This window comes from Phalacrocorax aristotelis, chromosome 9 (assembly GCF_949628215.1).
Source record: "Phalacrocorax aristotelis chromosome 9, bGulAri2.1, whole genome shotgun sequence".
NCBI classification, from domain to species: Eukaryota; Metazoa; Chordata; class Aves; order Suliformes; family Phalacrocoracidae; genus Phalacrocorax; species Phalacrocorax aristotelis.
The window spans coordinates 18801715-19090072 of NC_134284.1; the positions used below are offsets into that span (position 1 = coordinate 18801715).

General features: G+C 43.2%; 1 protein-coding gene across 7 annotated transcripts; it reads right to left on the minus strand.

The window, feature by feature from the left end:
* Nucleotides 1-10930: 10930 nt before the first annotated feature.
* Nucleotides 10931-230258, minus strand: FOXN3 (forkhead box N3). 7 transcript variants are annotated; one of them, XM_075103690.1, is made up of 7 exons: nucleotides 230141-230252; nucleotides 147510-148066; nucleotides 122648-122784; nucleotides 89281-89345; nucleotides 41258-41323; nucleotides 29881-29989; nucleotides 10931-18394 (listed from the first exon to the last, which is right to left on the minus strand). In XM_075103690.1, the coding sequence occupies exons 2-7, from the start codon at nucleotides 148050-148052 to the stop codon at nucleotides 17845-17847; spliced, it is 1470 nt and encodes a 489-aa protein (XP_074959791.1). In that variant the 5' UTR covers nucleotides 148053-148066; nucleotides 230141-230252; the 3' UTR covers nucleotides 10931-17844. The 7 variants fall into 7 exon arrangements, with proteins under 7 accessions (XP_074959791.1, XP_074959797.1, XP_074959793.1 ...); XM_075103696.1 differs by lacking the exon at nucleotides 41258-41323 and adding an exon at nucleotides 214617-214737 and having other exon boundaries at nucleotides 230141-230219; XM_075103692.1 differs by lacking the exon at nucleotides 230141-230252 and adding an exon at nucleotides 150929-151195 and having other exon boundaries at nucleotides 41261-41323.
* Between the last annotated feature and the right edge of the window lie 58100 nt (nucleotides 230259-288358).

Sequence of the window (288358 nt, forward strand, 5' to 3'; positions counted from 1 at the left end):
AAATCTAAATTGACAGCACACTAATAATTGTTGGCATTAACTAATCAGATGGGATTTTAAAGTTCACACTGTGAACATTGATATTTTCTGTGTGATGGGAAGACAGTTTGAACTGATATTTTTTTCTATTAATAAGTGTTTGAAATGCTGTTAGAAGAAATTATTGCTATAGTAATCAGAGCTCTCTGTGTGAAATCGCTTCATAGGTTTCACAAAGCAGGAGATAGTCTGTCTTGAAAATAGTATGAGCCTTAACCTAGCTACCTAATAAAAACGTGAAAGTTATCTTTGCTTTAAACCATCTTTTAATTCATTCACCAATACGCTGTTTTCCTGATACTCTCTGGAAGACAGGCAGGGCCCAGGGTAAGGCCGCTGAAAAAATTTTGGGAGTTATCTGGAGAGGGGTTTCTGCCACCCTCTGCTGATGGGCAATAGCTCTGCCCTACTGCCTAGCCCCTCCACAGACTTCACCAGGCAGACTCGGCCAGGGCAGAACTACCTATATAGACTATCCCGGGTCTCTACCAAGGGAAGCGGGAACAAAGGATGCCAGTCCTGTGTGTTTCCGATAAAACTGCTAGATGCCACCGGGTGCAGATATTTTTGTTTAAGCAAACACTGTCACATTTCACTTCTCACTAATGAAGGTCAAACCGTATCAGATTTAGTGGCTTCTTTAGACTAACAGTGCACATTGGGTTAGACATTTCCCTGTGTTTGCACGGGTGTCTAATACATGAGCTCGGGTGTATGGAAGAGACCCGCTGGTGCTTTCAAAGAAACATGCTGGTTTGTAAAGATGAGAATGTTAGAATCATAGAATCATTTAGGTTGGGAAAGACCCTTAAGATCGAGTCCAACTGTTAACCTAACACTACCACAACTGTTTGTTGAGCATGCATCAGTTGTGTGACTAGTGCACATGATTTAGCATCAGGTCGCTACACACAATGGCTTCTAGCTCCCTTGGACTGAGGAAAATGTTATTCCCATTTCCCAGAGTGGAGCTGAGACTAATACTGTAACTTATACTGATGTCCAACAGTGCTGTGCTAGCTACTGCATGTGAAATCTAAACCAACCTTCCTTTTGCCAAAGGATTATTATTTATGATGTAATACAGCTACAATATTATGCAAGAATGAGTCTGGAAATGAATGTTTGACACTGAGTCCATATCAGAATAGATCTTCAGTCAAGGAAAAACCAGCTGTTAACACCTGCTATTCCTTCCCAGCAGCCTGCTACAGGGGTAAGCCAATTCAGCCCTGCTTCAAATCAAAGCCTTTTGTTTTCTCCTTGTGTTTCCCACTCTCGTTTCTGCCTTTACATTATGATCAATACAGTCTAAGCTTAGGGAATATTATCAGAGCCATGATTGCAACCTCTAACATTATAATCCATAGGGTTGCTGGGAGCATTAGAACATCCAGGATAAATTAATTCAGTGTAAGTAAAAGCTTTGAAGCTAGGAGCATCACCAGGCTTTTGAAGCTTAAGCCCTGTTTAGATTACTTGATTTAAGTAGGTCCAAAGCTTCACCAATCAATATATTTTGCTTAGGAGCAGTGTTGATACAGAAGCGTGTTTAATTGGATCTGTGGTACCCTGCCCAGAAGATGGTCCTTTAGAGCAGAATGAGATAACATGCTTGGGAGGGAGAGGGGCAAAATCATTGCCATGTTTTTGTGCGTGCCTGCAGAGATTACTTGCAGCTTGTGTAAATGAAAAGGGAGCAGGGAAATGACAAGAAAATTACAGGCTTGGAAAAGAAGTAACTGAATCTTCTATTAGTCTAAAATTGTAAAACATGGCCAAACATAAACAGACATACCTACAGCTGTGCATTATTAAAGCGACAGCCCTGCTCTTTGGCCAATTTAAATCCTGCCACCAGCTTCAGAGTAACTGGGACTGACTGGTTACCTGGATGCCAGCATCTCTGACAAGACAACCAACACCGTACCCTTGGGCCAATATTGACAAGGCGGCAATTCTTTGTACAAAAATTAAGAAAAGTTTAGCCTGACCACTAGATCATAGTTGAGAAATGCAAAAAATACAGTAATCTCATAAAATTTTTGTCACCTGAGAATAGGAATATGCAACAGGTTATGGGGAGAGCACAGATTTAGTTTTGCTCCTCTTGCTTCCTTACTTTACCTTCAGATTTACCACACCTGTTTGATGATTCACATATAAAATTTCCTTCAAGCGAGGATCTGGGTAGGGCAAAGTAGGGTGTCAAATGAAATCAAAGAACACCCATGAAAGTCCTTTGCTTTTTTCAGAGAGGGGAACAATTGTTTTATGCCAGTAGAGACAGATGGAGGTAGTAATGCCATTGGCAGAATTGTGGGCAGCCCCTGGATTAGGCGCTGCTGAAGCCTTGGTTATGTGGGGAACAGCTTGCCAAAAAGTGCTTGAGGTCCTAGGTCCACCCAGCAGACAACGGCGCTTGCCCACTCTCAGCTGCACAGCAGCTCTGCACTGAGCAGGCCAGAGGTGACCGCCAGCAATGTGTTGCTCCGGTAAGAAAGAAGCTGAGCATGCATGAGGTGTGCCTCCAGGGCTGCGGGGATGCAGAGCCGCGGCTTCGATACCACCACTGGTGGTTAGAAAAAAGGCTGTTATTTGTACCCCAATGTAAAACATAATCCATTTAGATTTCTAATTTGACTTGATTAGACTTTTCGACAACTTTTTTGCAGTAGCAATTTAAATGAGTTAGTTATATTTTCCAGCCTACTGAATAGATTTAGATGAGCAAATCATGTGCTAGCTTCATGGCACAGCATGCACCATCTGCAATGCCTGAGATTCCTGTAGCTCTTTAAGGAATGCCGTGAATACTGACTCCACCTTGGTGCCAGCGAGACAAGGCAAGCTGCTCCCTAAGAGGCCGGGACCTCTCCAGCCAGGGCCCGGCCTCACAGTGCCTCAGCAAGGTGAGCAGGGCAGACCTGGTGTCACTCACCAAGTCCTACCAAGAATCCAGATCTCATCAGGCAACTTTGTGCTTATAAGTCAGGTTCAGTGATGGTAACCAGGGTCAGCTATAGCCCAGCAATTGCTGGGCCAGTCCACAGAGACAAGGCAGGTCTGGGGCCAAGATGGGAAGTCAGTCAGGGTCTGGATCAACAGCACCCATGGCCAGGCACAGGCATGGCTGTGGCTGAGCTGGAGACTGATACTCCTACAGCATAGCTCAGGCAAAGACCAACAGCCCAGGGCTGAGCTGAAATGGGGCTTCTGGATCCCCATGTGAGGCTGGTCAGGAGCATTAAGGTCTATTAGTGCCCTGACATTAAGACTGATTGTGGAAGACAAAGGTTTGCTTTTTCATTTCAGCCAGAACCTCAGTTTGGAGCTGGTGTTTGCTCATGTCATAGCAGTAAATATTTCATGTGCAGGAAAAGCTCACAAAAAGAATGAAATGAGTGTACTAGGATGCTTCTATGTCTAAAAAGGATTTTGCTCTGGATCATCCAACCCTGCAGTGAAACTGCAGTGAAACAGGGTGGGTTATGTTAGAGAAGTGCTGATGTATCTTAGAAGACAACACGAGGCAGCGCACCCTTGCTTTGCTGTCTGGCCTGCTGACCCACTGGCACAGCACAAAAGTCCTCCATGAAGAGTGAAGTGCAAAGGTATCTGAAGTGTCTCACGGACACTGATCATCCCTATTGCCAGTGTAGGACAACAAATGCTCTAAGTACACAGTCCTGCTGATGTCTACACAGCAATGCCACACAGAGGGGTCAGAGCTGCTCCTAGAAGTGTCTTCCTGCTGTACCATACTTGAAGTAACTGAGCTCCACTTCTCAGAGCACAGCACAGCTGGGATGTGCTGACCTGTTCCCTGGGTAATTCATTTGACACAACTGCCTTGTTTACCTGCACCCAGGGGTACCACCAACCAGACTCCTATACTCCCTGCAGCTTGAGTGGGGTTAGCTCTGCAGGCTGAAGATTTTCCTTACCACTTAGCACTGGAAAATGGTTTGTATGTTGCACCATATTCCTACATACCTCCCTGGATGTGTAACTAACTTCCACGTTCAGACTCTGGGTAAGCGTGAGCTATAGTGCAAGAGAAAGTACAAGCCTCTATTGCCAGAGGTGACTAAAACCCAGGCAGGATGTGCTGCGTATTTAAAGGCAATAAATCCACACAGTGTTTGCCTCTGAGACAGCCAGAGACTGAGACAAAAAATTTGCAGTTTGAAAGTACAAATCCAAAGATAGGCAGCCAGTGAGATGTCTTGGATAATGTCAGGAGTGGGACTGATGTCTTTTCCGTGAGTTCATACATAAGCATAAGCCTGAGCAGATGAGACCCAGCAGTCTGATAAGACTCACTGGTAAGGAGGTGCAAACCAGATGAAAAGGTTGTCAGGGGAGGACCCTCTCAGCTGATTACCCATTCCCTTGGCAGACCCTTGCAGCCCCACTCCTACCGCCGCTCCAGGCTCTGTCCATCTCCCTACCTAAGTGTGGACTGAACCTTTGCCCCAGAATCCCAGCCCTGGGTCCCATGAAAAATTTCTGTCTTGGCAACATACCCCTTCCCTTTGGCAGCCTGACTCGTACTGGGGCTGCAGGCTTTTTCTCCCTCCTAACCCTAACCTTAACATTAGGAGTGGGCTAAGGCTCATCTGACAAACCCTGGCCATGCCCTAGTGAAAAACTTCTGAGGGACTAATCCTTCTGGCAGCCCACCCCTTCCTTTGGCAGCCACTTTCAAGCTTCTCATTTTTTCTCAAAATCTTATGTTGTCGTAACATGTCTTCTTTCTAAAATGAAATATGTTTGTCTTTTTATTTTTATACACATCAGACAGTTGTCCTCCTGGTGAGCGCTCATGTATTTTAGTGGCATTTACAGTCTGCATGAATAAACAACTAGAGGCACTCGAAGGGATACAAGCTTTGCCTGCCTTTGAGCAAATAATCTTTTCTTCTGCCCCTGAACCCTGAACCAGAAATGATTATAATTCTACCTTGCAAACACAGCCAGGCACAAGTTATTACTTGGCTGTTTCAAGATGAATTGCTTAAAAAAAAATAAAATCTCCCAACTCTTGTAAATAATTAATCCTTTTTTTTTTTTTGCCACTGCTACTTAACCCTAAAACAGGCCACCCAACGGAGGCTTTGAAGCCCAGTGACTCATAGCTACTTGGCCATGCCCAGTCCCTACTTCTTGACTTGTGACTTGTCCTAGACTGGGGTCCCCATATGATCCCTCCAGTCACTGTAAACACTACTGTCGATGGAGATGATATTACCAGCATGATGGAGGTGACTGATTTGCTTCCAGTTAGATACACTGTCACAGACTATTAATTTTACTGCAGCCTCATTTGAAGGGAGTGGTAAAGCAGCAGGGCAAGGAAACAGCTACCGTCTGTGTGGGAGCACTAAATGCCCAAGCAATTAGGCTTCTTGTTCACCACATTTAAGCAGTCTCCTGTTTTCACATTTGTTTACGCTCCAGCTTACTAACGCAAACAATGCCCGTGTAAGGTGAGACCTCTCTAAGAGGTTAGACACCGGGTTAAGTCAGAGGGCTCTCTTTGCAAATAGCTGTAAAAACAGAGATAAGAAAAAATGGCAAACGGTACTTAGAACTCAGATTTTGTGTTTGAGGTCGTCAGCCTGCCACCACCTTGGATAGGGTTCAATTGCCCAGAACAAAGCAAGACACAATAGTGAGGAAGAAGAAAGGAGCATGGAGACGTGACTTCTCAGCAGCAGAGATGTATCCTCATGCAGTACCCAGGAATGGGTTGATAATTCTCTTCCAAGTCATTTAACAAGTGGAATAATTTCAAGGCTGTGATTTTGTTCTCACTCACATCAGCATTCATCGCTCTCCATCCAGCCCACTGGAGGTAACAGCGTTTAGCCAGAAAGCCCTCCAGGCAGTTTTTAAAAAATCATACAACTTTGGTACCTGGGTGAGGAAGTCACACAAGGCAGCTGGGCCCCAGGTGGCTGGGAGCAGCCGCAGCGCTGGAATGGTGGCAGGGGTGGCACAGAACAGGCAGCCACGATGCTTTGGAGTAGGCAAAGTGCTTTAAAAAGTGGTAAGGGAGACGGCCTTAAGAGACAAAAGTGCTAGCAGGGACAAAGCCATGGTGGCTTCCTATGTCAGACGCCAAGCACACATTTCTGGTAGGGCTTCCTGCCCAGGCTTTTCCCCATGGTTCCTGGATGCCACAGGCAGCATCAGGAACCTCTTGTGTTATCACCTTTTCCTCCTTGGCAGCCAGCAGGAGCTACCCTTACTTTCCCTTCCCTTCCCCCCACCTTGCTTGCAAAGCTCAGCAGTTCAAAATGGCTACCTGAAAGCTGTTTGTAGCCTTTTAGACAGTATTTCCCAAATCCAGTTTTTTTTTTTTTTTTTTTGCCTTGTGGATCACCAGCGAGGTCTCACTGCGGGCACAGCTCCTCCCCACTGCTGCGCCAGGAGGAGGTAGCAGATGGTGGCCACCCTGAACAGGAGTGGGGTCTCTCCCCCTGACTGATGATCTGCTTCTTACAATACTGTATTACGCAAAGCCGGTTGTATTTGATTACACCCCAGGTAGCGTGGCTTCTGTAACTGGGATGGTGAATGAACTCGATTGGAATAAGCAAGTGAATTAATTAGTATGCTGATAGCAGAATAAAGCTGTTTTTAAAATCACTGAACAGCACTGCTCTTTACTGTGATTGCAGAGATTATGTAAGATGATGATTAAAATCAGGTCCCTGCATCACAGACTGGTACGTATTTTAGAGATGTGAAAACAAAGCTGCAAAGGAATGAGAGGAGACTGTATTACTTTAAAAGGCTCTCTGTTTGCCTGCCCTAATTAGGGGCAAAGCAGTTATGTCATCAACTGCTCCATTGTCATTCTAACTATCCTACTTTTCCTTTGATATTTTGCCAATAAGCCATTTGTTTTTTAAGACTGGGTGTGTACATATGGCAATGTCAGCTCAGGAGGAATCTGCTGCGTCATCCAACAATATGCAGCTGACTTACAGGGTGTCCCTCATGCACAGCTTCTGACTCCTAAGGTGCATCTAGCGAGAGTGTTTTCCTCCTATTTTTTGAAGTACTAACATTCATTTTAAAAAACAGGAGAAGACAAATGCCCGCACTATCTTTTCATATTGTCTAACTGATTGAAAAACAGACAGATAACAAGAAGTTGTGTCTCAGCAGCAGGAAGATACTGCATTTCAAGACCAAGCTACCAAAAAAGACGCTGTTGTTTTCAATGACAGTTATTTGGAAAAAGCCTCTAGAAATTGATTGTCATTAAAGACCTGGAGAGAGCATTGCTTATGACGATAAGCAGAGATTTTACAATTTCATGTTTGCAGTCTCCTGCACTGTAATGCTTAGATTGCCATATATACACAATCATCATTTGATTTCTTACACCACGGTGAATAGCAGCACTGCTGATCTAATATGAAGTGGCAAGCAATCCTAATGCAAATAGAAATATAAAAAAACCTGCAGATTTATAGGCAATCAAAATTATGTCAAAGAGTGTAAGATTAAAAACAGAGTGTATGTTTGTTATTAATTCTGACAGGTGTTTGTTGTAGAAAGTTTTCCATGGAGTTTCTCACCATTGTTAATCATCTGTATTTTACAATGAAGTTTGAAAACTCTTTAATTATCTGTGTGGATTGAATGTGCCCAGTCAAATCAACACACTGTGTTAAAGCTGAAGATTTATTGCTTTATAATATTTCTTTAAGAAGCAGACATCACAGAAATCATTGTTATTTGAATTCGTGGCATGATACAGGATCTGGCGTACATAGAACAAAGCCTTTTATCATTGTTTACACGCTTCTTTCTTTCTAGGCAACTTCACCAGACAGCATGCACACGTGAGCAGAAGGGTCAAATGCAGCCTTTTTGCAGGGGAGACCACAGGAACAGCTGTTGTGTAAAGAAAGGCATTTAACATGGAGGCCACACAGACTTAGGCATTTTGTGTGTACCCATTTTGTGCAAGACACCCATTAGGTACATTTACCTGCAAGCAAGCCTGGGGACCACGGTTTCTCCTGCGAGTCCTGACCAGGTGAGTTCTGCTTTGCTTGCTCTTATTTGGGTCCCAAAGCCTGGTGCCTCCTGCCACGCAGCAGCTCACGTCAGTGAGGAGCCTGCAGGGGCGTCTGGATGGGGACGTGCGGTAGCTCTGCCGACTCAGTGGGCAGCGCCCTGCCTGGTCGACCTGGGCTGTTTGGACTTCTGTAGCCAAGATTTGCAATGTAAAAGCTCATAGTCCCTTGCGTTACACACTTACTTACACAACCACACACTTACACAACCACATCTATTTCTACACAGTGAGGAAGACCAGGAGCACAGAGGCAGCTGCCCCGGGGTGGGTGCCCACACCAGGGTGGGCACCTCAGCCACGAGGGCAGGCTGCTGCTCTCCCCCTGCCCCATGCGGCCCCCAAGGGCTCCGTCCCAGAGCACAGCCATGGCGCCTACGCGCCTGGGATTCTCAGGGCCAGGGCAGGCCCTGAGTGGGCCGAATACTGCCGCCACCATGGCTGAGGTGCTGAGGGACTGGGGTGCTGCAGTGCCCAGGAGAGAGCAGAGTTCAGCAAAGGGTGGTAGCACTGCCTCTGTGGAAGCCAGCTGGGAGCCACCCTGAGCTGGTCACAGCTGGTTCCAGCCAGCTGAGGGCTGAGGTCAAGAACAAGGAGGAACCTGCTGGGTGCCACCACTGTGGGCAGTCAGAGGAGCGGGGGGTATTCCTCCTCAGGGCTGTGTAATAAAGGAACCAGGAAACAGAGGGCTGCTGGAGACCCACTTGATGTCTAAAGGGGTCTGTGTGCCCTGGAGCGACTGCAGCCTGTGGGACACCCATGCTGGAGCAGGGATGCCCATGCTGGAGAAAGAGCAGCAGAGGCATTGAGTATGTCCGAAGCAGCAAGACAAACAGCAAGTGCCAAAGAGCATCACAAAGAGCTGGTACTCGCTTCAACTGCTCATGCTGCCCAAAGGCTTGCCAGAGGCATTTTGACAAAGTGAACATAACCCATGGTAGAAATGAGGGCACTGAGGCTGGAGAAGAGGTAGGACAGGTGTTTATATATATTTGGTTGGTCATTTGTGTCCTTTCTAAATACCCAAATGAGCGATCAGAAGTCTGTGTTAATTGGCAATGAAGTAAAACTCGAAACCTGAGACTGTTTTGCCCATGGCAGGCAAATTGCAAGGTTACACAAAAAGCCTGTAGCACAAGTGGGATTCGAAGTATCTCAAATAGCCTGATCTAAACCATTTAAGGCCCTCTTGTAATGCCCTATGCTGAAACAAGCCCAAGAGCAGTCTCTTGGCAAGCTTGCTGGTTTGCATATAAAGACTAAAACATTTTCTGTGAAGTCTGCGGGTCTCCCTGGTCCTCTACACGTCAGTATGGATCCATCCATAGACCGTGCTGTGCGATACTTGCTTCACTGGCAGCAGATGGGATGGAGGATCCATTAGAGGAAGACGGTCCAGAGTACAGTTAAGTGTTTTTTCCTTCTCACCAGCCTCCCCTCATCTTGTCTCCTTGGCCAAGTTTTTTTTTTTTTCACCTCTTTGTTCCATTACAGCAGCATCAGACTCTGAGGATAGGTTACAAACTGAAACTTTCTGAGGCAATTCATTGACGTATCAATTGCCTGGTCAGATGCTGGGGTTGGGCATTTTTACATTCCTTTGTTTATATCTCAGACGCTTGTTTCTTCTGCCCCACTCCTCCCAGGACCTGTTTACATCCATCTTGTCCCTCAGATGCCTACTGTGGTGGTCTCCAATACCAACTGCTCAGAATGGCATCAAGACAGCTGAGGGTATGCGTTTATAGCTCTGGGCCAGCTGCAGGTCCAGCTTCAGCAGCCATAAATTCTCGTTGTAAAGCTGAGAAACCATTCTCCCCCGCTTCAGCAGCATCTCAAACCAGGTGTGAGAAAGATTTTAGTTTGACAGAAGAACAAGGGGGCTTTTTTTCTTCTCAATCCTTTAAAAAGTTTAATCTATAGATACATAAGGCTGTTCATAGAACACTTTCAAACCACACTGTTTGAGGAATGATTTTATTTATAAGATTTTACTATTCAGTTTATTTGGAGAAAGCTATGCGGCAACTACCATTTTTTATACCCTCTATTATTCACTCTCTGAAGAGATGACTTTTGCACTATTTTCTTCAACTCTAGACTTAGGTTGGATTGCTGGATCTACACAGCCTGAACGGGAAAAAGATTTTAGCACCAGTGAACAAAGAGCATTACTGCTTCTTGCAGCACCCAAAGGTGACCAGGAGAAGTTCCAAGTACCTGAAGAGCAGGATACCTCCTAGGTGGTTATAGATTGAGTCAGTTTAGGCAACTAGCTTTGAAGCTCTCAGCTCTGCAGGATTTCCTCCTGCGAACAGTCCCTTCACACTGCAAGGTAAAGGAGTAACGTGGCAAAAGAATTAAGACTTCTGGTGCTGCAGAAACCAGAATAAAGCCTGGGGAGGGTTGATGCAAAGGTTAGAAAGCAATGTTTTTCAGGATGTTATATATATACACACTGTTATACATGTCTTATTACTGAATCTCATCTGATTGTTGCTAATTAAAAAAAAAAAAAATTCTCAGTGAAATTGGCTTTGTTTCCAGGCTGCAGAACTGATGAAAAAGGAAGATCCTGCCCTAACTTGACAGCAGTTTAGTATGTCTCGCCATTTGCAAATGACTGCAAATGAACATGAGCTGATATCTACTGCAGTGAAGACACAGGTAACGTTCCATGGTGGTTGGAACTATTTAGTAATGAAGGAATTAATTTGTAAAAAAATCACTGTTGTTCCTCCTTCATATCAGGGCACATCTTGAAGCCAATATTCACACAACTACAATTGGTCAATTGATGCAACTCAGTAATTTTTATTGCAACTGGAAGACAATACATCACAGAAACTTTATGGTAGGTTTTGGGAAAGTGTTATTTACAATAGTAATTGATGAAATAGTTTGTCTTTGGCAATATGATTACACATCAAGAAAATGTAAAATGCAAGTATGCCTCTAAATCAACATTTTCATATTTCCTAAAGATCAGCTGATTGCACTTGCCTTCGGACTGCTCATTTAGGTAAACACAAATACAACTTAACATCACTGTTCATTCCCCATCACAGTTCGTATTTTAATATTGATGAATTTGGCAGTTTCAGATGCCAAGTACAGGAAAAAAAATTGGCTTATCACCATACTAAATTAACTTATTGGCCAGTTAAGGTCCTGTGACCCTTAAGCATTAATACTAAATCTCTTGGTCTTTTGATTGCTTTATCACTTTTTTCTGTAAAAGAAAATATTTCAGAAATTACAGATCAGAGTATAAAAAAAATGTACAAGTCCATAATGCTTTTTCATACACACACAAATCATTCCCCCCAACATTTTACATCATGGCAGTTTTAAGTAGTGAGTGTGAATGATGCAGGCATGGAACTGGTTATCAAATACAGGCATGACTTTCAATTGTTGTCCCCCACACATACTCAGGAAATGTACAATGCTCTAGCAACTTAAAAATGTGCTGAAGTTCAATGTCATCTGAACAAAAAAAAAAGAAAGTGTTGGGATTTCAGGCCAGAGTAAACAAGTGAAAAAGATTCCCCTTTCTAGATGATCAGCTATCCCATAATCCAGCACATAATTTTAGCATCCAGTAAAATCCCTTCTAGCACTGAGGGCCAGCGCAAGTTGTCATTTATCCCTTAAACCCTCAGATAATGAGCTCTCGTAACTGCTGGCCTGATCCAAAGCCCAATGAAATCAACTGAAAATAAAAGAGTGAAACAAAACCCCCTTCCATTGCCTGAAAGGGTGAAAGGATGTTACATCAGGTTGATTTCCCCCTCTTTGCAAAAGGAAATATGATACAGTAGAAAACCATTACATAGCTTCAGATAAATATACCTTGTTTCAATGCTAAAACAAAACAAAACTCAAACTCCCAAAACCAGGAAAGGCTACTTATTAGAACAACTCAAAAGTGACCTTTAAATTATTTCTGGTTTTAAATGTATACCAGCAAAATACAGCACCATAGACACATTAGGTTGAGACATCTTTTTTTTGGTCAGTGAAGGTAGTACTTGTTTGCTGAACTGTGGAAGAATTATAAGGTCATGTACATGATCAAAGATAAAGCAACCCAGCTGACAAGTCTCTGCTTAATTCAAGAATAACCAGTACTAAAAATAAAAATGCAAAACCCCCTAATAAACCACCATCAATTAATACTTTCTAAATAAAAGGGGATTAACAGATGAATTCACAAATGTATGCAGATTTATACAGAACACTGAATGTTGTGTGTAAATCCTTATAAACTCCAGCTCGAAACAGAAACACACAAAATGTATAGTCTGACTTACACATCCCATTTCAAAGGAAAAGAGACACCATTACAACTTGGTAACTGTGCTAACTGCAATATAAACCAAACAGAAATTCAAAGTTTGGCAGGTAACTAAGAAGAGGGTTATCACTTAGGTTATATAGCAAAGTGTTGATGTATATTACATAGAGTAGTATAAATAATAAAAAAGTATTATTTAAATTAGATCACAGTGCTGCATTATGTGCATAACAGTGTTTGATATATTACTGGAGGGCTGTGAAGAACACTACTAAAACTTAACTGGTCAGACGGTCAACACTGATATTCTGTTACAATCAAGAGGATGTATGGTTCAAATGCTCTTTTGGTGGCAAAGTCAAGAAAACATTTCAAAATATTTCCTATAAAGTATGCCAATGAGCTATTCAGGCAGTAGTAGCTATTCAGACACACCTGAAGGAGCTGGGTTTGCATTCTCCATGAAGTGAAGTCAATCGCATTGCATCTGAAATTGGAAATGCATTCTCTCAATAGTTTTATTCTGATCCTGGAGCATGGGAGAGAAATGCTTTTGAAAATGCCTAGGGCCAGATTCAAGGAAAAATGGTAATAATAATGATAGTAATAATAGTGAAACACACAAGATTTCCAGGAGCTCCTGGGTGTCTATAGCTCCACTGACTACAACGGAGATGACACCTCAGGTTCTGAAAAAGCTCAGCTTGTACCTATGTATATCTTTAAGATGATTTGGGAGCCCAAATCTCAGTGAAAATCAATTGTGGCTACCAAGAAAACAGGACTCAGTGTTGTTTTGGTCATTTTATCCCTGGTGCCATTTGGTGTATAATTTAGGATTTCATTCTCTGCTAGAGTATGTTGATGCAACACTGCCTCACTCCAGTGAAAAATGCAGCCCCCAGAGTTTCTCTGTGTCTTCTCCAAAGGTAGACAGTAATTCAAACACCAGGAGCCAATGCACCTCCTTTGGGATTCCCTTCTCCCGTTAAGTTACGAGAGGAGCCAGAATATGGACCTTGACTGAATTGCCAGAGAGGAGAGTCACAGTCACAGTCACAAGACAGCTCTCTAGTCCTATGCGTCTCCTTGCTCCCACACCAGGCTTTTCAGCTCTAAAATCCCATGATCTCTGTAGAACTACTGCTGGTTTTGCCAGAAGATCAGCATCGAACTGCTTTCAGAAACAGCTATGGGGTGATACATTAAAGCTGTGCAAGGCCTGTGCTTGAATTCTTAAATGCAGACAATATCTGCATCAAAATGCAGTAGGACATCCAATTGCTTGCAGAACGCAAGCACGACTGGCAGATTTCACCTCCCTGCAGATGCTGGTGAAATCTCCTTGTGGCATTGGCTCTGGCCTGCAAGAGCTTCTTGCTATGAAAGGCATATTCCAAAGGAACCCACCATGAAGTCCGGCGACCTATGTGAATCTCACCTATGTGAAACTCACCACTGAATGCTTGCTGACCTACTGGGATTCCCCTAGCCCCCACCTGTCTTGGAGAAATGCTATTTGGCAATACTGATAGAGTGAGGAAAATGGAAAGTTAGAGATTTGACAACTTCTCACCCCAAAATGGCTTAATAAGGAAAGCAAACAAGCAAAACCAAACCATCACGTCTGGCAAGTGAGAGAGTTCGTAATACAGTGCAATTACCACTCCATTTTGGCATGACATAGTCAAAGTAGACACAACTGGATTGAAAAGCTGACCTTACATTTTTTGGAAAACAAATCGGTCTCAATTCTTGTAAAAAGAGAATTTCTCTGGTGGAGTCGAACCAGTTCTGAGAAAAGGTGCCATTGTCAGCCAGGCACAAAAATGGTTTAAAAGGTGTCTCTTAAGTATTTTATACAAATCCAAATGATGTATTTCTCATCAATAGTCAGAGTAAGGGTCAATAAGGACAAGTTGGTTTTAAACTCCATAAATAACCTGTTGATGGCATTAGCCCTCAGCCAAACTGCTGGTTCCTGAACATAACTTTGTAAACTCCTACTGAATAACACCTCCTTAGCAGATCGGACTAGGAGCAACACATTTTACATGAAAATAGATGCTTGCCAACATTTTAGGCTTACCAGCAAGTATATAAAGGAGTTCTTGAAGTCTTAAATAGATTATATATATACTTAATATATATGTAAAGATAACCTGCCTAATTAGATATTTATGCAAAATGACTGTTTTCTAAGGTGAGTAATACTAGTGGTAATTATATATTTAGCCACCAAGAGTCCACATTAATGAATAGTACGTGTTGTTCAGCAAATACTTATCTCATTTGCACTGACACGCTGCAATCAGTGAAGATGCTCTAGAATTAGTGTCATGACTGTGGACAGAATCTGGCCACCAGCACACAACCTCATCACTTCCTCTGGAGGACAGAGATGGCTGAGCCATGGTTTGAGTGTATCTTCTACTACTGAATTTCACTTTTCATCGTTGCCTTCTGATAAATATTAAACCACTCTAGAGCTGGTACAACTGTGCATTAATGAGCAAAGGTGGTGGCAAACTGATACTGTAGTATTTTATATTTCAAATTACTCCCCCCAAAGTCCATAAAATGATGAAGGACCAAGTTTTCTTGTGCAGGGGTTGTGTGGTTCACTGCCTGCGGACTCTGGCTGCAGGGAGCGTGGATCTGGGAAGAAGCCAATTATCCCAGTCCAATCACACAAGGGAAAAGCTATGGCTCATTCATCTCTGTGCTACCTGGCCAAGGGACCTGTCCTTCCTGTTTTCTCCAACTTCATTTTAAGGGCTGCAGGCAGCCAACAAAAATTAGTATCCATGTACTCCTGACTTAACTAACGCTGGGATCAACCCTGCATGCATCAGCTCCAGCAAACTGCAAGGAGCGCAGAGCCGTTCCTTGCACCATCCTTGGCTCTCTCCTTCCTATCTGCATAGCTGGCTGTTGTGCTGGGCTCCGGCAGCTGTCAGGCAGCTCCCGGATCCCAGGACAAGGTGGGTGGGACGGGAAGAGAAGCACCATTTTGCTGTGCTGCCTCCAGCGCGGCCCTGTTCTTTACAAGACAAAATGCTTGTGGAGCACAGCGACAGGTCCAGACCAGCCTGCCCTTCAGTCCTTCCACTTCCTAAGTGAACACACAACACAAGCATCTCCAAATGCAATTTTTAGTTCACTCCACTGAGTGGGAAGTCAAACCCTTCTCTAACTCACTTCTCATAAACTACATCTGTCTTGGTGAAACTGCTGTCCGACACAGTTGTTAGGGATAAATATAAACCTCTATTCTTTTTAAGAAACAGACCATTTTGTTCTGTTAAGTGGTTGGTTCCTGGGATTTTCTTCTTGCCTCTAGGATATTCTAAGTGTAGAAGTTTTCATGCCAAATTCATGAATCCAGGTGAGAGAGACTGTCTTATTTATTTCACAGCTTCCCTCTGCTGTAGGGATCTCCAGTCTAACAGTCGCCATTACCAGGAGAGTAGCACTATACCTGAATCACACTCTCTGTAACACTGGTTTTTCTCTGGACACATCAGTAAGGCTCTTTACTAACTTCATTTTCTCATGGTAAATTAGCAAAGCTATTTTCTTGTCTACTTACTCCTGAATCAAATCAGAGAGTTTTCCTCAATTAGCCTCCCATTATTCTCTTGATTCTGTCATACACACTCACTACTAAATTTGCCCTCAGATTATTGCGTCATGTTACACATGTACAGACGAAGAAAGGACACACTTTTTCTTTTTTTCTTTTTTTTTTTCTTTTTTTTTTTTTTAAACAGAAGTAGGGAGAGGGGGGCTGAATGTGCAGACAAGGCAGTATAATTCAACCATCCAAGCCCTACCAGAGCATGAAGATTTTATTTTTTAATATTGCAGAATAAGTTCCCCAACAGTCAGTGTTTGTCCCTGAAGAAGGTTAAACCTTAAACACCTGCTTCAAAAAAACCCCAACAACAACAAAAAAGAACCAAAACAAAAACAAAACAAAACAAACAAAAAATAAAACCCCCAAAAAAACCCAAACTCTAAGCCTAAGGGCTTAAAAATTAGAGGCATAGCCTTTTTCTCTATTTTCTATATTTATATGAAAATAATTCATGCTTCATGCTAAATACATTATTTACCTTACAAGAACTTTGTCATCTTTGAATAAAAAAAATTGTTTGCTTTTTGTATTTCCCCCCTCCCAAAAGGAATCCATGCAATGTGGATCAAATTTCTTCTGCTGGCTACGCTGGTTGAATCTGGAAATCTGTTGTCATTTTTGCACAGATGAATCCTGACTGACGGTAACTGCACACTCATTTCTGAGGGCAGTGTAGGAGCTCTTTTGTTGAACTTCTGAATTTTACTGTTCACCGATATGCTTTCCTTTATTTTTTTTTAATACAAGATAGTACTAATGGTAGGTTTTGTAGCTTTGTTTCCCCAGTTAGATCAAGGATTTGATCCACAGAAAAAGATTCTGATGTATTTCCATCCTTAGTATCTACTGTAATTTCTTAGACTTGATTGCTTTTCACTCAGGCAGTTTAGAAGACATAGCTTATTTTTCCCTATTACTATTATTTTTTGCACGCAGTGCCAATCTTCGGGCTTATGGCTTTTTGAACATTCTTTTAATTTAATATAGAAGACAGAATCCAATGATTAATGATGCTACTAGCAGTGCCCCCTCCCCCGATTTCTTCTCGTTATTTCACTGAAACCCATTGCATACATAGTTCAAATTTCCCCAAACTTAAAATTATCAGTCTTCACATTATGAGCCACATATAGTACGTGAAGCACTAAAAGTGCATTACGGTTTGCACAGTTGCCACCAGTGGCTGTCCAAAGACTTCTATGGCACAATGTATCCAAGTGCCACTAGATGGTTCTTGGTTTGGTGTTGAGAAGTACGTGCCTCCTCTTTCCCCCATATCTCTTTATTCACATTCACTTCTAACCCAATCGTAAGGCCATTAAAAAGAATTCTTAAGGGCCAGGCCTGAATGATTACTAAATTATGCACAGCTCTTCTAGCGTAAGAGGGATTTCCAAGTGCCCAATTTTACTCCCATCACATTAATGTTGATGTCACTGAGTATTCAACCATGCATTTTTGACAAGCCGGAGAAAGCAATGGCGATTTTGGCTTTTTTTTTGTTAATTTTTTGTCTTCAGGTAATGAAAAGCTTTTGTAAATTAGCTGAGTGTCAGTATGAGTTCTATGGCTTCAATCTCCTTTAAAAATAAAAATCTTAAGGGTCCAAAAAAAAAAAAAAAAGAAAAAGAAAGAAACAAAACAAAAACAAATAGAAAGAAAATCAAAAAAGGAAAAAATTGCTGATATTGCCACAAATCATTAGAATTCACCTGACGTGCTGAAACAAAACTTTGTTAAGTTCAAACAAATCATTGATTTGTTCTAATTTTTTGTGGTTTCCTTTTGCTCTTTCTGCCCCTTTGCCGTCCGATTGGTGATGTTGTTCAAACAGGATCGAATTCCTGCTAAATGCAGGAGCGATCCTGCTGCTTCTTTCATCTCCTCATCATCACTCTCAGGGGGCTTTTCTGTACGTCTCTTTTTAAGAGGCAGTGTGTCACTTGGTACTTTTTTCACCTTCATTAAATGTTGCCTTTTCTTGTGCTGGGATGCATATCCACTGTCAGCTAAAGAATCCTTGGTCTCCTTCTGATTTTGCTTTTTGTCCTCCTCTTCTGTTTCACTATGGCTCTCGTGGCTCTGGAAGCTAACTTCACTTCCTTCACTGCTGGCTTGGCTACCTTTAGTTGCAAATTCATACTGGTCATCAGCAGAGGAAGAGGAAACGGAGTCACTGGCAGGTGATGTGCTCCTGTGGTTGGAAGATTTGGCACTGCTGTAGTTGTGATCCTCCTTTGGGTCACCGCTAACAACTGGAGAGCCACAGGACTGTTCGCTTTCTGTCCGCATCCGGCAGTTTGTTATTCCATTCCTGTAAAAACAAATTGAAGCAGTCTTAGAAGCCACAGAGGTGTGATCCTGCTTCAGTGCAAAAGATGATAAAGCCAACTGACAGATAATTTAAAATTATGACTATCAAAGTAATGTCGGTGCAGGTCGGTTTCAAAGCCTGACTCACTTTGCTTGTGGATGGGACTCCACACATGGAACAAGCCAAAAGACATGCAACAGCACAAAAGCAGGAGCAAGTAGGGGATGGTCACAAACAAGTGATGTCTGAACAGTCCTGATTTATGTTTCAGCTAATAGTTTACACTTCAAAAAAATTAAAAAGAAAAAAAATCTCCATTACTTTACTGACTGGATATTAAATAAACTCTGATATGCTGCAAAGAAATCCCCCTCCTCTGTTTCATATAAAATGATGCTATCAAAAACGTGGGGAAGAGACACTACCTTTCTGGAGTACTTTGCCCTCTCTCAAAGACTCTTTTCCAGCTAGGGCTCTTTCTGACAAAGGGAGCGACTAAGTACAGCACCCAGGTAGTAGACCAGTCATAATCCTGATTGTGATCAGTTCATGAATAACCTTAAAAGCAACAGAATCATAAGCCACTAGCTGCCAAAAAAAGTTATTAAAACATGTTTAAAAACAAACAGTAGAAAAAATGTATTGTTTTCCCCTTTGGTTTTATGGCACTCGGTGCTGTGAGAACCATTGCAACAAGATGAATTTAAAAAAAAACAGCATCCTCTTCTGCACTGGAAAATATTAGAGCACTGCCACTGACTTTTCAATACAGAATACCATACTTCCAAGTCTGTTAAAGAAGGGACTGACCCTGTGCAATGCTTAATTCCTGCTGAAAAAAAGCAGAGAAGGATGCTCATCATCGAGTAAAGGCATCATCATTGCCACCCGCCAGTCCACCAGCCTTGAGCCCCTCTATCAATTAAAAAAAAAACAAACAACAAATCAAGCAAGACTGTTCAAATGATCACATGATAAACTGCTTTAAAATCTAGTCTTGCCATCTTCATGCTACCACTGCAGTGCTTGTGCACACTCAGTGCAGTGTTGGATTAAAACCTTTTCTTAAATGCACGCACTGAGCACAGGTATTTCTTAAGAGGAATGGCACAGTGGCGTGTCCACAGTATTACTGCTCTTCTACTTGAAAAATGGGAAAGTGCTTTAGGTTTCAGGGAATGGACCTCATGTCTGGTTTCTTTAAAGAAGAAACAGCAGAGTATTATCCATTTCTGAAAGGTAAGGCTGAAAGGTGGAAAATGTAAGAGTGATATATAATTCCACAGTTCCTATTCATCTAAATGCTCGTCTGTAGAGCTTGCTGAAATAAGAAACAGGCTTCTGTGAACCAGTGACAGGACAATGCTAGAAGGTAGCAAATGAATCAGTCATCCCAAATGTTCTTATTTACAGTATTTTCAAAGAAATATCTATAATAGAAGGCCCAGTTAGAAAAAGAAGCCTCTTGCCAACCTCTTTAGCTCAACGAAATTATTTTCTCCTAGATTTTCGAGTACCTTTATGATCCATAAATTATATTCAGAACCCAGAAGGAATACACAAAGCCCCTTCAATTATTAATAACTAAATGCAATGTCATTCACGATTGTGCAGCAAGCCAGCTGCATTTACTCTGTGATGGTTTGCCACTGCAGGGGTTGTCATTAGAGGATGCCAAATGCTTAAAAGAAGAAATCATCCATACTAAACTAGTTGTAAGGTGAATTTATAACCAACTCCTTAAGATCAGTCATTACAAGGAAGCATGTGATGCATTTTAAGTGACAGGTTATTCATTTTTAGGGTAAATTTACATTTAAATATGTTAAAATTATCATAAATTAGCATAAAATTAAAGTTACTTGATTTTACTAGGCATCTAATAGTCAGAGCAATGTGGCTCAATAAAAATCACATGCTACTAATTTTCCATTAAAAAAACAGCAATAAATTCTTACTCCAAGGAAACAAACACAGGACAGAATAGGTGGGAACTCAAAGGGGGATTTCTACTCACTAGGTTACTAGTGAACAGGCTCCCAACAGATAGGCTTTAAATCAAGATGCCCATTTTCATGTTACAATATCTACTCCTATTTGTTAGTTTGTACTGAGAGACTATCAATACAAGGAAAGCTACGGTTCCATGGAACAGAGAAACCACATGCCAAAAAGACACCCCTGATTTGCCCTGCTCTTGAGTCTCTAGTGCTTGCTTTTACAGAAAAGGGCTATAATTTGGATTCAAAAGCTCTGCACCATGGGACTTACTCCAGATCCCAATCCTTTCAAGAAAGCACAAAAATAGAATGAAAGGCCTGGGGATTACAGAAGCAATGTCCTCAGGGAAGGTGCACTACTACGGAGTTAGCATCCCATAGGGAGTGATTGCAAAGAGGGATGATGACAAAGGAAACCAGAAGACCACAGAAAGGTGAAAAAAAGAAATCACTTTAAAATATGGGAGGAAAGGAAATACCAATACACTTCAGAAGAAAGGCATCTATGGTGGAACTGGTCAGGAAATGGATAGCATTTGCATGTCAGAAAAATCTTTGGCTTTCACTTACATTTTGAAAGATTTCCAACCAGTTCTGCTTGGGGAAATAAAAAAGGAAGAGAAAGCAGGTCAAGGAGAGAATTAGCAAAGGATATCCGCAGAAATTAAAATGAGTTATACAGGCAGAGTGTTTTAGGATAGTCACAAGATCAAAAGTCATGTACCCTGAAAGTACAGTAATCTGATTAGTATCTTGATACACAATAGCTCAAACATAAGATTTGAAGAATTGCTTATAACTGATAACAGTAGATTAGTAAGAGTTGAATAAACCACTCACATTCTGCATGCACCTCTGAGACATTCTGAAGCTTTGTATTTCTCTTATACAGTCACTTACTCACTAAGAAATGAATCTGTGATCTACTTAGTTCAATCTAGATCATCAGTGGACAGAACTTTCCTGGGTTTCAGGGGACAGATTTTGGCCAGCTGAATCTAATTTTGCTCACAGATCTGGTTGTAACTCTAACTTCATTACTGAAACAATAAGAGAGTTTTAAAACAAGTACTTGCTCCGATGTTTGGATTATTTTTAAATTACAGAGTGTAAGAAAAGGTATTTAAGAATTCTGTGCTTACTACAACGAGGGGAAATTTATTTCAATTAATACCTTATCTTTTCCCCATGTCTTTGTTCAGAACTTCATTTCAAAATTTCCAGAAACTGATGTATTTTTGAATGTTTTAACGCAGTGGCTTGCCTTTCCATCCTACTGACATGGACTATTTTATTTGCTTGAGGGATCTTAACCATAGTTACACAGACAAAAGTACCATGCACAGATTCTTTTCAAAGCACTTCAGTTTGGCTGTCGCACAATGACACAACCCTCGAGCACTGTAGAGGTAAGTTTGGACTTTTGAAAGCTCAACTCCATTCTCATTGTTAATGGAAAGGAGTTCTGCTACTAATGGCATCAGGGGCCAGGTGGGACTAATGGCAGCTGGATCTCAAGTCAGTAAGGAAATAATGTCCTTTGCACAGTGTCAGTGCCTCTGCCTTTGAAGGGTCTTCCTCAGTATGAGATGAAAGTAAGTCTCAGTGATTTTACCAAGGGCAGACAGATCTTCCTCAAATTTCTCTACTAGCTTTTAAAGAAGATAGGTAATCACATTCTGTTTGCAAAATGGCAGAAGTTTTGCTGAAAAATACTTACTGTATTCCACACCAGAGACAGGTATATTCCTTTGATAGACAAAGCAAACCTATGAGGAGTTTAAATATCACCTTATCTATCACTGATCCTTCTGGATGACAGATATTGTATATGCATAGGTGACAGTTTTGATAGGTAATTGGAAACAGGCCGTTAAAAGACAGAAAGAAAGCAGTACAAGTTAAGTTGGGTTTGTGGATTTTGACAGGTTCCAAGTTTGCTAAAAAAAGAAAATAACACTCTTTTTTACTGTATCGGATAATATAATTTCAAAGGGAAATTCAGGACAGTCAGAACAACTTTTAGCTACAGGTAGCTGAACTGTTACTTAAAACCAGTACATACCAGCAGACAGGAGGATGAGCAAGCATATGACAAGTAAGTAGTGCTCACTTGGTGTATGGTGAGATTCTATCAGGAGTGACTGAGTTAAAAGTCAACAACAGCAAGTCGGTTATGCTATTGATAGAAGCTCTTACAAAGGTACTTCACGGCATAATTGTATGCAAAGGACCACAATAAATGAGTCATGAACTGCCAGCAGAAAAAGCACTTTGCCAGTATCAACAGCAGATTTGAAGTTAAGACAAATACAGCCCTCTGCATTTGCAAAGAAGGATAATCAAGTCAGCCAGTATTTTTGCCCTTTAGTTACTAAAGAATTCTTTCAGCTCCCAAGGATAACTCATCCTGCCTGTTACAGGTGGGAAAGGGAACGCAATGCAATAAGGATGATTTGGGGTTTGTTAAGCTGACTATGCCAGTAATAAGCAAGAACATTAAGTATATACAACTAAGAATTTTTAAAAGGAAGTACCTACTGGTTCCTTTACCTAAGCAAAATTAATAATTTGCAGATAATGTAAATATATAGTTTTACTTGTGTTTTGGCATCTATACTGCACGTTATTTATGTTTGGTTTATTTAATCACTGCTGAATGGCTGCTTCAAGGGAGGCAAAAATAAAGCCAGCATGAGAAATAAAGTCACGATAATGAAAGCTAGGCTTGAAGAATAATCTAGTAATTGCCCTATAAAGTGAAAATAATCATAAATAACAATCTTCCATCTTTGAATAAAGTTAGGCACAAGACTCTCTCTTGTCACACCCCAGTGATCAGGAGCTGCACAAGGAACTGCTGCATTAATAGCATAAGAACAGGTATTTTAAGATCTACTCATGATGAAGTAGGTAAGGTTTGTTTGCATTTTCGGGTTTGTTTTTTTTTATTCAACCCCCCCGGCAAATAAATGAAGAGCAGGAGCTCTGCCAGTGCAGATGCACTTGCTTTCCCTAGGAAAAGGGAACATTTGGTCTTGGAAACCTGAATGGAAAGTTTATTTACTTAGGGAAATTCCCTGGGAAACTTGTGTTTGTAATGAATAGATGATTGTAAAATTCCTTGAGAAGCTACACTTTTGGTAAAAAAGAAAGGAGGAAAAAAAAAAAAAGGAAAACTACCAAGTAATTTTGCATTAATGGCTATTTTTAACCTGAAATAATTTAAAAACACAAAGTATTTCTAACAAGCACTACTGAAAGTAATTTATCCTATTACCTAGGCATAAATGGCATATAAAGAAGTTTTGCCTAAGTTTTCAACTAGTCTGAAACAACAGCTTGGATTCATTCTGGGGAAATATGAGATAAAAAAGGCAGTTAAGCAATGGAGTCTACACTATCCTCCATCCTGATATTTCTGATGCATCGACAAAGAGAATGGCAAATCCAGCCAAAGCATCCTTACTGGGACTGGCTCTGCTCAGCTCTTCCCAAATCATAAAGATTTTACCTGCTCCTTAAGGTTTCCCACCAAGGTGGCTCTGAACTCTTCCCTCTTATTCACCCCCATCTCATGTGTATTTGCTGGTAGTGTTATGGGATGGGGTCTTCATTTGGCCTTCCCATCAGAACAGACCACTGAACAGGCCATTAAGCCCTGTGGGCCAAGACCAGTAGCATCTTAATCTGGTCAAAAAAAAAAAAAAAAAGGGGAAGCATGGCCTACACAGTACAAAAAGCACTGGAGACCAGAGCTCCATAAACCCTGGATTACCTGGGAGCCCAAATGAATGCTGTTCAGTGGCCTCTGTAGCAGTGAGCATTTGGGGCAGAGGAAAAGAAAAAAAATAAAGGCCTAATGCATAAAAAAAGAACAAGGGTGTTTTGTAAAACATCTTTTGCAGAATAACCTGGACCACATTACAAAGCCTATGCCACACAGCTGATGAGATTCTCTGGAGTGAAAATCCATCACCCTCATCTCAGTGGATGTGCGCATGTCAGGTAGATGAGGCTTAGGCTCAGTGGGTCTATCGCACTGCGGCAGGACACGGACATAGCCACAAACCACTCATACACTACGGACAACCAAAGGAAATTACAAACATCATGGTGGAGGCTGTTTGCTGAATGTACTGAAATAGCCATTCAAACAGCTCTAATATTATATCAGCTCCCAGGCTTGTGCTCTTCCAAAGGGTTGGTGTAACTGGTAACACCTTACTCATGTGGAAGGTGATTATATACGATAAAGCTTCTTGCACCTTGCTAAGATGCACGTTGGCAGATGCATTGGCTACTTTGATAGAGACTATGCCTACCAAACTGGACACAGAAGTCCTCCTAAGTAAATATTTAAAAGGTATTTAACAATGGAGGTACGTAGTAAGAGCAAGAGCTCACCTTCAAAGCACAACCAACTCCTTGCTGCATGTAAGGCTCTACTGGCTTTGCTTGCTTTCATTTAATGCCTTTTTAAGTCAGCATTTTCTTTTCTACATATCCGGACTATCACTGCATTTGCTTTTAGATTCTCTCAGGGAACTGTATGGTGATATGGTCTGCCAAAAATATATATGATGGATCTCATGTTAGAGACATGCTACATGCTGTGCAGCTGTGAAGCGTTATTTTTCCCTGCTGTCTTCGGGTGGGTCTTAGACTTGTCAGCCACAACATGGAAAATATGGATGGTAAACAAGCTAAAAGTAGTGTGAATAAAGTAAATAAAAAGCTACTGTCAAAACACATCCAATTATGCTCTGCTGTGGAGACTTAGCACCAGAGGATGACTTTCAAAGTAAAAATAGTGTGGGATGCCTTTTCCATTTGTAGATCAGTTTGGAACGAAAGGCCTATTTGTGCAATTTAAGCTAAATGCACTATAACATAATGATGCTCTCCTCAATTGCTGTCCTTTATCCATGGAAAGCGGTGGATTTGTTGTGTCTGTGAAATACTTTTCAGTAAGGTTTTTTAATCCAAACTACTTAATTCAATCGTACTTCATTTTGTATATAAAACCCGAAGTAATTACATGGAATTACATGAGAACAGCAACACATTGATACCTTGTGCAGGAACAAAATAGGCTAATACATGTACTGTTGGAAAAGAACAGCACAGTAACTTTCCAACTGATGGGATCTAACACATCAGAAATCACAGATTTCAGCATCTTAGTCCCATGCTATGGCTTTGGCCTCCTTTCTGAAAACAGGTTAGTCAAGACACTCCACCTAATTGCAACTGCAAATTTAACCCAAGACCAAACTTTTTGTTACTCTCTTTTGACACTAATGGCAGTCTGCACGACAGGACAACATACTGCAAGTTATTCACATGCGGTTTGGGGGATAACAAAACCAAAGACCACTAAGATACTGAGGAAATAAACAGCTCAGGGAGCAAGGAAGTGCCAATAGAAGACCAGCACCTTACAGAAGAACCTGTAACTCCTACATATGGCAACTAAAGAAAAACAGTTAAGAGGTTTAATTCATTATGCAAGGACCCACTACCAAGAAAATATGAGGTCCTCTATATGAATGATGAATCCCACCTTTTTTAGGCTGTTTTAGGCCTTTCATTTGGAGCACCAAAGGAACTCTTCTCAAGAAAATATGCATTTGAGAAAAAACTTCTCAGAAAGAAGCTGTCTGGCTTCTTAATATATAGGCAGAGGCACATAATTTCTGCAGATAACTGTAACAGTAGACTGCACCACCTCCCAGCAGACCTACCTCCTGGTGAAAGCTGGAAGGGGAAATCAACCTTCTTGCACGTGAATAGGTCTAAAACATCCCCTGCCAGCCTGACTGGAGCATCTCTGTCTATGCAGGAATGACAGCTCCGTGTGAGCAGTACTCCTGCTCTTAACTGCAACAGAAGGTTGCGCGGATGCTGTGGTAAATTCCCCCTGCTGCACATGATAAGCAGAAGTTATTTTCATGAGATGCCATGAAAGCTCAATATGACAGGTCCTATTTAGCCCTGTGTATCTGAGGAGAGGGGTAAGCACCAAGAAACAGGGTGCCATTTTTACAGTAACTGATAACAGAAGTATCCAGTTTTGAGAGGACCCGCTGATGTTCTAAGAGGCATCATGCATCCAGACTGACCTATTCTGAATCTTAATATCTCCAAGAGCAACAAGACAAAACTGCCTGCTAAACTTGTGCTACTGCAGAGTCCCCTAACTTCTCAAAAATTTCAAAGCTTCTTCCCATGCCCTGCCCGCCCCCTTTTCAAGAATTAGAAGAGGGGATATTACAGGAGCCCTTAAATACAAGCAGACATCATGCAGACCAGGAATATATTCATAGCAAGCTATTTCTTACACTGCCTTAGGCTGAAGAAGAGAACAAGAATTAGAAATGCCTGCATTAACTAATTATAAATGCTTTTCTCTGAGAGAGAGTAAAAAGAACATAAGCAAGGGAGGGGTAAATTCACTAATTTCCCAAATCTACATTAGCAGGTAGCTGGTAAAGATCCTGTTCTACCTGCTGGGAAAAAACATGAGAAGTAGTCCTCAGAAAATACATAAAAATTAACTATATACAGCCTTACATCATAGCAATTTGATGATATCTATACAGAAGAAAGTTTTCAAGTGGCCTGTAAGGAAGAAACAGTTCTATCTCCTTGAGTCAGCCCTGATTATGAAACAGGGTCTAAGCAGGAAATGCAGATAAACCAGGACCAACAGGACCATGACTGTGGGAACAGTGACCTTCCATTTGGGGACACTGAAATTGTAAGGGACCAGCTGCTAGTCTAACCTCAGTTCCTGGAAAAATTATGGAGAAGATCATACTGGGTACTACTGAAAAGCATTTAAAGAATAATGCAACCGTCAGGCACAGTCAACACAGATTCACAAAGGGAAAGTCCTGCTCAACTAATTTGATAACCTTCTATGATAAGCCCACCTGCCTAGCGGATAAAGGGAAGGAGGTGGATGTAGTTTATCTGGATTTTACTAAGGCTTTTGATACTGTCCCTCACAGCACCCCTCTGGACAAGTTGTCCAGCTGTGGGATGAGTGGGTTCACAGTGTGCTGGGCAAAGAACTGGCTGAAGGGCAGAGCTCAGAGGGTTGTAGTGAATGGGGCGACATCCAGCTGGCGACCGGTCACCAGCGGTGTTGCTCAGGGTTCAGCTGTAGGGCCAGTTCTGTTCAGTATATTTATCAATGATCTGGACGCAGGAGCTGAATGCACCATTAGCAAGTTTGCTGATAAAACCAAGCTGGGAGGTGCTGTTGACTACCTGAGGGACAGGAGGCCTTGCAGGGATCTAGATGGATCGGAGCATTGCGCTATGATTAATGGGATGAAATTTAACAAGTCAAAATGCCGCATTCTGCACCTGGGATGGAGTAATGCCAAGCACAAGTATAAACTGGGAGAGGAGTGGCTGGAGAGCAGCCCTGCAGAAAGGGATCTGAGGGTGCTGGCTGACAGCAGGCTCAGTATGAATCAACAGGGTGCCCAGGCAGCCAAGAGGGCAAACCGCATCCTGGGGTGCATCAAACACAGCACAACGCGCCGGTCAGAAGAGGTGATTATCCCACCGTACTCAGTGTTGGTGCGGCCTCGCCTGGAATACTGTGTGCAGTTCTGGGCCCCACAGTTTAAGAAGGATGCGAAGGTCCTTGGACGCATCCAGAGGAGGGCTTCAAAGCTGGTGAAAGAGCTAGAATAAATGTCCCATGGGGAGCAGCTAAGGCCTTTGGCTTGTCTAGTTTCGAAAAAAGGAGGCTGGGGGGTGACCTCATTGCTCCCTACAGCTTCTGAGGAGGTGACGCGGAGAGGGAGGTGCTGAGCTCTTCTCCCAGTATCCAGTGATAGGATGCATGGGAATGGTTCAAAGCTGCACCAGGGGAGGCTTAGGAAGCATTTCTTTACTGAGAGGGTGGTCAAACACTGGAAGGGGCTCCCTAGAGATGTGCTGATGCCCCAAGCCTGTTACTGTTTAAGAGGCATTTGGACAATGCCCTTAACAACATGCTTTAACTTTTGGTGAGCCCTGAACTGGTCAGACAGTTGGACTAGATGATCGCTGTAGGTCCCTTCCAACTGAAATAGTCTATTCTATTCTAACTAAGAGAGAATATTCAGGCCACTATGTTCTCAATTTAGCTTGGACACCTCATATAAATTATATATATGATTAAAGATCCAGCAGTCCCATAGCTTTGCAATTCCCACTGGAGCAGAATACAAGTCCTGGCGGCAAAGCTACTGAAGACGGTTGACCTCCACTGCTAGGAAGGCCAGACTGTGGTAAAGTGAGATGGAGAGGAACTCTGCAGTATTCTGGAGGATGACCCTCAGGGTTGAGTCTCTTCGGTGTGGCAAATGTGAAAAACAACTGAAACAGTCACCCATCAAAAAATATGGATTTTATTCCAATTAGTATCTTCCTCTCTATGCATTTTAAGCATCAAGAGTACATGGATGTCATAGGTTCTCTTGCTCTCTCTCCATTTACTGGATGGAAATACTGCACCCAAAGGGCTAGACACTGATTGTGAAAAGGAATTAAAAAAAAAAGAGCAAATGGGAAAAAAATCCCAAGTAAATAATAACAGAATAAGCAGCTATCAGAATACTTTATTTCACTGCTTTGCAGCCATTTACTGAGATCAGAGGGTGTAATTGGAACAGCCCAGCAAAGCAGGATCAGAGCTAATTATGAACCCCCACCCCGAATACCCAACTGCCTGAGCTGAAATAGCTTTTGCAGATACTTAGAGTTCTAAAAGAGAAGGGCACTGGCAGCACACTTGACCAAATTAATCTCTGTTGCGACTGACTGAAAATGGAGCTACACCTGAGGCAAATTGTTCTTCCACCAATAAACCATCACTGCTTTAATTAAAGCAAACCACTGAACCACAGTTCTTATTGCCATCACTAGATGTCTCTTACTGCCCTGCTTTCTGAAAAAGTTGAATATCTTCAAACAATATTTTACCCTTGAATGTTTCAGTATAACCTTGAAATAGAAACTGTAGTGAAAGAAACTGCCTCAGAAAGGCCTAAATTAATAAAAAAATGGCAGCTATATGTTTAGATATCTTTCAGAATTTACTTTAATATTTATATTCTTCTCACTGGTATTTAATCCAGGAAAATGGTCTTTAGGAAAAGGGAGGGAGAGAGGAGCAGGAAAAAGCATTTGCACTTAGAAAAAACAGGTCACTGTAGGAGGTTCTCACCATAAATCGCCTGCAATTTGAAAGTGAAAATAAAACTGCTTTTTACAAACCAGTGTGCAACAGACAGATATGCCATGACTATCTTGCAAAGAATGATAACTGAAGAATTTTAGTGGCAGAGTTTTATTTCATTTAGAACCTCAGAAGCTTAAGCAAGCAGCAAAGTATCTCTTGACCAGAGTTTACATACACTTTTACATTCTCTGCAAAATACTGATTTATTTCATAAAGATCCCGCAATGAGCCACTCTTACCTTACTGCAACAGCCATGCTTCCTATAGGGTTGATTGGCAATGGCCTGGCTCCAGGAAATATTCCTCTACTCAGAACTCGAGCTCCATTTTGTATCACACCCGGAGGAACTAATAGAAAAAAAAAAAAAAAAAACAAACCAAAAACATTTTTTCTTTTAAAGGAAAAGTTAGAAAAAGGTAGGAGCAAATGCGGAACTTAAGCTTTCCAGTGAATTGAGAAAACATTAGCGAGGCTCATGTAGTACACTGCTTACCTTGAACATCTCAGCCTCAATTCTTGTGAATGCTATACTACTTCCAGTGCTATTTTCATGGCAAAAAAATTTAACAGCAACCTATGATAACATGGCTTGTGTAAGCCACTGCCAGACCCAGTTGCTGCAGATCTTTCCTTGTACAACCCAATCACTTTTGTTTTGTAATCATCATTCTGTGTCAAAACCAGCCATAAGCATAGATGTAACTATTTCATCTACAGTAAGAAACAATGACCCTTTACAGATAAACAGAATATAAGCACTTCGCTACAAGAACAGAGGTCATAGCTTTTTATCATGCCAGCTTACTTTCTGAGCAGAAATCTCTTGGCCTCTGTTTCCTGCAAAATAAAGCACTAACTACAAACGTCGATTTACCAGGAAAGCAAAGAGAAGAGGCTAAGAAGGCATTAGCTCCATACCACTAATTAGCTCCTCTCTCTTGCCACCAATGACCTCTGTCACCCAGCCTGACCGCAGTCATGCGCCGCCAGCATGCTGCCAGGTCACAGCTGAGTCTCCCCATCCAACATGGCATGCTGATGCCACCGACACTGAACTGCAAGGGTACTGGCCACTACAGACGACAGATTTCGCTCCGGCCCTTTAACTTGAACATGTATCGAAAACTGCAGCTCTGGCCAACAAGATTTTAACCTACCACCAAGTACTTCTTTTCTATCCAGGCAGTTTCTGTGGGCTGCTCAGCCAAGGGCAACTAACCCCCCAGCTGAAGAAACAGCAGAGGAAGCACTACAAAGGCACCACCAAGGGAAGAGTCTGTCCTTAGTACGTCCTCAACATTCTCCTCCTCCACTGTGGGATGCAGGACTACTGAACACAGTCCTTATCCTAGGCACTTACCATGGACTTAGGTGCAATGCCATTTGCCTGCACAGCTATTTTGTCCTTTCAGGTTGGAACAGTAACCTCCAATAGCCTCAACCCGAACTTGCTGCTTTAACCTCCACAGGTAGCCACTTTTTCTTTACTATAAGTCATCATTCATATTGTAACCTCCCCTGATGGGGAATGTCCAAAAAGAGAATGATGATCGTTACTCTGGATGCATTATTTTTAAACATATTATATAAGTACGTATAAGATAAATGTAAACCATATCACTTTATATACACCTACAGATTTTTATTTTTAAACAAATTACAGGGAGACTAGAAAAATCATTCAGCGTAAGAATCAACACATACACTTTACATGCCCAACTTTAAAAGCTCACACCTGAAAATATTAGTGTAATGAGGCAGAGAAATATAGGCTCAGAAGTACATTATTTCTAAGCTGCTGAGGTAGGTTTCAACTTTCTATCAACACCAAGCCAGATCCAAACCTCCCTTCCTCATATCCTGATGCTCACCTTGCTTCACTCCAGACCACACAGATTAGTTCTGGGAAAATAATCTTCTTTCTCCTGCTGGTGAGAACAAATCACCCCCTAATCAAATCCTGTCACTGTGTTATACCCACCCTGGCTTCTGAGCACCTCTAAAGAATAGGTCATTTATATTTAGGTCCTTAAGCACAGCCTCAAATGGCTAAAATTACAGAACCTACTTTATAACAACTAGGGTCAGCTTTCAATGACCAAAATAATTTTAAAATTTCTTTTGCTATTTATACTTCACTACTTTGTGGGCTTTTTCCTTCAGCACTACATTATGAGAAATCGATCAAATCTGTTTCACTAAGGGGACACTATCTGGCTTTCAATGCTCCGATGTCTGGGTTTGTAGACACTGTAGAGGAATATTATCTTGCTAAAAACTTCAGAATCTGACCTTATTATATTTGTTTCAACAGCATGACCTTAACATGGCCAAAATATCAGTGTCATAAAAGAAAAGCGGTCTGCTCAAGGATATGGCTAACCTAAAATGCACAGGTAAGAGGTAAATTCAAAGCAACAGATAAACCTGCTAAATATCAAAAGATTGATAAAGAGTCATCATTTCCAATGGACACAGTTTTTCCAACGGCCTTTCAAAAGGGACAGATTTTGTCTTGCACTACACAGTACAGTTTCTCTACATTTACAAAGTCCCATTAAAAGAAATTAACCCGGAGTTTTGACCAAGTAAGATCTGGGAATTTTCTCTTTATTCTGACACAAACCATAGTTTTATATTGAAAAGAAACATTTATGCATACACACAGAGCCAGGTGTCAGTTAGCTATGGTTGTTGCCTAAATACATATATATATACATATATATCTACATATAAAACTTTAAAGCAAACAGACTGACAGTTCTACCGCAGCAAAAGAGCAACAGGCTCCTTGATGCCCATACTCTTCTTTCCATGGTTACCTAATTATCCTGGTCTGTTGGCAGAGTTAGCTGATGCTTATCTTATTCTTTTTGCTCTCCTACCCTCTCTTTCTGCCTTATTGACAACTCTTATTGCTTGTTTAAAAAATCTTGTTCACCTCCTCATCACTTCTCTAAAAAAACTCCGTCTTCCCTTCTTTACCTTCTCTGAGTTTCCTTTTTTCCCTGCACTCCTATATTTATAAAAATACACTGCCAAGTCTCATCACTTAGTCTTTCTACATATTGACATCCCCACTCGAACACATCTCCATCTTCCTCAACGTTTTGCATGTTTGTATGTCACACTGTGCTATTCAGGAATATTCTCTTCAAAAGCTTCACATTTGAAAACATCCCCACATCAACACACACACTCCACATCTTCCCTTCAGGAATTAAGAACTGTTTTGGGGGGGAAAAAAAAAAAAAAAAAAAAAAAGAAGAAGAAGGAAAAGTAGAAGTTTGCTGTCCTCTGAAAAGATCCCCAAAGAGACAACTTGGTACCTATTCCTGCCTATGAAACTCACATCAATTATGTCTGGTCTGTTCAGTGCGCCACCACCCATTGAAAGTCTTCAATAGGACTATTTGTGCCAGAAGAGGTCTTAGCTTTTCCCTTACAGCTCTGTATACTGAAATCGCCACTCAGAATTCAATAACTATTTCAGCTTGCAACAGCGGTGTTATTGCTACTGATTTTTATTCTTGTTTCCCAAAACACTCTGAATTACAATGCAGCAATACCACTACATCACTAGCTGAGTTACGCAGACAAACAGATGTAAGGGATCAACTGAAGGACATGGGGATGATGCAGTGTATCCTTTCAGTGAACATCTGGAACCACAATGAAAAAAACCCCACAACCCATCACAACTTGCTGGTAAATCAGTTCCCATGGCATTCTAAACCTAAAATGAAACGCAGGATCAAAATATTTCAGTGGTAGAAGTTATCCACATAAACAGTGTACCACAAGACTGATCTCTATTGCTCATGCATGTCTACTTACAGCATTTAAAGCAACAATGCCCGTCCTTCCCAAAATGATACTGTTTATTTTTAAAATTTATGTATATAAACTGCTAACACATTGTCCCTGGTACCCAGACACTTTCCCTGCCATTCTGCAGGCTGTATGAAGATGGCTACTTATTATCCAAGGAATTATTTTTACATGTTGGTACTTTTGAAGGGTTGTGGATTATTTACTGGAAAATATGTGGTGCTTTTATTCCAAAGATACATTTATGCCTCACAAGCTTTAATTATGTTTCAAAACCATACTTTGAGGTGAGGTATTTATATTTTAGATTGAAGATTCAAGGTGTGGATGTAAGATAATTTACTCTAAGCCATCTCATCAATCAGTGCCAGTCTGGACTAACACCTTACAGTCCAGACTCCTCTTTTCTAATGCTTCTTTAACCAACAGTACAGGCAGGTGACATGGTTCCCAATTCCTAAGGAGAAGTGTGAAATGTAATTTACACCTTTTCTGTGCAAGTGACAAGAGACATTTATGTCTGAGAAACTCAGCTCAAGAAAACAATGCAAAAAGATCTGTGCATCTCTTTGGTATCGGTTTCCTCTTTCACAAAATGCTCCTAGTGAAATGCATAGAGTCTGAAACAACAAAATCATTATTCACCTTTCAGCTTTCATCACTGCTATGTCTTCAAGGAGGCATTGGACCTCATTCTGCTCTCAGGGCGCTTAGACCAGGAAATACTTCCACTGGAGTAGAGTTAAACAGTGTACAGAGAATCTGCCCCTAATCTGCTGCATGAATGGGGAAACAATTTTTTACTCTTACACTGCTCTGGTGGAATTCCACAACCTCAGTAAGATCTGTGGTATTTCAAGTCTCCACTGGCTAACTGTGGAGAGGAGCAACACATCCAACATCAAAATCAAGACCACAACTCTGAAATTCCCCAAGGGGGAAAACAATTTGTCTTTTGCAGCAAACTTTCACATTACAGTTTGACAGACGATAAAGTGAATGCCATGTAGGAAAACATACCATAATCTGAATCTATCAAAAACACTATGTTCAGATAGTGTTAAAAAGACCCAACAGAAGCCCTCAAAAATCCAGTGTTGTTTTGTGGCCCATATTCAGCCTCTGAAGGTGGAAAATAAGTAGAAGGCCACATGATCACTCCACAGCCTGTGCAGGACTGTTTTAATTCAGAGCACGGACTTGTGTGCACATTAGCTTAGTCGAATATCCCAAACTATGGACTTCTTTCATCATATCCCTCAACAGACTGCATCCATAATCTCTTACTTGCAAGTGTTTGTGCAGGTAAAGCAAGCTTCCCCATCCAGCTGAGCTAACAACTTAATCCAAGACCTTCACAACAATCAAAACTGTTGGACTGGGTCCTTCCCTGAAGATTTGAGTTTCTAACACACAATATAGCAATTTGGCAAAACTGAAATGGAAAAGGAGGAGGAAATACTCAATGGATAGAGCATTCAGACACACTGACATCCCAACAGCTCACTAGATAAGGAAACCAACTTCTTGGTTAAATGTTGGCACATGGAAATTAAATGAAATATCAGCACTGAGAGTGATGTGTTGTAAATCAAGGAAAATTAAAAAGAAAGTGGTAACAAACATGTTCTTTATGTCATCTGGGAAACAAGCATACACATCATTAAACTGTCTAGCTCAATGTAGCCAACATTTAGACTAGTGAGGAGGACTGAATAGTATTTATTGAAAGCGAACTTTAAAAAAAGTGGAATACTGGAGGAGTTTGAAGGTATCCTGTAGGGACAGACTGGTTCTCTGCTTCTTCTGTCATCACGTGGCACATGCATTTATCTCAGGGCTCTCTTCCCTGACCCATCTCTTGTAGCACAGAAGAAATCATTATAGACATGAGGTACTGAGTTTCTGCTAATATCTGTCAGCTTCAGCTTCTTTCTGCCAATCTCTCTTCCAGGACAGTGTTTAGCAGAATACTTTATCTCAGGCTACAAAAACTGAAAATAGGAAATTACTAATGATGAATAACTGATGGGACATCAGAAATTGCCAAAAGCAAATGTTATCTGCCAAATATGTAACTTTATTCACTTCAACTCTCTTATCCCAAGCATAAATTTGATGCCATCTGCCTAACTTCTTCTATTTTACTGCTCAAGGACAATTTTACAGCTCTTAAATTCTATAGTCTGTAGTCCTAACAAACTGCAAATCAAGAATGCATCGTTCAACAAGCCATTTACTCTAAACAAAAATTTGAGGGGACAGGGGGAAGGAAGTGTATCCTGATAATCCTATCACACTCACACCTTGTCTAAGGACATCTAATAAAAATAATTCAATCTTCTGAGTTATTTTTTGTATAGGCAGAAAACCATGGCTAGCAATTCCTCATTTTGGCGATGCTGGAACTGCTCAACAACAAACTAAACCATGCTGCTAAATCAAAATACAAGGAGTAGGGATAAAGAAGTAGAAAGTATTTAATAAAAGTAAATTTTCTCTCCAATCCTGTTTCCTCACTTTAATGACTTAATACTAAAACACTGAAGTAAAAAAAAAAAAAAATCCTCTTTAATAGAAATTGAGGATGTCATTCTCCAAAAAATCCCAGCAACTGGAATGGAAAGTTTCAACCCTATGAAAATTACTTTTCCAATTTTTCACTTTGATACAGAATTGTCAGCAAAAATAGCTTTATGAAACATTTTACAGTCAATGATTTATCATTTTCTGATGTAAAAAGTTAGGCTGGAAGCTGTCTTGTAAGTTATAATAAGTGACTTGTCCACAAGCAGTACAAACAGAATATTACAGTTATCAAGTTTCATATACAATAAAAATGTCCCAAGAAAATATCACGTTCTATTTGATCCTATTTGGAGGATTTCTCTCTGTTATTATGGCAATTTTATATCATTTTTTTGTCTTGATTCCTGTAAATATATCTTCCGCATATACAAGCCACTTGCATTAGCTTAAAAAGCAAATTTCATCAGGCTACAATTTTAGAAGTAGATTGTTAGTAGTTCTCTATAGGGAACTACTTCTCCTCCCACCAAATTTAAAATACATGTATCTATTCTGGTTTTTATATGCTTTGAGACAAAGATTAATGAAGATTTCCAAACGAGAGAGATGTTGATCTCGCCTTTGGAAAGCCTGGTTTTTAAAAAGCACACAGCAAAACTTCATACTCATATCTCCCCAAACATCTTTACCACAGCATTTCATCCCAAAACCAGTGTTGCAAAATCTCCTGAAGGCCACCACTTTCCAGCTATCCTGGCTGAGTAGTGGTGAGCACTATTGAAAACAGAAAATGGATGTTCAGAGCTGAGAGGACTCTCAGTTTCCTGGTTTCTGCCCAAACCCTGTCGGCAAGCACTGTTTATAGCTGTTTCCAGTATTAAACTTCAGCTGGAGCAATGTACTTACATTTGCATGCAATTCCTAAATTATATAGCAATGGACAAAGGTCTACTTATGAATTTGAAGCTATGTATAATATTGCCGAGTCAGGAGCTTCTTGAATTAAATCAAGATTTCCAGTATCATCACTTTGACCGCAGTGTTGTTTCACTAGCAGTAGCAGCGGCAGCAACACGCTACACACACTCCCTTCTTACTGCCCCTTCCCTCAGAGCACATGGTTCCAAGTTCACAGTGACCTCACCAGTTAAGAGGGCATTGCTACTTAAAATGCTTACAGTGACTTGAATCTCCGGAAGTCCAAACACACTGCAAAAACACCAAAAGCAATCTCCATTTCATTCATGGCAAAACACAGTGTTTTGGCAAGACTAAACAACATGCCCTGGATGAGCGTTGGGAATGCTACGCTGGAGTGGCAGCTGGTAACATTTACTTTCAAATCACTGGTAAGAATTGAAGTATTGAAAATCTTAACAAGTGTACAAAACTAATGCATGGGCTTCATCGGATTAGTAGGCATGACTTCTAAGTTGAGCTTTACCATTTGTTCACTCTCTCTTTTTCCTCTGTCCTCTCTGTGAATCAGATTTCCATCAGGGAAAACAGGCCCAGAAATTTGATGCAACTTGCCCAAGATGGCCCAGCCAGTACCCAGTCCCCTGCAGGTCAAGATACAGTTTTCAATATAAGTCATGCATTTTGGAACGAATATCAATGTACTGGCTACTAATAAAATCCAAAGGATTCGTAACTTGTGGTAGCTCTTACAGAAGAAAGCAGGTGTTTCAGTTGCTGTTTCTTTTTAAACACAATCAAACCACACAAAACTTAATGAAATAAAAGAACTTCCATAAACTGAAGAAAAAATAGTATTAAATCCATGTTCCTACATGTCCTTCCTTAGCATATCACAGTATCTTTCGTGCTTTATTCTTGGTGCCAGCTGGATTGTATGTTTCAGGAGAGTCTTGCAGAGAGCTGGCTACTTTGAACTTCTGTCTTTAGTTACAGTCTAGAAATATTTACTCTGAAAATACTGCAAAGTGTTAATATTTTAGAAACTGATTTCTGATGTCAACACCCCAACTATAATTGCGTTATTTCCAACCTTTAGTGACAATGTGAACAATCAATTTCATGAGTCTATAAGTAAAACCCCCGCAAACACAAAATAATCCTAGTAACAGTGTTTTGCTCTTTTATCCTGCCTCTTTTTTTTTTTTTTTTTTGCGTAAAAACTAAAGCATGGTATGATTAGGGTAAACGATAAGCAATGTTTGTGCCAGCTCAGATACCATTTCAAGATTTCATATAAAGGCAAAAGCTGACTTTAAAATTAGCATGTGGTTGTTAGCAGCGTTTCACGCATGGGTATGGAATTTTAAATGGTCATTTAAAACTCTAAAGCTAATTAATCAATGTGTTATAAAGCAGGAATAGTTCACTCTGGATTTTCTAATGCCACCAAGATGGGATTCCTTTATGACAGATTATATTAAAAGAATAAATTTTAATAAGACTTTGAATGACAGCTTTAGCTAATTTCTTCCTAAAGATGCTTTCAGCATCCCCACTGCCTAGATGAACATGGATTTTTATCCTGCTGGAAAAGTAGCTTTTAATCCAAGAAGATGTCTTCAAAGTCAAAAGCCAACACACGTAACCATCCTCAGAAACATGAATCCAGACTCTGTCACAATCTGCTTTAGAAGTATCCACGTTTCACAACAATAGTTAAATGTTTGTATGACAGGCAAAGGCCTTAATGGACATTTTCTGATGTGTCAAACTGTTACACTGTGAAATGACACTCAGGTTCTGCCTCCATCTGACCATCTTTGTTGTGGAAGTAACTGGCACACTCGAAGTCAGACTCTCAGACCAAGACGGTGTTTTCACTCAGGTATGAACATCTTTGGCCAAACTGTAAACTATGGCTCCCCCTCTTCAATTCACCTCCAGGCAAGCTTAGCTTCAGAAGAAGGGGCATTTTGCAGCCCTGACAGCTTGAGCGCATGCTTGACACCACAGTCCAGTATGATAAAAAGAACTCTCATCTTCAAAGAATCAAACAGTACCAGCATGCTTACTGCCCTGATCATTCACAGCTTGATTTGCAGACCACTGTAGTCACTGACAGAGCAGAGAATGAACTGTGAGCTTCTAGATGATGCTCAGCATTGCGATGAAATTTTTACAGCCCAATTGCCTTTTATTTGGAAACTACTATTAAACTTGATTTTTCATGCAATTGTTTCTTAATGTGCAGTAGTAATTAATTTGATTTAAGTTGCCTAAGATTTTCCTAACATGGTAGGTAAGTGATACCTAACTGCAATTCATAGGACAGGCTGATTTACTTCCTCAGGCATCCATTCACACACACAAAAATATTTCTCCTCTGTAATTTAGAGGACCTCAGAGATTATGATTAAAACTTCTGACCTTTCCTCCTGGCACTAGCCAATTCTACCCAACGTTTGGAAGGATTCGTGAACTTCTGAGGAGACCTGGCTTTTCAGTTTAAAGGCACAGAGGAAGGCCTCATTACTTGCAGAGATTAAGGAGGGAGCAATGTCAATGAGGAACCGTCTTTCTGCTTTCATCTCCCTCTCAATTTTGATGTCCTGACACAACAGCCTACTGGGAAGGTGACATGGGGGGAGAGATATGCCAAACTCGTGGAAGGCTAGAATTCCCTTCCTCAGAGCGACCTCTACAAACTAAAATAGCAATAAGCCATTTGACAACCTGCAGGCTATGATCTCTATGAAATGACAGTGCCTGAGTCTCCAAATCACTTCCATGCAAACACCTGCAATGCTGGCAAATATGATAAAAGTCTGCAGTGTGTTTAGTACTTGCAGCTTACTATGGATCTCATCCCTTTCTTGTCTGCAATCTTCTCCCGCTCTCCAGTTCATCCAGGAATTCATATTATTCTGTTTTCCCCATCCTTTTCCATGCACATACTGCTTTATTTCTCCTTCCCCCTCTCACATGCCCTTTTACCCCTGCACTCTCGTTCTACCCCAACTTCTTTTCCCCTTTTCTCTGCCGCAAAGCCCTGGCTTCTTTAAACTTCTGATCCCTTGAAGATCTCTCACCTTATTCTTCCCACTAAGCCCAATGATAACCTCCTCTCCCCAATAAAATCTTTCCTTTTTCCTACCTACACATAGCTGGGATTGCTCACCCTTTTACTGTGTGCAGTCCCTGAAGGCTGTTTAGATGAGGGGGACAAGGACCACTCTTCTTTCTTTCCAGAATGGACAGTTTGTTGGTACATCATGCCCTCTCCCGAGAGGAGCTTCTCAAGAGGCAGTTCTCTGGCAGGGGCACAAAGCAGGCTGACAATAGCTTTCCTCGGCTGACAGGAAATGCTTTGATGGTAATTGACTCTCTTCCCCAGGCAGAGTATCAAAGTGCGAATCAAGGCTTCCCCTGGAATTTGGATTTGGTTGTGTGAGCTAGAACAATAGTGGTGATACTAGACAGGCTTGAGATAATGGCTTCTATTTTAACTTCTGCCTTTATTTTTTAGAGCTGCCTGTCACTTGGCATTACTACTGTGCTTGCTGACCAGCGATATGTTTGTTTTCTTGTACTCCCTGCTTTTGTGCAGCTGTATTCCTCTACGGATTCCTCTAATACCTTCCCTGCATGCACTGTGGGGCAGGATGATTCCTGCCCTACTTGCACAGCCCCATACAGTGGGGGTTCAAGGCCCCTTCAGTGCTCTGTTAATACACAGCATCAAAACCTCGGGTCTGGTCACAGAACGAGGAGGACAGCATTGGCAGGAAATGAGACCTTTCCTTGCTCCCTGGAGCCTGCCTACTGCCTTGCATCAGACAGAGCAAAAAAGCAAAACAGGCAGGATGTGTGCAAGGGAGGAGTTGAAACAGTGCCCAAGTGAATGGAAAGCATCCAGATGGCTGTGGTAACTCACACGATGGGAGTCAAATCAAAACAAAATGAAAACAAAACCATATGCCATGCACCCTTCGCTCTCTTGCTCTCTTTCTCTCTCTGCCTTTCTCCTGGCTGTTGCCCCAGGTCTTTCTATCAGTACGGATAATAGTATGTTACTCAATTATGTGTATGTCATGAATAACAATAACCCCTCTTTTACATTAGAGATCATGGATTACTATTATTCACGTAACAAAGAATGTAGTATGAACCACAAAATTATACTCATGTAAGGGTCAAGGAAGTGTAAGGGTCTACATGGGAAGTTATATTTCTTCTTTAAATCCTTCTTTTTATCTGGTACGCTCTATACTTATAAAAGAGAATATTAACTTTACACGTCTACGTTGCTATATGCTATAGAAATATCTACTCACAACCTGCTTGTATCTCAGGGGGAGTATTCAAAAGCATCATGGCAGTGGCAGCATCAATGTCAGGATCTGGAAAAATCAACCAATAAATACATTATTTACAACTGGGCTAATCTTCTTGCCCCCGTTGCTAAACTATAGGTTCAACCAAATCCCTGCAGTGAAAAGGTGTAAGATTTCATTATTCAGAGGGCTTGCTGATCACACACTGAATTTACCCCCAAACTTTCATGTGATCCCACTGCTACTATGAAGTAGACACAGTGATGAATGTCACCAAACCATACTCATGTGTGCATGATACTTTCGCTGTTAGCCTCATGAATTCACTATGTAGTTCTGTGGAGAGTATTTAGATTTCATTACAAAAGATCTGTGAAAGCAGGTGCAACATCACAATTTGGAAGCAACATGGAGGGATGAGCTGACAGTAGAGTGGGAAAGCATAAGGAACACCTACACTTGAGCAAGTGCAGAAGACGACGCTTGGTCATTTTGATTTGTCAATAAGGATTTCCCTCATGTTTGAGGAAGTGTTGGAAGCCAAACTGCTACAATTAAAGGGGTGGGGGGAAGAAACTAGCATTTCATTGAAGCACCAACTTATTTGCATCCTCATCCATCGTCACTTTAATATAAGCAAAAATCATCGGCTGGCTGCTGTTATTCTTAAATTGGTTTCTGAATCCATCACAATCAGTCGACAGATGGTAAGTTATACAGACAGAACAAAATATGATCCTTTTATAACTATATTCACTTGCTTCACACACAGCAGCTCGGCTGCTATGGAAATGTAGGTAGCTATGACAACAGTAAACAACCCCAGAACAACCACTGAATAAGCTGAAAAGAACATCTGCCCCAGCAAAGCGTCCCAGCTGCCCTGGGGCACAACTTGCTAATCGTGCAGTGATGCCGTGTGACAGCGAAAGCCGCCTATGCCATGTCCAAATAAATGAAGTGTGCAATTGAAGCAGACATAAAAACGCACACCCTGGCCGACTGCTGCCTCTGTGCTACTAAACTGAATGACTAATGAGTATGCATTTGTTGTTTGGGTGGTGGTTTTTTTTTCACCCAACTTGTCAGTATTTATACTAAATTACATACCAAAAAATTCAATTTACTGCTAATAGCTCCATGGCACTTTATTTTGGCTATTATGTCAGAAAATTACTTTTCACTGTTAAAAATATATGTACATTGTACCTTTATATATTTCAAATCTATTTCTAGTAGAGTGATACTGTGATACTCTATCTAGTAGAGTGATACTGTGATAGAGTGATAAGTCTTGCAATTTATTGACAATACAAATGACGTAGAGAGAATTTCAATATCTGCTTAAGCAAAACAAATTCACTTGACCAATTAAGAGAAAACCCAATTTTTTAACTAGTTTAAGTATGTACTGTTTTTTTGTGAATAGCTGGAAACACACTTTTAATGGCTACTCTATTATTTAATTGCTGAAACAGTAAAAAGGGCAAGAGTGTAGCGGGTGTAAAACTAAAGGTGTAGCAGCAGCAGACTAAATTAGTATAAAAGGTGCCCACATACTAGAAAGCTGGTGCCTGTCTGTCTCCTGGACAGGTCAGCATATCCTTTTCCCAAAGTCACCAGCAGAATCCTCAGAAAAGAAGCTTTACCAACTTATGTTCATCCTCGGGTTTGAAGATACATCAAAAGCAATATTCCTGCTGCGAGCGTCTATGCTGAAAGTGCCATTTCCAAACAGCGTCGCTCCCGAACACGAGCCATTTTGCAGGACTGGGTCCACACAGCACATAGCCCACACAGCAAGTTTCCCTTTAGTCAAACTGAAGAGGGATAATCTATCTAACGTTAAAAAGCAAGACAAAAAGCAAAGAAGCCTGAGAAATAAAGCCAAACCAAACCAGAATTCTTCCATCTCTTTCATACCATAAAATCAGAAGATCGTTAGAAGCTGAATTTACTATATAATAACTCATACAGCCAGCTTCAGCATTTGTTTATCAGCTGATCCTAAATTTTGTTTTCCTGTTTTACTTTAAGGTCCCACCACTGGGTAACACTGTACCATAATGTTAATTTTGCTGCCAAAAGAATAAAAGGACACAACCAGAAAAAACACATTTCCTGATGATTTCCGGTTTTGTCTGTTTAACAAACTCTGCGCTTTGAGATAAAATTGATGCAATCAATTTATCTTGAAAGGTGCATTCTTAGCCTTTGGACCACTAATGGTACCACCACGTTTCTGTCATGACTTCAGGACACTAACATGAGCTGTTCACAACACACGACTCTATCCACAGCAGCTGTTTTCCAAAGCACAACTATGGCTCAAGCACATTCACACCTGCTATGGTGTCTAGCTCTGTTTCTATTGGTATATTCTTGAAGAAACCGGACAGCTATAACCATAATGCCTTGGAGGAGGTAAGAGGGCTTGGAGACATGCACCCAGGGTGGTGTCAGCACGATCAAGGACCATGTGGTTTGGGTTGTCCTTCTGCAGAGAGAAGAAAAGAAAGGAGGGACTGGCTGCACAAGGAAGTCAAGGGCCGAGGGTCAGCAGTCAGAGACCACAGAAAGAAGTGCGGAAGCAACATCCGAGGGCAAACTGAAAGGCCAGCTCATTCTTGTGCAGCATTTATGCTTGAAAATTGGAAGTATTCTTCTGAGAAGGACATCAAGAAGAGCCAAGAAGTAGTCATGAGGAGCAGCACTGAAGGCAGGTAAATGAAGGCCGCCTTTCCTTGGACTGGCATTTCCTGCTTAGACTTTGGTACCGACCAGTGCCTCAACGCTGACGGCCCTTTTCCCAGAGTTGGCATCTTCGTGAAGTCTCTTCCATGACGATCCTCTAATTTCTAGCAGTAAGGGCTGATCTTGCATGGCAGCCTGACCGGCCTGGTAACTGGTTCCTCTCCCTTCTACCTGCCTGTGTGCATTCATGAAGCTGTAGATTTCATAACTGAGATCTCTGCCCTACCTGAAGTCTGCGATCAACACAAAGGCTCTTGAAGTTATTAACAGTGGGTGGTTAGTGAAAAATGATTGCAGGAACATCTTTCCGTAGGAAACCAGGTTAAAAATAACTACATACAAAGTTTTGGAACTTAGAAAGAAAATTAAGTATTTAAATGGAATGCATCCTGGTTTCTTTTTGCTAATTAAAGTGGTGAATTGACTGCATACACAAACTGGATGTTCATTTTTTGCTAGTGGGAAAGTAGAAGATGCCCAGCTTTCCTAGTGAAAGAGGAAAGTAAGAAACAACAAAGAAGAGGAAGGATTGTTGTACAGAGACGGAAGAGTACATCCAAGTCTCACACAGACAACATCAGAGAGTGACAAAAAAATTGTGACAAAAATTGCCACCAGCCCCTAACAGACAACTGCTGTCCACATACTCAGTGCTTTGAGCTACAATCTGAAGTTTCAGTGCTTGGTCCCTCATCCACCAAGTGTCCTTCACAGGGTATCAGAAACGACCTGGAAGAAATTTTAAGCGCTTACACTAACTCAGAAGGCATGAAAGCATACATCCCAATGCAGTTCAAAGCCAACAACGGGCGGGAGCTCCACCACAGCTGCAGTACCTCCCCCCTTGCAGTGGGAGCCTACCGTTATTTTTGCCAGCATTGCTTTCAAAGACAAAACTTCTTTTGATGAAGATGATACCAACAAACGGTAAGTCACAAACCTCATGGCAGGTCTGTTGGCTGCATTTTAGATTCAAGGTCTTATTCAGCAAAGTGTTCAAAAGTAAACACCAAATTGGTAAAGAGCATCTAGTTCTTTCACTGAAGAGCTAACCTACAATTTATCACTCTGTGGAACTGTGATCTGGTGCATATTGTCAAGACGTGCTTTGAGCCAAACTTCACTCTGCACGTTACCTGTATAGATCAGAATCTGTCCTGCACAGACATGTGATGTGGCAAAATAGTAGGCATGAAATATTTTGGCATGAGATTACATAAACACATTCAGCAGCGTAGAGGATAACCCTCAGGTAGCAGACTGTTTATTCTAGAATTGACAAATAAGAATTAAAAACAAACAGGGTACCTGAGAAAGCCGGATGTGACAGCTGTCCTTTTATTATCTTTGTGATCTCTGATCTGAGTTCATTTCATAGAGGAAGTGTTTTATAGTTATTCATATTATTTTCATATTTTTATTTCAAACTTTGATCTGTTTTCACTGAATGCTTCAAATCCATCCGCTTCCAACTAAATTGTAATAAAAATTAGGAAAGCACAGTCCCTCTTGATTTTGCTAGAGGGTATTTATTTTTACAGCCATACTATAAGGTTTTAAAGAAAATAGCAGTTGAAGCGGTTCAAAGCAACCATGGCCTGAATTTTCCAGCACAGATGCCTAGAGAGAGGCACTTAAGATGCATATTTAGGTACTACTAAAACGTTACTGCCAACTAACGTAAAAAATACAGTTAGTAAATAAACTGCACCATCTGTACACTACAACCATTGCCATGTTATCTCATCAGGAAGGAATTTATAAGATCTTCTTTTAATTTAAAGTTACTACATCTAAAACAGAACTATTTTTGTAAAGAATTTAATTTCACCATTCAGTATGCTAGCTTTTGGCCCCTTCTACTTCTGCCTTAGCATCCTCCACTGCTTTTTTCCACTCAAATGCCCTACTCTAGCTGGAATGCATAAAACTTACTGCCACTGTACTCAGAAGATAAAAGTCCGTTTATTCCTTTTTGAGAAGATCAGTCTTTTTACTCCCTGCCTCAGTTCCTAGCACAGCCCATTCCCACGTTTTTTGTGATCCTATTCTTTGATATTTTCAATTTTCAGCAGCAGGAAAATGTTGCAAAAGCAACACATTGACTTCTACCTTTTACCTTCGGTCTTATTAAACTGCAACAGAGCAAATAGCAGCTTGCCCCTATTTAACTTGTCTGTTAACAGATGTGCCTTTTCCCTTCCCACATCATGATGGTTAACCTTGGTATGAGCCAGGCTAGGTCAAAGACATAGAGAATAATTAATAGAGTGAAGGCTTTTTCGCTGTTTGGGTGGTGTTATTTTTTTCCTATTTTGAATTTAGCTTGCCTGATGACAGAATAACATAGCTGTTAAAATAAAACTGTAATGTGCAAGACAGAAAGAAGTACCTGAAGAGAACTGTAAGTACTGTAACTGTCAAACTCCTTGGTGTAGGATGCCACTGAGTCCACTTCTGAAATATTTAGATAAGGTTGAGTAGAGCTTTTAAAATAAACAGAATACCTGCAGAAGCGTATGGTAAACCAACAAGATTCAGAACCAAGATCTTGGGAAGAGACAAGAAGTTATAGTCATACCTCAACAACAGTGCACGAAAGACCAAGAATGAGAATTCTGGAAGCTATATAACAGAGGCCAGGAGGAAGCAATTTCACTAGCAATACAAAACTGGTCTGGCAGTCACAGTGGTTCTCCCACTCCTTTGAAAGGATCTAGTATGAGACACAGAAGAAGAAAGGTACGGGTCTAAACAAACCATTCATTTTTCCTGTTTTCTAAGTTCATTTCCAGCACTGCCAAGTAAGCTATGGCACAAATTACTCCGAGAGGTCTAATTTTCAAAAATACAGAACATTTCTGACAGAAACTTCTTCCTGCTCCTCTATTTTGTTAAATTTGTATCATCATGAAGCTACACATACACTTTCCAATCTCTAACACCACCATTTTATCAGCCAAAAAGCTGTATAAACAAACAGTTACAACATATGTTCTTGTTAAAAATACTAGCTTTAGTAAAAATAAAGGTAGGAGAAAGAGTTATGAAAGGTCTTACACATGCCCAAACTCACAGAGGTTTGTCTATCATTTGGAAAGCTCTATGAAACCAAAACATGTCATCCTAACTTTTCATCTCAGTAGTAAAGATTAAGATCAATTAAAAAGAAAGACTCACAACGCTGATATATATTTTACCAGTGCAGTATAAAAATCTTTTTAAGAGACAGCTGACTACAGAAGGATAAGACATACAACTTACACATGAAAATGGCGTATTAGAATACATTCTCTGCTTAAAAACAGGGCGGAGATGTTTGCTTTCATTTTGTTTCTTTATTTTTAAAATAAGTTTTCCTTTTTGTGTACATTACTGGCAGGCTTAATTTTCAGTGCTGGAGGATGTGAAAATAAAATTTACCTATCACAAAGGCAACGGTGAAGTCTTTTTTTGACTCCATCCAGCCTACGCAGCTTGTAGTAATGAAGAGAAAACATCAGCTGGTGAAAGCACTAGCCAGTGAGCCCAGCACAGAAGAAGAAAGAAACAATTTGCTGTTCCATCATGTACTTACCTAATTTGTGATCAGGCATTTCAACCATCTTCTTAACTGATTGCTGCAGCCTCAGCTTCTACAGTGGAAGACGGGATTATGAGGGCAGTAACTCCTTGCAGCCTTACAGGTTGCACACATTTTTTTTTGACCAAAGGATACACATACAAACACACATGCTCTTTGTCCCCAGTAATGCAGATGTGTGTTATCTCTAACTGGGACACCAAGGTCATAATTGCTCAAACGCGAGCTTTCATAATGTTCCTACTGCTAATAATAGGTTTTTCTTCCAGCAAAGTGAGAGGATGGCTGGCAGGAGGAAGCCCTCTACACAACTCTGACCATTTAAGCCTGAATAAACCATACCTTATTGTCCCATACAAGTGTTTGTTGTAAGCACTCATTTCCCTCTCATGCTATTTCAAAATACTTCCATGTCCACCAGACCTTGAGAACCGAGTATGTCTTTCAGTTGAGTAAGTGCATCTCATATAGCCTGAGGGACCCTTGGGGAAATGCTTGCAATCCACCCCTCTCTCAACCACTGGTTCTGCAGAAGAAGGTGGCTTCTGGGTACTTTCACTGCCAGATGAGTCTTCAGGAGGGCTTCACCCAAACATCCCAAACTACTGGAACCACCATATCACAACCCACAGCATGAATGTGGCAGTGGAAAGCAAACATAAATGCCACACTGGTTTCAGGATCCAGAAAGCAAAGGGGAAATGTTAGATAAACATGAAAACAGTGAGAAAGGTATTTCAGTGATCTGAAGAAAAAAATGCTACTAATGATGAGAGGTCAGGCATATGACACTGCCAACTGAAGGACTGTATATAGGCTAACTAGGGAGCCAAATGCAGTCTAAAACCAAAAACAAGAGCAGAAAAGGTGAACAAAAAACACAACAGCTAAAATAACCATGTGCTAATAACGCAGGCAGACTGACTTAATGAAAGAGGAGCTCAAGGCACTAGAATTATTACAGGAAAATTCACAAACAGGGTGGAATGGTAATTATTATTGAAACAGGTGTCAAAAGGTCTGTGCTTTTCAAGGAAAGGAAATACAGGTTTTATATGGAAGGACACTGTCATGCAGTAATGAAAGAATAGACTTCGGAAATAAAGCAAAGAGAAGAAAACAGAATATGTTTGGAAATGCTCAGAGAAGACTTCTAAGAGAGAGACACTGGGTCTGCTCTTGACTTCTTGCACCAGATATGGATCTGGATACAGCTCTGCATCATTAAAGAAATGGAAATTATGTCAACACCAGAGACCAACTTCACAGTACAGATTAGAGAACAAATGCCATTTACCATGGTAAGGCCACTTATTCCTGGATGTGACAGCTGACAGGTTTCTTTACCTACGTTGCTGAATGAACAATAGATTTTTTTCTGCTCTCAAGTAATGAGAACAACTTCGGAACAGGAGACCATGAAGTGACTCAGTTTAGATTAAGTGGGAAGGTTAACAGCAAACCTAATTTTAAGATCTATGATTTCCAAAGAGCAAGTTTTGATAAACTATATGGTTGTCTGAAACTCTGGGAAACAGACTGGGCTGAGGAGCTCCAGACCTCAGCCTGCGGGAGGCTGCAGTTCCTCCAAGTCACTGCACAAAGAGCTTGCTCCAACTTGTACCCTGAGAAAAGTAGGAAAGATTCATTCTTTAAAAAAAAAGAACAACAACAAAAAAAAAGCTAAAAAACCCAAGCTGGACAGCTGAACCAAAATGGAAACCTACTTTAGGAGAGAAAACAGAGCTTGGCTTGCTTGGTTAAGCAAAACAAAGGCAGAAAATAAGTAAGACTCTATCAAAATAATGAGGTGACTATGGGATGCAGGAGGAAAGCAAGGAAGAAGAACTATTAAGTTTAAAGACAGCTTCAGTAAAGCAATGTTGGCTGAAGACAGACTGGTAACCAGAACACTTCTTAGACAACAAAGCTGTGGTATTTTGGAAGGCTCTTCTAACAGGAGCTGGAACAGAGTAAGAAGATTGAATGTGAGTTTTCAGAGCTATTTGCGCAGTGCTGCAGCTCACAATGTGACCCAGGGAAAGGGACTTTCCAGAAGCTGCCTCCTAAACTGTGCTTCTCTAGGACAGGTAAGCTCTCTGCAAAACTCTATGACATAGAGGGAAAGAGCACATGGAAGCCTATTTGCACAGAGGGTCATCTACATAAAACTGCAGAAGCACCAGGATGATGTCTGACACTGCAGGGGCAGACCTTGCACCACTTCATGACAAAGCCAGCCTGCAAAAAGCTTATGGGCAGTGCTAGGGACACGCAGGTCCCATGCCTACCAGCTTCCAGCATGCAATGTGCCCTGGGCTACTGAACTCAGGCAGGATGCCTGAAGCTTGGTGGCTATCTGCACTTGGAGGAGAGCAGCACAGAGCTGGAGCCTCATAACTGACAGTCAGCGCAGTGCAGAGTGGTCATATAAGCCCACATCTGTATCATGTAGCCGGCCTGAGCTCTGTGGCAGCAGCCTTAAACATGTAAGTAAGACTCCCAGTATAATAAAGAGGAGGCTGGCCAGAGGCCAGTAGCACTTGAACCATGGCACTATGAATGAAAGCCAGCGAGCAAGCCATACAAGACCTGGCTTGCAAGTGGTCTCACCTCTCCCATTGCACTCCCATACCTGCATATAAACTTCTGTTCAGACTCTTGCCTTCTCTCTTCTGCTCTCCTCTGCAGGACAGCAGAGCAGTTCAAGGCAGGTAGATGCAGAGAGGTGCCAGCAGGCAGAGCCTCGTACGTGGGGGACTGGGAGAACCAGAGGGGAATGCCAGTGTCTCACAGCTTAGGGAGGTCTGCGCACAGGGGCTTCTTTGTGAATATAGGAAAAGACTGGGAAAACTGGTAGCAAGCCCAGCAGTTCCCACTCTGGCATACGCTATGCAATCCTGGGTTTCAAGGCGTGGATGTAGGCAGGACAGCTAGAATTGCCACCAGAAGTATGTTTAAAAAAGCGTAAACAACTAACAGGGACACAGGCAGGCAGGCAGGCAGTCTGCTGGGGCTCAACTCCATACCATACAGCCATGACAGCCAGCCAGGGCTTGCCCTCCAGTTCTAGATTAGGTGTGTTTTCCTCAGGAGGGACAGTGGATAAATGGAGATGTGTTAGTGCTGATTCTTGAGTAAAATCACACCTGAGAGAACAGATCACTTTTTGTTTGCAGAATTACATCCAAGACAGGCAGGCGTATTATAAATAAAGAAAAATCAAAGTCCATACCACTTACTTCTCTTCTTCCTAAGATTGAGACCAACTAACAATTACTATTATGAATCAATCAATAAACAAGTAAATCAAATTACTAGTTTTGAAAAGCTATTATTAAATACATTAAAAAACCCTGCTGAGGCAACTCTTTCTCCCTTGCCAATCTTTTGCAAATGTATCCCCATTAAAGACCAACAGGACTAGACATAAACTTACCCAAACCAATGGAAACAGAGTAAAGCCTTTTTTCCATCAGAGCACTTGACAATTGTTATTTTGCATTGCTGCGAGCGAGCCCCAGCCTATATATGGAGATGCTAAAGACTCGCCCAGGTCTGTGGATGATGGCTGAGCACTCTCCACAGGGAGTGATGTTCAATATGGCTGGAACAAGCTGCTCTTCTGCTTCTCAGAAGGAAATCAATGGAGGAAGGAAGACAGCCCCAGCAACACCGTCATCATCTGACAAAACTGGTTCCACTCTTCCTGCAATACTCCTTCTAAATATCTTTAATTTTCATATAAAAGACATGACACAAGAGCAGGAATCTAGTGTTTAGGGCCTTTTGACTTTTTTTTGTTAGACAGCTTCCCAAGTGGGCCAAGGGATGAGACGCAGGCCAATGGTAAGGTGATGCAGGAACTAACATCGTTTTTGAAGAATTACTATAAAGACATACAAAACCAAATACAGCCTTTGAAGATCTTGACATACCCACTGCAGACGTCTACAAAATAACCAATGGAGTAGCAGAATTACTTTCTAATTACAACCATCAATATCCTGAGACCATACTGGCCTTTTTTAGTGAAAGCTCTGGCTGAAAGTAACACAGTGAACGTAAGCGGCCTGAACACTGAAGAGACTTTAACAGTGAAATTAGTCAGTCTTAGGTTAGGGCTTTAACTTAGCTTAAATAGCATATGTAATAATAGGAATTTTTTAAAACAACTGCAACACAGTTTGTTTAGACTAAACATTACATCCTAGTTATTAGGGTTTTTTGTTTCTTACTTCAATACTTCATAGAAGAGATTTTGTAGAAGAAACATTGCAAACCTGAAAAAAACTATCAAACTTGCTTTTGCTTACATATTATTGAATTCAGCTGCATATGCATCTCAGATCTTCCAGTAAACACTTCGCTAATATGAAGATGTAGTACCATCTGAGCTATATAGTAGCAAGCATGTAAGCTAATATTGGCTTCACTGGAATTTTTACTTAAACATTTCAAAAACAGAGGAAATATGAAATGCCATGAATGGAAATGTTGTGACAGAATAGTTCACTCTAGTCTCTAGAAGGCGAGCACTTAGACAAGACTTTGCAAATAAGTTGCATATTTACAGGCCCCTTGGATGCTTCTAACATGCCAAACTGCTATCATGTAGCTCCTTTCTATCAAAAATGGTTCAAACAACCTTTTACTTACTATTATCTGTTATGTTTAATTAAAAAAAGAAGGGGAGACACAAGCTTCCACTTCTGCCAACCTCTGATTTGCCATGAATGACCCTGTTCAAACTCCTTGGACTCTCAATCACCACTACCTGACAGGTGAGATTATCAAAGTAAGGAATGGGCAGAATACAACCAGAATTCCTTTCCAAACTCTTTCAGATCCTCAGCTGGAAGGTGTAAAGTGTATTTACTTCACAAAACAGAGTGGGTAAGATAAGGGGCTCTCGTCCCACTCTCTTCATGTGGTGAACAGGGCCTCAAACTGACTATGTGCACAGGCTGTGCCCAAAAGAAGTTGGTGGACTTCTTAAAAAAAAAAACCCAAAACAAACCACCAAATGAAATGAAGCTTTATCCCGATAGTAGTGAGAGCTGTGGCTATAATCCAGGAAAGCACTTACATGTGTGTACAAGCCAGAGAACAAGTAGTCCCCATGGAAGAGGATCAGAGTACCAGCATCCCAGAGTGGAACAGCTGGGCAGCTTAACTACAGCTCAGGACGCTTTTGTAAAAACATTAGTGCTTTCGTTAACAAGAATGACAAGTGTGTTTTGTGCCACTCTCACTGGCACACAGCAAGGCCAGAGAGGAAACCACGTTTTAAACAGTGTTCCCTCTGCAGTTCCCCAACATAGCTCCCCATCCCTGGTGGCTGTGTCCCTGCTGGGGAGGAACGGCTGTCACTCCAGCCAAGCCAGTGGCATGACAAAAGCTGCCATGAAGAAAGGGAGGGCTTGATTTTACTACGTATGAAATCTTCTTGACAATTTTGTATTTACAACCAAATAGAAAAAATGCCCCGCATTTCTTTTCGTATCCAGAATTTCAACAAACTCTAGTGAGAGCTGGTTTATTGATTTTAACCACGAGTTTCTGTAATCCTTGTCAGTGCAGCACACAGGCATCAATCCGGGCTTTCAGAGAGCTCTCCTTCATGTACATACAGCAAATGGTTCATACTAACTCCGCCAGCTCAAATTCAATTTACTAGCATGATCTGCGTGTCAGATCTGCATGCCTGTGAGAGCAAAGCATCGGCTGTCTGGGGAAACAAATCTTAGTAATGTTTGGTAATCAGATCGATTACAACAAAACAAGAGAGTACACATTCATCTTGCCCCCCTCCCAATCTCTGCCTCTCTGTGCACTGATCTTTAATGATCGCGTGCCTTCTCATGGGAGAGTCAAACAGGCTGAGTACCCACCACTGTACAGAGGCCCTCCCAACTCGTCTCATGACCCTTCCATGGCCAGAAGAGTTTCTAAGCATCCCAGTGTCTGTTGAAGATTTCCCTCCCCTGCTTCTCTTCTTCCTGTCTCCAGCAGGGGGTAGAAAAATCTCGAAGTATAAAGGTGGCGGACCTCCAGAAAGGCAAATGCAAAAAGAAAAAAGCTCCTATGTATTTTTCATTTTAATGCTATCATTTATAGGCAAACAGCTGTCTTGCACACAGTCAGGAATAGAACTGAAAACCTTATAGGGATCCTTTCCCCTTCCCTCCCCTAGCACATACCTGATGCCCCAATTTAGAAACAATTCTTCATAAATCTGGTGCAACATTTCATCTGGTACAACAAACACTCTAATGGCATGTATTATAGCCTTTGTACAGCGTTTGTTATAAAAACCACAAATATTCTTCCACTGGGAACACACTAGTGAAAATATTTCTATTCTATGCAAAACTGTCAGTGAAATTCCAGTAAAGTTAGAGCCCTGGCAGTTACAGGACTCCTTAGTGCAGGAAGCCAAGTGCTAGATTGTACAACAGTAACACAGTTATGGAAAACAGTGTAAAGCCTTAAAATAGCTGGAGGTAAGTCATATCACTGTCTTGTTTCAGAGGAGACTAACAGTGGTAATTATGCCTGATTAAAAATCAGTGTTGCTGGACTTGATGTTGGCTGGGAAGGGCCTGGAGTATATAAACCCCCAAACTCTTAATGCTGGGAAAGCACCGAGCTACATCTTCCTTTATCAGGGATGAAAGGAAGCAGCTCCCTTCCTTTTAGTTTCCAGGCAAAGTATCTGGAAACACATTTGAGGTTGCTTTTCATGTCATTACTGGATATTTTAATAAAAGTGTGAGGATGTATGTGCGAAGTTACAAAGAGCTTATTTACAGTTAGTTTTAGAAGTGAGAAAACTTCCCTTTCGTCTCCTCACGTGTCAGCCAGCAACATCAAATCTGTTCTGCCCCTCAATCATGATAACACAGCACAGCTTGCCTAGGCTTTTTACTGATGGGACTGCTTTGGGATTGCAGAAAGGATGCTGATGAGTATTAACTATGATGCCTGTCATTTTGTATCTCTGCGTAATCCTACAGCTCTACCATTATGACAGCAGAGTGCCTCTCAAGAATTTAAACACAGAATTCTCCCTTTTCTTCCCAAACTTTTAGATTAAGTAGTTTGATGAAGGGTGTATGTGTACATCAAAGAAAGAGACACACACGTGCATGTACAAGGTACTGGAGAAAAAGCGTAAAAGGCAGAAAAATTAATTTTGCAGCAAAACCTGTGATAACTGTCTGGCTGAGCATGTATCCTATGTGAACGCCACCTTCCGTGGTCCTCAGAGCTAAAGCTACACTGCAATGTAATTACTGAAGGAGGTCACAGCTTTTCAGGGGGTAAAACTGGAGGAAATCTCTTGGAAAACTCTGACTACTTGGACAACGAAGTTGGCTTTCCAGAATGGAAACTAAATAGATGCATTCCTAAGAGGCTCTATACAACACAGCAGAGAATTCTCTTTTACATCAGCTGAAGGGTTCTGTCAGCAGCAAATCCATTTTTACTGGGAAGTCATCTAAGAGTATATATTACACCCAGACCAACAGAGAGGGTCTGAGTCCTCTGTTACAGAGGGATGGTAGCAGATACCTCTTGCTGGCCTAGCAAAATGGGCATCCAACAGCTCTGAAAAACTCAAAGACCCCCAGAGCAGAGGCAGAAGCAATGGTCTGGCACAGAAAGGACATTTCCTAGTGCTGTCCCACCTTCTCTACCACCACACTTTTGTCATTTGCTCACAGAAATCTGGATTTGCTAAAACTGACCAAACCCTGACTGGGAAGGGCTGCAGAATTGCCTCCTACGTTGGCTGATGCTGTCACCTCCATGAGATGAGCTGCACAAATCTTAACAGTGCCACCAGCTGACCAAATCTAGAGGAAGCTCCTCACTTACCCCACAGAGACGTTTGGTCTTCTCCAAATCCGGTCGTTTGCATGTGTTCTTATCAAACCAACCCTTACCTCACTTCAGAAATGCAGCTAGGGAAGAGCAGCTGACTACAACCACCTCTGAATTTCACAAACTGGCAAAAGTTTTTCTTTCAAATGCCTTAGGTGAACCCATAGCTATTGTCATTAGTGACTTGCCTCTCTACCCCACAGAATGCAACCAAAACCACATTTCTTGTCAAAATCTTTCATAATAATTAAACATCAGTCCCCTCCAATTTTCCTTTCTTCCTATTTTCCTGTTCTTCTTTGGCATGTATCAGTCCTTCCAGCAGGCATTTTCCCTTTTCCACAAGGATAAGTGCGTGATGCCCATCACCGTGATACCAGAGCTCCTCACCACTGGACAGATGCACCAACATGCCCTGCCCAAGGCTGGGACAGAGCTGGGCCCTGAGTTTTGGTGGGGTTAGAAACACAGCCCCTCTGGGGCAATCATCCATAGCTGAACACTAAAACACAATGCGTTAATAAGTAGGTCAGCATGCTCCTATGAAAGTAATGGGTTTAACACCGACTGTGTCTGCCAGCAGGCGTAGAAAGTGTCTGGAGTTTTCCCCCGTTTCCCACATTCAGCCCCTTCGAAGCCACAGCAATCCTCCTCTGTCGCTGTCCTCCTGGCAGCAGGGCAGGGTTCATGGGGTGCCCGCAGCCCTGCCGTACCTTGGCCACCAGCAACTCCGCCTTCGCAGGGCTGCGGTCAGGAGCCACTGCTGAAACCTTGCACCAGAAAGCAAATTCCAAGAAAACAAACACCATCACTAGGCAATCAAAATGCAGTTGGTAGCAACAAACAAACGATCTGCAACAAGGATCTAGGGTTCATTCTTGCCAACAGGTTCAACAGGTTTAATATTAAGTCACCCCAAGCTTTATTAGTGCCTAAGAGGGAAACAGCGCAAAGATCTTGTCACTTTGGTTTCACCACCATCCCTGCTTTAGTGCAGCTCCCCCGCTCCACTTCCCTCCCTTCAGCAAGGAAGTATTTTGACTCTCTTTAAATTAGTCCGGAAAAACATTTCCCTCCTGTCCAACTAAAATATTTGAGTGTCCCAACCTTACGCACATGCCTGAGCAGGGCTGAATGCAGGCATGGAGGGACGGGGAGGTGTGGGGGGCAGCACCCCACCCACAGGGGAGCAGGAGCACTTTTCAGTCTGCCCAGAGTTTTCAGTTGCTCAAGGAAGAGGACACTGGACTGAAACATGGTGCTGAGGTAGCGCGCTGGCCCTTTGTGCAGCTGAAGCACACCTGGGCTGCCCACTCACCAGGCCCACCACAGGCAACTAATGCAGTCCTGTGTGATCCCACCATAAAAACCTGGGGCTGAACCTTACCTGCATGGCTTCTTCACCTTATCACAGCCAGTACAGAAAGCTCTCCTGAACAGAAGGATAATTGCTTGCAAAGGACACCGATTTGTTTTAATAAAGGCTCTGATATACTCTTGTCATTTTCTTTAAATACAGCAGCAGTCAATGGTATTTACCAAAAATAGCGCAAAAGGCAAGAAAGTTCATTCAAACGTTTCTTCTCTCAATGAAGCAGCTCACTATGATGCCTCTGCAAATAGATCTCTATATTCAGCCCAACATGGCATCGCGTGGACTGCAAGACCGCAACACAATGCCCAAATACCATCTGCTCCTCCCACGAGCTGGTCTTTAGAGCCTTTAGCTTTTGTAAACAACTGCTGGCCCATTTTATTTTGAGATGCTGCACAATGTAGCAGAACACACTTACAAGCTGACTATAATCAACAGCTTTACAGTCTGCTAAACTTGTTTTAAATAATCCATAAATACCAAAAAAGACACACTGTACTCTTTATCAATTTTCATGCAAACTCAGTTCTGTTTGTTGCATTTTCTGTTTATAGCAGCATGGCTTTAAACCACAGAATAAATAGTATTATTTTCCATTCCATTTTAACTCCAGTCCAGAAACATACGCTATATTTAATTACTGTTTTGGTAGAGTCCACCTACACAGACGGGCTGTGCTTGCATGAATCAACTGGTATCTCTGGATTCAGAGCACAGAAAAGGTTAAAAAAAAAATGAGGGCACTTATGTCAGCCCCTCCTTCCTCTCCCCTGCATTTCATCACACTGAAAGGGTTTAAAAGTAAAAAATTCCTTCCACATCATATAATCCTGGCATCTGCTGTGCAGCAAATCAAGCTCACTCATTTTGCTGTGTTATTCCCAAAAGTAACTGTACAGATTCAGGTTCAGAACTCTATTTTCCACTCCCTGAAGTTTCCAAATACCTGTTTTTTCTATTTAGGTACATCAGAGAAAGCAGTAAACACAGCTAGTAAATACAAAGCATTCTCTCTGCCTAAGTGCAATTCTTATTGCATTACTTAAGAAATATAATTTCCTGGGGTTTTTTACTGCCTTACTTTATGATATACATGATATGGTATCAATCTACCAACCTCCTTCTGCTGCCCTTTTCTTCAGCGGCCCGCAGCTCACCCATGACATTATGTAGTTCAAATACGAACCCATTACCAGGATAAAGCCACAGAAGGAATCCAGTCTAGAGAGTGAGTAGGTCGCTGTGGTCATGTTTATTATTTAATAACAGTGGGAATAATTCATATCACAGCAACAGTTCTTCACCACTCCGTTTATCAATTTCAAAGTAAAGTACGTCAGGCCTCCAGGCAGTGACGGGAGGCCGAAGGCTCAGTCCACCTGAATTCTCTCTGTTAAGCCCTGGGCCCATGTTCAAGGCTGGACTCCAAAGTAAGATACGTGGGAACAATCCTTCTTCACCTACACCTATGGCCAGCAAGTCTGTGCCAGCAAAGCCTTGGGAGTAGCACAGCCTCAAATTCACATCCTATTTCCATGTAGACACTGTGGTTTCGGGTAAGGTGTTTCATCCTCCCTCCTAAATAAATGAGGTTTAATTCTTCTCCTTGATACGGGCTGCCTGGCTGGTGTACTCACTCTGCAAGCTTTTTGAGGCAAAGACTGTCTCTTACTACATGTGTCTCGGTTGACAATAATTGCTGTAGCTGTCCTGAAGTCTACAATTTCTAACATTTTTTTAAAATGTGATTAAATAAGAAACCTAATGTCCTCACCAACACCTTTCTCAGGTGTATCTTTTCCACAAAACAGGGCGGTGTCTCTGTCATTAGGCTAACATAATTAATTTTCTTCTGTAACATGCTTTCCTTCACACCCTTGCTATTGGTCAATATGATTTTCAATACATATTGAAGCCGCAATGAAACAGAACAGGAAGAGAAAGGAAGACATGACAGTAAAACTTAAAACTTTATTCCAAGAATCTTCCTATTTCTGCAGATCTCACAGATGAGGCATTTTAATTTCACCTTGCTTTTTCCTACATGCTTTTATCCTGCACCCTCAACAATTGATGAACTACTAACTGGGTTTCCAAATCCTTACAACAGGGCCAAGGTTTATGCCTTTTTGTTTGGCTAATCTTTTCACATCTATTTGCCTTGCTGCCACGACAACTAAACAGCAAATAAGTGATTTGGGTTCATTCAATAGATTCCAAATTGGGAGCCTGCCTATTTCGTTTGCTTTAGGGCAAAAGGAGGAAGCAAACAGCAGCTTTGTAAGTGAAGTTGCTGATATTCTTCTCTCAATTATGGCTGTGAAAAGATTTAGAAATGCAAAGTACTCTTTACAAACAGAGTCACTTCATGCTGATCCAACTTGTTTCAATTCACTTTAATTTGATTCCGCCTCTAGAAGTGGTTTAACTTTGATACCTACTATGGTTTTTTACATTTAGACAGATTGTTTTCAACTCAGCAGGACAAACTAATGTTAATAAGTTCCATTTAGTTTTGAGTATTTGCTTAAAAGGGGGGTGGGAGCTCATAACCAACAAACCCTGAGGCTAACCAGCTCTCTGGGTGCCCAGTGCCATCTTCTGATCTGTATCATCTGAACAATTCCCAGTGCTGATGTTGTTTAATATTTTTAAGACTTTTCCACTAAGGTGGAAAAGAAAAAGCAACTTTAAAGGGTCTAAAAAAAAAAAAAAATCCACAAAAGCATTTTTTAATAATTGCTTGCCAAGGATGTACTGCTGCATAATAATTTTGCAGAGTAGCTGCAGCAGGCAGTCAGGTCTGGCGTATGGTTGTTCAGCTGCAGTTTGAAATAGGTACTGCTCTAAAGCACAATTTTACTGCTCCATGACTTTATGGCAGTAATTTGAAGACTTCTCACCCAACATTAAAAAAAAAAAATTAACAAAAAGAACCCTCTGAAATCAACATATTATTTAATAAAATAAATGCATTTTGAAACTTTCAAAGTTCATTCAGCTTCTTCCCAGCCTGGCCCTGGTAACTAAACAAGTACAACACACATCATGGCAAGAGGCCGGAGTAATAAGGCAGATAGGAAACCTCTTTCTTAAAAAGTCAACCCAATTGCACGGATGAGATTCAGCATTTCTTACATGGCTTTTAAAAAACAAACAATTCCTGCACCTTCACTGAAAGGGAATTCTCTCTCTTACAAAATTCAGTAAGGAGCAGAGTCCAAGAGCAAGGGACACAGAGAGGCTTAACTCACTCAGCTCCTCCTGCAGAGCAAGGGCATCTCCCCTTTCAGCCACTCCGTAAGCACCACAGGCATTGGCAGAGAACTGTGAATTCAGCAACATGCTGGCATGTAAAACTCCAGAGCAACTGACACACAACTACCAGAAAGTCCCTAACGGTGCCTTACTATTCCAGTCCTTATTTAATGTGCTAGAAAACAGTAACGGCACCTGTATGATTAAAAATAAAATAAAATAAAATAAAAAAACCCAAGGAACTGGGGTTGAGGGGGGAGGATGGAGGAATGGAAGAAGGAGAGAGGAGGAACAAGTTTCTTACCTGGTAACACCACCTGAAGACATAGGAGAAAAGAACCAAAGAGATGCCACCTCAGAGGCCCAAAAAATTCTGGGCAACTGGTCAAGCAAATACAAAAATGTACAACCGATAAAGATTCACAGACCTGAAGGGGGGCGGAATTTTTCTCCTTTGTCAACTGAAGGTAGAAAGTCAACCAAAAAGACATGAACAGACCTCCACAAAGTTGACCCAACTCTAGTTTCTGGTGTTGATTACAGCCCCGTAGAGACATCCCCCCCCCACTTCCCACACGAAGGTTCTCACATTACACAAACACTACAAATGATTAAAAATTACATGAAATTTTACAAAATTACATGGTATGCTTCTGCTTCTGTTGCCAGCCCCGAAGTGTTTAGCACACTGTTATGCTATCAAGTTTTGTACTCTGTGCCAGTCACTCCCCAAGGTGTTTATGTGAAGCACTCAGGCAAAATGAACAGAACATCTGTATTCTATTTGCTAATGAGCAATCATCATTTCTACAATTCTCCAACCAGGGATTTTGCTGTTTGGAATACTAATGCCATTTAAAAAAATTAAAAGAAAAAAAAAAGTTCTGCTCATTAGTACTACAGTTACTAAAATACTTTCACACTATTTACAGCACAACCAGGCTTCTATTTCCATTGCTTTCCAGTATTTTTACAAAATTAGAGCTTTCAGAAATAAAAACTTTGATGATACATACTTAATGTATTTTCAGAATTAGCATCATTTGCAATGCAGCTCTTGCTTTAATTACATTTTATCCTCACAGAGGCAAGGATTTAAAATAAACTTTTATAAAAGCTTTTCAAATACACCCTACTGAAGATTCCCTTCATTGCTTTTTATATTGTGGCAGCACCCACAGCAGGCTAGATGAGGAAAAAAAATAAGAGTTATAAAAATACGGGCCATGGTCTACAAACTTAATTACATGAAACTCTTATGTGTGCAGAGAGAGTGAGGGAATACAACAGCTTTGTAACTTGTGACATGTGTCGTGCAGACAGAGCTCTCAGTTTCCCTTCTAACCAATGGATATCTGCATCAACTGAGGACCAGGATTATTCTCTGACAGAAGGGCCACATCGTGAAAACGGCAACATGTGAGGGAGCGCTCCTGGCTGCCTCCCCTCGTCACAGCACTTGGGCATTTCAGATGTGAACCTGCCTTATCACCCTGCGCATCAGAAATCATTCTGATCATGCTGAAGTCAGTGAAGAGCAGCAAATGAGATCAGAATGGGATATTAAAGTTGGCAAACTCAATTAAAGTGGCTTACATAAGAATCGTCTTTGTACTTGCTCATGGCATACTGAAATGCAACTTACCAAGCAAGAGAAAGACGACTAAATACAGGATTTGATTGATCTATCCAAGGAAGTCTGATATAGTACTTGTGCTCTTGAGCGGGAGCAGGTGAGGGGAAAGCATCCCTGCTAGGCAGAAGGAACACAGTACACTAGAAATGTCTGGCTTTCCACACGAGAGCAGAGATGTATTTCAATATACCGTGACGGCCTTTCAGTCTAAAAATAAACACCCTCATCCTCCAATCCACAATCACATCAGGTAGGGTCAGGACATTTCAATCACCGATGAGGTACTCAAAGGCAGCTCTGCTCCCTAAGAGGATGAAATGTCTCTGCCGCTGTAGCCATTTCCCAGCAAAGACGTCGTGGTGTGTTTTCGTCCTCTGCTGGGGAGGCTTTCTATTGCCATGGCAACTGGCAGCGGTCCACACACCACAGAGGACCGCATCCCATCACCCCGGCAGGACAGGAAATGCCGTGCCATACTTGAAAGCCACCTTCCCTAAAGACAAAACAAAACAACACAGGGGAGAGCAAGAAACCCCAACTCTCATGGATGCCAGATGAAATAATCTGCTCCTCACAAACCTCTCTGTTGCCCTGCATGCTCAGCTGCAGGCTGTGCTTTAAATCACTCTGAGGAAGGTGTTTTGTTTGACTGAAATATCCAGCTGGCCTCATTTTGGTCAGTCAGATAGCGTTTTGTTTTTTCAGCATTTACCTCTCTCCTTTTAAGCAGTTGCCAATCAACTTGGAAATACATGTCTCTCCTCCAGCTGGCAGCAAAGCCAGACCCAGCCTGTGCAGAGGAGCTGCCCACCTCAGAAAGCAGAAAGCTCCCAAAGCCCCCCACAGCTCAGCTGAGTATGAGGCAGACCAAAAACAAGGATAGGTGATATCCAGGAGCAAACATTCATTTCTTGTGCCATTATAAGGTAACTTGCACCTGTTGCTTTCTGCCCTCAGATTGCAGGCTGCTCTACCCAAGCCAAGGAAGCACGCACTACCAGGACTACTTCAATTTGGCTGAAGCTTTCTACATCTGTTTAAGGAAACAGCACAAACCTATTCTAATATATAGATGACCACAAACCGTAACTCTCTTTCGCTTCCCCAGAACTAATTATATACATGTCACCAGAGTGTCATACATCTCTCTCTTTCCACCTATAGAACACATTTTTCGCTGCTGCAAGTTTAACATACTGAACGGTACTCTCCATGCAACTGTTCAGGGGAAAAAAAACCCTAGTCCTTCAAGTGATGTGTGTACTTTTGTAATGTTACCTAGACAGAACACTGAGCTATAGTGGTTTTCATTTAAGAACACATCCAGTGGGGAAAAATAAACCACACACCTTATATAAATATCGATAAAAACGTTTCTTCTTACTGTGTTAGTACTAGCCTACATCCACACCAACAGCAAATACAAAGGAACACCATGTACTTGCACTGAAAGGGCCAGTGTGCCTTTACTGTGAAAGTAAAGCATGAAACCATGTTTAAAGGCAAATGAAGTTAAAACCTGACCCATGCTAAACACAAATTCAAACTTCACTTGAAGGTACAGAATACGTTACCTCACAGTTTGAGCAAAGCTACGAAATTATAAAGGGAAATACAAGAGTAAGCACCCAAAAGAACCTGGAAAACATCAGAAATTATCGAAGGAAACTTAAACTGACCACGTATGAATGCCTGCAATAAACAAAATAGCAAGGAAACACCAGACTGAAAGACCAAAAAAGAAAACTGTTTACGTGAATACATTGCGCCCTTCATTTGTACACCAGGATTCCCCTTCTCAATGTGAATAAAATGAATACCCAGAGGCAAAATTAGTTGTTTGCATCATGCAATGCCTATTCTAGCAAAATTGCATATACTAGCAAAGAAATATGCCAAATTCTGTTTCAAAATGCGTTAGAATCACAAATATTGAATGTGTTTCCACAACTTCAAGAACAGAAAAAACCAAAACCAGTGTTGGAAGTTGAATGGCTCACGCTTATTAAAAAGCAATGAATTAGAACTGAACAAAAGAGCCCAAACAAACATGAAAAAGTACAGATGGGGCTTTGCCCCCTCTCACATCTCCAAACATCATTCCCGCCCCCTGCCAGATATGACAGCATGCTGTATTGGGCCATGTACTGGAGACACACTACAAACAGAACAGGCTGCAGTACTGAAATAATATCAAGAAACCACCTCTTAAAACTAAATTTTACATGAAGCACTTTCATGAAAATTGAAAAATATAAGGACACCAAGAAATCTGATGGAATTCAGTGTAACACAAATATGTCTCATAAAATTTTCAGTTTCTGTTTTAAGTCAAAGAGCCAGATCTAGAGAATGTTCTCACAATAAGTCCACTAATGAGGAAGTTTGATGTTTCAAGCACAGAAAAGAAAGCATATTCAAATTTTAAGCGTGGGAATAAACTCACCTGCCTTCAAAGTACTTGTGCCCAGCAGAAGTCAAGGGAATTGAATCTTACATTCTTCTTAGACATTAATGAAGTAATGGCCACTCTCGTCATCACTAAACTAGTTTAAGCAGTGCAAGATTGTAATTAGGAGAGAAAATTCATATGCTAGTCCCAAAAGGAGACACATACAAAGAGCATCAAGCAGCAGGACTGCAGGAAACATCTGATAACCAAATGTGTGCACACAACATAAAATGGAGACATTTGTTTATTGACAGTTGCAAAGTAGGCCGAACATTTTATTTACTGTTATCTCATTTTCAGTATTACACAGATCATTTGAAAGAGGGCAACGGGGATGTAAGTTTAACAAGCATGAAGCACGTCCGTGTGCATATGTTTATGCTAACAACCATGGCGAACTTCAGCCTTTTCTGTGTGCCGGGCTATGACAGCAGAACAACTTCAGTGCATGCCAAGCACGCAGCGCTGAGCCTGTCCTCCCGACATCTTTAGGCAGCTGCTGAACGACGCTAACTGCTGGCTGCCAGGACCATTCCCTCTTTGGCAGCAGCGCTGCCCACTCTAGGCAGAGTTTGCAGCTCTGGCTTCTTCTCTCCCCACCACTCTAAAATGAGAGTTCAGCTCCTTTTCCCAGTCAAACCTTGGCTCTCAGTACAGAGAACTGGCAGAAAACACTTCTGCCAGCAGAAGCACAGTCATGCACTCAGTGTTCTACGGCTAAACTTTTCAGGATGGGATAACGCACTGGTAGGACATCTACTGCTATGAATGTAAAGGCTTGAAGTACGAAGTTCCCAAAACATCCAGCTATCCCACATTGTTTGGATCCCTTGGATGGAGCATTCAACCAAGTTGTTGCATTTAAGTTCAAACCAGGGAAAGAACAACCAAGCAGATTTTAAACAATCAGGGTTGTGATAGAGACATGCCAACAAAATCAAAGGCCAAGTCAACATGAGTGCCGTGCAAGTGATGGAGGGTGTCTCTTACTCCTTCCTGTAAGACAGCACGCAAGACTGCAGAGACCCAAGGAAACACAGACACAGATGTCCCCAGTCCTTCCAAGCCAGCCCCTCCCCAAGCAGCTCTGCACTAGGTGAGCCTCGTCCTTTAAGTGCACTGCATTAGATGATGCCATTTCAGAAGAGCTACTCACTGAAACGATTCTCGCTCCACAATTAGCATCCACGTGAGTATGGAAAATCAGACCTAGGGCTCTTGCCCAGTTCCAGCCCTCCTGTACTGAGTCCAGGACAACAATTTTATAATGCACTGCAGTATCCCATACAGCTGTGTCAAAATGCCGTAACACTGATCGCCTGTGACAGGAGGCATTTGTACTAAGAGATTTCTGAAAGCAGTACAGTATTTCTTTGTGTGAAGGGGCTGAGAAGTAATACTCTCGACCCCCTCCACAACCTTCTTTTCCTTTGTGCATTGCCAAGCAAAACCGGCCCAAAAACATGCTCCCTTTATTCTTTAACTGATGGAAATTACATTAGAGAGAAGCCCAGCACAAAGGAAGTTTTGGCAAGGAATGTGCCTTTTATGTTAAGTTCCATAAAACACTCAAGAGATGTATCGACTGATATTTACAAAAAGACATTCTTCGTTCATCTATACACAGTGGCTGCTACAACACTGACTTGATCTGTACTTCAGATAGGCAATATAAAACAAAACATTTTTAAACATATTCGATATATACCATTTTTTAAGAAACAAAGACTTAAAAAAAACCCCAACCCCAAACCCTATGCCTTTATGCCTATATTATAAACTAATTATAGCAAAGAAATTCCAACTTACAATGTATTTGACTATTACTGAAAATAGAAGCGGTCTACATTATAAGCAACCAATCACAAATGTATATGGAGCCTTTGTTCCTAAATAAAAAACACCATAACAAATGGCATAAGGAACCCTTGTAACCTCCTTTTCTGAGCCTTAAGAGTTGGATTTATTCCCCCTGCTTGTTTGGTGCTTTGCCACTGGCAGCGTTGATTTTCTGCCCTCCTGGATGACTGCTGGAACTTGAAAACCAGAAAGCCTTTTGGTTTCAATGTTCTGCTCCACTTTCAGCAATAGCAACAGTGGTCTGGAGTAGCTTTTGTTGAGGAACAGCAAAGAGCCACAAACCTCACAAGCACAGGCAAGACATGCAGCAGTGTGCTAGTAAAATCTTTCCATCACAGGTGTGATCCAATCTATAGCTACAGAGTTTTGCTTAGCGCTGATACTATCACTGTGCTCTCAAATGCTTTTATAGTGGCAATTCTTGCCCAAAAGGCAGTCTTATCTGTACAACCATGAAGCTGTTCAACAGTAACAACACTAAGAAATTTTCCAGTTTAATAAGGATAAATAATATACTAACACACTTGTCAATTCCAACTGCTTGGCCAGGAATAGCTGGCATATGCTGGTGGGGTCCCCCTGGGACGGTGCTCATGTATCGCCGCGTGTCCCAGTGCAGCAGGATCCTGCCCCACCACCCAGGAGGGGCACATCCATGTCACCTTCAGGTGAAACCAGGGGTGAACAGAATGCAGCAGGGCTAGGGCACGAACCTGGTGTGCACTGTCTCACACTCCCGAGGAACCGAATCACAGCCCAAGCCGGTACCCAGGCTCAGGGATGGACTGCTGCTTCAGTGTGACACAGAGTCACTGCATGACAATTTGTGTTTGGAGGTGCCTCTGAAGATATACTCTTGTTAGTAAATGCAACTGTGCCAGCAAAAATGCTTTTCGGTGGTATGCAGTGTTCTTGCAAGTAGAATTTACCTGTAAAGCCACATTAACAAACCCTCACCAACACAAAATTCACTCAAGCCCAGTGCTCAGGGCGTACAGCTGCAGCTCTGCACTTCGGGTAGAATAAAGCACAGCACAAACTATCGAGCAAGAAAAAGTGTTCTGAATTATTTCCAAGTAAGTACTTTTAAGCATAGCAATTGCACTGACTCTTTAAAAAGTTACTCTTATTTCAAAATATTGCTGCTTTGCATATTAAATCATTTCTACTGCCCTTGCAGGAGTTAGAAGCTTAAAGATCTGGAAGATCTTTAAAGATATGAGTTTTCAAAACAGGACAGAAACTTAATTTCTTTGGCAAATTGAATCAGTACCATGACTTACTCTCCCTAACTTTGGTAAATCACAAGAAAGGATTAAAACCCTCCCAATATTGGAGAAGAGTTTTATAAACATTTTAAAATACACAAACTGAAGTAATGACTCATCATGCATTGCAGCTCCCTAAATTTACTCACAAATTCTGTTACTTCAGGTTTTGTCTTTTGTTTCTGGAAGGAAGGGAAATGCTTGCTTGAAAGATCCAACTAAATAAAAGCCATGGGGTCTGTTCTCCTACAGTGCACCTGTTGACCCCAGTAATGTGGCTGGCAGTCAGGTACACCAGCATGGACAAGAGAACTGTATACAAAGAATTTTTTTAAAGTTGATCAGTAGTCAAAAGGCCCCTTAGATAACATGATAGCACTGCTGTAACCTCTTCAGAGTTTCAGCATGTTTACTTTTGAACACGTGCCCCAGCTGTAAACCATACAACTATCACAGTGCTGCATAAAGGTCCGTGAGTCACTACGAGGTAAAGTTAGACAGAAACGTTGCTTCTTTAATGCCTTCCAAAACCACAATAAAACCTAAACTTCTTATAATTAAAGTTATGTTCTATTCAGTAAATGAAGTTTATGTAATTAAACACTCGTCAATACTGTGGACAAAGTAAAGCCACTGGAAAAGTCAAAGCTTCCAGCTGAAGCCTCGCATACAAATGTTGCGCTGCCACAGGATTTGCCTTGTGCAAAAGCCCAGCAGAAATCCAGGGTGCGTGAGTCGCTTCCTTACCGCACCTCTTGAACATTAAACTGTTGCAGTAAGATCATTTAACTTTCAGCTGCTTGCTTCCTCCCCCATTTATCACTCAGTATACCTCTCTGTGCTAATTGCTTTTTAAACATTGCTCACACTTAAAATTCAGGCTCAGCCTATACTATTTACTTCCCAATGTAACTCAATGTTCAAAGTCAAATGCATAATTACTCTATAAAAAGTTGTACAAATATAATTAAAAATAAGGTAGAAACTTTTTTGCCCCTGCAATTTATTTTACAACATTCATGTCCTAATTAAGCTTAAAGCCCCCAATTTAAGCTAATATATTGGAAAGAGCTCTTTTTTGCCTATTCAAACTACAGCTACATGAAAGGGACCTATCTGCACTAACTCCCACAGCAAACTCTCAGCCTTTATGGGAAAGTTTTCTTTACGTTTCCTTCACTGAGAAATCCTTTGGTGAAAGCTCCTGTAATTCAACAGACTTCCAGGGGCTGAACAACTGGTTCCTCATGTGACATAGCTGAACATCACCGCTGGTGTTTCTGTCACCTACAGGTTAGCCCACCGGCGATCACACTGTGCTGTGTGTACCAGACACACAGGCTGGTATCAGGGCTCCACATGTGAGCAACAAAGAATTGGCTTTAGTACTAGTATTCATAAAATGTGTACGTGAAAGCTTTTATTCTGCTCTATCAGTTGATATACCACTCCCTTAAGCTCCCTTATAAAACAAGGAGAACAATTAAAACCTACATTTAGACAAGGCAACACTGGAACACTGTTCTCTGCATCAACACAAGTAAATAAGCACAGTACAAATCTTCTGCAACCTTTTTTTCTTTATTAACGTGTCTGTGTGAAATCAGGCCTTCCCCCAAAAACTAAGCAAATCAACACTGTCAAATGGTTAGGGGGGAAATACCAGATTTTCCACCTTAAAAAAAAATGGCAAAAATTTTCCCAAGACTACTTTTGCACCAACACCCAGCACTGCTTGCTGTGAACCCTGCCTTATACCACAGGCTCAAGTAAGAGGAACCTGTTTGCTTTTATTCCGCTAATGGCCACAGGAGATGACTGCAGGAATTATCATCAAACCTGGAGCATCATTATCTTGAATTTGTTTACCCTCTCATGAAATGTACACTTTCATTCATACCTCTGGACAACAAGAAGCTCAGTTCTTCCCTGCAAAGTTTGGGGTTAATTATTCTTGGAAAATAAAGGTTTTCAGGAAGAACTGAAGTTGTAAGATGTTCTGGTTTTAGTTCAGCTGGATAATACTTACTTTCCTTCCTTTTTAACTGATCTCCCACGTACTGTTTTGGGTCACTGATATTTATTTTTTTTTTAATCTCAGGTACTAACTCTTCCTCCTGTACACACCTGCATCTGTTTCTACAATCTCCCTTCTAGGACAGGACATCCATGCCTTGGAAAGTGTGAATATGAAAAGCCTGTTCTTTCTTGATTCAGTCAGTGGCTGCTGCAGAAACGTAGGCAATTCAAAAGTTCATATATTTTGAGAGTGTGAGCCCACTTCTCCCTTCAGAGCAACAACTTCAAAGTTGAAGCGGCTGCTGCAATACACAACAGATTCAGATACGCAGTTGATAGGTGGACCCAAAATTTAACTAGCTGGCACCTTATTTGAAGCTTTTGATTGGAGATCTTGCTAGCTACTGACGCATCCCTCCACCCGCCAAAACAGCTTCTGAGCAAATTTAATCATAAATGACCTACAAAATCATCTTTTTATAATGCTGGTACAGCAACATGTGCCTTCCTCACAATTACATAATTTAATTGCAAGTGGTATAAGAGAGGTGAAAAAAAGGAAAAGCACAGTTAGGAAATCATGATCAAAACCAGCTAGAGTGGATCAACAATTTGCTCCTGCTGTTTGTCCTGAGCAAACTGGTTACTGCCTCACATCACACATCCCCCACCCCTCCCCACCCCAATAACCAAGCTGTGCTAAACCACTGCCAACAATATGCATACAGCATCAACGTAGCAAAATACTGTCAGGAAAGAAAAACTTAGTCTTGCAAGAGAAGCTGCAATTAAAATGAGAAGAGCTGCAAAGCTACTCTTCATTTCACTCCAGAAGTTAAATTGTTGAACTGTAATTAATGATCAGTTTATTAAATAAGCATCAGGCTTTTACGTCATAATTCTCCTAAAATCCTCGGCTGTTACATAACACGTAAGACTGAATTTACACTGGCTACTTTGATTCTGAAACATCAGTGTTCATTTATCCATCAGGGGCCCAGCAGGGCAGAGTTTACCATTCCTTTTAAAGTCAAATACAATGTCATTTTACTTGCTCTTCAAGATTAGCTCTGTGTTTGCACTTCCGTTTGTCAGGCCAGTTTCAAAGACTGACTTTCAGAAGTCCCTGGAGCCCACTGCATTTATCAAGGCAACAAAGCCACAGGAAAGGTCTCTTTGGTTTTTTATGTTTGCTTTTTTCCCCCCCTTTGTAGAAGTGTAGTACTTTGTGGCATTCTCTTCTTTTCACACTCACTTTTAACAGAGCAACACTCCAACAAAGGCAATCTGTTTCATCACATTTACCAAGTCCTTATTGTGAGGAGAGACTATAGATTTGCCAGTGAAATGCTGAAGTTGTTATCCTCTGCTAATAAAACTCACTGTAATACAGTGCAATGCAAATAGTCTGCAGAATACAGTAAAAACAAGCACGTTCTCGGTGGCGACATCTTTATGCTTTCTAGGGTACTACCAGACATCTCAGCCTCAGTACTAACAGAGAAAAAAATCTCAAAGTTATGTCTGAAAACCCCTAATCCACAGTGGAGCAAAGAATCACAGGTTTTATAGACCTTTCCACTAACTCCAGAGAACACGAGCAAAGAACAAAATACCACCCTGTCAGCTTTGAGAGAGCCGTTATGCTCTGCTACCCATCAATGCAGAGAATGATTAAGTCTTGATTCCTGGTGCCTAAGACTTCAGATAAAGAAGCAAACCATTCATTTCCAGCCGTGATCACACTTAACAAAGCAAGTGAGGGAACCAACAGTAAAAGTATGCTCAGCTACTGAAGTTTATTGTGAATTGCTTGGAAGTAAGATTTCTTTCTACAATGATGTCAAAAAATCCATTACATGGAGGCACCAGCAGATATTTATTTATCTGAGGTTAGCATCGCTTCATGAAGAAGCAAGAAACACTTAGTTTGGATGACAAATCTGTCCACAAACATTATTAATCCTCCGAGTGGTAAATATTTCAGGTTTCAAGAGCCAATTAGAAAGGTCAGCATTTATCTTTTTGTCTGTTTCTAGCCTTAATAACTTTTGCACTCTGCCTGTAGATTAATCATTGAAGGGAAAGATACACAGGTTTATATATAGGAAAAATAACCTAGGCATAACAAGAGAGGGTCCAGACTGGAGAAAAATTATCTCTACCTGCTCTGGTTTTAATGACTATAGCCTACCTTAATCCAAAATCTAATTATTTGGATTAGATTAGGACAGTGGATTTTCCCGAAATGCCCAGGAAAACCACAAACAATTTCATATTTGGGGCACGGGGTTGTATTTAATTTCCAAATCCCTTTTAATTCCACACAGGCATTTGTAACTTATTTTTCCCATGACAGGAAATATTTGTCCCTCTGAAAAAGTTTAAAAAAACAAAATCCCTGTCTCTAAACCCAGCAGAAGACTATTCGGCTTTCATTGTTATTCATTTGCTACACCTGAGGTCATTGCAATCACTAAGAATCCAAGAAATTCTATAGTTTTTCAAGTGAGAATTATTTTGCAGGGGGATTGGTTGGTTTTTTTTGAGGCAGTATGTGCCTATGTTCCATAAAAAGGCAAAGTAGCAAATAAAATATCAGCAGTACCCACCTCTGCCAGTGCATGAGATCATTCCACCTGAGACGCAGAATATGGGATGTTACGCAGAAGCAAGGATGCATACAAATCAGAGTTATGAATGCACAATAAGACAGCAAAGAAAGCAAAACTGTCAGGGTAACGAAAACCATGCCTCCCATGTAAACATTTTCTGATTACCAGATGGGAACCTTGTTTCTACACTTAGCAGAAATACACAATCAGAGCCACCTATAACAGGTTTAACTCATCCAAACTGGTTCCTGGATAAGTTTGTTCAAGTAGTCTTCATGAAGAAGAATCATTAAGAAATAAGTAAAACTTGTTAACTGCTGTCAAGAATTTTCTTTTAAAACTGATGCCTCCTTTCTTGAACTGGATTCCTCCATCTCACACTGTTAATCTCTACTGATTTGACAAACACAGTTTTGTTCCTTCCCGGAGAGGATGAGGACACCCAAAATGCATGATTAAGAAAAAAATAAAAACAGTTCACCCAGAACTATCAACATATATAAAACCCCGTTGCTTGAAGAGGGCATACAATTTGGACTGTTTGCTTCAGTACAGTTCTCAGAGACTGTGCTGAGCAGGCATGTACAACTCGCAATTTACTTCCAAAACATCCCCTTAGGAAAAGTTCCTCAGAAAGATTTCCTAAATGCTCATTTGTACACTATGTGTTTTAATTAACATACAGAATAGAAATTACCATTTAGATAAGATAATGCTCCCCAGCCACCCCACCCTTGCATTCTGAAACTCCGCCAGGTTTCTCAGCCCCTCATCCACTTGTATTTCTAGCAATCCTCAGGCCCTGGTTAGCATTAATTCAGCTGCAGTTGGAGAGTTTCTCCAAGGCAGTCTCTTCAATTCCAAAGTGCATGAACTGCTTAATTTGAGTGCTCTGTGATTCAAGTACTTTAAATAAAGAAAATACTGCAGAAAATGATAGACCTCATACTTGCTTATGTGACTGCTCCAACAGCTGTATGGACAGAGTGAGCTGCATGCATATGTGCAGTCCCAGCTGCCAGCACAGACACCAGAGCAACACCACCTGAGAAATCCTTAGTCTCCTGGCCAAAATTTCAGAGAGCTCACACATGAAAGTTCAGAAGGTGTTGCTGGGGTTTGTCACATGGAAGCTAGCCCATATCTTACACAGCAGCCGTGCCTGCAGTGAAGAGTCATACAGATTATCAGAGATAAAAAGATACTCTCTCTGGTCGTGGAAGTACTAATGGGATTTACAACCACTTCACACAGATAATCTGTTATCCCCTGATTCCTTTCCTCACTCCATGGTCATGATGAGCACTTTCTCACTTGGCCAAGTACAGAAAGTCTTTCATCCCTTTTACCACCTGCCTGTTTCTGGTCTTCTGTGAAGCAATCTTGCAGTAAATATCCATCACCGACAAAGAAAACCTATGGCAAATTTCGTACTGAACTGAGAGACCATGCAATTATTCATTCAGGCCTCCAGAATGTACAGGCAGATACTTAACAATTCTAAGGCACATTTCTAGCTATGATGGGAATCTATCTCAAGGTGTATTTTAAGAAGTAAGCAGGTATCAAGGAGGAATCAGGGATCCTGTGGATCCTCCCACATCTGATCGGCATAGGCTTGCCCTGAAGAAGTTACTCAAACTCTCCATTTAAGCCAGGGGTACTGGTGCTCACTCAAAACCACTAAAAAGGGTGCTGAGTGATTTAATTAGATATATGCTTTCAAGTATTCTGGAGATGACAAATGCTGTATGCAGCAAACGCTCAGCGGTATTATCACGATCCAAGTAATTTATCATTCTTGAAAATAATTCGCAATTTTTGAGGACAAAAAAAAATCTAAGCGGTCCTATTTACACGTTACATTTAGATGCTGTATATTGGAGGGCAAAGGCCTGTCGTTTTGATTTTCTGGAAAGTGGCATGCCACCTACAGAAAAGTACTGCCTGAATAAACTTAGGTATCACAGACTACACTTCTATTAGAGTGACCAGATTATTAAGTCCTAAGAAATGCAAATGGTTTTCCTTGATAACAGAAACCGACCCAGAGTTTCAATTTCAGTGGAGAAAAGAATAAATAATGATGCCAACAGGTGCAATGGGCAGAGGCAAGGGGAACAAACCCCTGACCAAACAATTAAGTAACAGAATAATTTTTTTTCTTAAATGCATACCTCAGTCTTCACCTGAATAGATTCAAACTTTTAGAATGGGTGCTCAAGAGTTCCCTTTTTATTATATTTTTACCACGTACAATAAACAAGCTCATTCCATCTCCTACAGAATTGGTATGCAGCATGCAAAAGCATGGCAGAACCAGCGTCTAGATTTTCTTACATATACAAATACCTAACCTACGCAAACGTCACGAAGGTGGCAGAACCAAAAAACCCCAAACCCAGCTCCACTCACCAAAAAGCTAGGATATGCTACATTTCAGTAGATTTGCAGTAGTTGCCCAAATCTCAGTTTCCACAGTTAATGCACTCAATAAAGCAGGAGACTAATGGAAAAAAAATATGAAGCAATTACATAATAAGAGGAACTGTATCCTAAAGTACACATAAACAGGAGAGCTGAATTAAAATTGCATGGAAAGATATAAGCTCTATTTTTTTCCAGCCTACACTCTACTTGTAGTAGACAAATCACCACCAATAGCTAATTAACACAACTGACAGGCAACTTTGTCCGTAGCATATATTATGGCAGAACAGAAGCCTGACAGGGTTCAGCAAGTGAAGAAGAAATATGACTTGTGAAACTACCACCATAAAGCAGTACTGCAAAAGCTGGGATGAACCTTTCTGTTGGTATATGAAGAACAGCATGTCAAAATCTTCCCAAACTTCAGCATTTGTTCTGAATTCATGGGAATTACTAAATCACAAGGCATTTAGGAAACTTAGTGCTCGGTGTAAAACTGTTCCTTCCCAGCTCAGGGAATCCAAGCAGAGAAAAATGTACGTCCAAATTCTTAGACAGGTGAGATGGACACAGTGGGGCATTGCTGAAGACAACTTTAACACTAACCATAGTTTACCCCAATTGGACCTCGTCACCTGGTTTCCCCTTTCACAGCTCTGAACATTGCTTTTCAAGTTGCCTCTTTTCAAAAGGGTAGCTGCTGCACAGGGATCGAACTGAGAGACTGTTTCCTTTTACAAAGGTCACCTGGCTCTGCCCTTTGCAGGGGCCTCCTGGCACTGGCCAGCTGAGGATCCCCATCTTCCCCAAGGAGGGCTGACCACAGCTCCCCATCAGTCTCCCGGCCAAAGGCAACTGCCACTTTCCAACCAGTGAGGACAACTGGAAACCCTCATTTATTATTTTGCATGCACTTTGTGTCCCTGGAGCAACTTATCACACAGGCTTTTTTTGCTTCTGAATGACCTAACATCATGCCTGCAGGGAAGAACTTCTACAGGCTTCAGCTTGTTGGCTTCCTATATAAATTCAACAGCATTTCACTTCTTGATTTTTTTCTTAATATATACTGAAGAAAAAACCTAAATGAAGAATCCAGGAAAGCTGAGGTGTTGAAAAAGACACCTGTAATAAGATAGTGCCTCAAGTGTGTTGGGTGCTGCATTTGAACACACAGGCAGACCCAAATAGCAGTACAGGTGGCTGTTTGAACTGGCACAGACATACAAGTGGAGGCTCATGATGCTAATTACAGTTGCCACACAGTGATTCACAAAATTCATGTCCTTTGATAAGAATATTCCAATTTTCATCAAATTATTTGTGAAGTAATGTATGTAAAATAACCTGAAATATGTGCAAAGTGTGGCAGCGGGGTTACACATTTACAGACATGGTTGCTCACGTGAGTTAAGAGTTCAAAATGAAACCACGACTAGTTGTTTTCAAACCAGAGTTTGAAAACAGAGTTTCAAGGCAGCAGACAGGCAGCATGAACTGCTTCGCAGTTCATCTTCTCTCTTGGGACCCTTGGCCAGCCGCTGCAACACTTGGGTGTGCCCCAAATTGCAGGTTACAGGCTGTTCCAAGAAGCAGTTTTAAGATTCTTCGCATATTGTCTCAGGTCTATAAAGCTGTCCCTCCTCCTGTCAGGCTTACAGAGCACACTCCCCTAGGATATTATCTGGAAAAGAATTTCAGCTTATAAAACAGGTTTACCAGCTGAATAAAACATCTAGCAGGAACTGTATACGTTAGGATCTGTTTTCACATAACAGATTTGTTCTAAGGTACATTTTTTCCTTATTATTATTTTAAACTAATCTTCAGTGGAAAAGATTATTCTTCCACCCAAAGCACTGCCACTACATGTCTATTAGTTCAGATAAACTCAAAAAAACGAGAGATGCCTTTAGCTAGACTGGTAGCTCACTATCACCATCTTAAGCTATTTTACTCAATCCATACATTGCTAAAGAGCTGTTCAGCGGTCTTGTGTACTAGCAAATCTCATACAGATCTTCACATTTCATTTTCCTCCTCCTGGAAAATAAACACTGAAGATTTGGTGTTGCAGTTAATCACAGAGAAAGCAAAGTATCAGTGGAAAAACTCAGAAACGTTTGTTTTATAATGTTTGCTTACTGTCCCCCTAGGAGTGGAAACTAGGGGCTACCCAGAATAGTTTAATGCGTGTCACTCTTCAAGAAAAACATCTATACCTATACAGAGGGGGCATCTCTAAAGATAGCAGTGAAATCATGCAGTGTTTACAGAATAAATCATGACGCCAATGACCTATATACATTTGCAAGTCTGGCAAGAGAGTAACTGCTGATCCTAGCAACAAAATTTCAGAAGGATTCATTTCAGAAATCTTCCAGTAAATTTGGATCCTGTTCTTCAGAAGTAATTGGAGCTCTGCTAGCCCCATCGTGACCAAAGAGAAAAGCCAGGGGGTTGTGACCTTGCAGCACTGTGTGCCTCTCAGGTTCTGTCCCCATCCAGTTCTGCCTCCGAGCATTAAGCTGTTCAACAGATGGTATAGAGAAATTTAGGGTTTGCTGGGTATTTTAAGTATCAATTTGAGTAGACTGTACCAAGCTGATTCTTTTGCCTTTCTGTATGAAGCTGCACTCTGAGCACTTATGTCATACATGGGTTGCCTCGTCGGTGATTAACGCTGTCCAAAGCACTAAGAACAAGCATCAGTGCTGCAACTCCACACCGGTCATGTCAAACCCTTACTCAGACACCAGTTCATACGTTTCAGGCTTCATCTTCTTAGAAATAATACTCCGGCCTCATTTGCACAGGGAGCATAGAAACAGATGTATTTGTGCAAGATGCTCTAACTCTTTTACCTTTTAAACCTCTTTAAAGAAGCAGCTACGTTACAGATACAGTAAAATGAACTATCTAGAAAAGCCAAAAAGCAAAACCAAATTGATGGAACACCTCAGAGACTGACTACAACCCAATAAAATAAGGGACTAAATAAAATCCTCTAATTTCTTAATCGATCATACATCTTAGCTAGCATTTGCTATTTTATGCCTTTAATCCACTAACTCATTTATACATTAAGTTTGAAAATGTAGACCTAGTTACTCTTGTGGTTTATCAGTGTGACCAAGGCAAGTTGTGATATTATTAAAAACAAAAATCTCCTCTCTCATCAGCCACTGTAGCAAAATTTTAAAAAGACAGATCCAGAAGTACTCCTTGACCTCTCTAGACATCATACAGTAAATAAGGCGTTTTCTGCCTGAGACACATATTAAAAACTCTTTATTTGGTAATAGATTAAGTTATTGACACAATGACACCCAGGGGAACTAGGTGGGGAAAAGTCAACACAAACTAATGGTAGTGTAAGATTAAACTGATTAAAAAAAAAAACAACAAACAAAAACAAACAAAAAACCAAAAAACCAAAACACCCAACAAATTTACAATACACCTCATTTTTTTATCTCCAAATTGCCGTAAGCAGCTGCAGTGATCAAAATTGGAACTGCTTGAAGGGGAGAAAGGATTAAAAATCAAGGGAACAACTTCAGATTTGCTCTAAAAGACTGAAAGGGAGGTCTGACAGACACAAAAAATAATAGAGAGAAGAAAATCTTTACAGAGGTAAAAATGGGGGGAAAGGGAGAGATATAACACATCCTGGTGGGAAGGACAATCTTTGTCACCAAAATATTATAGAACTTAGTATTTTGCTGTACTGGTATCTCCAGCCTAGCATTTGGATGACACAGAAAACATTTCCAAACAGGAATGGAAATATCCAGGTTTCCCAGCAAAACATTAGAACATATTTACAGGTAATTTTTCCTCCATGGATGGGTTTCTGAATTTACAAGAACAGGGCAGATACACCAAATCTCTAGCACAAAAAGGGATATTTTTCTACATTGCTGTGTATTTCTTTGTACATTAAATATATTAGATAACCCTGCGTATTTATATTTCAATGCATTTCTTTAAATATACACACAGACATGTTTGTACACACGCAGCTGATCAGATGGTCTGGCCTTAGCTATTTTCCTTTTTCATCTCCAAGAGAGAAAACTTATTGTTCTTGTTTCTCAGGAGAAATAACTTAATACTTGAGTATCAGAAACTGAGTGCTGAAACTCAACATATGATTCACAAAGCAGCATATCCTGTTTTATTACAAAAAACCCCAACGTATGTATCCACACAAAATAAGTAAATTACGTTTAAAAGCTGCAAAGCAAGGATGTACTGGAAAAATATGAAAATTAAAGATAGGAAGTGTTCTTAGTATCTTCATTCAATTTGTGCATATACGTAAAAATCAGGACTGGAATTTCCCATCACTCTGTGAACAATTTTAATTTCAATTTCACCTTATCCTTCCTGTGCACTAGAGAGCAGTATGATGGGCTAACACACAGAAATAAACACTGTCAGAGAGAAAGAATTTATTACCTTTATTGTACACAACTGCAACCACTGTAAGACTCTGACTTATAAAGGGAAAGGAAACTAAGAGAAATAACATGTAAGAAGCAGCCAAGAATCCTATAATGGTATTTCCAAATTGATGGAGGTTGTCCTAAAATAATTCAAAGAAAAGTTTTGTTTTCTTTGCTAATTTGTGGTCAGTATTAAACGCATTAAAGAGAGGATAAATTGTTTTACCAGCCTAAAAGCCTTCTGGACTTTTCCCAAAGATTACCTTTGTAAGAAAATGAGAGTTTATGCCATTCTACTGATTAGAGAGGACTGTTTTTTAAAAGTTCATCCTTCAGGATCCAGATACAACTTCTCTTTCCTTTACAAAGGGAGAGGGATGTGAGGAAGAAGTTCTGTATACAAAAGGTTCATGTCACAGTCTGCTGCCTTGGCAGGTGTACTTCAAGTAGCTTGAAATCGGTAGAGGACTACTTACCCCAAAAGAAGCCCTAGCTTTGGTTTTGGTGTTCCTGAACACACTGTACTTCTACTGATAAAGAAAAAAAATCCTACCTCTTTCCCTCTTGGAAGTCCCAATTCAGTTTCAAGTCTGTTACAAATTGCAGTAAAATCAAGTGATGTGTTCACAGTTGTAATAATGAAGTTGGCCATCCCAGGGCTCTGCATACTTTCAAGTGTACAACTGAAGAATTCCTAGCACTAAGATTTATTCCAATATCTGAAACAAATGGATTATTTCCACACTTAGCTTAACCCACAGCAGTGAAACGTGCACACCACTGACCACCCTTCCAATTTGAGATAGCATCTAGTTTTCTCAACTGTTCAAATAAAATTGAGCTCTCTTAATAATACGCCATTTGCATTAATTTGCCATTTCTTCTAGATAGTCAAGAAATGCCTTTTACATAACCAAAAACTTACCAATCTTTAACCAACATGACAGAGATCTGCTCTGACCAGATGGGAGAAATTCTTAGCATGTTAGAGAGGAAAAATTATTGCTAGTGTTAACCATGAACAAAATCAACACAGACAGCATACAAAACCACAACACATGAACATCGCTTGGACTAGATATTCATCACTGGTTTTCCCATAATTTTCTTCCGTTTACTGGTTATGAAGGTTTGGTTTCCCCAGGGATCCAAAAACATGTGACTGTCCATCACCCAAGTAGGTCATAGCAAGAGAGCATCTTAAAAATTTCCAGAGCTTCTGTTTTAATTATCTCAATATAGGTCTGTCTCAAGAAACCTGACATGCCATCAAAGAACAGCCCAACTTGACAACAGCTTTCCCTTGCTGATAGCATATCACCAAAACTGCTCATAGCAACACAACTGCAATATTATTATTTTAGTAATCTCCACGTAAAGCACGGGCTTATGCCTCTCTCATAGCTGTGCTCTCAAACAGACTCTACAATTATGAAAGCCAAGATTACTTCTAATATCAACCACCTTCACATTTCAGGAATGCCAAACAGTCACAGGCTCTCAGCATGGAGCATATGCTCCAGCTCATCAGCCCAGAGATTTTGATGGCAATAATCACAATAATTTCACAGTTACGGAAAATAAAACTTTACATACTCTACCATTTTCCAAGTTACCGTACAAATTTTACCACTAGTTTCTAACTGCGACTTGTTCAGAGAACTGCTGTTATAAAATGGGATCTAACTGATCGTACGCAACGTCCCGGCCATAGGCCACTGAAATGTCATACCCTAAGCCCCAGCCTAGCCAGAGGTGGCCTGGCCCCAAATTCCATGTACAGAAAAGGTCTGACACCGATTCCTGCCAGACTTGTCTCTGTAGCTGCAGAGACCATGTCCAGGACTTCCCAGCTACCTGACAGACCCTTAGGAGATGCTGTCACCGTGCTACCAGGCATCCAGAAACCCTGGGCACAGGCAAACAATCCCCATGCTCTAAGCAGTCTATGGCTCCTGGTGGGGAAAGGAAAACATCAGAGGAATCCTGGATATATGGTAGTCCTGGTAAAGGAGATAGCCACTGAACAGGAACCTGCCATTTCTGTATCTAGTCTACATCTTCCTTCACCCAACTGAAGTCCAAGGGTGGCACAGTCAGTTTTCCACATGTAAGTCAGTTCCATATGTGTGGTTGGGGGTGGGGGGAAGGACATGTCTCTGGAGAAAAGCATCTGTACTGATGTCTAAAGAAGGGCCAGTCACAGAAAATGCTTCTCCTAAAAAAGCTGAGATCAGCTACCAGTGATTTACAAGAAGTGGATTCCAGCATTCAAATTGCAAAGCCACAAGGACATCACCTACAGGACCAACCTGAGATGAAGCCAAGAACATATTTGAGGCCATTTAGCAGCATCTCTAGAGTAATTCTACCTGCAGGTTACCTCAGCACTAAACTGTTTGGGCCAGGACTATCCACTCCCCACCCCCTCCATGATTTAAGTAGCCTCCCCTTCCTGTCCTACACTAGTTTTTGGGGCAGCCAGGCCAGCACTGTGGGGACCTGCAGCAACAACAGCAGCTATTTCTTCAGTGTGTATTGCATAGTGCTGTTTAACTGCCACCGCTCACACAGCAGTTGACGCTGAAGGTAAAACAGGCGGATACACACAGATGTATCCTCTCCTCTGCCCAAGGTTAGCACTGCAGTAGGACTTGCCTTGCAGCATTCACCCACACCCTCCAGTTGTCAAGGGAAGTAAACAAAGCCAGTAAACTTCATCTTGAGTCACTCAGAAGTAGTAATTCCAAAGTCACTATGTGGGACTGTTACAAAATAAGCAAATTTATCGGTAAAGATAGCAAAGACGCCTATGCAGATGTAAAACATAAGTCACTGAGTTTTTAAACACGGTAGGAATTTAACTCATCTTGTACTCTGCAACATTATCTAACATTAGCAAGACCTGTCTGCTGCAGTTAGGTTTTCTTCCTTCTCAGCTTTAGAAGCCAAAGGTAGCTCAGATGTTTTGGTCACAAGGAACATAAACAGCCAGTGGTCACATTTCCTTACTAATGGCTCCAACACAAATGTTAATAGGACCACACTTCAGGCACTTAATAAATTACAGCTTTTTCTGTTGTCTTACACACTCAGCTTGAAAAACAGGAATAAAAAGACTAAATACATACTGCACAGCTAATGCATAGCACCCTATATACAAATGTCCTACATGGAGCTAAAAATGTGACACCAAAGTGACCATTTCTGTATGAATCACTGCAATCACTGTCTCTCACTAGGATTTTTTTATTGGATTCACAGTGCTAAGGCCATTTTAAAATCCTCTCAACAAACATGTGCCCTTACCAGCACCCTCAGGACCCTAGCCACCCCAATAGGGTTTTACCCACTTTCACAAACAAAGGAATTTTACTTCTTCAAATAATACAACTGCAAACACACTGAATGTTAATAATAAATAAATTATTCAAATATTTGGTCTCTACGGGAGCACCATGTGAATCATCTTCCTGAAAAGTAACTCCTGAAGAGATTGTCAGGTACCCTTCATATGTGTGCCTGTGTGTGTGGGAAGGGCCAACAAAAAGAAAAAAAGTTTATTTAAATAATAATGCAATGTGAATGAAAAGTGATTTATTTTAACACAGAGATATAGCAGCTTTGCTGTTAATTCAATAGGTTGACCAAAGCCAAGTCACCAGCAAACATAGAGCATGACTGACTACAGTTTCAAAGATGGTGGAACTGGAGGTTGGAGAAGCAAAATTTGAAGAGAAAACATGGTGAAGTCAAAAGGTTTAGTGCTCTTCTGATGAATATAACTAAACTGGACACTCAAAACCTCAGATCTCCACAAAAACACAGTAATTTATGGAGTTAAAGAGTCAATTTCCAAGTGTACCTCTAAGAGTAAGGGGTTTAATTGAAACTTCATCGGGGAAAAACAACCGCAAACCTAAAACACACTTCCCTGAAAAAGCTAATAAACAGCACCGTTGCTTTTTACAGTTAGGTTCCCCCGTTTAAGGTTCTCCCATTAGTGGAGCACCAGAATATGATACGGAGCCAGTATTTTGTAGACTGGCACCTCTGTGCAGTGAGAAGCACTATTACTATCCTCATTTCACAGAGCAGAAAACCAAGGAATTATAACCCCAAAGAAAGAGCGTTTAGATTCTTGGGGAATATGAGATGCCTACATACACATTAGGAAACTAATGTTCAGTTGGATTTGGGTCTTGCCCAAGGTTGTGTTATATATAGATCACAGCCCCTGAGTCTACCAATCCTAGGGCTACACTGCCTTGCACCATTTTTGGCATTTCTTCTGATAGTCGTAATTACATTTAAGTATTATATAATATTAAATTATCTGTAATATATATGCTACCTTGCCACGTTGAGCTACCTCACCTCTAGGTAGTAGAAGAAAACAGAGCAGTTCTCTCCGAGTTTGGTTTGCTTTTGAGGTGCATTGAGACATGCAATTCTAAGAGTTAAATACACACAGAGTCTTACTAATCCTCTCTTCTTTCAGCATTCCTGTTCCTCCTCTCGTCACCCCATTAGCACCAGCAGGTACGGATACCCTGTGTCCCAGGATGGGCTGCACCTCTCCCTCACGTGCCCAGGACTTGCACCTGTCCTGTTTGTGCAGTGGAAAGCAAATGAACTGCATTTCCACCAGAAGAAAGAAGCCCACTATGCCTGCAGAGGCCCTCAGGTGATTGTTAGCGGGTGCTGGCAAACACATCCCAATTTTTCATGTTATTAACAAGAAAACACATGTGGTTGCATACACATGGGAGTCTTTTCTTTTGAATTTGTTGTCAAATTCCACCTTGAAGGTAACAAGAACTCCTCCTCCCAAACCTCTCCAGAGAAATGACTGAGTAGCTGATATGGGTAGTACTTGCTCTCCAAAGAAACCTGTCCCTTCTATTGTTATATTTTTATCCTAATGTCACTATTAACATAAAAATGCAGGCTGATGCCTTCATTTATAAGAGGAGACAATTCTAATTTAGCATTCACAAGGGAAAGAGCAACAGTTGCCCCCTTTCTGCCTCCTCCCTGTTGGCTTATTTCCAACTTAGCAAGTGCTTATATTGATAGCTAACACTCGGGAATCGTGAAGTCCCAAATCTGCTCTCTCATTTTGTACTATTACTCAAAGGACAGTGGATTAAACGAACTGTTTGGTCATTTCAAGGATTCTCATGCTCATTAGAGAAGAAAAAGATCTCTGCGTGCATGTGTTCATAAATGAGCTGGTTCCCCATCTTTTTCTGTAGGACTTCTCAGGACTGGTCTGTCCACATTTTGTACAAAATAAACTTTCAGAATTAGGGATGCAGTTTTCTTGCTCTCTCAAATAAATTACCATTCTCATCCAAGAATAAAGTGGCCTGTGTGCTTTGGCAATTTCCTTAAAGTCTCATGTTATGGTCAGATATCAGATGTCAGTACACTAAAATGTGAAAGCCACCATCCTAGATTGAGGGCACCAAGGGTTGGTATCTTGCCTGCAACAGCAGTCCCCAGAGTTTCCATTTCTACTCTGCAACGAACTCTGAAGTCACCGTCTCACACTGCTTTTGGTGATACCTGACCCTGTGAAGACAGTGTCTTCTGTTTTTCCTGCCAGAGCGCCTCACAGGTGGTGCCACCTACAGCCATAGCAGCTGGACCAAGGCAGATCACACATGGGCTGCTGGAAGCATCAGTCAGAGATGAAAGTGTCCCATAAAATGCCTTCCCAGAGGAGAAGAGGCCAAGCCATCCCCATGTGAGCATCCTATCGCTTGCTCTGTTCTGGAGCATGAGGATGCCTGCTCCCTGCAGCTGATGGTAGAGAGAGAATAAAGCAGCCTGTCAGATCTGGGAAAGACAATCCCTCCTTTCTCAGGCTCCCTCAGCCAAGTGGGACCGGAGGCCACAAGTAACTCCTCACTCCTCCCCTCCTGTGTTCTGCAAATGGGATGGGATTTTTGCCAGTCTTTTTTTCTGTTCTAATTAACAGAGAATTGTAGCTTCAAAGGAAAGACATGCAGCGTGAATTCAGTTCACTGACTGCTGCAATCCTGCTCACAGGTATGAATCTGGGTCTGCAGCACCTCTGGAGCAAGAGCTCATATCTTTGATTTAAAATCCATAAGCAGCAGATTTAAACTGTACTGGTCATCAGAAGTGGAAGTGGAGGACCTTGCTCACACAAGAAAGCAGACAGCACAGCAGGGATCATGGCTCTACCTCCAGTTGGTCAGGAATTGCTCAAAGCAGCAACCCAAGGTAGACCATCTAGACACAGTGATGAGGGCCATCTCCATTTTCAGTTCTAAGAGCAGCAAGGACTGGATGACCCAGGTTCACTTTCCTTCCTTGGACGATAAAGAATCACTAACCATGCTACCATGAAGGCTTGCTTCTTCCAGGCTCTGACTAGAAACTCAGGAAGCTTACCCAAGAATGGCATTAAGCCTTGCAGACATGTACTTGCCATAAACCAGACAGGAGGCATTGCTTTATGTCAGCTGCTGCCCAGTCACAGGGCTCTTGCATCTTCCGGAGCAACTTCAGAAGTCCTTGCATTCTTGTTTCAAACTCCACTGCAGCAGCAACAGCAGATGCAGAGCAGTCTTTTCACTGTACGGCGCTCTGTTTCCATGCCAGCTGTAATTAGACCTGCAAGCACCTTCTACGTACACTTCCTTGCAACTCAGGACTGGACAAATTCAATATGAGAAGACATAGTAATATGTTCATTTTGTTTATTGAAGTGTGAGGGCAAATAAGAAAAAAGAGAGTGGTAAGTTCAGTATTTTTTTTTTCCTCAAAATGAAAGTTGCATCTTTAAGAAACAAAACTGATCCCCTCCACTGTCCAGTTACATCTTACAGGTGGAGCTCAGCAGCTGGAATTTACATGACTGCTGCTAAAAGTTAATTTGAAGATGTATGTTTAATTTATTCAGGAATAATGTTAGATATATTGAGAGCAAGAGAGTTTTATTATTACCATTGATCTGTGAGGAACTGCATCCTCAAGTTTATAACATGAGATTAATAGCAAAGACAGAGCAGAGGCAACAAAACTGACCTTATCTGAACATGATGCATTAGTTTCAAAGTCCTGAAATTAATGTGATTATGTCCCCACCTATCTCACTCGGCACAAGTTCCTGAAGACTTTAGAACAAGTCTATATCTTTTCCACTGTAAAGACTTTTTCCTGTCATCTATTTTATTAAATAAAAATTGATGTGTTATGACAGCTGAGAACAGAAAAAACAGTGGGAACAAAGGCCCTCCATACAGCACATTTAAAAAAATTAACCCATGATTTGAAACAAAAACAAAGTATGTACAATAACAAGTTACAAAAAAACAATAGAAAAAGTAAAACAGTAAGAGCAAAAGCATGTTTTATCTGGGAATCCTGAAGGATAGAATGCAGCAATCTCCATGGACACACAAGTAAGTTTTGAGAGAAGGTATCAGAGTCTGATAAGGCTGAAGGTTCTACCTCTGTTAAGCTCTGCATGGGATTCCATGAGACCAAAGAGCACAAGATATAAGGAGCAATCCTCACCTAGCAGAAGGAGCTCAACATTTCAAAAAGCACCTGAGCACGTGACTCAACACAAAAAGTAAATTTATTGTTCATTTGTTCTGATTAGAGAGTTAATGCTAGGAACAACAGTACCATGATCCTCAAAAAATAAAATGAGGTAGCCATCTTGTATCTAATAAAATCATAAGCAAAAAGAAAATTACATATATATTTTGTTCAAAATTCTTCAACAAAGTACAAGCAAAGACAGCCAGAAAGGAACAGTGAATTAATCCTGCTCATGTCAAAGGCAATAAGAACACAGAATAGTTACAATGAATTTTAGCTTCCCTTTTTCTTCCTTTGCTATTTTGAGGTACTCCGATAACTGGTTTCTTAGTCACTTTCTCTGGAGAGATATGTCAAATGCTTTACAATAGTTAAGATTACTTTGCCAAATAGTTCAGGTATAAAATGAATGGAAAGCAGGAGCATCTACAAGTCTGTCTTGGCTAACAAAAGTACTATTGTGGATTTTTCTTCTCCTCATTCTCATTCCCCAGACCACAAAAAGAGCATTTTCCTTTACAATTCCAAAGAAATGAGGTGTGACAAGTGCATATGAATATCACTTTTACTAATATTTCAGAATTATTCCGTATTATTGTCTATAACACGCACTGAACATTCTTTTCAAATGTAGTAAAACATTTATCGAGTAAAAATAATTTTAAATCCCTTTGTTACCTAATCTTTTGCCAATCAAAAGGCAGTATTATAACCTGAAATGGGTAATTGAGTCAATTTTTCATTCTCTTGTTTACATTCAGCTGGATACAAGCACTGGAAAAAGAGACTTAAGATGGTCAACGTAAGGTAGGGCTCGACAAACCTCTCCACCTGCTCATCTCACACCTCCCTGCACCTGCTACCATTCCTCTATATAGGTCTTCCGGAAAAAGACAGTCAGAAGCAGCAAAGAGGTGGATGCACTATTTCCATGCAACCTGCTGAAGCCTGTACGTGAAAGAGTTCATCGTAGGGAAAAACGGGAGACAGAAAGACAGTAAGAAAGGCAGACTTTGTTGAGTTGTTTTCTTGTTTTAAAATTAAAACCAGCAAGTGTTAAAAGATGACTTTAATGAGGTTTTTCTTCGCACTCTCTCATCCTTCCAACCTCAGACATATCATGCATATTAGAGTTCAAACTGGCTGCATTTTCCACTTGAAATGGCAACACAGAATGCCAACTCAGTTAAAGGTCTGTTAGGCTTTGTTAGTTCCTTGAAAAGGCAGTCATCTCTTTTTTTCCTCTACTCCTTTAATATGCTGTAATGTTTTGGGCTTTTAGGATTTTTCCCCCCCCAACTTGGAAGGCAGAGGAGGGCAGAGAAGAGGGTGGAGAACAACATACTCTTCTTTATTGGGAGAAAGCTTAAAGCAACAACTGAAATAGAAAGGACTACGAAATAGTTGTTATTAATTCCTGGATATCTTCCATCATAAGAAGAGGTAAAACATTTGTGCCGTACAGTCTTGACAGAGTAGTTTACATTTTATGAACTCAAATTACAGACTGTATATGTGCAGGTACACATTTAAAACTGGAATTAACTGAAAATCAATCAAGCATATCCATTCACAATAGTTTCTTTTTTTCCTGAGAAAAAGAAAATTTTAAAAAATCTACTTCTTTCCATTAGAAAGGACTGCAAAGGTAGCAGATCTGTCCTATCAAAACTAAAGCCAAATGCAGCCAGATTCTACAATTTATAGCCTCTCCAAATGTTAAGAAATAATCTGAATGCTTTAATGTATTCAAAATTTGTTTGAACAAATCTCAGCATAGATATTAGATAACAGAATTATGCAAATTCCTAGACATGTGCAAGGAATCAGTTGAAAAATATTCTCAGGTAAACTACAGATGCTGGATTACTTTGGGGTGTTGAAGGTGAGCAGTACTGCCTGCTAATTATTTGCTTGTGAGCCTCATTGTGAGTAAGGCTCCATCCTAGGTGATTTGGAGAAATGTTCTGGAGAACATTATACAACATTTTTTGCCAGAAAGAAGGCCAGAAAACTGCTGGCACCATAAGAATGAATACAAAACTGAGATACTTCATGGCAAAATACTTGCAAAGACCAAAAAAATCATCCTAAATGGTATAAGTTACTTTTGCACCATAGACAAATGCATTCAGTCTAGGGAAACAGCCTTCTGTGTTGCCAAGACACTTCCATTAAGAGCAATGGTAGTTCTATGTACTCAATGGCAGAAATGTAAACATACTTAGCAGTGAATAATGATTTTAGAAAGTCTAGCAAGAGAGACTGAAAATCTTCACCTACCAAAACTGCAGTCATACAGCTTCTATCGTCCATCCAATGGAAATAAGTTATTTAACATTCCTCTATGAATATAAGCACCCTTAAAAATTGTATGTTCCTTGAGACAAATAGTCTGCCACTGTTCTTCCCACTACTGCACTGCTACCTACCTTTGGGTACATTTTTCTATCAGCACAGTTAGGGAGTAGAAGAAAGGATCTGTCTCAAAGAACAACCTGACTTCATCCACAGAGCTAAAAGCAGTGTTCCTGGAACATTTCCTTCTGGGCGCTGTTTATCCACACAAAGGAAAGGAAAAAAAAAAGCCACCCTTTGCCATATTTCACACTATGTAAATTAATAATCTGAGGAAAGAAAAAAAGCCGCAACTTTCATAGACTACACTCACTGTATGTAGTAAACCATCATTTTCAAGGCACCAGATACGCAGTAAAGGAGACAGGTTAAAGGAAACAAAAAACGTTTGGTTACTTCTTGCCCAGTTATTATTACAAAAGCTGTGCAATTTGCAAGAGGTATATGTTAAGTAGAGCAGTTACTCCAAGATGTAACATCCATCACCTACCTTGTAGAAGGGCTCCATTTCTCTTGAAAAAGGTGCTTCCTGGCCAAATGGGTGGACCTGATGTGCTAAAGGTAATAAGAAATAAGTGTAAAGAAAATCTCATTCACATCAAACAATTAGAAGTTACTATTTGCATGAATTCTGTTTTGTTTTTAAAGCTAATGTATGTAATGGTATTTTTGCCTTCAAGCAAGGGTCTAAAATTTCATGTTAAAATATGTCAATTTGATTCAAGATTCACGTTCTCTTCACAAGGAAAAACTCCTCAGAAAAGCACATGCCCACACTCTCTTAGAAGAAGAGATAAAAAAAGCCATTTGGAATAAATAAATAAAAAAACCACAAATCAATGTCAAAAATATTTACTGAATTCTCAGTACAGCAAAATATACTCCCAAAGCCATCTGCTAAAAACCCAAACGCTTTATGGCTTTTACTCAACCGTAGCAACGTGCTACCCCAGCTAATGCATCAGCCTGGAAAAGCCTTGGCCAGACACCAGGCGGGCTCTGTGCTTCCACCCGAGCACTTAGCCCACCAAAGCCCCTCATACGCAGTGGGCACCTCGCCTCGCCACAGAACACACAGCTCAACAGGCTGTCCCATGAGCACCAGAATTAATGCGGCTTGGTCTTTGCGTGCTTTGTGACCAGAGTGGCTCCCGCAAGACCCCGGCAGGGTGGTGGCTGTGGTGGACCCTTGGTCGCCCAGACGTGCTGGACGCCTGCCTGAACCAAAGCCCTTCCCTGAACTTGGGCCACTTCCAGGTCCCTCTTTCGCTTCGCCTCCTGCTCGCGCAGAAGCAATGGCCTCCGAGAGGCCTCTCCCGTGACAAGTGCAGCTAAAGTCGAAGAAAGGATTCAAACGTGGGGAAAAGAAAGTGAAGGAAGCGGCGGGGAAATACGATCCTCTAAACCTTGTTTCAGTCATTGCCTCGGAGCAGCTCCATGGTGCTGCAGGCAACAGGACTGTAGAGCAGCCACTCCAACAACCTGTGGTGCTGGCGGAGAGGGGAGGCTGTGAGGAAGCGCCTGATGGCGGCCCGCACCCCTTCTCTCCTGCAAAAGCACCAGAGCACCGCTGCAAGGACACCACCACACCAGAACAGCTCTCCTTCCTGCGGCAGCTGCCCCACAGCATTCCCAGATGTAAAAGGTAACCTCACTCGTCTCTGAACAGGGCAGATGACTGTTGGCCATGCGCGCCCCTCCTGCGGTTCCAGCACAGCTCGCCCCCGCCCAGGGAAACCCACAGGCGCTGCTGCCCAGAGCGAGAGCGCTGCCGCTGCTCCTGCTCCACGGGGGTCCTCCACGGGAGAGGCACTACCTGTAGGAGCTTGTCGACTGCATCCTAGAGCTCAGGTGCAGCAAGTATTTTAAAAGCTCAGTACCTAGGGAAAATGACTAAAATAATGGAAAATATATGCTGCAGCATTGTCAAGGCAGGTGGAAGAGACAGACTGCCAGGGGGTCCTTCCTGTAGCCATGAAACAGGTTTCAAAGTCCTCTCAAGCTTGAAGACAATCGTAGGTATTTTAATACACAGAGCTTTTACTGAAATTAGTATCATGAAACTACACTATCGATTTATAAATAATTGCCCTACACCCAAATTTGAGCGCAAATTAAAAGCAAGGGACTAAATATCCTTTTGGTAAGATTACTGTAAGCCTTTTTAAGGTAATCCACCTCCCTCTTTGGATGCAAAATGTGAGCCAAGCCCCACACACCATTTCTGTTGAAATCTAACTTTTGTCCCCTCTTGAGTTGACTGCCGCTACACAAAATGCAATGAAATGGAAAGCAGATGTTGTCTATTACATGGACAGCATCAGCAAAGCTCAGATAAAATGCCATACATAAAAAACGCACTGATATCACAATTATTCTGCAGAGGCTCTTTTGCTAACATATAAAAACTTCACTGTTAAATACTGACTGTAAAAGGATACAAAGCAATTATATGAGTAATAAAAGCCTTCGATGCTCCTGAACAAAAAAGGGAGTTGAAAGAGAGAGAGAGAGAGGGAGACCAAAATGACTAAAAAGAAGTTAAGTAGGTCTACATTCGTACGTGCTGGAGTGCGCTGGGGCACGCACTCGTCTGAATACACACGCTCACTTCATAGGGCTTGATGTAACCAATTGTTTGCATTCCTTAGAGCAAGCGCCAGCTCTTCAAGTGTAGCTCCTCAACTCACACGAAGGTCAAGAGCTGTTGAGGGTATTCACACTCCTGTAGGACAGGCTCACAGTTTTATAGCGCATCAGAGTCCAGGATAATCTCTGGGACAGGACCCATCAAGCTACAAGTGAAAAGCTGTAGCGTAGTCTTTATACTGTATAAATTTGCCACAGAAATCAGAAATCACAGTATGCCAACTATATGCCTCTCAAAAGCCCAAGAAAAAAATGGTGAAATTCTGAAGTGAAGCCACAGAAAAAATTTATTCCCAGGCTGCGTATGCCTGTATGTGGCTGGAAGAGGGTTAAAGAAAGGAGAAGGAAAAGCATATATATTTGAAGAGACAAAATGTCTCCACTAGAGAAACAAAGCCATAGTGATTTATCTTATTTTCCAACTTGAAATAAGGCCCAAGGCTCCCATAAAAAACTCCATCTGATTCAGCACAAATCTACGTGAACTGAGAAAATTAACTGTGCCTTCCCAGGGAAGGAAGCTAAAGAATTCAAGCATGTAAATAATGTACCGCAGTGACTGGTCAAGCCTTTCAAACAACAAACTTCTGTGTTTGCAGGGCTTTGCTGAAGTTTGGCTATGCCTGATCTGTGTTGCATAAATTCTCTTTCTGTTCCTGAACTTTTGCACATGAAGTTTCAGGTGGTATTTATTATTACAACCTATTTAAAGTTGAGAAATGACAGAGTTAAAACACCTCTCACTTCAAAGTGCTCAAAAGCTGCTTTCTCCCTGCTCCAGATTAAGAACCACTTGAAGAAGTTCATTCTTCTAAAGACCATCTCTAACAAAAAACCATTTGGTCCATCCCAGGTGTTTCTCAAATGAACTGTTTCTTCAGTGTAGCCTGTAAACTACTAGAGAAGAGTGGCTGGTTCTCCTACAGAATTAACAGGATATTTACAGTATTTAGGCAAAATAAAAATGCAAAATCTGGTTTTAGAAAATTCTTTAATAATCAATACATGCTGTAAGATTAATATTTATGTAATTAGCATTATTGATGGCAGAGTTTTTCCCCAAACTTATCAACTAAATGCACTAAATCAGTATTTAATTTCTTATAAACCCCACAGAGCTACCAGTGAAAAGCAGTTACTAGTTTGAAGTTTTATATCAGTACAAAGAAACTTGTGGCCTAATACATTTTTGTTACGCACAGGTTTGGACTGATTTAATTCCCAATAGAGCACTTGGGGACTGGGGAGACAGACTTGGATCAATCGTAAAGAGCTAAGATTTCAAACTAACATCTTGAAAGAACACGAATTAGTATAGTTTATAGATAAGACAACCTGTGAAACACCAACAGTTACCTGCCAAGGACCATTGGTTTGATTTGCAGAAAATACTACCATTTCAAGCATACCCTCAGCCAAAGGGATAGCCAGGCTGCAACACTATTTGTAGCAAATGCATAAAACAGGATCCGGGGGTGCAAGTTCATGTCCATCCAGTGCAGGGTCCACCTCTCTCTGAAGCACAGTCATGGTCACCGTGGCATCCATGCACCACCACAGGGAGTAAATGAAGTATTCATGTAATTGCTGAAAACCAGCAGCTGAGAGAACTGACAACCATCAGTTTTTTAACCTGTGAGGATCTGCTTGTCTGAAATGGGATACCTGATTTTTCTGAGGGAAGGCTTTTCCATAGGAAGATGTTGCTTTGCTGAAATCTAAAACATTCCATGGGAATGTGTTGATTTGGACACCACTCTGCTGGAAACCCAGCAGATGTGGCTGGCTAGCCATCCAGTGAGGGTTTGTGGCAGCCTGCCAGCCCAACCAGGAGCTCCCAGGGCATGGAGAAGCAGTAACGCATGTGAGCACACCCCCCCTTTAATTATTTCTACCAAAATGTATGCCACACATTTATAAAAATCTTTAAAAGATGCGTAGGCTGCAAGAGACTTAAAAAAGGAAATATAAATCCTTTGTCTTCTGGAATTCACATTAGAGCAAGGAGACTGTAGTTCTTAAAGCCAAGCACAAAAAAAAAGAAAAGCCAGGGTATGAATTCTCTCTCACATTTGCAGTATTTCACAACTATGCCAAAAACTCTCACAGACCTCTTTGTCAGAGAGGCCTGATTAATAGATTTAAAAAACCCCAAACAACTAAAAATTCAAAACAAATTCAATTGTGTGGGACTACATGCCACAATTAAGGGATGATGAAAACACAGAAGAAAGGCAATAAATACAGGCCAATGACTGTGTTACCAAATATGTCCAGAGGGTGATGGCAAGCAGGCCGATGCAGGAAGGGGGAAAAATAAACAAACAAGCCAACAACACCCCCCCAACAGAACACACAACACACACTTCAAAGTCCACTGAAGCAGAGAGCTATTAGCCCAAAGAAGAGAGGCTCAGTGGGGAGGCAGGGAAGATGCTCCACACACACCTTGACCCACCATGGTCAAGAGGTGGTGAGCTCAGCTACTGGGGCATAGCTGGTGCCAAGGCATACCCTGGCTCTCAGTAAAGCCTGGAGTACGGGGCAGGACAGCTCAGTACAGGGTAGAAAGACAAACGGTGTCAGCTGTAAGTTAACAAGCTGTTGCACACAATAAACCCAACACAGAGCCTGTAGTAAGCAAACAGCTGCTAGATGACAAACAGGCTGCAGTGACACAGAGGATCCCCTCTCCAGCCCTTACCAGTGGCAAAAATGATGGGCACAAGCAAAGATGATTGACTGAAGCGCCTGTATGTCCAGCTCAGCCCACAGATTTAGCGAAAGGTGTGGCAGGAAGAAATACAGCTCTTCCTCTCCTGGCAAGAACAGTAAGTTCCCAGTAATGCAGAACAAGTGGATGGGAGAGCACCCGAATCACTGCAGTCACCACCCTTTGCCCCAGGGTTGACAACTGTTATCAGGACAGCAATTTAATTGAAAATTCCTGGGAACAGAAGCTGCAGCTGCCAGATGAAGGGAAGGAAGGCATCGCTGTACCTGCACTGCAAGTACTCCATTACCAACCATCCACACTGCAAAAATACCTCACTGCAAGTCTCTCCGACACCTCTGACAAATTGTGAGCTGAAGAAAACATCAAGGACACCAAACCTAGAAACGACAAACCATTTTATCAAAGAGTAACCAGTGGAGCATCTTGCAGGTATACAAACCCACCTCCTAATGTTTCTGGAAAGCAACTAAACCACAATTATTCTTACATTCAAGTTGCTGAGATAACAATAGCTGCAGGTACCTCCATCTGGCTGAAGCCCATGAAACCCTGTATCTTGTGGCAGCACAGAATGATGTTCTTGACAAATACATTCAGCTCGCTATGCAAGCTGGGCTCAGACTGCTACCATAAGGTATATAAATGGATGTCCAATTAAGCTGGAAGATCATAATTTTTACCATTCCTTGAGATGTAAATTTAGGATGGGGTGGTAACTAAGAAAAAAGCTTAAGTATACTTTTGTGAGAACACAGCATCTCTTTGATGCTGGAAGATGAATTGTACTTCCTTAAGGCAGTCGCCCTGTGTAAGGCATGAGAAATATTCATGACTATGGCAATGAGCAGTCCTCCTGGCTCCCACGCTGCACAAATGTGTTCTGCAGAGTGGCTGGTGGACAGCATGGGAGGAGGTCACTTGGCCCAAACGACATGGCTTGCAGAGTGAACACAGGACAGACGGCACTTCCTTCTGGTTGAGGACTCCTCTAACGCTTGTCAGCTTTTCACTGCTTCCACCAGAGAGATCAGATCCTTCTACTGCCATATCAGCTCTGTTTTCCACACTCAACTTTAATGACAGTACTGGACAGCGGCTAAAAAGACTACTGCAGTTAATGCCCTACACCTGGGCACATAATCACAGTTGTATTAAAGAATTTATCGCTCCCATTATAGATTTTCAGCAATAGAGAAGCATTTTGATTCTGCCACACCTCTAACACGTGTTTTGTTAACAAGGAAAAAAAATTTAGAATCCCTGCCAGCAGCTTGCTGGCAGTTAATATCACAATTAGCAATCACCTAGCAACAGGCAAGCAAGCTTCCTCTCCAATCAAAGGGAAAAAAATCTCTGCTAACCTGGGCTAATGACAATACATGGGAAAAAAAAAAAGTATCTGGAAGGTACGTGTTAAGGTATTTCCTGATTTTAATGAAAACTGATTACTTTAGAGATTTTAAATCTATAAATCCATTACTCCATCTTCTTGAATTTTCCATAACTGACAAAACATTATTCTTAAAGAGATTTATGAATTCACAATACTAATTTTTAATTTATGAAGGCTGATCTAATATTCTGGTAATGCTTCTCTTTCCTCTGCAATTCCCTCTTTTATTGTCTCTCAGTATCTCTCACTTACTGTGACACATGGGATCGAGACTTTAAGCTCCTAGATGGAGTCTTTCCTGGTTTCTCTAGGGTGTCTAACATATTTTCGAGCGAATAATAAAATTTTGATCTCTTGAACACTCTAAATGAGTTTTCTACATGACACAACTGCCAGAGGGATTACATCTGAATTTTTATTAAAGACAAAAGAAAAGTTGCTCAGGAAAGCTATTCACGAATGAAACACCTGCAAATAAAATTTCATGTTACTTTTTGAAGGATGAAGGAAGTTGGCCAAATCTTTACATTCTCCAAAGAGCCAAAGCCATTCTCCTTCCACTGTCTCCACTTAAAATAATTAAGCAAGAAAATGGAGAGAGGGGGGAAGAGAAAGAAAAAAAAAAGAATTAAAAAAGCTTCTCAGATTTCCAGAATAAGGGATGATAAAAAGGGTAATTCCCCATTTCAAGAAAAATATTGTCATGTGTCTTTTGGAACCCACCAATGACTCTGCTGTCATGCTCAAAAGACCACTCTCAATGTCAACAACATATATGAAGCCTTCTTCTGCCCTCGGTGAGACTCTGTAGCCTTCAGCCAGAATTCTGGTCTTTGCCAAGAGCTGAATATATATTTATGGACAGCAACAGAGGATTTGGTTTTTAAATAGATTTAAAAAATCATAATTTCTAGATGGTTGCTGTTTTAAGAGAGATGGCTATTTGAAGTAAGCCAGCCATAGTGCAAAATGCACATTTCTCACTAATCTGTGTTTAAATATTTTAACATATTTATTGTGAACATATTAAGTTCTAGGCTGAATACTGAAATAGAAAAAAGTCCAGATAAATTTGAAAATTCATGGTGAGACAACTGTCCCATGTTATTTTTCATTAAAAAAGATTTGTCTCCATTGGGAATTAATTGGGAGACGCCAGCTATCAGCCTCCAATTCTACTTCTGCCTCTACCACTGAATCACACTGTGACTTCAGGCAAGTAATTTCATCCTTTCTGTCTCAGTTTTATTTTTCTTCTTTTGTGTTAAAAACAGGAATAAGTTCTTACCGACATAGTCTACTATCTCTGGGAGGAATAAAGAATTGTTAAGCAACAGCACAATAGGTGAGGGAATAGTCTTTTGAAGTGCATGTAGTTAAAGAAGAAACAACACAGCTCACACTTCTAGAGCATAGGTTGTTATTTCTTCCTGCTTTCCTGACTTTGAAGAAAAAACACTACAGGTTGCTTCACACGCTGTAGTGCTGTGTTTCTCCTTATTTCACAACTGCTATTAAAATGGTTCCTAGACTATCTATCACTGGATGAAAAACTGGTGGTCGTCAGGCTGGGGAAACTTCAGAGTTATGTGAACTTGCTCATGTGCTACGGAGCATGCCTGTGCCAGCTCATGCAGGCACCGCAGGTCAGTCCCCTGAAGCCCAGATGAATAGAAGAACCTGTTTACAGACAGCCATTGGCCCCTGAGACCAGAGAGGACCGTGGCCTCTTTTGGGCCATAGCAGCATCAAATGCTGACCTGGCCAGCGGGGAGGAGTTTGATTCTCTTCTATTCTACAAAATCAAAAATGGAGCACTCCAGTTTCCTGATTATAGCCTTTGTTTGCTGCAAAACAAGTGAGGGGGAAGCCAAGGTTCATTTCTGTTTTGGTTTTACTCGATTAGAATTGCCCTGGAAGAAAAAAGGTCTCTAATCTCAGATTCCAGAAAATAAATGAGTCCTATGAATTACCTACATTTAGGCTCACCTTCATTTTCAACTTGATGTGATGAGTCTGCTTTGACAGTTAACGCTAGAACACAGACAACACTCTGGAGAACTTCCACACCGACCACCTGAGGAACTGAACTGCAGTGAAACAACAGAGCTGCCACTGAGGCACAACACTGTAAGCTCTACTAAAGGAAGCATTTCTCCCAAATTGAAACTCATTACATTTTTATAAAGCCCATGGTCACCCAATTGACTTCTGTTATTCTAGTCCCAAATTCTCCATTTATTGTTTTTGCAGAACTTCAAACAGCTTTGCTGGTAGACCTGCCTGGGTTTCATAAATACTTTCTACAGGAGGCTCCCACACATGTTTCTAACCACAGCTTAACCATGGCCTGTCAGTCAATCCAACTTGAGATTAACGATACGCACATCTCTGCTAGAACAGCTTGTCACCCATTAGTAAGCATACACCACTTGTTAATTTTAAAGACACCAGTGTACCTTGAACATGCACAAAGTTATAAACATGTGCATATGCAAAAGGAAAAATCTGATTTCCAATGAAACAGAAATAGATGGGGAAAAGGAAGGGGAAGCCTTTAAGTGCCCCCCTCCAAATGCTTCATGTTGGTTGCTGAAATTCTTGTTTATCCAGTATGGTGCAATTCCCCATTTACCTATTTAAGTACCAAGGAAACTCAAAACTAAGCATGACCTGCAGGCTGCTGCCAGTATGAACTCCCCCCTCCACCACTTGCTCAAAGCCAAGGTGCTTACCAGCCGAAATTTTCCATACTTGGTCTTTCTCATTAATCTTGAATGAATGTGGTTCAGATGATTCAGAACTAATCTGGCTTCTGGAATTACAGAAGCAGAGGACAAAACAAATGTTTAACCTCTCCCCTGGAACATTTAACCTCTCCCAGATGCTGAGGGTATTTTTCCCTGGGAAGCTTAACATGCTTATAGGCTTCTCAGCACTGCTGCAGAGGAGTGCGCAGAGATTTGCAGTCACTGGGCCATACACCAAAGTGTTTGATGGATATGTCACAAAGTTATATAAAAGCAGAAAACATAACAATAATAATAGTAACAAAACAGAAGTCAAGTGCTCACGTATTTGGAAAGCCCCAATTACGTTTTATGATTGATCTCAATTCTACCTCCTCATGCGTATCTACTACAAGGCTCCTGCATTCAATGGTCACACTTTTATCCCCCAGAAGATCAGTGCTTGAAGATCACACTGCACAGCATGCAAGGTGCTCAAAAGATGCATGACAGTTTGTGGGTGCTTCTATCACCAACACAAAATTTTAATGCAAAAATATCAAGTTGTCCTTAGAGCTACCTTTTTAGAAATAAACTGCCAAGGCATAAAAAATTTAGCATCAAAATTTGTCAGTTTTCACTCATTCACATTCCTGTGAATTCTCAGCTTGAAGCACTCAGAGCTGTATTTTAGGGATGGCAGAGGGACAGACCAACACACACATGAAACTACAGCACCTAACACCAGGCTATTTCACCTCGCAGTCTGGGTCTACAGATGTAACAAAAGAGGGAAGAGAATATAGTATTTTTTGCATTCAGAAGCACTGCAGAGACATAACCTAGATCAATCCTCCCACCCACAGAGCTACAGAGGTACCATTTTCATTCACAGAAAGGCAAATATACACACAGACATAACAGCATACCTCCAAAAGACCCAGTAAACCCTGTCAGACCAGGACCAGCCCCAGGACACCCCACCTCCCAGCTCCAGACCCCTCTGACAACCCCCACTGCTGTCATATTAGTGCTCCTCATCACCAACTGACATTAGTTGCACCTACAAAAGTTCAGCTTTTCTCCTAAACAGATCCCAAATGCCTCAGGTTGGATGCAGAGGAAATTAAAAGCAGAGTTATAATACGCCCTCCACTGTACAGTGAATTTAAAGCGAATGGCACAAGTTTGACTAAATTCTGTCCTAACAGCCCGATGCAGTCAGGAGAAGACAGGACTTTTCCATTTACACCAGAAAAGTTTTCAATTCAACAACGCCTCAAATTGAAGGGGCAGAGCAGATGCCACCTCATAGGTATTTATGCTGCCAAAGTCTCTTCCCTTGTTACAGCCTCTGCTAAAATTAAGAAGCCTCACTGAACTGTGGCTGGGAACTGTACATGAGCTGTACTTATCTGGTCTCCAGATAAAGAGCACTCCTAGTTATTTTTACAGTAGCAATAACCACAGCACCCAACTCCTGATACCTTCTACTTAACATTTTCAAAGCAGAGCTATGAAATAATGAATTTCACCTGTTCTGCAAAGCTAACGGTAAACAAATACTTGGAGGACTTAATTTTGACTCATTTTTAAATTATCTGTAGCCGCTTTCATCTTAGCAGAGAAATAAACCTCCCACCTGTAATAGGAAATAAAATTCAGTGTGCATCTTTATCCCTGATCTTTACCTCTCCAAACACCTTGTTCAGCCTGTTGAGAATACTAATGTTCTACTTAATAACATTCTAACAATTTTCTCAAGTTACAATTTTACCTACATGAATGAAGGAACTCACTAAGGAAAGGAAAAGCTGACCGTCGCATAATTTAGCGAGAAGCCATCCCACTACCTATAAGCCAGAGATTCGTCACACAGCTGATGACGCTGCATCTCTACCAAGGAGGAGACTACTTTTCCAGAAACTGTCTTACAATATTGTTATTTAACAAATCTCAGCTTCCCTGGTGGAATCCACGATCTGGTCTACATGTACCTCCATTCGCTGTGTCTCCTCAGCCACCTGTGCAGAAATTGGATGCGACTCAGTAAGACAGGGTTTAAACACTGCTCTTTGCTCTGGGATTCTCAGCAAAATGCAAAGGTGTAGAAATAAAGGCTGTTTGAGGAAAGGTGAAGGTGGGCAGGCAATTGCTTTTGTGATGAGATACTGGCTTCTATATCTTTGCTTTGTCCGCTGCAACTTTGTGTGGGGAAGGTTGAAAAAAATCATTACGTTGCAAATATCTAGGTTTACTGTTTCTGCACGGTATATTTAAACAGCAGTTTGGTAACAACCTTGTGCCAAAACACAAAGCCTAGAAAGAGAGTCAAGGACATTCACTCTCTCTTGATAAAACTCAAGAAAGTTAAAGAACAAAACCAAATATGACAATCCAGCAATCCTCTGTACCCCTTGCTGAACAGCTTTGCTCTAACAGCCAGTGGAGGAGACTGCAAGCTCTCCCCTCAACAAACCAAGAGGTTCTGGGAGGTCCATCTGCTGGTGGGCCACCCCAAAACCAGTGGTATTTCACTAACAAACAGCAAAATTTTTGTGGGCACCAAAAGGAGCTACTAAGGATGGGCATGGTTATCTGTCAGATACTGTGTAATTCTCCTTCCAGTTGAATCAGTGCCTGCTATGCGGTTGCAAAAAATCCTCATTAGTATTAACTAGCAAAAATATGTTCATGACTGTATGTGCACTCTCTCTCTCTGTAATTAATCCCTGGAGTAAAGCTGTTCCTTGGATCACCTCAAATATAGAAAATCAATGAGTTAGATTACAGGAAACAATTAATTATGGTTCACTGGTGTTTAGAAAGAGACAGACACCCTGACATCCCCAGATAGCATTTGTGTCCTCTAAAGCAGCAAATCACAGAAAGTAACAAACCACGCATTTCAAACATCAGATGACCTCAAGCTTGCTCATTCTAGTGAAATGATACTAATCAGTCAAAAAATGAACGGGACATAACCTTTTAAACATTAAAGACGCAATTAATTTATAGCGCATCCGTTTACTACAACCAATTAAGCAGAAATATTTTCTTCACGTGTTAATATAACTTCTGACAAATCATGAGGGGGAATAGAACAAATGACTTTGCCAAACCATTCCAGTTAATTCTCATGTTAGTGGTTTCATTGATAGTCAAGTCTCTTTTTTCAGTGTCATACACAGTGCATCACTGAATTTTCCCGCCAGCACACAAAGGACTGAAAGTAAATAGGCATAAATTGGAAAGCAGCAAGTGCAGCCATTTGCAGCACTGAACCATGCAAATAGCTGCCTCTGCTGGGCGCAGCAAAAACCACCTGCAGCTCTCAGTTCAACTGGAATATGCTCAACCACCTTTTCAGAAATCCCTGGGCCAAAATTTTATATCACAGAGAAACATGACTTGAAGCAAAGCAGGACTTGGATGGTATCAGCAGAAATTGTTGTCATCTCAGTGCTCTCTTTACCCTTTTCAAGCCATTTTGCTGACCTACAAAGACGACTTGTTCTGTTTTCATTGCCAACCCCTGCCTAAATTGTTTCCTCCTCCACATTATCCCCTTTGCTGAATCTGTTTTGGGATTGTTGTCTTTATTCTACTTCAGAAAGTTTATGGCTATTTTGTAGAGCCTTTAGCATCTCAGCACAGGACAACTTCACAACTAAAGCTTTATTAAGCCATTTAGCCAAGTCCCATGCACAGGACGAGAGCTTGTATTTCTTCACCAATCCCCCTTCTCCCTGTTTGTGTGGAAACTCTACTGGCGGGTTTGTCTCTAAACCATATTTTGGCACTAAACCAAAATATTTCCTATTAAATCCACAATATCTCTAATTCTCTTCTATAATTCAACCTTTTCAAATTCTCTTTCTGGAGAGGGAGTGAGGGGGAAAAGCCCTCTTTTTCTGCTGTCTCCAAGCAAGCTCCAGTCTTTAGCTCTGGACACTTGCGCCTACTGTTACATGAGTGTGTCACGGCCTCTTCAATATGGCAGCAAGGCTTAGTGCCTGCTTCCCTCCTGGAGGAAGAGAATGACTACACCACTGTGGCACTGACAGAAGACAGTGCTTTTAACAGTAGTAGGAACTGCCCGATTTGCATCTCTGAGCAGGCCAACAAACAAAAAACGGCACTGAAACTCATCTGTAGAATGAGTGGTGAAAGGGTAACTCCGGTGCAGTCTCATAGTAACCACCAGGAAAAACGTTTCCCTGAAGAAAAAAAGGGAGTTCAATCTGCCTCCTTTCCTTGGCTTCCCCTTTAGAGAATACAAATAAGCTTCCTGAAAAACAACGGGCCTTTTGATGAGGCAACAGCTTTCCTCCGTTTTTGTTTGTTTGTTGAAAACACTTTGATTTCGCAGGAAGCACTAACAAATGCAAGTGGGGATCAACTTAGTTAAAGAATCTTAAAAAGCAACAGGATACACATCTCCTACTTCAGCCACTAAACTGGATTGTCTCACTGGCTTGAGCAAAACTGCTGAATTATTTCCCTAACAAAAGAAAGGCGCTTTTAGGTCCTATAATCTCATTTCAAATCCTTTTACCCACTCCTTACTCCTTTTGGCCTTGAAATTGCAATCCTCTTTCAGGACTAATCTTGGGACTAATTGGTGCCAGCACTCCAGTTTCTCTCGCCGTTTCTTCCCCCTCCCTCTTGCATTGTTCAGGTGCTGAAAAGGACGGCGGGCCAGGGTTCAGCGCCCCTATAATGAGTCTGTTCCTACAGAGTAACTGTTAATAATTAGCAGGAAGCATTTTGTCTTTAAATTGCACAGCATGAGCAGCAAGATTTCGCAGAGCCAAAGAATCACTTCACTGTTGCTCAAGGAGCTCCACAAGATTGCAGATCTGCAGGCCGGGCACGCGGAGGGCCTGGCAGCGTGCAGGGTGGTGCGGCCGGGCCAAGCCCAGCCAGCCAAGCATGCAGGGTGGCACAGGCAGCGCTGACGTTACCGGAGCTCCACCGGCAGCGGGAAGGAAGAAGGAAGCGAGGAAGCGCCCTGCACACCTCACCTCCGGCACTGAGGCAACACCACCACCACCACGGAATGCGTCAACTTAACAGGACCGAGTTGGTATGGTAAAAGGACATCCTTTGTTTAAGAAATATTCCAGAACACAATTCCCTGAAGAACAACCAGCAAAGAGGAGATTTAAGAAAGCTTGCTACTTTTCAGCTAATGACTGTATTTGCAGGTAGTGCCAAAAAGGAACAATGACTTCTCTTACTAAGGGACTATCAGTGTTGACCATTTCCCAGCCAGACTTGGAAGCAAAATTAGTTCTTCTGTAATTGGAAACTTCAATCTGGTAAGAGCATTAAAACAGAATCACAGAATCACAGGTTGGAAGGGACCCTCAGGGATCATCTAGTCCAACCTTTCTGGGAAGAGCACAATCTAGACAAGATGGCCCAGCACCCTGTCCAGGCGACTCTTGAAGGTGTCCAACGTGGCCGAGTCAACCACTTCCCTGGGGAGATTATTCCAATGGGTGACTGTCCTCACTGTGAAAAATTTCCCTCTCATGTCCAATCGGAATCTCCCCAAGAGCAATTTCTGTCCATTCCCCCTTGTCCTCTCCATGTGACTCCGTGTAAAAAGGGAGTCTCCACCTTCTTTGTAGCTACCCCTTAAGTACTGGTACATGGGGATGAGATCCCCTCTGAGCCTCCTTTTCTCAAGGCTGAACAAACCCAGTTCTCCCAGCCTACCCTCGTATGGCAGCTTCCCAGTCCTTGGATCATCCTGGTGGCCCTTCTCTGGACCCCTTCCAGCCTGGCCACATCCTTTTTGTATAGCGGGGACCAGAACTGTACACAGTCCGCCAGGTGTGGCCTGACAAGCGCTGAGTAGAGCAGGATGACGACTGCTTTATCTCTGCTGGGGATGCCCTTTTTGATGCAACCCAGCATCCTGTTGGCCTTCTTGGCCACAGCAGCACGCTGTTCGCTCATGTTGAGCTTTCTGTCCACCAGGACCCCCAGGAACCTTTCCACAGAGCTGCTCTCCAGCCAGGTGGATCCCAGTCTGTGCTGCACTCCCGATTACGTTTTCTCAGGTGCAAGACCGTGCACTTGTCCTTGTTGAACTTCATAAGGTTCTTGCTGGCCCACTCTTCCAGCCCATCCAGATCTCCTTGCAGAGCAGCTCTCCCTTCTGGAGTGTCTACTTCCCCACTCAATTTGGTGTCATCAGCAAACTTCATTCAGGCTATGCTTGATCCCATTATCCAGATCACTTACAAAGATGTTGAATAACACTGAGCCCAATATCGATCCCTGGGAGACCCCACCTGTGACAGGTTGCCACTTTGAAAAAGAGCTATTTACCACCACCCTTTGGGTGCGGCCTGTCAGCCAGTTCCCAACCCACTGCACAGACCACTTGTCTAGGCCATAATGCATTAATTTCTCCAGGAGGAGACTGTGGGGGACCATATCAAAGGCCTTAGAGAAGTCCAGGTAGACAATGTCCACCATCTGCCCCATGTCAACCAGGCGAGTCACTTTGTCATAGAAGGCCACCAGGTTTGTCAAGCACGATCTGCCTTTAGTGAAGCCATGTTGGCTTTTCCCAATCACGCGCTTCATTTGACTCATGATGGCCCCCAGGGGGATTCGTTCCATGACTTTCCCAGGGATTGAAACAAGACTGATGGGCCTATAATTACCCGGATCCTCCCTCAAGCCTTTCTTGTAGATAGAGGCAACATTTGCCTTCCTCCAGTCCTCTGGGACATCCACCGTTCTCCACAGCTTCTCAAAGATTATGGAGAGTGGCCTTGCAGTGATGTCAGCCAGCTCTCTCAACACCCTCAGGTGGATGGTGTCAGGGCCCATCGATCTGTAGAGGTCAAGCTCCTGTAATAATTCACGTACTAACTCTTCCTTCACTGATGGTGGGTCGGTGTTTGGATCAACCACGAATTCCATTCCCAAAGCCTGGAACCTGACAGTGCTGGTAAAGGCAGAGGTGAAGAAGGTGTTGAGGACCTCTGCCTTCTCACCATCGTTGGTGACTGACTCTCCTTTTCTGTTTAACAGTGGGCCTATCTTTTCCTTCTGTTTCTGCTTATGGTTGACATACCTGCAGAACCCTTTCTTGTTATTTTTGATGTCTACGGCCAGTTTCAATTCAAGCTGGGCTTTTGCTTTTCTAACTGCATCTCTGCACACTCTGGCAATGCCCTTGTAGCTCTCGACAGAGAGTCCTCCTCTTCTCCATCTCTGGTATGCTTCCCTTTTAGTTTTGAGCAGACCCAGGAGCTCATGGTTGAGCCAAGGAGGCCTCTTGCTCCGCTTACTTCCCTTTCCTTTATAGGGGATAAACTGGTTTTGTGCTTCCAAGAGAGAGTTCTTGAAGAACTCCCAGCACTCACTAGCTCCTTTATCTTCCATGGAAGCCTCCCATCGAATTCCTCCCAGCTGAGCGCTGAGCTGAAGTTTTCTCTTTTAAAATCCAGAACCCTTGCCTTAGTACTGACCTTCAGCACACTCAGCAGGATCCCGAACTCCACAATATTATGATCACTGCAGCCAAGGCTATCACTAACTGAGATGTTACAAAGCTGGTTTTCTCGGTTTGTGAATAGCAGGCCCAGCTGTGCCTCATTCCTGGTTGGCACATCTAACATTTGTATCAGGGAACAGTCCTTTATACATTTCAGTAACTTGGTGCATGACATGCGAGCTGCCATGCTGTTCTTCCAGCAGATGTCTGGGCAGTTGAAGTCACCCATAAAGACCAGGTTCAGTTGGCCAGAAGCTTGCTTTAGTGCCCCAAGTATCTCTTCATCAGCATTGTCCTCGTGGTTAGGAGGTCAGTAGCAGATGCCCAGGCAAAACCACCACAAAATAAAAAAGCTATTTCCAATGGGCATTTGTTTCCAGCAAGCCTAAGGCTAACCTTGAGCTTTGATTCATGCAAAATAAGCCAAAAGCTTCAAAAGGTTTTCAAGCTGGTAGGATTGCATCACCAAGAGTCGACATAAAGTTCTGACACTTCGATATTGTACAGTGTCGTCTACTGTCTTGAAGCTGAAGGACAACACAGGAAGCTCCAACTGATGAGATCTGATGAGACATTGCTTATATTGTAACCCCAAAGAGTGCTCTGGAGTTTAAACAAGATTGCGACTATATCCATACCCTTACTCACTACTGCACACCTTTAGGTGTCTGCAAGCAGGTATGCTATGAAGAATAAGTGAACATTAAAAAGAAAGAAGATACAACTCGCCCCGCTTTCCTGAAAGATCAACTTTTCCTGTGGAGCATCAATAAGAGATGGGCTGTTAGGTGCTGAGACTCCTGCAGAAGTCAGGACACAAGGTCTCACTATCGCGAGATTTAGGGAATCTACAGCTAAAAAGGCATACTCTCTGGCATGCTCAGACAGCATCTGACTGTAACTGTAGAAAAAAGCACAGTCTGCTACTGCAGGTACGCTCCAGAAATGGTATGGGTACACAACAGCCACACAGTAAGAACTTGTCATTTATCTCCAGTCATAGAAATCGATAGCAGGTTTGAACACAGAGCTGAAATGATTGATGATTTTTCTTCATTTGCACCATAGCTTGAGATCAGGCTGTGTCTTGGTGGCTTTTAAATTAAGATGGGTAATAATTACGCTTAGCTCTGTGCATATTACCATCCTCTGAATGTTAGGTTCCCCCACCACGCTTAAGCCACCCACAGCGTGACACCTCATTGAGGGAATCGTGTTACAGAACATCAGCTGGAACAAGCGCATTTAAATTCTCCATCTCTTGAAAATGCAGTTTGCAAACCTTGTGCTCAGGATCCACCGCTTTCTGTTTGCCTTTGCATCAGAAATTTCAGGCAGAGGACTCTCCTCAGGTCATCCAATTCAGCTTTCTGCCAACAGAAAACTCCTTCCTACAGTCAATTTTCTAGGATTTTATTGAGTCTACTTTTCAGCACTCTACCAGATGGATTTCAAACCATTTCCTTTAAGAGATTAATTCAGTCTAATAAGTTCATTATTTGCGCCTGGTCAGCGACCAAGAAACGATAAGCCAGAGTCTGTGTACTTGTTTCCTCCTCACATGCTATTAAAATGGCAAGTGTTCCAGCTAAGTGTCAAAGGCTGTTCACAATAGCAATGTAACAGAGTCAGAGAGACATCCCTGTGAAAACTGAGCACCTGCATTCACAGAGGGATACTGTTAACTTGTTTACAGCATCAAAGCAACCTCCCTTTTCTACCTTGCAGTTTGAAAACTGGAAATCAGAAGACAGCAAGTGAAGATCAGTTCCTGTCATCAGTCCCCTCTCCCCAGGTCGGAGTCCCCGGTTAGTGTTTGCCCACTTCGGTGCAGTCTGAACTCCTGTGCCAGCCCAGGCTGCTCCACTGCTAGTGCATTAGAGCACAGGCTGAGAGATGCAGCAGATTGCCGAACTGTGCCATGCGGATTACCCTAGCTCACCAAGCTTGTGAAGACCAAGGAATCATGAAGTTGAGGTGCAGCACCTCTTTCCCCAGCTGTTGCTTTACCCAGCACTGGAAAACTTTTCTACAGCATGTGAGTGACTTGAGAACACAGGTTTGGAACTCAGGTTTGAAGCAGGTTTGTAGCACTCACCTGCCAGAACACATGTATGTCAACGCCATGCACAGTGATGCCTCCATGCTATTCTGCGCAGCAAACTCTGCTTTGACAGCCAGACACAGCATAATTTTACTAGCACAGCACTGGGCTGTCCAACCAGCCTGGGTAAGATTACGGTTCAATAACATTTTCTATGGTAGGAAAGCTTTAAGAAGGCCCTCATCCCTCCTTGACAAGTCCCAATCCCTTAAGGAAAAAAAAAAACAAAACTAAAAAAAACCTATCCCACGTAGAGTGCAGCTACACAAATGCCTTCATTAGCACAACTAACGGCCAATGGCATCCTGGCTTGTATCAGGAATAGGGTGGCCAGCAGGGGAGCAGGGAGGTGATCGTGCCCCTGTACTTGGCACCGGTGAGGCCGTACCTCGAGTACTGTGCTCAGTTTTGGGCCCCTCACTACAAGAAGGACATTGAGGTGCTGGAGCGTGTCCAGAGAAAGGCAACAAAGTTGGTGAAGGGTCTGGAGAACAAGTCTTATGAGGAGCAGCTGAGGGAACTGGGGTTGTTTAGTTGGAGAAGAGGAGGCTATGGGGAGACCTTATTGCTCTCTACAACTACCTGAAAGGAGGTTGTAGCGAGGTGGGGGTCGGCCTCTTCTCCCTAGTAACAAGTGACAGGACGAGAGGAAATGGCCTCAAGCTGTGCCAGGGGAAGTTTAGGTTGGATATTAGGAAAAACTTCTTCACCGAAAGGGTTGTTAGGCATTGGAACAGGCTGCCCAGGGAGGTGGTGGAGTCTCCATCCCTGGAGGTATTTAAATGACATGTAGAAGTGGTGCACAGGGACATGGTTTAGTGGTGGACTTGGCAGTGATAGGTTAGCAGTTGGACTCAATGATCTTAAGGGTCTTTTCCAACCTTAACGATTCTATGATTCTATGATAACTGAGAGGACAGTTTGCTATTGTACTAGAGCAGCAAGAGGATCTTAAAATGACTTTGCAAAGGAAAAACAATGAAAACACAAAAAGAAGGAGAAACCACAAAACCAAACCAAACCAAACCCCAAAAGCAATCCTCTGCTGAGCAATCAGAGGATACTGCTCCCAGGGTCCTCAGGCAGCTGGCTGAGAACTAGTCTGGAGGTATTGCATGCCACTGTCTCCTGTAGTATGGTTAAAGCCTTTTGTTGTCTTAGACTAGCCAAAAGGCAAACTCAGTAGCAAATCCAAACAGCTTGTGGAAAGTTATTTGGGGGGTTTTAACTGATCAGATGACAACAGCTACTGCCTGAGAGTACCACCTATGGAGTGGTAGCCACTCTTCTCAGGGGCACCTCATACCCACCTTAGTGAACCGAGGATGGCAAATGGGCACAGTAGAATGAACTTTTTTTTTTTTGGCAGTGCCATTCAACACAAACTGAACTCCTAAAGCTCTTGCTCCATATAATTACAAAATAGAGAGCTCATCAGTACAACTTTCCCTATTTTCAAAGCCAAATTTTGATGGTAATACCCCCAGGGAGACAGAAAAAGACCAGTTCTAGCATTTCCAGCACAAATTTCCATTCTCTTTTTTCCCCCAAATCTAAACAAGCCTATTTCTACATGTGAAGGCAAAAGGAGCAAAATAACTTAATAACCGAAAGATCCACATCACTTCAGCAATATAGCTGACTAAGGCTCTTAAACTATCATGAAATAAATGCATTTGTATAAAGTCTTCTTTTACATTATACTTGCAAGTATCAAAATAAAAGCTGGCTACTCTAGAAGCTTTGTTTGTTATTAATTCCCGTAAGTTTAGAAAATTATTTCATTCTAATTGTTTTATTTTTTTAATCTCATGAGAAAAATGGTCGTCTTCATCTTTCATACGCAAAACAGCTAACGAAAGAACAATTTTTTTTATAGAGAAGGAACTCCAATTAATAGAGATCTTAAATACTTGGGGAGCTGTTATGAGTTTTGCCATTGATCAGACAGCTGCCTGGAAAAAAAAGTCGTTGCAGGAAAGATACATAATTAGAAGTAACCCAGTTCCTTTTTGCTTACATTTTTTCTCCATCTGCTAATCCAGATTAAACATAAAAATTAATGACACCCAAATAACCCTGCATTTGCTAAATTTACATCTCTTTTTCATATACTTTCACAAGGACCTACATCCTGCACTGCCATCAGTTATGAATTCCCAGTGCTGCATGGACATTTTAAAGCATCACTGTATTTTTAATAACTCAGTCTTCAGTATCTGCATTACTGTGCAATTAATTTTTCAAAATTTCACATATTCTGTCTTAAAAATCACCATCACACTCACATAAGACTAAAACCCAGAATTGTATACACTTCTAAACACTGAAGTTGAAGTGTCAAAAAGAGCTGTTCCAAGCATCTGAGTTCTTCAAACTAACCTTAGGAAGTTTTCCATCAAGCCTGTAACCACTGAACAGAAATTTCTTTTGGAAGGATATATAATGGACTCCTGATAAAAGTAGTTAAAGAAAAAAGCAATGAGAGGCGTAGAGCTCTGCAATATTTATATTATCCAGGCAGACAACACAGAGACCCATCAGTGAGGTCAAAAACTCCAGCACAGAGAACAATTGGCAACAGCAGTCAGGTACACGGGGCCATAAGAAACAAATGCAAAATACCACCAGCTGTATAAAGTTGGACACTGACTACTACCTTTGAAAAGGGCAGAATAGTAAACTACACTTATTCCACTTTCACAAATAAAGTCCACATAGTACTGATTCTAATTCCAAAAATATGACACACAAGCTAGTGAAAAGAAAATTTAACAAGTGCACGCATGCTACAGCAAGCCAGGAAAGAAATACATTTACATTTGTATTAGCAAGACCCATTGGCTGTGCAGTCTTGGATGCTTTAAGAGCAGAGCAATGAAAAATTACCATACATAACTGAAGCATACATGTGAGCCCGAAGAGGGAGTTCTGGCAATTAACAGGAGGAGATTGCCAACAAAGCAGAAATGAGTCAGGATGAAAAGAAAGGAAAGATCTTTTTATAAAGCTCTGATCCACACTGGTATCTGAGATGGCCAATCTCTTCAGCCATTCCCCTTTCACAAAGAAGAAAACGATCTGAAAGCACAGAGGTGTTTTAACTATGCTTCTTTGTAAACAGACACACGGGTGTACGTGACAACCCAACCAACTTCACCCTGAGCAGAAGAGCCAGGCTGCACCTTACCAGTGCTCCTCTTCTGGTATCCACAAGTTATTCATCAACAAATGAACTTCTCTAATATGTTTGCTAGTCAAACTGCTTACACAAACCCACCTCAGACTAGTTGTCTCAAGCAATTCTCCTGTCACTGTTGTGTGAGTATTTACTCTTTTATAATGGAAATAGGTCACCTGCACTAGAACAGTACATTTTGTTTCTAAGCACAAGAGAGCAGCTTCCCTGGCACCCTTTTGACATCAGTGCACTGTACATACATATACTTGTGCACTGAAACCCCCCAGAGGTTTGCACACTTATGACTAGAACAACATACAGTCATAGGTGAAAAAAGGCTCAGACTCAAAACAGGGAATCTTATCAGAAGTATAACAACATCAAACTCACCAAACTGGATGAAGCCAACAGCCTGTTTGGTCCAGGGTTTCTGTGACGCAAGGCCAGAGATGGAAGTTTTCCAGAAAGTTGAAGAGTGGCATAGCACGGTGAATCTCTGCCTGTTACTACAGCCCATAAGGACTCAAAATATCAGGGAGACTGATTTAAAACTAAAAATCCCATGAGTCCTAGATCCTCTTCCAGATACTCTACCTTTTGGGAGACTATTACATAATCCTTAGCCTCAGCTTTTTCCTGTGGCAGCAAATTCCACTAATTTACACACTGTCTAAACCTCCCTCTCCCCTTTCTTAACCAGGAGAGGAAAAAAAAAAGGCAACTGCTGCACTTTAGAACAAGTGCCACCGACAAGCACCCCACACATACACACTGCCTTCAGGGCCACCTGGAACAGAAAAAAAGCCAAAAACAGAGTTTCCTGAAATCTATCTAAAACACAGCCTCTTAATTCTCATTTATGTTTAGATGTTCCAAAAATTGCTTTACAGATTTTCTTTAAATAACTGTGGGGGTCCCAAAATTAAGTCAAAACATACAGTACAAATAATCAAATACAGCCTTCAGAGTTTCATCGTGGCTTTACTGAAAAAAAACATAAGTGCAAGTCCTGAGCGCTTCTGTTTCGCAAGGGGAAAGGGGAAGGAACATTTTATCTGGCCACTGTAGCATAAAACACATGGGACAAGCAAACAGCTGTAGTTCTCACCTCCTGTCTTTTTACTTGGGGACAAACAGGTGAATGTGTGGGGAAGGCAGTCTCTTCCCAGCTGTGCAGGGCTTTGCTGAGGATGGAAATTTCTCTACGAAAGACCCCCCACCTCCTCCAAAAACCAGTTTTTTAGATAAGTACTTCCTTTCTGATAAAACAAGCAGCTTGATTTTTCCAAGGCAAGATTCAAAACCCAAGTGTAAGAAAATTTCAGTATGAGAAAAGGCTCTATGCTTTTTGTTCTAAAACTTCAAAATGAGACATTTTAACACTGTTTAAGACTTATCAGTTTTAACTCCTCTGAGCCATGGAAGCCCCTGTGAAAGGAAACAACTCTAGCAAATTAGTTCTGTTTGTACAAAATTGAATCCCACCATAATGGGAGGGATATCACTTTTACATGGTAGGATAATACAATCAGAGGACAGATTCACACACATTAAAAACTGGATACAACAGAAATCCAGGTATCATGGTGATGAAGAGAGTTATAAAAGCCACAAAAAACACAGTCACTAATCACAACCTGCCTGTAGCAACTCCAACCCTGAGCTGAGGCTTCATGACATCAGAAGTGAAGTCATAACTAGCAATGATGATGAAAAAAAAAAATCACTATTCAAGCATTCAAATATTAACAAATAAAATTATCCCAAAACTTAGTTTCTTCAAACAAATTAAAAACCCTGCATTCTCCAGAAAGCATACCAAACTATACATAGATACTACGCTATCAGCCTACTGTATATACACATAACTATACGCTGGGATACCATACATATCCCAGAAAAAGTGTGTTGGCTAATAAAGATTGAAAAAGCCCAACCTGCGGGAAGTTGTTTTGAGCTTTTTATCAGAGAATAAATATTTACTAAACAAATAGCTTTCAAGGAGAACTGCCTTTCACTTTAAGATTTAGGGGCACTGGCACTGCAATATGATAGTGGAAAAGCTCTACAGGTTTAGGACAACTATGCTTTTCAAAAAAATCATTTGCAGAAAGACTGATTGATACTTTGAGAAATACTGGGTCAGAAACACAGGCAGGGACACCTAACACAGGTATGAAATGCAACTGCACTTTTCTTCTAACCTTATGTATAAAATAATTGGAAGCACTATTGCAGCAAGCCTCGCTTAGTACACAGGTGCCCCCTATGCCTGGGAGACAAGGAAGCCAGGCAGGATTTTGTTTGGGACAAAGACCAGCTGGTCTGCAAGCTCTGATGGTCAGTCCACCTTCCACTGAAGCTGAAGATCTCCCAATCTGCTGCCCACTGGCCCAGAGCCCAGGCTGAGGGTCCACTGTCTAGTTCATTCTTTTACCTCTGATGGGTAACCCAAGGCCAGATGAGCCACCTCGATCACCTGGACCCCACCTTGTCAACATTTTCCAGTCACACTGTGAGCAGCAATGAAACAGGACCCTGCTCACTAACACTGTGCAGAGAAAAGAGGAATTGATTCTCACTGGCCACACTCATCTCCCAGGAAATTTCTCTATAGAAAACCAGGTTTTTTATGGTACAGTTCTCACCTTATTTATGACCTGGGGAGAAGCCTGGTCACTTGTAGCCAGTTCCTCCAGCTCTTGGACTCAAGCAGACTGTCCCAACACAATGAGAGGCTGCCAAGCAGACAATCTTTCCTTAGCCAAGGCCACTGAACCCATGGGCAGAACTGACATTCGCAGAAGGACACTACATATGGAACAAGTTGGTTACACAAATAACTGGGAGTTTCACATAAACTGCAACCGCTCCATCACACTATAAATATGTTCTCTATTCCCCAATATCCATTCAAATGTTAGGTAAAATAATAAAAGGTCCATGCAAGTTTTTGTTTAAGACAGAGCTGCAATTCTTGGAAACAGTCAATACACCTCACTATGAGTCTAAACAAGTATTCAATAAATAATGAAGAGTTAAACTACAGAACGCCTTAAAATCACAGGAGTAACCACTACACAAAAGCCACCCCTTCCCTAAGGGGTGCTGAGGGGGAGGAAAAAAAAAAAAAAACTAAAAAGCCAAGTAACTGGGAAGTCTGTTCAACAAACGGGGCTATGAATAACAACAACATAATGCAAGGAGCTGGGGTTTGCCTGGCATCTAGAGAAAGATGCCAAAATTATTTTAACTTTTTACCCATATAAAGTTTATTACTATTAATATTACATTAGAAACTGTTATAAGAATGTCAGTCTTACAACAGAACTGCAAGTAAAGTGACTTTCCCTGTAAATCCTTCTTACTAAAGGAACCAAAGGAAAGAAGTCCAATAACTAATAGAAATGTGAAGAAAATCTGAAAGAAAAAAAATTTAAAAGTAATTTAAAAAATTAATTCTTGAAATAAAAAAAAAAAACCTTTTCTGAATCCAACAGCAATAAGATGTGAGACAACATGATACTATTTCTGGTTTCCCAAAATTCATGAGTCTATGTTTTCAAATGGAGAAGTCAGATGACTTCCGCTGTTGTAATACTGTATGATTAACACATGTGATGCTCGTGTCAGCCACTGTTCATCACACAAACACTTGTTCTCAAGTCCTAATTTTCAACTGCTAACATGTCAGTGAACTGTTACTGAATTGCATTACACAGGCTTTCCCATCCACGCAACTGCTGCAGTTGTAGTAGTGAGGCAATGGCTATTAATGGGACAAAGGGTGAGAGATGGACTGAACACCATCAAGTAACCAAAGCAGAGGTGTGCCCCATGCTCTCTGCTTTTTGCTATACCATGCAGCCCGTGCACTGTACAATGCATGCCCTAACCGCGCAAGAGCACACGCTAGGGACAGCAAAGAAGAGGGATAGGGAGTTGCGAAAGACCATCTCAGAAGCACAGCACCTATGTGCTTACAAGTTTCTGCAGTCAACAATTCACAGCTCTATCAATGAGGCTACTGTAATAATTTTCATAGGGAAATACCCACAGATAGAGAGGGATTTACAAACAAACTAACCAAATTTTCAAAACACATCCCTAGACTTTCCTTTTCCCTTGAACTGAAGTAGAAATATGTATGGTACCATTCCAAGCTATCCTTGTAATAAGGCTATATTCATCTATAGAAGGCACAGTGGAGGGGGAGGGGAAAAAAAAAGCCTAAAAAGCCAAGTAACTGGGAAGGGGAAGACCATTCAACAAATGGGGTTACGAATAATAACAATGTAATGCAAGGAGCTGGGGTTTGCCTGGCATCTAGAGAAACATGACAGGCTAAGGATGCTGCTTTACAGTTCTTTACCAAAGGTCTGCAAACATGCAGCCAAAACAAAGACTCAAACAAATCTGTATGTATTTGGCAAATGGGAAAGATATTTGCACTATTTTGGGGGTATGGATGAGAAAGAATTGACAACATCTCAGCTGAGAAGGCTCAGAAGCATTCATCCAATTTTGAGAGGATTGAAGACATGATTAGAGGGTTATTTGTATTTCCACCAGCCATTCCTGCTGAACACAGGGTGCTGCAGAAAGGATCCATGAAACTGTTGTGTGAAAGACGGTGGACTCGGACTTTCTGCTATTCTTTTTCTGTCCAAGTTCTGCTGCCACCTTTCCAAATTTATCTCCCTCCCCTCCACTTCCCTCATACTATAATGTACAAGAAAATTTCCTTCAAAGGTAAAAGTCGATCTGTTTTGCTTCCTGAAACTAGGCTCCGTAGGATACTTCCCATATCACAGAACTCTACCAGCTAGAGGGCCGATATGAATACGTTAGAAAACAAGTCCTGGATTGGCAAACCCTCAAATATTTGTGTACCAATAGCATCACAGACATTCACTCAAGCAAAAGTTCCTTTTTTTCTTTGCTATTCCCACCTGGCATCAAGTGGAACCAATGCCCTCTAACTTGCCAGAAAATAGAAACGAAGCAGCATAATCCCAAAGTATAGATGCTCTTCAAATTAAGATGTTATGGTGTCAGAAGGCACAATTTGGGAGAACTTGTGTTCCCTGTGATCTCTGAACTACAAAACCAGCAAAACAAAACTCCCCAACAACTCTGCCTTAACACCACACCAAGAGAAGAAAATTTACTCTGACTCAATCCTGGAAGTAAAGTATCTACATCAATCTTGATAAAGGGGTTGTAGCATGCACAGAAATTAATATTAGACTGTGCTATGGTCAGCTCCATTTCCGACTGAAAGCAAAAACAGTAATACAGAATTAAATCCATGTTTCCAGACTGCAAATGACAACCAATTAACTTATTTTCTAACCCCCTTCTTACAGGGGGACACCCTGCAGTGTCTTTCAGTGCTTCAAAGTTTTTAGTGAATGGGAGAAGGTATGTTTCACCAGCCTCACCATATGGTGAATATCATTTCTGATCCAGAAACAGAAAGATCATTTCTGTTCTCAACTTATGAAGTGTATGGATAAAAAGAGTGTTGATACATTGTCCAGAATGATAACCTACAACATATTGACTTTGATGCAGGTTTAGCTTCAGTAAACAACTGCGAAAGGTTGAAGCTTCCGACAGTAAAGCCAAAACCTGCAAATATTTGAAGGACTTGTTCCCGCAGCAGCAGTGTCCTAAGCAGCTGATCTACAACAGCCGTCCTTGGTGAGGAACACTTGTCTGTTTCACATCCGTGTAACAGCTTCGAAGTTCCCCATCCTGAGCAGGCCATATGCAAACTGCATGCCGGCAGCAACTGCACGAGGAATTACGGCTGCAGCAGTGCGCGGGGGTGCCCCAGGAGCTGCCATGGCACGGCCACCACTCGCCCTCCTCACGGCAAGGTGGGAGGACTCATACTGGTGAGGTAGAAGCAGAAAACTAGGACTAAGAATGGTAGGACTGTGAATTTTCAGTCTCAAAGTAGGTAAATGCAGGGTTTTTTTAGTTCAAATCCAAATGTAAACGTGCCCAGGCCACCTCTCCTGCTGTTCACAGGGCTTGGAGCGATGGCAGGTCCTGGCAGCTAACACTTTCTTCCTGAAATCCAAGTTTCACAAATTTTTCATCATGTCTCTATTAAGACATTTCAGAAGTTAGATAGGGGATCATAATCACAAAGTCCCCTTGTCTTATTCTCTCCTGTGGGGTAGAGAGTAAGGGAAAACATCTTTATCAGAAACAGGTATCAAAAGACGCTGGAGAAGTGATGAACATCTGAGGGGCTCATAGCATTCTTATGGAAGCCACCAGCAGCAGAAGGAAATAGTGCTAAGGGACATTCAATTAAATTTAAAAAAAAAAAGCCACTCCAAATTTTTCAAATCCTGGACTAGTAAAGTTTCATAAAATGTCTGGTGACTCACGAACCTGCAGGTCCTCTGTGATCCGCTGACCTATCCCTGTACCATACACTTCAAAAAGGGAAGGAGAAAGAAAAACCAGATCACAAAGCCACACACATTTAAATGAAATACTGTTCTGGGAATTGATGCTACACAAGAAACAGAGGTGGTTTTCTGCTGACTCCTTGCGAGGCCCGGTGTCTGCCAGCCGCTGAGGCTGCAGCACGAGCTGGGAGCCCAGCAGCGCAGCGGGGTGGCTCTGCAGCACCCGCTCTGCCAACAACCGGCAGGCACCACGTACACTGACTGTGGAATGGCTCCGATCTCCGACAACCAAAATCATGCTGCAGCTGAGTTTTTGCTACAGGTTTTCCTGTCGGTTCCAGCCCTACAAGACTCAAGCGCTCTCTACATAGGGCAGCCTGGCAAAAACACAGCGATGCCTGCTAGAAGAGGCAGAACATTTTTCTGACTAAAGTGCTTTGAAGTGCACAGGAGAACTCCATGTCCAAAGCCAAGCCCAAGTCTAGTTTGGGACTAACTGGCGCCTCAATCCTTCTTATGGTGAACATACCAACCAAGCTCATCCAAGGGCCTGTTTCAATGGGAAGCAGCAAAGCACCAAGGAATCCAGTGAAGCCTTTACAAACAGGCAGGCTAGGGCAATGCAAGAAAGAAACCAGTCTTCAGTTTCTATCTCAGGCATGTTTGCAATTTCATCACTTACACGGCAGCTTAGGACAGATGCGTCAATGCTTGCCATTGCTTTAATAAACTACAATTAGCAAAACATGCTGGAAAAATGCTCCACGAGTCTATAAAGGGATATAGTCAACACTCCTAGAAGGTCACCCAAATCTTCAACAATTTCTTATCATGTGTGGAACTAATAATTTCTATTTTACATTACATTTCCTGCCAGTATTTCTCCTTCTACAGCTGAAAACAATTGAGATCTAGCCTGATGTAACACAATCAGAAGAAAGAAAAATCCATTTCAAGATGTCCTCAAAGCATACCAGAAGAAAAAATTCTACCTACAGTTCAGTTAGAGTCAGAAAACTGGAAATAGAACATACAAATGAAGTACCAGGGCACTGACCTATGTAGTCAGTTAACAGAGTTTGGGTCTATAACTGTATTTCATGGTTGCTATTACCAACACAATTGTAAATATTTAAAAAGAAACACATTAGACTATAGCACCAATTTTTCCACACCAAGGAGAGTTTTTTCTTTAGAACACTGTATTAGTATCAGTTCACCCTTGAAATTCATCGTAAACGACATAATATATGCTTCAGTTAGAACTACATAAAAATCCTTTTGTTTGATTTGAGTTTTGTTTTTTAAGAATACACACCCAATCAAATTAAAATTAAATAATTTGCATTGCTATATTATTTTTCTTAGGGCTTAAAGATTATCTTCACCCTGAAATGCAGCAGCAATTCAGACAACTGTATTCTGAAATTTCTTCTTGGGTACAAACACTGCAAGGTTGCTTTTTCCCCAAAAACTATGGTTGTCTGTACATGGAGCCCAATGTAATCCAAGCTTCCTGGTTTGAGTCATATGTCTAATCTCAAACAATACTAATATAACACTGACTCAGCCACCCAAATGTGTGGGTTCACATCGTAAAACTCCTTCATAAAAGGTCGTCTCTGTTATGGTTATGCAGGATGCTCTAGTGAGGTTGTAAAGCTAAATTATCTGATGTAGTTAACTCTGCTCAGAAAAAGAGAATTTGTCTGTTCAGGAATCATCTTGCTTGGGATATTTTTACAGTACATTCCTCCGTTTTGTGCTCAGTTCACCCCTAAGCTGCTTATGCGGATACTAAAGAGAACATGCAATTCATTTGTGTATCCTTATTCTTTTAAAACGTCTGATGAAGACAAGCAATAGGTCGGTTTGCCCCTGTGGAATCGCACCAACTGATCCTTATAAACCTTGTAATTCCTCCGATTAATCCCATTCCTAGAGGCTGGAGTAATATTAGCGAATTATCTGGTTCCAGACATATTTCATTAATATCAGGTGACACAGTCACTCTGAGTTGTGGGCTTCAGTCATGGTAAGATGGATGGACAGCAAAACCTCTGCCACCCGAAGATTTTTTCTAGACGTATTATCTTCACTATCAGAAAAATTTCCCTTGGAATTTGTTACTATGACAATGTATTGCTCTGGAGATCCGACGATGGCAGAGCGGATTTACATTTCCTACCACTACCAAAGTCTTTGTACACATGAGAAAGCAATCACATACATGCGGGATTACTGTTTTTCCGAAGGCACGGGGGATGTTCAACTCCTTGTGAATATATCAGAAATATATTTGAAAAAATGATTTCGCCGTGTAACTGCCAATGCATATTTAAATTAATTCAACAGTCACTGATGGCCTAGACCAGCCTGTGTTGATGTTTCGCCAGTCATTAGTAGATGACTAAATATTTTAGAAGACCATGGGAAGATTAAGTTTATTTGACAGTGGGACTGCTGAAAGATATCCAGCTAAAAATAACAGTGAGACCACAATTTCTTCAAACAAACTGTGACCTCCTTTAGGCCTCTATTTGCAAGGCACTTGGTCCCGCAGCCACGCTTTGTTTTGTGACGCAGTCACAACAAGGAAGTCTCGAAAGCGCTTGGCAGCACGAGCAGTGTAACAGCAGCTCTGGCATCCCACAGTTTCCAAGCAGAGGAAGTTTCCCTTTCAGTTTTGGGACTCACTTGCAGGTGTTTCAGTAGAGCACCCTCCCTCTCCCTCACTCAGGAGACAGCTCTGCCATTTGCCCAGCTACATCTGGGCATCGGCGAAAGCAGGCAGTCTTTCAAAGCACCTTCCTGAATCGCATGCTGTTTGGCACGTGCCAGTACACCTCTCCTCTCCCACACATGAAAACAGGCCAAAGGGGTTCTGGCCGCCCACCCCATTAGAAGAGGGCAGCCTGACTTTTGCCCGAGGTCTGTGGCTCCCCGAGCACCCTTTGCCGCACACAGGGAGCACGGGAGAGCAGCAGGCAGCAGCTGTGCAGGCTGCAGGGCAGCTGCCCCAGGGCAGGCTCCCTAATGCCCAGCACCCAGCCACGGCGTCCCTACGGGCTCGACCCTGCAAGGGCAGCTCAGCTCGCGCCAGCGCCGCTGCATCACTTCCTTCAGCCTAACCTGGAAAAGCTATCCGTGCGCTCCTGCGGGCAACGTCTGCCGGCACACTGCACAGCGGTTCTGGCAAACCCAACCCATTAAGTCAAAAATCACTGCAAGCGTAAAAGTATTGGAGATGCTCCTGCTTTCAACTGCGTGTGTTTGCTGGATTTTTTTGCTTGCAGGGATTAGAAGGGATCAAAATCCCTCCATTTCTATTTCAGATGTGCATTACACTTTTACTTGATACGAGAGTCTCTGAATAAATCTGTATGGGTATTATTAGAATACTCTTTAAAAGACAATAGAAATGATAAAGTGAGGCTCTGGAAACAAGCCTTGTTCAATCACACAAATAATTTTAATGCCATTATTCAAATTATTTTTCTGTCCCTCTGGAAAGTACACTAGCTGTGGGATCACTGGGAGCAGGGGAGAAGTAAAAGTGAAAAAATCCCTCCTAAACGTGGTACTACGGAAAATATTTTTCTTGAGCTCCACATGAAACACAAGATAGAGCAATCTGCGCTGCAGCTGTACCGCTGGTGCCGCGTTGCTTCGGGAAATCCCGAACTCCTGTCACCTCCTGCTGCTGGCTGACCCCAAGACAGCCGCTCATTTCAGAACATGGGGAAAAGACCCCGGCGCCTGCAAGTCCCCAGCCCCCAGCAAGCCCCTGCAAGCCGCGCAGCACCAAGCCCGGTGCAGGGGCCCGATTTTCAAAGCAGCGTCGGAGGGCTGCCGCTGCCGCGCAGGATTACCCGTTACCACGGCAACGGCGCGCGGCAGTGCCCCAACGGCCGGCGCTTTCGCCCGGCAGCGCCGCGCGGCCCCGTGATGCAACGGCACCTGCCCGGGCTACGCGTTGCCAGGGAGACGCCCGCGTTGCCGCGACGACCATCACGCTCATCGCGCGGGCGGCGGCGGCGGCCTCTCCCGCGCCAGCCCCGCGTCCCCGGCCGGGTCCCCGCCCCCTCCCCCCCACCCCCGGCGCCCTCCCCGCCAGGCCTCACCACAAACGCTGAAACTGCTCCGGGAAAAAGAAAAGAAAAAAAAGAAAAAAAGCCCGAAACACCCCGCCCAAACCCCGCGAGAGCCACCACAGTCACTCGGTCCTGGCGATGCTGCTGGGCCCTGCTACGGCTGGCTAATGACGCCTTCCCGATTACGTGGGGCGCGAGACAGCGCTGGCTATGACCGGCATTTCTGACCCGGCTGTGACACGCTACCACATTTGGAAAAAGCGAAGAAAACAACTTCTGTATTAGCAGCAAGGAGAAAGCAGCAGTGTCAAACACCGGTGGCCGCTTCCCCGCTTGGTGGCTGGCAGTTGTAGATTATCTTCCTTCGCTTCTGTTAGTCATAAGCAACAGCCAGATCAAAACCAAATGCAAAACAAATGAAAAAACCTGGCCCCGCGCCTATTTCACTGAAGCAGGGCAGAGGAATGGCTATAGCTCTCCCCACGCCCCTCCGGGACAGCCTGGAGGGCAGGCGCTGGGCGCAGGGAGGCCCTAACTACAACACTGGCTGTTTAAGTCACCTGGGGCTCGCATGGGGACTGACGGCTGCACAGGCAGCACAGGCCCCACAGCACACACGGGGAAAAACCGAGCCCACCTCCTCTGAGCAAGGATACCGTGCTTTCACCTGCCACAAGGCGGAAAAGCGACCCTTTGGAGCTCTCCGTTTGCTTATACGCATTTTAATTTCAGGTGTTCTTCTGCCAAAAGGCTCTGTGGCTCACGCGGGAGCAGGACTGCGGGCTCCTCCCCGGGGACTCGCTGCCGCCACGCAGGGGCACAGGGATGGGGACGGGCAGGTAAGGTGTCCCGCACCCACGCTGGGCAAGGCCAGGCTGCTGCCACCGCTCCTGGGCTTTCTTTGCTAGCACATTTCCAAATGGCATTGCTTAATTACATTTAATGTCTTACCCAAGGTTCATATGCAACACTGGATGAAAACATTTAGAGTTGTAAAATGCATCTAGTTCTTACCTTTGATATGCCTGAGGAGATGTGGGAGGTGTATTGAACACATGCGAATATGGGTGATAGGGTGTCTTTTTCAAAGCCTGAATAAGATTTTGTCTATATTCTGGGTCTATACACCATAAGGACCCCTTTCCAATACTCTGCAAAGAAAAAAAAGAATTAAAAAAAAATCAAATATTTGATCTAATGGTATAGCCTTATTTATTTAGCAGTATTTGTCAGGAAAAGCAGTGGGTTTGGGTTTTTTGTCTGACAGAAGTGAACAATAGCTTGCTTGCCAGAGATGGGTGCTCCATTAATAACATATTGCGACCGTATGATTTAAATCACTCTTCTGGGGGGAGAAAAGTCAGAATGAATGTTTGTTTGCTCCCCCCACCCGTTACTAGATAATATGATGTAATAATATCTGGCAATTTCCCCATCACCCTTTATTGGAAAAATAAGAAGCTACAGTTACTGTTAAATGGACACTTTGAAAAGAAGTAGGCTCTTTTTGAAAGTGATTTTCTTATCCTTTTGCTGTTATACTAACAAGAAACAGGGCTAAAAAGGAGGGGTTTAAACACCCTAGCAACTGTTTTAAAAATAAAAGGACTTAATCCTTCAACCACATGACATCAGTGCCATTACACTACAAGAGGAAATTAATCATCTTTTCTCCCTTACGGGGGAAAAAAAAAGTACCCAAAAAAACCAAACCAAAACAAAAAAAAAAGCCCACAGTATAATCAGAGCTTAAACCATTTACGGGTGTTGTGAAATTGTGATCTGTTAAAACAACAGTTACTGTAATTACCCTTTCTGGACACATGGAGCAACTCAAGCAGTCAATCTGTAATGTGAAGACTACACTAAAATTCAGTATTTCTTCTGCAGTTTTACAAGCAGTGCAATTTCAGTTCTTGTCTCAATCCCATCAGAGGTCAGGGTGCAGATATTTTGAATTGTTCTGTGCGAGTTCTCAAACAAACAGAAAAACAACTTTCCCTTGGCTCCGCTATGAAAACATACAAAACGATAGCTCAGGAGCAGCCTTGGTCTGCTTGAGCATACGTAAAAACAAACACTAATTCTAATTACAGACTGAATTCCACTGGCAGGCTTTCAAGGTGTTATGATAAGATTTTTGGTAAATGTTGACTTTTCTGGAAGAGGCGGGGGAGGCCACACTACTGCCTCTAGCTGCTTTCCAACCCAGGACCATCTCTTTTCTCAACTCCAACTCTGTCAGGGGAGCAAGGCCCCCAATTTCATGTGTCGAGGAATGAACAAACAAACGAACGAACAAACAAACACACACACACACACACACACACAAAATATCACACCAGAAGTAGAATATTATTTTCTAAAGCCACAAGGGAGGCCAAAGCCAGGCACTTGTTTCCTTCTGAAAACTTGTCATCTTTGTGGAGCCCTACCAACTCCTAAGCATTCCTCTGCCTCACAGACAGCTTTAGGATACACAGTGCAAAAGCCAAAGCGCTTACAGACCTCCTTCCGAGCTTACAGACAGCAAATCTGCACTAAGTTCTTCCCCCAAAAAATAGAAAACTTAAAAAGAAATATCTTCCCCAACATCACTGGCTGGCTTTGTGGGAGCATCTAGCAAGCTCACAGCACCTCATGAGACTTGGCTTGAAAGAAAAGGAGAGGGCCTGGCACAATCGCAGGAGCTGCGATCACTTTCAGAAACAAGCACATCTGCTGGAGGGGTTGAAGAGGGAACCATCTTCTGCATGCTGCTCTGGTGGAACCACGAACATGGGGTCAAGCCTCTTCAGGATGGCAGGGCTCAAGCCTGTCTCTCCCCTTGCTTCCCAAGGGCACCCTACCAGAAGGCCACTGAACAGTCTAAGGGGAGACGTTCTCCTGCTCTCGAGGAGAAGCAGGGCCTTTGCATGGCCAAAAGGCCCAAGATTCAAGGGGCAAGAGAGAGAGCTCAAGCAAGACTCTTGGGTTTTCGTCTCAGTAAAGCACTACAGCAGATGACCAAAAGATCCGCTGTTGGTGTCAGTGGCAGACGCTGTGCACAACACGTCTCAAACCAGTTTGCAAAAAGGAGACTGCTATGTTTAGCCCTCTTTTAAACATGGAACAATGAGCCAGAGACTTGACACGATAAGCCTAGTAAGTGACTTTTTAGGCAAAGGACAGAGTCAAAAATAGAATCCAAACCTCCCAAATTCCACTTCCATGCTCCATCCAAGAGCCAGAGCAAGAACAACATAAAATTTCCTTTTAAGCAAGCAACGTGCAAAACTAGGAACGTTTTTCAGGAAAAAAACCTTTGCTGGATTCCTTACTCCTTACAGCATGGGATAAGCTTAAAAAAATAAAAAGCTACCATCTACCTTATTTGTACTTGCTGGAACATTACTGTTTTCAAACTTCTCTGTTTTTTCATTTACTTCCAAGACACACCTTTCACCTACCTGAAAGAGATTACCCCCCAAAACCTATCGGAGTTAGTTCAAGTTGAGGGCCTTACAAGATGAAGTCACTACTGAAGAGTAACTTCAAAACCTTTCATTGCTGTTAAGCTAAATTTGTTTGGCATGCCCATATTCTTGCAAGAGCCAAAAATAATCTCACTGAAAAGCAGAAACTCTCTCACACAAAAAGTATTGAGAAGAATTGTACTGCTTGTTAAAAGTAACACTAGGAAGGCAGATTTACTATATTTTTACCGCAACTGAGCTGACTTATAATTTAGCAGAGAAACCAAATGCAATTTAAGGCAAAGCTCTCCAACCATGCAGAGCTCCTTTTTTAAGATAGTAATTTTTGTTTTTCCACAATCACACAAGAGAGCAGAAATAAAAAGGAAACTGAAGTGTCATCCTAGTTAAGAATCCTTCTTGACTGTCAGAGGTGAGAAGGGCTTCGTTAACTGTCTGTTTAGATGTGTCATTAGTCTTCCCATATACAGAGCAATCACGGGAAAGGAAATCATTGGAACTCAGACCCATCGGTTAGTGATTAATTTCCATCTTATGACACTTGGCGTGCTGCTTCACTACCTCCTCCAAGCCAAAAGTCAATAGTGGCTCCAATCAAAAACCAGCAAGGAAAGGGGGGGGGGGGGGGGAAATCCCTGGATTACATTTGTCTCCCAGGCAACAAGCGACTGAGGAGTGGATAACAGCCCCCTGATCATGTCAGCACCACAGTGCTTTCAAACCTCCCGACACGCTGCCGCCTCCTCCCAGGGCCAGGCGCAGCCACCTCCCTCATCACTCCCGCCTGTCACAGGTTACTGCTTCTGCATCCCTGCTTAAGGTTATTTAAAAAAGGGGGAGTGTTACTACGAGTCCCCTTCACCTTGTTTAAGAGTAGACTATAGTTACTACAGTTGCAGTTAAGCTATTTCAGAGGCACTAATGGGGAGAGAAAGCAACATGTAGAAGATACCCCATAAAACTCTATGACCGAATACTTTTCCTTTTAAAAAATCCTGATTATCTTTACTATTAAGAAATTGTTATGCCTTTTTTCTGTCACTTAATACATATGTAGATTGTATTGGGATGTTGTATACTAAATCCCAACTCATTAATTCATTTGCTCTTTCTCGTATCTCATATACACAAATGCGATTCCCCCCCAACAATTAAAACCAGTGTGTTGTCGTGAAAAGGTACATGATACACTCAGGATCCAGTTGTTTCTCCTCCCAGTTGACTCCATATAAAAGTTTTTAAGTCCTACTTTACACAACCTATTAGGATCCAAACAAAAATGTTTGGTCACCTTTTAGTAGAACTGAAAGAAGTTTGAAATTTAAAAATAAAAAAAATAAAATGCTGCTTCTCAGCTCCTTCAGTGGTCACAACAGCATTATCCACTATTAAAACTCCTCATTACAAAAATTTTGCTTCCATATACCTCGCAACTAACTGCCTGACCTTACATATCACCTATCATTTGCTCAAAAGCTCAGTAAAAAAACCTGTGCATTGAGCTCTTTCCAAGGCTGGGAAAAAATACATACCCTGTCTATATAAAAATTCTGGCAAATGTTTATTTGAGGAATTTTGTTCCCTGTTTTTTTTTAGCACAGACTTGAAATGTGTTAGGAACGCTGCTTTTTCCAGGGTTGTTCTTTTCATTGCCATACAAACAGTCTGCCCAAAATAAAGCTTTGGGAAGAAAACAGATACAGGAACCGCAAAACATGCGGGCTCAGATGGACACTGGCGATTTCAAATTGTACCTTCTGAAGCTCCAGTTATAAATTTGCTTTGAATGTGCATGAGAGTGCGCTGCAACCAGGGAGGAGCAGCTCCTGCCACCCACACCTCTCACAGCAGTACCCCACCGAGAGGATCCCTAAGGGAACATTCCCCAAGAGGGACGTACTGGATGGAAGGGTCTGAGCTGCTGCCTCTGCTTCCTTGGTCCTCACTGCTCTCTTGCATGTGCCCAGCCCTTCTTCCACAAGCCCATTTCAGTCAATCTCCTCAAAGAAAACTACTTTGCTGGCACAATTTTATGTCATTTAAACTCATTAAGCTGGCTCATATAAAGGGTCTTATGAGCACCCAGGACTGCTGCAAAGCAGCATGGATACAGGGACCCAGGGAGGGGAACGGGAAGCCCTCCCCTTCTGCAGCAGGAGCTGTGGTAACACCAAGATGCACCTCTTGAAACAGTACACAGAGAAAGGAAAACCAGGAGTCTGGCTGGACACAAAACAGCTCGGAAGAGGAACGGGAAAAACGGCATGACAGAGAGCAAGCATAGATGGGAGAGCTGGGGTGAGCTGGCAGCTAGGCTGGTAGACACAGCCCTGATGGAAAGACCAGGAAACCTGCGCAGCCAAAACTAGAGACACCAAGGTGCTGGGCACTGACAGATGCATTGGGACTGGGAAAGCTGGATAGGCTGGGAGGAGAGGAACTGAAGCAAGAGACCCACAAGCACCTGAGTGACCGCACAGCTCTGCACAGGCGCCCAGGCTATGCCAGCAAGCTGAGAATTATTAAATTGAACTCTTTGAGTTAAGGACCTTGCTACTTTAAATGAGTGAACAGAACTGAAACCAAGCCAACAACTCCCCACTGAGTAGATCTGTCCTTTTTCTTCTCCACTACCAAACCAGGAAGGAACGAGTGGCCATTGCTAGACTCTCCTGAACTCAAACTGTCGGCAATATGAATTAGGCATACGGCAACTAGTCAGGATGAAGTGGTGTAGATGTACACAGTCTTTGAGAATTATGCCATGCTGGTTACAAGGGTGCTTCAGGAACTGTAAGAACAAGCAGAAAAAGCAGAAATTTCCCATTACTCCAAAAAAAGGGCATTTCCAACTAGCATCTGCAGTCTCACGCTGTCAGTTGTTGAAATCGCACCACTGTGACTTATCAGTCCCTGCCTAGCTCAGTGTAAGTTGTTGCAGTCGTTAACACAGGACCTGCGAATAACACTAATGACACTTTCTGCAGTGATGAGGAACCTTTTGGTGTCAGTATTCACTGTTACTGATCTAATGGTTTGCTCTCAGCAAAGATGAAACCTACTATTGTTACAGCAAATGACCTCTTTGCAAGTAACAGTGGAGAGATTACTGGGTATCAAAGGTTCTTACTCTAAAGAAATATTTATCCTGAGCGCCTTGCACCCAGTTACCCTACAACAGCAGCCTTGAGGAAAACCCTTCACACAGATCTGCCAACAAGTTTATCCACAGGAATGCTGTACAGCTTCTATAGGTGTCCAAGAATGCCACGTGAGCACAGCACAGAAGCGTTTCTCTAGGATCAAGCTTTAGTGAACCAGTTTTTGAAATGCAAATTTCAAAAAAGGAATTGGATGATAGCAATATCCATGAGGTCACCGCAGAATTTACAACAACTGCTTAAGTAACAACAGCCAGGACCAGAATCTGAAAAAAAAAATACTGCTGTAGACCAGAATAGATTTGTGTGCATAAGGTATGAGAGAGAACAAACCCTGAAGAGCCCCCCACAAGTAGAGCCACAGGCACAGGTCCTATGGCCTTGTCTCCCTGCCCCAAGTAGAGCAAAGAAACAGTTGGTAACAACTCACAGCAATGGCTGCAAGAGCCGCACAGGAGTGACTGCGTGGACAGTTCATGTTTTACGCAAGTGAAGGCATTAATGGGTTTTTAAGAATTTTTTTTTTACCTTGGCACCCCCCTCATGAGTACAGAGAAGTCAGAAATTACTTCTAGAGCATGACCTAGACACCCAGCAAGTCCGAGCTGCTGCCAATGGCTACCAAGCCAAGGCACGTCCCCAGACTCCAGGCTCCTGACCCCACAAGGGGCACTTCAGCCCCAGGTCTGGAATGATTCTCTGTCATTATGTGAGTCACAGTGAACCACTGATGCACAACACCATGGGCACAGCTGGTCCACTGCTCCTCTACTGCTTCTCCAGCACACCAGCACCTGTATGTACAGGTAAACTGGCACAATACTATTCCCTACAACCTACAGTGGATCTGCTACATCACATTAGTTTCCCACTGCTCTCATCATGACTCCTCCAACAGGCTCAGGAGGTGTTGCATTATCACCTGACTTCAAGAGTCACATTTAGCCTGCTAAATATCTCCTTGTTGAGTTTATATGCAAACCACCCTATAAAGCTATTAGGCTGCCACGTGGAAATACTGCAAGCAACTGAAGAAAACAGTGTCATTAACTGCCCTTAAACAATGCCTGGCTCCTATATAAAGTTGTTTCATGCTAGTGCCTAGCAACCCCAGACATTCACCAAGGCCTCCCCAGGCTAGGTGGAGTCTGGGCACTGAAGAAGAGAGGCTGTGACACTGCTACGGAGGAACAAAGTGCAAGATCAAACAGACACAGGGATGCTGGGCTGGGAAGGCAGGAGAGCCCAGAAGGGAGGCCGGTCAGCATGACTGGCTGTCACACAGCATATTTGAGGGAGATTAGGTAGCAAGTAGCATTAGTAATGTCATTTCAGCCTATAGAATTCATGTGTATACAGGGAAAGTGCAATTATCCCTACTCTATTGAAAAGAAAATCGAGGAGACACAGAAACAAAAGGATAGAAAAAAAAAGTTAAGTGCTCAAGGTCACCTATAAAGTCAATGGCAAAAGGAAAAAGAAAAAAAATCCCAGAGACTCCAGACCAGTAACCCATTTAGCAGGATGTCCTAATTTAGTGTCAGAGGGGCACTCATTTAAATACCCACCGGTTATCTGATACTTTTCCTGTTATCTAGATTATAAAACTGGGGAAAAAATACAAATTGGCTTTTCTTACAAATATATAGTTACGTCATATATGAAAACCTAGTGACAATTTTGAAACACAACCCTTCACCCCACAGATATTCAAAAAATTGTTCAACACATATCTGTGCTAAAGGTTTGCAGGTCATTTTTTGCCTACTATTGTATTAATGATGAAATAAGCCAGTGAGCCAATTTCCAGGAGAAGGGGTTAACAGCTAGTAGAGATGGGTGGGAGAGAGTAGGTTGCACTAAATCCATTAGCAGTGACAAATAAAAATAGAAATAAGGAAGACCTGACAAATGCTAATGGATTTGCAATGTTTCCCCCTATAACTGTTTATTTAGTATAGGGTTTTTCCTTGCTTAGTGTTTAATACTGGTGCACACAATGAATTGACAGGGAAAAACAGTCACTTTGATAAAGTTATTTGAGAGCCTGGATCTGTGGTTTCCAAGTGTCCCTGGGCTCTTTAGGGTAACAAAGCTGTGCTCCATCCTGAGTCCTGTTCTACAGCCTCAGCACCATCACCTGCAGCAGGCACATGCTGAAGCAAAACCATCCTCCTGCAACAGAGACCTTCAGTATTACTGCACATCTGTCAACACACAAATTATTTCTGCCATTTGCATACACATACTCTACCCTGCTTGTGTCCCATTTCTCCACTAAGTTCACAGATACTTATTTTTTACTGTCATTTCTCTTTCCCTCTCCTCCTTCTCATAGCTGAATGAAACCCCAGAAAGCAAAACAAAACACACACCCCATGCTACAAGCATCCTCCGACATAAGGCAATTTCCTGACTGCATTTGAAGCCTTCACCTCGCTCACTCAGCGCAAACCAGCACAAACTCGTCAGGGCAGGGCCTGGCTTCAGGAGCTTCAACAGGCCAAACATCACAAGCCCAAACCTCATGGACTCCAACAAACCTGGGACTTCATCATGACTCGGTACCTTTGCAAGCAGCCTGCACCAGTCCTCCTTCCTCCCGAACACCAGAACCTGTCACAAGACTCTGGAGAAACACCTCCTATATTGGTCAGTAAGATCAATGTCTCTGCAATGAAGGCAAACCAGGGCAGGACCAGTTTAGCTCCAGGAGCAAACTGGCCTCCTGCAGGGAGGTCAAAACCCAGTTGCTCCAGCAAGCACACTCCCTCTTAAGACACCGGCCACCCTGGTGACACTAAAACAGCAGCGCCTGCAGGAGAGGGCTTTGCTCACCTGGTAGGATTTCACATCTTATTTTTATTGTAATACAAAACAAGCAAGAAATCCCACCTGAGAGCCACACCACCAAGACCTACGCATGGCCAGACAGGGAGCAGCAAGCCCCTGCAGGGCCCGGCTGCAGAGGAAGAACATCATCAGCTTTGGCCCTAACCTCTCCCTGCATCTTCTGAAGAGCTGGCCACAGAACCACACCTCGACTGCACCAAAGCCTTCTTGCACAGGGAGACTCTGACCTCAAGGCTGCAAGGGAATTAATTACATACCCGGGCAAAGATGGGGAACACGCTGCTAAGCTGCCTGCCTGCCTCCACCCACTGCCACATCACAGGTCACTAAAAAGCACCCTCTCCTGATCCTAGCTGTAAGCTTTGGTCTCCTCTGGCAGCTGCCCTGCAGCCCACCTGTACACAAGAGCATAAAGGCTCTTCCTGCTGCAGCCAGCAAGATGCCCCAGCCCACTGGTGGCAGGGGACAGCCAGGACTACATCATTACTGCAGGTGCAAACAGGAGACACCGTGGCATGCAGGTTAAGCACAGCGTGTCCTCCCACCCTGGCCATACAGGCAGCAAGCCCAGTCCCCTTGCCCGCCCCGCAGGCTTACAGCACCAGCCTGCGCCCAGCCCAAGGGGATGACCATCCAACCAGCAAAGGGACGAGGAGGGAAGCAGGTGAGAAACTGTCCTCCACAGAAGGATGCAGTGCCAGGGGGAAGAAAAAAAGCTACATTGCCAGGTTTCGTCCAAGTCATCCTCAAGGTGGAGTAAATTACAAGGAACAATACTGGAACTTCTCATTGTGGGAGCAATTAATTCAGATGTGCTTATGTCTCCTCCTGTTCTTATTTTAAGTTTGCTGTAGAAGCACAGGCTTATGAAAACAGTAAGAAGAGATGAAGTTGCTTAGCCTTCAGAGTTTTATTTGCAATCAGATTCATTAAAACTGTAAGAAGATTCCCCCTATTTTTTTTCCTCTACACAGTACCTCAAAAATAGATTTGACAATTATAATTTATTTTTTGCTGCCTTGGGTTTTTTAGGTGCCTGGAATTTTACAAGCATGGCTACATGGGTTGCAACTGGTAAAATGCTAAAAGCAGCAGATGCAACAAAGCCTGGCATGAGGAACTTCTCCAGCATGAGCCACTCAAATCAGGTGTATTTTAGAGTGAATAATTAATAGTGCATTTCAGCTTCCCTGAACAACCTCCACCAGTAAAACAGATTTGAAAGTTTGCACATAATTTATTAAACACTGCAAAGTGGTTACATTGGAGAAATAAGATGTATACTCACTGGTATGTGTGGCTTTAAAGCAAAAAAAAAGTATTTAAATCTAGATTTTTTTCCAAGGAAGCTAGCAAGTCCCTGAACAAAACCTACAGCATGGCAAGAATAGGATTCACAGGTTTATTCAAGTTATTTCCCAGGCAGACTAGTTCTGCTTTAGCAGAGTGTTAATCAAAGTCTAAATACTTAAGGATCCTGACTCAATATAGATACTTCCTCTGTTTAATATCCACCTCATTCTTCCAGATGCAATTCCAAATCCCACAGTGATTTTGCGATTTCATATATAGTTCATATTTTCAATTTCAAAAAGCAAAGGAAAAGCAGGTTTCCTCAAATTCACAGAAGAGAATCAAAAAGCACGTGACAGAGGCAGCAGCAGAGAGCCAGCCTGCAAACTCACTGAAACAAACCCAAAAGAAATAGAAATGGAACTCTTCTGGGCATGCTTTTGGCTCAGCTGGTAGCAAACAGGATGTCAGCATCAATCGCTGGGTGCAGAGAAGAGGTTATTCAGAATAGCAAGCTCAGGCACAGACTGGGTCTTTTACCAGGTAAGGAAAGAGTGGGAGGAAGGGGTTGGGGGGCAGCTTTCAACCCACACACCGCAGCCCTGCCTACTTGGGTTTTCCCTGGTCTCTTTTTAACTGAATTATCTCACAAGCAGTCGTTTTCAAGTGCAGTGGTCACAGGCAGCCCCCATGAAATAGGGCTGCACGGGGAAGCCTGCACATGCTTCATGTGTGCTGGGAGGAGGAGGAGAAATGACAGGCTCCTCTGGAAAATGAGACCATGGACAACCTCAGCAGCACCAGCAGCCCTGACTGGGGCACTTGTCGAAAGACAAGCCTTCCACAGAAAGGAAGGATTAGTGCTTGGTTTGAACATGAGAACAAGAAGAAAAACAGAGTTTGGAGCAGGGGAGGGGAAAAGAGAAGACAACACTGTTTGATGGAGTCTAGAAACCTCTGGAAGTTAGAAAAGCTGTATCAACTTCTCCATTGGGCACCATCATCTTCACCCTCCCACTCCTCGTGTTTACTTGCGAGCTATTACTCATTCTGATCATCAAATACAAAAAGGCTGCTGATCAATATTGCACAAAGGTGATTAGTGCTCAGTGATTAAACATCAGTGTATGAATTTATCTGATTTAACATGCCTGAAGTAGAAGGAAACAGGAAGAAACAATTTCTGATCAGTCTCCAGTAATGAAAATTGACAACTTGCCCAACATCAGATGTTGAAGTTGTGAAGAGTTCAGAACAAGGAGGAGATGATGTATGATATTCTCAGAAGGATGGAAAATTGTTTTCCTCCAAATTATTCATGATCAAATATGCTTTTGAACAGATCTAGCATCTAAAAAGAAAAGAAAAACTCATTTAAGGATGCCAAAGCAAGGTTATTTTGATGACACAGGTGTCATGCAGACAGGCCTGCTGTGACCTGAGTCACTGCTCCAGGTCTCCTGTGATCTTTTTCTCTATCGGTTTCACACAGGAAGCCTTCATACTTGACACACCAAAAATAGCAGATGGTTTACATATGAAACTCTTGCATCAAAAAAGGTTACAACTTTTTTCTTTTCCAAAATGCAAATGCATTTTCAGCACGGTGCAATGATGATTTAAAACACTTGCCCCTGCCACACGTTCCTCAAACGGACGTTTATGAACGGTTCTATTTCTAGATGATGCAAGTAAGAAAAGAGAGAACTAAGAGGGGAAAAAACACAAAAATAGTAATCGGAAATTAGTACCTGAATGTGAAAAGCAACCACAGATAAAGTACAAACTCCCTTACAGAGGAAAATGCATAGCTAGAAATGAGGTCCATTATAATTGACTCCATTCATCCTATTGATGATGAAAAATTTTGACAGCAGCAATCTTACCTTTCAGAGCTGCATAATGTACAAAATCCTGCTGAAAAACAGTAACCAGCCCTTTGACCATGCTGGTGGTGTGAAAATCCATTCTTGACCCAAAAAAGCAAGCCAGATATACCAGCTCCAAAGCACCAGCCACGGAAAAGGGCTGGTATCCTCCAAAGGGTCCTCCTCCTCCTCATAGTCACACTCAGTGACCACAAATGCTGACATCTGCACTGTACAGAAGAGGATTTCTGTAATTGCTGTGTTTTCCTTGCAAAAGACTCTCCAGGGCAATACTAAACACACCACCACCAAGAGGGTTTGAAAGAAACTTGACAGATTACAGCTTTATCATAACCTCCAGAATCTGGCTTTAATATTGCCAATTCATAGTATTTTTAGCATGTTGGGATTCTAGGTGTTTCTATTAGAATGTCCTGAGATAATGCAAAATCTTGGGGGGTGCGGGGTGTGTGGGGAAACAAAACCAAAATGTTTCCAGATGTCTTCACTTTTGTAAAAGAGCCTGTAAAGGATCTTAAAGGCTCTAAAATAAGGTCCACATCCCCTCCCCCATTATTTTAAATGACAACATGATTTTTAAGCCAATTTCATAACTTCTAAGGCTCAAATCTCTATATAAATAGGCCCCCACATCATCCTTATCATACCCATCTGCGCTATTACACACACACCCCTAGATGCTAACATTACTTAGCCTAACTTAAAAGCCACGCAACACAAACACAGAGCATTTATTTGTGCAATTACAGAATTCCCTTTCCAAACAAAAGCATGCCTCTGTACACAGTGCGAGAAGGCTGAGGCTACACATGGCGTGGATTGAAAAGCCATTTAAACCAGCTCTGGAACTGTTTTATTGTTTAGCCTGATGCCAAACAACAGGAATCGACAGATAGTCAAAACAGGAGAAAAGGAAGAGTTTACTGATGAAGCAAATTCCTTCCCTTTTTAATGTATGTCTAAATTAAAAATTTAGAGTGCAAATCCAACAACAAATCTGTGAACCCTGTTTTATAAATTGTGAGGGAAATAGATCGAAGTTGATGTGGTGCACAAGTGGATAATTCTACCGTAATTAAGACACGGACTCTTGTCCTGTCAGCTCAAGCCTAGCCAAATGCATTTTTGGCATACTAGGTGCTGGGGGGTGAGTGGGACTCAAGTGCTGGTGAAGGAGCAGATGGTAATTAGCAAAAGTGGTTAGATCATAAGCATGTTTACTTTGAAACGAAAATAATGCAAGTATTTTAGCGGGGGGGGGGGAGGACATTTTCCTATTTTTTCCTATTCAGCAGAAAAAACAGGATGAGAAAGCAAGAACCTTCCCACAGTTTCAATACTACAAATTAAATTAAAATAAAAGGTTTCTGTATGAAAATTTTATATTTCTTCTCAAACAACAACAGAAAAGCTTGTCTCTTATTGGAAAGGGTCATAATTACATTTCTGCTTTTCCAAATTCAAAATTACTCAGCTCTAAAAATCAACAGCAAATGACACATTAAAGTGGACTTGCTAAGAACAGGTAACTTTATTCCTCCGAACAAAAGCAGCACTGCCCAAAAGGCACTGATGTCTTACAGGTGTTTTAGCAAAACCTGAAAGAACAAAAAATTAGTCAAAGTGGAGGTGTTTTACTAAATTTTAAGTGCTGGTTTGTTTTAGGAAAAACAAGAGAGACTGTTCAGGTTAGTTAGACTCAAAATTAAGAGTGATCTGTTTAGACTCATTGATAACCATTGGTGGCAACAGAATCCAAACACTTTTTGGTCCCAGTTTACCTTAAAAGTGTTTGGATGATCTAAAAACTACTTGTATAAAATGCAGATATACAGATAGAGAGATACGAAGATAATTATTTTAAGCAGAAAAGGAGGTACAGCCTGAACAATAAAATCCCATTTGTCTCAATAGCTGGGAGCTAGCACCGTCCTGAGTCCTCTGTGCAATTTGTCTCCATGACAGCTTCTTTCCTCTTTCTCTGCCGTGCAGCCAAAAGTCCAGAAGTATTAGAACTTGATACAAAATTGTAAAGAACAAGTCTACCCGCTTTTACAACAGCGACGTTCGTGTATTTAACCCCAAGCACTGAGAAAGAAAACATCCATCTTTAGAGAAGGGGGGTAAGAGAGAGAAAATCCAAATAAATTAGTGCAACAAGGTAATTATGTAACAATAAAAGCATTATGTTACTTGCCAAAACAGGAAAAACCATTTTGGACAAGTTCATCTGCCTGCTTCAAAACAAACCATGCAATGCTGAAAGCACCAGCATTTGTCTGATCCCCGGCCACATCCTGATCCTCCAACTTCCCATCTCTCCCAGCTGAGGACTGAAAGCCTGCCGCCTGCCTCTCCCGTGCACACCATGTATTTCTTCCTACCCCAGCTATGCGGGCAAGCCAATGAATCACTTACGCTTTTCATCTACAGCTCCTTAGTCCTGAAGTACTTCAGGAAGGGTGGAATTATGTAAGAACTATATTATTATTTCCCGTTAAATTTATAAACAAATATAATCTCTGAAGGGGATTCCTGCAGAACTAAATACCTTTTGATCCAGGAGCTCTGTACCATTTTCTCTCAAAGCCTAAGTGTAATTGTAGCTCCATCTGAGCTGGCAGCATGCAGTTCTTAAAGCCATCAAACATTCCACTCCAAATGCCTTCGAAGTACTCCCAGGAGCAGCGAGGATCTCTGGAAGTGCAGTGCTTCTGTGCTGTTCTAGGGCTGGAGAAGGCTGCACACAGACAGCCAGTGCAAAGCAGTGCTACCAAGGAGAATCTTGCAAATACAGCTTTTCCTGCATGGCAAGGACTTTATTGCTAAAGATGAACCATGTGAGAACTATTTAGTTCTCCCCAACAATTTTAAGAAAACAGATCTAATTGCAAAACTGCTATATTTATTATGTTATGTATCATTTAACCTTAACAGAGATTATTATCCCCCTCCTCTCAGTCTAAAATCAGACCATTTAATGAATGATTTCCCCATTTTTACTGGAACACACATAACCTAAGGAGAGGTGTGTTCCCACTCTCCACCCTAAGGGGTGAGGAAAAGAGATAAAAACATGTAAATGAAAGCTAGAGATAAGGTGTCCAAGTACCTAACTTGGTACCTAACTTCCATTAACTCCCGCAGCCCCTGCAATTTGCACTGTAGGCATTTTTTTTTCAGCTGTGAACTCAGGGAAACATTTACAACTGTTGCCTCATCTCAGTGAGTACCCTCCCACAGCAGGCAGCCAGGGGATCTCATAAATATGACTCTGGAGCAGAGCCTAATTTCCTGCTCATAGATGAAATGAGTGTGAATTCAGCATTCAACTAGATTCTCTTATGCAAAACCCCATCAATAAGTTTCTGCTCTGTGTACTGCCACAGACACTTTTCCATGCCATTCCCCATACAGAAGCCTGTTCGCTCCTCTGCTTACCAACAGTTGTCTTTCAGCAAGTTACACTAGCATTTCAAAAACCCGAGAGTACTCAGCTAGTGGTAAATCGCTACTGTTCACTGCTGCAACAAAATATAGCAATTCAGCATGCCGTAGATGGTGTTTTGGTATCTTAAGTCACTGGCTGAGGGCAGCAATTTGGTTTCTTTTCTACTGTAGCAGGGAAAAACCCACTCACATTGAAGATCCTTGGAATGAGTCCTCTTACAAATTCCTACATCAGTTCCCAGGACAAAGTTTCCATAACACTCAGAATGGAATTTGAAGAACATAACTAACAAATTAAAGTCTACTGTCTCCAAACTTACTATTATGGCTGAGTAAGATCCAGAGACATCATTTATGGCTACAACTGTTACTTTCCACAGCTCTCAGTCCCAATTCTGCTGTTGTTTACTCAAGAGTAAACCAAAAACAGCTCCTCTGAAGTCAGGAGTCCAAATTGGTGGGAGAACAGAAAAATAACAAGTAACATTCCAGCCTAAGAAGGGCCAATAGTGACCTACCAAAAATTCAGGTGGAAAAAAAATGTATGCCAAAGTAGGAAGGTCACTCCCGTTCTTCCTCCCTCCTGTTGCTTATCTTACATGACCTCTATCACTGAAGAGTTCAACACCACTTACAGCCATAAGAAATTTAGGACTTTGTGAGAGCCAGGTGAGTTGCCAGTAAGTATATAACACTTGTCAGCATCCAGACTCTTAAAAATGTGCTTTTTCTCCAGAAAAGATAACCACCATTTTATTGGTACTGCAATAATCTGCACTAAATGCCCAGACACGGCAGCATTGATGAGTGTGGTGTGGGTGCAGTATCTCGACTACTGGGCATCTCAGCAGCTCCAGCCTCTGATCAGTAAGATCTGAAGGCAGGCTAAGAGGAATCATGGACATGACGTCATGGCAGAGCTGAGGCACTCTGCCCTCCCTTGTGTGATTAAAGGTGAGAATCACTATGAACTTCAGTCCAGGACACTAATTTTGCTCAAAGGGAGAACATCTCAGAAAGCTCTTGCTAAAAGCAGCACAGCTAAGGTGTTCCTTGCCCTCATCTACAAGGCCAGTTAGTCCCAGGCCAGCCGACTCTGCTGAACAGCAAGTGGTCTGGTAGCCATCCACAGGGTCACCGGCCAACAGCAATAACATTTCTGCTCCTTCAGAAGAGCCACCTTTGTCTCCACAATTAACGAAACTGTATGGTACTACTTCTGTGCCTGAATTCTTCCAAACCAAAGAAAACACATGCAAGAATTAAGTCAGAAAAAATAAGATACAAGACTGATGCAAACATTCAAGCAGATGTACAGGAACCACTTTACCTTTAAAGATGTCAGAGTGCAAGCGTCAAGGACAGGGACTCATAAGAGCACCAGAACAGACTTCCTGCATTTCTCTGCTGGATGTCAATTAAGCACTGCCAGGCAATTGATTTTGGCATCTCCTCTCTCCCCCAACCTACCTGTAATAATTTCCCAGCTCTGGGGCTGAGCAGGTACCCTGCTTTTGGCCAGCTCTGAGACACCAGAGCAGGTGGGGAATGGTTGAAAGAGAGACTGAAACTTACTGGGAATTAGACTGAATGACAGATGTTAGGAAGTAAAATTAAACTGTTTTTTCCTTGAGACCCAAACTTAAATACTGAATCATAACAAGCCAGTTGCTACTACTGAAGAGAACAAAATCTCCTTGCTCTTAAACTACGTAACAACAAACTGACTTATAACAGAAGTACCAGAAAACCAGCAAGATTCATACACGTCTCATTAAAGTGAACTTTCAATATCTTCCTTTACCTAGAACACAGGAGACCTGACTTACACTGGTTCAAAATACCAGATTACAACTCAAACGATAAAAGCAAATACTTAAAGAGAGAAATCTTTATTAGCTTAAAAAATACATATAAGCATGCAGCACAGTCTCTCCCTAGATGCTTACTGAGCAAAACTTAACCAGGGGCAGCCAGGTGGTGGGTTTTTTTTTTCCAAGCAAGTCTGTGTTCACAAGATTAACTGCATCATAACGTATTGCTTTGTTATAGCTACATACCATGCTGGCACCATGACTTCATCTAGCAATGGTCTGCCCAGTCTTGAAATGACAGAAGTCAATTACTTCTATACCTAAGCTACCATTAACCAACATACAAATACCAACAAACTAAATTAAGAGTAGTGTTACACTGGGTCCCTTTTTCATAAGGATTCCAGCTTGTGTCACCCTGGACCACTGGTTTTAACAAGATTTATGATGAAGAGACAGCAATTAGCTGAAAATAACACAGAAGGAGCAGGTATGAGCAGCCTGGAGACTGATTCTCAGGCTGCACTGGGCCAGTCTGACTTACCAGGAAGACAGAGCTGCCACAAGAATGACCCAAGCTTTCAGCTGCCTGGCTCAGCGAGTGGGATGCAGCAACTGCCTGAAACCAGAGCAAGGAAAGGAAGCTTCTCCAGCAACTCAAAGGCTACTTCAGGCTGCCTGGAGAGTATTTCCAACTGCTTTTTCATGAGGTCTTCACCCAGGAAGACATGCCACACAGCACCATTTACTGTGCTCTTTCAGCCAACATATAACATGTCACTTCCCTTTTAGGAAAGGAAGGAGGAAGTCTAAGGGACACATATTCTGTAATTAAAATGGATTCTTTGATGTTTTGCTGAAGAACTGAAGTGCAAGGCAGAAGAGTACATGCCTGGCCGGAGCAAGAGGCCAATTCATCTCTGATATTCAGCCACAGCCAGAGGTAGCACAGCTGCCATCATGAGCCTGGTGTGCAGGGGCATGTCTTGCCTACTGCCACAGGAGTTTCAGGGTGACCCCCACAGGCCAGCGTTTGTTAATGGACACATAAGGCGCTCCTACGTACATACGTACTCCAGCCTCATCATCAGCAAGGCCTCCTGTGCTCAAAGCAGATCGTGGCCCCAGGATCCATGCTTCATTTGCTGGTAGTGACAATGGCAGTTTGTTAGCTCTCCAAGAATTAAGAAACCTCGGTGGCAACAGGGTTGTAGAGACAGCTGCACAGAGAAGCCTGGCAATTGATTCTATGGACATCCTTCCCTCTTCTATAATAGTTTTTCAAAGGATCCACAGCACAGCTCCACTCAGAGCCACCTCTACTGCCAATATTAAAACTTTTGGGCAACAGAAAGAAACAAACCTCGCAAAGCTGAGAAAACATGCATGCATGAGTACACACACACCCTTGAACAGTTTGCTTCGGATCATTTCATCCATGTTGTACGGGCCCAATCCAGCACCAACCACATACCTGACCAAACATACAAGCAGCCCCAGAGGTTTAAGTGGAGCCTGGGCTCTTGAAGGTAAGATCATCCCCCGCCCCTTCCATTCCATGTCTTCTGCTACTGCCACCAGGTCATCTTGGAGCTGGCTGAAAGTTCTGGGCACTGTTTCATGCCAGATTAAACAGAGCTGAGCCCATGGCCTGTGATGACACTGGTGCTCCCCCGACCACAGTGACCATAAGCTAAGCAGGGAGCTGAAAAAGAATTCAACTAAATTTGCCCACTGAAAAATAACGCTAACAAAAATAAACACAAATAAGTTTTCAGCCTGCTCACTGCGTGGTGATGTACATGCCAGTACAGGCTCCAGAGGGGCTGGCAATACAGCTCTGGATCGGTTTAATCTCCCACCAGAGGCAACAGGCAGCCAGGTTGAGCACGGACCATGCTTGATGGTGGCAGCCCAGACTTTGATCACTTTAAATCAGCTGTAAAACACCACAAAGCCACTAACACAGGCCACTTGAACAACAAATAGCACAGTCCTGCTCCTAGGGGAAAACCTGAAAATGCCTCCACCAGAAGAAAGCTTCCTATTGTATTTAAACTTTTTGTCTCATCTCACCCTAGCCTTTACCTTGTGGTAGGGACCACATCCATTACCCCACCAATCAGTCCTGTACCAACTCTCCATGCAGCTGCCAGCCTCCTCAGCAATCTCAATCAGAGGTATTCCCCAGCCTCTCCATCATCTCTACTCCCTCCATCGTGTTCACACAACTGTTTGTTGTACTGCGCTATGACCTGAATTGGAGAATTAAGGTGAAAAGCAACTCAAGAATTAAAGAGGGAAAGATAAAAATCCAGCTGGATCAGACCTCTGACCAGATCTGTGGTTCGTCACAGAAATGCAGAAGTTCATGTGCCAGGAAGGTGTTGGAGCAAACAGCCAGGAGCAAGGGAGGTGTGACCATGGCTGAAAAACAGACTCAGCAACCCCACCACAGCTGAAGCTCAACAGGGGAAGAGTGGTTTGCTCTTGCTTTCCTGTCTGGGCTCTTTTAGTGCCTCTCAACATACTTCACATCGTCTTTGCTGTGGGTTAGGAACACAGACACAGCCAGTTGCTCCAGTTTATTTAGCTTAAGTAGCCAACCCCCTCTGGCAGGTCAATAGCCTGTCAATGTGCAACTAATACCCCAGTTACTCAGCAGGGCACCTGCCCGCGGGCTATCTTAACCAAGAACAAGATAACATAAATACCCTGGATATAAGGTTCAGAGGACTCTCCAGATACTGCCAGCTCTTCATCATTACTTGAAAAAGAACTGATTATGCTTTGTACAGCTCTAAACCAGTTAAATACAGGCAGACTCCACTGCAAAGAATAAGCTCTGATGTGAAGTCAACCAGCTGGAAGCCAGTGAAATGGAAGCATGTTATTTCCACGCACAGCTTTAGGAAATCTATTATTTAAATATTCTGTATAATTTCTCGGGTTTGCACTTCAAAAACAAAACTGAAAGATTCAAGAAAAGATCTCCATAAATCGTCTGATTTCTGGAAACCCTATATTACAGTATCGCCCTAGAGACTTTTACGATTGCTCTGGAATGAGATGACTCTCATTTCCCTAAATACCAATTTGAGAAGAAAAGTTCTGATGCTAGAGAGCTTTTTAGTGTGACATGCTGGGGTATAAGAAGACGGATTTCAAGTTAAACTAGACGAATTCCAGATTCAAACCACAACGCCTCCTTTTAACAATTTGGGAAATTAACCGTTGGACCAGCTTATTTAGGACATTATTAATGGAGCCAGCATCATCTGAAGCCTTTAACACAAATCTGAGGGGTTGTTTGGGTTGGTTTTTTAGTTTGGGTGGGTTTGTTTGGGTTTTTTTAACACCTAAACTCCACCAGATGTTATAAACATAGCGAAATTCTGACACTTGTGTCATTTGGGTCAGTCTAGGTGATAACAATGTTGAAAAGAGAGACCAATTCTACCCCTAGAGTGACACCAAGCTTTCACAGGAGATCTTTTGAATAATAACATTAAGAGGGAGGACAGTATCCCTGGTCCCTTGCCTTTGTGTATAGGCAGATTGGATTAGGAGATTCTAAGAAAGAACAAGCAGGCTCCTCTTCCTCTCACTCCCGCTACTGCTTATCTTTCTGCAGGGTTTTACCTGTCAAAAGCCTAGACATTATCACATCAGAGGAAAGACGTTGGCAGGAGGGACTCCTGCGCCCTAAGGGTCCCTCACGGCTCTCGGCTCTGGTCAGGTGCCCTGGCAGAGGGCTTAGGAGAGGCAATGCATTAGCATTAGACAGGAGTCGGCTCTCACAGAGCCCAAGGACCACTCCGGAGTCCTCAGATCTCAGAGCCTGCTCCAGACAGAGGAGGAGCCTGGCTGAATCACCATGACCCAGTTATGGACCACGTACTTCTAAGAATAACTTTCACATCAAGAGAGAAGAATTTTCTTCTCCCAGCCCCATAAACATATCCCTTACCCTCATAACATTTTTATTAAGACATCCCTCAGCACAAGTGCCAAACAAACCTGTGTTGAATTTCTTCAGCATGCACACAGCCAGGAGCATGTGTGCGTTTCCCTATCTCAGACAACGCAGAGCAGACACAAAGAGGAACCCTCTTGATAGGATGGATGTCCAAAGAAGCACAGACCAGGGAAAAGATGGCAGAATAGCAGAAGGGGGCGTGGGACAAGAGCCCCAGCTTCTGTAACCATGGGCTGTTCACTGAGACAAAAAAATTACAGAGAAGCCAACAAGGTCAAACATCCTTTCCCCTCACCCACTCATTTGATAATAATCATCAGGAAAGTTTGCATTCATAAAAGGCACAGAGGCATCACATGCCCTGAAAATACAACCCTACCAGCCTTTGTTCAAAGCAAGAATCCCTACGCAAATAAAACACATCTTCAAGGGGAAAAAATAGGGCTTATAACAAAATTTTTCCAACAGACCCTTAGCTAGAGCAGCACTAGTGGGCGCAGCTATAATTACAGCAAACCTACATAATGCGTCTGAACTAGCTTAGCCCTTTCCCTGCAAGCAGAGAAGCTGCCACATCAGTAACTCCGTTGCTAGGGCAACTGCTTACTTTCCATATCAACTGCAAACTCGTTGCTATGGAGATACATATACAAGAAAAATTCCTCTCTATAGCCAAGGACCAGATGGTAGGGAAGTCAGAGAAGTCACGGGCTAACGGGCTGTACTAAATGGGACACACACTGGAGGACATTTAGATCTCTACGTTCACAATAGGATTAATCTGAATGACTGAATTCACAGGTCCAGCAGTATAAACAAAGCCAGGGAACTCCTCGTCTACTCCCCATCATGTGATACTTCATACTCTGGCCAACTATTATTAAACTGCTGAGCTCAATGTAAAGAGGTTTGTACAATCAAGGGCTCAGCATTTTCCCTTCCTCACCCTGGCTCTCTGTCTCAACCCAGGAGATCAGCCTCATCGCAAAGTTACGTGAATAGTCACTCTGTCGGCTTGCCAGGTAAGCCTGATGGCATTGCAGCTGAAGTGGAACAGCAGCAGCACATAAACAAATCCGAGAAGAAAAATGTCTTTTCCTGGCATTCCACACCAGACCTAAAAGCACCAGGACAGGGCAAGTTAAAAACTCAAGTGATACAGCCTCTAAGTCTTTTTTTCCCCCGTTAATTACAAGGATCTCACATCAGGAAATGCAAGCATTCATACGCAGGCAGAAAAAGCTGTACACTATTAAATACATATTTAGCCCCATGAATATAAATTAGTGGAATGCAAGATTGAGGAAACTACTATGCAGTGGGAATTCAAAAAAGAATTAAGTGTTCAGCAGAACTTTTTTTTAGAAAAATGATTACTGAAAGGCTACACAAACACTGGAAAGCACAACTATGAGAGGAAAAGCTTCTAGCTTTTCACAATGTCTCAACGCACATCAACTGGCAAATGCCTGCAGTTCCCAGCACTGGTTAACTCCTTCCTCCCATACTGTACATGTTTCAGAGCCTATCTTGTCAGCATTTTATAACATGCCATTTGCTAAACGTTCTTTTTCCCCCCATAAAGAACAGTAAGACAGGCAGACTCCAAACCTGCAATTTGCAGAATCTGGCTGCAAAGGGAAAGAAGTGGCATAAAACGATTCCATATAGAGGCCAGTCCCGTCCCCCCCCAAGCCCCAGCCTAAAACCAGAGAACCTGTTCGATGAACACCTTCCTTCTGAACAGCAGAAATGCTGGCTGCAAGGTACTCAAATCAACCCTGAGTGTGCGTGTGCACACACACACGAAGGTACTTTCAAAGCCAGCAGCTGAAGTTTACTGCTTTCCAAGTCTACAATTAGCTGTCAAGCACCTGATTCAGCAACTCTGACCAAGTGCCAGTTCTGCTCGGGACTCTGTCTGCCTTGTCCCTTGGCCAGGACACGAGAAAAACCCAGCAAGGGATTTAAACGACCTGCCTTGGTGCATTTTATGTTTGAGACTCTTGTCTCATTCACCTTGATGCTGGCTACCTGCAGTTATTAGCATCCCCAGGAGATGGAAGAAATTCTTTCATAATCTGGGATTTTCCAGGAATGAATAAAACCCCACCTAGTTATTCATATAGGCAAGGCCTCCCACCACACCTTGCTGTCTAGCTATGTAACCATGGCTCTAATCACAAATCCAAGACGTAGGTGACTAGTCATGCATTGTGCTCCGCCACTTCCCTGTGGAGAAGCAGCACGTCGTGGTATTGTTCATACAGCTCCGCAGACTGCCGGATATTTGACAGATAGACATGAAGACAAGTTCCTCATAGAAAGGAAACTGTAATCTAAATAGTCAACTTGTAAACAGAGGAAGAGGGATAGACCAAAACAGAAGTGGCAGTGTTAAACACGTGCCTTGCCAGTTACTATATTTTGGGGGTTTTTTAAAGTGTATTGTGTGAAGGTTTCTTATGGTCTGGGACGGGATCATAAAAGTCTGGTGTGGCACTTGTTATTATAGTCTCACTTCCAAACAAGAATTTAAGACTCTGGTTTACACAAAACAAGATCCAGTTCAGGAACAGGTTTTTTAATCTCATACACGATTGTTCACAGCAACTAGTTTATAAAAATACCAACATATAGTGTGTGACCGCCAATATGTGGACAGTGGATTCTGGGGAATGACATTTAATGGGGTGGCAGGGGAAGGTAAGAGAGCCAATCGTTTAAAAAACGAAAGCTCCAGAGAAAAGAGAGTTAGGTAATCTAAAGTGAAAAGTTGCTAGTTTAGGGTAATGTATGACTCTTCCTCCAGAGTTACTTGAGCTTCTATTCCACAGCACTTAAAGTTAAATGACATGCAAAATAGGGAGAACAGCACCACCAACAGAAGTCTAGTTTCAGGGTAACCAGTTAAAAGACAACCACAGCATTTACTTCACTGAAATACTGACGCTGAGTGCACCTATTGTTTCTGCCGGGAGAAAGCGTCCACTTTCTAATCTTCAGCCAATTTTAGAGAAAGATGGCCAGTGATGTGATTTTACCTATTTATTTCACTAACCTGTGAGAAGGCCTGTGAAATTATTCTGCAAACTGGTATTTTTATCGGTATAATTGTAATTTGCCTGACCACTGCTTCTGGAGACTGTCCCCTTCAGAAACTGATATCTGCTCCCAGGCACACCGACACGGTGGAAGGCTATGCGAAGGACTACCTCCGCTGCTTGGCTCGCTTCCCCATTCCCCCACACAGCCTCTTCCTGCAGACACCACTGAGCATTCAGCAATGAAACTGGCCGACAACAACACAGATCTGAAGGCAAAAATGTGCTCCCCAGGCTTCTGCCACCACACCAGTCACAAAGCTACATGAACCCAAGGAGAGAACAGCTGAAATTTCGGTGAATGGTAACTTTCACTTTTGTTGCCAGATCCACCTCCTCCCTTTGAAGAGTTTCGATAAAACCAGGTTGAAATGGAAATTCAGAACTACTTCTGTTTGTTTAAAAGAAAGAGAAGTTTTTTCAGATTACAACACAGACCAGGGAATAAGCGATGGACTCTTACATAAGGCATACCCTTTCACTATACATTTGTATAAGCCAAGAACAGCAAGCAGCCTATTTATAACATGATTACATTCATCTAGTATAGCTGGAAACCATTACCACAGCATGATAACTAAAAACAGTATTTAACTACTATGCATGAAGACACCAGCTGGGGGGAAAAGCAAAAACACACGCACACACCCCCCGAGTACTTTCTCTCAGATGTCTAGACAATGAATTTAATAAAATCAGAATGAGCCATGCTAAAGAAACGTTGGCTGTCTGAATTTAATGAACTATGTTACCAGCGACAGCGCTGGATATTCTGCGTTTCACTGTTATGGACATGTTCTGGGATTAGCAGGTTAATATTTTCAGAACCAGACAGGTTTCCATAGTTCCAAACTTACCTGACTTCTGTCTTTGTCCACTTTCTTAAAACACTTATTCAAGGATAGATTATGTCTCACAGAATTTTTCCATCCAGTGGGTGCATTCGCAAAATACGGAAAGTGTTCCAAGATCCAGTTGTATATATCCTTTACAGGCAGTCTTTTGGTTGGCGAGTCCTCAATGGCCATAAATATGAGGCAGCTAAAGGAATAAGGAGGTTTGCAGTTGGGGTTCTGCTTGGCATCGTAGGGCATGTCAGAGTGGGCAGGAGACGGCGGTGTGTCATCACCAATGTCCTGAACAGGGCTAACGCTCCTTAACACTGAGTCCCCAAAGCTTTTCAGTAAGTTCTTGCTCTCATGTAACCAGTTCAAATTAGTTAGTTCTTCATCTTCCATGGCCCCTTTATCTAATCTGATGGCAGGCAAAGAGAAATCTAGGTCCTCGTCATCGTGAAGTGCCTTTGATAAATCGCTATCTTGGTAACGTTGGCTCAATCCGCTGGGAACACTAATTCCTGTGCCCTCCGGCTTCTTACTGGGAGGCATGACTGGACCCATTTAGATAGCAACTCCTGGGAGAGCAAATCCAAAGGAAGGAGAGAAAGAAACGAGCGAAAAGTTAGTTCATAGAAAGATACTGCATAACATTTTGACAGCTTTTCCCTAACTGGTCACTCAGCCTTTTGCCATCTGTATTAAAAATTACAGACTCACATAACTCTTTCACAACTGTTAAGCAAAATAATCAAAAGTCAGGACGGGAAGAAATTTCAGTCAATGGAATAAAATGATAATCCTGACACACGTCGATTCTGCATGTGCATGAAGCCCCACGTGGGAAATCCTAACATGACATGACCCTTTAGCAATGAATATGTGTATCAAATAATTGAATACTCTGGTTGTATCACTGTAATAAGCACGTAAACTAAAAAAAAAATAAAAATATAGAGGGGCTTAAGGCCAGTTGCTTCAGATTAAGTTCAGCTGTTTACTTTTGAGGACAATACAAGAGCACCATGATTAAAGCCACTCTGGCTAAAGGCTGAGGCAGACAAGCATCTGATCTGACTACAGTCACAGTTGCAACAAAACTTAGAAACGACAGCAGAACTTCAAAACCAGCAAGGGTGGGAGAAGGGAGGAGGGAGAGCAACGCACGGTAGTTTTGGGACCAGGGCCAAAACACAGGGAAACAAGCACCAGAGGAATAGAACATTTTAAAAATGTATGTAAACAGAGACGATTTTGACATAAGCTGAACTGTATTTCAAATATGGTAAAAAACAGAGCCAGAAGGACTGCTGTGATGCTCAACAGCAGCCCGGAAGAGGTGGGATGGGCTGCCGAGGGTACTGCACCAGCAGGCCCCACAGGGTAGCAATGAGCAGTAATATCTGGGAGGACCTGAGCCCTCCAGAAGCTGGGTGGGGTTGGGCATCTCCAGACAGGAGCCCAATAACTCTACTTCAGAAGCAGCAGACAGGCTCCCTTAGCTTCTCCATACATTAAGACTGCCAGGATTTAGGTCTGGAGATGTGAACAGCAGCAAAATAAAAACTGGAAAGAGTTAATAATGGATTTAAAAATGACAAAACTTCCTGCACAAACATTGAACAAGAGCAAAATTACTCCCGTTACCTAAAACATATCCTCAGCAGTTCCCTGAAGTCACACAGTCACACACTTGGTATTGTAAATGAAGGGCAAAAAACCTACAGGTAACAACAGAATGAACTACCTATCTACAGGGGGTGGGGGGGAAGAGCAAGACAGCCATTCTGGGAAAGAGAAATGACAGGCTTTAGCTTGGCTTTTACAGAAGGGCAAACCCAGAAGTTTCTCAGCTCCTTCTGTAACTACTTTACACCAAAGCAGCCATTACTAAAAAACAAACATACAGAACTTCTGTGCACAGAGGCCTGTTAATACACACCATCACCCAACAAGCTGGGTGAACATGTGCAGTTTTACACAAGTATCTGGAAGAGGAAAAAATACGGAGGCAGATACAAACACCGGGAGGCCAAACTCACATGGGTCCCACTTCCTAGCTTTCAGCGCAGCGTCCAGCACGGCCAGAAGGTAAACACGAGTATCGCCGGCATTGGGGGCACCGGCATCGCCTACCTACGCCGCGCACTCAACTTTGACTCCAAATGGAAGTTACGTCCCATGAGCTTCTAAACAGGAAAATTATATGATGGCTGACAGTAAAGTAATTTAATTGCGCTGTTGCTATGACAACACGCTGCTCTCTTTCTGTTTAATTTGCTTATTTGCCAGTATCCTCCCAAAGGGCCGTATGCCACCCCCTTTCTTTCCCCCCTCCTTTCGCTCCCTCTTCCGTCCTCTCTCCAGGCAGGTCCGCGCGGGCGCCGGGGGTCACCGGGCGGCAGAGCCCCCCGCACCAGCCGCGGGCTCTGCGGGGAGGCCCGGCGCAGCCCGGGCGGAGAGCGGAGAGCGGCGCCCGGCGGGAGGGCGGGCGGGGTGCCCGTGCCGCCCCCCCGGTGGCGGGGCCCGGCCGCAGCCGCCCCCGTGGGGTGCGGGCGGGGGGTGTTGTTAACGAGGCCCGTGGCGGCTGCCGCGGCGCCCCGCCGCCAGACAAAGGAGCGCCGGTCACATGAGAGCCCGCAGTTGGGCGAACATTTGTAATCCGCTGCCAATCGCGGGTGGGTGCTCTGCCGGAGCCCCACGGGGCCGACTGCCCGAGAAACCCCGCTCCGCGCCCGCCCGCCCGCCTCAGCCCCGGTACGGCGGAGTCGGGGGGGGGAGGGGGGGGGGAGGTGTGAGGGGGCAGGCCGGGAGGGAGGGGGCAGCGGGACAGCCCCCCCGCGCGGCAGCGCTCCCACCGTACTTGCCGCACGGGGGGGGGGGGGGGGGGGGGGGGGGGGCGGGCGCCCATTGGCCGCCGCCGCAGCCAATCAATGGCGTTGCTAGGAGACTGGGACTGCTCCGGCTGGGCGGGCGAGGCGGCCGACGGCGCGCATACCTCCAATGCCGGCCAGATGTCACCGGCCCCGGCCGGCCCCGCCGCGCCGCCCCGGGAAGGCGACCGCTGCCCGCGCCCTCCCCGCGTCCCCGCCGCGACCCCTTGGCCCCTTCTTTATATGTGCGTGTGTGTCTGTGCGTGCTCGAAAGTCCTCGCCCGAGCGGCTCTCGGAAGCCTCCGGCCGGACCACCCTGGGCTGGAGGCGGCCCCGCGCCTCGGCCCCGCGGCGCGGCCAGCCGGGCTCGGCGGGGAGCGGTGGCGCGCATGCCGCGGCCGCGCACCAACTCCTGGCCAAGTTGTGGCGCGGGGCCGCGCCGGGCTGAGCGGAGCTGAGCCGAGCCTGGCCGGGCGGGACCGCGCCGCGCCGCCCCGCGAGCGGGCCCGCCAGCGCCTTGCGCAACCCCCGCGAACAGCAGCAGCAGCAACAACAACAACAACTTACCTGGCGGGGGTTGGGGGGCGGTGGTTTCACCGCTGTCCCTTCATGGCTGTGGCGCAAACTTTCATCTGGCGGAGCCGGGCATGGCGCGCCCCCAGCCTCAGCCCGAGCCCCGAGGGTGCCGCGGGGGTCCCGGCGCCGGGGGCACCTCCGCCAGCATGGGGCCCGGCCACCGCCCGCCCCCCGCTCCCGACGGGCAACGGTCCGCCTCGGTGCGAGCCGAAGAGCGAGAAATTGTTTCCACTGCAAACAAAAAAGGCGACACATGACCAGGGAGGGAGGGGAGAGAGGGAAAACGTGGGCTGGGCCAGCCGAGACGGGAGAAGCCGCGGAAGGGAGGGCCGCCGGCGGTGGGGGAGGGCGGCGGCGCGGGCGGCGCTCCTCACGGCAGGCCGCGGGGACCCCAGCCCGCCGCCGCTTCAAGGGCTGCCCTGCCGCCGCCGCTAGCTGCTCCGGCGCTCCTCCCGCGGGGGCGCCCGCCCCGGCCCGCCAGCCCCCGCCCGGCGGCGAGGCGCGGGGTCGTCTCCGGGGCAGGCCAGCGGCGGCGGGGTCGCGCCGGGCCGGCGGCGTTTGCCTGGGGCGGGCGGGCGGTGCGGGCCGGGGGGAAGGCGGGTAGCGCCTGGGGAGAAGTGACAGCGCTGCCGCCGCTCACCGGCGGCCCCGGCGCTCCCGCCCGTGCGAGTCGCCTCCCCGGCCCTCGGCGCGGCGGGAGGCCCGGCCGGCCCGGCCCCGGCTGAGCTGCGCAGCACCACGGCACCATCAAAGCCAGGCGCCAGCGACCCAAAGACCAGCGCACCGGAGCCCCGCAGGGGGGGCGCCTGTCAGCGCCTCTCCACGGGGCGCCGTCCTGCACCTCTCCCGGCAGGGAAGCGATCCCTGTCGAGGGGCGCAAAACCCGCGAGCCCATCGACCAGACGCGGCTGGGAGCGGAGCCTCCCGTGTGTGTGTGAAGGGAGCCCGCCAGCCAGTTTCAAACACATCCCTCCTCCTAGTCTGCAGGAGCCAGGTCCCACGGAGAGGCGTGCAGGGCAGGGGAGGCACACCGGCAATAGCAACGAGCAGGGGATAACGTGAGGGGGTCTCTGATGATGGTTCGGTCTATCGTGAAACTATGGCCGCTGCTGAGGGTCCCTCTTCATGTTTGTAGTGAAGATCCGCGTTGCAGAAATCTGCAATAACTGCCGAGGAAGTTACCTACAATAACTTTCCTTTAGTCTAAGGAAATTTGCTTTAAAATAAGGCCTGATTTAATTAGGAAGAACGGTGCATTTTCTCCCCTGCTACCATGCCTTGACATAACTAGTATAACTTGAATAAAAAAACCTCACCATCAGTTAAGTTAATTGGAGGGAACTAACTTGATTTAAAAACAAAAGAAGTTGCCCAGTCGAGAGAACACTAGTTATAAGCGTACAGTCTCCCATATGCAACGTGCCCCAGCTCAAGCAGCTTCAGTGATTCGCAGCACAGAATTAAGGTACGGCTGTCCACCTGCAAAACAAGTACATGAAATTGTTTTGTAGCTGATCCACAAAAATCAAGGATTTTCTGCTCTGGGTAAACAAGCCTTGCAGATTTAGCATACTTCAAAATTAATTTTCCTTTCAGAATGGGAAAGGCCTGCTGCTGAAACGTATAAACAACATAATACCGGTTAGAAATACAGGTATATTGGTAGATCCTTTGCAATGCAGCCCTGGACACAGAAATTATCCCTAAGACAAGAAGAAAAGCATTTCAGCAGTTTTATTCCAAGAAGTTGGGACAGCTATCTCAGGACCTTGCAGGAATTCTGTGCTGGCCCACACACTCAATACTATCCCACCTAACCCAGTTCACCACTGTATCCTACTGCATGTCGGCATCTGCACTTACACATTTCCCAAAGCATGGGTTACCTCTTTTAATCTCTCTGACACTTGCGAAATTCACATTTTCATACATGAGTGGCAACTGCCTCGCTCTCCAAGTACAGGGCTGAAAAACGTTTTGTTGATTCTCTCAAACTAGAAATTCCTGTCATAACTCGCCAAGACCTTCTCTTGCCGATAGCTTTCCCTCCCCTACCCAGTGAACTGTTATTTCACATTCTTGCATATTTTCAGGAAGACATGCCAGCAGCTGGATTGAGGAATGGGAAGAATACCTATTGGGCAGCCAAGTATCATTGTTACCCCCTGGTAACCAACCCTGCCCTGTGACTCCACCAGCCCTAACACTCCAACAGTCAGCAGACCCTTAGTTTACACAGCTCTTATCTCATGGCCGTTTGGTTTCAAACCCAAACTAAATTATCAAGTCGTAACTCCACCCACCTGAATTTAGTCCAAACGCTTCAGACGTTCTTCTGAGTGAATCAACATGTCTCTTTATCGGCAAGCAAGGAGATTTATCGCATTTATCATCACTTGTAAAAGTCAAGTGTCTTAGAACACAATACCAAGAAGAATTCAGCTAATGAGAAGTATTTCTGAAGTGAGAAGGGGAAAGCCCCGTGAGATGCAGGGTAATATGCAAAGAATATTACACCTTGAATACTTCATGTATGCATCCTAGTTCAGCTTTGAACAGCTCAGTTCTGTTCAAAATCAGTAGCAAATTTCCTCATCAATATTGGCAGAATAAGATCAGTTGCAGAGTTTTATATCTTTATAAAGATACAAATATTTCCCCAGAGTGCATACTATGGATTACAGTGAAGGACTGCTGTGAGACATTTGCCATTTAGACAGAAAAGCCAGCGTGATCAAGAGCAGGGGCCAGCAGCAGACAATGCAGAAGCCTAGGAGAGCAGGGGGACAGGCTGCACACCGGGTCAGAGTGCTGGCACAGGGCTCCCCGCTGAGGCACCCCGCAAGGGGCAGCAGTGCAGGCAGCTTCTCGCTGTCTCCCACTCACCCCTGAGCTCAGCAGCAACTGCAGCTGCTGACTTGCAGAGCGGTAGAACACCAGCAGCGAGGTAAACACTGGTATCTTGCCTCTTGGGAAGACTGTCCCCCAGCTTCTTCTTGACTCTTTGCTGGAATACTTAATACAACTTGTTTAAGAAGGGAGAATACAGTCTAACACGGCACCACCGAAAGATCATTCACTGCTGGTTTAGAGACTACAGCAGCATCAGAACATCCGATGTATGGCCATCAAGTAACTCACTGTAATCTTAAGGAAGCCACCAAATTTACTAGGGTGTAGATTTCCTCATTTCTAAGACAGGAATAACACTAACTTATTTAGCAAAAGATTTGTGACACTGACAGATTAAAACTGTTTGTACACCAAGACCAAAGTATTTTCCATACCAAAGGCCAATTTGAAATACCAACAGTACAGAGCTGCAGTTTAACCTTGTGGGCTAATATACAACAGTCTAATCTTCCCACTCAGATTTCAGAACACCAACTGTAGATGTTGCAGTATCTTATTTAACGAGGATTTTCAGCCATCCCCCTATATTCCTTTATCTCTCATCCTCCTCTAGATTGGAATCCCTGATAACCTCACACAAGCCATCGTTGCCAAACAAGCATAGCAAGGGTCACAGGCTCTTTATCAACCCTCCAAAGCTCATCTTCCCCCCGCCCCCCACCATCTCCATCTCTGTTGCGAACATCTTCCCTTGCTAGTATTATGCCCATGCCACATGACCTTGCTAAATATTTCTACTTTCTGCCCTCCAACCTCACCAGCCTTACCATCCAGCAGACCTGCACTTCTTATCCTCACCTTTAAGCCCCCATTCCTAGTCTATATCCCATTCTAATGTCCTCATTGACCGGCATCCTTGTCAATGTTTATTCTCTCTACATCAGAGTCAAATTTCTTCCCTGAGGTCTGCTGCAAGTTTGCCAACTAAGCTTGCTCATTAGCACTTATAATTTGACATGCAGCTGTACCCAAAAGCCTCCCAGTTCTGAAAGGGTCCTGATTTGCAAGGTACCTTTCAAGACTGAAGTGGACATGGTTGCTGCCCCTTGTGATCAGTGATCGGACACTCAGAGTGGGACACATCTCAGGCTCTAACACCACACACTGTCCGTCTCGTTCCCATTCTTCCCCCATGCAGAATGACTGGCGTCCCCCACCAGTCTTGCCATTTCAAAACTTCTGTTTTCTCCAAAGCAAAGGACTTAATCTCATACAGAGCAGAAGCATGTTGAACACCTTCGGGCACTATTAAAAACTACATTGTGAACACGATATGTGTTTGCTCATTTCTTCTTTCACAACTCCTGTTCCTAGTGTTCTTCTCCACTCCCTCATACAGAACATGCAGAATCCACACTTCTGTATTTTTAACCATGCCAGACCAGCCTGGTTTTGTTGTTTGTGCTATGCCCACTTCAGGGCAGAGAAACAGCCGTATCTGAATTCCCGCCTGAACAGCCAGAGTCTCTGCCTGGTACTGAGGTAACACGACTGATGTAGCATCAGTTGCATGGTGTGTAGAGGGGACCCTCCCTTTGAACATCCAGCCCAGCACTGGCAGTCGGGGTGCCAGGAGCAGCTGTGCCTCAGTACCAACCACTTCTGAAGCAGCTCAAACCCCTTCATATGCTGCCAATATCTCTTTTCAGTTGGAGGATAGCGGGCTTCAGACCCTCTGTATCCATGACTCCAAAACCCTAGGGGTCGACCTCGGGTCTCCCCTGGCACTTTCTGCCAGAGGCTCCAGGTAGGGCCATTCTCCCCGCCTGTGGTGTAGAGCACATTCTTTACATCTTGTCCTGCACGGACTGGCCCAAGGGCTACTGCATGAACTATCTCCTGTTTAATTTGTTCAAAGGCTTGTCATTGCTCAGGGCCCCATTTGAAATCATTCCTTTTCCAGGTCCCTTGATAGAAAGGTCTTGCAATCAGACTGTAATCTGGAATATGCATTCTCCAAAACCCCACAACGCATAAAAAAGCTTGTTTCCTTTTTGCTAGTTGGTGGAGACATGGCTGCTATTTTGTTGATCCCATCCATTGGGATCTGATGACGACCATCTTGCCATTTGACTCCCAAGAACTGGATCTCTTGTGCAGGTCCCTTCACCTTACTTTGGTTTATGGCAAAACCAGCTTTCAGAAAGATTTGGACTATTTTCTTCCCTTTCCCAAAAACTTCTTCTGCTGTATTGCCCCACACCATGATGTCATCAATGTATTGTAGGTGTTCGGGAGCTCCACCTTGTTCCAATGCATTTTGAATCAGTCCATGGCAAATGGTAGGGCTGTGTTTCCACCCCTGGGGCAGTCAATTCCAGGTGTACTGGACGCCCCTCCAACTAAAAGAAAACTGGCCTGCACTCTGCTGCCAAAGGGATGGAGAAAAACACATTAGCAATATCAGTTGTGGCACACCACTCGGCTGCCTTTGACTCCAGCTCATATTGAAGTTCTAGCATGTCTGGCACAGCAGCACTCAACGGCGGAGTGACTTCGTTCAGGCCACGATAGTCTACTGTTAGCCTGCACTCTCCATTAGACTTCCGCACTGGCCATATGGGACTGTTAAAGGGTGAGTGGGTCTTACTGATGACTCCTTGGCTCCTCAGTTGGTGAATGAGTTCATGGATGGGAATCAGGGAGTCTCAGTTGGTGCGATATTGCTGCCAGTGCACTGCTGTGGTGGAAATTGGCACCTGTTGTTCTCTGACCTTCAGCAACCCACAACAGAAGGGTCCTTCGAGAGGCCAGGCAAGGTAGAGAGCTGTTTAATTTCCTCCGTCTCCAAGGCAGCTACACCAAAAGCCCACCTGTACCCTTTTGGATCCCTGAAATACCCTCTCCTGAGACAGTCTATGCCAAGGATGCACGGAGCCTTGGGGCCAGTCACGATGGGGTGCTTTTGCCACTCATTCCCGGTTAGGCTCACTTTGGCCTCCAATACAGTTAGCTCTTGGGATCCCCCTGTCACTCCACCAACGCTGATGGGTTCTGCCCCTGTATAGCTTGATGGCATTAGGGTGCACTGTGCACCGGTGTCCACTAGAGCTTTATACTCGTGTGGGTCAGATGTGCCAGGCCGTCGGATCCACACAGTCCAGTAAACCTGCTTATCCCTTTCCTTCACCTGGCTGGAGGCAGGGCCCCTCTAGTCCTGATCATAGTATTCGCTACTCACTTCTTGTAAATATGAATCACAAGTGTCTCTGTTAAGATCAGAAATAAAATCAGCGCTTCTGCTCCTCTGTTTGGGGAATTTCTTACTAACATTAGAACCTAAATGGTCTGCAAAAGCAAAACCAACAGATGTATCTTAACTACCCAAGGATGTTCAAGATACTGAAAAGTTGTTGTAATGAAGGAGTGGGCACTGTAGAAGAGGGTAGCTAAGGTACCATTCTATACTTCCTCCATAAAAAACCTCTCAGAGGAGGAGGTATAATTGCTAATTGTCTCCATGAGGTGGTAGCTGAGGTACAGTAATGGCTTCCATGCAAGACCCAAATAGCTGATAACGATCAAGGCCAGTGTTTTAATAAAAAATCTCCTAGGCAAAAAATCTCTAATCACTACAGCGCACAGCAAACTACAAAAACCAACAGCAATTTTTAACGTGTCCTTCACAATCAGCATGGTGTAGATTGGACAAACTAATATTAAGAACAGATGAATTAATGCTGTGCCCAGCAACTGTTATTGTCTCAAACCCTTCGTGCCCCATGTTGGGCACCAAAAAGGACTGTTGTGGTTTAGCCCCAGTCAGCAACTAAACACTGCGCAGCCAATCGCTCATTCCCCCCACGCCACCCCTGTGGGATGGGAGAGAGAATTGGGAGGGCCAAAGTAAGAAAACTTGCGGGTTGAGATAAGAAAAAATTAATAATTAAAATAAAACAGTAATAACAATAATAATAGTAATATAACAAAAAAGAAAATAATGAGAGAGAGAAAGAGAGAGAGAGAGATGAACCCTCGGGCAGTGGAAAAAACAAAAATCCAAATAACAAGTAATACAACCGCTCACGACCCACCAACCGACGCTGTTGGTCTCCGAGCTGCGATTGCCCTCCCCCGGCCAGCTCACCCCAGGTAACATACTGGGCATGACATCATTTGATATGGAATATCCCTTTGGCCAGTTTGAATCTGCTCTCTTAGTTGTGCCCCCTCCCCTCCCGGCTTCTTGTGCACTGGGCAGAGCATGGGAAGCTAAAAATCTCCTTGACTAGTACAAGCACTGCCCAGCAACAACTAAAACATTGGTGTATTATCAACATTATTTTCATACTAAGTCCAAAGCACAGCACTATGCCAGCTGCAGTAAAGAAAATTAACTCTATCCCAGCTAAAGCCATGACACTGACAAACAGTGCCTCGCTTCTGTGAAAAAGGACAGCACTTGCCTCGCAGCAGCTCCAAGCGCAGTCGTACCCTGCCCCACGGCTTTTACAAGCATACGCTCCTCTTCCTTCTCCCACCCCAAGCGCTAGCTAAAGATACAAACAGTGCACGCAATGAAGGCCCAGCTTACTCCAGCTTACTGATAGGAGATTTATCTTTTGCTTATTCACTTGAGAACATGAAATCAGATTTACAAAGCATTTTCCCAACCTTTCATTTAATTATTCTTCAAGTTCACATTTGTTCCAGCTGACAGAACCCAACAGAAACAGAACTGAATCAGAGAAAAGGAGGACCGATATGAAGCTTTGTCAGAAGTGCGAGCAAACAGAAGTATCTACAGCATTTCTGTTCCACAGTGAATTTCTTACAATAAAATCCAGAGGTTTTATGAAATAGTTCCTTTGTAAAATAATGTACGCACTTTTACGATGTTATTGTAGTAACGCTTGCAGCTTCTAAGAAAATGAGTATACTTAGCGCTAAAATTATATACAGCTGACAAGCTACCAGCAAGTGTGTTTCTATACACGAGTGCAGTGGGAGGAGAGTATCATGCACGCTAGTTTGTCCTACATATATTTATTAAAACAGGTCCATATGAGAGAGGCTTTCCCAGTGTAATTACACCAACGTACTAGCACCCCAAGCACAAACTTAGCTTATACTGGTAAAGGGAAGCTTCTGCCAGTGCCTCATTTTAGCAGCCCAGCCAGTGGGAAGTAAAATGTTGCTGGGATAAACATCTCTACTGGAGTCTTCTGCTATATGGCTATATTGGTCTGAAATCACACCTAACCTAACACAGCTGGTACATTAATTGCAATACAAACCAGTATTTCTGGTACCGTTGCAGTGTTTGCAGAGGCTGAATACAGAAAGAACTGTTTCTGGCGTTTGGTGCAGAGACTCAGCTATCTGTTGTACAGGTACAATGCCACAAAATGTGGCCTGTAGTTATCTCAACATTAGTACTCACCATTTGGCAGCTGAAGTCAAACTTACAAGTAATCAGCAGAAACAGAAATCAACTGTATTTTTGTTCTTAAAAGGAAGGTGGAAGAAAAGCAGCAGCCAACACTGCACAGAAGTAAAGATCATGAGTTTTGGGGGAAACTATAACAGAGAACAAGTTCTTTTTATAAAGTTCCCAAACTGTGTTGCCAAACTGAGTTTCTAAAACTATGACAAAATTATCGCTGGACAACAGCTCAAGTCCTGCCTCAGCTTTCCTGAATACATTTCATCAAAGCCTTCAGGAGTTCATCCTTTATTTGTGATTCTACACATGCAAAATTAAGTTGCCACAGGACCTCAAAGGTAGTGAAGTTTGTGTTCACCTCTCATCAACTGAGGATCTCGGGAACTGACACTAAATGCAATTTGCTATCACTGTCTCTAAGCCAGTAGATGATTATTCTCCTCTGACCATTTGCTTGCGCCAGGTGGACTTCCTAGCCACAATAGTACTGAGTCCCAGCTTGATTTCCAGCTCTTTGGAGTACAGGACATTCCAGGGTGCTTTCCTCTGCTCACCACTCGGCACTACTCTTCCTGTGCATTTCTTGAACGCTGTTCCTGGAGGAAATCCTGTGAGATGCGGGTCCGGATTCCCAGACTGCAGCAACACACAGAGAGCTATGAAAGCCTGTACGAGGTGAGGTGATGCAGTGATGAAGCACAGGCATGGCTGACCTACAGTTGTGTCTGTGAAGGGATGCTGAGAGGATGCAGGCTTTGGGAAACAAGCAAAGTCTCATAAAATGATTGAGCAGACTTCTTAGTGTGTTTCTAGTAATACATACCCGCCTACCGAACGCATTGGGGAACAAGGAATGGAAACCAATTAAAAATTTCAGGGAAAGGACTAAAAAGAGTCAGCAGCATCTGCAGAAACCTTCTGCTCTGCCCTGTTGATACCTTGAACAAAAGCTAAAAGATAGGAGGTTCCACTGTGCCTTTTGTGGTTGACAGGATGTGCTTAATTTATGCCCAGCCGATGCACCAGAATTGTTGCCTCAAATGTGTATATATATATCTATATTCTTTTTGGATGAAATGGAATAGCACAGGAATTATTAGTAATTAAGGATCACATTTAGGAGTGGACACTAACACCTGAGAATTTTAATAATGCTTGGGCCAGATAGGAGGGTATTAGCAATGAATGCTTCATTGACAAGAACCTCCTCAAAGAATACAAATCAGTAGAACTTCAAGGACTAACAGTGGAGACATCCTGCTACAAAGAAGGTTGTGAAGACAAGGAAAGGCCACAAATCAGTCAGCAGTGACAAAAGGGGGAACATCTTGGCCCAGAAGGCGCTGAAGCACGGAAACTGGGGAAAAGATAATTCTGGCAGGGGGAGATTGTGACCACCGACTCAACTGAGGGATGAAAGGACTAACCCCCACCTCCTCTTGAGCACACAGAGTGGATTAAAATCACACTGTAGCTTTAAATCTAAGCGAAGAAGATACAGACCAATGGAAGAAGAGGATGCTCTGTCAGGTCAATGATTATGTATTAGATAGGTGCAGTGTGTTAACTTTCATGTATGAATGTCAAAGGTGAACTCCAGTAGATATGCACACTAGGAGGAATTATCCCCAGTGCATCCGGTGCTGTAATAAATGAATGCCTGCTTTCTCAAACTCCAAAATTGAGTCTTAGAGAGTTCTTTTAACCGGCTTTTATGGCATCACTGTGCTCCTCTCAGCAGCCACAGGCTAGGTGGGCTCCATGGCTGAATCAGAGAGCAGCTGCCAGGAAGAGCAGGTATGCGAGATTTGAGAAGGAAGGAGGAAGGCTGGCACAGAAAAAAAGCACAACTAAATTACCCGCATCCTAGCAGCAATGACTGTCGCTAGCTATGGCTGAGAACCTGCCCCTGGCTGCTGCATTCATGTCCTGTGAGGTGGGTTTCCCTGTGAGTAGCTTTTGGCTTCTCCATGGTGACAAAAGTTCATTATGATTACAGGCTAACTTATCCACTGGGGCATTAATTCATGCCAGGTCTTTCGTCACTGCTCTATTCTTTCTGTCAACAGGTAACTTCAGTTGACAGCTGCAGTCATCTGGGAGGTACGGCACATCTGACATCTCACAGATTTTTTGCAGGCAAACTTCTCATTCCACAGGTTTCTCACAAAGATGCCACAAGGATGGAGTGGGCCTCGGCACCCAAAGCCCTAGGAAATAATCTTGGGAATTTTTTTTTCTTTAAATCTGCAGTTCTGTAAACATTGATAATTATGCCTCCTTCTATGGTTCAGATAGTTCCAGCAGAGTTCAGCACTTCCATAAGCATTTCAAGGACAAAAAAATGCTATGGCTATAACAAAATTTTGAAGCATGTTTGAAGAGAAAAGTAACTTTTATTGCTTGTATGCAGGTAGAGGGTTTTACTTATTCCACATCACTTGTCACATAGTCTTCAGTATTTTTCTCCATAATGGAAAAAGAAATACAACATGAAAACAACAAAATATCAAACCAAACGTCACATATAACACACACACACACACACACACCCCCAAAAAAAGAAGAAAAACTATCCCTGGAGAAACACCTGCAGGTCACTGGACCAGCACTGGGCAGGAGAGTGGGGGTTTCAGTTGAAGACAAAGGCCAGTCGAGGCTGGAAGGAGACGGGCTGTCCTGCCACAAGCCAGCCAGCCGCAGAGCCATCCTCTTGCCATGCTGTTGAACAGAAGGCCCATGTAATGACAACCACAGAACTCATTTAATCTCTGAAAAGGTGACTAATGAGCTCATTCATGCTGCCTATAAATTATTCACTACAACACTGACCCCACTCAGACAAACAGCAAAGTAAACTTTAAATACAGGGATCTGGAGCCTCCTGTGTTGTCAGCTTCTGCCTTTGTAAAACTTTTTGCAATCAAACAGACACTTGGCTTGCTTCCGCTCCCTTGTTACATTTGCTTGGATGTTTCGGCCTTCTTTTTTACTACCTCTGGTAGAGCTAAAGCAGCTGCAGCTGCTACGTATTTATTTCTCTGTTGCCAAGTCTTCTTCATTAGTAGTTGCAGGTAATCATAAAGTGCTATAAATAGCTTTAAATTATATTCTTCAGAAATTAAAGTCTGACCTCAAAATGAAGGCCAGGTCTAAAGAAGTAAGAAGACAACGGCACATGCATGTTTAATGAGAAGCAGCCCATCTCCAGAGCCTGTGCTTATTCATACTTCTGTGAATATCTATGATTTGTGCCAAGATGAAAACAGAGGACTTGAAAAAACACACTTTCATTTTTTTAGGTGCTGGGCCAAACAGGCTTCTGATATGTTTAGAAACAGCTCATTTATAGGTATACTTTTGTTATCCTGTTTAGCGTGAAATAAGAGACCGGTTATAGTTCAAGGTTAGTGGCACGAGCAGCGGTGTTTGCGGCTGGGGTGGCTGGAACAGGCACTGGCTTTCTTTAAACAGTACTTTTCTTTGCAAGATAAACTGCTCACAATATTTACAGGTTAACTTTAGTAACTTGTTGCATGTTGAACTATCAACTGCAAAGTGACATTAAAGGCTGTCTTGTATGACTTGTCTGATGTTCAGTGGAAAAACGTTACTCGCACCTCTGGTTACACAACCGAGCTCCAAAGGTCGGAAACAACTAGATAAAAGGGAAAGCCAGGAATTACATAGCTAAAGTCCAGTCACCGTGTAAGGTATAAAACAAGGTAAAGTGTGGGAGGCATAAGGCAACATCACAGTGATATCTAAACACAAGACAAAAGATGGGCTAGCAAAGGAAGTTTGCAAATGAAATAATCATTGCAGTTTTCACTGATCACTCTCTTTCTTCCAAGCTGGAAATGCTGTAACTAAGCAGAGTTAAGAACTTCTGCACTACTTGAAGAAAAGGACTTTACTGTCTACTGACAACCATGTGATTTGCCTTCATTTATTTACATCCACGATTCTAAATTTGCCAGAGATGCAGAGATGCCCTGTTAGTACTACTCTTTAAAATTGTTATTAAAAAAACCTCCAAATCCCCCAACAAACACAAGGCAGCAATGGAGCAGCCCACACCACATAGCATGCAAGTCTTAACTTACCAAAAGTTCTCCACTTGATGAGATTCCTGAGCCTCTCCTAGCTGAAGGGTGTTGGCAACAGGCTGCTTTGAAACCCCATCACATGCTGGACCCCACTAACCTGTCTGGCGAGCGGAGTTCACCTCCCAGTTCAGTGGTGGGAAACGGAGGCGCTTCCTGCAGCTGGCTCCCCACACCCTGCTCCTCATTTCCCTAATGAGACCCAGCAGTGATGTCAGTTTTGCCCCAAGGCCTGATTTGGTCCAAATAAAAACAACCTACAGTTGGCTGCAAAATCAGAGGAACGCCAGATCTGGGGGAGGATGAGCAAACAAACGACGGTACAGCTTTTAACTGTGTGCAATAAAGCCAACCTTTAGCTGCGACTGACCGTGAATCTCTTGACTGGTCAATTCCCCTAATCTGTTTGAGGGTGCCTTTTCAATGGTCAGTGCCACTAATCTGCTTGAGGGTGCCATGGGTGGCTTTGGCCTGAGAGGTCACCTAGGGGTCTTCAGACACCATCTCAGCAAATTCATACATGAATCCCATGCCATGGGTAGGGCGCACAGCCAGCACTAGTCAACTGTGTAATCCTGACCATCACTTGGGGCCCGCTGATGTTGCTGAGGGGAAGGCAGCTGGATCGTGCTGGGTACTCAGCCCAATCCAAAGCCATGCACAGCTGCTACCTTTACTGGAAGACTGCTCCTGCAACTTCTCCCCCTCAGCTCTCCAAACCACATAATCTCACGACTCCCAAGATGCCATCTGTCAGGAAGGTTCGGCTCCTCTGTGCTTTGGTCATATCATTGCAACAAAGTATAGATGTTTCTTACCAGGAAAGAGCAAATTCAGATGTTTGCAAAGCAAAAAACTTGTATGTTCAACTCAGAGGAAAAGCTATAGCTTCTCTACTCACCTACTACCACATGCAGGTCCCAGTCCAAAGGAAGTTAACACTTACACTACTATACACTTGTTATATATAGTAGTAGTTATGTAATACTTATATATTTATACATATACACATATAGTATATGCTTATACTACTAGTAATAGTATTTTAAGTAAATAACAAGTAAATTAACACTTGTACTACCAATACTACTCCAGTAGCTACAGGGTAGTAAGTGGGAGAACGCAACTTTGCAGAGTGAGAAATTCCATAAGCACTGGCCAGATGAGGCCAGAGAATAATACATTTATTCCCCTTACTTTTACTTATTTCTGTCTATCGTCACCACTACTGCTGTAGTGGAAAAGGCAAACCAAATGGCCTTGAACAAGAACTGCCATCAGTAACTCGCTCTTCTTCCACAGTGCTGGTCTCGCACACACCTTGTACACAGCCATGGCTGACTCTGGATCCTCAAACACACCTCAAACACATCAGATTTAGGGAGCCAGAGACATGCTCGTATTGGGTTTGCGTGGCAAGGTTTTGGTAGCAGGGGGGGCTACAGGGGCGGCTTCTGTGAGAAGCTGCTAGAAGATTCCCCTATGTCCAACAGAACCAATGCCAGCTGGCTCCAAGACACATCCACCACTGGCCAAGGCTGAGCCCATCAGCAATGTGATAACATATTTAAGAAGTGGGGACAAAAACCTGCACAACACCAGCAGTAGCCAGAGAGAGGACTGAGAATATGTGTGAGCAACAACCCTGCAGACACCAAGGTCAGTGGAGAAGGAGGGGGAGGAGGTGCTCCAGGCACCAGAGCAGAGATTCCCGTGCAGCCCCTGGTGAAGACCACGGTGAGGCAGGCTGTCCCCCTGCAGCCCATGGAGGTTAACGGTGGAGCAGATATCCACCTGCAGCCCATGGAGGACCCCACACCAGAGCAGGCAGATGTGCCCGAAGGAGGCTGTGACCCTGTGGGAAGCCCATGCTGGAGCAGGCTCCCGGTAGGACCTGTGGCCCATGGGGAGAGGAGCCCATGCTGGGGCAGGTTTGGTGGCAGGACTTGTGACCCCATGAGGACCCATGCTGGAGCAGTCTGTTCCTAAAGGACTGCAGCCTGTGAAAAGGACTTACATTGGAGAAGTTTATGGAGGACTTTCTCCTGTGGGAGGCACCCCACGCTGGAGCAGGGGAAGAGTGTGAGGAGTCCTCCCCTGAGAAGGAAGGAGCAGCAAAGATAACATGCGATGAACTGACCACAACCCCCATTCCTCACCCCCCTGCACTGCTCAGGGGGAGGAGGTAGAGAAATTGGGAGTGAAGTTGAGCCTGGGAAGAAGGGAGGGATGGGGGGAAGGTGTTTTAAGATTTGGTTTTTATTTCTCATTACCCTGCTCTGATTTGATTGGTAATCAATTAAATTATATTTGCCCAAGTTGAGTCTGTTTTGGCCGTGATGGTAATTAGTGAATGATCTCTCCCTGTCCTTATCTCCACCCACAAGCTTTTCATTCTATTTTCTCTCCCCTGTCCAGCTGTGGAGGGGAGTGACAGAGCAGCTTTGGTGGGCACCTGGTGTCAGCCAGGGTCAACCCACCTCAAATGCTTATCAGCCAAGTTTAAGACACAACAGGGAAACATGAGAATAAGGCAAATTTGGCCACTTAGGTGTGCACCACTAGATTTAGAGGAGAACTGCATACTTTTACTGGATTTTATTGATGGCTCTCCTAACACACATGTACACTCTGACTTCGTGTCTACAAACCCCTCTGGACTTGCAGAACAGCCCCTGTCAAGCAGCTGATTTCCATGAGTAAGCAAGCATGTGTGTGCAGGGAAGTGTGTTTGTGCATGCATGCCATGGCAAGTATGTGCTCAGCTCTCCTCAAGACTGGGATTTTAGTTTTCAAGTACCCAGAGGGGGTCCTTTCTGAAGTTAACAGGTTCTACTTGAGCAGGGTTTCTTCTTTCATAGGTCAGGCAGATGGAATAAGATCTTGAAAGTAGCCAGATAGAAGTTTATGCCTGTGCTTGTCTTATTGAGTGGGAAGTGCAATAGTGGTGCCTGCAAAGTCCTTAGGGAGGTGGGCTGAAGCTGCTCTCAAGTACCCCAATGCAATGTGGCTCTCATGCACTATTTAACTGTACCTTTGTATTTACACCAGTGCTAACTAAATCAGCATCCAACCCTCTACCTTTGTTTCTCCTTTTATGCCCCGTCACATAACTCCATTTAGCCTTTACTCTAAGAGTTGACAAAGACGGTCAGACCAAAGCCCTTCTGGCCCACATCCTGGTTCCAGACACATCCTAAGGAACAGCAGGGCAAATGCACGGTGATGTTCTACAGCATTCTTCCATGTTTACAGAGTTCTGCTGCTTGAAGGCTTCAGCTAAAGATTCAGTTAGGTGCAGTGTTATGGTATAAGGCAAAGATACTTCTATGAACTTGTCTAAAAAAGGTTCATGCAAGCTTCAGCATCAACAACAGCCTGTAGCAAGGAGCTCCTCATTTTAACTATTGAGTCTGTGAAAAAAGTTCTCTCTTTGCTTTAAACCTGATAGCTTTACTCGATACCCCTATTTCTTGTATTATGATAATTATTGTATGTCTAGGACACATGATCATGTCTATGCAGACTTCTCTTGATTTTATAGTCCCTTTCTACTGCTCAGACCATGCTACTAATGCACGTACTTCTGTATTTCATTCTTTGAAGTAACTACAGGTATACATAAACAATAAAACATACTACATAAACATACCTATCAATGACCATCTAATCATACACTCATAATTATCAATATTGTGTCTACCCAGATAGGAGAAAAGGGTGCTGTTTTTCAATAAAATGATCCTGGCAACATGCTTTCCCTTGTAGTCTCACTCTGTAGCTTTTCCTTTATAGTCTCACTTGAAGTACCTGGAGCTTTTCCAAGCACTTAATATGTCCATACGAAATGTGGAAGCAGATCATTCCAGCTGACGATATCTTTATCCATGGAGAGAACTGCAGCTGGAAGATGCTGCCTCACACAGTCACAGGCTGTAATGGATCAGGCCCTACACAGGTTCGATCCTTCAAAAAAGCTGCAGCAAAAGCTGCAGAGTTACCAAACTTCTCAGGGTTGCTCCCAGTGCAAGTCGCAGCCTCTGGCTTACACCTGGTACCTGCCTAAGACAGCAGGAGCATGGCAAAGGTGGAAATGATCTGGGAGATAAGGATGGACAGTGATGGGAAGGGCTATGGGGAAGGGACAGAGAAAGAGTGCTTTCTAAGAGTGGCATGGGGCTAGGTCAAGTCCAGGGTGGTGATATGGGAAACGATGGCATTGCCTCGTCTTGTACTCAAGTGTCAGCTCTGGCCCCATGCAAAAAGGGCAACACCCCCTCCAACAACCTGTACTCAACATTATACATGACCTCCTTGTGCTTGGACCGATGCAGTAATAACAACTGATAAATAAGGGTGAACATAAATGCAGGAACTTGATTTCTACTCAAAGCATCCTGAATTCTTCACCTGTGCTTCCAGCTCCTGGGAGCACTTTCTAACCACCACGCACAGCACAGGGCAGGAGACCTGTCCATTTTGAGGCAAAGACCAGCAGTGTTTTGTGGCTCAGCTGGCAGGATGTTTTTGAAAGCAGCTCAGTTCAGTCAACAATCTCCCCCTAGAGTCCAAGTGCATCACCTCAAAAATATGTCTCAGCTCTTCTGGCGCAGAGCCTGGGAGCCCAAATTTGTTTCTGATCCAGGTCCTCCAGCTGGCAGCGTAACAAATTGCTGTCCTGCCACCAGGATGGATAAAGTCATTTTTCACTCATTATGTTATTCAAAAATAGAGCAGGAGCTTTATTTAAGACAAGAAAGCAATACACTGCACTTCAGGAAATTAGCAGGGCAAAAAGGCTCTTTTGCTTTTTAAACCACAAGGACAAGAGACTGAGTTAGAACAATGGGAGTTAATATCCCAAGGAGCTTGACCAGAAAAAAACATATTCTGGTTACAAATTCTACTGCTCCCAGTCTTGTGGCTAAGCTTAATGTTACGTCCACGTCAGGCAGTCTGGCTTTTCCTGCGCATCACTAATATTTTTCCCTGCAGTCTGCAGAATGGCTTCAGGCAAAATGGTACAGATCCACATCAGCTGCTGGATGGGATAACCTACGGATGTTTTCCTCCATGAGCATGGGATAGAGGTGAAGCGTGCTGCAGTTAGTGATACCTCTGCTGTTCTGATTGCACCTTCCTCAAGTGTGAGGCATCACACTTCTCTCTTTCTCAGGGTGCAAACCCGCAGCTGCTCCCACCGTGAGAGACAGCACTGAGAAGCAGCACCCTGAGCATGAACCCTGTTTATCTAACAAACTGCAATGACTCTGCTAGACTTCTGTCAGAGGCTTGCGACACTGATAACAATGGTCCCCATAAAGCCAAGTTGTTACTTAACAGCCAGCCAAAGAAAAGTGGGCATGTGTATCTTGTGTCACTCAGCTGCAATGTGTCTATGGCTGAGTTGTTCACAAGCTCCCAAGGAGACCCTGCTCTCCCCTAAGCAAGTCTCCCTTGGACTTTCCCGCGCCATGGTGAGGAAGGGACTGGCCACACAAGCCACTTACCCCGACCCGCTGGCCTTTGCCTGCAGGATCCTTCCGTCGTCGCACTGCCTGTCAACTGCTAGAACTGCACTCCTGGAAGAGTGATTTATTGTCAGCTTTTATTACTGACTGGGTTATTTTTCCTATTAACCTAAATCAATATACTCATACAGTAAACATCCCAAAACTCAAGTCAATATAGAGAATTCATAAGGTATTACAGATTTATAGATATTTACAGCTTTGATTAGAGATCCTCAGATGGATGGTGCAATGGAGGCATAGCAATAGATTAGATTTTCAAGTACTGATGGTAACTTGTAAGAAAAGCACTGGGAAGATTTAAAAGCCCAAGTCTCACTGACTTTTCATTGACTTTCAGTTAAGTTAGTATTGCTAAAGCCGTCAGGTACTTTCAAAAGTGTCATCTTAAAGCCTTGCCTAAAGGTTTGCCTGTCTCTCCCACCAACACAGTGCGCCTGTGAGAGGGGAGGGCAGTTATAGTGGGATACTCGTCTCACCAGATGCTTGTCTTGCCTAAGGTTAATGTCCTGCACAGAAATGAGCATGACCTTGAGTATACTGGGCCCTCAGCCATTACGCAAACCAGTATGGCCAAACTGTCTGGGGCTGCTGTTAGTCCCACACCTGTCCTGCTCTGTGGCTGGCAGGAGACGGCAACGCAGGCAACCAAGTTGGTGTCTCCCTCTCCTCTGATAACTCTACTTTTCGTTTCTAACTCAGATGGATGAGATGGTAACACACCCTGTTACACATCTTCTTCTGTGAATTATTTCAGGACTGTGCATTGCAAGTGTTGGCTTAGGTCCTACTCCTAGGAGTACTGATCCCCAAAAGGGACATGCCCAGCTCTGCGCCGACTGAGACAGCACACTTAGCGCAATGGAGGCCCAAGCCAGTACAGAGGATGGAACCACTGCCAAATCATGTCTCTGCAGAGTCCATTTACTGTATGCTTAGATTGTCTCTTCTCTGTAACTATGAGCAAGCCTCCACTCTTAGGAGCACCTATGAGCAACCATCTAGATTTGGAAGCTAGCTGAAACAAAGGGGAAGCACAATGTCCTCTCATATAGTAATCCCTAAGGTTATATCTGCTACCCTCCGCACCATACGGTGTAGGGACAGCCAACTATGGTGTGTCCTATAAGCAACGTCCTCAAGCTAGCACAAAGATAAACTCATGGTCTGGGCGGCTGAACTTTGTCAAGAGCTCCTCTGGAGTTCACTGGGATACCTTCAGACAGCACTAGGGTACCTTTACAGAGCACCACATAGGCATGCCCCTGGAGACAATGGTTGGGTTGGGTTGTTTTTTTAAAAAAATCTTTAACAAGCAAAAGTAACATTTGAAATATTAATTTTTTCTCAAATAAAGGAAAATGTACTAATAAATGAAAATCTGGCGGTTTTTTGTGGGCTTCTACACAGCAGGAGAGGGATTCTCTGCCCAGAAACATCTGTAAGACTGTTATACAGTATTCTTTCTATTTAAATAGGTCACCTGACAGGAGAAAATATCTATGCAAAGTTTCAGCAAAGCCAACAGATTTCTGATCAAGACTGGCATCTGGCAATAGCTATAGATTTCGACAGATTCATCCCTCCCAGCAGGAGAAGTCATATGTCTGATGCTAACTCAGATGCTTATGTAAAAATCTTGCATACATTAATACAAAATATAGGAATTTCCTTCCATGCGTTTAGAAAAACAAAATAGCACATCCTTGTTACAGAGTTCTGAAAGTGGATCAAAAATCCTATATAAGGAGAGATGTCTGTATTTAGCTCAAATTAATTTGACTTCAGTGCAGATATTCTGGAGCCAAAAATAGACCCTAGACTCTTTGACTCCCATTTTCTGTTCTAGCCACTACACCATGCTTTGACAATGATAGGTTCTTTACATAAACGTTGGTTTCTCTCGGTCTTACATATTTTCAGTTGCCCTTTCAAATGCACTCCACTTCAAGTGGGCTGCCACATGTATGTATTCTTCGAATCAAAGCATTCAGTTTGACACTCCGTGGAACTACCTCCTTACAATACAACCCTTGTGATGTATCAGCTAATTACTAGGAACTAAATAGATGGGTTTTATCAAAATACATCTATCAGAGTTCATTACCCTGCTGACTGCTGCCAGCTGAGTGTAGTATCAGGTACAGGCACAGCAGATCTAGAAACAATTGCTTCAAAGCACAGAAATAGGAACAGGACTTCAGCAAGGGGTAAGGTCAGGGCAAACATCCATCAGAGAAACATCCCAGTAGTGCTGCTACCAGTCCCATGCAGGCCAGGTCTCACTGTTAAGTGTGTCAATTTAAAGAATTAAAAAAAAAAAAGCAAACAAAAAACAAATCCCCAAAAAACCCCCACTTTACTTGGACGCCAGTCTGAGGGCCCAGGAAGGGCAGGTCTTTCCAAATTGGCACCAATTCCTGCACTTTATTATTGGAAAGGTTTTATTTACATTATTGCAATTCTGTGTAAGTATTGCAAGATATAACTCTGAGGTCAGACCTCTAATCCTGCTTCTCTGTTTATTGCATTGATTGTGCCCTTTTAGACTCTGATCTTGCCATTTGTGCTTAGCACAGGCTCCCCTCTGTTGGGGATGGGGAATTAAAATGGGATTCAACTGAAAAGCTGAGGCAGAGCAGGGAATGATGAAAACACATCATCTGCCACGAGCAGCCCTCACCATGGTTAAATTTAGAATGTAGGCTCCTCAAGCAGTGAGATGATCCTCTTTCCCTGTGGGGCACCAGTCACACAGTGCTACATAGATATTAAAATAATAATTGATGATTAATTAATAATGGCTTCCTTTTCCTCATGACCATCTCTCAGCTGCCATAAGAAATATTCATTTCCTTTCTTTTAGATGCAGATACAAACAATCATTCAAAAACTTATCTCCTCAGAGAAAATTCACTTTCCCACTCCATTTCACTAAAATATTACTTTCTGCTGCCTCGGACATGAGATTCTAGACTATTTGCAGGCACTCCATTTAAGAAATAAACAATAATTTTAAAAGCCTCAGAAGCCACAATAACCAAAATAAACATCATGAAAGCAAAGTTGAGGTACAGGGGAAAAAAGCAAATCTATTCATTCCCTCTTGCTCTATAACTATGTCCTCTGCAAAGACAAAAGTCTTTCAGTAAAACCATTTTAGATGCTGTGAAAAGTATCTAGGGACACCTGTGTTCCTTTGATGATGGTAGAGACAGACATCTGACTCTGATCTTACAGCTGCCTTGTATCAGTGTATGTTCTTGCTTTTGATTTGCACCAAATCTGGTTTCTGTAAAGTTAGAAAACCTCTAGAAATTCCGCAGCCACCAGTTCCTTTTGCTCACCATCTTGCTCTGCCCATCTCTCCCTAAGCCAGGGCACCACTCCTCCACCTACAAGCTTCATTCCTGACACCAGCAAGTTCTCTTGCTAGTTACTGAGCCATCACACAGTCTTCTAGCAGATCTTCTAGCTACTACCTTCTCTTGTAACCCTCCTAATCAAACAAAAAAACCACAACTCAAAACTCCTTTGTTCCCCATCTGCCATATTCTCCCAGCATTCAGCCCAGAGTTCCAAAGTTGGTTTCTGCTGCCTGAGTTCACTTCTCTCCAACTTAGCCTGCTTCCTAAATGTCAGATCCTACCAAAGCCTTTCCTTACCAACGACATTGCTACCTCTCTTCCTCCTCACTCTTTTTTCTGTTGGCTTTTGTTTGGTTTTTTTCCCAAAAAAAACAGCCTTAGTCTTTCCCAGCTGCTCAGCTCTGCAGGTGTCAACCACCTAGAAATCACTGACCAAGCCTTAAATCACAGACTAAGCCTTAAAATCCAATTTAGCTTTCAAGATAATTGTTAAGATAATTATGCTTTTTAAATAAAATTCTGTTTCTTTGTGGAAAAAATTAACATCATCCAGGACATCAACATTTGTCTAGGAAATTTCTTCATGGTATTTTTACTGATAATGAATGCCATCTCTTAATAATCCCCCAGGTCCTCTTTAGAGACAATTATTCTAAAAACAGATCTTCCTAATGAAGATAGAGTTACTGCATCCAGAAGTTTTAAATCACTAATCAGGATGGCTGTGAGACTCCATGCAGCAATTACTTTTGAAACCAGTTTTAAGATTAAGTTGGATCACTTTCTGAAAGGGATGCTACAGCATGCTGACCACTGAACCCTGTGCTTGCAGCCACGCAGTGGCAACTTACTGGCACCTGACTAGGTCATATGCAGCATTGCATTGGCATGTATCTGTTACGTAAGCACAGAAGGACTAAAAACACATGAAAAGGTTGTTGGAGAAATTAAAACAGTCAGGGCCCCATGTGCAGGAAGCAGCTTGAGGAACACATTGGGGAGCCCCGCAGCTCAGCCCTGGGGAGGCTAACGGGGGCACACGTGGGCAGCGTGAACTGTGAAGCACTCAGCACGAACCGACATGGCTGTAAACTCGAGCTGTTGGGCTTCACCTGGTTGCCCTATACATGCTGAATGGCAGCCTGGATCTAAGAAACTCCCTCTGTAAAGGTTTCACCCCATTAAATAGTTTCTCCACGTTTTTAAAGCCCGTAGCAAAAGGACTGCACCTGCCTCTTGGAACATCATCTCACCACAATGGATGACGTTCACCGCTATGTTAAAAATGTGTTTTAAAACTTCTTGAGCAAATGAGCGAAGGCTCGGTACTTCAGCCCAAATCCTGCAGCTCTCCATTCAGGCAGAAGGCTCTTGCCTCCTTATGGGAGGAGGGCCTCAACAAATGAGTGCAATTAAAGCACAGATAATGCATCTGAACATGTACATTTCTCATTTATTTAACAAGCACAGTTTAACTTTAATTATTTATGATAACACTTCAGAAGAAACTAGCAAACACAGTGCCGTATGCTCTACAAAAGTAAGAAGGCCCTTGCTGCAGGAGACTGCTCCGTGGGCTCCTGCTCTGAAACCTCTGCTGGGACAGGGACTCAAGCCTCGCTTAGTAAAGGAATTATGAGGTGCAAAGATTAGGGCAAATGAAGAATTTCAGGTTGTATTAGACTTTGAAAGAAAACCCAAAACTTAGAAAGGAGAACAGTGAGCAATATTATGAAGAAAGTTTTCCATTAACACGAAGAGTCTTGTATCTTATTCTGAGTTGTCAGTGTTGAAACCCTCTCTCCTCACCTACACGTACAGGACGGTAAGTAGGTGTGAACGACTCAATAAATCTTTAGACGTACTCCTCCTCCCTCTTCCACCAGGAAAATCAGGAGTTGTTGCATATCAGTGTATTTACTATACAAGTAGCTAAGGGGAAGGGGTGGCCCTGGTCCGTTTGAGCCAGGCCATGTGGGATCAGACATTGCTCCCCAAAAAGCCTACAGCCTGCATTAGGGCTGAGGACCGCAGCACCCCACACAAGCAGACTGACAGTCTACAAACGTCAGGTTGGTGCCAACGATTTCTTAAACACAGTGGGGGAGGAGCTTTGTGGGGAGGACAGGAGGAGGAAAGGGGCCCATAAAAGGAAAGGGCTGGGGAGGCCTGGACATCGAAAAAGAGAGAGGGAAGAAGCTATGAGAAGAGGGGTAGAAGCACACAGCCAGCCACCCCAGAAGCGCCCATCCAGCACTGCCTCTGGGCCAAGGCGGTGCAGCAATATGGCACATCTCTGGTCACCCCCTCCTGCAGCTCCTGCGGTGGCAGTGCCCAGTGTTTGCTCCTGCTGCCCTGAGTTCCGCTGCAGGCAAGGCGACCTCTCTGGACTTCTGCCATCCCTCCAAATCCAGCTCTCTGTGAAGGAAATGGAGCTTTTGTGGTTGTCTTCCTCCTTGTTAGCAAAGCCTCTGTCCCCACCATGCATGGTCGTTGTTTCTGCTTTCGGAGATCATTGGAAACTGCAGTGGAGAACAAAAGGCCATTGCAGCGGGGGAAGACGGTGCCAATATCGAGGGCCACTTCTCAGTTGCACTGCTGCCTGTCAGTCGCCATAAAACATGCTGCTGTCTCTTAACCCAGATGAATGCATCCGGTGGTGTAAAATGTAACGGTTTGATGCTGAAAATACTCCAAAGTCATGGCACTATTCCCCACCTTCCCGAGACAACTGCAGTACGTGAAGAATCCGTGTTGTCTACTGACATCCAAAAATACCTGCTAATAATGATCAACACACGGAACACTGCCAGGAAATTTTGGGACACATGAACCTGTATGTTCAGTCAGTTTACATGGATTTTTGGTGAGCGGATGAATAGCATATCTGCAGGAACTGACATCCAACTCAAAACCATCCTGATGCACAGGCATACAGACCATGCAGCCCCTTCCAGACAGCTGTGCATAAATGCAGAGATGTCCAAGTCTCAGGCCAACTTCAGATTGTTATTCACCGGGGAAACCTGAAACTAAGTTTAGCACTTATCTGGAATCAATTCTTTCACCCTCACTCTATAAAAGTCAGGCCTCTTCCTTAATGAAAAAGGTGCTATGCACTCTAGCTTTGCCTTTTCTATATTTTGACTTAAGGTATCGCTGGCTGTGTTTAATAGTTTCACTCCTGCAGAGCAACCTTCTGAAAAGGTCAAAACAAAACACTAGGAGCCACATTCATCGCTGGTACAACTCCATTGACTTCAGCAGCATTACACCTGGGATAGATCCAGCCGTAACTGTTTCCATTAAGGTAAGTGGAAAAGAAGTGTACTTGCTGTCTTAACTTTACTTTTCAATTGATCTGTTCTGTTCTACTCTGTGTGTTTCATTGCAATCAATAGGAATATATCTATTAGAGAAAGTTACAGCACAAAACATCTAAATAGCTTTTTAAAAACTTGGCTTCTCAGTTTATAATGAACATCAGGGAGATGAGAAGGTAGCAGGCATTCAGTGTGCACTCAAGTGCTTTAGCTTCTGAAAGAGGATGGATGTAAGCAGCTACCATAAATATTTTTATGTATAAGCTATATCATAGCCAACAGAGATCTTCCTTAAAGATCTGCTCCTGATAGCAGACATGAGCTGCCAGCCCTGAACAACAATGTCAAATACAGCTCTTATGTTACAGGGATGGCCACCGTAAACGCTTATAAGCAGTTAGATTAGGGGGAAATAAACTTAATTCTCTGAGATTGTATTCATGCCCATCAGGTTCTGCTCTGCACCACGTCAGCCATGCTGACAGACTCCTTCTTACAGGCAGAGGTAAGATTATGGGAATCTCATTTGTATTTCAAGTGCTTGTTTTCCTTTCCAACATTTCAATGCTTCTTGCTTCAACCCTTCTTTATATGCCATGATGGCACTCTACCACTGTACCAGTGCCTATTGCTGTAGCTGTAACTCCACCAAAAGCACCACTAACTGAGCCATTTTTAATAAATGATCCTGGAAAAATACCCCAAATCAGTCTTCTGGATCAGCTTTAGTCATTGACAATGTCATGAAACAAGACGACATTACCAGACTAGACAGCTGCTAGCATTAAACTGTAGTCATGTGGCTCTTTTAATTTGACATTTAGAATTTCATTTAAATCTTTGCCTCAGAACTACAGAAATATCAATTAATGCCTGCCATTATTCCAGATTTTAATTTTTATTGCATTTCAGTTTCATGCATCGTTGCAGTGGAAGCTTCAGAAGGACACTGCACAGTGTGCCTAGCAGTGTGCAGCACCTCCCAAACTGGGACATGGGACAGGCAATGGGCGAGGCCAAAAATCAGAGCAAGCAAAACTAAATTGCAGTTGCATCATTCCTGTGCACATATGCTATTTGCTGGTTTTAGGTGCGAGATTTGGATTTTTAGACAGTTTACTGATAGAAAGGCTCATCTGTTGCTGGTATGCTACTATGCTAACCTACAGCCATAGCACTCTTTCCCCCACTTATGCCTATAAAAACTGTCTAAGGTGGTCTTAGTGCCCTGAAGGACTGGGCACTAGAATATATCCATGTCCTACCTCTTCCACAGGATAAAGACCCTCTATCCCATACTGGCAACTTACATGCGCTCTCATTGACTCCATTGTGCAATTCAGAAGGGTTGTAGCCATTGTAACCATCACACAGATCCTTCACAATTCATGTCATGGCAGCTCAGTCAGCGGCAGTGACCAGGTCTCAGGTGCTAATGGCCATCATTTAAAGGTCGCTTTTAATGCACAGTCAAGGAAAAAGCAATCATTTTAAAGAATACTATTGTATTGATTTAGTTTGCATCACTGGGATGTTTTAGCATAATGGATGAGGTATTCATGACCAGTGTGCTATGCTATTCCCTGTGAAAACATTCTTAAGATGTAAATCATGAGGCAAGAAGGATTTGGGAAAGGGCCTTTTTGTGTTCTTCATATTTGCTTGCTCTTCTTTTAAAGTGAGTATCATTCACTTTAATGTACATATTCTGAATAGCTGTGCAACTGAGATTAATTCAATTTTCCCACCACAATCAACAAAATGTTCTCCCCTTGATCTCTCCACTTCGTACATTACTTTGTGGCCACTTCAGTGTCAAATTTGGTCTTCCCTGCAATACCCAAATGCTTCTAACGCAATTTACAGCCTACTCAGAGAGTACCTTCTTGGAAATAATGTTAATCAGGATAATTTCTGCTCTTACTTTAAAGAGCTCTTGATTGGCTGCTTTCAATCAGCTGTTAGCCAGAGTTACCTCAGGATTTCTCAAGTTCTTATGGTGATATGGGACAATGCCATTTAGCAGTCAGAGAGCATGTTTAATGGATCACGCTAATCTCAAGGAGGGCCTATGAAACTCTAATTTGTCAGGTTTCATTACATTCAATAATGACTGTAATTTTCCTGAAGCGTTCTGCTCACTAGAAAATTATGTACCATAGTTCTGCACCCCATTTTGTCTAACTCTGTGTTCAGAAAAATTGAAGGCCTCTTGTTCTTGACGGCTACTACCCAGAAGGGGCCTGCAAAAGAGGGGTTAAGAGTTCACTGTCAGATGTATTTATCTCAGAAGCAGGTATAATTCTTTTGCAAACAGCTAAGTGTCAGTGCAAAGCCAAGCTGATTCAGGGTAATAAAAGCACTTCTGGAAAGCTTTTAGGTGACACTATATCCCTCGCAAGCTTTCTCCACCCCTGCTTCTACTTTATCATCCAATACCATCATTACCTTGACCAATCTGCACATTATTTCCTTTCCACATGGATCGATTTCAAAATAGCTCATCTGCTAATGCCCAGCACACATTTGGGTGCTTCTCCTATTGTTTCAATTATTTCTTTGAGGAAAATTCGATCCTGTTAAGCAAACAAAGCTTTTATCTTGGCTGAAGACATCTGAGCTACAGTTGCCACTGACAGATCAAGAGCTTCTTCTGAAACTCTTCTTGCAGTTGTAGCAACCTTAAGTGACAGAGGTGTCCCAGTTTAGTTCATTACATGTAATAGACGGTGTTAGCTATACTCCAGCACATTAAATAGGTGAACTATTAAAATTAACCGCACTTTTCTGAAGAAAGATGTGCCGTCTCAGTAAATGACTTGACGAACTCCTGGTTTTGGTGTGCTGTGGCAAAGGAATGGCTTCCCAAAGAGCAAAGTGAAAGGTGCATATGACTTCACCCCAATTTCCAAGGGCTACTGTCTGCTTTGGAGGGCAAACCAGCATTGATCAACATTTGAAAGTGAATCTGTCATGCTTTCTCTGATGTCTTTGGAGATTTGTCCTGGCAGTCCATAAGTAATGCAGAATGTGCAGACAAGAAAGCCCCAGGCAGAAGAGAGTGGTCACAAAGGAATAAATAGAGCAAAATAGATGATCTTTCAGTTGTGACGAGTCTGCTGTACCTTTATACCTCTTCACCCTGAGCTAACAGTGCCTACACACTTTATAAACAGAGACTGTGGAGGGGCTCTGTCCACAGCCGTTCAAAATCCTTTTTATAAGGCGCTATATACTGAACGGGCACAAAGTAATTTGATTATAAATTAGTCAAATTTTAAACTCTACAGTCATCTCCCAGGTCCATTCAAAATTTTTTCAGCTACACAAAGGAAGTGTGTTTACCAAGATCAGCCTTTTATACAGTCCAATGTAGCATCACTGGAAATAAGCATCACCTTGGTCAGAGTCTCACTTGCAGGTTCATCACGCTGGCATTTTCCTAACCTCACTCAGATAGCATGAAGGGCCCAGAAGAACAGCCTGTAAGCATGAGCCAAATAGAGTTACATCCTGTTCACTAGTGCCTTTAATGTGCCAGTCTGGTGCTGGACAGGCCATTCTGTCGCTACCAGTGAAGTCCTGAACAGCAGCCGTAGCTTTCCTGTGCTGGGCACCGTATTGGGTTTGCGCAGCAAGGTTTTGGTAGCGGGGGGGCTACAGGGGCGGCTTCTGTGAGAAGCTGCTAGAAGATTCCCCTATGTCCAACAGAACCAATGCCAGCTGGCTCCAAGACACATCCACCACTGGCCAAGGCTGAGCCCATCAGCAATGTGATAACATATTTAAGAAGTGGGGCGGGTAGGGAACTGCACAACCAGTTTTTGGACCAGCATTTGGACCAACATCAGCAGCAATAAGAAGAGAGGAGTGAGAATATGTGTGAGCAACAACCCTGCAGACACCAAGGTCAGTGGAGAAGGAGGGGGAGGAGGTGCTCCAGGCACCAGAGCAGAGATTCCCGTGCAGCCCCTGGTGAAGACCACGGTGAGGCAGGCTGTCCCCCTGCAGCCCATGGAGGTTAACAGTGGAGCAGATATCCACCTGCAGCCCATGGAGGACCCCACACCAGAGCAGGCAGATGTGCCCGAAGGAGGCTGTGACCCTGTGGGAAGCCCATGCTGGAGCAGGCTCCCGGTAGGACCTGTGGCCCATGGGGAGAAGAGCCCATGCTGGAGCAGGTTTGGTGGCAGGACTTGTGACCCCATGAGGAATCCGCACTGGAGTGGCCTGCTCCTGAAGGGGTGCACCCTGTGGAAGGGACCCATGTTAGAGCAGTTCACGAGGAACTGCAGCCTGTGGGAAGGACCCACGTTGGAGAAGTTTATGGAGGACTGTCTCCCGTGGGAGGCACCCCACGCTGGAGCAGGGGAAGAGTGTGAGGAGTCCTCCCCTGAAGAGGAAGGAGCAGCAGAGACAAGGTGTGATGAAATGGCCGCAATCCCCATTCCCTGTTCCCCTGCGCTGCTTGGTGGGAGGAGGTGGAGAATTGTGAGTAAAGTTGAGCCTGGGAAGAAGGGAGGGATGGGGGGAAGGTGTTTTAAGATTTGGTTTTTATTTCTCATTACCCTACTCTGATTTGATTGGTAATAAATTAAATTTCCCCGAGTTGAGTCTGTTTTGCCCATGATGATAACTGCTGAGTGGTCTCTCCCTGCCCGTATCTCTACCCACGAGGTTTTAATCCTATTTTCTCTCCCCTGTCCAGCTGAGGAAGGGAGTGACCGAGCGGCTTTGGTGGGCACCTGGCATCCAGCCAGGATCAACCCACCACAGGCACTTACTGCTAGTCCAGAATAAATTGGGAGGAACTTAATTGCAAAAATCTCACCTGAACCCTAATCAGATGAGAGAACACTATTTTACTTGAATCCCTCTAGGATTTCCACACGCAAAATTTTGCACACACAGCCTTTTCAGCTCTTGTACAATAGCTGGATGTGCATTTCTTCACATGGTGTTCACCTGAATTTACTTTACAAGTGCCTTATGTCCCCAAGAGAGTAGCTGCTCAGGACTACAAAATCAGCTCTGTTCAAGGCAAGGGATTCAAATGTCTCTCAAACCTGTAAATGGCTGGAGCTGAACACAAACTTTGTGGCTCAGCCCATCACCAGGTATCTAGAGAAGCCTTAGTATGCCAAAGCAAATACAGTAAATAACACTATTATTTCTACATGCCATTCTCATTCCTGATTTGAAAAAAAAAAAAGCTTTTCAAGTGAAACATGCTTTGCATTACCTGAATGCAGAAACAGCTCCCTGTCCTGCAGTGTTTTGTTAAAATGCTTCAAATGGCCCTTGGTCTTCTGTGCCTAGAGCTGATGCATGCTCACTTTTACCAGCAACTCCTAGGCTTAAGACCTCATTGATGAAAAAGCCAATTTGTTGTTCATTGCTTTAACATAAATGTAGCAAGAATCAGAACATTTTTAAAATATCCCCCTTGATCACATTTGTGACCCAGGCACTTGGGAAATTCAAGCCACTTTGAATGATGTGTGTTTATTGGGAGAGCATGAGAAGTAGCGGGATGTCTTATATTGACATATTGGTTCCACTTTGCTAGACATACAGGATCAAAGTCATCCCTGGCAGAACTCCATAACCTTCAATAGACAGGATAAATTTGGCCCCATATGCCTGTAGCAGCTGGGGACTACAACTGTTTTCTTCTTTTCATCTGTATTTTGAGGATATGGAGCCTGATTTTCTGTTTGCAAAGCAACTTGAGATTGTGCATATGTGCAATGTGAGGCAATTAGTATTATCATACATGGCCCTGGTATGATTCTTACGGTCATCTGTGGCACATATCTAAATTCTAAATTAAATGCACGCTATAAATAGCCTATGAAGAATCAAGCTGGAGATTATTTTATCAAACACTCGGCAATCTGTTCAACTGGCTTTCCTGCTTACTGAACGTGGCATCAGACTCCATTTTGAATATACAATTATATTTTCTTTATGTAGCACCTCCTATCATCTATTGTATTCATATGGAGAGAAGCAGTTCGTAAATACCATTTCAAATTCCAAACAATTTGCTATAGGCAACTACATCATTGCTTTGTTCAAATAAATTTACATAAATCATTATTAGAATGTTTTACCTTAGCAACTCAATTTTGCTCCCAGAGCACAAATTAAATGTGTGCTTAAAGCAGAATATTTTAGAGGAAGTTATTCCTGAACTGTTTATGAGACAGGAATAGACATTTCCATGCAATTTTTCATTCCTAATGTAATATCTTTAGTTTTCTCTGTACATTTAAAAACCACATGTCTAATTTGCAGGGGTTTACCAAGAAGTGTGCAGTAGAATAGATAACTGTGCCACAGTCTGTTCATCCATCAGCTGGTGCTTCCTTTGACTCACTGTGCATTCTGCTCCAAACACTTTGTGGGAAAGGCCAAGAACGACAGTAAGTCCCACTTGCTGCCTGACATGATCATATTACGAGCAAACTGTTGTTGTTAACCAAAATTTGCAAATAAAGTCATTGGAAGATAAATCTATTTCTAGTAAATATTTCTGTGTTTAGATTAATTGAACAGAGCTAATCCTCCCTAGCTCAGATTTACAGCCCGGCATCCACCCATGCATCTCGTAACCAAACGTGTTGATCTCAGTAGTATTATTCAATTATGAACACACACATCCTAATTGTGTTTGACTCATGGACCACCATGAGTGACTCAGAGAAGAAAACCAGAGGGCACAGTCACCCAGTAACTGTCCCTCACGCCCAGCTCTTCCACCTTGCCAAGCCTGAAGATGCAGTGGGCCCATCCCACAGCTGTCCATGCCCTGTGATGGGCTCACGTCCACTCACTAGTGGCACTGGCAGGAGCTGAAGGACAACCAGTCCCGCACATCCCCCCACAGTGCCCAGGGTCAGCCTGGAGGATCAGTCCCCAGCAGAGCTCCCTGCGCAGGCACTGATTTCAAGAGACCCAGCAGGCCCATGCAGGGCCAGGGAGGCCGACGTGGAGACACCAGCTCTACATAACAGGCTGCAGACTCCCTATTAAAGCCTGGCTGAAGCTTTTCCAGCAATGCTGCCCTGCTGCTGCAGCTCACGGGTGTGCCACAGGATCCAGCCCCTCCGCACCACGGCTGTTACATGCTGCAGACCTGCCCTAGGAAAAGCTGAGCCACTTCATCAGTACGCTCTCAAACTAAAATACAAGCTTTTAAACACAAGGCATGTTAACCGAAACTTGATCTTTGATTCATCTCTGTGTCCAACGCTGCTCCCACTTGCCACTCCTCAGCTTCTTTGTGACCGTTTGCAGAGTTGCTTTATTCCCTCAACTCCCTTCCAGAGAAGAGCAACCCCAGAGCAAGTGTTAAGAGCCCAAGTAAAGACCTCAGGGAATAAGGAACAAGAACTTTTTTCACTCTGCGCTGCTATCATAGATCACCTTTGTGTAGGTAAGGAACCTCTCCTGGCCTACCCAGTCCAGCTACTAGTTTTTGTACCATCTCCACAGCTGTCCCAGTTTCTTTTGTAGTGAAACCCAGGTACATGGTTAGGAAAGAAAATTATAGTCCAGATGATCCACAAGAGAGCTCCCAACAAGCACTGTGGACACAGCCATAATCTTGCGAAGTACTAAAATGCAGAAGCCTTGATGCGAACTTCTGCAGGACCCTTTCCTCCTCCTGAAAGGCAGCACACCACAGGTCTGCTGTTACGCTTACTCCATTTGCATGTCCTATTGTAGGCATCGCCAGTATGTCTCAGCTGCCAGCCCATCAGCTATACATCAGTTTAAACGGACATGAAAAACGCAGCAGAAGCAAAGACACAGCTGGGGAGCTTGCACCAGGATTCAATGCAAATACCACCCCCACACCCCAGCAACGTGGTGCTTCATCTCAGTCTTGATCTTGGAGATAAGTTGGAGTTGTGCAATCTGGAGCTACACCTGGGTCAAGCTTTGGGTGTGGGAGAGGTTCAAGCCAGAGGATGCTCACTTCCAGGCCCTCACAAGTTCGTGCTAGCATAGATAACTCTCTGCTATTTGGGATAAAGGGTGGGGGGTGACTGCAGATAGCAGAAAAACCTCTTGCAGGTCCTCGCCTTTCCCCTTCCCCAGCATTCCTGCCCTTAGAAACCAGCAGAATTTCATGCAGAGCAGAAGGACCGAATCAAATCTCTTCGCTTATACTTAATCTAAGTATACTGCATAGCCTTACAGGTCTGGCCAGATCTGTTCTCAAACTAGCATATCACAGAAAATTGCTTCAAATATACAGCCTTTCCATTCCACAGCCACGGTGATACCATGTGAATAGCAAGTAACTGAGTACTGGGAACCCAGTGAAGCTTCAGTAATACAGCCATGGAAGATGGCAATAATTTATCATCTCTGCAGTAGTTTAATCCCAGATGCACCATTTGCTAATTTATTTCCATATGTACCTGGCAGACAGATTAATCAGCCATCTCTCTCTGAAACCTAGATTGCACTTTATCCCTTTAGTAAGCAAGAGAAAACAAATGTACACAGCAAAATAAGAGTCCCTTACAGAGGAGCTTCGTCAACCTTTACAGCTTGTGGTTTCCTTTTTTAGCTTAACAATGGCTTTTAAAAAATGTAACACCCAAATCTGCTTTCACTTCAGTGCATTTCTCTATCTACTGAAGTCTCTTGCGAACACTTGTGAAAACAAAGGCAGAGAAACAGAAGGGACATCCCTTCTACTTCTGGAGTCAGCTTGAGAGAGCAATGTGGTCCAACAAGAGGGGCAGCAGCCTTGCACCCGGGGCCAGGGCCATCCCCATGGCCAGCAGCAACTCCTCTGAGCTGAGGAGGCTGTTTCTCTGTGCTGGGGTTTGCAGAGTTGCAAAATCGGGATGATGATAATGTTTTACAAATAATTTCAAGCCCTACTGAACTAATTACTATTATCAGCAATAATGCGCTTCCGATGCATTTCCCTTCTTCTGGAAAACTCTGCAAAAGGGCCACACTTGCCGGAGCTGAGCAGCTGTTAGCACTTCAGTGATGTTATTGGTAATAAATACAGTGTCAATTCTGTGCCTCGTGCCCTTTAAGGATCTGTTTGCAATCCACTCTTTATTTTGATTATAAGACATTATCTGCATTAAACATAATTAGTCATATTATATCATTTGCCAGTCTAAGCCTAGTCACTTGACAAGGCGGGATGGAGTTGAATGAAAGCACAGCATCAGCTGAAGCCCAAGGAGCTGAAGTGAGTGGGAGCTGCTGCAGACCCAGAGGGGACGGGGGCTCAGGCATCCCCTGGACACAGGATTTTTGTACAAAGGTGTCACTTGCACAGGCACGCTGAGACTCTGTTCCCTGTGTCAGAGCCTGAACAGGCACAGGCAAAACATCATTAATAAACCATGGAAGAGTAATAAAATGATTGCTGAAAATGAAATGATTTATGAGCTTCAGTATCCTTGTAACAGTTACAATAATCAAAATATATAAATATTTGGATATGCTACTGACAGATGGCATACACTGGAATAATCATACAGAATATGTCAGTTTTCAGAATCAGCTTATTCCAGAGCTGGCATGTTTCAGGGCCTTCTGCTACTAAAATAAGCACCTGGTATTTGATCCTCCAAAAAATGTACTTTCACAAACACATGGGTGTCTTTTGATAGTAAAGCTACTGGGCTTGTCACCATGCACATACCCTACCCAAATAACAGTGTACTACCACCAGCCTCCTTTGCTTCACCCGCGTGTCAGGTGGAAAGGCAGCGGCAACACTTCTCATTAGAGCTGCAGTTGTCAGGACAGAGTGACAGTGCCTTGCCGAGGTGCATCGGCAGTTTGGGTTTGATCCACGTGTTGCCTGTGAGACGAACTTTTCCATTTGCAACCCCAGGAAGAACAATCTGACTTTTTTTGCCTGTGCTCCTCTGTCAGCAGGTCTGAGAAAATCAGGGCTTTTGGAGACCTCTGGCTGGAAATAATTAATGTTCATTAATAATGATTGAAATAATTACAGTAGACAAATATGCCTATTTGCGTTGGGCATCAACAAAATGGTAGCCTGTGCCCTGGACTAAGAAATGCACATGGAGAGGACAGCCCCGGGTGGAGAGAAGGAGGAGAGCAAAGGCCATGCGCCCCGGCAGGCTGCTCCTCTGTCCCCACACCCAGGACAGTGAGGGACAGGACCTGGATACATGCGGGAAAGGGGACACCATGCCATCTCCCCACCAAGGTTATTACTGACTAGCAGTCTCCTTCCTCCCCTGGAGGATAGAGCAGCCTGGAGGAGACCCTGCCTGTTAGTGAGACCGAAACACATCGGCCACAGCCCTCCCAGGTAGTAATTCCTCTCCACGAATAACACTATTTCAGAAAAGCTGTTTACGGCACCATGTAACAAGCCGTTTTAGCAGATAGTAGTTGGTGATAAACAGACAAATTTAAAAGATTAACAGACATCCATTTATTATGTTACACTCTTTTCAATTTTCCCAGACAATCAAATTGGTAAATTAGAGCCATAATTCTCCACCAATTAATACCAGATGTGACACATTTTGACATTAAAAGAGTAAATATAAAAGGACTGCCAAATACTTCATACCCCTAATATAATACTGTCTGAATGGAAAACCTAAGATCTTCGCGCCTCAGACCTGTTCTGAAACACAGACACAAAGGATGCTGATGTTTCCAACAACTGCACATTCACATGCTGCACACTGACCCTCGACAGTCGCTAGCACCAAACCCTGAAGCAACATTCATACCTGGAAGCCAGTACAGGACATACTGTCCTGATGTAAAGGGAGATGCCAATAAAAAGTAATAGAAAATGCCAAAGGCAAACCAGGGCCGTTGCATGTTTTCAGTGCAGTACAGGAAAATGATAGTTGCCAAAGCTTTTAGAAAAAAAAAAGGAATTAAAAAAATCTTGATTTGGCTGCATTATTGAACAGCTGATCTGGTGACTCTCCTTTGCATGTTTCTACACTAGGACATCACAGTTACAGAACGGTCTGCAGCATGCCACAATCCCGGAGTCAGCCAGACTCTGTGTTAACACAGCTGACCAGCGCAACCAAGTCAAGGCAACCTGCCAGGCATGAGGGGACCACAACGCAGGGGCCCGGGACGGTGTGACAGGCCTGCTCCCTGCGGCTGTCCCGGCTCCCCCGGGCACAGGACCCAGCGGTGCTGCCGGCACTGCTCCAGTACAGCTCTGCTATCCAGAGAGGAGAGACACGGAGCTCTGGGAGCAATTAACGCTCATCTGCTTTTAACTCTGCATCAGCTACAGTTTTGGGGAGGAGGGAACATACCATACAGCAGCTCGCTTTTACTTCAATTATAGCCATACCCCCTTTTTCCATATAGTCCCAGGCAGCATGGATTTTTGATACAGGCTGAAAGTGACTTTGCAAAGAAGGAAATACCTGCTTCACATGCCACATGCCCCTGCCTAGGCCCTCGAGCAAATTTCCCTATGAATTTTTCCCATTTGCACTACAGAGCTGAACTGGGATCACACAGTCCATCGCCTGTATCACATAGCCCTCTCTCCAGCAGTTATCTGCCACAGCCTCCAGTATTGCTTCCCAAACTCACCAGGCAGCTGTTGCTGCAGACTTCAGGTTTCACCACGACGTACAATGAAAGGGAGCGAAACCAGGAGGATGCCTGGAAAAGGAGAGGCTTTTTCCATCAGTGGTTGCTTTGCAGCCCAGGGCAACAGCCAAAGCTCCTCCACAATCACATCCCACTGGCAAAGTAATTGAAATAAAATGTGTCGGGTGGAAATCACTATCCCTGTTGTGTCTCACCACGCTCACAATGAATGGGCTTCTCATGCGCAACCATATGCCATGTTTTGCCAGTACAGACAGGTATCTGACACGTTTCCTAGTGGCCAGAATTAACCGGCCAAATCTGGTACTCAACTGACTTCAGACGTTTTTTTTTCCTGATTAGAAGCCATGGGCTTTGCCTGCCCTTTGAGTCAAATTAACTGGCTCCACCAGGCTCCAAAATCTGCAGGGACATTCAGCCACAAGAAGAAAAAAGCTGGACTGGAAAGGGGCTCAGCCACATCTGCAACAACAGTACCAGGAATCTGCAGAAGGGCCCCTGCAGGGTCCTGGATCCAAAGTAGATAGTGCAAAGCTACAGTCAACTGGCACAGGGGAAGACCACCCCTACTGGCCCTACAACATTTGTGATGGGATGAAATACAGTCTCTGGCTCCAGAGCAACTCTGAAGCCCAGCCCAGCCTCTGTCCAGACACTTTCCTGGAAAGACATAAGAATAGGTCTCGAAGCAGAATCAAAGCCCAGGCAGGAATCTCCCCCTTTTCAGTCTTTTCCCATAGACTGGCAGTGGGGGGCAGAGGGGAATGGACTTTAAATGGCTTTGCAAGAGGAACCCAGATGAAAGCAAATCAGCTACAACTGAGAAAATCCAATCTACTTAACTGTCCTGCACAGAACTAATTTTGCTCAGTGCAGCTGTGACCTTCATGAACATCAGGTCAGTAGCAGCCTTACTATCTCCAAATGAAGGTAGAAGATAGTCGTCCCTTAGCAGGCCAACACAATGTCAGAGAGTAAAGAGCTCTTTTATAAAGCACGGTCTCTGGATCAAAAGGAATGTTACTGAAAGATTACACTGCAAATCTAATCCCCTATCCCTAATGCTCAAAAATCTGATACATGAACCTGCCTTTCATCAGAAAGGCTGGCAATTGCAGTGTTAGGCAATCTGAGCAATGGGTAGGGAATGAGGTTGCCAGCTGTATCAGCCAGCTCAGGCACAGGTGATACAGGCTCTAGCCACACCAGCTTCTCCGGGAGAGGAGTCCTCGCACATGTGTTCATCCAGGTACATGCTGCAGCCCATCTGAGCAACGAGTTCTAAAAAGGGTCTTAACGTTTTCCATAATGCTGGTACAAACAGTCTCCTCACTGTCTTGTCTCCAGGTGTTTGCAGAATGCCCGTCAAAGTGGTATCTGACTGTTTTCAGTCTTTAATGTTCAAACTGACTTTCAGCAATCTCATTTTCGCCTCCCTGAAGTGGGGGGAGGAGCAGCACAGGCCAGCTACAGAGAGAGAGTCATATCCATTAACCTTGGCTACCCAAAAGCTAAGCATGTACAAAAGGTAGTTGTCCAGGTCCCACCTGCACAAGGCAGAGGAGGTCAAAGGAGCAAAGGGGCCAAGTGATTTGCACCAGAATATGTTTGACCAGTTAGTGCTGCTCAGCTGGTGATGTGCCATTAACAGACATTACTGGTGTTACTCCTCACCTTCCAATAAGCACGGCCCCGGAGCAGCCAGAGGATATAAGGCTTGTTTTCTAAGCTCAACATCTGAACAAAAAAGGATCTTACTTTCATAGTCTTAAATCAGGAATAACCTTACCACAAGCTGATACACAAACACTACTATGAAATCAGAATCAAGCCCATCAGCTACAATAAGTTGTTTAAAAGTACTCAGAGCATATAGTGTTTTACATCTCAGCCTTCTCTGTAGAAGTGATCTCAGAATGCAAAGCAACTACCTGTGTCACAGACTAACGGTTTTCTACTAGTGAAAATATTGTGAACCACATTTAAAATATCTGCAAATAGAAATGAGGAGTAAACCTCTTGTCAGTAAGTGTACATTTGCTATACAAGAAACCCACGTTGCCAGGAAAAAAATTTTAAGTGGCCCACAGTAGAAAGAGCTGTAAAACCACTGCTGGTGATGTCTTTGTAACTGGCTAAGGGACAGAGACCGCTACCTATCTCTGCAGCTGATAATTCGTTTGGATGTTGAAAAAATAATTTGGCCAAAGGGAGAACCATGCCAAAAAAGTTTCATCTGAATTTTACTCACTCAGTTCCTACGACTTCAATAGAAGTAAAGAGCAGAGTCATTTATAAGCACCAAGCATGCACGGCACATGTAAGCACAGTGCACAATACTACTCACCACTGGTAGTGCTAGAATAGCTTAAACTTTAGCTGTAACCTTTTTTGTTATCTGTTTTATCACATGATTTGATACCCTATGCTGTTTTTGCCAGAGACTGCATTCTGCTCTCTGAAGGTAAGTCCCAGGCTGTCGTCTGGAGAGAGTGGGGCAACTTCAAAACACGGATCTACTTGCTTTGCAGACACACGCGTGTCAACTGATAGCTGGAGGTAAAAGCTAAGCAGGCTAAGATTAAAACAGCAATAATTTGCCAGTGGAGCAAACAAGTACGGGAAACAGCGACCTACGTCTTGTCAACTCCAACATGTCAGTATATAAATCCAAACAGCGTTTAATAACAGACCAGTTATTGGGTGCACTACTTGTCTGCATTATACAGGGTGTGATGCTACCTGGCATATTAAGATCTTCTCCACTTAAAATCTGGGACTCTGAAAGTCCTCATTCACGTACACGACTGAGTGACTGCTGTGCTCATTTTATGATATATGAGAGACATGAACCATATTCTGGGCTTTTTCCAAATCAGCAAACATTTTTTTTCCCGTAGCAATCTCCAATCTGGACTTCCTCTGGTTTTGTCAGAGGAGTTGTTGGTGACTCACATGTGGATTGGGAGCTTTCTCAGCCCGCAGCTGAAGGCAAGAGTGTTAAATATTTAATAAAGAGACAGCTTTTCTCCCAACTGTTTTGGATAAATAGCTACTACGAGAAACCAAAATACAAAAGGGTTTTAGCTGCTGGAATAAAAATATCTTTTTCCCTTTCGAACAACCGGGCTGCCCTCACCTGGGTTCCTTCCCTGGTACTCACAGCTGTCCCCAGCTTCCACTGCCGACCCACGCCTGTACTCAGGAGGGAACCACACTTCAGCCAGGCTCCTGCAGCCATACCCATCCTGCAGACAGGCTCGGCTTCAGGCAGGTTTAACTAGCACAGTAGTCTAAAAACTGGTCTGGCCTTTGGAGCCCGGTGTTCCCAGCTGGTGCTAATAGTTGTCAAGCAGCAGAGATGATAACAGTGGTAGGGTGTTTTGTGGGTTTTTTGTAAAATACCATGTAACTCTCGCCAAGTAGCAGGGCAGGGGAGACGTGTACCCTCACTTGGTCTCATGTTTGCCTGATCGGTTTTTAACAACAGGAAAGCAGTAACCGTTCAAGAATTTCTGCTTTTTAAGGTCCAGAACAATATTTGTATTAAGCAAGTAACTGGACCTTCCTAGGTCCATGGTTCCCAACACCTTATTATCTGCTGACTTTATTCAGTGCAACTATTACAAGACTATGTTCTTTATTTCCTTACAGTAATTTCTATGCAGTTAAAATACTGTAAGCTGCAATGCAAAAGAAGGTGAAAGAAAGGACCAAATCCTTGGTCAGTCAATTATAAACTCTGTTTAGTATCTGCCTTCAGACATAGCAGAATTAAATCCTTATCTAAACATCAAACAGGGTTTATTTAGGTATTCTGTTATCTCTGTTGAAGTATTAAAACAGAACATACCACTGTAATGCCAAACCCTCCTACCAGAGTACCTGCCCCAATACAGGTGTGGTAAGGTGTATACACGCTGCGCCAGGATTTGGCCACCACTGAGCTGAAAAACTGAAATGCACTTTCAGTGCGGCTGTCCTCTAGCTCCACACTCCACTTACGACTTGGAGTATATCCTGAGGGCACACACCGCCATCCTCGTTGTTACTACTCTAGCAGCTGATGATCTCCAAGACCATCAACTTTTCAAAACAATCCCGAAGAAGGTTTGTACCAACCATCCATAGCACCAGCTTCTACCTCACCTGCTTTTTTGCTGGGAATGTGAAAACCGATGAAATTCAACTTACGCAGCCATGAGCAAGGACCTTCTCAGCAGGGAACCCTGAGCTTCGGGGGAGACTGTCACCAGCAGCGTGCTGTTATAAAGGTTAGCTTTGGCATTTATCATCTGCAAGGTGAAAGGCAAGACTCATCTGCTTTGGTGAACCCTTTTCCAAGCCGGTGGCATTGCTGGGACACAGTTGCCGTGTCCTGCATTGTTCTAAACCTGTTGACAACTGTCAGGAATAGTAAATTTTACTTTTCTCTCATTTAAGTGAAATGGGCTTTCATAAAAAAATTGTGTAAATAATGCTAAGAATAATAAACAAAATTAGTTGAAACAGCATGGCAACAATTAGCCACAGGTCTTAGGGGGATTGGGCAAGCACCACAGCAACATGCTGCTAACAGACACAGCCCGAGCCCTGCCCTCCGCAGGAGGAAGGTGAGCCGGAGGTAAAGGCTGCGTAGCCGTACTTGGTACAATGCAGGACAGAACCCATACCTAAAATAACGCTTGCTGCTGGAACGCAGATTTTAAGATTCAAACTTCATGCCGACTTCAGCCAAAAAACCAGAAAGCCAAAATTTGAAGAAACCAACTTGAAAGCTTGTTACTGATACAAACCAAACAGAGGAATGACGACTAACTCAGAAACATCAAGTAGAGGTCAATGTCTGCCTCTCTCTGTACCTCACATGAATACACAGTCCTTTCTACCCACTTCAATGGCCACTTCAAAAGAAGGAAGCTCTTTGAGATATTTCACTAGACTAAAATCGCGAGTTCTGATTTTGCTTATGCCTTTCTTCTGCTGCCCGCAGTCTTCCCATCCCATTTTATTACACAATGTAACTGCAAGCAGAACGGGATCAACCTTTCCTGTCCCATGGCAAGCAACAGACAGGACTGGAGCCCTGGGAATGAGTGGGTCAGCAGAGATGGTCAGCAGTGCCCAAAACCAGAGCTGGGCTGTTGCCCATAAGTAACTGGCAGACAGTAGCTAAACATCTGCAGTTATAATCATGGGAACAGTCAACATGTCACATATTTAAGAAATTACTTATATTTGAGGACCTGTAAGTATGAATGGTTCACCTTCAGATAACCTCTCAGAAGACTAAAATAATGGATTTTTTTTAACTCAAAAATATCACTGGTTTTTGCCCATTTGACTCAGAGAAGGAGACTTTGCTTGTACTATCTTCAAATATTAATAGTGAACTGCCAAGGCACATTTCTTATTGTGATGCACTTGTATAGCTCTGAGTAATTCCCACAGGCATTAAGGAGAATCACTTATATAAATCTCCTTGCAGCAGGTTAAGATCTTCATCCCATAATCATGATCATGGCTTTAAAAAGGGTGATACGCAATATCTGTCTCTCTGCATTACAGGACAGTTCCTACGTTGAAGTTCTCCATACAACCCCAGTGTAGTCAAGGTACGCTAGTCAAACACCAGGTTAGGGTATCATCCCAGCTCTGTCTCTCATGGAGCCAAACTACATTCGCTTTCCTAAGAGAAGTATTGTCCTTGGCTGGACGTAACACGTTGTCTGAGCCACTGGTGGTTCTGCTTTGGGATCTTAAATTCCTGCTGGAAGGAAGAGCACAAAATGCTTATTTTCATTTGCTGTAATGTCCCATTATAGCGGTTCCCATTATTATAATTTCATTCCCCCTTTTCCCTACCAGAAGAGCTTAGAGGGCTTTTAGAAGGAAAGCCTTCCATCTCACGGTGACGACCTTAACTCATACTGTTCATCTGAGACCGATTCGAAGAGCAGAAATGACCTCTGGTACCAGCAGGTAAATTCCCAGATCTCAGGGACCTGCTGGCTCCTTCCCACCCAGAGACCTTCCTTGATCCATCCTGGGAAGCCTCTTTGAGGGCAAGATTTCCCCGGTGCCACACCGATGCTGCAGCTCTGGTCTGCTGAGCAACAACACCTGTCTAATTCTGAAACAACTCTATTCTTGCACCACAACAATACCAGCTCATCTGAGTCCAATTAAACCCCCAAAGAATGATTCATAGCAAACTGAACCATATTTACTTTCCGCTCATTATCACACTCGCAACTTGTAATTTTGGAAATTTTATATTCTGAGTGCAGCAGCAGGCTACAGGCTGCACACCTCTTGCTACTGTACAGAGACATGCCTGAGAGAGACGTCTTTCTCTTTTCCTTCCCCCCCCCTCCCCTTAGAGGGGAATTAAGGCAGCAGAGAACTTTAAAAGCTTTGATCTATTCATGGTATCCACAATCCTAGGTAACACCAGAACCAGAGGAAACTCCATCTTTAACCTGCTGGACCAGTCCCAGGATAAAGGTTTGCTCTGGGCAAGGACAAGACAAGTAGGACAGGACAAGTTGTATTTTTTTGTTTAATACCCTTTTAACGTGAACCTGGGCTGGTGCACAAATGAGCACAACTGCTCAAATGAGCCACACTTCTTTTTTAGGGCCTTTGTTCTGGCAAAATTCCCACTAAACTCAGCAGGGGTTTGGCAGAGCGGGAACTGAGGAGCAACCCAGGACCCAGACCTGTGGGACAGGAACGTGAGCGCAGGGTAGTGTTTAATTAAATACATCCAAATTCTACAATGTGTGAATATTTGTAATCTTCACAAATGGCAAAACAATACAATTAAAACCAAAATTCTCACCTCGTAAACAAGACAAAACTGGTGCTGAGATGCCAGATTGCATCGTTATCAATTCTTAAAGCTCGTGGTACCTTAAGTGCATTTAAAGGATCATAACTATTACAGCCCAATTACCAGTGGGACTCCAGAGCAGGTGCACTCATCTAAACAGAAGCCTCAGAGAAAGCAATTCAAATTGAAATTGCTACAGGATTTTCAAAGTGTGAAAGGGACTTGTTGAGAGTAATTAAAGGCTCCAGGATGCACAATAAAAAGGACATACTCTATCCGGACATGCAGGAAAGACAGCACCATCTCCAAGTATGCAAACTGATGGTAGGAGGTGAGCTCCCTGGCAGCCAAGCGGATACCCAGAGGGTGCCAGGGCAGACAAACTGGTGGGATAAGCAGGGGAATGTCTGCGTGAACCCTGCTTGATACCGCGTAGTTATCACGAAGCGATTAGTGTGACAATTACTGGCTAACAAGCATGCAGGTGTCCAGATAAACATGGTATCCACCACAGGCTGGCACGGCCAAGGGGAGACCTTGGCAGGCAAAGGATAGTGGTGGCTCGTAGGAAGACTGCAGCCACGGATTTAGAGTGAGACACTCTGGTGGCATCAGCTGGAAGCGCCAGGAGGTTTCCGAGATGCAGCGACCAGCAGCAGAAGAAAACGTGCAGCAATGCTCTGTCACACTCTAGACTGGAGCCAAAAAAAAGCCAAACAACACACACACAGAGAAAGAAAACAGAATACAACTAAAAATACTATGGGCAGAACACAGGACAAGGTTTCCCAGCACATGTTGCAGGTGCAGGCAGGATCCTGATAACCCTGAGCCCAATCCAGAAGATGCTCCCGGTGGCAGAGCAAGATGACAAATGCAGGGCCTGTTGCTATTTGGGTTAAAATACTTCTATTTCTTCTTCTGTTAAAGAAGTACTCCTGTGGGGTAGTCTCAGGCTCTGGTTACCTCTGAAGGAAAAAAAAATACCCATGAAAGTCAGAAGACTCACAGCTCCAGGGTTACTCCGAGGAGACTGTGCTTGAACTCCAGAAAGCAGCAGGCAGGGAAGGGTTGCCAGGAGCAGGGGAGCAGCAAGGTGGGATCCATCAGGATCCCAGGGCACTGCACACTGTATATTGCCTCTGCTTTGGCTCACACTACAGGGACTAGGGCCTTGGTTCCCTCCCCTGCCGCAGCAAGGAAAACACAGGAGAAAACACCATCTCCCACCTTTTCCTCCTTTTCAAGAGCCTGTGACACTCCAGCTCGGGGATTGTCACAGTCTGCAAGGACACCTGGGCACTACAGCTTAATCCCAAAAGTTGGAAAGAAACTTAAACATTGGAATAAATAAATAGCAGCGTTACCCTGCAGAGGTTATTAAAGCATTAATTTCAACAGACAGATGGTGTGAAGAGAGAAGGGCTATGTACAGAAGAGTGGAGCCAAGAGCTGGATGCAAATTTTTACCCCTGACTTTTCCACCCTTTGAAATACCTCCTCCCCTCATGGAGGAGAAAATTTAAAAACTAAAAAACAAACAAACAAACAAACAAAAAAAAAAAAAACGCAAAAAAGCCCCAAAACGAAAACCACAGCTTGCACCTTCCATTTGCAGCAGTAACATGGGGCTAGAAAAGCGCTGCCATTGAAGAGCATGAGCCTGAGGTTTGCCACGGGCCAATAAATAACATCTTTCAGAGGAGGGGCTGTAGCAATAGCTTGTTTCCCACTATCCAAACCCACACAAAAGCCCCCGTTGTGTTTCAGTGCTCCAGCAGCCCCTCATGGTACCATGCTCCAGGGCAGAGCGCCAGGGCCTAAGGCACTGGGCAGGAGGATGCAGCAAACCCAACATCATCTCTTTCTTCTACACCTCGGTTTGGTTTATAAGCCACCTGACTGGGACAATACACAGAAGTGAGGAAAAGTTATGGGCACATGCCTAGATCTCTGACTGCCATAAATTTATAATTTTATTGCAGTAATATATCTGTCATAGCAGTGATTTGCCTGTGGCTATCCCACCTTGTGCCATGATACCATCAGTTCTGAACACCCAGAGGAGATGCAGGGCGAGAGCAGGAGGTGCCCAGGCACGTGTCCTGCTGTCAGTGCTCACCCCCCACATCGCCCCTGACCTTGCACCCCAAATCAGGTCGGGGGGGCAGATTTATGAGGATGTGCCGCCCTTCACCCGAGCCTACTGCTTTGTCCACCACCTTGCCTGCCCCACGCCCTGGCTGCCATCACCAGCGCTCCTGGTGGTACTCCTGCGGTGGTGCTTTTCCCTGGTCCCCCCCTACCCTGCAGCCCCCCGGCCCCGAGAAGACAGAATCAGTGCTCATGCCAGCCCAGGAGCAGCAGGGAGTCAAAATAAAGTTTTGCCAATGCTGCTGAAATAACCGGATTCATCTCTGGGCATATGGCGGTATCTTCAGGGAGAGAGGAAGCCGCTGCTGCCTCCTTGCCAAATTCCTAGTATTTGTGGAGTATTTACATGTTGTGTATCTCTGGTTTCTCTTCTCACTCCGGCTGTTCGCTGCGGCAGGACAACGCAGCCCAGCCGGTGGGGGCTGAGGATATCCTGCCCACAGCCCCCGCCACAGTAACTACAGACAGGCAATTTTAGCTACTTCACTACTTCAATCTACTACGGTTTTCTCCCAGATTTAAGCAGAACAACTTACAAAAAAAAAAAAAAAAAAAAAAAAACCAGGAAAGAGCTGTTTTTAAATGCGTCCATAAAACACCACGGCCTCCCACTCGAGACCACAACACAGTCCAGCGAGAGGCTCAGGAAGGGAAGGGACCCGCCTGAGCCCACCACAGAGGTGGATTCCTCATCCCTCTTCAGAGGTTGCTCTGAACGACCATGACTGATGACAGAGAGAGGGGTTCAGCTTTACCAATACCACCCTTGGCTTCCTTCAAAATGCTGTTCACATAAAGAAGTTGGTTATAGTGTGAAATCACTCTTCCTTCCCGCCCTGTGTTTAAACCTGAACATCAAAAATTACACGTGTCCTGAAACGTTCAAAACCTCAAGTGAGGCGCAAGCAGCTTGCAGTGTCATCAGATGAAAAACCACAGCCATAGGCCGCTCCATGGGAAGAAAAAGAGAAGCCAGCAAGTACACAGGGCTTGGAGGCACCTCTTCGACCCAATGCCCGCTCTGTGAGCTGCCATCAGCCACGGGCTCCACCTGCCCAGCAGTCCATCCCGAGGACCCAAACCCATTCCAGAGCCACAGTTTCAGACACGAAGACATTACAGCTTACGTACCTTCTAGACAAAATGAACACTGCCATGTTGATGTAACCATTGGCAAGCACAACTATGTTACTTCAAATTGAGAGGAAAAAAAAAAAATCACTTGCATGCCCAAACTGAAGCCAAGACAATTCTGCCAATGTATCCAGAAAAAAGCATAGTCTTATGTTTCCCAAATATTTCCAGAAGATACTATGGAACGGTCGGATCTCCACTGGAGTGTGAACAGCATAAAAATATATCACAATGATAAAAAAATATATACCTCCTAATGGTACATTTTTGAAAGGAAGCCAGCTGGCATACAAACAGGTAATGTATTGAACAGGTTACAAACAAATACATGTTCTAACGAAAATGTTTGCAACTTTTTCCACTAAGCATTTAAAAGATATTCTCAGCAACAATTACAATGTTCTTTGAATACTTAACAAAGAGATGGCTGCATTTCAAAAAATCCACTTTCCAAAGACTGCATATAATTCCGTGTGCCAATAAGCTATGTTACAGCAACAACTACATACTTTTTCATACATACTCACAATACATATATATGCATTTATACTCATAAATACATATGCACTTTATACTTATATATACACATAAAATACATCCATAAAACAAGTCTTGTTTAAAGTAGAGTTTTATCAAGTCAGAAATAAAACAAATTGCAGATTAAATTCAAGAGTGATGAATCTCCCTGACATAAGGACGGGAAAAAAATTTCTGCTCCTGCTTGTCCTTTCGCATTACAATCTGCACATGTTCTGTGGTACCAGTTTCATTTAAATTTTTACTAATTGTTTTCACAATTAGCATTTCACTCTTGCTATCACAATCTGAAAATTAAGGCTTAGGACCGGCTGAAAAAGGCGATGAGAAGTTAGCAAGGAACAAACTCTCCCAAGCTCCTTTCAGCAGGGCGGCAGCTGGGACTTACAAGCCCTCATGCCCCATCAGATAAAGACAGACCTTGAAGCCTCAACACTCACGCAGTAGCCAGTAAACTTTAGTAAATAGATTAACCTCTTCATGTATTTCCTTTAGTTTCAGTCACAGTCCAGAGGAAAGTGCCTTTTCAAACACAAAATCTTCTAAACCATCATAGGGAATTCCAGCAAAACAACTTTTTTTTTTTTCCTCAGACATGTTTTTCCTCATCTACACTTCACAGTAATCCCCAGCTTCCCAAAGCGAATCAAATGTTATTCCTAGGTGTCTTCATGAACTGGCTACCCTTTCCAAGCCGTTACAGACCCACGCTTGCCCAGGTCTCCCCTGCCCCCTCACTCCCTGCAGGCTTACTCAAGAAAGAAAGGGAGGTACAGCAGCTTTAGCCTCCAGCCAGCCTCAGCACCAAGCAGCCATCATCCTTGCAGATATAACCTGCTCCATCTAGCTGATGGCACAGCTACCCTGCTCCCTCCACGTTAACTTTCTCTACCCAGTCAGCACTGACTAGCAAAGATGAACAGCTACAACAGGAGATTCAGGTGAAACGCAAAACTTTCCCCTCTACCTGGGTTTCATTCCAACCTTTGTAACATCCTTTAGTCAACAGAAATAGCCTAGAAACTGCTAAATTATAACGTGGGTACAACAGAGTTCTCTGGAGCAGGGAAAATGAATTAAGGAGTCCCTCTTTCTCTTCCTTGCAGCAGCTCTCTGCGGATGTTCATGAGAATTTGCAAATGATTCAGACAGCAGCATTCACCAGCAAGATCAGCTCTGCCAATTATTCCTACACCTATCTATTAAATTTAAGAAACCCCTGAGAGGCTGAGCCTGTCACAGACTGGGAGCTAAAATTAATTCACCAAACAAGAAAAGTTTTTAGGAAACTCTTGCCACAGAGCACTGGCTTGGACCCTCTCTGGAGATGGCCTGTGGAGAGGGCCACCAGCAGGCGCAAAATACTAGCAGACCTGTGTATTTTCCTCAGTGGAGCATGGCACAATTAGCAGCATTAATGGATAGACTATTTATTTAATTCAGTTTTTTGTTTCACAAATAGAGTCTTCTGTTTTTTATTTGGTTTTATAAATTAACCTCTTTTCTCATTAAGTAAACAATGAAGGATTACTCTGTGGGAAAGATGCAAGTGCAAAGGGCAGTAGTTTTATACTGCTGCAGCAACTTCCTTTCATGCTTCCAAATAACTCTGCTCTACAAGGCAGAAAATCATTGAAGTCTAATCATTTATTTAGTAAGATACACTGTTTTCTTTTAGCTTAGGGAAACTTGTGGCTAGAAGGCTACACTAAAAGTTGGTCTGTTTATGAATGGCCCCCGGTCCTTCAAACAGTGATGGAGAAACTGCATGCATCAGACGTTAAGCAGCAGTGCAGTTCAGGGAAGGAAGGACCATGGCATAATGCACTTTGTTATTTGGACCCAAAGTTCCCATCAGTCTCATCACAGGCATCTCTATCTGCACTGTACCTCTGGTGCAAGACAGTCATGCAGCTGAGGATCCCAGAGGCCTGGCTGAGCCATAGCTGACTGAGGTAGACTTCTCCAGGGGGCACTCTGCTGCTCATTTGTTTGCCTCAAGTTTCACCTAATTCTGGCCTGACTGAACCTTGCTTTCCCTCTGCATGTTTTAGAACAGACACGTGCTGGGATCCTGCTGAGAAAAGCTAAGCTTTACAGCAATGGAGTAAATTTTTTTCTTTCATTTCTCCCCTCTTAAAGCATAACAGCAGGTTTACAGAAATGAACATTCACCTCTGCTCCATGGCCGTGAGACAACCTTAGAGCACTGGGTGCGGTCATTGACATACTGGAACAAGTCCTGTGGAGGGCCACTCAGAAGGCCAGGGGGCTGGAGGACAGGACATACATGGAGAGGATGAGGGAGCAGGGCTTCTTCAGTCTACCCAAGACAAGGGTCTGGGGAGACCTTATCACTGTCTACAGCTACCTAATGAGAGGGTGTAAGAGGCTGAGCCGGACCTCCCTTGGAGATCTACAGGAACAGGGCAAGAGACAATACACACAAGAAAGTTCCAGTTGGATCATGAACTCCAACAACAACAAAAAAAAACCTACAATGAGGGTAGTCGAGTGTTTGAGCAGATGACCCAGAGGGGCTGTGAAATCTCCATCTGGGAGCAACTGGCTCTTGTTGGCCCTGAGCAGGCTGTGGACTAGATGACTACCAGAATAATTTAGACCCTTCCAGTCTAAATTATGACTCTCTAATTCTGTGATGCTATGTTCAGGTTTTGAAAAAAAGGAAAGTCCTGGCACTACACGCACAAGCAGATCTGTCTCAGTCAAAGCCAAAAGCAAGAAGAGTTGTTACCTCCTCTGCCTCTTCAAAATCTCTAATGTAACAAATCTGAAGATGTTTCCAGAATCTTATTCCTATGCATTTATGCCTGGCCACTGCTGAAGGCCCCTGGCACTGGCACGGCCCTCTTCATAATGTGGTACCTTATACCCCTGTTGCCAACAGAGTGCACTGCATGGCAGCTGGGTACACAACTTCTCCCTTGGTCTCACCAGGAGGAAATCCTTAGTGTTCTGCAGAGAGCACACATGTGCACCTGTGGTGTGCAAGTAACCACGATGCAAGGAGCTTTTGCACTTAAGAAGAGCCTGTTACATGCTAAGCCATTAACAAGATACAGCCATGATATGGGTATGCAATACCTCTGCATTTTCATGTCAGTGCTGTATGCCCTTGGCTGCCATAGCCTCATTTAAGTTTGAAGATGCTAACAGAAAACTACAAGCCAGTCACACCAGGATAGGCCCTGCCCCATAGGCTAAACTCTACTGCTAAGTCTGTTTCCTGTGTTTCTGATACAGGTGTAGGGGCATCTTCAAATACCTCCAATGGACAAACGTTAATGAGAAAACATACTCAAGATCCCACAGATACACAACCGAACACAGAAATTTAACTGGTCCCAAATACACATTTTTCTTAGACCTTCCCACACCACTGTGGATGAAGAGTTGTTTCGTATCAGCAGCCTCCTCAGGAAGGCTCTTCAAACAGCAGCACTGCTGAGCCACAGACCATCACTGCTGTCACGTGGAGGCCAAAGGATCTTGCAGGCAATCAGCCTCTTCCCTAGGAAAGCCCTGTTTCTCCAGAGAGGCCAGCAGACTGAAAGGGTTCTCATAAACCTTCTGCTTTCCAGGCTGGTCAACAGCTCTGTGCTGCACTCCTCTCCAGATGCATGAAAACTTTCTTATTTAGTTAGATTTAAAGGAATTTTGTTTCAATTAACCAAATGACCAAGAGCGCTGTATCCTACTGCCCTCATTCCCACTTCAATCAATCTTTGTGCCACCCACAAATTTTATCAGAAATAATTTTATATTTACTTCCAGATCACTGCCAGAAATGATGAATAGCATGGGGGCTCTGACTGATCCCTGCAGAGTTACATTAAAAATGTTCCCATTCACTGATGATTCCCTATTGACAACTAGTTTTTGAGTTCTGTCAGTTACCCGGTTCTTAATACATTTAATGTGTGCTTCAGTGAAAGTATATAGTACTAATATTTTAATCATAATGTCATGCAGAATAAAATCAAACGCCTTACAGAAGTTTAAGCATATTATATCTACACAGTTATCTTATCCCCCAAACTTGCAATCTCATCAGATAAATCAGGTTTGTTTGACAAGACATATTCTCAAAAAAAGAATGTTGAATGGCATTAATTACATTCCCTACCTTTAATTCTCTAAATCCTCTGTCAGCTCCCTCTATTCCTTTGCCCAGGATTGATGTTAGGCTAAGCTGCCTGCAGTTACCCGGGATCTTCCTCTTGCGCACACTCATTGTGAATTTCCAAGAGGTGTAAGAAGTGAACAGAAGCAAACCAAAGATCTTCTGCATGAGCTTCTTTTAGGATTTTTTACTATAAGCCATCCACCCCCTGCCACCAGAATATGTTTAAACATTACCTCACTTCACCATATTGTACAGACTGAACTGCTGATACTGTGCATACGACACATAGCTTTGCTTAGCCTTCACCACATGCAGCAGGATCCATCCACTGACAAACACCAACTGGGCAAAAGATCTGAGAAGACAAAGATGAGTTTGGTGGGAAAAGGACAGTGCTCTGAGGGGTCTGCTCACTCTGAGCAGGTCCTTCATTTTCAGGTATGACCTCCTTTGCCCCCTACCCTGCCTCCATCAGTCAGCCCGACCTGTAGTCAGGCTTACATTTCACACTGAGACTAAACCATCCCACAAAGTTTATGAGTGGCAAAATACTATCAACTTTGGGTAGGAATCTCCAACTCATTCTAGTAGATGGTGACCTTGCTGCACCTATTTGTGCTTTACCACCTCTCAGTTTTCAATAGCCATGCAATCTACCCAGGCATGAAGCCTCCAGTGCTATGGAGGTTGCTGCTACTTGTACAAAATGCCTCTGTGTACCTCTTCAGCAATGCAAGACATGGCTGCCCTATAAGCTTTGTACCACTGAACTATATCAAACCCAGACCAGTGTCTTTTCCTGTTCACCAAGTCCCCTGTGGCACAGATCCAAGCTGCTTTCCTGGGAGCTGGGCTGAGCCTGGGGCTAACTTCCCAGGAATTAAGGAAATCTTATTGAATAATACAGAAAATAACATACAAAATTCACCTACCACAAAACACATAGCACTGCATCCCAAAAAGGGACCAGACAGACCAATCCATTTCACTGAAATGCCCTCCTCTGCCTACAGATAATTTGTCTGATGGCTGGAGGTGGTGTTCCACATAGCTAGGACACATACCAGACAGCAAGCTTTCTAAATACCATCAGCCTGATGCGCATCCAGAAGGGAATACAGAGCTAGTGTGTTTGCTCCAGTCAATGTTGTTAAAATGGGAGAAAATTATGCATTTAAACAAAACTTTTCTAGCAGGAGGTACGGCAGCAGTTCAGTGAGAAGCATTAAACACACTTATTCCACTTCAACCATTAACTATTTTTAATTTTTAAGCAAGTTATTACAGCTACTATAATATTATAAATATTATATTATGCAATCAAAAAGATTAAATGGTCTCAAATAAGAGAAGATATTCTTGTTGCTGCTTTAGTATTTCTTTGTGATCAGCTACCTGGCTTCTCTACACTTCCTTCATGCTTCTCTAGGACACCAGCCTGGATGGCACTGGGTGACCTCAATTCCTCCTCATCCTAAGGTCCTAAGGGAAAGTAGAAGCATCCAGCATCAAGCAGAATCAAGTTCTAGACATATCCCAGTTAAGTGAAACCATGCTGTGGGCCTGTTTTGGCATTATGTCTGTGATCTGTATCACATAATCTAGGATGCTGCAAAGTGCTGGCCACTGGCTACAGCTGTGCTGGTCACCTGAGCTCCAGGAGGGTGGCAAAGCAGCATTCATGGAGGCAATCACCTGGCCCAGATCGGAAGAACTCCTTGGGCTGAGCTGATTTGCTCCCCCAGCACTTGTTTCTCTCCGCTGGCTACAGAGGGGTGCCATCTGCCACACAGGACAAACAGCAGGGCTGAAACACTTCCTCAATCTGTAATAAAGGCTCTAATCTTAACAGTTAACTTGTGTGCCCTACACGGTAGTTTCTTATAATGTAAACCCTTTAATGTGGGAAATGGTCCTTTTTGGTCTGTATTTACACAGCACTAAGTAATGGCAGGATCATAGGTGAGAACCAGGCTCATCAGGAGTCCTTACAATGCAAATTAATGATGTACTCATTAGGACCAGCACTAGCAAGGGTGAGCAGGCTCCCCTGCAAAGCCCCCGACTGACACTCTCTTCAGGAGTGGCTTATGGCATATTCCCATCTGACCCCTCAGTGAGGGGTAAATTAAAAAAAAATATTTGACCTAACCATGGGAAGGCAAGTCTTTCTTTGTCCTCTCCCTGAAATGGGAGCCCATGAGCAGCAAACTACTCTCTCTGTCAAAAGGAGTAGGACCCGTCCCTGCTGGACTCGGCTAAAAGAGAAGTCCAGGCACCAATCTGTCAGAATTAAGAGTGAATACGGCAGCGGTTGTGCTTGGACTGGGACAGGAGCAAGACCACTTGCTCCCTAAACACACTTTCTATTGGAGAAAATTTTTCTCATGAACAACCTGTGATTCATTCAATTAAAACCTTAATATGCAGCCTTTTGCTTTATCCAGTCTCCCAACTGGTAAACATGATGTTAGTTTTTTGTAGTCATTGTTCTTTTCCCAACAAATACGCATACCAGCATTCTGAAAACACTCCTCCTTCTAATTTTCAGGTATCTGATGCTCTGCTTCCAGGTACTTCTTTCTGCCACCCTGTGTACAGCCATTTTAGAAACAGCACAGACAAAAACAACAGTGTTGTCATTGAACAAAGCTCCACTATCCAGGTGATGGAAGTTATCAATCTAGAGTTGAAGGACTTGAACAAAACGAATCAGAAAGAATCTGTGTAAGGCAGAAGAACAAGGAGACAGAACAGCAGCTTTTCAATCAGGAGCCACATACCATATGCTTTAGGAAATAACAAGTTCAATAGTCAGTTGACAAATAGCTTGCCACCAGAAAGTGCATTCAAAATGGCACATTATTGCCACATATATAAGCAGGGAGTACGCAAGAGCCATGCTGAACCGTTCCACTCACAGCTCACTGCTGCTGCATGTTTTCCCTGCCTGCTAATACAAAAATAATCTCTCAGAGGCAGTCCCTGCTCCCCTAATGCCATGGGCACGTGGACGGAGTCACCCCAGGACAGGGATGCAAGGCCTCACAGCAGCTGCGTGCCCACAAACAGCTGTTCCCGGTGGGTCGATGGAGGGAGGAACACAGATGAAACGAAACTGGAGCAACGTTTCTTGGGTTGGGGCAGATTTATCTCAGTTTAAGGGGTTGTATCATGTAGCTGAAAATGTTTTTCCCCTTAGGATAGCTGATGCTTTCTCTGATACCCCTTTCATGTCTCTACACTGTAATTTGCAGTGGTCAAAGAACCTGATCCAACAGTACCCGAGCGAACGTAGCTCCTACTGCCTTCCCCAGGCTCCCAGGGCCTGCTGGCTCAGCAACACCATTCACACAGGTCCAGATCCAGCAAAGCACATGTTCAAGTTTAAAACCATCAAAAGGTTCATTAGCTTCAGTGGGACTATTAAAAGATTTAAAGTCAAGTACATTCGTAACTGCTTTCCTTAATCAAACCCTAAGTAAAGAACTTGTCAACATAAATAAAGGCACCAGAGTCAGACCATGAAAGATTTCTGCGATTACACAGGTAGGATTTTGTGTCAACTTTTCAGCACGATTTAGATCCAACCATTGTAAATGCGCAAGAATGATAAATTCACCCTAAAGCACAAGATTGGCACATCTTCTAAAGAAAACCAAATAGCGAATAAATGCATCCTATAATAATTAAATATTCCATAAAATTAAAGAGATACTGTCAGGTCCTATTTGGTTTCAAAATGCTGGCATTACACAACACTCCAACAGGAACAGCCCTCTGATTTCTCCAGAGGCTTCTCAGGCTGCATCCCAACGGTGCCTGTCCCACTGCGTGCATGGCATGGCTGGGAGCCCTAACACCAGACAACCACGGGATGGGGAAGCACAGCCGAAAAGGAGGTCAGACCTGGCCCAGCCCCAGCTGAGCCCAATTCACAAACTAAAGAAACCACCAAAGAGCGAGAGGCCAGTGACATGTATGGCATTCGCTGAGCTCCTGCCGCCCACTGGTTTACTTGTTATTACAGGTAAGGGCCTTTCTAAAAAGGAGAAATGATGCTGGCAATATGGCTTTAAGAGCCTGAGGGAGGGGAAGAGCAAGGCCAGCGATGTGAAGGAGCTCGCAGCGCCTGCTCCCAAAGCGACATGATGTAGTCAACTGAATTAACAGGACAGTGCAAAATGCATTTTATCCAACCCTGGCACAAGCACCAACTATCAAGAGACTCCACATCCCCCGCTGGCTGAGCCCACGCACCCATCCCCTGCGTGCGCGGAGGATGCGGTACCAAGAATATATTGTGGCTCAGCTAAAAGCGGAGCGGGTGGCAGGACATCCATCTTCCTCTGGGAAGGTTGCTGGGCAACTGGCAAGCTTTTGGCTGGGCGCTGACGTCTGCGCGCACACACGCGCCTCCTCCATCACTTGCGACTAACTTGATTTTGATGGATTAACATGAGATGAAAATCTACTGCGCTTCTCTCTCTCCCCCCCCCAGACACACAGGGATCATTAAGATACAAAGGGAAATACAATAAAGCATCAACTTATAATGCGTGCAGAAGACTGCAAAGGAAAACGCAGGCACTAATGAGATTAATGCTCTGAAGCTCTGAATCCCTTATTCTACAGTAGAGAAAACTATTTAGTTGGTAAAATCTCATAAGAATAATAATCAAGTAAAACACAGATATATGCCCAAACTGTGATTCTCTTGCATCCTTGACTATTTCACATCCTTCAGAAATGCACTGTTCTTTGTCAGATGATGTTTTAAGACTATTTCCCTTCACCTGCTGGAGACACACCACTGGGACACAGAAGTTCCTTCTAATCCCATCTAGCCAGGCATTTATACCACTCTTATTAGTTTGGTATCCGAGTACCCTACTGAGCTGCATTATCATTAATTGTTTCTCAAGTGTCAGCTACAGGCTCAGCTTTACTCAGTACAAAGCAAAGACACGATCCCTGCCCCGAGGAGTTTTACATGCTAAACAGATGGTTAATGACAGCGGCATAATGCAGCGTTTGGACTGGTAGGGGATAACATTTATGGAATGGGGAATAAATTAACCGTGATTCATGACAAACTGCACTTGCTTTTCCTGAAGAATGTTGAAAATCTGGTGGTGACTGTTTTTCATGGTACCCTGGAAATGTGTACCAGGCTTGCAACCCAAAAAACAGGACTTCAGTGTTTTTGGAAACTAAAGGCTTTATTCTAACTGAATTTTTTTACTAAAAAACTGACCAATCTCCTTCCACCAAACACACAGAGGCTGTTTTGTCAGAAAGGGGGAGAATTTCAAAAATATTTATTCAAAAATATTCATTGTAAAAAAAAAGGGCATAAAATGTTTTAGTTACCCCTGAGTTTAAAAAAGTTCTTTAAAAAAACAGATGAAAAGGCAAAATGGACAATGACCTAAGAGCCGAATAGGAGTCGGAGATTAAGGCAATGCAGACCATGCCAGCGGGGTGAACACCGTGCCGAGGATATGGTAACGCACAGGCTTTGGGCAAGTACGAATAAGGAGCTGGGCAGAACCTGGTAACTTCAGGGACAAGAAACTCAGACCTGCGAGGCAGGCAAAGGAAGCTGATGAGGATAACCACACCGTGCGTGCATTATTTATTTCTCCGAGACTGGCACCAGGTGCAGTGCAAGCGGCCCCAGGCAGCCGCAGGGACTGACCGCTGGGCCTGGGCTGGAGGGGACCACCAACACCCACCTCCAGGGCTGGGGCCATCAGCAGGGACAGGGCTGCAGGATGCCAGGCGGCATTCCCCCACCACCCGGCTGACAGAAACACATTGGGCTTCAACAAATTAATTCTAACTGACTGGGGCGTTTCTCATGCTCTTAACATCTGGTTTGGCAGGGCTCAAAATGGTGTTTCTGTACTCCTCACCAGCACATATTATTCATTTCAATATACGTATAAGAGGACTATTGGGTCTCGTTAGCTAAGGGACCACAAATCCGCAGAGCCCAACTTCTGGAGTACCCCATGCACAGCTGATACATGTGGGTGGGAAAAGCAAGATCAGAGACAATTTGAATTCTTCTAACGTGACAGATTTTACCCCACTGTATTTTATTGTTATTGATACTGATGTTGTTATCTTCAGTGCCAGAAAGCTGTTCATTATTTGTGTAACACATAGCATTAAGTACAGGGTATTTCTGTACAGTCTCCAGAAGTCAATTCTTGAGTGACAAGCATTTAAAAATATTTTTTCTACTCCATTTTGCAGTGTAATGCACAAAACAGTAGATTTTTTTTTTTCCCCTTCTCAGTCTTATTGTGACATTCTGGTATTGTCCAGGCTGCATGGCAGAGCTCACCCCCACACACCAGCCCTTTGCTGCATTCTAGAAACACATTGCCAGTTTCTTACTCCACAATGACTCACTCTAAATTCCCTTGTGGACTTCACAGATCTTTAGATAAGATGCTGAAGTAGGAACTAGGACTGCAGAAAGGCTTCTCTCAGGTGGTGGAAGAGGCAGGTCCTTTCAATTATAAACATATATATAAACATAACATTTTATTTACATCATCCCAGTTCTAGCCCTCCAAGTGACGTTTTCAAAAGCTGTTAAAAGGCAAGGTCCTTCTTCCATTTCAACTCAAGTATTTAAGATCTTCTAGCTCATTGAAAGCCAGAGGACCTAGGCCATTTATGTCATTTCTAAACAGACCTATACTACTATTTCTATGTGGGCAGCTAGAATTTTGCACATGCAAGACAGTTAAAATACATGCAAAAGCCAATGTCACATGAAACAAAATAAATCCTCAGCAATTACATTAAGACCAAAAAAGGAATAACCACTGAGCATTTAAGTAAGGAGACAACAGAACCTTCTCCCTATTTGGATGAAAACCTTTACACCTCCCAGTAACTTCAATGTAAATTCAACTTAGAACAGCTCGGAGATGATCTAAAAATGAATTTGTGAGCAAAATAATTGATAAGACTCTTGGGTCCTTATTTCTGTGTGCTCACATAATGGCAATTAAAACTAAGCACCTTTGAACAGCCTCTAAACAAGCACGTGGAAATCTAGGAGAACCTCTGAGTGGGGATTATGCATTAACCTAATGTTCATAATCATGCTCAGAAAGTTTGCTCTTTCAAAGACTGAAACAGAAATGTTAATATTCTTAGGCAAATAAAAAACCTTAAGCTACTGCAAAAGGCAACTTTTGAATCAAGTATATAATAGGTAATAAAACTTCAAAGGATTCATCACACACCGCAATTAAAATGCCTAACAGATTCTTGAATAGCCTTCTCATTTCTAAGGAAACTTTTTTCTTCCAAGTGAATAGATAAACTCAGGTGAGCATCAGATTATTATTTATTTTAGGAATAAGCATATTCTTTCATCTGTGCTGCAGTGAAAAGCGCAGAGTGTTATAGACCAAAGTGGCAATCAAAGCCAGTTCCACCTTGTCTAATCTTGTTCTTTAATGGTTCACAGTATCAATCCCCTTCTCAGAAATCTTCAGGTATGAACAGTTAACAAAAAAGAACAAGTGGCTGTACACGAGAGAGTAAGAAGACAGTAAGAAAAAATCCCGCCCCCTCCCCAGCTTCCAGACGATTAACTGGAAATCTTCCATATTTTGGAAGAGGAGAGGATGTCTGCCTCCAGCGTAATGATAGATATGAGCCACAGATAGCAGCAGGCTCCAACAATTTCTGCTTATCCTGCCTAGGAGAGGCAAAAAAAAAGAACATCCCTGTGGAAAGTGAAACTTGTAGCTACGGCTTTACAATGAATCACCAAACAAAAAGCGAGCAGCAGGCAACTCACTGCCAGATTTGGCAAAGCACCTAGAACTCTCATTCTCAACACCACAGCTGCCGATTCACAGTCCCTGGCACTGTAACCGAAGTCAGTGCACCCCCATGGACACAGCCAGGTGAAATCACCCTCTTTGACTGCAGTCCCCAAGTTGCAGTGGTGGAGGACGCATCCTTGGGATGGGAATCCTCTGTGATTGCCTTACCCTAACAGTGGGAACAACTGCGGCATGAGGGCAGGTCCTGAGCACCAAACTGGTATCATATCAGTCCGCAAAAAACTGTGATGGATGTTCCTTTAAACAATACCCAAAGAGATCATAGTAGGGCAGAGGAATGAGTGATAATTTGAAAATTTTGTAATGAAATCGAACCATATAAAATAGAAACTGCATGGTATTTATGGCAGGAAGTCACCTACGTCAGCCTAAAGGACTTACTTAAGAGTGGTCCTACTAACAGCTGAACTAGCTTGAAGACCCAGACTACACAATATAGGCGCTCCCTATTTCCATTCAGCATAGCTTGAAAAACTGCCTCTTCTGTAGCACAAAACTGAAGAACTGAAAAAAAAAATCCCAAGCACCACATCAAAAATCACTTCAGCTTATTTGGTGCCTTTAATTTTCATAGGGAAAAAACAAACTTATTTCCAAAACACTTTGCACTCAGTAAACTCTCAGTATGATAGTATCCATTTATCCTCAGAGAACTTCAACTTTATCACTTGTAGCCTGTCCAAAAATATAACAAAGTCAAGATGCTCTTGTTTTTTAAAAATGGAAATCTGACTGTCACCATTTCCTTTCCTTCATTAGCAGAAGAATACATGCATGGGACATGGGATGAAAACATAATAATGCCTATATTTGGGGGAAAACAAAAGCCAAAACCAGGACAACAGCAGCAATCAAGAGAAAAAAAAATTAGAGAACTACGTTGCTGTGGCCTGCCAGAGTCTCTTTCAGAGTATCTAACAGAGGTGATGAGGTCAACCTACCACAGATGATCTCAGGACCCTCAAAAATCATTAAGATCCTTCAGTAGGACCAGAATTTTATTCCAGTATCTGATAATTAGCATCTTTTCTGGAGATGGCCTGAACAGAGGTTAAAGTTGCTACTCTATCTCCTCAAATGCTATTTCAGCTAGGACAAAATCACACAAATGATATCTGAAAGCAAAGCCTCCTATGGCCAGGCACAGCAGGCCCAATAGTTCCCAAATGTGTTCCTTTCCACTTCTGCTGAGAAAAGTGATGGTTTGCATGATCTCAGCTGCTTACCTGGGCACACAAGGATTTTCAATGGATTTGTTGTCTGGCTTTACCTATGCACTTCTGGAAATCCCTGCTTTGCCCTGGATCTGAAGCAGCACCAGCTGCAAAGTCAGAGCGTGCTGAGAGTCTCACAAGCATGGACCCGCCTCCAGCTGTGGGCAGCTTCCCGAGGGAAGGGCAAGCCTTGCAGTGACAAAACTTCACAGACACCCAGCACATCTGGATTTTGCTCCAGGTGTGCTACAAACTGCTACGTGATATCCAGCCACCTGGAGCTTCATGGTCCCCATCTGCTGAATAAGGGTAAATGCTGCAGGGGACATAAGAAATCCTACAGACGTCAGGATAAAGAGCATCTTCCTAATCTTTTTCTTTTGCTATTGGTAATTATGTCAATGTTGTTCTCACAAAAACAAAAAAACCCCAAAGCCCCCCATGTTACAGCTCTGTTAAAAGGACCATGTTTAAAACCTGAAAGATCTGCTGAGTTTAAAGAGGCACAGCAAAAGCATCAGGTGTAAACATGGAAAGCGCATTATGTCAGTAGATATACTGTGTCAACGGTTACACACCAGCTGAGGAACCAATACAAGCATATGTTTAAATCTCAGAAGAGAAAGTCCTAGAGCAAAACAGAACTGGAGGAGAAGCTGTTCCCTCTCTGATATGGCACTGTGTAGGAAGAAAATGCTTTTTGCTGTGTTAAAACATCTCAATATTCTTCCTTCTTGTTTTTGTTATACTTTCAAAACAAGACTTCCATACTAAACAGTGTGAGCAGAACTTAATGTATTAAAACATAAACAGTTTTCACCTCAGGAGCAGCTGCAGATCAAGATCGGACAGCCTCCTGACTATGGGTACCAGCAGTTTGCCCAAGAATGGCTATTGAGCCTTTTATAGCAATTCAAGCTACAATATGATGCCCCTCTATACACAACCATCACAGCCTGGTGTACCAAAGCACTCCGTAGGTCTTGGTGCTCAGCATCATTATTTTTTAGCGATTATTGTTCTGATGAGTAACCCTTAGGCAGTGTCCAAGAATAAGAAGAATTTCTGCCATGGGATGCCTGAAGCATTCCTTCTCTGCAAAATGAAGCAATAAAATCAGCATGTGAATGAAATAATGCAACCCAACTCCCCCCATTTGTGCCCAAAGAGGCCACAGGGTGAAAAAGTAGCCCGGCTAGTCAAGAGCTCTCTGGGAATTGCCTTTCAGGTATGTCGGGCTATGTGGTGCACTATGTAGGATACCTAAACACAGGCAGCCCCCATTACAGGTACCTGAGCAGCAGCTGGCTTTCACTGAACCAGCCATCCAAGCACAGGAAAAGCAGCTGGTTCTGAAAGCACGTTTAGTGGATGAACTGATGCTGAGCCCTAGCTTTGGTGCAGCGACTTGTGAAATTTGAGGGCATCTGTCTACACGGTTGCAAACACTACTAGCTAGATGCTAACTTGGCACTAACCAGGAATCAAAAAAATATCTTATCATAGTCTATGCTGACAACTAAACCACTGTTTGGCCCTGGATTAATGAATATAATACCTGACAAAAGCAATTGGAGATTAATGGCCTGTAACTGCTTGGCTACCTTGCACTCTATAGGGTCAAGTACATTAATGTCAGCAGAGAAATAGTTTGTCTCAACCTAGTGCTAGTACTACAAGGACCCAATGAACTTGGAGATATGAGGGCCAGGCTCTCAGACCCACTTTCTGTCACCAAGCTTTAGTGATGGTCAGTTCTCATGAGGAAGGGTCCCCATACAGAGGGACTACAGCTTGCCCACAGCACACTGTGGAAGGACGTCCTGGTGGGGCACGTCGCACATGCCACCCTGCAGGACGGTGACTGAGGCGGGAGCTTCAGGGCAGCAAAGGCAGCAGACATAAGTGAGAGCAGGTCACGCTGCCTCTGCCAGGGCCACAATGGAGGCAGCCCAAGACTTAGACAATCACAGGCAGCCCCCTGATCCCATCTGTTCTTTGCTTGGCACATCTTCTCACGGGATTGAAATACGGGCCAAAATTTTCTCTTGCTCTTGGTCACCACATTTAATTGCAAAAAATTCATCACTCCAACATTTCCAGAAATATGCCTTTTGCTCTGCTTTCCAAATCTGGCATGTTTCCAGGGGTCTCAGGACCCGACTCCTGAGCAGTGGCCAGGCTCACTGGAGCACCTGCACTCATCTCCAAATAACTGATGCGCTCAGGCTATACAGCTGAAACACGGCAACCTAAAGAAGTACTCCTAAAGTCTGGATCCCTACACATATGCCCATATATAGTCTCCAGCTCTGCCTGAATTAGGGTTAGCTGATTAATCAGCTGCTTTATCTTGGGGTGGAAAAGAAACAACAGATAATCTGGAGATTAAACTGGAACCACTCTTCCTGAGAAATTGCTTTCTGAAATGCATAGTAAAGGAAAAAAAAAAAGTGTGTAACTTACAGAGCTCCCAGGGGAAAAATGAATATCCTAGTTGTCCTTAAAAGAGTCCAGTAAAAGTGCTGAGTAAATTTCTAAGCACACGATGCTGAGATACCTTCAAACCCCTTCAGATGAACCTTTCCCTTATGTCTTTCAGGTAGCAGAAGTTACATTTGGGAGACCACTGTTCATATGCAACTTCTGGGTGTAGACAGGAATTTATTAATACAACAAAAGGTTGTATTACCCTACGCTACGTCTTCAAACAACACACTAGCCTGAAATAATTTCCATAACCTCTCTCTTAACCCATCTGTTCCTCAGTTTCTCAAATGTAATTGTGGAAGGAAGGGCCAGAAGGAGGGGAGAAGGAAGGACGACCCTGCGGTGGCTCGCAAGGCTGCCACTGTAATACACACACCACCGTCCATGAGTTGCTCTGATATGATGGGAGCAAAAGCCACAGCAGCCAGAACATCCTTCCACACTCAGCACATGCTTGGGAGTGTGCTTTGGCCACAGAGGTCACACAGCTTTCAGAGATGCTCCCAACACTTGGGGAGGGGATGCTCAGCAGCCCACTGACCCCTCTCAGGCTCCAGGGCTTCCCCCAGGGCCAGCAGCAGCCACAGCAATCCTGCAGTAGCCCAAGTCCCCACTGGCAGTGGATCCTCCCCTCCTCACTAGCTCCAGCAACATCCCTTAAAGAGGATCTGCAAAGAGCTCCACACATATGTGTGCTGTAGATATCAGCCCCTAAAACATTGCTATGAAGCACACTGGAGCAAATATATGGTAAAGTGCATCAAAGGAAGAAGCAGGTGGCAAAAAGTGGCAGCCTATAAATGCACCTTTTGACAATTTTTACTTTGCAGTCTCCTCAGCCAACAGCGCTTTTATAGTCAAGAGAGCCAGCTTTAGCCTGCCTCCGAGAGCAGTGGACCTCTAGCCATGAGTGGGCATGGGGTAAAGGGGGGTTTCTGTTCCCAACACCACCACCCCTCCCCCTTCCGAATCCTCACCCAACTTCACATACCTCCCCATCGCAGCAAGCTCTTTGGGGCAGAAACTCTCTTACCTGCATGTCTGCAGGATGCACGCTGCAGCCAGCCCCTGAGCCTCATAGTGCTTCAGTACCATCCACGCTACAGCAAAATCCACCGTGGCTGTTCAACTCTCAAGTGCAAAATCAGTTCTGTCTAGCCAGAGAAGAGGAAAAAAGAGACCAAAACAAAACCCCGAGCGCATTAGTCACTGCTAACTGTTTTTTCCAGAAACATAATATTGAGGGGATTTCACATATTTCCTGGCAGGGAGATTTTGTGGTGGCTTTTAAAAATGGATGATTAGTACGATATATATCCCCATAGCTAAGATCAGCAAGAAATCCTTTCACACACACATGTATACATATTAAAATTTGAGTACTTTACCTTTCCCCAAAAAAGCAATTGCTGCTGTCAAGTACACCCTTCTATTACAGCCACATGCTCTTTTTAAGAATAGCTAATCAGAAAAACATACAGAGGTATTTAATCACGGTTTTTTTCCTTTAATGACCTAACGTTTTGGTTTGCAACTGCTGCCAACTCACACTGGGTGGAAATTTAGTACTGTCAGCATTTAATTATTATTTTAACACAGATTTCTCTACCTTCTTACAGTGAAGAAATAGCTAAAAAAATGCAGCAATGAGCAGTTTTTTAAGCCATTAGACACCATTCTTATTATTTAGCTGTATTGGAAATTACCATTTAAGGACATGCAGAAGCTCACTCTGCCATCCCATTAGGACAGATGCTCCCCAGTTTGCACCTCTGCAGCCGACCAAAGGGACAGCATCCAAGGAACAGCCGTGAAGGACTGCAAACACCTTGCCCTGGAAGCTGCCAGGCTGTGACACAGCTCCTCGAAATATGTGCCGAAGAACTGAAATGCAGAGCACCTGGTTTGCATTGGGCCATAAACAACAAATCAGACTGGTTCTTTTTGTCAGCTTAAAACCTGTTTTCCTAACTTTCCCCCCGCTGTCTGAAACAAACTCAGTTCTGCAACCTGTAACAGGCTACAGTGAAAATACATGTGTTGATCTGTTGCAGACTGCAAGACAAGTTTGCTTAACACAGTGCAGGGGGAAAAAAAAACAAACCAAAAAACGGGTTGTCTGATTTCAGAAGAAATCCAGAGCTGTGCTGCTCATGGTAAACTCCCAGCACCATGCAACTGTTGCACTTCATGGTGCTCTGGAGCTGGGAAGGGTGCGTGGAGAGGGCTCTCTCCACACTCCTAGCCAGTCTGGTGAAAGCCTGCTCCCTGCTTTCTCCAAAAACAAAAAAAACAAGATTTAGGCTTCAGCCCTTGCAAAAAAACCAATAGAGAAATGAGGCTGCAGCAAAGCAGGGCTCGTGTCAGCATGTGTTAAATGACGCAAAGCAGGAAGGGCTGTGAGGATGCATGTGGATAACTTTATCTTCCAGAGTGGATGGAGTAGTCAGCCACACACTTATTAAAACAAGTATTAGTCTGTGATAGCAATCTAAGATAACACTAAGAGGTTTGTCACACAAGGAAAAAAAAAAAGGCCAAAAAAAAGATGCTATTGCTGGACCTGTGTCCATAGAAACCACATTTAACCTTAACAGAGGATCCCACTATACAGGTGACTCCATCCTTGAGAAACACAAGCACCCTGTTTGGTATATGCTGACCTTTGCATACAGTCACACTCATATTTAAAAGAGAAACATGTATATATAAACAGACAAGAATGGAGGTGAGGAACAGGGAGGTGACAAATTTCATTTCTCTGATGGCAATGTAGGATTCTCTTGCCAGTTGGCAGGAATGAAGCATCGCTCTCCTCTACCTGAAAAAAGAGGTCGTGGATGTGGGGTTTAATATCCAGTGGGTCACTATAAATGGAACCTACCTGTGACAAATAAAGAAGCAGCTATTTCATCTGCTTAATATTAACTGAGTTTTCTCACAGGGCGCTTTACAAGTCACATTCCTGGAGCGAAGGGCACGTGTTTAAGAAGCCACATACAATTCCGGTTTTGCAGAGTAAAAGAGAGGGAAATAGCCTTGGTCACTGAGAGTATTTGAATGTCACTTTGTTAGGCTGTGCATTGCATTTGACAGAGCTAGCAAAGGAAATGAGAAGTGATAACTGATAGTGCCGTGATTAGATCAGCCACCTTGGGAAAGGTGCTGAAGCAGAGATATTTCACTAAAATAAGGAGAATCCTGGGAATAGATTTCTGGCAAGTGATCACAAAGGAGATACAGACAGAATTAGAAATGGATTTTGCAGGCAGATAAAACGTAATAGATAGAAGGCAGCTCAAAATGATATATCATGAAGGCCTATAGACTGACTGTAAAGTTTGTTCGCAGTTATTTAACATATAGAGGTCCTAGAAAGACTTAAAATACACTTGCTGTGTTATTAACTTTAATGTCCAGAAATAAAACAATGTTGCATTAAAGCTCTCTAGTGAAAAAGGAAGCTGCCTTCTCCCCAGCTATCTGCCTCTGGCTTCAGTGGAGCTGCACTACTTTATGCCACAAGACAGAAGTGGAACAGGAATCACTTCTTGGACTTCTGACTGACAAAGATATAGAAAATGTATGTTTCATTATATTCTCCTGCATGAAGTTGCTTTAAAAATGAAATATAACTATTGGCAGTGGTAATTAACACACTGTTATAAACTCATTACATGCATTTCTGTAATATGTTTCCTTCTGCAGTTTTCCTGGTTTAAGCTGGGATAGAGTTAATTTTCCTACACACTGATGCTTTAGTTGTTGCTAAGCAGGGCGTACACTAAGTCAAGGACTTTTCAGCTTCCCATGCTCTGCCAGGTGCCTAAGAAGCTGGGAGGGGAGGGGCACAGCCAAGACAGCTGACCCAAATTGGGTAAAGGGATAGTCCATACCATGGGACATCATGCTTAGTATATAAGCTGGGGGGAGTTGGCTGGGAGGCAGCAGTCACTGCTTGGGGATGGGCTGGGCATTGGTTGGTGGGTGGTGAGTGCTTATATCACTTGTTTTTTCCTGGGTTTTGTTTCTCTCTTTTTGTTGTTTCCTTTTCATTACAATTTTTACTATTATATTTTATTTTGATTTTTAAACTGTCTTTACCTCAACCCACCAGTTCTCTTCCGATTCCCTCCTGCATCCCACCGGGTGGAGGGTAAGCGAGCAGCTGGGCGGTGCTTAGTTGCTGGCTGGGGTTAAATCACAACAGAGCTCACAGACGAAGCAGTTCTTTAGGCTGCTACTTAGGCATTCTAAGGCAAGAGGGTTAGCTTTATTGGCTATTGGAAAAGGATTCAGTCATCCTGCTGCTGCCCACGTCTGTCTGTCTCCTCCTTAATAGGTTTAGCCAATTAAATTTAAATGTAAAGACAACCAGCTTCTTGTGCTCCTGTAAAGTGCGGTGGCCAAGACAGAGACCTGATGAGTACACTAACTCGGGGAAAGGCTGTTACCTGGGTTCAGTCATTAGACATCAGAGTTCATCACCACAAGACAAACGTGTTGACAAGCCACCTTCACTCACTCCTGTAGTCACAAGACTTTGAGATCAGTCCATGGGCTGAAGGGTCTGCAAGTCAGAAAAGGCCAAAACACTCTGCCCAGGGGGCTGAGTTCAGCCCTCTGCTCCTTGCTTCGTTGGCTGGTCAAGTGTTGAATTTTGCACGAACAAGTAATGGACTGCATGTTGTTCATAACAAGATACAGATTTCACAGTTACAGCAATATAAATCCATGTTGCAGTATATCTGTGTATAAAGAAGTCTTCTCATCTGCTGCCTCCAAAGAGCCATACGTGCATCACTCTCGCTGCCAGAGTGGGAATACTCACACAAATCACCTTTGGTATCAATGGAGAACGCACCTGAGAGAGCACGGGTGGCTGGGGAAGAGCCAAATATTAACACTGTTTACCTACCACTGGAATACAAATTAATAATAACCATTTTACAGATGACACCAAGCTGGGTGGAAGTGTTGATCTGCTGGGGGGCAGCAAGGCCCTACAGAAGGACCTGGACAGCCTGGATCATTGGGCCAGAGCCAACGGTATGAAATTCAACGAGGCCAAGTGCTGGGTCCTGCACTTGGGTCACAACAACCTCATGCAATGCTACAGGCTTGGGGAGGAGTGGCTGGAGAGCTGCCTGGAGGAAAAGGACCTGGGGGTGTTGGTTGACAGGTGGCTGAACATGAGCCAGCAGTGTGCTCAGGTGGCCAAGGCAGCCAATGGCATCCTGGCTTGTATCAGGAATAGGGTGGCCAGCAGGGGCAGGGAGGTGATCGTGCCTCTGTACTCGGCACTGGTGAGGCCGCACCTCGAGTACTGTGTTCCGTTTTGGGCCCCTCACTACAAGAAGGACATCGAGGTGCTGGAGCGTGTCCAGAGAAGAGCAACAAAGTTGGTGAAGGGTCTGGAGAACAAGTCTTACCAGGAGTGGCTGAGGGAGCTGGGGTTGTTTAGTCTGGAGAAGAGGAGGCTGAGGGGAGACCTTATCACTCTCTACAACTACCTGAAAGGAGGTTGCAGCGAGGCGGGGGTCGGTCTCTTCTCCTAGTAACAAGTGACAGGACAAGAGGAAATGGCCTCAAGCTGTGCCAGGGGAAGCTTAGGTTGGATATTAGGATAAACTTCTTCACCGAAAGGGTTGTTAGGCACTGGAACAGGCTGCCCAGGGAGGTGGTGGAGCGTCCATCCCTGGAGGTATTTAAATGACATGTAGAAGTGGTGCACAGGGACATGGTTTAGTGGTGGACTTGGCAGTGATAGATTAGCAGTTGGACTCAATGATCTTAAGGGTCTTTTCCAACCTTAACAATTCTATGATTCTCACCATCACTATATCGATGATGGCAATGGAGCATCAAATTCTGCAGCCATAAAAGCAGAAGCTACCACCACTGCATCCCATGGCAGATCCCCATGAATACATGAAGATGGACTTTAAACATCAACCATCTACATGATGAAATACCGAGCTATTTGCTCAGGAAAAATCTTCATTGAAATCAGCTAAGACAATCAAGAGTCGATAGATTTTGACATGAAAAGGGACATGCTTCAATTTTTGCCAGTGTTCATTCTCACGTTGGCACCAGAAGGAACGACTGGCTAGATTTTCTAAAGTGCCCTGCTGCTTGATTCAACACTTGCAGAAGTCAACGCGCTTCCTCGCCTACAGATGTTGTACCTGGGCTGAACCTCTTGTCTCTTGTGTTTCATTCCCAGCACTAGTACCTGCGAGTCTCCATAAAAAACAAAGCTCTACTTTTGAAATAAAACAAGCTCTTCCCAACAGCCCAGGAGCCGAATCCTGTTGCCTTTGTCATGGTTGTGCATAAACAAGAGGTGGGAGGGCAGTTTCTGTCTACATTAATCAATATTTAGGTGGTTTCCTGCCCATTGATTCATGTGCTGAAAGTGTTTTTGACAGTAAGAAATCTGCTGAACACAAGCAGGCCAGTAGCAGCTGCTCTAGAAATGCCAACAATAGTGTGCATACCCTCCAAATTTCCCCAATGTTCACATTATTAGCAGGTGACAGGAACTTAAATAAAACGTGAAATATGAAAGCAGGACAAATAATTATACTGGTGTAGAGACTTCTATACTGGAGTAAGTTTTGCTGCAAATACCTTATTAAGGCTGTAAGTTTTAAGGGTCAGAAAGAAAATCTTTTTTTCTACATAATGTCTATGACAGAGCAGGGTGTTTGGGATCCCTGCTGCTCTGTCGTCCCAGCTCTTACCCACACACAATCAGCAGTAGCCGACGGTAGTAAGCAAGACTGAATACAAATTCAGAATGAAAATTACTATGAGAAAAAAAATCCTGCTCCAGATTTAAAAGCAATTCCTGAACTGCCCACGCCACACCGTGAACAGGCATCCTCATTTGAGCAGAATGCACTTTGCACAAAAAAGTGAGAAGGGAGGAAGCATGGTTTGAATAAACCAAGCACAGCCAACATGGGGAGCAGGCAGAGTCCACCAGCTTGGGACATAACCCTCTCAGGGAGAAAGGACAACTGGACAAGACTGATACTATTCTTATCATCAACACAGCAAAGGCTGTTTCATGCAGTCCATTGACAAAAGGTAACACTGCTTTTCTGGTATAAAAGCCTTTGCTACTAGCAGTGTGAAATTATCCCCACAACAAGGGGTTAAAGGGCCCCTTCCTCATCCTTAGCATCTCTTCAACACTTTTGTACAACCCTCCAACCTGACAGCACAGGCACGAACTGCTGGGAGCCTGATCCTACAGCCATGGTCTTTAATCGCCATTAGTGATTTCTGAGGGTGCACGGCCTCGTTACCAGCCCATGAGGAACCAGAGCAAGGCCACCGCCTGAGCTCACGTCGGTGCTCAACGTCCCAGCAGCTGCACGGGACCAGGAGCGGACACGAGCCTCTCTGCTCTGCAACTAGTGTCAGCCATTGCCACAGGGTAACTACTGCTTTCTGGAGATAACCCACCTGAATGACCTGTGGTAAAAGCCTTCGCACCCCGTTACTGTGCCTCTGAGCCCTCCACACCTTTCCTTGCTTCCCGCAGGAGCCATCTCTCCACTATTTTACCTTCAAGATGCTCAGCTTTTTTTTTTTTTCCACAAACTGCTGCAATGGCAGCAACACATGCTTTTGATACAACTAAGAAAGGAAGAAATCATTCCACTCAGAAAGCCAAAATGTTTTCTGCTTCTAAAGACGCCGACTTTCCAACCCAGGCTAGCTGCCTCTGAGGTTCTGGACAGGGAGACCACCAGCATCACAAACAGGGAACGGGAGTGTCCCACCCATTAGAAATGGCACCCTGGCTTACAAAAACCAAAAGGATGTTTAAAATGCACTTTACGTTTCACTTTTGATGCTGGGTTTTGTTTTTCTTTAATTTTTCTTGTCTTGGTACAATTAAGCCAGTCTCATTTCTAGTCAGGCTCTTTCCAGTCATTCCCGTGGGCCCCAGGACTGTAAATGGGCTGCAGTAACTCCAGTAATGAGACCTGCTGTGAACAAGGGTGACCACCCTCACACATGCCTAATTTCTACAGTTTTCCTCATTGTTCCTACATTCCACCTCATTTTTTCCAGTCTGTGTTTTGTTCCTCCTTGCCACCGAGTTACTCCATGGCAAAATACATCCAAAGTGAGCTCTCCCACTCAGTCACAACAGAAACTGATGCTGCAATGTTTTCCTCAGACCTTCTTCATCACACCCCAGCCCTGCTCCCACCAGGCACTGCGGAGCAGAGGGGAACCCCTCCACCATCTCCCTTGCCCCCCATGCCCACCGGTGGTCCAACACCGCCCCGCTCCCCCATGCAGGGCCTAATAACCGGGGTACAGCAACTACAGCTACAATGCTGGCACATTTAATCAAAAACCTGTACCCTTCTGGCACCTGTTTGAATTTCCTGAGCAATAACCTGACTGCAATGCCTCCCTGAGGACCCCGACTGCAGCAGGCATGGTGGTCCCTGGGTAAACCAGGGCTGACGTGGCTGCTGCACCCCCTGGAACAGCGAGGGGCAGAGCTCTGCACAGAGCAGCCACGGCAGCACCACGCAGCGCAGCATCAGCTAGCGATGCTGCTATAACCATCCCCGGGACATTAAGGTCTGCTGCACCATTACATGAGACCACTTTGCAACAATAGAAGACAGGAAAAAAAAAATTTTACGTACCAGTTAAGACGTAGTTTATTTATAGCTCAGCTTTTCAGAGTTTTCTAATTGTAGCAGAGATTATTCATGGCTCATGTCTCTAAAGATGTCAATGTCGTTCCCTTTCTCTTCTCAACCCTAAGCAATACTTCGTGTTTTCTATTCCTCCTTGCAGGCTGAAGGCCTTCTGTCCTCCCTCGGCTTCATGAGTCACCGTCTTCTAGCCCTCCTCGTCCTTGTGCAGCGATTGCTCTGTACCTCCACGTCTTCTCCTCTAGCTCCAGCTGTGGCCTTGGCCTTTTTTTCCCCCCTCCTCCTCACCCTCTACGTGATCTTTTTCACTCACACAACAACCGCTACTGTGCCAATGAGGAATGTACTCTCCATCGCTGACTTGCCTCTCCAGCCAAGGCCATCTCTCAGCCTGCCTTGCTGACACCTCTTGGCTGGGTGTCTTGTTGTCAAATCAAACCCGATATAGCTGCAACGGACCTTTTGATCTCTCTTCACTTGCCCAGCCTCTCTATCACTTCTGAACAAACCTCCACCCTCCCTGTTACTCAGGCCTATAACCTCTTCCAGTTCCCCCACCCTTCACATATTCACTCTTCTTGTAATACCACCAGACAGACCATCAGCTGGTGTAAGTCAGTGTAATTCCACTAGCTCCAATGGCATTATACCAATTTACCAGAGATGAGTTTCTGTCCTGGTGCCTCTAAAAGCAAATACATTCTATTTGACAAGTAAAAACCTTCAGCCAGGTCCCTCAACACCTCCTGTATTTATTACTGTGATCTCTTGTCCTCCAGTCTCACAACAGCCAGACTCTTTTCAAAACACGTAACCTACTGAAATTCTTACCTGGACCTTAGTTATCTGCTGCTCACAACCCAGAAGTTCCCCTTCCACTCTCAAGCCTCCTGCACCTACCCACTGTCCACTCCTCAGCCATGCTTGGCTTCTTATGCCTTCTGAATACACCTGAAGTAATTTGGTGTGCTAACAGTATTTAATTAGCGGTACCAAATCATGCACCAATTCAGAGCTTTATTTTATGCTGCGGAAAAAAAAAGCAGCAAAAAAAAGGGAAGAAGAGTCCCCATGGAAGTTCAACATCCAATTTCAAATTAGGACACAGTTAAAAAGCACCTGTTTAACACAACATGAGCACACACCTGCAAACTTATGTACTTAATCACCAAGATTACATTAAGTGTTACATGGTTTTGTGCCATCCTAATACCAAGCACTGTGCTATCCTAGGTAAGGCACCTGAAAGTTTCTCATAACCATTTTAATACCAGTATAAATCTCTGCCACAGTGTAAAATGATGCAAATGATACCACAATAACACCCTGTGTCTTCACACTCTCTAGACCACGCTATTAAGTCTTGTAATGGCTGGAGGCTTTGGCACTTAGTGGCTCAAACCTAGCCATCCATGTTGTCTTTGTAGAAATGTTTAAATTTTGTTTAAAAAAAAAAAAAAACAGCCAGACAACTTGGAAAAAAAAAACCACCCCGCAAAATACTGGTGTGTTTTCTTCAGTTTACTGTCTATCGGAAAACGAGAAAAGTTCTTTCCAAAAAGCAGAACAGCACCTGCTATTTAGGGTTTTCCACACCTGGAGGGATGTGAGAGTGTGGGGGCAAGATCAGGCCCTTAATGAAAGTACTAAGGAGTTCACCATATGCACAATGCCAGAATGATAAAATGTTAATGAAGTGAAAGTATATTAGTGAATTATTAAAATTTCACTCCTCTCTGCAAAGCACAGAGTGAGAAAAACTCAGTGAAGATAACGATAAAAATAGGATCAAAACATTTGGTTCCCTTCTCCACCTCTAACAAAAAAGCTTTACAAAATCTGGTGTTAAAATTAACATATTAATTGGGTAGCTTTTACAAATGATCTACTGTAAAACCCAGATCAAAACAAGTTGGAGCTGGGTGTAAAATGAGATTTAATCCAGTTAAATCTGGATGGTTCAGACCCTCAGCTTCTTCCCATCTCTAATAACCTCTCCTAACCCCTCGAATGCCTCTGCTCCTTTCCGCAGCAAGCCTGGCCAGCAATTAAATTGGCAACGAGAAGATCTTACTGAGGGGAGTAACATCAAGCGCAGCTCTGCAAGGATGGGCCGGGCTGCGGAGTTTGCATCTGCTTGCTGTGCCGGAAGCCGACCTCATCCAGGGAAAAGGTTGACCTCATCCAGGGAAAAGGTTGGCCTCTCTACAAATCCCAAGAGAAAAAACAAAAAGCAGCTCTGTACCGGGGAGCCGCAGAGCTGCCAGGGGTTGGAGAGGGAGCCTGGCGAGCCCGGGACGAGAGGCAAGGTCACAGGAGGTGCAAGGCCACTGCTCAGTTCAGCTGGGCGGGCACAGGTCTTGCAAAGAGCTACGCTAAAAAGAACAACAGCTTTGCTGTACAGCATTAAGAAGCAATTTCCAAGAAAGCTGCCACTCTGAAATGCTTTCCAGAATCTAGCTTGGATTGCCTCATACGTAAAGCCCCGTCTGTTAGGAAGTCTGGTATATTTTCATTTCAACAAAAATAAGTATGCCCAGACATTGTGAGTGGGCTGTATCAGCAAATAGGTGGCAGGTAAGCGCTTTGCAATTGGGCTTTCACTGGGGAACCTCACGCTCAGTCTGAGCAGAGTTCACAGACAGGACCCCACTACAACCCAGCATGTGGGAGGTGGGCAAAGGGAAAAGCCAGTGTGGGCCAAAACCATCCTGGTCCTTAAATAATATTTATTTTTATTTTATTTTAAACTATTTTCAGTAAAACTTAAAAACAACCAGTGCTGGAAATTTTATTATATTGGCTAGCATTGATGTAAATTCCTGCTAATGTTGGAAAAAAACTACAGCATCAAACAGCTAGGTAGATCCTTCCATTCAGTGGCACCTACCAACCCTGACCACAGGTCACAGCCCTGCCGTCTGCTTGTCCCGCAGTCAGTGCCGACACAGAGAAACACCATCTCCAGCAACAGCATCTTAGACTACAGATACAGAAATAAAAGGAAAGAGTGACAAAATACTGTCCCGTGTTTTACTTAGCCTGTCCAACTTCTGCAAACATTATGGAATAGATGAGGTTTAGGGGGAGTTTTGAAAGAGTTTAACATGTTACTTCTCTTCCTCTCTGAGAGAGGCAGACAAAAACTGACCCCTGGCAAGCAAGTGGCCACCAGTGCCGGGGCTAAAGTGAGGGTGGTCCTACACAACTTGAACCACCTGAAAGTCATGTGTCCAGCCGTGGCGAGTTTTAACCATTCCCCAGACTCCTCTCGCCGGTCACCTCTGTAGCAGGGCTATCCTGTCGCTTTGTGCCCACCCCAGAGGGTGGCACCTGGGGCGCAGGGAGCCTCGCTCCTTCGTGGGGTATGCAGGCAGCCAAGGGGCAAAACTTAAGCTGGACAGACAGCTTTAGTCCAGATCAAGTACAAGTCCCAAGACTGCTAACGGCACCTAAAGCGTTACAGTTAACTTAAGGAGGGTTTGAGTTGCCCTCGTGCTTGGCAACTGAACTTCAGGCACCTGAAATGGAGTCAGATTTCCAAAGCCTAGAAGAGAGTCGCTTCCCAAAAACTGCCTTGCCTTCCAGAGCTTCAGGCTGGTTTCTCAGAATCAGCTGATCACTTCTGAAAAAACACAGCTGTAACTTTTACATTTAAATGAAATGTTGTTTTGTTGGAGTCCCTTTTTATTTTCTTTTTTTCATTATTCTTGTTAGTTTTACTTTGGCTTGGCCATGAGAGCAGGTAACAAGCCAAATGCAGTTTCATTAGAAATATTTCTAAATTGTGGCCAAAGTCATGCTGCACTGTGTTACATCTGAAGTCATGAACCGGCAAATTCCAGCATCAGCCAGGACAGTCCTGTTCCAGCCCAGCTTAGGCTTTTGGACAGCCCTGGCAGCCTCTTCTGCCAGGAACGACTCCTAACACCAAGCCATCTCCTGTGCCAAAAATCACTACTTGAAGCTGCTCGGCATGCCAGGCAGCTTCTTACAAGTTTATGTAACTTTTCCACGTTTCCTCCTCAAAACCCTCTGTGAAAGTTCAGCTTAATGCCATAAATATTCTTGTTGAGCCGACATCGGAGAAATAAAGTTTATTTCCCTGAACCTCCCTGCTTACTAGAACACAATGACCTAAACCCCAGCCCTCGCCTTTAGTTTGGACTTTCATCCAAAGCTGTGTCTAATCTTACAAGCCTCCCACCTGGCATCCCAGCCGCGCCAGGCTGGACGGGGACCAGTAAACGACTGGCATGTTCTGGAAACACTGCTTATATTCTTACCCCCGACCCCACATCCCAAATACATACGCACTGCATTGGCACATTAGCACGAGCGCACTTGGGAAAGGCAGATGCATTTTCAAAGTTTTAATCCATTAGCAATTGCTGAATAAGGGGCAATTAATTTGACTCCCAGCTCTGCTCCTCATTCGCCTTGCAACTTTGGGCAGTCCATGAGAAATGCTATGTTTCAGCTTCCTATGCTCACACAACTTCTGTGGATATTAAAAAATTCATTTCTATAAAGTGACTTATGATCCACGATGAAAGGCATTTCAGAAGTGTAAGGACTGCTCCTATTAGTAAAATAACTGGTGCATTTTTTGATCTTCCATTCTAAGGGGGGAGGAAGAAAAAAAAAGCTTAGCTGAGTATCATTAATGAGACTCAAAAGGTATAAATTGCAAATTAGATACTCTTGAAAATGTGGCCCAGAGAGGTTGGGGCGGGGGGGGGGGGGTTTAACAGCAAAAAATGGCAGAACAACACCAGCATTTAACTTCTTGCATTTCCCTCAGGAATGACTGACATCATAAAACGTTTACAAACTAAAACCATTAGAGATAAATAGAGTAGCACAGACAAGGAGGACGATGAAGGGTAAATCTAGAAAGTACCTAATCCAGCTCATTTCCTTCACTGTGTAAAAACAAGTAACTGACACACTTCCTGCCCTCGAACCTTCCTGCAGATAAGGGTGCTCCCGACAACAGGAAATTCGCTTCTAGAAGCAAGCACACTTTCGCTACCAAGGCAAACTTTCTCCATTTGAACTCCACAGCAATTAAAAGCAGCATCTGGCTAATCAGTCGTGAGCTGGATTAAAACACGCAAGCGCCCAACTCCCTGAGCCTTTCCCCGACAGCAGGGAGGGTGTCCCGGCTCCCGCGCCCCAGCGCCATCCCAGCCCGGCAGCCAGCAGGGACTCCGTGAGCAGAAGCAGGCACTGCTCCCTCTGACTTTACCACCCCTTTAGGCTGCTCTGCCCCCAGACAGATTTTAAAGCCAGGCCTTTGATTTTTTGGATGGCAAGGTCCAAGGGTGTGGGTGGGTGGAGAGTGCACTGAGCACCTTCGCCTCAGCACCCTTCAGAATTTACCTCCTGATCCACAAGACCTGCTTACCAGCCTCTGGTTTTCTTAAGAAATAATAATGCAAAAAGTGAAATATGCAAGCAAAGAGGCAAAAGAGGTCAAACTGGTCATTTAAGGTTTCAAAGTGATGACTTATACAGTGGGTAAAGTAGTCAAGTGCTCTTTCTCGGCTCGGTCACTGCAAAATGAAGATTAAGGGGAGCAAAATGAAATGTTTCGGAGAAAACGCAGTGAATACTCAAAGACATCTCTCCATCGTGAACATCTGACATCAACGCCTGCTGCCCAAGAAAATAAGCAAAAACACTAAAACCTTTCTTGTGAGTTTGCTGTGAAATACTTCTCTCCCGCTCCAAAAGCAAAATAGCGCTCTCACACACAATAAACTTTCAATAGTCCAGCAAAGTAAAACTTCAATTTACCACAATAACAGTCTGATTTTCTCATGCTGCATTCATCAGTAATGAAGTATATTTTATTCTTGTATCTCTGCTTTTGTCCTCAAACAGCACGCTATAACCAAATAGTGATTTTATTATTTTTTTTTTATTAAAAGCAATTGCCCAGAGTTTCCTGTAGCCATTTGCCTCCCTTTTTTTTCTTCTGTTGTGCAGGTGAGGCAGAGTTGTGAAATGGCCTTAATATTCAAGTCCAAATCATTACATTTTAATATAACTTTGAAATGAGGAGGAGCAGGGGGAGATCTAATCAATCCCAGCTTTCTCTCCCAGGTCCACAGATTCCCAAGAAAAGAAACGTGGCCTGGTCATTCGATTAAAAATTAAAAAGTCATCCCTCGCTACTATTTTTTTAACCCCCTCGGTCCTGCTGCTTGGAGCCTCTCCTCCCCAGAGCAGCCCCTGCGGGCTGCAGGCCTGGCTGGGCAGGGCGCCCGCCACAGCGAGGGCAGCCTGGCGGGCACGGGGCAGGCGGGCTCATCTCCCAAACTCCTCCTTGGGTGGAAAGTGCGGGACAACATCCAGAGACGAACGAGGGGAGACGCGGCACGGGGTTTTATTGTAAAATGACCTTGATTTGACAGGCACGTTCTCAGGTTTCAACAGATGCTGTGGGAAAGGCAACAGCAGCCAAGGCAGTCTGCAGGCATTTCTGATGATATGCAGACTTTTTTCTTTCTTTTTTTCTTTTTTTTTTTAAATAAATGGGGAGGGGGTAGTCTTCTCAGTTTCCATGACAACAGTGTCTCCACTTGTCTGTTATTAGATACCATCCGCTTCCTGTGTCTAAATTTTTAAACCAATCAGAAAAGTGTTTATAGATTTTACAGCTCCTGGGACAGTCCCTCTCCTCCAAGAGAGCTACTTTAATGACACGTAACGCTTAGGAGCCAGGGCTGCAAGGCCTTATATTTTCGGCTGCCAAGTGATCACAGTTTATGTTGTTTACCGGCTGATACGTGGGCCGCGTTGGAGAAAACTGGGGGTTTGCTGCCTGACTTACCGCGCCTCTAACAGGCGTTACCACGTTGGGTTTTCTGACACCACGCAAACTCATTTTCATTGTTTGCTCGTTTTTGTTCTGATTCATCCCATGAAACAGCACGAGCCCTCCCTGCGTGAAAACCCATCGTCTAAGAGACGCCGTTATCCCACCGGAGCAACGGTCTGCTCTGACGTAAATGGCTCCACAGTGAAACGTCGCCTGCTGCAATTAAAGTTTCAGTAAACTGGGCTGTAGCAGCAGTCGTGCCGTAGCCGCGCACACGCATTTTCGCAGACGTATTTTTGATAATATAAATAATAACTGACCGCAGCGTAGGTGGCAGGTTAACAAGGAAACCCTCCTCCGGGGTGCGGGGACGCATGCACGCATCGTGAAGAAATTAACCCACCGTAACTCCTGACAAGTTAGGAGCCAGCGCGGGAGAACAGCGAGCAAAGGGGAGCTGATGCGGGCGTAAGGAAACCCCTCTCCCGGCGGCTCTAACAGCCGGAGGATGCCCTTTCAGGCGGGCGTGCAGGCACAGACGGAGCCCCTCAGTTACGGAGCGGCTCCTTCCCGGGCGCGGATCGGCGGCAACAGGGACAAAAGGGAGCCGGCGGCGCGGCTGCACGGCGGGGCTGCGCCCGACGCCTCCCGCCCGCCCGGCCCGGGGCACGGCACAGCCCGCCGGCGGCCGCCCCGCACGCGTCCCCTGCTCGCCCCGGAGCGCCCTGCCCTCCTCCCGTCCCCGTCCCCGTCCCCGCCGCCGCGCCGCCCTCCGCCTCCCACCGCGGCGGGGCTCGGCGGCGGGACGGGGGCGGCCAGCGCGGGGCAGCCCCGACTAACTCCCCGCCGCGGCCCCCGCTGCGCCCCCGCCCGCCGCCAACGGCCCCGCGGCCCCCAAAGTTCGGCCGGGGCTCCTTGCCCCGGCAGGGACGGGACGGGGCGCGGCGGCTGCCGCGGGGGCCGGCGCGCACCCCCGCACACACACCCGCTCCCGATGACACCGCGAAACGCCACCGCCGCGGCCGTTACCTCCTCGCCGCGGTCCCCGGCTCCCGCCGCCGCCGCCGCCGCCGCCGCCGCGGGGGTGGGTGCTCCCCGCGGCCGGCCCCGCTCCGCGCCCCGCGGCGGGAGGCAGCCGCCGCCCCCCGCCCACCCCGCCGCCGCGCCCCGCCGGGCCCTAGCGCCGCCCGCCCGGCCGCCCCGCCCCGCGCCGCTGTCGCCCCCCGCAGCTGCCGGCGTGTGCCCGCGCCGGGCCTTCCCCAAGGAAACTTCGGGAGAAGGGGGGCGCGGGAGCGGGAAGGCGGCGGGGTCGGGCTGAGGGGCGCCGTTTGCCGGGGGGTCTTTTCCTGCGGGTACGTGGGGACGCGGCTTCCTCGGAGCTGCGGGAAGGTGGTGGGTGGCTAGTCCCGCAGTTTCTTTTCCTCTCCCTGCTGGGGTGCCCGCCCTGCCCGGCCCTGCCGACCCCCGGTGTGGGCAGGCAGCCCTGTGCTCGCCCCCCAGCCGGGAGGGGCACGGCCCCCGGTGGGTGCCCGCATGCCTTGGCCGCCTGCCTTCGCCGTCACTTCGCAGCTGTGAGTGACCTTCGTGTCACTGGAGCCGGACCTCTGTGTGTTGAGAACTAAAACTGATATTTTTGTTATCATCTTACTCGCCAGGAGCCCCAGACGAGACCTGGCACCCCGTTATACTGTATTCTGTACCGTCAAACAACAGAGAAAACTCCCCAGGCCAGGAGAGCTCACAGCACCAAGGGTGCGCCCTGCCTCCTCTTCCTCGCTTTGCTGTCCCTCTGCAAGCCTCATCCCAGCCTCCTCCTGCTGCCTCTCCTGCCTTGCTCCCATGAAAGCAGCGCAGAGGCAGCTTTGGGCTGAACAGGGACAGTCCGTGAGCGCGGAGACTGGCAGGGTCTCCGCGGGAGCTCGTGCCATCAGCGCTGCCATGCGCCCGGGCAGCTGTCAGGCCTGTAAAGGGCATTTAATTATTCACTGTAAATTTACCTTTCTCCAACCAGCCCTATAGTGCGACAACTCAAGGTACATGCGATTGCTATAGTGATTATAGGAAAAGCCTAGCTTTATCCCTTTAGATTTATTTTGCCATAATGTGTGAATGATTGGTTTGGGACAGGCTGAGAATTTTTTCCCCCAAGGGATACATCCTTTCCCTGACACAGCCTGGACAGAGGGCAGAATGAGACCTGTGTCCTGCCAACCCTTTTTCCTGCCTACCCAAACTCCACTACTCAACTATACAGGGCTCCCAACCCCAGACCCAACACACCTGGTATAGGAGTGTCACAAAGAAACCCAGATTCTGCACCGGCATGTTGCAACCTTTGGAGGTCAACAATATGCAAAAAGTAGCAACTCTGAATTTTGATTATAAGATTTGAAAAAAAATGTAATGTTTTCCTGTGTCTGTAACAAATACAGCTTTACTGGCAGAAGGGAATGGAAACGTCATTCCTCTGCCCTTTTTTCTTGCTGTCTCAGGATGGATTTTGAAAAGCCAGCATGGGTTGAAGTAGCAGCTCGGTCCTTTCATTCGTAAAAATTGCTGGCATGAAACTTCTCCCAGCCCCCACTTTGGTCCTAGCTATCTCCCTGGGCACTGCTCGTCTGTACAGATGGCCATAACCTCCTGTTGATTCCCCAACAACCACCCCTTCAATAGATGGATGGTCTCGGTTTATTCCAAAGTGAATATAAAACCCCTGGGGTTTTCTGAGCAAAGTTACAGTTTTCCTTCTATAGGAGCTTTTGGTGACATGGAGGCAGAGGTGTTCCCATTCCACAGGATTCCTGCGTAAGACATGCAGGTCCCTCGTTCTGTGTGGTTTAAAGTTTTCTACTGACTGCTCTGCAATATGCCTCAGACTGCAGCAGGAGAGATCAGCCCTGCTCGCTGAACACCTAATGGTGCCCTTGCAGCAAAGCACTGACAAGAAAATCAGAAGGCATGGAATAAACCCAATCCTGGCATCCTTTTCCAGGCTTGTTTCCTAGTTCAGATGGATAGCCGTCGGCATGGCGGCCGCTGGAGATGATGCTCTCAAAGTAGAAACACCTGGTTAAGTTTTAATGAAAACACCCCAAGAGTAGCTGAGCATTTGGGCTCAGCTATTGATGCGGCTACAGCTGGGGACCCCGGGCACCAAGTTAACAACAAAGCATCTGTTAATTGTTTTTTAAAATAGGAATGTCTGTTTGCAACATTGCCACATATGGAAATCCTCCAGACGCCAACAGGAGTCTCCACAAAGGGCAAAATCCTGGCCCCATTCAAAAAAACCCAAATCACATAATCGTCGTAGGCACTGCAGGTGCCGATTACCCTTTGCAGGGCTACTCCATATCAACATTATAAAGCAGGCATTTTTTTCCCCGTGCTTACCCATTAACTCTAAGCCAGGTAATTTTCCTAATGAAATCAGTAGTAGCATTTCTTTGTCCTTTGATCAGACTGTCTGAATTACTCTGTGCCTGTATCTATGCTAACCACAGCAGTTTTAAACCTCAGCCTAAGTTCCTGCAAAATGTAGCCACAAGTACGTGCATTTCCCTTCTTCTGTTGTTTGCTCCCAGTGATGCAAGCTTCATTATTCTTTCATTTCTTCCTCCTTCCTCCCACTCATGTATCTGAGGCTTTCTTACATGCATTGTAGCTCTACTTCCCACCTCCTCTTCATTTAGATCCTTCTTAAAGAAAAGAGTGTTTTAGAAGACCCACATTTGCAAGGGAAAAATATTAATAGTGGAAACTTTCTCAAAGATTAATTTTTCCTGTGTCTCCAAGTGCATCTTGTCTCTCTGTGTCATTCTTAGCACTGTTAACTCCCCCATGTAGAGGGCTGCTTTGTTATCTGTACCTCCTGGATAAAATTAATGGCCATGAAATTCTTACCTCTCTCCAAACAGGGGAGAATTTATGATTCATGCTGTAGAACATTTTCCCAGGTTCACATCAGTCCATATAGTCTAATTCTCCTTCAAGTTTTCTTGGAGAGTCTGTAAATCTGGGCTCTCCAGCTGGCAGGTCCTGAGTTATTTCTGGCCTTTCGGCCCAAGAGCTTACAGCCCCCAGAGCAGGCCCAGGGCACAGGCAGCCCTCCTCCTAGCTCAGGAAAAAAATGTCTCTGCCACCTCCTCTCTGCTGCCGCACAACACGGTGCTTGCTCCGGGGCCAGAGAGTTGAGAGGCACTTTGCCACAGGGACGCCACTTGGGAACGGCTCTGTCCCATGAGGAAGGCAGCTCATACAGAGTTTGACTGCTGCTACAAAGCAGATGTAGGTCCTGCTATAAAACCCCTTATGTTGTTATCCCTTCTTTCACTCCCAAAATTGTTTATCGACCCGGGATGGATGGGGACTTCCCAGGCCAGGTATTGTGGGCAGCAGAAGCCACATGAAAATGAATGTAACTGTGGTAGGAAATTTGTCACCATGCAACTGCTCCCTCGTCACTTCCAAAATGGCATTTTATAGCTGTGCTGTTTACCTTTTTTGTTTCCTGAACGTGTTCGGTCTCTTCGTTTGAACACAAAGATAAAAATGCCAGCACTTTAAGGCAGATCGCATGTTTTCAAGGATAGGAAGATGTCAGTGGCTTTTTCAACTTACTCTTTTGCCGTTTGTATCTGACAGTGCAAAACCAGAAGGCCAATAGAACAACATTCATCTAACTTTTCAGATATACCTAATATACCTAGTGCCTCGGTTTTTTGTGTGCCTGCCTTGAGTTGTACTTAAGATCTTCATAGGACAAACACCTGTGCAGTTCTAGGTCAATGCATTACTGCCTCTCAGATGAACAGGGCGCGTGGCCCAGACTGTGCACCGAAACACTCCTGTTGCCAGTGCTGTACACCCGACCACTCCACCATGTAAGGCTGAGCCCCAGACAAAGTAGTGAAATACAGGGGGGTTACGGTAATGACATTCCCTCTTTCATGCTTATGAATCAAGTCCCACTCCCATTCCCCACGGACAGGCAGACTGACCTTTTATGGTCACAAAGGAGTACTTAATTATGCACATGTATGTGTTCTTGTACTACTTTAATAACAGTGTAAGAGTCACTTGAGCAATAGATTTGATTTTACGAACCAAAAGGATAAAACTCAGGTTCTCTGTTGGACAATGAAACTGTATTTTTTTCCAGTCTTCCTTATTTTATTTTTTTTAATATCACCCTTAAACTTTGAATTATCCTGCAAGCATTTGGGCTTATTAACTTTGTTTCGGCTTGTACTTTGTGTTAATGCATTGGTTTTTTGTAACAATATGAATCACTTGAATGCTACGGCTTAAATGTTTAATAAAAGTCGTTAGTAGAATTACATGCGAGGACTTATAAGAAAGATGACAGTGTTATTATGGTTATCGCTGTATCTCTGGCTGTCAGTGGTCTTTCTGACTTACCATCTGTTCATGCAAGGCTGTGAGATTTTACCTCTCCATGGATGGGATAATCGGATTCTCGCACACTTACAGCAAGCTCCAGCCTATGTACCCAGTGCGTTCTCCAAGCTCACGCATGTGCATGAGAACAGAGACCTTCAGCCTTCCTGCATGACCCAAACAACATTTTTAAAACAGAAGAGCCATTTAACCATTGAAAAAAAGCATGTTGGTTACAAAATATTTCACATCCACTTTATCTTGTAGTCTTGCCAACGTCTGCTAAATTAAACATCTACAGATCTAAGCACTTTTGACCCCTTTTGGAGTCTTGTTCTCAAAAACCTCTGTTTAAATGGTCCTCTGTAAATTCTCTGGGGTCTTTCATGTCTTGCTTTCCAGGCACCCACATTTTGCCCAGGGACATCTCTCCAGTGAGCCTAGGAGGGGCCCAGCCAAAACATCACAGTGACGGGCGCTTGCTTTGTTTCCCAAGTGTTTCCTCAAAAATGTATGCCTGGATCCATCTTCTCTCTCCTGGGTACACATCTTGACAATCCAGCTATTGAAGTAGCTCAATGTATGTACACAGTAAACATGTCAACACATCACATTCATAAATTATTACAGGCAATGCTAAATCTGCCACAAAGATTTTTTGACTTGAAGCCATAAAAGAGGATCTTCAGTGGCAGAAATGCTGAAAGACTGAAAGCAAAAAATAAGAAGGTTATGTGTTAACCTCATGCAACTAGGATCCAAGACAGCGTATGCTTTATTGCCAGTGATAAAAAGACTGAGGACTGTTCAGAGGCAGATTTTAGAATAACATAAAACTACCAGAACACATTTATGAAGCTGTTCTGGTACTGCCAAACTTGGTCCTACCTGTCTGTCTGAAGGGATCACTGGGGAGCGTGGTAGTCTGTGATGTTTTGTAAAACTAGTTTTCTTTTCAATTCTTCGATTAAACATCCTGGAATTTACACCGTAGTTACAGGTGTTACGTTGATTACAACCATGCCAGTAAGATTCACTCAGTTTTTCTGGCTATTTTAGGTCTAGCCTCGGGCAAAGGGATGCTCACTCTGCCTCCTCATTTGCATCAGCATCTGCTCCCCAGGCCTTTATCCCCCTCTCCCTCGTTCTCCCACTTCGTCCTGTCCCTCTCAGGCTGCCCCTCCGTGCTGCCCTCCCGCCACGCTGCTGAGCACAGGCAGATGCGCTTTCCTGCATCTCACTTGGGGGGTTTAAGGATTTTGCTCCCTGATGTAGCTCTGCTCCCCCTCTGAAGTGGCACTGCTGAGTCACCATCATACCCTGTGTGACAGCACAGCAAAAGGTCCAGGTCACTTTTTCAGGTAGTTCGAGCAAATCTACTTTATTTAGCATAGAAATGGATTAAAAATGTAAAGCATCCCCGTTCTTTGTGGCTGAGGAGTGGTCAGGAACTGCTACAACGCTGCTGTAAGTGACTTCTGCAGCTGCCCTGAGAGATCTCCCGGAGCTCTTTGCCAGCTCAGCAAATCCAGTCACCCCATCCCCAAATCTGACACAGAGGTTTTGGGCTGCCACAGTGCCTCAGACCTGGCTAGAGCAGCACATGTGTAAAGCCAGGAGAGTGAAAATCAGACCATGAATCTCTTAATCTCCGTTACTTCGGGATGTGTCAAAACTTGGGGCTGCACCTGGCGTGACGGCTGTGCCTGGCAGCTTCCTGAGACTCGCCTTGAGCAGGTGATGGCAGTTTTAGCTCTACCAGCACCCAGGGCTGTGGAGGAGCAGCTTCAGGTCTGCTCTGGTGTTGTGCTAACTTGCTGTGTGTTGCTGAGGCTAATTGTTCATCCTGTAAGCCTGCGTTTTGAAATTCCCATGTAACTTCACCTGGCTTTGCATTTCTCAGTTATGTAAATCTAGCTCCTTCCAGCAATGTTTTTATCAAGGCTCCCAACAGATTATACACTGGCCTTCATCAGGGCACTCACCAGTCACCCATTTTAATTATGGCAGAATTTTTTTCCAGCATCTTGGTTATTTCACTGGCTTTCAAGTTCTGAGATGGATGGCATCTGATTCATTGGGTCTCTTTTTTTTTTCCTCTGCTTCTGATACTGTCTTGTCTTTCATGTCTGTAAAGAGTAAATGGACAGGAGAGAGATTTTTACTACCATCCTGTTTGTCCAATATGCCAGCTAGATGTTTGATACTTCTTAGGCATTTAAACAACACTCTGATACCTGTATCAAAATGACAGAAGTGAAAGAAAACAAGGAAACCTCACCGGTATTAGCCCCTGTACCTGGTACAAGGAGTAGGACTGGAGTGTTTTATAGCGAGAGGGCATGAGCCTTTTGGCTGTTCTGCCTTGAGCAGGATGGAGATCCCTGGCCACAGATTTCCTCATAATCTCCCTCTTTCTCACTTGCCAAAGTTTGTGCTCTGTTCTATTAATCTCACCTGGTCTGATATTAGTAACGTGGCTTTGCTGGATCATGCTTAGTTGTTCACATATTTGGATGAATTTAACATGAGCTTCACTGAGAGAGTCTTTCCTTCTGCAAGTTGAGATATTTCTGTTTCTAATAAGCACAACTGCTCTATTATTCCATGGTTACCTCCTTGCCCCTGAGAAAACAAAGCCTCTGCATTTTATTGAGATGAATCAAAGACAGTGAGCAAGTTATCTTGTAAACTAGCTTTATGTGCATCTCATTAAATAATGTAAGTCATAATAATGCAGTTAATCAGAAAAATTTCTGCCAATTTTTTGCTATTCTTGCTTAAATGTTTATGCTGCAAGGGTAGCCCATCTGGTTTAGATTGTATGATGGAAATCACAAGACTTACCCACCATCCCCTGACTTGTAATTCTGGAAAAGACTGGAAGTAGTTTGGCAACATAATATGTTTCCCCGCCTCCTGTAGAAATAAATCTCCAGCTTCAGAGTAGATTGAAGCAGACAACAGGGTAATTTTGAGACCCAAGCTACAAAATGGGCAGCTGAATCCAGATTCAGATTTCTAGTAAGTCAGTGGTTGGAGTTCATGTTGAGGATCAGGCTATTATAAATTAAGTAAGGATTAGCTGTGCAATCTACCTTCAAGCCCAGGTTTGGACACTGCACCCCATGAAATTCAGCAACACCTGGATGTCTGGGCCTCCAGGCATTTCCCCCTAGAACTGGGGTGTTAATAGCCTGGTTCCTCTGATTGCACTGAATGCAAATGCAGATGATCACTTTGTCTGCCGCTATTGCAGAATTATCCATTGCAGGTATTTGTGTGGTAACGGTCTTAGTACCATTAATGTACTTTTTCTCAACATTAATGCAATCAAAGAAACATTACTGTCTCCGTTTTACAGGTGAGGCATGAAAGCGCAAAAAGACTGTCACACATGGAGTCTTAATACATCAGGGAGTTGAGTCCTCGAGTGCTGCAACAACAGAGCCAGCCGTTCCCCAGCTGAATTTGATGTGACAGGCTGCTACAGATATCTGATACCTAAATAGCATTCTCCTTGCAGAGTTCCCAAAGCCCTTTGCAAAGGTGGCTTAATAGCCTTCTTCCCAATTTGCAGGGGGAAAATGGAAAACACAAGCAAATCCCTATGAAAAGAGTTTACCTACTGCAATGAATACCTGAGTCAAGAGAAGGACCAGGCTTGTGAAATGCTTTTAGATAGCTGGGTGGGACATTTACCAAATTTTAAGGAATGATTAAATACAGTTGCTATTTGTTCATAAACTGTTACAGGATGCTGTGTCTAATCACAGTGGAAACTCAGAAACCCCTGTGTGTCCTTGTTCGGCCAGCAGCGGGAGGGGTAGGAGGTGCCAAGATGACAAAGTGCTGTACGCTGGCCCGTTTCGGCCACTCTGGATATAGCCAGCCACGTGGAACTGATAAGGGCTTTGAAGCTATCTGGCTGATTTGTATAGAGTGTGGAGCAAGTTGTCATTTAGCCTCTTTCAGATAACTGATGTGGCCACTGGTTTTCATTACTAAGTGACCATCAAGATAAAGAGAGATTTATTGCTTTTAAGGCAATGAGGCAAGTGACACATCCTTCACATGCCAAAGCAGACATGGATAGTTCTTTCAGTAACACCTGGGTTTTTATAAAGGGACAGGACCGAAACAGAGCCGGAGATCTGGACCACCGGCTGCCTTAAGAGATGGCATATCCAGAGGCAGGAGCATCATAGCTTGGATCTTTCTCTACAGAGGGTCAGCTTAGAATACAGGGGCCAGTTTTTTCTCTTGTCTTTGGTCAACATCTATGTGGAGTGATGCCATGGAGGCCACACAGCTCCTCCACGCTACAGATGTTGCTGTGTCCCTGTGCTGGGGAAGGGAGCACAGCCCTGGTGTGGGCGGCAAGGGACTGTGTGGCTGGTGGTCGCTGTCGCACTGTGCGGCTGCACGCAGAGAGTGCAGGCTGGGGCTGGCAGGGGGATGGCGGGGTCCCGGCTCTGTGCGTCCGCCCCTCTGTGTCTGGGCCCAAACACTGGGAATAATAAAATTTGTCAATGTTTTCCCCCGCAGAGTACAACTCTCAAGAGCAAGTGGGACCATTGTTTAGACTACGCAAGATAATGCTATGATAAAATATGTGAAATAACAAAGGAAAATGTGAATGCTGGTGGAGATGGAAAGTCACAGCATGTGGATTCCAGCCAGCAGGTGCTGGTACTTATTTACCCATGAAATTTTGGTTGTGTATCCTATTCTGTCACTACCAGAAAATGAGGTTATGACCCTCAGACTTGGCAGGCCCAGACCCTGCTGCAGACTCTCTGAGACCTTGGGGTGGATGTTGAACCTCTTGCTGGTTTAGTCTCTCCCTGTGAAACAGGGATCTATCCTACTTCACAGAGCCGCTGCACAGATAAACACGTTAACAAGTGTGAAGCCCTCAGCTACCAAAGCGATGAAGGCCATTTAAGTGCAGTAAATAGAGCAGAAGATACAGCGTTGTGTGAGGGTGCTGGTTAACCCGCATCGCTGAGGAGTTCAGCAAACAACCGCTGCTCACCAGCTCTGACGTCCAGAGTGGCTCGCCACCTTCTCCAATACCAGGATTATATCCCCAGGCCACCAGAAACTCCACAGTTACCCCAGAAGATCCGATGCCTGGCATCAGCCACTGAAAGGTTTTACCCACAAACCCCTCCTTCAGCTGTGCTTGGCTTTTGCAGGGGCAGGCGTGGAGGTTGCAGGCAGCACTTCCCAACTGTAGGGCCCCCTGGGTACCCACTGATAAACACTGGTGGAGCTAAATTCAGAGTTTGAATTTACAGTATTTGTTCAGAATACCTGGTTTTATGGTTCTTGTGGGAAATATAACTGGGACATTCCTGACTTTGGTGCAGACAAAAATCTCTGCACAGTGTAACATGGTCCAGCTGGGAGCAGGGCAGGGCTGCGGAGGTGGTGCTAGCGTCGAGCAGGGTCAGGGGTTTGGTATAAATTGGGGGGACTGCTGTGTCTGCCAAAGCTGGAACTGGACTTACATGATCTTTCAGCAAAGACGCACATGATATTTTGCCCAGCAAGCATGCTTTCCAGCCCTGAAGTCCCCCACTGCTGGTTGTTTCTTCCCCCCTTGCTCCTCCTGCGGGAACACCAGGAGCCCAACCTCACTGGGAGGATGGACTACAGCAAAATCTTTTTATTTTATGACCATAACCAAAGATGGAAGAAGCACCACTAGGCAAAAACATCCAGCCATTTTTTCCTGGAAATGTCTATTTCTGGAAAATGAAATGCATTGAACAACAGTACAGCTCTGTAACTGAAGACTTGGCCTTTAGGACTCGGCCTAAAGATCCTTCTGACAAATGCCTGTTAGCTAGTGCAGGCTGGGTTGCTTCAGGTAAAAATCAGAAAAGCAGCAAAAATCTTATTCTTCAGAAGGCTGTTATCTGAGCCCCAGGGGTAGGTCATTTCTAGCAGCGGTAGTTCAGGAACGTGTGGGTAGTCAGAGTCAGGGAGGGCACCCCGGCTGCCCAGATATGGAGGTGCTGCTCATGCTGTAGTGAGTAATAGCTCTTCACCACATGCATACTGCACTTCGCTCCCCTAACGAAGATGGGACATCACTGGGACAAATACCGCTCCTGCACTGTTATACACATAAGTGAGGTACATATGATACTGCTGTGGATTTAATTTACTTACCGTGAATTAAAATGTCTAAGCATTGCTATGGATATTCTGGCATTGCACCTGCCAGAGGGCAAAACTGAACAAATCACTCAAAGATGGAAGGAGCAAACAGTTTGTGTCTCTGCACTTCTCACAGAGCTTTCTTCTCTGGACAGTGCTGAGGCTCCACAAACATACCTCCTCAGGCCTCCCCGCCCAAGAATTGTCTTCGGTATGACTTGTTTCCATCAGAATTAGCTGTTTAAAACATGCACAAAGGGGAGCCCCAGCCTCCCACCTTTTCTTCACTTTTCCTCTGATCCTAGAAATACAGATAATGTCCCTCAGGGGCCAGGCTTATCAGCCAGGAGTGCTTGGGTGAGCTGTGAAAAGCAGCACATTAACTAGTTGTTAGAAAAATCTCCTAATGCTTTTGTAGCATTGTTCTGAGGTGTGTAAAGATGCAACACATATGTTATGGCTCATTATGGGAAATGCACCAAAAAGAGCAGCTACATAGAGACATTGCATTCAAAGCTATTTGCTCTGGGATTGTCAAGTAAATATTAAGGGGGAGATTTACTCAAGGAGAGCAGGGGTTTGCTTTGAAAACAGGCTTGTTGACCTCAGTCTAAACAATTTGGGATCAAGGTCTTATTTCACTGCAGGAGCGATCTCAGGCTCTTGCCCTAAAGGAGATTCACAGATTACAGAAAACAAACGCAGCAGACGAAACCAATACGCTGAAGCAACCTGCTCCTACTGACCTACCAGTGGCTCAGCTGAGCTTGTCACCACCCCGCTCCCAGCCCAGCTTGTGGGTCTGAGCTGGGTGTTTTGGGGCCTGTCCCCAGGTCAGTCCCTGCCTGAGGTTCTGCTGGGAGAAATGTTCAGGCTTCACCTGGGCTCAGGCTGCCAAAGCCATGTGGCTCTGGCAGCAAAGGTGGCCCTGGATCACCTGGCTGCTGTACCATGCCCCCAAGACCTGGAAAGGGGAGGTGGCATCAGGAAAAGACGGTGGCACAGGCAGAGGGGCGGGAAAACATCTGGGACCTGGGGATGTGACATTGATCCCACTTCCTCCCTGTTTCAAGTCCTGCCTGGGTAATGAAACAAAGAGGACGCAGGGATATCAATAAAATCTGAAAGATGCCACCCTCCACCTCCCAGGGATACTAAAAGCAATCCAGAAAAAAACCCAAAAGGCATTATCTCCTCGTAGGTTCAATCAGCAAGGCATTACTAAAAAAAGATAAAGGGAGACAACTTTCCTCAGGAAGCAGCAAGCACTGGGTCCTCAGAGGGATCAAGCAATAAAAAAATACTCTTTTACTGTTGTTTCTTCATGTCAGGAATGAACCAGATGCATATGAAATATTTTTTAAAAAAAACCAAACCCTTGCATTACTTAGTGTGCTGTGTTACTGCATGCATCCCAAAAAAGAGCATGGTAACCAATTATATGCTTTAACGAGAACTGGGGCTGTCTCTTCTCACCGTTTTCCCCCGCAAAAGAGATCAGTGTGCTCAGATCTGGGTTTATTCCCTCAGTTGTACACTGGCATTTACTCTCACGACTGGAGCAGTGACTTTCATGGCTCCTGCTCCCTTGATTCATCTGAAACCAAAACTCCTGGAAGCTGAAAGAAGGTCTGTGTTGCAGGTACATGAAGATGTGGCTTCATTGCTTCAGATGAAAATTATAACAAAGATTAACTTATCCTTTCTTTGAATAATCTTAAAATGATAAGCAGTGAATCTGGCCTTGTTTCTGCCCATGTTTTGTCCTGAGAGACTTAAAAATGTAGTTTGGACATCATCAGGCTGGATAGTGTCCTCCCCAGAAACCACATTTCAGGGCCTATTGCTCAGCCAGCGAGTCAAGGTTGTCTCAGTTTTCTCAGACTTGCCAAACGAATGGGAGTGTTTTCCACTGAGGCTGTTCTGCCTTCTGCTCTGGAAGGAGGGGGCATGTGTGTAGGAGAGGCAAGGGGCAGGCTGCTGGAGTCAGGCTGGGAACTTCACATACCACAGATAGACACACACACAAACATCCAAGAAGCAACAACCTTGAACTTCAAAATTTCAAACTAGAGGCTGCATACTTTTAAAGTAAAATAAAATATTTTGAATTTCCAATACTGCCCACTGTGATAACAACATATATCGAAGTGTCTGTGGTATTTCTGGAATGCAGGATGGCTGCATATTTGCAAATCAATGGGTGAAAGACTCTACATTTGTAATGATATGAGAGATCACAGGAGCTGTGATGGAATCACTCTGACCAGTGTGTGTTCCGTCACTCATCTTCTAGCAATAATAAACGATGGGTCTAATTCAACAACAGTCACGTCTAGCTTTTATCTATACAGAAGTCTCAAAAAGTAATCTTCCATTGCCCTGCAATGAAACTGGCTGTATTTTTTGATGAACTGTGCTCTAAAAATTTGTCTGTACTTGTTATCACCATGCCTCGGTTATGAAAGCCTAATGCCAAAAAAATGAACTTGCTTACTACATTATCAGGACATGCTAGGGTTTTTTTCTGCTTTCACCATCTGCTTGCTTTCATATGCTTTCCATTACTGAGACAGCATATTCCACTGCTAGCAGAATTAAGAGGAATAATTTAGCTCCCAAAACAAACATGATAGTAAATACAATAGGCAAGATTCTGCTCTCTCTTCAGTCTGTGTAATCCACTGAAGGCTGTTCTGTGACACCTAACTGGGTCAAATTATTTTCTTAATCCTAAAGTTGCAGCTCCAGTTGACTTCAGTGAGGAAATCTGGGTGTAGAGGAAGGAGGAGTGCAGCTCACATTATGGCTAAGATCTAATTTAATGGAATAAAGGGTTTTCTTCATTGCTGTGGTATGCTACACTTTTGAGCTACTTAGTGAAGTAGGTGCAATCTATGTAAGGCTTATCTAACATACAGCATGCACGGAAATTGCAAGGACAGGTCTCGCTAGGCTGGTGTGCCTGCTGGGTGAGGGCACCCAGCAGCACCAGCTTCACGGAGCAGCAGCTAGCAAGAGGCCTTGTGAAAAGCCAGTTGTTACGGGGTGGCTGAGGAGGGGCTGTGCTCTGCACATGGGCTGGTGGAAGAGAGGCGTCCCAGCGCAGCGGTCTCCAGCTATCAGGGACTTATGAAGAGGGCCTGGACCCAACAGGCTCTACTGACTGGCATGCCTTGGGAGCCCCTGTCTGGTGCTGGACAGACAGCTGTACTTGGGGTTGGCTTGTGAAGGAGGACAGCGGTTAGACTGAAAGCCTGTTTGTGTGTGTGAGTGCAGAATTCTTCTGCTTATCTAGTAAGGAGGTGGCTCTGTGGAGCAGCCTGAGGAAAGGGAGAGCCAGCCACACCTGGTGGTACATGAGAGACCAGGAGCAGAGAGGGAGGCTATGCAGCAGCATTGCCACACCACTCCACAGTGAATGCTAGGAAAGCATCAGCTGTGTTTTTCGGGGAGCACAACCCATCCGCAAAGGTGGTACAGGCAGCTGGTGCAGGGGTGTAGCAGCGTCACCCACTCGCACTCAGCCCACTTCAATGAGGAGTACTGGCCTTTCAGGGAGGGAAGAGCTGGTGCCAGAAAAGAGACTTGTTGGGGCTACCACTCCACCAATGGGGGTGTTACTCCTATCATGATTTGGTGTGAGTGCTTTTGAAAGCATAACCTCATAAAACATAAGTTTTTCAGGGATCACAAATGAGTTCAGGCTTTGTATTAACAACATACAAACCAGGAGAATACCTTCATATGCTATAACACGAAAAATACAAGCATGCTAGCTATCTGTAATGACTTGGCCGTTCCTGTTTTTCTTACAAAGAAAAATATGGTTCTGCCACGTATTCTTCTCTCATTCTGCTGGGGAGTCATGTACTCAGCTTCCATGAATGCTCTTCAGTGTAAAGATGATGCTATACCCCTTAGTCTCAATTACTTCCACTAGTATCTTTGCAAGGAGATGATTAGTGTGAATAAAAAGAAAGTAGCAGAGTAAAGAGGTTCACTGCATTGCATAGGAGGAGCAATCTAGGAGAAGGACTTCGAGGTGAAGCTGAACATCTCCTCTTTATTGCATAATTACAGAGAACAGAGAAGCACCACTTGTCACTGGCTTATGCACTCTCCATTCTGCCACATTTGCTAAAGCTTGTTTTCAGGTTTTACCATAAAAGAAAATGAATGGAACCACGTTTATCTCTGAAATGAATTGAGCACATGGCTACTGATTCTTTTCACCCATACAGCACCATTTTGAATATTCCGAATTAAATCACTGCTTAACAAAATAAACCATAGTATAGACACATTAATTAACATTCATAGTAAGTGAACTTCCTCCCAGATTTACTTCTGGTGAATACATCTTGGCTGTAGTCCTTGAAAACCAGCACTGAAAGAGCAGCGCTGAAGCTGTTATAAATTATCATTTGTGATGGCAGTGTCATAGACTAGAAGTCTATCAATGTGAATCATCGTAAATCAGGAAGAAACTTACACAAAATGTGCTGCTGCAATAAACAACAGGCTTCCACAACAGAAAATCACGATTGACATCAAGTTCCTGATTCAATAAAATATTACTTTCTTCATGACACACAAGCTTCGCTTTCACATTATGGCCCTGCACTGTTTTGCATTGCATGTTAGAAATGTTACTTCCCTGAGCTGTTTGACCTGGTCTCTCCCCCAGCTGGATGAGCTGCAGGCAAATGGAACTTAACAGGAAATTTAGGATATTGATATATAGTGTTATTGTTTTAGCAGGTTTACTTTGACTTCATAACACGAGGAAAACAATTTATCTGGAATATATATGGCTAATAGCTCTAGGAAACTTGGTTATCTAATGTAGCATCTAGCTTACTTGCAGAAACTGTAATGGATTCTTCTCTGTGACATGGTAAATCATAAAGATTGCGTAAATAGGTAGATCTGAAGATAGAAACACTGTTGAGGATCTACCTGGCAACAGACACCCACTGGAAATCAAATGACCATTTCAACTGCCAACACGGTATAAATCTTCAATTATTGGGTTGCTTGGTTGTGGTTACTTGCAAATGAATTTGATTATTAGAAAAGGGAAGATAATAATCAGGAAATATTTGAGCTCAGCAAGTTGCATATACGTCCCTGTTGACTTCAAAATATGTATAAACACATACAAATCAAAACAAGTTAGTGGCATCAGTGCCTTCATTATTCAATCCACTTCAGTTCATCTTATGAACTGCAAATTAGTTCTTCACATATTTGTCATGATTAGGTTAGGTTTATGAGTGACTCATAATAGATGGGTAGTGGAGTACACAATAGAGGATGAGGAAAAACCAAGGAGGCTGGTGTCTCTGTCATGCCTCAGGCAGGGATGATATGTGGTAAACGTGCTAAGAGCACTCCTTTCCTCCAGAGGGGAGGTGAACATTAGCATGAGCATATTTGTACAGCTCAGATATTCCCAATAAAGACCCTGAAATACCTGTTCCTCATTCCTCCTACAAGGCAAACAGGCTTCCAAGGGAAGACTTCACAGCCTTTTTTTCTTTTTTTTTTTTCTTTTTTTTTCTTTAAATCTGGAAACCATGGTTTAAAAAGTGAGAGCACGGTAAAGAGAGAAAAAATGGTTAGCATTGCTTTTTTTTTGTTGGGATCTCACAGTAAACTTCAGTGCAAGAAGAAAAACGAAGGGTGTAACTGAAACTTTGCATGATTCAGCACACGGATGAAAGTATATGCCTCTATTCCCTGTCAGCCTAAAGCAGAAGATAAGGTCAAGAGAAGTTAGAGAAAGGGCTACTTAGTCTTTACTAGTGCAGATTAAAGGACTTGAAAGGCCTAAGGAAAACACTATCCTAAAAATGACTTGATTTGCTTGTGTTTCACAAACCTTTGAACAGCCAATGCTGTTCAGGAAAGATGGAAATAGAGTTTATCTTGGCAGATTAACACTGTAGTGCCATGATGTGGTAGTTCATAAAGGAAAGAGAAAAGGCAGCACGGATGGGAGGCAACTTCTTCAGGCTAAAATAGGTCTGAGGAAGGACAGTAAAGGTTGGTTCTGCTGCATTTCTAATGGCCCCCAGGAACAGCATCAGGAAAGGTTATCATTCTCCATAATGCTCTCGCAGAAAAATCATGTCACAGAATCACAGAAGGGTAGGGGTTGGAAGGGACCTTTGGAGAATATCTCATCCAACCCCGCTGCTTGATCAGGCACACCTAGAGCAGGGGGCACAGGACAACGTCCAGGTGGGTTTTTAATGTCTCCAGGGAAGGGACTTCACAACCTCCCTGGGCAGCCTGTCCCACAGCTCTGGCACCCTCACAGGAAAGAGGCTTCTTCTCATATTGAGGTGGAACTTCCTGTGTTCCAACTTGTGCCCAGTGCCCCTTGTCCTGTCATTGGGCACTAATGAAAAGAGCCTAGTCCCATCGTCCTGACACCCACCCTTTAGATGTTTATATGTATTGAGGAAATCCACTCTCAGTCTTCTCTTGTCCAGGGTGAACAGACCCAAGTCTTTCAGCCTTTCCTCATAAGGGAGATGCTCCATCCCATGCCTTGATTGCAGAACGAACACTGCCAGCAATATTATGGCCTAAATACTCATGGATTGGGAGACTCGAATTTCTTCATCAAAGAGCCACTGAATCGATATGCAGAGCAGCAGTTAAGACCTGGTTTTGGTGAGCAGGGAATGCATCACGCAAGAGCTAATCATAGACAAGAATTTTACAGTGAGCAGGCATGGGCTGGCTCAGTTAAAATTAAATCAAAGAATAAACAAAAATAGACCTGTTACTATTTATTGAACTAACTACCAGGAAACAACTAGTGAAAATAAGTTGACCAAATAACTCAAGGACTTCAGTTTAGGAAGGGCTTGACATTTAGATCAAAGAAACCATCAAGTAAGTTGGAGGGAAAAACCCAAAAACTTCTAGTGAAATGCTTCAGATCTAACAGGATGAATAATCACTTCAAAATGGCTGTTACTCATAGGGAGATCAGACATCCCAGATTGCCAGAGCTGTCCTGAATTATAGAGATTGTCCTATATATATCCTGGAAAAAATCGCTGAGACACTATGGAGCTCTGGATTTTCCCTGTCCCCACTCCATGCAGCAAAAATGGTCCCGTTCCTAATGCCACCACGACGGAAACGTGGACAACTTCAGCTCCTTGCCAGGTCACACACCCCAACACAAGGTACATGCTTCTTGCACAAAACCCCATGTCCCTTTTAAAACAAAGCAAAGTTAATAACTCAAAGTCTAAGTAATCAAAGTGCTTATAAGAAATGGAAAAAGAGACAGATCAGCAATGAAAACTGGCTTAGAGGTCAGAGACTCTCAAAACGGAGAGTGGAAACTGTTGAAAGTGAAACATTACAAAGGAAATTAAAATAACAAATGGCTTCTCAGGTGTATAAATAAAAGAAGAACAATGAAAAAATTTAACTGCTTTGAAACGGGAATGATGTGAAGATTAAAGGTAATTCAAGTATGGTTCCAAATCTAAATGAGTATTTTACTTTGGTTTTCTAATGACAACAATACTGAATTTAATGGCGGAAAACTGGATGGACAATTGGAAAGAAGGTCCTTACCTGGAAGTGTAAGGCAGTGAGTTCAGGCAGGGAAGGAGGGGACGAGAGGAGGTGATGCCCCTGATTCTAAGCAATGCAGCACAGTAACCAGGACACCAAATAACACTGTCAAGAGGCACTGGCTCCCTGGATAACAGCACTGGTAGCACCTACAGAAAGAAAATGAAAAGTAATCTGGACAATTACATGTCATTTTGCCTGAGATCAATTCTGTGCAATTTGTTAGGACAATTTCTGAATAAAATAAAAGTTGAGGACATGAAAGTAAATGGGATTAAATGTAACCTGAGCTTACCAAATAACATATCCTTCTGGAGAAAGAAAAGAAAAAATTGTAACTATCTGGACTTGGGCAAAGCATTTGCAGTAGTGTTATGCGGGAAATTAGCATTTAAATCAGCATGTGCAATGCACAGGACAACTGCAGCAGGCAGTGATCTGGCAGGTGCAACAGGACCACAGGCTTTACTGAAGAAGGAAGGACCGTGCTGAGAGAGGTTTCTGCACAGCGAAGCACTGAAAGTAATGCCCATTGGCTGCTCTTGTACAATAACTTCATCAGAGGCATTTACAAAAGAGGAAGTTATATTAATATATAATATTTAAATATATATTTCTACTAATAAAATTTTCTGATGTCACAAATTTAGGAAGTATTGCCAGGACAGCAAAGTGTTGGAATATCGCACAGAAAGACCTAGATGACTTTGAAAAACAGAAATAGGCTGAATTTTTCTGGAAAAGCAAAGGCTGGTAACAAAACTGTTGCAGTAAGATGGAAAGCTGAAAATTAATTAAAGAAGATGAAGTCACAGGGTACTCAGCTGCAGGGTGAGTACTTTTAAAAGACGATCATATGCACTCCTAGACTGTGGTAAATGAACTCAGAAATGTTATTTCTTGTCCTAGGAGAAGCGTCTGTGCCATTGCAGCCACTGAGGAGGGTCCCCTGTGGATCTCCGTACCGTTTGGGTAGCGGGTGACACGCGAATCGGAATTCAGACCTGAACAGATGGGGAAGGACTTCTGCCAGGCCCAAAGGTTTGCCCATCCTGCATGGGGAGTCTGGACGAGCAGGGGGCAGCTCTGCTCAGAGAAAGGCAAGGCTGGGAGGAATGAATACAGTAAGGAAGTGAAATACAAAGGGGCAAGAAGAACTCATTATATTAAAGTCAATCAGTCGCGCTCAGGCAAAGCCATCTAGACTCAGCAGGGCCATGAGACTAAGAGCGAGGAAAAGTCCTTCAGACTGGGGCTTGCTGCCACCAGTGTCACCAAGCCCAGGCAGACCTCACATCCCACAGGGTGAGTGCACAGGGCCATCGCAGGGTAGCAGCTCCCTCCAAGAGAGTGTTGGTGCAGATGCAATGGTGCTGGGAGGTGGCACGTGGCACAGAGGCAGAAGTGCCTGAGCCAGAGCTCACAAGCCCCGCAGAGCTCACACTGGATTCCTGCAAAGAGACAGAAATGGCTCTGCAGCACCTGCCCCACTGTGGACCCTGGCCAGACTGGACACTGGCTGAAATATCTCCTTTCCCTCTCCACCACCCCACATAATGAAGTCTGGCATATTTATAATTCATTTTGCTTATTGTGCATACATTAAGGTATACACTGTCCTGCAGCTTGAATAACATCTAGCAGCTGAACAAGGCACTTCATTTCTGTTGACTGAGAGTTACATCCTCAGGTACTCCAAACCAGCAAAAATACATTAGCTTGCCCTGGCTAGAGATCTAGCCAAAAATATCTAGTGGAGGAGTAAAAAGACATGAAACATCTACAGATATTAAGCAGGGCTTTGTGTTGTAGCTAGCACTGGTGCCTTGAAGGCTCTGGTTCACTGACGGGTCCTGGCACAGGGAAGGGAGTAGCACTTGCCAAAGGAAACTCTTTTTGCAGTGTTAGCTTCCTTCCTGCTTCATGGTGTTCCAAGGCTCAAATCACCAAATTTTCACAACTTACACAAGAAATGGCTATGCAAAGCATAGATGAGTGCCTCTAGTATTGCCAAGGGTATCTGAATACATGAAAGCTGAAGCCAGCTATGCAGGTAAAACAATCCTGGCTTCTGTTTCTGCACTACTTCAGCAAGACCTGAAATACTTTCATTTTAAGGAAAGTCTATAAATCTAGCTGTACACACATACACATGCGTTCATCTAATTTCACTGTTATGAGTAGCTATATAAAACTCCACGAAAATCATTTGAGATTCCTACCCCCTCTTTAGCTAGGTTATTACAGCTGGTATATGAATTTATATTTTGGAACTAATACAGTAATTGCAACTTTAATAGCTTATTATCCTTTTCCTCCTGATGGACCTGGCTAAGAGTGTCACCTTAAAACTAACTGTATAGGTATACAGAGATGGATGTGTAATCTAACAGCCACATAATTTCTGATCTTTTCAAAAAGCTTGGTGTAGGATGGATGGTGCAACTCTAATAAAGAGATTGTAAAATGTCTTTTTTTTCAAGGGCTGCAATTTATAAGTTTTTACCACTGTATCCTTAACATGAGAAGCCTGGCAGTCAGGAGGAAACACACAAACTAGCCCTGTCCACCTGGGGTGATGTATCCTCAGCAGTGGGGAGGGGAAAGCTGTGGCCCTGAGAAAGCTCCAGGACGCACCCGGTCTGGGGCTGGGTGAGATGGTGAGGAAACAAATCTCCTTCGCTAGGAAATGATGAAACATCCTAGGAAGGTCTTGACTGATACTGCAGAATTGTATTTTTCTCTCTTATAGCTCTCTTCTTTAGTAACAGCTTTCACTGTTGCCAGCCTACATTTTTGACCCTTGCTTTACCTAAATAAAATAAATATATGCCTTTCTTATCCAATCTTATCCAGTTACGAGACCAACAGCGAGTGCTGGGGCAGCGGTGATCCCCCTTCTCACTGGGATGTGGGGTGTGTTTGGGCAGTATCAGGCTGCTCTGTCCATCTGGCAGCCTCTGCTGGGTTAGGAGTTTCTGGGAGTCTGGAAAAACGTCTCTCAAATTGCAAGGACCTGGCTGCATGTTATCAACTACGTAGATATTTGTGATGTATATATTAAGATTAATCTAGCTGACATATGAACAGAAATGCCTGTGTGTCAAGAAACAAGAAACACAAGAAACAAGAGCAAGTTTTAAAGGAATATCCCATGTTAATTACTGGCAGAAACTGAGCTATAAATGCTGGGGAGTGTGTTCCCATGAAGATCAGTTGGCTGCTCTGCAATAAGGCCCTGTCAGAGACCATTCACTGGGAGGTCTTCTACTTTGGTAACTGCAAGACAGGAGCAAGGATATACCACAAGTCTTTTGCCATTTTCCTCTTTTTATCTCAACAGGAAAGAGGATTATAATCTTAAAATGGGAAAACAAAGATAAAGGGGAGCAGCCTTGCTTGACACCCTTGGACACAGGACTGAGCAAGATTTGAGGGCAATGTATTACACCACAGTAATTTCTCAGCTCCTAGAGAGTATAAAAGGACTATCCAAAAGGGAGTTTGTCATTGCCAGAAAAGAGGAAGCCAAGAGACTTAGTGAGAGCTCAAGGCTCAGCATCCCTTGTCCCTGCCTCCCCAGGCACAGATAGAAGAAAGCTCTTGAGTGGGTGTGAAGGCACATGAGAAATGTGTGTGCGCGTACACGAGCAATCTGAGAGAATGAGCTTGAGGGACTGGAAATAGATTTGTTTAAAATAAAATCACCTTCCCTTTTCATAAGGACTTACACCGAGTTTTGTCACTTTCATTTCCTGCAACCCAGTGTCAAATGTGGGGAGGAGTGTTTGTCAGCCTCCTTGGCAAGCACTGGGGAAGTGGAAAAAGTACCTGAAACTTGGAGGTCACTCCCCTATTATTAAGATCCCCTTTACTTTTTCCCAAAGTACCAAATTCTCTGGTCACCAAACACAACTTCCTTTTTAATGAAACACCATCCCCTATCTCTTACAGTGATGTTTATTTTCCCCTTTTTACATTTCCTGGTCAAAATGTGCCTTTGATTTCACTTGGAAATCAATATTGGTCAAATCACACCCTCTCACCAGTGTAACACCCCTTGGCCAGGTCCAGGATACTGGTAACAAACAACATACTTCTGCATACTTGTGTCTTGCTATTCGGTTTGTTTTGTCTTTCTCCAAAAGGATACTTGTGTTTCACATTCAATTAGAATTACATTATTCACTTTCTGAAGGAGCAAAAGTTAAGATGTTATAATTATTCTCATACTGACCTTTGTGCCTTTCTCATGTGACCTTTGGACTTTCTGCTAAATATCATGTACTCCCTTTTTTCTACAGCTTATCATGACTCAGCCATAACAATAAGTTTGCTTCACTTGGAATCTTGGGTACGTTAATTTTGGAATGAATTTTCTAGTACAGCTGTGATATCATCACTAGTGCTGCTGTGTTTTAGTAATCCTAAATTTGGAAGATACAAGAGAAGAGATTTCCTTTACTACTACACTTGATATAATGAAAAAGGAAATAACTGAAAATAAGATGGTAAATGTATCATTGAAATATTTTCTGGACCACTGGGAATGCTGTCCCTCCTTGACATGTGGGTCCGTGCCCATCCTGGGGCCTCAGTAAACACTGACACACCCAGAAGGCAGAGATCTCTCGCTGGGTAACCTTAAAAACAGATGAGGCAACTCTTGCTTGTTGTTTCAGCACTGGTGAGGTCACGTGTCCAGTATGTCCCATGGAGGACCTGGACACACCAGATGGGAGGGTCAAAAGAGATCAGCTGTCTAGAAGTCACAATCTGCAAGTACAAGCTGGATGAACTGGAGTTGTTTAAACTAAAGGGAAGTCTGAGCTGGGACACAACAGCATCCTTTAAGTACAACCAGGCTGCTGTACAGGGAAAGGACATAAAGTAATTTCCATGCCCATGATGGACTGGACAGGAAGTAATTGTGGAGAAGTAACGGACGAGAATGTAATTGCAACAGTGACAATTTGAGAGATTTAGATTAGATATTAGGAAAACCATAAACAGGATAGAGATGCACTAGAAGAGATTCACTGAGGCGGCAGTGGAATCACCATTAAAGAAGGTCTTTAACAACAGGCTAAACCAAACATCCTTCAGGGTGCATAGTATGACTTTCAGTCAAGCAGAAAATGGATGCTTTGCAGCTACATCTAGCTCTGTTCCATAAACCATGTCTACCACAGCAGTTTCCATACAGGTCCCCACAGTCCCAGTGTTCTGTCTCAGTCCTGGTAACTACAGAGAAAACAATTCTCCACATATAACTCACCTTCTAAAGGTGGGCAGCATGGCATATATTAATGGCGAATGTAGCAACGCAGATGTCAAACCTCCTGATACACTGTGCAGAGACCTGTGATGTCCAAGCATAAGCTCATTCATATCAGCATGCGTAATGTTACATGTGCCCTCTCTGAACCATATTATTTATAGGAAACATCACATTCTACTTCAATTTATGCAAGCGGGGAGAACTACAAAACACAACGAGTTCAAAGGGAGCACTGCCATGAGCTTGAACAGCACAAGACATCAAAGAAAGTGCAATCTTTAGTATCCTGGGAGGCTCCTAAACATTATCTCATTTCAGGCATGCACAGATGGCCCTTATCTATGCTAAGGAGGAGCACATTTTCTTTCTATCACAGCAGCAAGATGCTCCAAGGCTATTGCTTCACCCCTGGTATCATGTCTCTAGAAGAAACAGCAAAAGAGGCAGGACAGAGCTGCAGTTTCTGTAGAGCTACCACAACCCTGCTCAGTTTCTCTGTGTGTCTACTATGGATCTACTGCATTTCCCTGAGGTGTGAAGAAGAAACTTCAGGGATGTAGCCTGGCTCCCGCAGTGTAAGAACTGGCAGTGGCTTGCTGGGATTTTGACAGTGCAACACCCCTGAAAGGTCTACACCCCGGTTCCCCAGGCTGTAGCTCACAGCCCACTGGGTAAAAGGCATTAGATGTGACTGGCTATATTACACTGTGATGGATAGAAGTAGCCCAGCTTCAATTTGAATCCCAGTTTCTACATCATTGTGGAAGGTCTCATTGAACTGCCACTTGTTGGAGTAGGAAAGGAGAGTGCTTTTTAGTAAGAAGATCTTAATTTCTGCCCTGGCTGATGCCATCAGTAGCCACAGCATGAGGCATGGTGACAACTGTGAAGTCCTTTGTTGGCCTGTAGCTTGTAACAATACATACATAACTCCCTCAGGCTTTGTGAGGATTAATTAGCTAATGTTCATGAAGCTTTGAAGACAAAAAACACTCTGTAAGTGTTAAAGGATTGCTGTCCTGATGTGTCATCAGGTAACAAGTAGTTACTTCTTGCTCTGCAAGGCGCAGTTACTTCAGGTGATCCTACACAGCAAGCTATTTTTTTCCCCACTTCTGCTAAACTTAAAACTTGATTGGAGAATTATTTCAGTGAAAGATGCAAGAATCTTCTCTTCATCCCAGGCTTCCTTCTCTTATATGGGCCATGCCCCCACTGTCCAAGACTGTGTCATGAGCCGTGCTCCTGAAAGGTTTATTTAAGCTTTCCAAAACACTTTTACTGCAGGAGAAATCATGCTGCCGGGATGCCAAGAAGAGCAGGTGCAGCACACCTAGCCCTGCCTTCCTCTTCCGCAGAGACGACATGCTGTATTGGTCCAAACATACACCTCCGTGGAGCGGCTTGTGGGGAATCAGGATGCAATTGGAACGGCTTTGAGGCTCAGTTTGTGGCTAACTGCTTGGTTCCAGCCATTTGCAACACACCAGCAATTTGCCTTCAGTTGTCCCTAGTACTTCTTCTCCAACAGTGACAGAAAACAAGAGAGGCTGTCAGGTTTGGAAACCAATTCACATCTAAAGACATGTGCAAATTCCAGAGAATGATAAGCGTACCTATCTGTAGTACCCCTTCTTAGACACGTATAATCACAAAATGTAACATCTAAGCTGCAGCTTGGACACCAGTGGTCCATCGTTCTGGGGCTGGACACAACTCACTGCTTCTGGAATACCACCTGGCTCACCTCTGAGCTGAAATCCTTCTTCTTAGAAGTAAATTAATCCTTATTTCACCCTGGGTGCATACAGTTGGTAGTATGTCCAAAACAACTGCCAGCTCCAAAGTGTATTAGAAACTGGAAACAATGTTTGATGAAAGAGAAAGGAAAACCAAACCAAACCAATCCTTTTCTAAGCTTTCTGGGAGAAGAAAGCCAATTCCTTGACTGGAAGCACAGTGGAGGGCTTTCAAGTACTCCACTCACTCTTAACATTCAGGGGGCCAGATTTTACAAAGCTAAGTGTCATGGTTTTAGCTGGGATAGAGTTAATTTTCTTCCATCTAGCTGGTATAGTGCTGTGCTTTGAACTTAGCATGGAAAAAAAAATGTTGAGATAACACACAGATGTTTTGGGCTGTTGCTGGGCAGTGCTTGTACTAGTCAAGGACATGTCTAGCTTCCCATGCTCTGCCGGGTGCACAAGAAGCCGGGAGGGGAGGGGGCACAGCTAAGAGAGCGGATTCAAACTGACCAAAGGGATATTCCATATCATGTAACGTCATGCCCAGTATGTTACCTGGGAGGGGCTGGCCAGGGGAGGGAGGAAGCAATCGCGGCTCAGGGATGGGCAGCGTCGGTCGGCAGGTGATGAGCAGTTGTATCGTTCGTGTTTCTGTGGGTTTTTCTTCCCCCTTTCCCTTCCTTTTCCATTTTATTATATTAACATTATTGCCATTATTATAATAATCATTATTATTATTATTTTACTGTAATCATCAAACTGTGCTTATCTCAACCCACAAGTTCTTTTGCTCTTCCAAGTCTCTTCCCCATCCCACAGGGGTGGGGGGGAGTGAGCAAGCGGCTGCGTGGTGTTCAGTTGCCAGCTGAGGCTGAACCACGACACTAAGCAGGATCTGGAAGCAGGCATCAGGTGGTATATTCAGCAGTATCTCTTGGTACCCAGTTTCTATTAACATCATTGTAAATCAGAAAAGTACAGTCCAGCCTTGACTTAAGCACTTTAATTCCTTTAATTTTCCTTGGTTACTCTGAACCAAAATTGATTATTAGATTTAAAAGTGGCAGAAAAATGAAACACATGGAACATTTTTTCTAAAATACTTTCTGATCTAGTTGCATGAGCCAGGATTTTCTAAGGGAGAAGCTAGTTCATTAGGGTATAACAGTCCTTCGAGTTGGACATGTTTGGAGAATTTTAAAAGACCTCTATAGCTCCCATCCTCTGGACAGAAGGATGGGGCTTTGCAAAATTCAGGGTAATTAATTCTTTCTCAACCTCCCTGGGTATGAGATTTAATATGTGACAACAGAAGTCCACAGAAATTTAGGTAAAGGTATGAGATGATGTAACAGCTATTATAATTCACAAAATGTGTAACTTGGACCTAAAACAAAGCCTGAAGTTATGAAAGTTTCCTGGTTTGTGTCTTTATCACCCCAAATCTGCTGTTTTATGGAAAGCTGAAGATGCTAGGCTCAACATATTGCACGCCCAAAGCCAGAGGTGGCAGCATCACCTCAAATGGCTGCTGGAAAGTGTGTTTCCTATACCACATGCATGTAGTCATGCTGGAGAACTAAGGCTTGTGAAGCACACCTGTTTAAGAATTAGGTGAGGCTGCTTTCTGATTTTTCAGCTGATTTCCTTGCTTAGCCTAGAGAAGAGATATCTCTGCTTTTTTATCGGTTGCCTTCAGAAGAGTTGCTGAATTGGGACTTCAGGCAAAAAAATCTCCAGTCTTCTCTGGAGAGGAGGCTAATGTGTAAACATAAAGTTTCATTATTTTATCTGGATAAAAGTCTTTTGACCTTATAGTTCTGGACACACAAGCCAAGCTGCAGTGATACTAATTGAAAACTGGAGGCTTCAGCATTTTTTATAAAACTTAAAAAAAACTAGAAGCTTCCTGTTAATAATAACCAGCTATACAAACCTCATCACAAAAAACGGAATAGCAGTAGCTACAGAAACGGAGTTAGACAGATGACAACTCACTCTGGCTTATTGTTTATTTCACAAAGGGACTACCATGTGCTCTCTCAGCCAAAATGACCCAGATAAGGCAAATCTGCATTTTATAACCATAACTGACTGAGAAACAAAGCTAGAAATCCCAGCAGGGCTGTTTCAGCTACAGCAGCATTCCTCTTGCAGTTTCTGGTTTTTATCCCTATGCCATTCACATATTTTCAGCTCCAAAATGCTCCCTATTTTTAGTACACAATTTGAATTAAAAATGAAACAAAATGGGAAATCGCAGACTGGAAATCACTGTCTCAAAGCAGTGTATGCTAATTGCAGACACACTACATGTCTTGGCCCCATTCTCCTTCCACCTAGTTGAACGCAAGTTTAACAGATCTTCCCTCCTCGCTGCTGTACTTGTATGTTGTCCTTGTTTTGCTCAGTGTATACTTGGTTCCTTCTTTTGCTTTCATCTTCTCTTGGTTTCCTATTATTTCCTTTCTTATAACACACTTGCTCTTGGGCTAATTCCTAATGTGCTAGGGGCAGGAAAGGACTGTGAAGGACTGGAGAGGGACAATGACTTTATATAGATGAAGAATTTAAGTGGCACAAATAAAAAGTAAATCTGAAGCATAAAGCTTTTACCCATCCAGAACTGCTTAGAACTTAATAGAAAATAAAGTCCTTGTAAGAGGGCATGAGGATACAATCACTGTCTGTTACTCGCTGTTATTTATAAAGCACAGTCACATTACCTGGTGATACACAAATGAATATAAGGGGAAGAGTTTAAATGATGGAAATGCAGAGTAACTTCCTGAGCAAACAGTTTCCCATCAGTATAAATGCCTTCAAAAGTGGGTCCATATTCTAAGAGATTAATAGTATTGCTGTCTGCTCCAGAGACCTCTAAAATCATCTTAGTCTATTTTATCTGGCTTTTGATTAGCCTTTTAGCATAGACTAAAAACATGACAAGGTACAATACAGCTGAGAAACAAGGAACAGGGAAGGAAAGGCTTGCCAGAATATTACAGACAACCCTCATTAGTTCAAGAGAATTATGATGTCAAGAACCAAATAGCTGCAAAATGTTTGAACTAATATGTTCTTTCTAATCCATATTTTATTTTTGAAGTGAAATCACTATGCAAGTGTCACCTGAAAGATCTTTGCTGCTTAAATTTGCTACATTAGCCTTAAAGTTACTGTGTTATTAGAATCCAAGATTACCAAAATTACTCTGCAAATAGCTCTGCCCGGAAACACTGCAGGTTACATCTCTCCTGGCTATAAAAATCACTGAAGTTAAGACTCAGGTTCACTGGACAACGGCACCCAAGCCCATGGCAGCCACACACTCTATGCACTGGTGCACGCAGTATTTTGGTAGGCTGGCTTCTATCTCCCATACCTTTTGTCTCTGCATGCAGGGACCTTTGAGGACATGCAGCTGGCATGTGTCATGCCCTGAATCTCCAGCATGGCCTCTGACAAGCATCCTGTCCACTTTGGCCTCTCAGAACACAGATGGCCCTTTCCATACAAATGGGTACCCTGTTGCACAGAGAAGCCCAACTGAGAGGTCAGCTCAGAGTAACTTTTCTGAATAAGGTTCAGAGTACAAGCCATACTTGTGTGTCAGGACTCTACTATTGGCCTAGACAACACAGCTCCCCTCAACTTGGCAAAACCCAACATGGAGAGAAGCAGCCCACCACAATTGCAAAAGATGCACTCTAAAATCTGGGACACAACGTTCTACCCAGTGTTTACAATTACCAAACACATAGTGCTTTCAGTTACCATAGCTTGGCAAATGACATTGGCCACAGTATACAAGTATCAATGACCTGCTACTGTCTGCCCAGAGGAACCTAGGGCTATGCATACACAAAAAAATAAAAAATATACTGTTTTGCCCCAGTTCAAAGGGCCTGAGGAACACCCAGGCCACTTCACATACACTGATACAACCAAGACATTGTGTGGTAGTACCTTCTGGCCTCCTTGCACCTATTCTTGCTGCAGGTAGCACCACAAACAGGATCAGAGTACCAGACTGCCTAGCTTCTCACACCAGAGATGCTCACAGTCACTTTAACCAGAGCTCAGCTCAGAGGGCCCCACTAAAGAGGTGGTATATGAGCAGGAATCCTTACACATTCAACACCTCACAAGCAGGGCAGGTGTTTCTAGTTGCCTCTGGAGGCACATTTGGAAGTTGTGGATGAGCTGGGTCAAGCCAGCTGGGTGTTGCTATAGCACCTGTATCACTCTTAGGGCTGGGATCTGTGCACTGGCCAGCTTGCCCACACCAGCACAGGCCTAGCTGCTTGCAAACATACTGCAGTGAACAACCAAACGTGCAGAAATGATAAATGCAAGTGGACTGTGGGGAAAGGGTAGGCTTAACTCCAAGCTGGTCAGAAAGTGTAAAGATAGCCAGAGAGATGGTTTATCTGCTTAGCCTTTTCAAGACATTTGGTCCATAAATTCCTGCTGGGTTTGGTAATAGTGTATGAAGATCTCTTTTACTGCAGTTAGCATGTACACATCACTGTATACACAAAGTGTATGGAATGACCTACTCTGCATGCTCAGTAGTTATTTTCCAAGCCTGAGTGTCTTGGTCATATGAAAAAGTCAAGTTTTAACAACCTGTACAAGGTGTTTGGGCCAGGTGCTGAGGCCATACCCCCAGTCTGTCAAGGCCAATGCACATGAATTTCCCTGTGAACCCAGGGCTAGGTCCTTTACTTGATGAAGTAGCATGGAAGAATATTGCACACAAATAACTCTTCTAATTTTGTCAAGGAAATTAAACTGCTATGAGTTTACAAATTCACCTGTGTGTGAGAAGCACTTCAGAAACACTAGCAAAGGGTCCAGGGATGGGAGGTGTTTCTGGGCCTATTTCACAGAGCAGCATGCAGGATACACAAAGGCGAGTGATCCTGTCACAGCGGGAGGTTCAGGCTTGTGTTTACCTATATGTAATTTTTTTGACCGTATCAGAGCAGAAAAAAAATCACAGTTTGCCCAGGGAACTAAATAAAGAAGGAAGCTGCTTTACAAGGAATTAATGAAGAGACAGGAGTATGTTTGCTTTAGCATCGCCCATTGAGGGGCCAATGCATGGGTACCACAAAGCAAGGCTCCACATTTTCAGCCTGTTCAGCCCTAAAAGCATGGGCAGAGCTTCTGCAGGGCATCCAGGTCACACTTCACATGCACAGCATCACTGCCATCACTGTCATGCTGTGCCTTGGGGTAGCTCTTCCCTGCACTCTTCCCTACAGCGCAGGTACACAGGCGGGATTAGAAAGAGGAGCTCATGGCAAGCCTTCCTGGGGCAAGGAGAAGGACCTTTCCCAGGGTGCTGGGGTGTTGGGGAGCTCTTGTGGGCCTCCTAGGCTGTGTGGCATGTCCTGAAGCTCAGTCCCTACATGGTTACCTCCGGCTTCACTTCCTGTCCCCACACAGAGCAGGGAACTGCAGATGCTGGCACATGACCCAAGGTGCTGCTGGCCAAGGGATGAAATGCACTCAGTGCACCAAATCTCAGCCTTACCCCCAAGGCAAAGACAGGCACAAGAACAAGGGAAAGCAAAAGGCCTTAATTAGTGCTACTCCCCCACGGCACCTTCTGGGGCACTGACTGAACTTTACTGCTGAGCTTTGAAAGGTGTATAAGTACCAAATCCACTTCTGGGTATTTAGGTTAAACCTGTCTGGTCTGATTTTTTTAAGTGGAAGGTACCTGGGACTCCCACTGCAGGTCGACACATGGGATCATTTTAAATAAAAAGGCAGATTCTGTGTTTCTGTACTTTTCAAGATACCTGCTCACTCTTCACCTTTTGTTTTATGCTTGAGACGTCATTTGAATAACAAGAGAATATATAAGCTGTTTCGCTATTCTTTAATGTGTTTTGAAAAATATACTTTCCCGTTCTTGTAAAGCAATGTTAAAGGGACAAATCTGGTATACAATGGACGTAAAAGATGTTTCACATAATCAGAAACCAACAGGCATGTTTTCAAGAGCTTTCTTTTTTAATTCTTTGCACTGAAATGTGTTTAAACACAAATAAGTATGTCCTGACAGTATTTGCTCTTGAACACGGAAATATTGTACTGAAACATCAAAGCCTAGAAGTGATATTGACAGGAAACAGATACAAACAGAAGTGCAATGTTACTAAATGCAGAAATGTAAAAAGTAAACAAATTGGCTAAGTAAAAGGTAATTTTACTGATCTCAATTTTCTAAGCTGTAGTGTCACAAGAAAAAGAGAACAGACACCCTAAAATATATCGTTGTATTTCTGTTGTCCACAGAAATACAGACAAGCCTCTATTTTAGAATTCATTAGGTTAAAATTCAGTACTCCAGCCCTCTGCTCCACAGTAGCAAACCATTTTTTGTCTTTTTTAAATATATACTCTTCTTTTTGGTTTAGTACTTTTTTTTTCCCTTGCATAAACTTTAAGGAATTGCTTCCTTTAATGTGTTTTATGCCAAAATGTTGGGGTTTTTTTCAATGCAAAACTCACATTTTAGTACCTCTGAAGAATATATACCTGCATAGGCAATGGCCACACAGCAGGAATGTGCACTCTCATTAGTCTGACTGGGGGCATGGTCACAAATCACTCAGATGAGTTCATTGCCCATATTCAGTTTATCCACAGAATTATTGTTTGAGGTGCTTTGGCCAAGAAATGTAAAGGCCTTCCTGATAATGTGAGGAAAATAACCAAGAGAAATAATGTAGCAGATGTAAGTAGTTTGCCTGCACCAAGTAAATATTCATCTGCATGTCTGCAGGTGAAATTACTCGCATGGCTTTTCAGGAGGGTAATCACATGTATTCACTACCTTGCAGTCAATTCAGAAATAAGAAGCATGCCTGCTGGGCTCTCCTAACGTACCTTAGCAGAGGCATAATAAAGTGTTATATGATCAACATTGTTACTGACTGACCTGGAGCACAAGTGCTAGTGAGTTTTAAGGGGGGGCTGAGCTTGTATGTGCCTGAGGAACTTTTGAAATTCCCATCTATATTTTCTCAGTTGTGCCTAAATCTTATAATTTGCCCCTGGAATTGAATCAAACTATGGAGAGCAATTTGGGCTCATTGTGGTAATGGACAAATTGATGTTGCCTGAGGACAGCAAATGCTCCAACTGCCCAGAAATTTAGGCAGCATCTCACACTTGCTGTGAGAAGCTGAAGTGTGGATTTTTAAGCTGTAGAGCTTGGCAAACTTTGAAGAGGCTTGAAAAATTAGATTGATTGAGCATCATACACAAGAACATCTTTCTTAAACAACTCTTTCACTGTTCCAAATAAAAAGATTTTTGTAAGCGCAGGAATGTAAAGTGCTTTGACAAGAGAAAGCAACAGCAAGAAGTAGATATTGGCTGGCTTCTGTAAACCTGAAAAGAATTAATATTTTGAAAATAGGAGTCAGATTCTCAGCTGTGGGATAAAAAAGGCTCAATTCCACTGTCTTCAACATAATTGTGTTGTCAGAGCCATCTACCACTGTGTCATAGTCACAAGACACTTGTACTCTTATCATGGATTCCTCCATCTTCTAGCATGGGCAAGGAGACTGCAGGGCTGGATATGGTGGGGAGAGAAGTACAAAACAGAGAGGGGTGAGGAAAAACCCTATAGGGAAAGAAAGAAATGCAGTGAAAGAGCCTAAGCAACTGCAGTGTCAGCCACTTTCTGGATGCGATTGCTTGGAGTACACAGGGTTGTCATGAGTTTTAGAGGAGCCACACTGCATACTGAAATGTCTACCCTCAGACCAGCTTTCTCCAGGGCACTGGGACTGGGAAGCCAGTCTTCCCAGAAACTCATCTAACACCCCAGTGTCGAAGTACACTGAGGGGAGCCAGATAAGCAGAAGACAAGTTCTCAGTCTAGAGGGTACCAGAGATTGCAAGGAAGAAAGAGATGGATGCAGTGTTGCTTGTTTCATGGGGACTAGTGGGGAAACCAGGCTCAGTTCACATAACAAGTGGGATTTCAGGAATGAATTAGAGGAAAAGAACTTGGCCCAGCAGGGTTCAGGGACTGTCTGCAGGAAGGGCCAGGGACATAGCACCAGGAGGAAGGGCACAAAAGGGGCCCAGCTGGAGCCTAGCCCAAGGCTTAGCCCTGGGACCCCAGCAGGCTTGTGTGGCAGCTGGGGCAGCAGCAGATGGCACCAGGAGCGGCTGCAGTCACTGTGGCAGAGGTCTTCCCTGCACTCAGATGTCCACTGCTCTGAAAGGACTTTCTTCCTCCCATCCTTGCTGCCCTTCTCTTCAGCCAGTCCCCTCCCTGTCACCAGCTTCCCATATTCAAAGCCTCACCACAGTGCCCACATTCCTGCCATCCCCCCTAATTCTACAGCAGCCCTGCCTTTCCTTTTGCTGCTCCTTCTCCCATGGCCTTTCCTTTCCAGCTGCCTTCACCTAACCACATGTGTTAAGGGGGAGATGCTGGTGGGCTGGCAGCATTTGCAGTGCCTGGGCACCCAAACTGACCATACCATGGGCCTGCCTTGCCAGTTTTGACCAAAGGCTTCTTAGGAGGGGGCACTATCATCAGCTGGAGTCCCAGGACATTAGCCTAATGACCCATGTTTTGTATAGAGCCCAGCACCTGGAAGCTGAGTGGTGGGTGCAAGGTGGAGAGGATTTTTCATGGCTCTGTGTGTGGGAAGAGGAGAAGGTGGTCATGAGGCTTGCCACAAGCCTGAAATAGGCAGCAGAGAATTTGTTTCAGAGGGACCGCAATGTGCCTGTTGTTGTCAGCCCAAGGAAACTGGGGGAGCTGTGGGTCAGAGCAAACCAGTGTTCTCGCTGGTTGCTGAGGATCTGATAGATGACCCAGTGTGGTTGTTCAGCCAAGGAAGACCGGGGGCTGCAGCTTGTCAGCCATCTGTGCTTGCCAGGCTCCAGCCAAAACAACTCCTCACAGGAACAGGCACTGATACTTGCTTTCATTCTGGCAGGCGATGGGGGCAGACGAGGGAGGAGTGGTACAAAGCTCTGTATTAAGGGGGATTATTAGTGTCAATGAATTTCTGTTTTCCTGTAAGAGCTATGACTGACTGCACCAAACTCCTCTTGCAGACAAAATCTGGAGAGTACAATACAAAAAATGCATGTGTTACGCAGAGCCATACTTGTCTTTTTGCTCTCCTACCTGCAGCACATCCTGTGTGCCACTGACTTCATTTAAGCTATATTAGATCGAAGACTTATTTTGAATAAATGCCTGCTATCTAACTGAGAAACATCAATTCACATAGATACCTACACTGAGCATCAGATATTGAACCCCTCATCTATAGAATTCTTTGCCTGAGTAAAGGCAAATTTGGATCTGAATAAAAGCCCCTTGCATATTTATTTGAGTCTAACAATTCTCCATGGAATATTAATGTGTCTCTCTAACTATCTACTTGTGCTTTAAAACTTCACACTAGCCTTCCTAACACATATGGCTGGACTTTAGGAGCAGCAACTTGTGAGAAGTTCTGAGTGCAGCAAGGCATCAAGTGCCTGTGAGCATTTTTATTCCTTCTGTGTAATACCCTACACTTCTCCCAGCGTACATACAGTGATTCACTTACTCCCTTCTCTGCGCCTTAAATGTTTGAGACAAAACAATGGTGAACAAAGGGGGCTGGGTGAAGGGTATCCAGCATCCCCCTGGCTCTCAGCTGTGAAATGCTGCATGTGCTGTGTGTTGTATTTTTGACAAGCCTTCGGATACAGGGGATTCCTCCCAGCACATCCCTATGCTGTGAGGAGCATAGTCTGATCAGAGACACTTCACTTCCATCAATCAAGGAACCTTCCTGGCCACTTCAGTGGGAATTTGTGGAAATGCCTCAGGTTTCCCCAGCTGTAGGCTGCAGTGCCATAGCCACATGGAGTTGCTTGTAGCCATATTTGCCAGATTTGTCAGGCCAGATGATGTAGTCAGAAGATGATTTTGAATTGGTAGATAATTTAAAAATGAAATTGCATTGAATGAATCATTAGCTTCATCAAAAAGCCAAATTATGCTGGAGTTATCAAACGCCACTCTTCTACAAACAGAACTCTGTTATACGTTCTCTGTGCTTATTTGCTCTTTTCATGTTTTCTGCATTAATTTCCCTTGGATTTCCTACCCCTAAGTACTGTCTGATGCGTAGAGTCTTGCATTTGGCCCCGTTACAGGATACTCCAACTGCCCAGTGACAACAGACATAATTATCCCGAACGGGAGGGAACAGCAAAAGATAATCCTGCAAAATGACAGCTGCAAACATCCCATTTGATAGTCCTCAGCGTGTGCTAATGACTGTTTTCAACACATGCCAAAGAAACACAGTGCAAACATGAGTGTGGAGTGGGCACATATGAGAGCTGAAGAAAGTAATGCAAAATCTTCTACCAAATGATAAACAGACAAAGAATAGTTATAGATAATTCCTTGCTGACATATACAAGCAGACAGATATTGGTCCATTTCTGCCCTCTATTACATGGTGCAGTGACCAGGCAATTTAAGGGGGATAGCACCTATGTTAGTGATGGCACCCTGGATCCTCCATATGTTATAATTACAGGAGGCAGGCCAAGTTTTCAAACATACCTAAGTGTAGCTTATACCTAGTTCTGTGAACGAAGCATATTAAACATGCTGATATTTCTTTATTTTTCTGCTTTTATATCTGACAACTATATCTAATAAAATCAATCTAATATCTGTGCTATTAATACTAAAAAAGAAAATATAAAGCACTTAGCATTTTGTCATGGAAATGTATGATTTTTTTGAGTTTCACATGCCTTGGAGCACTTACCTTAGTCCAGTGAATCATGTCTTTCATCTCCTTAGCCTTTCAGAGGATGTATCAGATTAGAAGAAGCTGTAACTCATCTCTACTGTAAAACCATTGAAGTGACTCAGGCTTCTTTGGAGATCAGTTTGTTCAGCTACTTGTACTAGCCTTAAGAAGGGAACAGACTTCTGGAACTAAAAATGTTCTGCATCTTGGAATGTACTTACACACAGGTATTTAAAAATGTACATCTTCATTGTCAGGTAGGATAATGTAAGTAACTGTTAAGTTAAAGTCTGTTGATAATGGTTTTTGCTTACTATCATTAATAATAAAATATCAAACTAATTCTAAAAGTCAAAACTATGTGGAGGGGGAAGATGTGCTGGATTTAATGTAGACAACAAGCAAAGAACAAACAAGTCAGACTATTTTGGGGGGCAGCTCAAGTCAGAGGTCTTGCTATGTGACGAGGAAAAGGGAATTTGTTACTTGACATGACACTGCTTTTATGTTTGTTATATATATTCATCTACAAGATTCACCGTGAGGCTTGCACAGTCTTTAAGTATTAATTTTCTTGCTTTTAAGTCTTGTTTCATAAATGCTGTGATAGGTAATTATCTGTAGTCATTTCACAAATGTGGCTTTTGTAAGGTTGTATATTTTCTACATTTTCTGTTTCTTCAGATTTTACTTTTCTGATAAATAGCTACGCAAAATAATAAATTAAATAGAGTCACCAAGGTCACCAGATAATTAAAAAAGAGCGAAGATAGCTGTAGCTGGTACTGGATATTGATGTCCCATTGTAATTATACCTGGAAAGCATCAGAGAGCAAAAGTGCACTGTCTGCACAGAATATGAGTTGTTGATATACTCGCAAAGGCTGGGTGCCAGCAGCATGCCAGCCAGGCTCTCTGCTTTGCTTGTGGACGGCATGGGCAGTGAGGATACACAACGCTGTGCAACGCATGTTCTGCTTTGCCCTCAGCTCTGCTATGGAGAGGTGCTCCCAGCTCTCAGATAAAGGCAATTCCCTTTCTATTGTACTATTTCTCACCTTGAATACTGTGTGAGAGTATCAAAAGCCTATATACCTATTGGCATCTCTAAAGAACTTATATCCATGGTGTGATACCCTGGTATTATACATGGAGTAAAATAGTTACAGCAAGACTGCCTATGGGCAGCTTGTAATGATGGCAAATATTTTCATTTATGTTACTGTTTCTATAGGTAGTTTTGAAATCAACAATGTGTACTTGCTCAGCTTCCTATGAAGAGGTTTGCTAGATCTTTTCCATTTCCATTTGTTTCTCCAGAATTTCTTCCTTTTTCTCCTCCTGCACTTGAATTTCCTGCCTTCCTTCTTTCACATTGCCCCTGAAAGAGATGAGAACAAATAAGTCAGAACCTTTTAAAATAACATTTCCAAAAAGTTTTCTAAAGAAATGATTGTGCTAGCTAAAAGAATGTGAATTGCATCTGCTGTTCCTTAACTCACACGGAAAACTTATCTATTTTAATTTGTAGCAAAGCATAGGACTGGACGAGGTTAAATAGATATGTGAGCTCTTTTGTTTGAGCTTATATTGTCTAAGGCTTAGTTCCCTCTAATAAACAGACCTGGGTTTACTATGTTACTATTTCTGGTGACAAGAACAAATAAATACCCGAATACAATTGGGTCTATTTAAAACAATGATTAGAAGATAGACACTGTTATTCCTAAACTCTGATCTAAACCTGAGAAAATGATGAGTTTTCATCCCAAGACAAGTGAGACAAAAGACCCCCTGTTTGAGGGACAGCACTCATATCGGAAAGGAGGCTCAGACACAGTTATGCAAAAGGGACAATTCACTGAAATTATAAAAGCCTAGTTAGAAAAAAGCTTAAATTATTTAAGTTGTTTGCAATGAGTTCCTGTTCTCATGCAGCTTATTTCTAAAAAATAGGAAGTGTCTTTCCTTCTATTTGTGTACTTTCAATAGACTTTAACTGGAATCAATTTTCCCCTTAGAATGAGGTATAGATCCATCCTTCCACCATATGATTTAATAATTCCCCAAAACTTGCTGGGGTTCTTAAAAGGCTTTTAATAATCTTCAGCAAATAAGTAAGTATCATGTAAATAACAGTTTCCATTGTTATTTACAACCGAGTAAAAACCAAAACTGCCAGCCGTCTTCCTTCTCCAAGAATAAACAAAATTCATCTGTGAGATCACTGGGTAAAAAGAGGAAACACGTAATTTACCCTGAATTCAACAAAGCAAAAAGGATTCTTAACAGATCATTGCAGATCTTTATATGTGTTGGTAAAAAAGTTTGCTGGGGAGCATCTTCAGCTTGGGGGCACCAGGTGGGGCCACAGGGAGGGCCCTGGGGACATCGGGGGGCTGGCAGCAGCGAGCAGACCCAGAGCTGTGGGAACCCAGAGGACAGCAGGCTTCCCCAGGAAGACAGGGGAGCTTTGTGGGCTTGCTCAGCCTAAAAAGCCACTGAAAATGATGGAATGAGAAAGCCAAACTTGAGGGAAAGCTGTACCCTGTAGGGAGATGGGGGCAGGAAGGAGCCTGGTTTCCAAACCTTGTGCTCCATTTTGGGCCAGAAAACTGAGTTTATCTATTGAAAAAGGTTATCCTGGTTTAGTGTAATACTACAGCATATGAATAAGACAAAGCTCTAAGTACTGGACAGATGCCAACTATAAATGTGGGTATCTTTTCACATGCTCACTTTGAAGAAAGGGAGGAATGTGCTGGCTCAGGGTTGCATCACGGGTAAGCGCTATTTCCCAAAGTGCTGCTCTGCATGGAGAGGAGTGACTCAGGCTTATGGTGGAGGAAGAACAGAAATGCAAAGCAGAGACAACTGGATAAAATTTACTTCTCTTATTTTTTTCTTTATCCTTCATATTCTTGCATTCTTAATGGATGCAGCATTCAAAAACTATTCAATTTTTAACAGAGGGAAATTTCAGGTTCTCAGCCATTGATACAAACCAAGGATATGTCTCTATTACACAGCAAGCACTATTCTTATTGTAATCATGACAGATGGTAAAGGATTTCCAGGGATCCAGAGATCAGCTCAGTCTATCAAAATTCTGCCCTATGAATGAGATAATGCACCACATGCCGCTTCTCAGAGCCCAACAGCTAAATACACTTGTAGCTGGCAGTGTCCCCCGGCAAACACTGCTCAATGTCTTAAGCAAAAAGGGGGTAGAAGAAAGTGTAGGAATAGCAGGTGCCAAACTCAAGTCCATGGGCTTCCATTGGGTCGGCAGCACAGCAGACGAGAGCAGCATCACATCCCCCTCACTTCCATCCTGTTCCAGGGAGCATTCGAGCACTATCAAGGCAGTCAGACATCTGTCTCTTTACTAAGCACCTCACTTTAAACAGCGAGATTTTCGAAATGTTGAGCAGCCACAGCTCCCACTGAGATCACTGAGGGCTGTAGCAACTTAGCATGTACGAAAGATTGGGGAATTTTAATTTCCACACTTAAATATCAAATTTGGTGTCTAACTTCAGGTGTCCAACACTTGCAATGGGAGCCAAAGCAAATAAGCATGTCTGCTCCTGACTAATACTTTTTGGAAAGCTGAGCACAACAGAAAATAATCCTGGGAATGAAGGCTTCTTTCAGTAAAATTGTCTTCACATAAAGAATACTAGAACAAAGCAATATTTCTTTTTTAATTTAAATATTTCTGAATGTATTTACTCATACAAAATAACAGTAATTTCTAATATAGGACCATGTGTACAGAACAAATAATGGAGTAGACTGGTGTTTTCTCCAACACGTCTCTTCATATCCTCACTTCTGCTTCTGATTAGGTTGGAAGCACAGTGCTGGGATGGAGTAACAAACGTCTACCCAGTAATTTATGTGACAAAAAATTGAACAGCCAGCTCCTTGACACTATTTCTGTGAATTTTCCAAGCTATACATGCATCAAACAGTAACAGAAAAACATAAATTCTCTTAAGCAGAAGGTCTCATTTTTCTAGTTATGTCTACCGACTTTATGGGAAAAAACCCTCAGAATTAACCTGTTGACAGAAAACCTTTAAGACCAAAAGTTTACTCATTTGATAATGAATTACCATGGTGGCCTAAACTGTCTGAAAATGTTAATGATTTTAGACAACCTGTAATATGAGATCCTAAAATCTATAAAATTACATTTGTTTCAGAAAAAAACCCACACATTTGCTACCCAAACCTCAGACCTTTCACCAAATATTTTACATTGGGACTCTAAACTGCTTGACACCAAAACCAGCTCAGTATTTTTAGCCAAATGTTAGCTGGTGGACTTGAAAATGGAGAAAGGGGAGGTTCCCTGGGAGGAACGTTACTCTGACAAGTCCACAACCAGATAGCAAAGTACCATCTTCCAGATGTGCTACAAATGTAGAACTTGATTTTACTTAACCAAAATTAATACCACTAAGAGTTTATAGGATTAGTTTTGAAAAACTGGAGAGAATTACTAACTTTGTGAACTCGCCAGCCATAAATTTATAATCTGATAAAATATATTTGAGCAAGAAAAAGTCTGTGGTTCCTTAGTAACTAAAACTTCAAGGAATTTTAATGCTTAGGTGTGTTTAAATTGTCTGAAATATACCACATCGAAACCCTCAGCAGCAGCAAAGAGCAAGGTGCCTGTGTCCATTGAGTAATACAAGTATAAAATTCAGTTCTATTTTTTCACTTTGACTGCCAATTTTGTGCACTTCATTTAAGCTTGAATCTCCAAAGAATCAATTCAAATTAGCTTTATAATTTTCCCCAAAGAATCTGCTTTAAAATAAATTGAATTGGAACATAAGACTTAGTAAATGAGTATAAAATTCAAGCGAACTTCTCTGAAGGAAAACCTCTTTTAATCAGAAGACAAATAAAGCTCAGGTGCAATAATATATGACAGATCTAAAAATAGTTTGTCCTTGCTGGTGGTTTAACATCGGACAAACCATACCTCATGTAGTTGCAATGTCTAAGGTTTTCATGCCATGTTACTGGGAATACAAGTTGTTATATAAGATTGTGTTTTAAGGCAGACATAAGAATCCTTCCCCAAGAACTGTCATTTCATCAAATTTTAGTGATGTGGTGGCAGAGCACCGGTGCTTTTTGTCTTGTTTTTGTACAGTTGTGCTTCAGAGTGAGATTTAACAGTTTTCCATCACTGACAGCAGCATTATTTGTTACAACTTTGGATGTATTCTTGCACAAGTGTTAAAGTTTATCCCCCCTAAGTAGCTGATTGGAAGCCGAGGGACCGCATACCTGTGACCATGTACCTTGACTACTGACAGTGGGCACAGGCTCCCAGGGACAGAGCAAGAAGTTGGGACAGCTGTAGCAGTCATCTGCCAATTCAGCTCAGCCTTCTCCCCAAGGAGGAGGAGAAGACCATGTCTGGCACCAGGCTGGAAATAAAGGCGCAAAAGCATAGCTAGCAGCCAGTGGAGTTGTCAGGGAAAAGCCAAGGATGCTCAGCTAAGGTGATATAAACAGATTTCAACCAATGATAGGGTGTTCAGCAGAGCACTGAGGCCAGATGTCAACATCCCTTCTGAGTCCCATCCCCATCATTAATTTTCACTATGTCTCCTTGGCAATTCATTTAGCTTTCCTTCACAGTTCTGAACAGCAAATGCTGAGAAAGTGCTAAGTTTAATTTGCATATTACATATACATAAAAATCGCTTTGCATTCTACTTATACACTGTACATTCAAGATGGAAAGCTGAAACTGAGATAATATTAGTTCCAGCCATGGCTTCATGCTGCCCCGGTGTCAGGTGACCAGTAATCCACCGAAAGAAGGATGACGAGAGGATGGGGATGTTCTCCTGTGGCTCTTGCCCCATTGTAGTCTTCAGAAAGGTCACGTGAAATCCAGACAAGGGAGGTGTCTCCTGTTGCCTCACCACGGTGCCAGAAATCCATGTCTCAGCCTGTGCAGCTATAATCACAAGCATGTTAATAAAGTGTTCAAAGACCCCAAAAAAAAAATCATATGTTCACTTCGTCTGATGCCACATGTTTACAGAGGTACTGAACAGTGACTAGTGTTGTCACCTTTCTTTTTCTGTAAAAGCAAGTAAAATCAGCAAATAAGATTACTTCCAATTTATTTTAAAAAAATGCAAGGAACAGACAAGCAATTGTTCAGATGTAGCTGAGGCAGATCTGTGCCTGAACCCAACAGTTCCTGCCACTCTTTCTGTCCTTAGCTGTTGCATGGAGCATTCATTGACCAGGTGTTTTCTGGCTCGCTCTCTACAACTAGCTGAAAGGAGGTTGTAGTGAGGTGGGTGTTGGTCTCTTCTCCCAAGTCACTAGAGATAGAATGAGAGGAGATGGCCTCAAGTTGAACCAGCAGAGGTTTAGATTGGATATTAGGAAAAATTTCTTCATGGAAAGGGTTGTCAAACATTGGAACAGGCTGCCCAGAGAGGTGGTGGAGTCACCATCCCTGGAGGTGTTCAAGAAACATGTAGACATGGCACTTTGGGACATGGTTTAGGAGGCATGGTGATGTTGGGTTGATGGTTGAACTTGATGATCCTAGAGGTCTTTTCCAACCTTAATGATTCTATGGCCTGTGAGAAGAGTTGTCTTTTGTGCCATTGAGGTACCAGTGATTTGAACCTTTCCTATCACCATCCATCGCAAAATCATTACACTTGGAGGATGGCATCTACATCCAATGTGTTGCCAAGTCTTGGTGTTTTGGAAGGATGATGAGGGAATGGCAGCATTACCTCAGGAGTCCTAAAAACATGAAGATAGGGTCTTGAATTTTTCTGCCCCAGAGCCCTGGCATTGTTTTGGGTGGCACAGCAGGACTGTGTGACTGCCCAGCACTGCACATGGTGACCTGGTATGGGAGGCTGTCTCCAGCCAGGAGGTGAACAAACCCTTGGGGTTCTCCCTGAGGGAAGAAAACAAAAATACCCCAAGAATTTACAAGCCTCTGCTTCGTATCAGGACAGACCATACAGCACCTCCAATGTAGCTCTTCTGCAATTCTTCTGAACTTAAAAGAAACCACCTCATGAGCTGTTGAGGTATCATGGGCTGGTAGCTTCCTGTGGCTCCCTGGGATGGCAGGGCAGGGCCTGGCAGCCCGGGCCCATCCCACCGCCCCAGCGGGGAGCAGGGCACCGGGGCAGCCCCAGCCCCGGGCATCAGGCACCTCCCTGGGGACGAGGACAGGCCGAGGCCAGGCTGGGCCGTGGGCCCGTGGCTATGCCCGGCTTGGCAGGGCCCATGGCTGGGCAGGGCAGGGCTGTGGGGAGCTGGAGACCGGCCCTGCTGGGGCGACGCTGGGGCAGGGGCTGAAGGCCCTGGGGGGGCCTACGTGGGGTCCTGGGCCCTGGGCAGGGTGGGGGAGACTCTGGGGAGGCTGGCAGGGGTCGTCAGGCCTGTCAGTGCCCTCAGGGCCATGATATGAGTTCTAGTATTCCTCTGTTTTACCCTCTCATGCAGACAAGTATAGTACTACAGAGCAAAAGCCCCTCTGCTGTATCTGACAACCTTCATTAATGTTATTTCTGGCTTCTGCTTGAAAAATATATTGCTAGTATCCATATGGGCAATGAGATGTGCAAGATGCCCAACAGAGAACAAACAACAGGAATACAAACACTCCATAGATACAGTCAGAGAAGTCTTCATTCAGGACACCTCGTTATTCACTTAATTATTCATTTTGTTTATTTACAGTAGAGATATTACACATAATATGGTGTAAATCCCCAGCATCCTCAAACACCAGATGCTGGTTTTTCTCTCCAGTCCCAAAAGGAAAAAACCAAAGCATCACTGTGAGAATTAACAAAAAAGCCCAATTAAATTCCTTGCCAGAATGTTAATTTCCCAAAGATAAAAGCAGCAAATTAGCAAATTAATAATATGCTTCTAGTGACCTCCCTTACCACTTTTGTGCGTATTTGAAACAACAATAATCTGTGTTTAAAATGGACATTACCAGGTAGACAAGCAAATTTTAAAGCTGATTTTTAAAAAGCAAACATATAATACCTCACTGTTTTCTTGTCTCAAATACAGGTCATAGGGAAGAACTGCTAAAGGCATTGCTCCACTGAATGACAAGTTATGCGCAAATGTTTGTATAAAACACGGGAGATGAGAAGTCTTCATGCAGAATACAGAGGACCACAGCAGGGGCTGGAGGGATCTCAGAGGTCTTTCTTTCATCTCCCTGCCCCATGGCAGAATGGACTATACTTAAGCTTTTCTTGGCAGGTATATGTTCAGCCTGTTCTTAGAACCCCCCTGTTAATGGGCATTTGAAAACTGCTCCAGGCAATAGAACCCTGCCAGTCATTCCCTGATCATTAAAGAGTTTTTCTTGCTTTAAAGTAAATCTCACTTGCTGCAGTTTAATCACATTACTTTTTGTACTATCAATGGACACGAAGAAAATGATTTTTTTTTCATATCTGCAAGTCTTTTATGCATTTAAATAATGTTACCACATCCTCACTCAGTTTTCAGTTCTTGCTGGGATTTTTCCCAATTGCTCTGTCGCCACCCCCTGTTTTATGGGGACAGAGGCAAACCCATACACACTTGTGTCAAAGGGAGTTTTGCCATTTACTGCAGCAGAAGCTGGTCTGAGCTCCAGCCACCTTTGAACCTGCTCTTGCCTGCCATTTCCCTTGTACCAGAGAAGCCCTAGCAGTGTGTGATAAAATGGGCTGAAGGCTTCACCCTGCCACTCCATGCTCACAGTAAAAACTAAATTTTCCAAGCCCCACACCATCACTTATCTTTCAGCCATATTTTAATTCAATTTACAAAATCTATTATTAAATGCATATTTCTTAAAAGGTTTTGACAAGGCATTGCTCTTTTTTTGTGTCAGGGTCCTACAAAAACATAAAGCCTCACATTAAATACACTTCTATTTCATGTGGGGAACCAAATCAGTGCTTTCATTATCGATGAGCAGCACATCTTAAGTTGCAACCAGACAGCACTTCAGCAATTATGCACATATATTATCTGGCGTAGGGAGGAGAAACATCAAATATAACATGCCAACCTACTGTTGCCCATGTGATATTTATGATAATACCAGAGACTATTTCACAGAGGTGAAATATTTAGGTTTTCTGTTGATTAATTCAGGAAGGGGCACTAACGGGTTTTGCAAAACATACAAAAAAATGCAGTATTCACATAGCTAGAGATAAGTAAAATCAGTCAGGAAACAGTGGAGTAAGGATGTTATCTCAGCAGGAAGAAAGATGAACTGAATATGTACCCTCTTCTTAGAGGCAGAGACCCTTTTTGACATGTTTGGGGAGTACATTGCCTACTGGGATACTGTGCAAGGACAGATGCTGCTGCAATAAATATTCCTGAAATAGTCATCAAGGGTATTTAAAGGAAAGAAAAGATTTTATACTGGATTACATGCGATTTCCAGCAGGGATGCTTTAAAAGTCATAAAAATACAAAGTTTAAGATATCCATAGTCCTCTATTGCAGGTAAGTGAACATCGCATGTATTTCGTAATATACAGTAGCAGTGTAACTAGAGTAGGTGAACTGCTATGCTCTGAAAAGTGACTATAAAATGATATTGCAGTGTTTCTTGTTTATTGAACACCAGTGTAACGAAATTACTGTTTTGATGCACTATCATCAGAATTCAAGATTCTGCCAACAAAAGAAAATCTTCGCTGACACCACTGATTATGGATGGGGTATTGGAAAATGTCCAGGGGTATTTCTCTGTTGTGGAGCACAATACAGAGACATCCACCATTAGCAACAGATGAACTAGCTCAGATATCAAAAGCAGCTACTTTTCACTGACATAAATTAGCTGTGTAAATATGCATATCTTTATGTCCCATGTCAAGTCCTAAGGTACTCAGCAATGTGTTGTACGTAACTTCAGTAAGGCAAGACCCTAATTTTCACAGACACTTTTGAAAATCCCACTTTTACCTTCACTGGTGCCTAGGTAGTCCTGCCAGTGTTGGATTTGCATTGGATGAAATGGATAACAAATCAGCAGACACAATTAATATTGCTATTACAATCATGCCTGTGGAATAAAAATATTTTGAACAAAAACATTTTGTGTTACTATAACTGCTTTTGTATGAAAACCACGCTTTCATTTGTTTGTGTATCTCCCTCAGTACTTCAAGTGCATTTCTAGTGTCATTTTCCAAGATATTCTCAATTCTGCTGAGATGCTCTGGTCAGCCTGACATGACACTGAGAGGCTTCGTCTAGTTTGTTTCTGGACCTTTTTCAGTTCTATTCTTCAAAACAGTGTCCTTAGTAAGCCTCTGATAGCTTTTCTGCTCTACAATCAGCAGGACTGTTTAAAGACAGTAACATATTTAAACCTTCTCTTTGTGTATAACAACTTTATCAACAGAAGTCTAAATTTTGTTTATACTAGTGTGAACTTAATTCATGCTATTGAAAAGTAATGAGAAAAGTAAGTAGAAAGGAATTTGAAGTCATTCATGTTAGAGTTGTGAAGATTCAGAAAACACCAAAAGATTCTGGAAAACATCTGAAGATTCTGGAAAACACCAAAATACAATCTTTTTAACATTTGTCTTGGCTTCACATTCTCCTTCAGAAGAATTTTTAGGTGGGCTTCCCAGGGACATGCACTCAAAGCATCCTTGCATTAATTGAGATTTTTATCTCCTGGAAATCTCCACTTTTTCTTGTAATAACAGGTTATCACGTCCATAACCATTGTGTAACAGAAAGAGTGAAGAAAACCTCTGAAGTGAGAGGTGGAAAATAGGTACATCAATTATTGCCATTCACTTGGGAAAATGTAGTATTTCCTGGAATCTGAGATACTCTGTACAAGCTCTCAGAGAAGCCCACAACTTTAAACACATACAAAGTTACTTAAAAATATCCATGCCTGTGATCTTCATTTTTTCACTTTATACCATTTTAGGAACAAACATGGATATTCAAAAGACTATAAACTACGTTTACACTCATTCTAACATCTCTTCACAGTGTGAGAATGGCCTAAATATAAATAGGAGTTGCAGATAATACATGAGATAATGCAATACCCAGTCAATAAGAAGCGACAGGATGGTACTATACTTTGAATCAGTCCTGAACAACACATGGATTTTGAAGTTACTGTATAAAAGCAACGCAGTGTATACTAAAGGGATTTAGGTGTCCAAAAATACCCTCATCTATGAGTTTATGAGGAATCTTTTCTGAATTATTTCCTAGAAGACTCATTTTGTGATCTTTCTTTATTAATATGTTATTCTTTAATGATTATGTTAGTTTGTAGATTAATGAAGACTTAAGTGGATGGCTCATTTTTTACTACATTTAAACAGATGATGCAGTACACAAACCACATTGGGCACATCTATGTGAAATACAGGGATATGTCATCAAGAAAAAATATTCTTCTTTTCAGCCCAAATAGACAGAGGTTTGGAAGGAAAATATAACTGAACGATTTTTCGCCTCTTCTACTGTATGCAAGTCCATCTTTGGATCTTTCCATCTTTGATACCACGGTCCCTGTTAAGAGCTATATCTTTGCTGAAAGCACGATAAAAGTAATTTAAAAGAAAGTAGGTGTAAGGGAGAGCAAAGCTGCCACTGAAGAATTTCCTCTGTTGTCAGAAGGCTGTGGAACACTATTAATTAGCAGTTAAAATCTGATCTCATTTGTATGCTTCCTAGAAAAAAGGAGCATGCTGTAAAAGAACAGTGAATGACATATCTATATAAAAGATCATAAATATACTTTGAAAGCCTTTGACTGTTTACATTTCCTTCTGACAGAGTCTAGGTTTTGTTTTTATAACGATGGTTGGAAGGGTCCAAGCCATTTCAAGTTTAGCTTAGCCTGTGTTTAGCAGTTCTTGTAAAAGTAAATGGGTTTTTTTTCCCTCATAAGTCTTTAAGACAAGCAGTCTGCCCTTCAACTTTCTTAATTCAGTGACTAGGGATGCTGGGGCAGTATGAGGCAACCAAACTGCAGGTAACATCCAGGCTTGTGTGCTCTTTCTAAATAGTGTTTCCCATGGGCACAGTTGGAGACAGGCTGTTGAACCAGGTGGACCATGGACCTGACCCCATAGGGCATTTCTAAAGTTCTTATGATTTCAGTAGGACAAAAATGCCTGAACTTCTTTATGTCCCTTGGCCTATGTACACCATTTCTAAATTTTTTTGTTCTATACTATAGTTAGAGAACTGCCATAGTGAACAGAGAACTGCAACGATGAATCACTGCAATGGAGAACTGGTACAAATCAGAGCGCTACAAATATTTTCTTTATGATCCTGCTGTTCTTTGTGCCATGACCGGCTCTAAACTAGAGATCCAATATGATTTCTCACCCTTGACTTACAGTCCTCAGTTCTATATGTCTAAGAATTGGTCTTTTCCTGATCTAAGTTTTAATACATCATACCCACTTGTAGATTGTGACAGTTTTCACAATTAGGAGCAGAATATTATAATCATGGCAACAATGTAAACAATTTCTGAACAGTCTTTGCCAAAAGCACTTAAAAAGTTTCAGTATTAAATGATTTTTTAATAAATCTGGATGACTCACTTTTCTTAAGCTCCAGTAAATATAGGTGATTTGCTAAGTTTAGAAATCTGCAGCTGTTATCGTGGATCACTGTGAACAGAGAAAATCTTTCTATGAAGTAGTCTCTGTCTGATCATAATACACCCAGGCTGTGGCACTGCATAAAGATTTGAACGCTACTTGCCTAATAAGGCAGATCAAGCATGGGAGAGCATTGCAGAGGATTCTCAGCAGATGCTGAGGAGGGCTGCTCCACCATTTGGAGCAGCACAGCTGTGTCAGCACAGCAGAGCGGGGGACACAAACCCTGCTTCCAGGCAGCATTTTGCATGATATTGCCTTGAAGTGTATAAATACATCAGTGGCCAAGCACCAGTCTGAGGATCTACCTCATGTTCTCAGTGAACTGTGGGAGTGAGGCTGTCATTATATGTGTCTGATTTGTTAAATTTGTCTTTTCCCTATTTATTCATATGAAGTGTCTAATTTTAAAAACCTAAAAATGCAGGCTGATCCCTGCAGGATTTTTAAAGCTATGTACGTACTTAGTGCATGAACTATGAAATTCCAGTAGAAGCTAGCACTTAGCTGCCTCAACTGGTTTGCAAATTACAAGAACCATCTTCCAATTTAATTAGGTACTTAAATACTGCAAATAATCTGAATTCTAATTTTTCTTATTTATGATATATGTATGTATTTTTATTTATGATAGTGAAGTTATATAATGTATGTATGAAAATCATGGGAAAAATAAGGAGAAATCTAACTGCTTCCTAACACAATTTCTGAATTATCTGTACATCCGTTTCAATACTGAGTCTTCAAATTATTATTGTGAAAGCTATACAATATAAAATGGGAAACTTTATTATGCTGCTGTATAAAGCCACAGTTATTTCTACAACTTCAGTAGTAAGCACAGTTCTGATCATCTCAAAAACACTGTAGTAGGACTGAAAAAACCACAGAGAAAAGTGTGATTCAAGACATCATCACTTCTATAGTATGGGACACAACAGAAGGGAGTTGTAAAACTCCGGCTGCTGGACACACAGACCATGCTAGGGAAGCATCGCTCTTCTACACCCCTAATGCTGTATGGTTAATCATCGTTACTGCCAACTGCCAGAGACTGGACACTGGAAGAGGTGGATCTTAGGTCTATCCTGTACAACAGTTACAATTTTCTGGCATTTAGCTTAAGTTTCAGGACTCTGGTTTTCATCTTTTGCATGGTAAAATTCTGTCTCTGTCCAGACAGGGCTTTTGGGCTCTATCACCTGCACCATTCAGCAATTGTCCCTGTAGGTCTGACTACAGGGCAGTATTAAAATCTCCAGTAAAATGTGTTCACTTCACACAGCTATGAAAAAACACAAACAAGAAACCCCCAAAACATTTAATTAAATATATTGATTCAGATCAAGAGCCTTTCAGAAACAAGAAAGCTTAAAACATGTTGCTAATATATTTGCTAGCTTATCAGGCAGTGACCTATCTTCCAGATGGGGACTTGGAAAATCTAGGATACTTGGAGTCCTTTTTCAGGGCTGCTTTCTTTGGGCACGGCATATCAGCTCTGGAATAGGGCTTTTCTCTTCCAAAACAATGCTGTCAAAAGTTAGAATTTCATGTAATTAATCTTCTGAGGCCCTGAGCCAGTCAAATGCGTCTGTGTGCTGCTTCCCCAACAGAGTAGGTAAGTAGACCTTCAAATGAGTTGTTATTTGTACTCTTTTATCACTGGAATTTCATGTTACCCCCTCTCAAGATTGCCCTTAGCCAGGAATAGGAATGCTAACAAATATATGACACTTGCAAAATTAGTACAATGTTTGAATATGACATGATTCCATAGCATCTGTTACATCTCAATATGTCACTGAATATTTCACAATTATTTAACATCTATCACAGCTTTCTTCTCCAGGAAAGATCAAGTATTCAAAGTTCTTTCCTTTCTAGAATAAATGTTCTGCAGCTACTAGGGTTTTCTCTGTAGACCTATCTCAGGTCTTTTAACACAACAACTCACCCCAAGATGTACTATTGTAGGTGTCTTATTTTTCATAGCTATCTTGCAAGCCATCTTTACCTACATTCTTAAACATTTTCTTATATTTAGTGTAGTTTGTGGTAAAAGATACAAGATTTTCACCTTACATACTACATTTATTTAAATTAGAATGACTCTAACAGAACCTAAATGCAAACTTGACTGGACTGCACATACTCCTCCTTGATGTCAGCGAGAGATTTCATCTAAGGTTGAGATTTTCACCATAGCATAGGTATCAAAGCAATTTTAAACACCAGACTCCCTGGCTATCTCTACATCAGCAAATATTTCAGTGCAAATCCAGTAGTTTAGTATTATGATGCCATTGGTGCTGAGTCACTAGCTGAAATGTTCTCACCACACATTTCGTTCAAAGTTGTCTGAATAGAACCTATGCCACAGAACTGTGGATTTCTTGCCCACAGGATCTTCCACCCTAGGAAACTCCATGCCATCCTTTTGTCTGTCTCATGCAGAAGACAGGAGCATGTAACTGCTCTGTCTCCTTACGATCTCAAATTTAAAAACAGCTTTATTTCTGTTCCTGCTCATTTCTGGCTGACACCATGGTGCTGGTTGCCAAACTCTGCCCCCACTATAAGTGTGATCAACATCCAAAGGTCCCACTGAAGGCACTAGCAAAGGCCTGCAGCCGTGGAAACAAATCCAAGAGGACTTTGTTTCCTCTGTGTGACAGCAGTGACACTGACTTTTCTTTCAAATGAAAAACCAGACATGGAGAATGGGATGCCTTGCTACTGTGACTGTTTTGCTGATAGTCAGCTGGACTGATTGATATATGCTGGAGAACTTGGAGACCTTCATGGTGGTGCAAGCTGGTCATTATTCAGACTCGTGACTCCATTAGGTATTGAAGCATGTTTTGTGTGTGCCCAGAGTGGTCTTCTAGTTTACTTTCCTCCAAAATGGATCTTGACTTGGAGGCATCATAATGAGTCTGCAAACTGAACCAATACATAGAAAGGGAGAAAGATCAGGGGGTCACTTCGGAACCACACTATGATTTGAGCCAAAAAGTCAATGCATGTACAGCCTCTGGGCTCTTTTTAAATTAATCACTAATTTTTTATTTCTTGTGAATAAAAGGCTCAGATGTGGATCCTTAAAGAACTATGATTAAAAAACCAACTTGTTATTCCTGGTTCTTATGGACAATGGTGCAATGTAGTTTCTGAAATCGTTATTGGCAAACTCTACACAAAAATTTATACAAAGGGGTCTGACCCTTTTTTACATTTGGGAAGCCTTCCCAAAGAATGGTGTTAAGGAATCAAAGTAGGGATGCAGCTGTAATTCATACTAATGTTAAGATTGCATTTCATTGCCAGAGAAGTGTAAAGCTGGTATGTTATAGTAAATGAGAGTCATGCCAAAGCTTTTCACTGAACTGTGTCATTTTGTGTGTGAGCTAGTTACTGTGTTTGACTTGTCAGCCACCACCCACCCAGCTGATTAAAGATAGAAGACATGGTAACACTGCCACAAACCTAATGTACTATCTTTACACTAAGTTTTATTTTGGGAACCTTAGGGGACATATTGCATATTCTATGATGTACTGCACATAGTTATTTTTGGATTCTTCTGATTACTGAATAAAAGGATGAAATATTAATTATTTGATACACCAGAAAAAAATAAACAAACCATTTCAATGAGGAAAAAATCTTGATATTGGACTTAGCCATCTGAATTCTTTTTCAGTCAAAGCTCTCCCAGATTTCAGTATACTACACTGTGCAGGCTACCAGGAATGCCATGTTGCCCAAAGACCATAGTTTAACAACTGCTTATTCAATTGATAAAATAATAGAATCATAAAATGGTTTGGGTTGGAAAGGACCTTTAAAGATCATCTAGTCCAACCCCCCTGCCATGGACAGGGATATATTTTGCTAGATCAGGATGCCCAAAGCCCCATTCAATCTGACCTTGAACTCTTCCAATGATGGGCCTTCCACAGCTTCTCTGGGCAATTTGTTTCAGTGTCTCACCACCCTCATTGTAAAAAAAATTTTTCTAATGTCCAAGCTAAATGTACTCTCTTTCAGTTTAAAACCGTTACCCCTTGTCCTGTCACTACAGGCCTCGGTAAAAAGTTTAAATCATCCAAATCCTTTAAAAGAAAATGACAGATTACTAAATTTCAATAGCTATAGTGAATTACAGAAGCCCCAGCAGAACAAAACAAATATACCTTGATAGTATTTATGGTTCTATAATCTATTTGCTATAAAATTGAAGCAATAAGTTAAGTGCATAAAGGATCCATTTGCAAAGAACTTAAACATATGATTCCTCACCTGAAAACTTGAGAAAAGTAAATATTCTTTTTGCAGATATTTTAAACAAGGAAATCCTGCTTGTTAAGTAACTGAGGTGTCATAAAACAACAAAAACTCTAAATAATAGGAAAGCAAATGTGCTCGTAAATTTGGTAAAGATAGTATAATGTTCTGGTAAGTAAAGTAAATCCTGAAGATTGACCTCTGTGCTGTTCTATAGGGTACACGAATAATTATTTGTTAAAGAGCTATGGCTCTTTAGCTACCGCAACTCATTTTCCAGTGTTGGAGGTTCAGCCACAATTCAGTTCCCAGGGTTCTGCAAAGATGGTAACCATCAAAAAAAAAAAAAAGAAACCTTCTCTGGGCTCATATCAGTGATGTCCTCACACCCTTGGAAATGTTGCAGAGTGGAACGTAACCTGCTAATGAGTGTATAGTCCCATTTTATGTCAGTCTAGAGTTGACGTGAGTTGTCAGAGTTGCAGCTTGTAAGCTAAGGCTGATCATAGCTCTTAGCTCTGCCAATCTTTCCACGTTGACTGTTCATGTTGAGCTGTTACCTCAGCAATAAAAAACATACCAAATGAAGAGCATGTGGCCTCTCTCATCCAATATCTGGGTAGCTATTGCTTTTATTGCTTCCAAAACCACTACTGAGACTAGGCCACCACCTAACCCACCTAATAAATGTCATTCCTAAGTTCATCAATCTGTAGTGATAGCTGAAGTGTTTCTGCAGTTTTCTAGCCAAAACTCAGATAAGCACTATCTAGTAACTAATTTTTATTCAACTATTGAGTAGGAAGAGTGCCACCAGGGCCTACTCAGTTCCACTCAGCTGTGGTCATCTGCAGTTTCTTTCTGTCAGTCCCTATGGGAAGAGAAATGAGAACACTTATGATGCTTTAATACAGTTCTGTTCTTCTCTAAAAAAATTTTCCAACATGGTAAAATAATTTCAGTGGCCTCACCTGGAGTTTATGTTCTCTGTAATTCAAGTTCATAGCAACTTTTCAAGTCCTTGAGAAAATGAGGATTGAGAGCATATGGAAATAAAGGAGACAGAGTGCACTTTCCTCCCTAGAGTTCCTTGTCATATGTACTGACATATATATTTCTTAAAATGGAAAGCATATAAAGGCTTTTCTGTCTGTTATAATATTATCAGAAGACTATACTTGTACAATATAGCAGATATATTGTCAGACATTTAGACAACAAACCACAGCTGGACTAGAAATGTAAACAAGAGGCCATAGACATTTTAACTGCTCCTTATGAAAAAAATTGTTTTTAAATAAGTAAAATAATAAATAATAATAAAATAATAAAATAATACTGTGTGGATTCAGTATTTAGGAAGGGTACAGGGTCTGGGCACCATGGAAACTGAAGTCTACTGACCAAAAACATAAAATGTAAGTAATATCACAGTAAACCATCATATATTTTTTTATGAACGTGTCTAGACCTGTGGTGACTATCCCTGTGGGACAATAATTCAATCTCCTACATCTCAGAAGAGGCTGTGATGATACTGCTAATTAACATCCATGGTGATGATTCTCTTGTGAAAACATTCATCTATTGGGAAATGGCATTTCTAAGGCAAAACCTGCACTCTATTAGCATGTCTTGCCATCCACTTTCAAAGGTAATACCAGTTCACTCCCACTGATTAGCACATAAAGCATGCTATTTGAGTTACAGCTCATTTCATCTAATAGATATCTGGTTCTTATATATAGAATCAGATATATCTGCTGATACATTCAGTGTCTCCAACTTCTCCCATTATTCATGTATTATCTGCCTTGGAATTAAAAAAGAGAAAGGTTTCACTTTGCCTGTGTCTAGTGAGATACATACACGTAATGGGAACAGAAAACATAGACATCATTTTATAAATACTTCACCTGCAAATTGTACTCTGGAATGCCTTACTAAAATCTGAAAGAAATTGGAGACTCTCTTGACCTAAGAGTAGAATTGATATTCTCTTCTTCTTACTGATCATTATTATTTGCTATTTGTTATTTATTTAGAGCACTATTAAGTACGTGCTATACTCTGTAAGCTCACTTGAGGAGGGATTGCTTTTGGACAGTTTCAAAAGAAATCTCTAATCCAAACAACTTAACAACTGGCAGGTAAACATAAATGAAGCAATAGAGTGCACCATATGATCAGAGACAGTGCCCATAATGAAATCTCTATTATCTGTGACTGTTAATACGAACACAAAAAAGGCAGGAGGAAGTAAGTGATCACAGATAAAATAAATTGAATAAGGAAGATTTATCTCACTATAGCAGCTTGGATGGATGTATATAAAGTTACAGCAGGCAAGAACATCTCCCAGTTACTGGATGAGAGAGAGAGAAGTGAAGATAGCTTTGTAGACAATGACAGATTCTACCTTATACTTCCCTTCAACTCTTGGGAAATTTTCTGATCTTGCTAAAGTATATATATCCAAATCCTTCCCTAAAAGTCAGCTGAAGGTTTGGAGGTTTGAAATTCGAAAAGTTTGAATTTTCAACCTGCGAGACTGAGGTCCCTGATGTATATTTTAAAGATTTATTCTCATCTCCATTTAAAAATTTGTGGTTGTTTCTTTTTTATAAAAAAAAGGCTAAGTATTTATGCTTACTTTACTTCCTTACATACACAGTTCTTGATAATTGTTCAGAATTAAATTATGTAGCTAATTAACCAATAGATATTAAATTAAAAAGTGTAATATGTAAAAAAGAACAATATATGAAAGTGAAGCAGTAAAGAAAAGACAAATATACTACTGATTTTTAAAAAAACAAGCATTATCTGCCATAAATTTAATCAGTTTCTATACGTGTGAGATATTTTGGTCTGTCAACAAAGGGCTATTAAAAACCAAACAAATAAATTTCACAGTAACTGGAAATCAGAGTTGCTCCTTTTTCATCTGTTAAATCAAAAAGAAAAAGTACAGAGTTTCAGTTCCTAACTAGGGTGATTGGGAATCAATTGAGATTTCAAATATTTTAAGTATTCTACACACACATACCCATGTAAATTAATACACCAAGCTTGTCAACAGTAAAGCTTCAAAGGCTGTTCTTCAGAGCTACACTTACAGTCAAAGTTCTTAAAATGCTGGCTGAAAAAAATGAAGTTTCATTGATTTTTATATATCTTGAGATCTGAAGTTTTCACTTTGTCTTTTCACCAGAGAATATTCTTTAGGCAAAGTACACTGGTGATACTTCATCTTGTCCGTATTTCATTGCAGATTCAAACTCTTTGAAGCTGTTGCGGCCATCAGAATCCTGATCGACTTCTCTGTAAGAGAAAAGAGGTTTGGTATTTAAAACCCAAAAGACATTATGTAAAACAGACATTATACTTAGCTGTAGATATCCAACACCAATATTGTTTTGAAGAGCTCAAGAGCCCTACCACTTCAATACAAAGAATTAATGAACTAAAAAATGCTTTTTGTGTAGTAGGTCATATGAGGATCTCAAAGCTTTTTTCAAAAAAAGTACCATTATGTGCATTCAACAGGAATTAAGTTACTTACAATATGACTTGTGCAAATTTAGCACTTTCAGCACAAATTTTGTTCTTACGCTTCATCCCTAATTCCCCAAATTCAGTCACCTGTGGCAGAGATCCTCAAGTTCCATAATACACATGCAACCCAAGACCTCTAGGTCTTAAGATACTGCAAACTTACATTTAAAATTTCTCAAATTATCACATGACCTTCAATATGCTGCAAGAAGCTTACTCTGAAACAAAGACTATGCTAACAGAAGACCTACTCCTTGTGGTTGTAAGAAAAAAAAAGCTCTTTGGTTCTTTGTTTACAAAATTTGTACGTTAGTATAGGCTAAAGCAGCTATTAAAATAGCTAAAAATCCCTGAAAAGTAAAAGATGTTAATATTTATGTCCATGATATAAGCTGATTGAAGATGGCAATTCAGTTAATGCCATTAACACACCCGGCTAGGTTTTACCAAATACACTTTGCAAAATTGTTTGATGCAGTTATAAATTCGGCTGACAAAATAGTATTCAGTAAAGTATTTGACTTAGCTCTACCTAGCTCTTTTACAAGAAATACAACACATACAAAAGTTAAAAATAAATAATTAAAAAACCTCATTAATTATTGGATCTCAACATTAACTCATTGTGTAGGAAAATATTTGATTGGTTTATACCAACGTACAGTCCATAATTTTATTCATAATCTGGAATAAAATTTATTATTATTACTGACAAAATTTGCAGATGACACAAAGACTGCTAGAATTATAGTGCTGCGCACTTTGCCATTGCCATTAGTGTTCAATGGTAGTATGCTTACCATCTTGCAGCATGCAAAATGGGATGCATCTTCTACATAGACAAAATTGAAAATTCCAAAATAATCCATGCTGTTCAGCAGAGACACATATTACTATCCTTTGAATGCCCTGGAAATTTCAGAGATTCTGTACCCTGAAGCAGTAGTACAGCAATTCAGTTTTAAAGAAAGCCTTACGCCAAGGGGTAGGATGTCCCGTTTGACACTTACTCAAATGCAGTCTTGAGAAAAGCCTAGTAAAGGTAAAAGAAAATTATTTATTTACAACAGCTTCAAATACAGAAACACCGTTATAAAGGTTACAAAGACTGATAAGAGAAAACAGGAAACTGCTTACATCTGCCTATCCTTACCTCAGCTGCAAGCAGCTTCTCTAGATTACCCAGCTTTCAAGACATCAATGACTATGAAATCATGGGACTAAAAAAAGATTTCTTCTGGAAAAAACACCATATCTTTAAGTTTGTCTTCACAGAAGAGGGCCTGAATTCAGAATATGTGCTTCCCCTTTCCCTGAAAAAGTGCTATATAGATTAAAATGTTATTATTCTCCCCTTCAATAAAAATTTTTAGACTTCATATTTTTCAAGAATCCCTCTGACTACCAACTTCTCACTTCTTTGGAACTTTTAATGACATTTGGTAAGATTCCTCTCATCTCTTGGCAATAAAAAATCTGTACTAGTGTTTAACTTTGCTATCAAGGAACTATTAACCTCTTGTGAAGTAGACTTGGACAGACAAAGCTCAAGACTCATGGTGCAATCATGGCCATAAACATATGAAATGACACCCTGTCATTATGGAAATATTTAAATGATATTCATTCCTTCAGGTCATTGTTGGCTCTAG

Excerpts from the sequence above, each read along its gene's own strand:
- FOXN3 (XM_075103690.1), bottom strand. The coding sequence starts at position 148,052 with ATGGGTCCAGTCATGCCTCCCAGTAAGAAGCCGGAGGGCACAGGAATT. Across the intron at positions 122,785-147,509 it reads TGGACAAAGACAGAAGTCAG|AGTATTGGAAAGGGGTCCTT; the intron begins GTAAGTTTGGAA and ends TTTTCTTTGCAG. Across the intron at positions 41,324-89,280 it reads AAATGGAGCCCTTCTACAAG|ATCCTGACATTGATGCTGCC; the intron begins GTAGGTGATGGA and ends TGATTTTTCCAG.